Source organism: Oenanthe melanoleuca, chromosome 20 (assembly GCF_029582105.1).
Source record: "Oenanthe melanoleuca isolate GR-GAL-2019-014 chromosome 20, OMel1.0, whole genome shotgun sequence".
Lineage (NCBI taxonomy): Eukaryota > Metazoa > Chordata > Aves > Passeriformes > Muscicapidae > Oenanthe > Oenanthe melanoleuca.
The window spans coordinates 7,184,717-7,455,039 of NC_079353.1; the positions used below are offsets into that span (position 1 = coordinate 7,184,717).

A 270,323-nucleotide genomic window follows, 5' to 3' on the forward strand; every position below is an offset into this window, starting at 1 on the left:
CGGCCAGCCCCCGGCCGGGCAGGGAGGGCCGAGGAGGGAAGGCCGGGCAGACCCCAGACCGGGCAGGGAGGGCCGAGCAGGGAAGGCCGGGCAGACCCCAGACCGGGCAGGGAAGGTCGGGCAGCCCCCGGTCGGGAAGGGAGGGCCGAGCAGCCCCGGGCCAGGCGGGCGGTGCCGCGCTCTGCCCTTCTCCTGGCAGCGGGGCGGGGCCGGCGTCAGCGCCGCCACGCGTGACGCACTTCCGGCCGGTAGGGGGACGTGTCTGTGCGGACCGCGGTGGGAGCAGCCGCCATGGAGGAGCCCGCGGCGCACAACGGCAGCGCCGCCGGGGCCGCGCCTGGGGCCGGCACCCCCGCCCGCCCGCCCGCCACCCCCGAGGGCATGGCGCTGGCCTACGGCAGCCTCGTCCTCATGGCGCTGCTGCCCATCTTCTTCGGGGCGCTGCGCTCCGTCAGCTGCGCCAAGAGCAAGGTACCCCCGCGGCTCGGGGCAGCCGGGCCTGTAGGCCTCGCCCCTCCCCAAGGGTCCCCCACGGGCGCTCCGCTCCACGGGCAGCTGCATGTCCCTGGCCCCGGCCCTGGGCCTAGAGGCGCGGGGGTCCCCGGGGAAGAGAGCTGGCTTTCCCCGGGCTTCTCCAACCACGGTCTCACCGCCCCGATAAATTCAAGTGCTGCAAAACACAACCGTCCCTTGTCCCTCAAGAAGAGCTGTACTGGGGGGACTCGCTGGCTGTGCCCCGCGGCACTAGGGCTGGTCTGGGGGTGCTCTCCTGCCTGCACACCCTGTTCTGTCTCGGTGTTCCTCCCGCTGTTCTCTGCGTTTCATAGCAGGAATTTAATCCCAGCTGTCGGACTGCTGTAGCTCAGGAGGAAGGACTGTTTTACACAGTCTGATCTATTACTATTTTTAAAATCTCCTTGTGTGCCCTTAAGCCTCACATCAAGAGGTTTCAGATGATTTTGGGGGGCTTCTGGCAGCCCAGGCAAGGAGGGTGTGCTGTGAGCAAAGCCCAGCTGTAATTCAGGGCGAGGTTCTCATCTCTCACTCTGCAGGGAGCAGCAGGAATTTGGGTACCTCTGCTCTGCTGGGCACAGCATGACAACTGCCGTGCCTGGGATAAGCTGCACAAGGGCTTTTGAGGTGCCCTCGATCTGTGCTGGCCGCAGGTGTTTGCCTGAGTGAGATTAGATCTCTGAGCAGCAGCCAGCTAGGCAGGGAGCAGGCAGAAAGCAGACAGCCCTCTGCCTTCTCTGAAAGCTGAAGATCTCCCATGGGAGATGGCTTGAGAAGGGTTGGTTGAGCTGGTGCAAAGATGTCTTAGAAGGGGTTTATAAATCTGAGGCTTTTGAGCATGTCCCAAGAGCAAGGTGAGAGATGAGAAGGTGCTGGAGGGGCACGTCGTGCACAGGGTGATCACAGATGGTGGCACAGATGGGGCTGGCTGGGTGTGAGCGGTGAGGGAGCCCAGCTTCCCTCTGGGCAGGGGAGAGAGGAACAACGCCAGCACAGGATTTTTTCCTTTTCCAAGAGGAGAAAAGCAGTAAATTTTGGCTGCCCTGGGAAGGACAAGTGCAAGGTTTGTGTTTTCCATCTCAGGCTCTGCCTATGACACAGCCTCACCTCCAGATACAACAGGGGCCAGTGTTTGTTTTGTCTCTCTCAAAACCAGTGTGGAGCTGTGCATGCTTTGTCTGTTCGTCACCTGCTCCTCAGGTGTGAAGCCAGAGCAGGGACTGATCCATTCCTATTCTATGCTTCTCTCCCCAGAACTCCTCGGAGATGCCAGAGACCATTACCAGCCGAGATGCTGCTCGCTTTCCCATTGTTGCCAGTTGTACCCTCCTGGGGCTCTACCTCTTCTTTAAAGTGAGTGAGTGACACTGGAGCGAGGCAGGATGTCCTCCTTCCTGGCAAGAGCTCCCATAATGGGGTGACTCTGTTTTTGGCCCTTAGTGTTGGGACAGAAGGTGTGTAAGGCTGCACAGACCGAGCTCTTTGGTGTCACCGGGCAGGAGGACGTCAGTTCTTGCCTGAATTGTCACAGCTTGGGGGAAATCAGAGCCTGTTTGTGCACAGGTTGTTTCTGGAGAGCTGCCAAAGAACAAATAGCCCTGAGCTCTTCCTGCCTCCATGGGCCAGCCTGACGGGGCACAGGCTGGAGCCAGAGGGTGCCAGGGACTCTGAGGGGCGAATGCTGTTGGCTCAGTGTTGTGCTCCATGCTGTGCTCCTGGAGCCATTTCAGCTGCAGGCCTGGGGGAGCCCCTGTGTGATCAGGTGAAGTCTTTCAGATGTTCAGAGCCCACAGGCAGAGTCAGATGACCTGAGTAATGGATGGGAGCTCTCAGCAGCACATGCTTTTGGTGGTGTGGAGAAGATGTCTTGGCCTCAAGCACCTTGGGCTGCCCATGCAGGTCTGACACATGGCTGAGTTCGCAGAGGGGTCTGGAGAGCTGCAGCACGGAGTGGTCCTGTAGGCATGGCAGCTTCCAACTGTGTTATTTTGGGATACCTGCAAGGTGCCAGGTTGCTCCTGGGTGGCCAGGAGATGAGGGTTAAGGTGCAGAGTTGGGAATGGTACAGTTCATTCCGTTCTCTGCCAATGGCTGTGTGCCATGTGCTCTCCTATTCCAGCATCCCCTTTAAAGGAGAGCATAAAGGGCCCCAGCATCCGTCCACACTGGTTTGTAGGGATGTGATTCAGTAAGGGAGTGTGTGACTTGGAAGGCAGGAGTTTTAATAATGCCCTGTTTAATTAGGGCAGGGGTTGCTGCTGCTCCCCTGTGCCTGGGCAACCCCTGGAATTGGTGCTTCTCTCCCTGCTCTGCAGGGGAAGTTCTGGCCTCCTTTCTGCAGCACTGGAGTTATTTTTTGACCTGAGCAGCTCACAGATGCACAAAAGCTCACGGGCCCATTGTGCTTGTTCTTTGAGCACATGGCTATTTCCAACATATTCTCCCTCAGCATGCAGGAATTTGGGTTATTCTAACTATTCTTATCTCCCTGGAGCAGTGACACAGCAGCTGCCAACAGGAGCATGAGGATGGGGAGGATGCTGTGGTAACTAACTCCTATGTGGTTTTGTCTTGCAGATATTCTCTCAAGAGTACATCAATCTTCTGCTTTCCATGTATTTCTTTGTGCTGGGGATCCTAGCCCTGTCCCACACTATCAGGTACGGCACAAGGATGGGTGTTCATTTTATTGGGAAGTTTTTATAGCACCACTGCCTTGCAGCAGAGCCAGGTCTTTGCCCAATCTCTTAGGCTGTTGTCCCTTGGTGGTGGGAACGAAAGCCCTGGGGGCCCTGAGGAGTCAGCACCCTGTACAGCATCACTGGGAGAGCTTGTGGAGGTGTCCGTGGACACCATCATGGGACAAGACCAGTTCACCTAAGGAGCTTCTCTGGCTCAGAATCACAGAATCAGAATAACAAGGATTGAGTCCAGCTTCTGACCCTCCACAAGACAACTCCAAAAATCCTACCATGTTCCTGAGAATGTTTTCCAAACAGTTCTTGAAATCTGGCAGGCTTGGGGCCATGGCCACTTCCCTGGGAAGTCTGTAACAATGCCTAGGCACCCTCTGGGTGAAGAGCCTTTTCCTGATATCCACTTAAACCCCTCTTGGCACAGTCCTTGCTGCTCTGCAGAGGGGAGAGCTCTTCAGCACCCTTACTGGGATGGGTGACACAGCCAGCTGGAGCTCATGGTAATGTCCCTGGCCTCTCGTGGCGATGCATGGCACGAGGTGTTGAAAGCTCAGGCTGTTTCAGTAACTGAAAACGTCAAACTGGTTTCCTGTTTCCTGAGCTCTGGGGCGTTGGGGACCAGATGTTTTTCCTAGACTGGTGCTGGGCAAGGGCTTTGCTCTGCTCCTGGCTCTGCAGCAGAGCCAGTCAGTGGTGGCCCAGCCAGTGCTGGGTACCCAGAGGCTTGCTGGGGGGCATAAGGTGTTTGCTGGGGTATGGAGTGGGTCCTTCTTTCTTGTGGGTGATTCTCTGTTTTCTTGCCCTGGAGTATTTGGAGGATTGTCACATATAGCCAGATCAGATCTCTACAGGATGAGTCGCTGTGGTTCCTGACAGTCTCTGATGGAGCAGATGGCGTTGCCCTGTCTTGGGAGGGGGTGTGGGGCCCCCTCAAATGCAGAGGTGCTGGGCAGCACATCTTGCAGGGTTTCTGTCATAGTTCCCTTCTCTACACCTCTCGTTTCAGCCCCATGATGAACAGATTCTTCCCTGCAAATTTCCCCAACAAACAGTACCAGCTCCTCTTCACCCAGGGCTCCGGGGAGAGCAAGGAGGGTACGTTGGCTCGCCGGACTTTCAGGGGAGCCTGAATGTTTTCTGCCTTTACTGTTCTTTTTTATTTTTGATTTTTTGGTTTTATGACTCTCAGCCCATGGAAACAGCTTTCTTAAAGACTCCCCTCTTGGTCCCCACTGAGCTTCCATAGTCAGCATGAGCCCCAGTAGAACTGGCTGGCACTCTGCCTCTGTGCTACCTCTGGCTGGCAGGGAGACCCCAGAAACACCTCCCAGAGTGCTACAGGGATGGAGCAATGGCCATTGTTAAATGCACAGCCTTTATTTAAGCCCCTTGGAAAGCACAGGTCTGACTGGTTTGTGCTGCCTTATCTGGGCCAGATCTTTGCTCTGGCAGAAGATACTTTGATAAGTATCCTGCCTTGTAGCAGCTTTACTGATAAGGGAGTACTTCTGGTGATACCACCAGGAGTTAACTGGCACAGGAAGAGGGAGAAGATTTGACTCTCTCTGCCTTAGGCAGTGCCTGAATCCAATTTCCTTATTGACAGCAGGACCGTGGATGCTGTCCATGTGCAGAGTCTGGCTGAAGGAGAAGGTCTGACCTTTCCAGGGCCCACTGCTCATTCCCGGGCGGTTTGCACGTGTGTACCACGGGTACAGTCCCCTTGTTTAGGACATGAGCACTGAGCTCTGGGCTTCCCAGCTGTGGAATCACTCATCTCAGCCCTGTGAAGGAAGGGGAGCTGCCCAGCCTGCCCCAAATCTGACTTCTCTGTTTTCTTGCAGAAATAGTGAATTATGAGTTTGACACCAAGGATCTCGTGTGCCTGGCCTTGAGCAGTGTTGTGGGGGTCTGGTACCTGCTGAGAAAGGTAAGTGAGGCACAGCTGGGGACTGGGCTGGATCGGACACAGACTCATTTCCATGCAAGGTGGTTCCATGTACAGCAGGTCCCAGATCTCCTTTTCCTGTCCTTCTCAGCACTGGATTGCCAACAATCTCTTTGGGCTGGCATTCTCTCTCAACGGGGTGGAGCTGCTGCACCTGAACAACGTCAGCACTGGCTGCATCTTGCTTGGGGGCCTCTTCATCTACGATGTGTTCTGGGTAAGCAGGAACATTCTGCAGGCTGTTGGTGGAATCATGTGCCTGGCATTCTGCCTTTCTGGAGGCACCATGCTGGCTGGGCACACACTGGAAGTCAGAATTTTCACTTTCTCAGCCCAGAGGAGTGTGGCAGGGCTGATGACAGAATCCACAGCGGTGGCTCATCAAATGCGTTTTCTTTTATTCTCTGACTCAGAGAGCCCAGGGCTGGCAGGGACCTCATCAGGGCTACTGTGGGGTACTCAGTGTGTGTCATATCCGGTCCTATGTTCCTCACTATGGTCTTCCTAATGCCTGACAGCTGCTGGGTGGGCTGGAGGCTGCTCTGGGGCACACTGAGCCTGCTTGTATGAGCTGTGCCTTGGCTCTGTCATCTGCTGGTTTCTTTAGTGTCCTTCTGTTCTCTTGCATAGAGGACCAGGCCCTGGAATGCCTCCAGTCCCTTTTCCTCACCCAGTGCTGCACCCTTGACGTTTATTTTGAGGTTTTCCTTATTTCTTGCAGTGTATTTGAGCTGCTTTTGTAGAGGAAAGGGGGGTGGGGAAGGCAGGAATGCAGTCGTGTGCTCTACTCCAAGCATGGGAGAATGTTTCTCCTTGTACTGCCCATATTCCCCAGTCCTTCCTGCTGCCTCCACCTTCTGAATCACCATGTTTCCAAATATCTGAGAGCCTTGTATACACTGAGGTCTGTCCAGCAGCTCTGCAGCTGCCTGTGTAATCCCTCATATTTATGCCTGGCTACTGTGAGTTGTTTTGTACTTGGCCAGTGGTGCCCCTGTTTCCCAGGCTCGTTAACAGTCTGGGCTCTGCGGTTTTTTTAGCCTGTGGGCCACTTCCTCCACAGCTCTCAGCTGGAGAGGACTCTGCCTTCTGCCTTAGCACACCTGGTGCTCCAGGCCCTGCTTAGTGTCTTCCCAATGCTTTGGGGACAGTGAGTGTGCCCCTTTGCTCCCCACTTGCTGGCTGTCTCCCACCTCGGCTTCCCCATGGATCAGAGTATTGCTGGAGACTTAGGGAAGGGCTGCCTTGAAGTGGAGGCCCTCGTTCTGTGCCCCTCCGCATGAACTGGTCACTTGGATCTTGGCATGGATTCAGTGAGATCCCAGGAGGGTTTCAAGGAGGAAGGAGATCTTAATGGGTTGATGCTATTGCTCCCACATAGTCTTGGGGGGGGGGGCACGTGATGCTTTTCCCTGATCCCAGTGTCGAGTCCTGTCACTCCATGGCAATGCTGAGAACTTGCTGCATCTTATGGGAGTTAATCTGATGCTCTAAGATTTCCTTCTAATCCAGGCCCCCAGGATCTGGCTGACCCAGTGCAGTGCTAACCAGCACAGCACCTTTGTGCCTGCTGGACTGGAGGCTTGGAGATGGAAAGGTGCAGAGATCAGGGTTGCTGCCCTCAGTGTTTACAGTCCACCCCCCAAATGCTGCCAGTATTTACAGCTGATAGGGCCATGCAAGTAAATGACCTCAGAGCAAACTGCAGCTTATCTGACACTTGCCCCTGTCCCTGCTGGAAGCTCCCAGGCTGGGATACTCTGCTGGCAGCTCCTGTCCTCCAGCTGGGCTTTACATGGAGCTGACTGATTAAGGCTGAACTGAGGCGCAGGACTGGGTGGTGGGCAGCAGCTCTGTCATGTGAGTGCTGTCCCCATACTGCTCTGAGAGCAGGACAGCCATGAAGCAGCCTCCTCCCCCAGTGCCATTGTATGCCTCTTCTCCCAAAATGTGGGCTTGCTTGCAGGGCTCCATCACCCACATTTTGGCAGGTCTTTGGCTATTTTCTGCCACTGAGGCCACTCCTGACCCTGGGTTGAGGCTGTAGCTGAACGTGTGTGTGTGTCCCTGTGCAGCTGAGATCACCTTGGGCTCCTCTGTTCTAGGTCTTTGGCACCAATGTGATGGTGACAGTTGCCAAATCGTTCGAGGCCCCAATAAAACGTGAGTGGATCTTCCCTGTGTGCTGGGGTCCGTTTTGCTGCAAGCCCTGCCCCATGCACTCTCCACCTATGGAGATGGCTCAGGCTGGGATGTGTGCAGGAACATTTCCTGCTAGTGAACCCTCCTCCCTGTCATTGGCCAGCCTCAAGCCAAGGCAGGTCTATGGAAATGGATGATTTGCAGAGCCCTGGTCTGTCTGGGTCACTCTGCACCTTTGGAGTGTGAAATTTCACCTGCTTATAAAAACAGTCCATACCAAATAAACACCATGAAAAAAAAAAAAACCACAGAGCCCCAAAACGGCAGGAGGAGTGAACTGGTGGTGCTGTGGAGCATGCAGTAGCTTGGGTCCTGGAACCCCTTGGTTTCTTGCCCTGATATTGTCCCAGAAAGAACAAGGAAAGCTACAGGGAAGGAGGGGGCTGAGGGCAGGTCCCTTGCCCTGCTCTGGTCCCTGTTTGCCAGGCCCGGTGGAGCTGGGGTCTGCTCAGTTGGGACACTCCCCTCACTGTGCCTCGCTCTGCTCCTCGCAGTGGTTTTCCCTCAGGACCTGCTGGAGAAGGGGCTGGACGCTGACAACTTCGCCATGCTGGGACTGGGAGACATTGTCATTCCAGGTGAGGACAGAAATGAGGATGGGACTGGGGTCTGCTCTGAGGGGACTGTGGGGAGCTGAGCGGGTGCCTGGCTCTGCCGTTGGCCAGGTGGGTCTCTCCCGGTGGTTGGGAGTCTCCCGCATGTCCGGATGCTGTCCCGGTGCTGTGTACCACGAGAGGGCACTGTCACCCCGGGCACGGCACCGAGCAGCGCGGGGCTGTGCTGCCTCCCTCAGCCTGCCCTGCCCCTGCAGCCCCTCGCTGTTCCTCCTCTGCCACTTCCAGCCCCTCATTGTTTCCTTCTCCCTGCAGGGATCTTCATTGCCTTGCTGCTGCGGTTTGATATCAGGTGAGCAGGTGGCAGGGAAGGGTCTCTGACAGGTTGGATCTTGCAGCATATTTGAGCTGCTTTTGTAGAGGGGAAAAAAGAGAAGGGGGGAGCCAGGAGTGCAGTCACGTGCTCTCTACTGGAGCTGGGTGTGGGGACACACCAGAGGGTGTAAGGAAAAGCTCTTGGAAGAGGGGACTGGCTCTGTGGGTATGTCCTGAGCACTAGGGGCAAGTGGTTGAATTTTAGCATAGGTAGGACAGGCAGCATAGGGATGGGGATCAGGGCAGCAGCACATTGCAGCCCCATAAAGCCTCACCAGCTCCATGGAACCAAGCAGTGAGAGAAGCAGTGACAGCGTGGGAAAGAGCTGGGGTGCTGCCCCTGGGAAGTGCTCGCATGGATGCAAGTCGGTGCCTGGCAGTGCTGGCTGCCTCCAGGTTGCCACTGACATTGGAGGAAGCAGCTCCTTCCCACATAGGGAAGCTGCACCTACAGCTGGGCTGCAGCAGTTGCCCCACACTGAAAGGCTCCTGGAAATGGGTTGCTCTGTGACTGCAGTGGTGTGGCCCCACTCCCACTACTCTTGCACAGACTCTTCAGTCTGTGCCAGCTCTTCCAGGTGTTACCACCCACATCCTGCCTGCACCTGCTGGGAATCCCAGTTCCTGCAGCCCGCCCTGTGATAAAATAGCAACTTCTGAGAACCAGGGACTGGCCCATCTCCACCAATACAATGGGACCTTCTCCCTGGGTCTCAGCCCCAATTCCTGCCTTCCCAGTTGCCATCCAGCAGCAGGATCACTTGCCTTCTTCCCTTCTCCAGCCCCTCACCTGGGTATTACTGCCTTCAGTCCCACACTGCTCCTGCAGCACCAGGGGCTGCACAGGCAGAGCATTGCTCCCCACATGCCACTGGTGGCATATGGCTAAGAGTACCAGGCCAATTCCATTTTGGCCACTGACATTCCAGACCGGAGATCATTGAGCTCTTCCCTTTCCCTACAGCCTGAAGAAGAACACGCACACGTATTTCTATACCAGCTTTGTGGCCTACATCTTTGGGCTGGGCCTCACCATATTCATCATGCACATCTTCAAGCATGCCCAGGTGAGCTCCACCCTGCTTCCTCCTGTGGATGCACATCCAAGTGGGTCAGGCCATCTTGGCCACGAAGTTTGTGCTTCCTGCCAGGAAAAAGTAGATTTATTCCTTCTCTTGGCTTTGATTTTCCAGTGCCTGCCTGTACCTTTCTCTGCCCAAAGCTCCTGTGCCCAGCTGGAGCAGAGACCTGCTTGGGGCAAGGCTCCTTGTTTCCAACAACAGCCCCTCAGACAGGGGCCCTATGTTTCTTGGCTCTTTGGAACCAAGCTGCTCTGAGCACCCACTGGCTGTGCTGCTGCAGGGGGCACTGGGAGCCCATACACTGTGCTCTGCACAAGAGCTCTCAGTATGTTCATGGCCCACTGAGACCTCACAGTGAAGATTTTCACAGAATCCCAGAATGGTTTGGGAAGGAGACCATCCTGTTTCAATTCCCCTGCCATGGGCAGAGACACCAACCACTAGACCAGTCTGCTTCACGCCCTGTTCCAACCTGGTCTTGAACGCTTCCAGGGATTGAACATCCACAGCTTCCCTGGGCAGCTTGTGACAGAATCTCACCACCTTCACAGGAAAGAATTTACTCCTCATACCTGATGTAGCTTCATGCTGCTGCAGCACTCACTCACTCTTGAAGCTGCTTTTTTGGGTGTTAACTCCCTGTATGACAGATACCATGGGTGCAGAGGGGACAAGGCCACGAGCTTGCCTTGCACTCTTCCCTCAGGGTGATTTATGGTTTGGTTTAACAGTTGTTTTTCTTCCCCACAGCCTGCGCTGCTGTACCTGGTCCCCGCCTGCATTGGATTCCCACTTCTCGTGGCCTTGGCAAAGGGAGAAGTAACCGAAATGTTCAGGTGAGCCTCAGCTGGCGATGGAGCTGTTTTGCCGGCGGCACTGGAGCCCGTGAAGCGTGCAGATGTTCCCACGCCCGGGCACAGCTGGAGGGACGGGTTCATCTGGGCATGCTCTGGGTGTGCGCCGGTGCGTGCGTGGGTGGGTCTGTGTTTGTACATGCCGGGCCTGGCTCCAGCCCCTCCCGGGAGCTGGGTGGGAGCTGTGCTTTGCTACCAGCAGGCAGCACCTGGTGTTGCTTTACGCCCCAGTGACAGGCTCTTCCCATGCGCTGGCAGGCAGGGGAGGGTGGGACTGCACACCTGGTGTGGAGATACTTGGTCATTGTGTCCCAGGGCCTGTGGGTGGGGAAAAATGGAGCCAGAGCTGGCTGTGAGAGCAGCCAAGGCTGGTTCAAGCACATCCTGACGTCCCCACTTGGGCAAAGTCTCCTGGTTTGCAGCAGTCTCCCTGCCCCAGAGGCTGTGGGTACAGAGGAAGGGGGACTAGGCTCTTGTGCTCAGCTGTTCTTGGAGCCTGTCCAGGCTGTCGGTGGGCAGCTCTGGCCTCCTGCCTGAGAGCTGTTTCTCTGTCATGCTTGAGACGTGGTGGTGGCTCAGCACAGTAACAAAGGTTGAAGCAGAGGAGGGAAGGGAACATCCTAAAGCAGGGTTGTGTACCCTCCAGCCTCTCCACTGCCCCAGCCCAGGGAGCGTTCCTGAGCTCCCAGCCTGCTCAGAGGGAAACTGGGCGCAACGGGAAGCCAGCTGTCCTCCCTCCTCCCTCCCTCCCCTCCCCTGGGAGATGCAGGTATGCATGTTCCCAGCGGCTCTCAGCTGGGCCGTCCCCAGCCCTGCCGCACCTGCCCCTCCTTTGATGTTTGCTTCTGACAATTGCTGCTGCAGGCACTGAGTGTCCTGGGATCGTCCTTCCTGTGCACCTGGGATCCTGCAGCCGCTTTCCCCAGTGCTGTGACTCACCAGCTGACAGCAGCAGCACCTCCTGCCAGGAAACTGGGGAGAGATGAGCTGTGAGATCGGGTCCACTGAGCAGCAAGGAGCGCAGGGAGCCTGGCAGCCTGGAGTTAGTGCCCTCCCATAGCAATAGCACAAGCTGCTCCAGCAGCAAAGTGTTGCCAGGGCAAGGGCAGGATGCTGGAGGATTGCAAACCTGATGGCCCCTGGGGGCCAGACCTCCCTTGAAGTGGCTCAGTTGCAGGCAGAGGAAGTGGGATTCAGAGGGACTGATGCCTGGAGGGCAGTGGCTCCCACCACAGAATCCCACCAGGTGTAGCTCTGCTGTGCTGCTTTGGTACGCCCTGATCCCCCCTGGAGCTGGCAGTTCCTGTGGTCTTTGCCTGCACATGGTGTCTCACAGCAGTGAGGATCTGCAGGCAGGGTGGGAATGAGCAGATCTGTGCTGCAGGCCCAGGGAAGGGGTGCTGGTGGAGCAAAGAATGATGACACTGGGATCAGCTCTGTGCCTCTCAGCCTTGCCAAACTTCCCTAGGCTAGGCAGGAAGCTCCACTCTGCCTCTCTCAGCAGTGGGAACCCATCCTGCTGTGGGCACGCTGTCCTTGAGCAGCAGGACATGGTCTGCTGCATCTCTCTGTCACCTGCCCAGCCCCTGGGCTGCTCCACTGCCACCTTTCCACTGCCCAGGCTTGCTCTCCCTAGGTTCTGGCTGTCTGGCTCTGCTCATGCCAGCGGGAGCTGCCTCATCCCCGAGTTTCAGTGCTCAGTGCTGCAGCCCTGTCCTGCTTTTCCATGCTGCAGCCCTGTCCTGGAGTCTGCAGGCAAGGAGAGGTCAGCGGGTGCGAGCAGGTGAAGGGGGATGCCAGACTTCCTGCGCAGGGTGGTGCGTTCTCCGTGCTCTCACTCCAAAACTCTTCTGCTTTTTCTCTCTCTACCCCCCCCCTTCTTTCTGTCCTTGTCTTTCCCTTCCTGCTTCCTCTCTCTCCTGCAGCTATGAATCCTCTGCTGAAATCTTGCCTCACACACCAAGACTTACCCACTTCCCCACGGTGTCTGGCTCGCCGGCCAGCCTGGCTGATTCCATGCAGCAGAAACTGTCCTGTCCCCGCCGACGCCGGCAGCAGAGCCCTAGTGCCATGTAGCCACTGCCGCCGGGGCCCCCTGTCTGTCGTTCTGGCCAGGTAGGGGCAGGTCCTGGCTCTCCCTGGCCCAAGCCCTCCCTGTTCCCAGCTCTCCTTACTCCATGGGCAGAGGCTGGAGCTGTTGCTGCACTGCTGTGGGCCAGCTTCTCTCCCATTCTGAGAGAGGAGAGTGGGAAGGGCAAGAAGATTTGATATTCCAGACCTTGTCCTTTCTGCTTAGAGCAGCAATCCCATTTCCTTAGCCAGAGCCCTGGGGCCACTGCTGGAGGGGGTTTGCAGCCAGAGGAGTGAGACCCTGGGAGGGAACACTGCTGTTGGTCTTGCTGCAGTTCCCTTGTTAACCAGCCCTGCTGGCACCAGTTCTCAGCCAAGGAAAGCATGTGTTATCCAGGATATCCAGTAGTGCTCTTGGGAACAAGGACAGATGCCTGGGCACAGAGCTGGCCCCTGGCTGGGTCCACCCTGTCCTTGGACATGACAGGAGGGGATGCATTCCTCATCTCCCTGCCTGAGCTCTGCCCCATAGGGCTTCCTGGGGGCTGATGGCTGGAGCCCACCTTGTCCTCAACAACATTAGGGCAGAACCCAAGTCCACAGGCTAGGCTGTCCCCATGTGGCACAGGGCTCTGTCCCCAGGGAGGAGCTGGCCCCACTCATGTCTATCTTGTCCCCAGCTATGAGGAGAGCTCAACCCCCAAGGAGGCACCAGGGGCTTCCAAAGAAGAGCCAACAGAAGCCTCCAAGAAGGAGAAGTGACCTTGCCCATGGGCCATGCCCGGTGCTGCTGGGCTGGGGCCCTTCAAGACCCTCTGCAAGTGACAGACGACGAAACAATTGTGCAAGAGCATCGTGTTGTGTGTGTTGGATCAGCCACCCAGGTGGGGTATCAATGTATGCTGGTTTTTAAATTTTGTATTGTGCATTTGCTTTCTCTCATATTAAACCATATTGAAGGAAGGAGTGCTGGTGTAGCCATGCCCCTGCTCAGCCACCCAGCCAGCACTGGGATTGGCATCCAGCTCACCCGCCTTCTCCCACTGGGGCTGGTGGCCATTGTCTGGCTGTTTCCAAGTGACCAAGTGACTGTCCCCTTCCCCCTCCCACTTCTCTGGCACTGGGCCTTCCCCCAGCCTGGCCCCTGCTCTGCAATACCCAGATTTAGGGCCAGAGTCACTGAGCACTGAGTGGGTTCAAGCCAGGGTCTAGCCTCAGAGAAGGATGGCTGAGCAGGGATTGGGATGCAGGAACCCCACAGGGTGGGGACGTGCTCTGCCACAGCAGCTGAGGCTAACACCCCATGGCCTGGGGGAACCGAAATGGGAGGAGTAGGGCTGAGTGTCCCCAAACCCAGCCCTGGAGCAGGGTGAGGACAGCATGGATTGTCCCCCTTCCTTGCAGGGAGCTGGGCACCATCCTGCACCCCTTGGGGCTGGGATGGGCAGAGGATGCTGGTGCAGGCATGGGAGCTGAAGAGGCTGCAGGCGGGGGCAGCTCCAGCATCCATCTCAGCTTCCACTGGGACCAGCTGCCCTGTGTCCCGCAGCACTGGCAGTGTCCTCCCTACCCCTCCTGGGGGCCCACATGTGGAGGATCCTGCATCCCTTTGGCCATGCCCACTGCCAGAATAAATAGAAAATGTTTGCTGGCTTGGCAGCTCCTCCACAAAAGCCGTATTGAACCATTATTCCCTGCGCCGGCTGCGAGCACTAAAAGTGGCGCCTCGCGTTCTGCCATCTAATGACCCTTCGCAGGCTCCTACAGATGTTTTCTATGACTTACAGCTCCTTTTCCAACAGCCCTGTCCGCAAAAACAAGAGGGGCCACTTTAATTCCAATTAAATACCTCCAGCTAAGCAAACAGTGTGCAGCAGGGTCCGGGTACAGTGCAGCCGCCAGGCCCAGCCTACCGAGTCACTGAGTCTAGACTCCAGATGTGATTTCACCAGCCTCCAGTGTTCCGTGGAAAAGGACTTTGGCTCTGCTGTGGGGTGCAGGACCCTACCCCGAGTCAGGACCCCTCTCCCCAGCCTGGTGTGTCCCTTGGTGTGCATTCTGGGAAGCTCTGCATCCTCCCTGGCTTCGGGTGGTAGGAGCTGCATCCCCATGCGGCCTCCAGAGGCCCCAGAACTGCAGGAGCAGGCTGGGGGCTCACAGATGGGGATCAGCATCACCCTCCTGTGTCCTTGCTGCCCTGCAGAGCTCCGCGCAGCTCCTGCCTGCTGTAGGTGTGGTGGAAGCGTGGCTGGGAGCTTTCCCAGGGCTGCAGGGAGCGGAAGGCCTGGGAAGGGGAGAGCAGGGTCACCCCTCACCCTGCCTGGCCGATAAGGCAGGGCTGGCCAGGAGGAAGGAAGTGTGTTGGGCTCTGCAAGGAGCCGCCAGTGGAGCCGGCACTTCAGCGCTCCCCGGTCTGCACTCGGCTCCTGCACCTGGGCCTGTGGCACCTCCGGTCCCAGCGGGGCCGAGGCCACACGGCTCCACTGTGTCTGGGCCACTGCTGGGCCACTTTCCCCTCTCGGCAGGGTCCCTCCGGCTCAGTGGGGGGCTGCGGAAGCATTGATGTGCTGACTCCGGCAGGAACCCTCTGTCCACTTAACTGCACCTAGCTAGGGCAGGGGCCAAAGCTGCCTGTTCTGCTGCCAGTAGGTGTGGGGTTTGGGATGATCCTCACCCACCCACTGCCCCATGGCACCTCATGGCAGTGGGGTTGATGCCCGTTGGTCAAGAGAGCTCCTGCGCACATGCCCCTCGTGCCAAGCTCCCACCAGGAATTGCAGTGGGTTGGGGTGGGATGGGATGGTCTGAGCTGAGGGTGCACAGGATGGAAACGCCGGGCAAGGGGAAGGTGGTTTCATGTTTGTAGAGTGCTGGGGCCTGGGGTGAGTGGCTCTGTCTCTAGAGCCCTGTGGAGCCTCCCCACCACAGCAAGGGTGCAGCTGGGTGATGATGGGTCCTGGGTGCTGCAGTTGCACCTCATGTTTTACCATGCAGGGTGGGGCATGCTTTGCTGTGATGGTGGGTGCTGGTGATGAGCGCTGGGGTCCCAGGGAGTGGTGGGTGCTGGTGGTGAGAGCTGGGGTCCAGTGTGATGATGGGTACTGGCAGTGGCGCCCGGCCGGCGGCTGTGAGCAGGGAAAGGAAGCAGCCCAAGGCAGCCCCAGCCCTGGCCGGCCAGCGAGGAGGGGCAGGAAGCTGGAATAAATCCCAGGAAGGGCTGCCTGGCTCCAGCTGGTCTGGGCTGCAGCGGATGGAAGCTGGGAACGGGAAGGGAGAAGGCGGGAGGGGAATGCGCAAGGGCTTTCTCAGGCCTCGGCCCCGCTCCAGGCTGTGCCGGCAGCCCCGGCACATCTGCAACCCTGGCTCAGCACTGTCATGCGGACATGGGGGGTGGAGGCTCTGTGTAGCCTCAGGGGTGACCTGCGGATGGCACCGGGAGAGGGGATCTGGATGGAGCCCAGCCCCAGCCAGGGCAGGAGCAGCCCGAGTTTGGGGTCCTGATCACTGATGGAGACCCAGCTTGACCTGCGGTGTCCGTGCTGCCTTCCAGCCCTGCATGCCGGAATGCGGGGCCGGGTGCTGCTGGTTCTGGGGTGCCGGTTGCACCCCGTCCCCCCATCACAGCAGCACAGGCCCCTCAGCGGCCTGGCGTGGCCGTGCCCTGTGTGGTCCCTGTGGGGCGGGGGCGGCCGGGGGCTTTGATGTGCTCGGCTGCCGGGCAACCCCTGCTCAGCGCAAAGCAGCCGCCCCCCGGCTGCCCCCCCGGCCGGGCTGAGCCCCGCCAGCACCATATGGCCGAGGCTGCTGTTACCGCGCCGCGCGCCCCGTTCCCAGAATTGAGATGGAAATGAAGCTCTGTGTTCTGCCGGACAACACTGCTGCGCCGGCCGGCACGCCGTGCCAGGCCGGGACCCCTCGGCCAGCTGTGGCCAAGGCAGTGTCCCCGTGCCACACTGGCAGCCCTGACCCCAACACCCCATCCCGAGCACCCCAACTTGCAGAGGGATGGGGTGAGGGTGTCCTGCTCTCGGGGGCATCCCATGGGCTGAGACAACTGGAATGGCTGTGCCAGGGCGGCTGTGCCACGTATACCACGACACCCAGCACGGCCACGAAATCCGTCCACGTCCCGACGTCGCTCGGGGTGGCCGGTGGCAGGGGCGCGGGGTCCAGCTCGTCATGGCATTGTTGGCGGCGCAGCTGGCGGTGGCGGCGGCCGGCCGGCGGCCCTGAAAGACATTCCTGTGCACAATGTCCCCGGCCTCCCGCCGCGGCCCGGCCACTGCCGCCAGATGGGGGCTAATTAGCAGCTTTGAGAGCCGCGGTGGGAACCGGGCAGCACCGGGCCCTCCGCCGAGCCCTGAATGGAGGGGGCGACCCCAGCGCCGTGCCCACCCTGGGAACCGCCACCGCACCGGGCTGGGGGACACGGAGGAGGGACAGAGGGAGGTACAGGGGGATCCAGCTCACCCCAGCCAAGCTGGCAGGGTTGGAGTTCATCTGTGCTTTCCAGGATTGCTGCCCTCCCCAGAAGGGAACCAAGAGGAGGAGGCTTTCAGCTCCCTGAATGCCAGGAGACGTGCAGCAGGGTCACAGCCAAAAAGGGCTGGGAGAGCTGCGCTGGCACTTGGGTACAAGTTGGTGTGCAAGGCAGGGTGTATGTGTGCATGAGCGTGCATGTGTGTACACGTGTGTGTACCTGTATGTGTGTCTACCCATGTGTGCCTCTGTTGTGTGCGTGTACTTGTGGCTGTGTTTGCGCTCCACAGGTTTGTGTATGCGTGTGAATCCTCCTATGCACATATTCGGGTATGTCCCACACACATCTGTGTGTGCAAGCACGTGTGTGTCCATGCCTTTGTGTGCGCACACCCTGCGTGTCTGTGTCTGTACACAAACCGGGGAGTGTCTGAGGCTGCAGCTTTCCCTGCCTCCCTCCCTTCCCACACCATTCAGTGCTGCTCGGGGTGTGCCGGGGTCTAGCTCGGGGCCCTCCCCGGGCGCTGCCTGCCCTCCCCGCAGGTGCGGGGTAATTAGCACTAACGCTAATTACAGCCCGGACCAGAAACCCTTCGGGTAAGACCCGGGTGCCTCGCACAGTGGCGGGACCTCCACCAGTTTCCTCCGCGGCAGGACCGTGCTCGCAGCCCAATCTCCGCGCCCCCCACGCCCCCAGCGCTCGATCCCTCTGCCCGTCCCTCTCGTGGACCCGAACTTGGCGACCGCCGCCCCGGCAGCCGCCACCGAGCAGCTCTGCGGAGGTTTGAGCCCTGGAGGAGGGGGAAAATGGGGAACTCCGAACTTAGGGCCTGTGGGGATGCCCGGTGCCCCCGTGTCCCCGTGAGGGTGCAGATGTCCCCCGGGGGTCCCTGTGCCTCCCGTAATATCCCGGTGCCCCCGTATCCACGTGAGGATGCCGGTGTCTCCGCGGGAGTGCCGGTGTCCCCGTGGGGGCCGCGATGTCTCCGTGGGGGTCCCGGTGCCCCCCGCAGGGGCTGCAGGTGTGTGTCCCCCGCCCCGCCCTCGTCGCCATGGGCACCGCCCGCCCGGCGCCGCTCTGACAGCGCGCGGAGTTTTATGAATGGGTGACGTCACGACCCTGGCGTCTCACGGTCTGAGCCGCCGCGGAGTCGGGAGGGGCGCGGGGAGTGCGGGGGGCCCGGGGGCCTGAAGGGCTCAAGGGGCGAGCGGGGCTGCGCGGAGCCCGACACAGGGAGGTCGCGGGCCAAGCGGGCGCAAATTGCGGAGCAGGGTGGGCGCTCCGCACCCCTGTACCCTCCGCACCGCCGGTGTCCCTGCACCGCAGCCCGTCATGGCTCTCTCCCCGCCATTGCCCCTTTAAGACGCTGCCCTTCGGGGCGCATGAATGGAGTGGGCGGGGCTGTGTCCATCCTTTCTGCACTGCCATTGGCCGAGTGTTCCGTGCGGCCCCGCCCACCCGGCGGCGGCGCTCTATAAGTAGCGCGGCGGGGCGCGGGCTCCTTGTCCGCCCGCTGCGTCCCCGTTGTGTTCGTGTCGCTCGCCGCCCCTCGCCATGAAGGTCGCCGCTGTCGCTTCTTCGCCGCTGCCCGCGGGCGCCGGCGGCCCGCTGAAGGCCGTGCGGCCCGGGGAGGCCGCCCGCTGCGGGCCGGGCCCGGGAGTGTCTCCGGTGGCGGCGGAGCAGGCGGCCGCCGCGCTGCTGTACGATATGAAGGGCTGCTACTCGCGGCTACGGGCGCTGGTGCCGACGCTGCCGCGGCACCGGCGGGTCTCCAAGGTGGAGCTGCTGCAGCACGTTATCGACTACATCTGGGACCTGCAGCTGGAGCTGCAGTGCGGCCCCCCCCGCCCCGCCGCTGCTGGGGATTCCCCCGAGGTGAGTGCGGACCCCACGGCACCGGCTCAGACCCGCGCTCCTGACGGGTTCCTTGGAATCTCCTTCCCCCGATCTGCACCGCGGCCTCTCCTTCTCGGAGATGTCCCTTCTTCCTGCCCCCTTTCCATCCCCTTCCACTCCGGCACACTCCTGGCAGCTATTGACCGGCCACTTCGTGTCCCTTTCCCGCAGGCTCCGTGCATTCCCGCTGCCGATCGGATCCTCTGCCGCTGAGATCGCTCTGAACCCTCCACGGACATCATCCCCGGGATCCGGGTCCCACCACGAACGTCGTCCCTGGGACCCCGTCCCTGAGCACCGCGGCTCATTTGCATCCCTGGCTCCCCGTCGGGGGTCCCCCCGCAGCCTGGGCAGGGGGTGCTGTGGGCCGGATCCTTCCTTCTCAGATTGCTGAGAGCATTCCCCGTATTGTATATTACAATGATGCTGGAGAATATTGTTCTACAATAGCTGGAGTTTTGTTATTAAACAAGCCCTGATGACCACGCGTGCATTTTTTTCCTGCCCTTCACACCCCCTCTCCTGAGTTTTGGATGCCCTATCAAACGGGGGGCAATTTGTGCAGACCACTGTGGGCTGGGTGGGTGTGCTGACGCATACAGGGTCTGGGACCCTGTGGTAGCCCTAGGGAAGGGGTTTCTCACGGGCTGGTCCAAATTCCCTCTGTCCTAGTATTGTGTCCCAGCACTGCCCCCACAGAGAACTTCTTCAGTGGTTCCCGTGGGATTTCACTCCCTCTCTCACTCCCTGGGCTCAGACATGTGGTGTTGAGGGTCAGACATAGGAGGAAAGATTGTTTGCGCCCTATCTTCTGTGGTGGGATGATGCAGCAGTGTGGCAGTTCAAATTGCAGTTGCTAGACTAGCACATTGCAGCCACACAGCAGCACTGGTCTGCATCTCCCCCTGATCAGGCACCTTGATGGGATGACACAGAGGGTACAGTGCTATCAGCCAGGTGTGGGGTTCTGTGCCCAGATGGGAGTGTGGTTTCCCCATCTCTCTGGACAGTGGTGTGTTCGCAGCCTGGAATTCCCTTCACTTCCCTTCCCAGCTGGGCGTCCTGCACCCAGCAGCCTTCCTGAGGCTCCCACAATTGTTGCTGTGTCAGGACTGGGGGATTACAGGGGTGATGATGCAAGGATTGATCCCTTTACAGGGGAAAGCAGATACAAGTCCTGGGGTGCTTCTCTCTGTGGCCCCGCCCCTGTGGTTCCTGCTCTTCCTGGTGCAACCCCTCTCTGTGGGGACAGCCAACCTACTGGGACAAGGAAATTGCATCAGGGATTGTGCAACCCCCAGGGCTGGGGGTGCCCCGGGCAGCTGCCCTGACCTGAGTTTCCCTCTGACTCACGAACACCCCAAGGACCTCACAGCCTCCTGTTCCAGATCTGTTCAGACCTTCCTATGGGCCTGGGAGGGGAAAATTGAGGTGCCTGGCGGGGTTCTTGTTGCTTTGGTGGGACCCTTTAGGTGCCCCTCCTCCCCAGGGTCCTGCAGCCCAGGGATTTGGGGCTGGAATGCATTGACCAGCCCTGGGCACAAGTGTGTGCTTTGTGTGTGTTTGCGTGCTCACCAGCACGGTCACAGCTGCGAATGTACCCGGTGTGTCCATCCCTGCGCGTGCCACCCGTGCTTTCCCAGCCCAGCAGATCCCCTGGCAGGGCATGTGTAGGGGGCAGGTGACTTGGGGTATCAGGACGCTGCCAGACACAGCAGCAGGGGATACCCACTGGGGTGGGGGCTCTGGGTCTCTGTAGACGAACTTGTCCATCATTGGATGGGTTCCCTCCATCACCCCCAGCTCCTCTTTATCGTCCCCACTGGTGTCTCCTCCACCGCCCGCCTCCCTCCCAGTCCCGGAGCACGGACGGGGCGGTGGGTCCCTCTCCCGGTGCCCGCTCGCACTGCACGGCCAGTCCTGGACTAACTCGGACAGAGGGAACCGGGGCCGGGGGGCTTTGCTCGGGCCGGGGGCTCTTCTCGGGCCGGGGGCGGCGCGGGAGGCGCTGGGGCTCTTCCCGTGCCGTGTTCCCGGTGCTGTCCTTACCTGTTCATTTCCGCCTGGTGTGGAAGGTGGGGAGAGAGGCTCCGTGTGTGTCCCCACGTCTTTGCCTGAGCCCTGTCCGAGCCCTGTGAGCCCCACGGCCGAGCCCTGGCGATGCAGCCCTGGCCGTCACCCCCTCCCAGGGGACGCGGGGTGGCCACCGGGTACCTGGCCCAGTATTGCTGGAGAAGGCACTGAGGGAGCCTGGAGCGGGGCTGGCAGGGCTGGGCCGCCCGCACTTGTCGAGATGCCGGATGCGGCGGCACCAGGATGCACCGGAGAGCCTCAGGGAGCGCCCAGCCCCCGGGCACCTGCGCCTCAACCGGTCCCTCGGTGTTTTCGTGGGACCTGATTCATCCCGGAAGGGATTAGGGACGGGGGAAATGGGTGACGTTGTGGTGTGACCAGGATCCGAGATGGACACTGGCGTCAGAGCTGGTCCCTGCTGCTCAGTGCCACGTTCAGTCCCAGGGACCCGGAGGACAGGGACCCATGGCAGGACCTGCGGCCCCCGTGGTGTGGGGCACTGCACCCACCTGGCACGGTGAGTACTGGTGCAGGGTAGAGGCACCCTGGGATAGAGGGGCTGTGGTGGGCATTGGGCTGGGGGGTCACTGCTGGGGGCTCCAGCCACCACTGCAGCCATGGCTGGTGGCACTGGGTGTCCCTGGCCAGTGGTCAGCTGCTTTCAAGGCCTCTATAAGGTACATTATGTGGGGCTGTGGTCCCTCTGCTGAGGTTGCCCATGGGCTCTGTATACCCCTGTGGTGCTGAGATGAGGCCCTGGCCCTCTTAGACCTCTAGGTCTGCCAGGCTGGATCCAGGAGGGCAGCTGGACCCCTGTCATCTGTAGCCCATGGCACTGGAGGTGCTCACCCTGGCTAGGGGACAGTCCCAGGGGTCTGGCAGTGCACAGGTTTGGCTCCTTCCCCACGACTGGGGTTTTTCAGAAAGAATTGCACAGTTCTGCTCTCGCTCTGTCTGTACCAACATTTCCATCACTTTCCATGACAGGGGCTGAGCCCACACCCTGGACACCTTGATCCCTACTGAAATTTAGGTAACCCTACATGGGTTTCCCAGAGCCCTTCCCAAAGTGGGAACAGGTGCTGCTCCCTGGTGCCAATGTGTCGAGCCCTATTTGCCGTGGTGCAGGCCCCCTGCCACAGGACCTGCTCACTGTGTCCCGCACTCCTCCATTGCTCCCAGGCAGGGCACAGCTGAAGCTCTTTGTGACCTTGGCTCAGCTGGGTCTCTGTGTGTCCCCATTTGCTGGTCCTGTGCTGCTGTGGGGAGCCCCAGCTGGTGTTCCTGGCTTGTGTGTACCCCCAGAGTGGGGGGCTGGCAGGGGGAGGCGTGGGACCCTGCATTCCCCCACTCCCACGATGGGAACGAGTGCGGAACAATGGGGGATCCGGCTTCCCCTTTGAGTCAAGTGTTGGGCAAGGCTGGGATTTCAGTGGCCAGAGCACTGTCGTGTCCCCATGTGTGCTGCTGATGTCACCAGGGGCTCCCTGTCCCTGATATAAGTCCTGGCTGTGCTGGTGCCCAGCAAGGGGGTCTCTCACCAGCTGTGTGTGTATCCTTCAGACATGTCCTCTGCTCCAGCTTCCAGGTCCTGGGACCAGCCTCAAGGTACTGTATGGCTCTGCCTCTTGCTCCTGCTGCCCATCTGTGTCTCTGCCACTGTCACCAACCCCACCAATCCGGGAATCAAGGCCTGGCTGACCCAGAGGACACTGGAGTTTGGTGAGTCTGTGCTCCTGAGTAGGCAGGGGTGGGGGGAAGCCAGTGGGGAATGATGCCCAGACTGCTAAGGATAGAGAATGAGGGGAACCAGTGGGCATCCCCAGGAATGATGCCAAGTCTTCTGGGAATGGGGGGGTGGAAGGACCATCCTGGACCTGGCTGCTCACTCTCCTGACACCCCAAGTACCCCAGCCCCTTCCTTGGTGTCACCCCAAATTCCCACTTTGCCCCAGGCCGGCGCTTTGGGCTGGAGCTGCTCCAGTCAATGCTGCAGAAGGAGCATGAGCTGAACCTGACAGGTTCCTACAACACCCCACTCCTGGGAACTCTCACCTACACTGTGCCACGGTAAGAGCCACCTGTAGGGTTCTTGTCCCTGTCCCCATCCCTGCCTGTGCCACAGCTGCGAGCACAACTTGCCTGTGCTGTGCAGGATTCACATCCACGAGCTGCAGATGAATGAATCCACACTGGACTTTGCTGAGGACGTGGGGGTGAGGCTGAAGGTGCAGCGCGCCCGAATCCAGCTCAGCGCCGACTGGGCAGCCCAGCTGGGCCCCATGTGAGTCCTCATGGGGACAGAGACAGGATTCAGGGTGGCTCAATGTCATCGCTGTCCCTGTGCTCACCCACTCTGTCCCCAGCCAGGACAGCGGCTCTGTGCAGCTCCGCATGCAGGACCTGGCGGTGGCAGCGGTATTGGGGGTGAGTGAGGATGGCAGTGGCCACCCCACAGTTTGGAGCGCTGGCTGTGACACCCACGGCACTGACCTGCACATGGAGTTTCACCGTGGGTACAGGTGATGCCAAACCCCCTGCTCTGTCCTGTCCCTGGCATGCAAGGACTACTGGTGCCCCAGCCATGGTGGTGGGCTGGGGGAGGCTGGGTAGATGCCACGAGGGGATCTGAGCACCCCACTCTGCCTTACAGCTGGCTCTACAACCTGCTGGCACCTCTGCTTCAGAGAACGCTGCGGCAGCGGCTGAACAAGGAGGTGGGTGCTCAGCCCCTGTATCCTGGGATGTCGGTGTCCCTGTCCCCCCCAGCCCAGTGAGAGGCTTGAAGACCCTCATCCCTGGGCTCACTGACACCCTGCTCTGCTTCCAGCTCTGCCTCGTGCTCCACAGGGGCATTGACAGGCTGGATGCTGTCCTGAAGCACATGGAAGGTTGGTGAGGGGACCCCAGGACTGGGGACAGGCAGGGGACTGTGTGCAGGACTGGTGCCCAACAGGGTCTGCAGGACCCCACTGTGGGGCTAGATCCTGACAGAGCCAGGCTGTGGGAGGGGGCTGGTGGTCTGATTCCCCCTGACCACCCTGATGTCCCTGCAGTGTCCACCCAGCTGGACTCTTTTGCTGCCATCGACTACTCCCTGCTGGGACCGCCAGCCTTCACAGAGGAGTATGGGGACATTGCCCTCAAGGTAATGTCATCCTGGGCATCCCTGGGCCAGATTTGGGACTGGGAGCTTGGCTGATCCTCACATCCATCTGTGTGTCTGTGCAGGGAGAGATCTTCAGAGTGGGCTCGTACCCACAGAGAGCCTCAGCACTTCCTGTAGGACTGCCTGTGGCATTACCCATGGCACTGCCTGTGGCTTTGCCCACGCCTCTGCCCATGACACCACCCATGGAACACGAGCCCATGCTGCTGTTGGCTGTCACTGAGTTCGTTGCCAACTCAGCTGCCTTCACCTACTTCACAGCTGGGGCTCTGCACAGGAAGATCTCCATGGTAGGTATGGCTGGAGAGCAGAGCTGTCCCCCACTGGAGTGCCACTACGGTGTTCCCATCCCTGCTCACTCCCTAATCCCTCCCTGCCTTCCAGCTCCCTCGCCGGTTCCCTCTCCAGCTGAGCACCAAGAGCATGGAAGTCTTCTCCCCTCAGGTGAGTGGAATGGGACACAGCAAGAAGGGGACACAAGATGTGATTGCAGGAGGAGCAGAAGATGTAGTGGGATGCTGGAGAGTGGGACATATGAAATTGTGCAGGACGGACGGGACAGGGGATGGGGCATAGGAAGGATGGGATGCAGGAGGGAAAGGTTGCAGATGGGATGGGACATGGGATGACATAGAGGTCAAATGGGATGCACGAGGAACAGGACGGGGAATGGGATGTGTTGCAGGCAGTATGGGATGCAGACAGAATGGGACATCACAGGATAAGGACATGGGCAGGGCAGGGATGGGCACGTGGGGACCTGATGGTGGGATGGGCATGTGGGGACCTGATGGTGGCATGGCCAGCATGGCCCTGTGCCACCCCTGCCCTGTCCCTCCCAGCTGCAGGAGCGTTATCCAGACCAGCCCATGGAGCTGCACCTCTGGGCCCGCCAGCAGCCCCTGCTCTCCTGCCATCCTGATGCCTTGCACGGGACCCTCTTCAGCTCTGCTGAGGCCTTTGTGGTGCTGCCCAATGCCACCCATGTCCCCACCTTTCTGCTCAACATCGTGAGTGGCTGCTGCTGCTGCCATGGCTCAGGGAACCCCAAAGGACTTGGCTGGGGCTGGTGTGCCTGTGCTCCTGGCTGGGGCCATGCTAGGTGGCACTGGGGGATACTGGGGACAGCTGGGTGATGCTGGCATTGGTCTCTCCAATGTCTCTTGTTGCTGCAGGATGCCAACGTGACAGGGAAGCCAACAATCACCAGGAACAGACTTGGCGGCACCGTGAGACTAACAGGGTTAGTGCTCAACCCTGAGCTCCCCTAGGACACACCTGGAGAGCTCCCCCATTCCCCACCTCTGTCCATTTGCCTCCCTGAGTCCTGTATTGCCTGCTCAGACCCCATCCTGCCCCCAGTTCATATCTGTGCCAGCTGCCCTGGCAGTAGATCCTTAGCTGGACCTGCTCTGCTGGGGATCTGGTCCCACCATGGAGCTCAGCCTGTCCCTACCCTGGGACGGGACAGTTCCCATCCCCGTGCCTGACTTTGACCCTGATCTTGTTATCCAGGCTCCGTGTAACACAAGTGGCATCTAACGTGGGCCCAGTGGAGGTGAGTGGCTGTGCCAGGAAAGCCAAGGGAAGACTTGGGTTCCCCGTCACCTTGGGAGCAGCAGGGTCTGGGGGGAATCTGGGGTGCTGTGGACCCCATGTCTGGCAGGGGTCTGAGCCCTGCCTGCAGCATGGACCCCTCTGCCTGCGCTGTGCTGAGCTCAGGGTCTGCCTGTCCTACAGGTGAAGCGTCTGGAGACTGTGCTGAAGTTTGGGCTGTGGCTTTTTGGGGTTCCCCAGGCAAACAGTAAGTGATATCCCTGTCCTGTCCTCATCCTCCCACAGCTGCACCAGGGCCATCCCCTGCTATGGCTTTGTCTCCCTACAGAGTGGCTCCGGGCTGGCATCCCTCTGCCCCTCCCTCAAGGCTTCAGCCTGCTCAGACCCCGGCTCTCACTGCACCAGGTGGGTGCCACCACTGTCCCCTTATCCCAGGGGCCCCCATGTCCCCTATATCCCCCCTCTCACCCTGACTCCCTACAGGGCTTCGTGCTCATCGCCACGGACCTGCAGTACGAGCCATGAGACCACCTGCCTCGTGGGAACCCGCCAGCCCCCAGCCAGTCGTGTCCCCATCGCCATCCCATTGCCATCGTGCCCCCGTGGCTTGCAAAGCGCCCAACCGCGGTACCCACAGCCCCCATCCCGGGCAGGGATTAAAGCGGGAGCGTAGCTCAGCCCTGTGTGCTGTGGGGTGTCTCGGGGAGCCCCCTCAGCCCCTGTCCCAGGCAGGTCCCGTTCCTGACTCCATCGCTGCGTGCTGTGCTGCGAGGGGCAGTGCCCTGGTGGGGTCCGTCTCCTGTGGGGGCTCCGGGCGGCTGGGGACGGGGCTAGTGGCCCTCTGGGGCTGGGGTTCCTCCATTTCTGGCGGCTGTATTAGTCATGGGGGTCCCTGAGCTCCCGCTCGCCGCAGCGGCCGCAGCAGCCACAGCTCCGCGCAGCTTCTCCCGCTGCCCACGGGATGGTGCTCGTGTCCGCGGGCTCCCAGCGCGTCCCGCCAGCCCATGGAGCCTGTCAGGGCCCGGAAAGGACAGGGGAGGGGGTTCTGGGGAAGGCTGAGCTGGGCGAGTCCTGCCGTGAAAGGGATGTGGGATGGCTCGGTGTTCCCCACGAGTGACATCCCAAAAAAGCCCGAGTGTTTGTGTGGTCCAAACCCTGCTGGAATGAGCCCTGCACAAAGGGAAGGTGCTCTTTTGAGGGATAGCTCTGGGAATACGGGGTCCCAGTGTGGCTGAGTCCCCTGCCCTCCTCCTCCCAATGTGACTATGGGTGCTAAACCCATGTTCCCAAAACCAGCATTCCCACACCTCATCTTAGAGCCCTGGGCTCTCCTGTCCCTATCACCCCTTAGTGCCACACCCACCCTACCACCACCCCTCCGGAGCACAGCAAACTGCCCTTGGAGCACCCCAACCCTTCCCCGGGCAGGGAGAGGACCTCATCCCCATCCATCTATTCATCCATCTTTTCATCCATCTTTTCATCCATCCATCCATCCATCCATCCATCCATCCATCCCACTGAAACCAACTTCTTTGGGCCCAAAGTTACTCAAATAGTTACTCAAATAGTTACTCAAATTCCCGACGATTGCAAAGACCACAGCACCACCAGCAGCTCAAATGACAAATTTATTTGTGGATTCACCTCCACCTGCAAACCGAAGCGTTCAATGGGCTAATGCTAATCCTCGTGCTCCCCATGCGGGATCTGAGTGGGTCCCACATGAGGAGTGCGAGTCCGTGCTCAGTGGCCAAGTGAGCCCCCTTGGAACCTCCGGTTCTCCCCGACCTCCATCCCAGCATGGCCTCTGCAGGGAGCACGGTCCCACACATAAATACGGACAGACAAGATAACAAAAATAGCATTAATAGTATTCACAAATGAATTAAAAACTACTCGTATATGTACAGCAGAGCACGGGCGGTATGTACACGGACAAGCTGTGGACAGCTGTGTCTGCCCGTGGTGGGCTCTGAAGGATGAGGGTGTTTATTCTGGAAGCTAATTTCAGCTCAAAGGCCGGAGGTTCCCTGCTCCAGCAGCAGAAGGAGCAGCGTGGGGATGAGGGGGGAGGGAAGCCAGACACCTCAGTCACTGCATGCAGCCATCACAGCCATGCATGGGGCCAGGCATCTGCCTGCACTGTGGGACTGGGAACATGTGGGACAGCAGTGGAGAGGCCATAGCTCCTGTTGTCCCCAAAGAGCCTCTGCAGAGGTGCTCTCAGCCAGTGCCAGCCCTCACTCCCATCCCCCCTGGGCTTACTTCCCCGCTCATCCCATTAATCAGCTGCTCCCTGGGCTTTGCCACCCCTGTGAAAGTGCTTCCCCTGACCCTTCCAATCCCTAGCTCTGGAATCCTGGACACCACAGCCCCAGCTCTCTGCAAAGCCCCTTGTGCCAGGGACAAGCACTCTCCCTCTCTCCTGCCTCCTTCTTTTGCCAGCCCAGAAGAGCAGGCTGGGAAGGGATGAGCACTGTCCCACAGCCATCAACATTTGGAGTGAGGAGGAGGAAGAGGACAAAGAACCCTTCACACCACACACAGCTCTGGGCCTGGCACACCATCCTCATCTGGACAGGCTGCAGCTCCCAGCAGTTGATGATGTGGGGAGAAAGGAATTCACACAGGGCTGACCAAGGGCAAAGCTCCTCACTCCTGGCCTCTGCCTCTTCCTCCTGCTCCCCCTGCCATACAGGGATGAGCTCTGACTTGGGAAGCAAGGACAGGATGGGGATGCTGCAGGGAAGCTTCATCCCGCTGGGCAGCCTGCCTTTTCCGGGTGCCTGAGCGTGCCAGAGATGGGGGCATGGAGCCTGACCCTTGCTCTGGCTGGGCAACTTTATATTAGTGACACATCTACACACACGCACGCACTCACACATGCAAAAATAAGTCTGTTTATTCTCTTCCAAATTATTTGGAGAACCCTGCAGGGCTGGGACACCTTCTAGCCTGTGCCCCCCCCAGCTGCCTGGATCTCCCCAGCGCTGGGAGCTGAAGTGCTGCATTGGTCTCAGCGCCTCTAAAACACAACGGAACAGTAAATAAGACAGGCTACAATAAAGGAGCTGGCGGCACGAGGGAGAAAACTGCCCGGAGCAGGGTGCTCGGCTGGGATGGAGGGGCTGCCCCTGTGCCGTGATGGTGCTCGGGAGCGGAGTGTAGTGGATGTGGCGGTGAAGGCGCAGCCGCCCTGGCTGCGGGGGGCTCGGCGGCGGCTCACTTGCGGCTCAGCAGCGATCCCAGCAGAAGCACTCCAGCCACCGTCGCCCCGGTCAGGAGCCATTTGTTGAAGGTCTCCTGGCCTTTTCTCACCTCGGCAGCAGCATTGTTCCCATAGAGGTCCACAAAGCGCTCCTGTGGGAAGAGGAGAGTGGTGAGCACAGAGGGAAGGGCTGGCAGGAAGGTGGTGGTGGGGACCAGGAAGATGACAGATGCCTTGTGCTTCCTCACTCTGAATCATGCACACAGGGCAAGGGGAGAAGCAGAGTCATGAGAGAAGAGGATGCCAGAAAGGATTTGAGAGGACAGTACCACGCGGGCAGGGCAGGGGATGCATCACATGCTCTTGGATCTCTAAAATTAGCATCCAAGTGTGATAGAAATCATTGCAGTGGGAACCCGCTGGGCTCCATTCTCTGGCCAAGGCCTATGGAAGCAGCAGCAGGGCTGGTGCCGATGGCTGTGGGAGCCCACACCGTGCATCCCTCCAGTGATTTTGTATCCATAGTGGAGCCATCCACCTCCCACTCCCACATCCCGGCCCTCGCAGGTTACTCCACAACACGAGCTGGATTTCACGAATCCCTGCGGCGAAGGCAGACATTGGGTCGCCAAGTTACTGCCTTCCCACGGCTTCAGGAGAGCAGGCCAAGCACGAGGCTTGGCCAGGAATGCAGTCACTCCGGCCCAGCTTGTCCAAGCCGGCTGCCTTCAGCCCCTCATCTCCAGCAGGAGCTGGGAAGACCTCAGCCCATCATAAGGAGAGCTGTTGGGGTCCTTGAGCCGCACACGGCAGGGCAGGAGGGGTCCCTGGGTAGGCAGCAGGGAAACACGTGGCCCAGGATCTCTCAGGTTTATCAGGGCTGAGCAGGAGGTGCAGGGCCGGCCAGAGAGGAAGCTGAGGGATCACCAGCAGCTAAGCGTCAGCAGGGGCTTGATGCTGTCGCACCTTGAGCCCATCTTCCCAGCAAGATCCCCTGCTCCCTGATAAGTGAAAGCAGTTCCAGTAACCCGGCTGCTCTGGGAAAGCAGAGATAAGCCCTGCTGACGCTGTCGTGCCTCGCTACGGCTCTGCGCAGGCAGGGGGAGTATTCCTGCCTGCCTGCTCTGCCAGCACTCTGCCTCCCACACCTGCCCACAGCCTGTGGCTGCAGGACTACGGGGGTTTGGTGGCCAGGTCATGGCTGGCATCCAGGTGCTTTCTTCAATAGAACATGGTGCCAAGTCTCCCAGCTCCCACCAAACAATGCCAGGATGGTCACAGCTTGTGGGGTATCTCCTCACCTTGCCACATCCTTATAACCAAGCTCACTCACAGTTTTTCAAACAGGGTGTGCAGCAGACCTGCATGCTTATTCCAGGCAGCTGGGCTGTGTTCTCTCCATTGCCACAAGACTCCCCACCAGAGGGGATCCGGTCCTTGATAAGCTGTGCACCTCAGCACTGCCTCTGCCACCCAAGCTCTGCTCCATTTCCCACCAGACACCCAGCTGCCTTCCACATCCCGACCATGAGGAGGTACTCACAGACCCAAGGGCAGAGTATTGGGACACAGGGACTTTGCTAACTCACCCTGGGGTATGTCACTGCGGCCACCTCACTTAGAGTCCCCTTCAGGGACATGACAGTCATCCCCATGACTCCAACCACCTACACAGAGTGGCAGAAGGCAGCTTACTTCCCACCATTCCTGCCAGCTGGCACAAGATCTGTGGAGGTGTTGTACTGGCCCTGCAGGACTGAGCAGGATGGAGCTCACAGGCAGGTGCTGTCCAGGGACAAAGGTGAGAGCTGCTGCCTGCTGCCAGTCCACTCACCCAGGGAACAACGAGTGATGTGCTGCAGGAGAGGGACAGGAGCACAGACCAAACCCAATAAGTAGATATTTTAAATACTGGCACAGGAAATCCCTCTGTTGATAGGTGGTGATGAGCATGGAGTTGTGACAGGGCATGGCAGTGACAACAAACTGAGAGCAGGCTGGCAGGGATAGAGGGCACAGGGAACAGAGGCAGAAGGCACCTGTCCAAAAAACACCATCCCTACAACATTTGTGTCTGGGGGGGGACATTTAGGTTGGATATTAGAAAAAGGTTCTTCACCAGGAGGCTGGCTGGGCATTGGAACAGGCTCCCCAGGGCAGTGGTCATGGCACCAAGCCTGCATCAGAGTTGAAGGAGTGTTTGGACCGCGTTCTCAGGCACATGGTGGGATTTCTGGGCTGTCCTGTGCAGGGCCAGGAGCTGGACTTGATGATCCTTGTGGGTGTCTTCCAACTCAGCATACGTTTTCATCTCTCAGTGGCAGGGCCCTTGCTCCAGGGATGGCCCTTCCCTTGGACACACATCCCAGCCACTTGCTCACAGCACCTGAGGCTGCAGAATGCTCAGCTGGAGGAAGGCAGCTGCATCCTTGTGGTGTATTCCCCAGAAAACCTGCTTTCCTCAGGGATTCTGTAGGACCTGCCCCACTGAGAGTCCCACAGATCTCCACAGGCTCTTCCTGACGCACAGCAGGGATGTCCCCACTGTGCCCAGGAAGGCTGCAGTGGTGAACAGGGCAACACATCTACCCAGCTTCCCTGTGGGGCAGGCACCAGGAGAGGCCCACCCAGCAGGGCAGGGAGCCAAGAAGGGCTGGCAGCCGCTTCTCCTGCTTTTTCCATGGCATGCGCTGCCGAGCTTGGGGAAAGGCAGTTCCAAGAAGCCCTTGCTTCCAAGAAAAGGAAGTGTTTGCTGAGGGAGAGATAAATGGCGCACAGTGAACGCGGAGCTATCGGGTGCTACAGGCGGAGAGGAGCACAGCCAGAGCCCAGCACGGGCAGGGAGGGGACGTGAGCCCCTCTCCTTCCCCTGGGAAGGGAACAGCAGCTGCTGGAGCCACAGCTGGGGGCTGTAGGAGACTCGAGGAGAGTGCCTTGCCCTTCCCTGGAGAAACCACCCTAAAAGCTGTGACAGCTCAGCCTCTGCACAACTTTGATCCCAGATGTGCCCCCTGGGAACCAGATCCCAGACCAGAGGGAGTGGGAAAACAGGCAGGAGCGTCCTCCCTGCCCATGCTGTGGGTGGGCTGAAGGTTAGGGAAAGGCAGCTTGCCCTGTTCCCACACCATCCCAGGGCTCGGCTGCTCTGCACCTGAAGCCCAGCACTCTCAGGACTGATCCTGACCTCTCCGGCCTGGTGTTTGGATCTCAGGCTTGCCCAGACACGTTCAGATATTTCTGGCCTCCCCCAGTCACCTTTATCTGAGAGGAAATACTTGGAATTCCTGAGCTGATCACAAGGACTGTGGTAGCAACAGCACGTCAGTGGTCAGTGTCTCAATCCTGGGCCTCTTCCACCCTCGAGGACAGATTGTTCCATCCAAACGCCATCGCATCCCCTTCCCCTGCCCGGGTGACTGACACGTCCCAGAGGAGGATGCTCCAGAGCAGGCAATGAGGAAACAGAGATCTTATTCCTATGCAAGAGGCAATCCCCTGCCTTTGCCTCTCCTCCCCAGAGCTGGAGAAGGAATCCACATTTTCTTGTTGGAGCCTAAAATACAACTTGCTGGAGGAGTTGGAGCAGGGGGTGTTTCCCTCCTGCTGCACATGCTGCTTGCAGAGGACAGAGAACCTGGAAAGTCAGGCTCCACCACCCCCCAGAGCCAGGACAGTGATGTTCTGCAGTGGGAAAAGCTCTCTGAACACTCACAGAGCCCCAAACTGCAACCCAGCACCCATCACCCCCTCCTAGTGTGGGATGCAGCAACCATTTAAAAGCTGTCCAGTGCCCACACATAATCCTGTGGCAAAAAGGGAGGAGGAGCAGGTCTGACCTGAAGTGCTCTGGCCCAGCTGGGAGAGCAGACTAAAGAAGCATGACTTCTGGCTGAGACACTACTCACCTCCTGGCCTGGGAAGGGGAACTCCTAAAATTTGAGGCTCTCATTTGCTTGGTTGGTTTCATTCACCAGGGAGAACAGTTGCTGGATCTCATTCAGGGTGAGCAGAGCAGGTTCCTCTTTCAAGATAAGCCCCAGCACTTGGGGAAAGAGGATTCGGTGACACTGAGCCATGAGGGCAGGTGAAGGAAGCAGATGTGGGCAATAAACTCCCATCTGGCCTCTGGTAAGGCAGGAGAGCAGAGAGGGGAGGGCTCTGTCAGTTTGGGGCTCAAAGCTTGCCCTGCATAAGGGGGTGAAGGCTATGGAGGTCACTGAGACACCAGGACAAAGCTCTGAAAACCAGCAGAGAAGAGCCAGGCTCTACTGGGAGCATTCAGGTGAACTTAGTCAAACTTTGACGTGGAGACTTGGACTCCAGCAGGAGCTTTGGAGTTTCCCCATGGCTCTGATACCCAGCCAGCCCAGTGAGACAGACACCCCCTGCAGCCACCTCAGCATGTACAACAGCCTTTCCAACCCAAGGATCCTCATGTGTTTTATCAAAAATTAGCTGGTTCCCCAGAACGTCCCGTGGGATAAGCCAGCACTGTTCCCAGATGGATCAACAGAGCTATGGGGAGGTTAAGTGCCTTTCCCAGAGTGTGTGCGAGCCAGCAGCATGAGCCACAGCATCTGACTCCCAACCCAGGCATTCTCATCACGAGGCAATGTTTCCCTTGAAAACAAGGCTGTTTCTGTTTTACCTTCACCGTAAGTACAGCTGTGTTCCTGCTCAGAGGCCTAAAAGCAACCACTGGCCGGGAGCAGAGTCATCTGGATGATCAGACATTTGTTAATGAGATGCTGGGAACAGTTTTGTGCTGAGCAGCAAGACAAGGAGGGGAAAAAAAGGCAGCAGCTCAGCACAGACCACAACAAAGCCCTGCATCGACAGCAACCTGCTCCCAGAGCCCCTTTGGGCTGCCAGCTCACCACATGGGGCTGGCATATGTGAACCTGGAGGTGAAGCACAGGGGAGAAAAGGCAGCTGAGAGCTTTAAGAATAAAAGAAAACATAAGTATTCCCAAAGGCTGCCACTGGGATCCTGTAAACACAGATCTGTGGGTCCCTTTGTGATATGAATGGAAGAGACATTCTAGAGGTTCTTCTCTCTCTGCCCCACTCCCCCTGATGCTGTATCCATGTGTGGCCCCCACCACTCCCAGCCCTGGAAGGAGGGCAGCAGGGACAGAGTATAACTGCAGAGGTTGCAGGGCTGCCTGCAGTGCTGGGCAGTGAAAGTCAAGGTGAGCACCTGGCTCAGGAGCATGACAAGGGAGGCTGCCATCCAAGGCAGGTCTGACCTTCCCCATAGAAACACAGACCCTAGAATGGTTAGAGGGAACCTTAAAGATCATCTAGTTTCAATCTCACTTCCATGGGCAGAGAAGATCCGCAGCTTCACCCCACTTGCCTCCCACCAGCAACCCCTGGCAGGCTCAGAATGGGATGAGGAAGGGGCTCTGGGACACAGAGAGAAGAAGGGGCTCTGGGGACAGCAGCTGCAGGTGCAAATACTCCAGAGACTCAGCTCTAACTGTTATGCAAATGGTGACCTCCAGGGAAGCAGCTGCTGATCTCCATGACAATGGCAGGGAATGCCACCCACCCACCGCCTCTCCTGCCTTTCCTGCCCTTGGAGCTGGTGCTAGGGTGTTGTGGACCCTGGGGTGCTGTCCCTGCCCAAATCCCAGGGCATTCACTGAGACCTGCGACAGAGAAGGAGGCAGCCATAAATTCAAAAAAGAGTTAATTAAATAAGAACATCCCCTCTTCTTTCTCTTCTCACTCGGGCTTTGCTGTGGGGCTGCAGCATGGGGGGACTGGCAGGGAGGCTGCCCCTCAGGCCAAAGCCCAACAGACCTGCGGGGCTCCAGCCTAGCCCAGGCCAGAGCCAGCTCTTTTCTAACCAGAAACAAACCCTCACTAGCACATTCCAGTCCTAATCCTTGCCACGGCAGCCTTCTGTCAAACTGGTTTCATCACCGGCTCCAGGGAACCCGCAATAACCCCACACCATTCAGCACAATTTCAGCGTTTTCCAAATACATGAAAGAGGCTACGGTGACAGCTGTAACCCCCATCCCTGCCCCGGGAGACTGCTGTGCACAGCACGAGATGGAGAGGAGGGAATTGCACTCTCTGTTCCAGAAATCTGCTGAAACATTCATGTGTATTAAAGCTGGAGACGATGTGAATGACTAATCCACTTGCATCCATCTTTCATCAGTGTTTCTCCCAGAGCTAACCAGGCTGAGGGTTCCCGAAGGTGCTGCAGCCCTGCCCAGGGCTCGGCAGGGCAGGAGAGGATGGCAGGAGACACGGCTCTGGTACAAAGGCACAGCGAAGAACACATTGGCTGAGCCGGATCCACTCAAGAGATTAGCACCTGCTGGGAATGGGATTGTTTTCCAAAGGGCATTAAGTGGAATAGTCCGAGGAAAGAAGGTCTCTCTGATGCTTCTCCCCACCGGACAGATGGTGTCTGAGCCCCGCAGCAGAGCAGCCTTTGTGCAAGAGGCACGCTCGGGGGGCAGGGAAGGCTCCTGTTTTCATGTCCCGGTTATCTGCCGCCCGCGGGGCTGCAGAGCAAAGGGCCGTGGCCAACTCGCTGTGCCGGACAGCACCTCAGCAGGGCCACTAGCACGCAGGGAACAGAGCTCAATTTCCACCTTGTCTTTGCTCTTCCTCAACGTCAGAGCTCCTGTGCAATCGTGCCCTTGTGTAACCGTGGGGAAACCTGTGCCGGGGAGACGTGCCATGCTCACGTGTGCCCGGCTGCTGAGCCACGTTCTCTCCTGCCAGGGGATGAGTGGGAGATGCTGACAGCTCTTTCTGGTCCTCACCCACACTGTGAGCCTCACCAAACCCACCCCACCGGGAATGCTGATGTTACCAGGGCTCAAAGGAGTCAGCCTGGGTGCAGGGATGGTCCCCAGAGGAGATGGATCCTGGGGAAGAGCTGCCCTCATCCAGCATCCTGGAGGAGTGACTGCCAAGCTTTACCACTTCCTACTTCAGCCCCGGCACCTCACGAGGCTGCTGAATTTCTTACATGCCACTTGAATGAAAAAGGGGAAAGGGTGGAGGTGCAGGAAGAGGAGGAAGATGTGCTCATTTTGTTTTCACTTCCTGTTAGTTTCCATGAAATCTCAAATTATTCAAGCCACAAAGTCCCTTTTAGCAAAATCCTTGCTGAGGGCAGGAAACACAGTAGGCAGTTGATGCAGCAAACGCGAGAAAGAGCAGTGCAGCATGTGCTCTGCCCTGGGCTTCTCCATGCATGTTGCTGCATGAAATAATCACTGGCTGGTGCAGTGGAAGCTTCTAAATGAGGTCAGTTGCTCTATTAAAAGACATTAGCTCTCCAGCAAGTTTAATACACTGGTGAGCCATGCAAGTATAGGATGGAGGCACTTGCAACACTCTGTGATGGCTGTTTTACAGGTAGCAACACCTCATTTTCTCCATATGTAAGTCATATGTCACCCAGGCACTACCCAGGGCCACACACACACCCAGCACCCACATCCCAGCCCAAACCCTGAGCCAGCTCACCACGAGTCACACACAGAGAGTAATGCCACATACTGCCACCAGACGTGCTCCCTGCACAATATACTGGTAGTGTCCCCAGTCTTGCTCAGCCTCAATGGTGGCACAAACCAGAGGGATGGGCAAATGGGACTGGTACTGTCCAGAGAAGCAATGCAGACAGCGGTCCTGCTCCACCTGATCATGGCACTAGCTGCATTCAAACCAAACCAGCTCCATGCCAGCCTAGACTTCTCTGAGCTTCACAAAGAGCCCTTCATCCTCCAGCAGAGAAGAAAACCCTTCCATGCTCCTTCAAGAAGCAGCCAGTTCCAGCAGCTTCCTTTCAAGTCCTACCCCAAGAGCCAGGTCACTGCACAGCTCTGCCCATAGGCTCCTTGCACAGTCCTGGTGTGAGCAGCTCCAGCTCCTGCTCCAAGCCCTGCCTGCTGCCAGCTTTGGAGTATTTGATTTCACTTTTAAGAGCACCTGTCTGGCAGCAGTACAGACAGGGAGAACCTGCCTGCTCTTTGTTCTTGGCCAGGCAGAGTAGGACACCTGCCTCGGTTTCCCTCTGAGCTCAGGTGCAGGGCTGTGAGCTGGGGAACTCTGGGTCCATCCCAGATTGGGAATGGGGGCTGAAAGGCTGAGCCCAGCCCTACTCCCACTGGAGGCTCCTCATCTCCAGGGCTCATCTCCCCAAGCAGGATACTAATGCCAGGAGCTAGCTACTAATTGGATCTACTTAAATCAGCAGCTACGTCTGCAGACACAGCTGAAACACAAGCTTGAGCAGGAAGGAGGATAATGCAATGAATTCAAACAGCTCTCCCCAAGGGAATCGCACAACCCCCTGAAACTTCCCTCTTTGCAGATACAGCCCATTACCCTTCCCTGGGCATGCTGTGCCAGTGCAGAGGCAAGCAGCAGTCGAAAAAGTAACCAGCCCAAAGCCCCCTGAAACACCAAGCTCCCCCAGCCTCCTGCTCCCAGCAGCAGAGGGAAGGCAGACCAGTTACAGCACAACATTCAAACAGTCCCTGTGGCCACGGGAGCCTCTCTGGTTAACGCTCCGAATCCTGCTCCTCCCTCCCTCACTACCCCGGAGGCAGGCAGCAGCGCTGAGTGCACTGGGTTTCCCATTAAAGAGATCCTGAGAGACAGCACTGGGCTGGTACACGTGAGCACGTGTCCGAGAGAAGACGGGGGCAGCTGGAGAGATGCTGGCTGCACGGAGCTGCAGCGGGCGTTCCCGCCTGCAGGCAGTCCTTCCCAGCACTGCTCAGCCCTCCGATTCTTTTTTTGCTAACTAAATTAAACATGAAGATAAAATAAGCAAAATACCTAAAAATAAAAAATAAACCGAGCATTTCTACAGCACAACTAGGTCACAGCTCCACAGCATGCGAGTTGTGGCAGCCACGGCTCAGCCCCTTGAGCCTCCCGGGTTCAAAACTGACATCTCTCATAAAAGGCTGCTCCCGAAACCCACACCTGCTCTCCGGTAAGCCCAGCTGGAGCCATCTGCTAACGGTTCTGACCCCCAGCAGCCCTCGGCACCCTCGTTCCACTGGGCTGTTCTGCTGTGGCAGAGTAACCCTTCTCCCCACCTGAGCACCACGGGTGCCAGCCCGTGCCCTGAGCCTGCCCACTGCCCCCTCCATGGCTGCACTGTGGGAGAAGCTCTCCCACGACTCTGGAATGCATGTTCCCTAACTTGAGCTCTTGGCATCTCAAGAATGATTAGGAGCAGGACTTCAGAGAGATCTTGCCAAGAACTCCTCCACACATCCTTCCAGGTGAGGAGAAGGGAGAAGGAAGTTTTCCTGTCCAAGGTCAGGGCAGTAAAGCAAGAATGGACTCCACTTCCCTTTTGTGCCTCCATTCTGTGCGTTAAACTTTAGTGGCTCAGAACAATAGTGTTTAAGGGCAACATCCCTGCCTTGTGGGAGGGTGGAGTAGGAGAGTAGAGGGTGGAGGAGAGTGGCTGCTCTCCTGTCACTGCAAGGCAGAGCCACCCACAGTGGATACCTTTGCTCTGAATCAGCAGGTAGGTCAACACCCCAGCTGCTCTGAGGTCCCCAGAGGGGACACAGCAGCTGCCCCCAGCCGACTTCTGCTCCCATGGCAGAAGCCACCATTAATCCCTCGCCTCTCGGTTCAGCAGGTCTGCAATACTTCCACAACTGATATCCATCCCTTCCCTTCCCCCAGCTCCTCCTGGGAATATTCCAGCTTTACAGCTAGTGGGGAAAGAGCTGCTAGAGAAATATTATGTCAAGATGGGACTGTGCTTACAGCCATCAGCTGCTTGGTAAAAACCAAAGGACACCAAACCTTTCTCAGCTTCAGCAAAGGTCCCAGAGCACCACACCACCATTCAGCTGTACCCAGCGTGTGCCGCAGGCGTGTTGCTGCTCCCGGGGGGAAACCGTGTACATAAACCATACAGGAGCTCCACGGAAATCAGGCACAACAGCCCAGACACACAGAGAAAGCTGCAGCTTCCACTGGGAAAAAGAGAGCTCCCATCTCCCCTTTCTGCTGCACTGGGACACCCCACTGCTGCTGAAACAGGGAGAGACTGCGGGCAGCGCTCCAGGGACTAGGCTCCAGCGTCAGAGAGGAGCAGGATGAGCGGGCGGAATGACATTACTGAGAGCAGCTGTGAACACAGAGCAGCAAGAAACAGTTTGTTAATTATTTCACAGGTCTTTTTTTAAATGACACTCAGTTCTTCGGATTAAAGAGCCTCAGAGTGCTTTACGAATCAGAGTTGCCAGTGGCTCCCCTGGGAGTGAAGGAAACACTATCCCTTTCGCTCAAAGACCCCGGGGTTAAGTGGGCTGCTCTGAGCCACAGCCAGCCACGGGCAGGAGTTTGGCTTTCCAGGCGCCTGCTGTAATCACAGATCTAAGGAACGTAATCAAACTGCACCACACACCGAGAGGCAGCAAGGAAAACAGGCAGGGCCCCAAAGAAGGAGAACGAGTAAACGGGGTAAAGAGCAATGCTCTGAAATCAGCCTCTGCATTGCTCTTGGTCTAGTGGCAGGAATGCTCCTGTGGGCCGGGCAGGAAGCTGCAGTGGAAGTCATTCCAATGGCATTTCCTGGAGAGCACTGCAGAAAAGCCTCCCAGGTCGAAGCTGGGTGAGGAGCTGCCAGGGATCTGAACGCTGAGCCCAGATCTCCAGCCATCAGCGAGGATACAGCTACCTGGGCTGGTTGCTCCAGGCAGGATAGCCTGAGCCAGGACACTGCTGGAAGCTCCCATAGCCAGGGAGAAATACCCTGGACTGTGAAGGGACAAGGGGAACCCCACTGGCAGGAGGACAGTATTTTTTTCAACCAATGCAGGTGATGACAATGGGGCTATCGTCTCAGCTGCAAGGGATCAAGGCTGTAAAGTAATTGCCAAGGACAAAGTGCAAAGCAATAGTACAGCTGAGTACCACAGACCAGGTTGCTCAAAGCCCCATGCAACCTGACTATGAACACTTCCAGGGATGGGGCAGCCACAGCTTCTCTGAGCAACCAGTGCCAATGTCTCATAAACCTCACAGGGCAGAGAACCTTCCTAATATCCAATCTAACTCTGCCCTCTGTCAGTGGGGAGGAATTCCCCTTGTCTTGTCACTCCATGCCCTTGTCCAAAGTCCCCCTCCAGCTCTGTTGGAATCTCTTCAGGCATGGGCAGGGAGCCCTCTCTTCTCCAGGCAGAACAACCCCAATTCTCTCAGCCTGAGATGAAGCCATAAGATCCATCTTCAAGACCACAAAGCATGACCTAGGGTATGCTAAGTCACTTCCACTGAGTCAGTTCTGCTGCATGTTGACCACCACGTGGAACGGATGGCTGTGATTTCAAACAGGACTAGAAGTGCTGGGACATCCCCGAAATCCAGCTTGTAACACAGAAGGGCAGAACTCTGGCAAACCACAGTCCCAGGAAATGTGGTAGTGGCAGGGACAGCTTGTGCAGGATACCTGGGACACAAGGCGCAATGCCAAAAAGCATTTCCAAAGAGCTGAGAATCAAAGTCTAACTCTCAGCCTGAAACCAATGAGGAGCCTGGAGCCAGAGCACAGGACAAAATCCCAGCTGTGTGTTGTCATATGACACAGGCTGAGTCATTTCCTACCATTCAGAAAAAAAAATTAAAAGATAAAAATGAGCTTGCTATATTGACATCTTCAAAGGGTTTTCCCCAAAGAGAATTCCAACCTTCTCGTCCACTGTGACAGACACAACATGTGCCAGCACACCATGTCCTGTGTAGCCAGGGTCAACTGAGAACCCAGGAAGCACTGAGCCATCGCAGGAAGTAGTTTATTCTCCATCACCCTAGTACAGTTTGTTGGGATTCATGTATTCCAGACAGGTGCTAAAGATGCTATTTGCTTTCAGATCTAGCCTGACAGAGCCCCTTCATGTTGGTGCCCACCATATGCCCTACAAACCTCTTGACTTTATATCCACAGATCTAACTCCAAGCTCATTCAGAAAACCCTCCTTAAAACCCTCCTTAAATTCAGAGTGGGCTCTGGATGTGGATTTAGCCTTGAAGGAAAAGCTGTCATGCACTGGAGGGTCACAGCCAGGCAGGAACTACTGCTCACTTTCCTTTCTCAAACAGATTAAGCACGGTCAGTACATCTCTGCCTGCAAGGCTCTCTACCCTTCACCCTGCACTTCCCCCTCCTTCCTTCCTACTCACCAGATTTCTCCCACCATGACTCCCAATACCCACTGGCATCACCATTTCAACTTCACAGCTAGTGGCACCCGGTCCTGGTCAAAGCAACTGCCCTAGGAAAGCCTCCTTTTTGGATGTGATGGCTTGCCAAGGCAGCAGCTCTCTTCTGGCTGGTTATTAAATGTTCCCCTTGGGTTGCTCGTTTGTTTGTTTTCCCAGTGCCAGATTGCAGAGCGGAGGGCAAACCAAGGCAGAGCCAGTAAATGTGACAAAACACTCCTATGTTAACATTATGGAGCAAGATTTGCTATTTCCCCTTGCCTCAAAACTTGATTTCTCAAGAGAACTGCTACAGCCCAGCACAGAGCAGCCTCCAAAGGCACTTGCACCCCATGGCCCTCCTATGCTGCCTTTGTTCCACTGGTGGGGAATGAAACAGAGCTTCCTACACTGGGCTGTGCAGCACTTGTTATGGAGCCATGCTCCTTCCCTCTTTCAGAGGGGCTTTCCAGGAAGAGAAGTGCTGCAGTGCTCCAAAACACAAACCACCTGGGCCCTGCTGAGCAGGCCTGCCAGAACTTGCATCTCTCTCACCAGGACCTGCCTGCTGCACCTCTCAGGAGTGCTTTGTTTGAATAGGACAGGCTCTAACAGCTCCAATGCACCAAACAGACTCCCTGAGCAAACATGGTGGCAGGAGAGGGATGGCTCCATCACAGCCAGGGCAGGGTGGCACTCCTCTTGCAGGGAGAGCTGGCAGAAGGCCAGAAGCGTTCTCCCTGCAGCTGGAATCGCGAGAGAGCGAAGGAAAAGCAGAGCATCCCCATCCCATGCACGTCCCACACGTGAGGCACTCAGGAGCTCTTATGGCCTCTGTCTCTTGCTGTGGAGTGGCATGGCTGCCTCCAGGAAAGGACATGATGAAAGCTGAGAGTGGAAGAAAGCTACAGCCAAGATGTCAAAGGAGCACTCAGAATTTGCAACAGGGTGGTGGCAGCAACACTTCTCAGCGCTGTTTTTTTGTTGGCTGGTGGTGTGGATTCCTCACACTCCGGCCTTCACCACCCTGCCTGGCTTCCATTCAGCTCACAGCATAGCCCAGGCAGCAGCACAGCCTGGGCACGGAAGTTAAAAGCCCAGTTCAAGGTTAGAACAAGAGAGCAAGGCAGTCCCCTGTGTGGGAAACGGCATTTTTCAAAGCGGGAGTTGGTGGGCGGGTCAGATAGAGAGGAGTCCTGACCCTTCCGCAATCTGTTGAACAAATATTTGTTCCAAACAATTAATTTAGAGACAGACACAAAAAAATTGAAGAGTCTGAATCGTGATGGTTGGGGGTGGGGAACAGAGGGAGGAGGTGTTCCATTCTCCACAAGCAGGGACCAGTGATTTTCCACCAGTGATTTAATCTAAATCCCCCAGAGAGTTCATTTACAAAAAATCAGATTGCATTATCGCCTAGGTCTCCAGGATACAGCCCAATCCGTCACTAACAGCAACAGCCACACTAGCTTGGAAACCTCAGTTTGATCACTTAATTCCAAAACTAATCTGTGGCTCTAAAAGCCAAAAGCAGAGGGAGGGGGAAGGAACTCTGCATTTGGCCAGGGTTATCTGCAGGATGAGAGAGCTAATGGGCCACATACAGCCAGATGAAATGGCCAGTAGATCCCGGGTTATTAATCGAAACCAAGCTCCTCTCCTTGCCTGAGCAGCCCCACCCAGGCAGTGCCCCAGGGCGGTCACATTCCTGGAATTCCTTCACCCTTCCTGAATCAGCTCCCTCTCCCTGGGTGCACCAGCTCCCCTTCTTCTCTGGGGTCCCCAGCATTGCTGCTCAGGCATGGGGAGCTGGGGAGAGCCTCTTCTCTATCAGGAGGGTGCAGAGCACCCTGGGCTCGGACTCCTGTCCCCAAAATGCTGGGCTCTGCTGATGAATTGCGAGGTGAAGGGGGCTGAGAGGCCTCAGCTCCCAGCAAGGAGGTAATTCCCCGCTGCTTAGATGCCAGTGCCTGACAACATGAACTCTTTCCAGTGGGAACCGGTAAAGGTTACACCAGCAGGGAATCACTAAGATGCAGAAGCCAAATGAAAACTCAGACATCTGTAGGTCATATACCTCCCGCCGGCAGTCCCAGGCTGCACCGCACAGCCGGACCCGGCATTTCAAGAATGCTTCCTGAAGAAATGCTTATTCATGTTAATACCTCACCACTGAGAGCTCCCAGGGTTTGCTGCTGGGGCAGCTGGGAGCACTGCTCCCTGCCAAGGGAAAAGCAGCTGTGGGCTTAGCAGCTCCCCAGCACAGAGGTTGCCTCCACCTTGGCCCTGGCTCTCACCACACCAGCTCAGACAGTCCCAGAAGCCCACCTACCCACTGGGATCTGCTGTGGGATTTCATTTCACTATGAGCAAGGCAAGTGGTGTTTCCAGAATGAAGAAGTAGCTGTTACCCCGGCAAACCACCAGCCAGCCCAGCACAACACTGCCTTGGGGAGAAGGAAGCTCCACTCCCTGCTGTTAATGACATCGGTAACATGCCCCAGAGCCAGGGCTCTGCATGAAGAACAAGACTGGATGACTTTAGATTTCCAAAGGCTCTAGGAAAAACAGATCTTTTACATAATATCCAGGGAGAAGGACAAAAATCAGGGATGGAGAATGACATATCTGTGCACAAACTGTCTGTGTCAACAACGATGGGCTGACCCTCTTGGGGCAGAGTGTTAGGAGCACAGAGGGCAAGACTACACACCCCTTTATCCTCCCTGCAAGACGCAGGACAAGCTGTAGCACAAACATTGCAGGGAGCTACACTCCGGTTTGACCGGCCTCACTGCCAGCCTGGAGCGAGGGAGGGCACGGGCAGCCACCCCCACCACAGAGAGGTGCTCTTACCCATCCGCCATTCTCCTGGATCCAGGGATCTAAGTGGTCGGTCAAGTACGTGGTCATCCAAGACACGATGCGTTTCACCAATACCCGCATCTCCTTAACAACGCTCTCCACACACAAGGCTCCTCCAAAGGAGAAGAAAGCCACGATGCGGCCCCAGTTCACTCCATCGCGGAACAGTTCGTTCACTACCTGCTCAAAGCTCTGATACGCTGTGCTGGGAGTGATGTGGAGCTGGGAAGTGAGGTCGCTGAACGCCCGCCGGTACCTCAGCTCAAACTCATCCCCCGCCTCTCTCAGTGCCTGCCTTACGTCGGCTGCTCGACGGATCTCATGGACTTCGAGGCTACTCTGGTGCACAGAGGCTCCGTTCACTATGTGGCTGGTGGGTGCGTGCCAGGAGGGGCTCCCGTTGAGGACGCTGTCCATCTCGTCCTCCTCCCCTGCAAAGTCAGTCCTGTTCTCATCCTCCTCCTCCAGCTGACTCCAGCTGTAGCCTTTCTGTGAGAGCTTGTAGGAAACAAAGTCAATCACTAACTCCCGATTACTGCTGTACATTTTCACACCTGGGATGCCCTCAATGAGTCCATGGTCCGGAGCACAAGCAGATCAGCACTTAGCAGGTCCCGACTCCACTCCTCTTCGTTGCAACCGATGGAAACATCTGACCTTAGCACAGAGGAGGAGAGAGGCACCGAAACAGTTAATGCCACAGCTCTTAGATGCACCCGCGCCATTACCACCGATAGCTTATCGTTATACTGAGATCATCCCGCAGCTATACGCCGAGGCTCAGGGCCACCAGATTGAAACCGCACGGAAAACCGACCACAACACCCCCTTCCCCAGAAACCAGCCTCGAGCCCCGGGGACCCCCTGGGCTCGCTCCGAGCAGACCCCAGGTCTCACCGGGTGCGGGCTGCGCCTGGCAGGCCGGCTGTGGGCCGGGGCGGTTCTCGTTCTCCTGGAGCTCCGGGTCGGCCCGGACCGCGACAGCACCGCCCCGTCTCGCCCCGCCCGTTAAAAGGTCCGGCGCCCCCGCCCCCCCTCCGCCGGCGTTACCCAACGGCTGCAGCGACGGCAGCGGGCGGGCAGCGCTGCCCAAGGATCACGGCAGCCCCACAGGGGCCCGGTTTAACGGTATCGCAGCCCCCGCCGCCCCGAAGCCCCTCGCTCCCCGCAGGCGGAGATGATAACCCGCTGAAAACCGGCGAGCGCTCGCCACCGTGGGTGCCGCCGCACGGCCCTACGTCCTTACGGGAGTGATTCCAGTCACGGTTCTGGGGCCGGCACGGTGACACGCCGGGCAGCGGCAGGCGGCAGCGCCACAGCGGGTAGCCGGTCCTCTCGGCCACCGGACTGCCGCCCCCACCACCACCGGACCGCTTCCCCCGGACCCCCGAGCCGCCCCCCCAGGTCCACGTACGGCCCCACCGGTCGCCGTACCTGGGGGGCGGGGCCGCGCACGAGGGCCGACACAGCGCCCGGGCGGCCGCCACGGCAGCCAATCAGCGGCCAGGATAGCGCCGGGGGCCGGCGGCCCGGCAACGCCCTCTCCCTTTGGCTGAGCAGCGCGTCACTCAAGGTTTACCCTGCCCCGCCCCTCACCTCAGCTCCCGACTGAGGGTCCGCGTCCTTCTCGGCTCTGCTGCGCGGGCCCGGCTGGCAGTGATGCCAGAGGTCGCCGGGAGCCCCGCGGGCCTCGGCCCGCTCAGCAGTCTCGGGCCTCCTGACACATCGCCCGACGAGCGGCCGGGGGGGTGCGGTAGGGTGGGAGGGGGCAGCAACGGGGCGGCGCGCATGCGCACTACTCCTCGAGGCTGGGCGAGGGGCGTCGGTTGGACGCCGCGAGAGCACTGTGCGCACGCGCCGTGCCGGCTGGGCCGGTGCGCAGGCGCGAAAGTGCCGGGCGGAAAGCGGAGCTCTGGCGCCCCCTGCTTGCCGCGGCGGGCTCAGCTCCGGCCTCCGCTCTCGCCGCGCCCGTAGGGCACGACCCTGACACGGCCGCCGTCCACTCACAGCAGTCCCGGACTAACGTGGGACACTGTATGAAGACACTGTTTGTGTCTCCGTAGTGCTCAGGGAGCCCGTGGCGGGGCTGTGAGGGGAGGGTTATGCGGGCAGTGCCGGAGCAGTGGAAGCGACTGTGGCAGCGGGAACCTGCCCCGCCGTTAACAGCTGGCTACTTATCCCTCTCCAAGGCCACGGGGAAGATTATGCAGCACTTGGGGTCGATAACGCCACTGGGCAAAAGGCACGATCTCCTCACAGCATCGAGAAAGGCGGTGGAACGCGCCTTCCCCGGCACCAGCAGTCAGAAGGGCTGATCTGCTGAGGAGCACCGGGTGGAATCCGGGCAAGCGGATACTGATAGAGCCGCAGTACTAGAGTCCGGCTCCTGCCCGGCCTTGCGGCCGTACCGGCTGACACGGGGCCCGGGGGCCCGCCCACCAGCCGCTGATTGGCTATCCGAAACGACATTCAAAGCAGTTCCTTTTCTGATTGGTTTAATGTGCCCCGCAGTGCATTATGTGAGTTGTGGTTCGGTTCTCTCCCGGTCGTTGTGGCGCTGTGCGAGCACGTACTACACTTCCCGTAAAGCTTTGCAGGGAGAGCGCAGCTGCGTTTCTCGGGGTCCGCTTATCCGGGTCCTCAAGAGGTTCAGCCAGTCAGCGCGCGTCAAGGGCGTGCGCCCGGCGCTGATTGGTGGGTTCGGACGGCCGAGCCCTGTTTGAAATCCGTTAACGGCGGTGGCGGAGGCGCCGCGCGGAGTGGCGGTGGCGCTCCTGAGGTGAGTGCGAGGGTACCGGCCGGACACCCCCGGCCTCACCCCTTTTTCTCCGACCCGCAGCTTTTTCTCATATTTGCTCGTTCTCTCCGGCCGTGGCGACCCACCTGTTCTCCGGGCCTACTCTGAGCCCAGGTGTTGGTAACGGGGCCAAGGGCTTGGCTGGGAAGTGGAGGAGGAAGGCGGTTCCGGCCGCTCAAACCGTGACTGGAGCCGCCGTCGCGGCGCCTGACGGGCGGGCTCTTCAGGGTGCCCCGGGCGCTGATTGCGAGCCCCTCGTTCCCCGGGGAAGCCGCGCCCGGAGCCCCCATGGGAGGAGCCGCCATGGTGGGGGGTTCGTGCTCGCAGTACTGGAGCTCCAGGCGTGTGTCTTATGGTGGGATGGGTGCCTCGGGAGTGAAATGAAGATCTAAGCCTTTAAAAAATCACGAAATCTGATGAAACAGTGTATTTCACGACGAAAAGTTTGGTAACTTCTTAATCCTAATCCTGTTTACCAGGAAAAGGAGGGAAGTAAACCAGGCAAAACCAGGCTCAAGTAACAGAAAAAAGCATTAAGAGAGCTATTTTTATGCGGGGCTTTTTTTAAGCTAGAGGACTTTCAACTTATAGTAACAATTAGTCGAGGTTATGCTAGCTAAAAATAATAAACTTTTCCTTGAACATCTATTCTTAGAATGTCCCATCTTCATGTCTTCTGAAACTTGTGGGATCTTTTTCAGGGAGCACGAGATGGCAGGGCTGTTTATTTTTGGGAATGGGGGCGGGTCTGGGCCGTTAGCAGAACGAAAGCTGTGCCAGCACTTGGCCCCTGCCTTGGCTGCCGGTCAGGATGGTCTGCGTAGCTTTCTGCGGGCTCAGCTCACACCTGGAGAGAGTTAAAGGCTTTGTCTCCCAGTTTGAGCATTACATGATGGAACAGCAGCGTTCTGGGGGATGCTGAATCCAGTGTTGATTTTATGCTGCAGGAAAGCCCAGTTGAACTTTAAGGGATATGAGAGAGGAGGGAGAAGCTGTAAATCCAGAGTGCGTTGTAGGTGTTCACTTAGCCCTGCATAGGGAAAAGCAAGGGTGAAGGGTGACTTTCTGAGACTGTTGGCATCATGCAGGAGTTCAGGTGATGCTTTGTGGTGGGATGGCTCTTACCAGGCTGTGGTGACAGGACTGTAGCTTCAGAGAAGCAATTACATCCCTTTTTAATGCTCCAGCTTACATGGTAACCCCTGAAAAGGATCCAGGAGCTTTGGATTATTATCCCAATAAAAAGAACAGAAAACTCTGGGTTGCAGGACAATGAAGAAGTTGCCAGGCTGAATGGAAGCTGTCTGTTTAGTGTAGCATCCTGTGTTTAAGTGGCAGCTGGTGTTGAAGCCCAGCAGAAGGCCCTGGAATTGCTGAAGCACGTTCCCATGCAGCTGCCTCAGGCTTAAGGAAGCTTCTCTTGCTTATTCCTGGTTGCCTGTCTTGGGTTCTGAGGCATGTGGATCAGCTGGCTTTGTGTTTATTTGCTGATGTAACTTAGAATAGCCTGCTTGTGTGTCTGTTGTTTATGTGCTTTCTCATCCTGTTAGGATTTGCCATAAGTAACATCTGTAACTTGTGAAACTCCAGTGGTGTGTTGTGATAAGGCATCACCTCCAGTTCACCAGGGCCTTATCTACATTGCAAGGTGGCAGGAAAGAGCAGATCTCTCTGCCTTCCTCAGGATCCAGACTTGTTTGGGTTAAGAGCCCTTAAAGCTCATCTTGTTCCAACCCCCATCACCATTCTGGGCTGAGACACCTTCCACTGGACCAGCCCTGTCCAACCTGGCCTTCAACACTTCCAGGGATGGGGCATTCACAACTTCTCAGGGCAACCCTTGCCATAGTCTTACCACCTTCACAGGGAAGAATTTCTCCTGAATATCCAATCTAAATCTCTTTCAGTTCGAAGCCATTTCCACTTGTCTTATCACAACCTTTCTGTGTCCCTATCACTTTGCTTCTGTCCTTGCTACTGTCCCAAACTCCTCCATTCTCTCTCCCTCTGACCTTGATTTCTCATCTTGGAATGCTGCATCCTATCTCCAACACTATGGCCTGAATGGCTGGGAGTCTTCTTTGTCCAGGCAGTTTGTACTGTTGGCACAAAATTCACAGCTACATTGAGACAAAGACACTGAGCACATCTGTGATGAAATTGTGTCAGTGTTTTAAAGTTAATTTGGATAGAGAGAGGTGTGAAATTATTCCAAAATACCTATTGCATTTGCTGTTGGATCAGTCTTATTCTGAGATAGGAATGCTTGTTCCAATTTAGTGTAATCCTTTTTCAAAGCTAACTAATCTAAACCATGCCAAGGCACTCTTCTGGAACGTGCCAAAGTTTAGCTACTTGAAAGAAACCTGATGTCCAGAGGAACCCACTACCTATTCCTCCTTGTGGACATGGCTGTGCTGTCCCGGAGGCACGTTTAGGTCAGACCTAGAAAGAAAATGAAGATTTTAATGAAGTAGTTGCTTTATGGAAGGTATTTGGGGTGTTTTTGCAAGAGAGTTCAGATCCTCCTTTCTGCCTCAGCAGCTCTGCAAACCAGGTGAAAGCTGATCCTGCAGAACGGGGGTGAGGGTTCCCCGGCTGGCTCGCTGCAGACACCAGTGTCGGCACAGGAGGTGATGGATGTGGGGGAGAGCAGGGTCATGCTTTAAATCCACGCCGAGCTGTGTAGGATTACAGCGTGCCTGTAATCATGCTTGGGGAAATGCACGCAGTGCCTGCTAATTAGGGAACGTCCCTATTAATGAGGAAAAATTTCCACGCCTCCCTTCTGGTGGATGAATGCCGCGGTGGAGAGAAAGAATTTTGTATTGAGATAAATGTGGTTGTGCTGTCAAAATCACGACTGGGGTGTTTTAAAATGCCTGCAGGGTGTGGGCAGCGGGTGTCGGGCTGTGCTTGGCAGAGCCTGTTGGGATTGCAGATGCCTTGTGGTGGGCACAGGAGCAATAAATCACTCGAGCGTTCCTGGCTGATCCCCGTCCTAGCCCAATTGGTGGGTGGAGGAGCAGGATGCCTCTCAGTGAACTGCTGCTTCCCTGTCAGTCCTGTTCTGGGCAGGACCTGGAGGATATATAGGGATTTGAGAAGCAGATGCCATGAGTTCATCTGACTGAAATGGATTTTTTTGGAGTTTAGTCATAATAAATTTTATCTTCCTGTTGTCTCTTTCAAGAAACAGAGTATGAAACTGAGGCAGTGATACAATCCTTTTCTTTTCCTGACTATTCTCTCCTGTCTGGAATAGAGGGGAGAGAGAAGACGCCAGTGATGAGGTCGATGATGAGGGTGGCGATACTATGGAATATTGACTCTACACAGTAAAAAGCTGCAAAGTGTAGCAGTGGGCACAAGTAGCTGTGAAACATGATGCCCAGAGCTCTGACTCTGACTAGAGAGGGTGAGGGGAGAATGCAGATGACGCATTTGATTTTTAAAAAAGTCTAAAGTGTTGACAGAAATTCTATCTTGATTAAGGGCAGTAGGAAAGCATTTGATTCCATGTCTCGAGCTCAGTTACAGTTGGTTTTGGCTCCTGTTCTTCTGTTTGCCTTCTTTGGGCCCTACCTTGACATCTTCCCAACCATGTAGCTGGTGCTTCTCTAACGACATTCTTGCCATTTAACTATCACAGCTCTGCTCTGGGGAGCTGGAGGCTTCTCATCCTTGAGGGCCAGTGGTAGTGACCAGCATGGTACCCCCTGAACACTGCTTTGTTTTAATCTTGACCATTTTCTTATTTATTGAAGAATACCATCTGGGTTTTGAACCATGTGTGGTCTGCCTAGACAGATGGTTTAGAGCTGAGGCTCTGTGAATTTGGAATATGCAGCTTTGGAATTGCTGGGTTCATAAAAGCAAAGTTCAGGTGATTTCCTTGGGGAGTGTTTTATAACATCCTCATGGGCTTTGCCTCACAGCTGTTCAAGGCTTCACAAAAGCACCTTTGCAAGAAGGTTTTGTTATAATTTTCAGGGTTTATAACTTTGTTACTGGCTTTATTCCTGTTCCGCTGAGTTTAATATCACCTGTTGACACAGGGACTCCTCTTGCTGTCAGTGCTTCATTAATTAACTGCAGGGACCGTTTGACATGGGTCACAGTGCTCAGTTTGTTTATAGCCTGGCGAGTCTTGGGCTAGTGCTGTGGAATGCAAGAGGGCCTGACACTGCCCTCCTCCTGACCGTTTGCCCAGTTACAATGTTCTGCAGAACCCTCTTCCTGCTTTGAGGATCAATTTTTCTACAGAAGAGCACCTTTGTATCATTAGTTCTTGTTTGTAGCCCTTCAGAGAGAGAGGCTGTGCATTGCAGTGCTCTAGAGTGAATCTCATCAGCTTTGTAAATCCTGTAAGGGTAAGAACTCTTCTTTATGTGTGATGAGGGAAGGAAGTGCAAATCGATTGCTCTCTGGAAAAGCTTTATATTTTATTCCATAAAAAATACACCTACAGGTACAAAAAAAATCCCATCAAAACTTGGTCTTTCTGATAGTTTTGAACCTGCAAATGTCAATAGTGGTGAAATCTCCTTAGCTTTGCAGATCTGCAGTAGAATAAAACTCTGCATTGCTTGTGTGGAGTTCTGCTCAAAGATGTGAAGTGCAAGAAGTGGGGGGGATTTACCAAAGACTGTCCCAATGCCTGTCCCGAGAAACTCTGCAGAGGAAGAGAGGTGGGGGATGATTCCACTGATACCCTGTTGTTGTTTAAAGGACTGTAGCAGTGCAGACAGACTTGTGGGGACAGTGTGACTGTGAAGATGTCTAAGCCAGAATCCCGTTATTCTTTTGATGTCCCAAACGTCTGCATCGATTTTGCAACTCTGAATGAGGATGATGTACACAATGCAGATTCCTGGTTTGGTAAGTTGCTTCCAACTCCTTGAGTTGTTTCCTTGTTGGATGACACCTTGGTGTGATCCTTGTTTTGGGCATAGCTTCTGTGTCAATTAATCATGATGTTAAATGCATTATTCATCATGCGTGGGTGGGGTTTCTTTTGTTCTGGTTTGTTTTTTTTGTGTGTGGTTTTTTGTTTTTTTTTTTTGGTTTTTGTTTTGTTTTGTTTTGGTTTTTTTGTATTGAAGTTTTGTCATCTGTAGCTTCACCTTGTTAACCTCATAATGATATTCAGGGATATTGTTAACAGCTCCTAGCAGTGTATGTAGTGAAAGTCTTTCTCTCTTTACAGACCAAAAAGCCAATCTGGAGAATGTCCCTCCTGCAGAAAATCTGGTCTCACCCTGCAACCCTGCCTTCTCAAAGCCTGATGTTATTCTGTCTTCTGTCCCATCACAAGAAGTAGCGATGAGTAAGCTGGCATGATGTGGCAGGGAAGGAATAAATTTTATCTGCTTTTCACTGGTGAAATGGAAAGGCCTCTGTCTGGCTTTTCTGGGGCCATCTTCATAAACTCTTACCCGCATGGTCTCGTGGTTTTACTTTATGTTCTGTATATGTGTATGTAGATGAGCTGACACTTGCCCCTTTCTCAGGTAAAAGTGGTGATGAAGCAGAATGTGCCCAGGGTAATGCAGTCCCTGAGAATATCGTTGGGTCCCTAGCAACCTGGAGAGCTGCTGCCCCTGCAGAGGCCCCTCAGAGGTGAAGTATTTGTGTTCAGTTTGTACAATGATTGATGATGGTGTAACTAAGCAGGTCTTTGCTCTCAGGATCTGTAGTTCAAGCTGTTCTTGGGGCATCCTGTGGGGCTGGAGTTCTCCTACATGGAGATCATGTATTGGGACACCTGATCTGCTGGCTAAGCTGGAGGAGCAGTCTCTAGGGTGGAAATGTAATGCAGTGTCTCACATACTTGTTAAATGAGACTCGGTAGCACCAGGAGCTTCTGGAATGTGAGGATATCTGAAACTGAGGTGGCTTATAAAGTTTCTTTGTTTATATCTGCTTGACTTGGGCAGAACTCATTCTTGATATGAATGTAAGGGCCTCTGCATACCCATATATAGCAAAGAATATTTAGTTTATGGTTTGTTAAACTTTAATAAATTGTGCTGTGCTTGGATTATTATGTTAAACACAATTTGTGTGGTGGAGTTAGGGAATGCACTGACATAAAAAGTGTTATTCAGGTCAAGTGTCTCCTCAGATCTGTGAGAAAACTGACCTCTGCTTTCTGTCCTTCTCTAGACCAGGTAGGAGACTGGCAAAACAGGGGAAGACCCAGCAGCACAAGCAGCCAGGCAGAATCAAAGCAGAGAGAATTGCTAATGCCCTGGAAAATAAGGAAGATGTTCCACCCTTGAAGAAAATGAGAATGTATGTCATCCAAGTCCTTCTGTTTAGGGCTGGGGAAAGGGATATAACTGTTTCTTTGGAGAGGGTTTCTACCTGGCTGAGAAGGTTCTTACAGGAAGGTTAGGGGGTGTTGGCTGGTGCTGATATTTGTTTCATGAACAAGAAATTGCTGTAAATGCAGAAGGAATTGCTCTGTTTGGAGATAGAGATGTGAATGAAATGAGCATGGACTTCACCTTACTTCTTATTCTGTGTCTGTCAGTCAGCTTTAAATTTGTCTGAACTTATCCATGTGGAAGTCATCAGACAGTCATTAGCTGTGAAAGAGTCACAGCTAAAATATTTCTCAAATTAACTTAACTACTAAAGTATCATATGGTGATAAGCTTGAGGTCAGGAAATTGGAGTGTGATCTTTTGAAACACCACTGTACCTCGATGATCTGCAGTATACCTCCCTTCTCCAGAAGAGTTCCAAAAATTCAGTAATTCATCTTCCCTTCTGCAGCCTTAGAGTACCAGGGAAAGCTGGATGGTCTGTACCTGGGCCTGGGGTGAGATAAAGCCAGCCTGGCATACCTTAGACCTCACCAGTTGTTGGGATGTTCTGCATAGTGGTGAGAACTGCAGGCGGTCATTTATTTAGAACACAGTTAACTCAAGAGGTTTGCCCTAACAACTTTTTCTCTTAGTTCTGGTAGCAGAGAGAAGGTGACAGAGGCATCCACAAAGAGAGAGCCCCTGCAAGATCCTGACCTCTCTCCAGGGAAAGGGAAAAGCAAACTGACTATGCCCTCCACGCCGACAATGTTGAAGTACGTGGCTTTCTTGCGACTTGTGTGCTAATCAGAGTTGATTTAGGTGACAGTCCTGGCTGAATGTTTTCAGCTTCAACTTAGCATATGATGGTATTACATTTAGTAAACACTGGGTCGAGGCAACAATATTAGAATGACATGTACTTCACCAGCTGAACCTGTGCACAGGAAGACTTTTGCTTTTCTTTTGAGGAAAAAGTTGTTCTTCCTAATGGATTGAGAATGCACACAGCAAATGAGTCTGCAAAATAGCAGCTAGCTGTGAGATTTCTTGAACAGACAAAACCCAAGAGATCTCTTCTAAAGAGGATGATTGTAACTGGTGATGCTCCTGTAGTGAGTTTGGAGATAAGCACTTGCACTAACATCACACTAATAACCAGGGAAGCAGGAAGGCATATCTTAGTTTTTAATGTGCTTCTGCAGGAGGACCAAACCTTCTAGCAAGCCAAAGAGTACAGAGGAGCAGGAGCTGGAAAAGATGCAGCAGTTGCAGCAGGAGGTTGTGGAGCTGCGAAAGAAGAATGAGGAGTCTCTGAAAGTAGCTATTGCTGGAGCAGGTGGGCTCTGCCTGAATTGCCAAATGAAGCTGCATTGGGCTTATCTGGAAAGTGCTGCACAGAGCTGTGCAAGTACCTTTGAAAACAAGCATTTCAGACTTTGCAATAAATTTTAGGAGCCATTTAATGTAGATCAGCCCCTAAACTGCCTGGAAACAGGTGTGTTTGGACTATGTAATGTTTTGAAAAGTTAAAGATGAATTCTCTGAAAACTTACCTAGTTGTTAGAAATTAAATGCTTTTATTTCTACAAATCCTATCCCACAGCAGAAGGCTTCCAGTCCTTATATGTTCTTTTTCTCTAGGACAACCTGTGAAGAGACCTCCTTATCAAACAACAAAGCCAGTTGATTTCCACTTCTGCACGGAGAATAGAATTAAACAGAATGTGGAAAGCCAGCCTGGGAATGAGTACAAGGAGGTGGATTTTGCAGCAATACTGAGGAAGCATCCCCCTTCTCCAGTAAGAACCAGAGTGTTGCCAGCACTCAGCTCACTGATTCTTGCTGCTTGTGCAATGCTTGGACTGATACCCACAGAGAGGTTACCACAGGGGTGGCAGGTGTTGTGCAAACATGACTGCAAACTTCCTGTGTGTCTGTGTTGCCACAAGACTCCAAAGAAGCCCTGTGGAAAAAGGCACCCTTTAATGTCAGATCTTCTAGTCATTCCACTTTGTGCTTTAATCTGCTTGATACAGTGTCCCAATATAACTTGTGCATGTTCAGACTGTTAATACTTGTGCTTAATGTGAGGTGTTACCTTTGCAGTGAGAGAATGGGGCAGTTACTGTGTGTCAGTGGGGAAAGGAAATGTCAACAAAGCCTCCTGGCCATACTGACTGTGGCTTTCTGTCCCCAGGTGCGAATGCCAAAGGGACGCACTGTCCCCAAACCTTTCAATCTGTCCCAGGGAAACAAAAGAAAACTCGAAGAAGCCACAACAGAATATGTGTCCTTTGCTGAACAGGTAGAAGCATTCCAAAAACGCACGCCCCCTCGTTATCATTTGAGGAGCAGGAAATCTGAGGAAGGTGAGTGGTCCTGGCTGTGTCCACAGACGTGGTGGTAGAGTGAGGGATGCATTGACTACTCTGAGCAAATGGCCTGTGTCTGTTGCAGGCCTTGCCATTAACTGCTGGTCTCTCTGTGACTTGAATTTGTAGGCTCAGTTTCAAAAAAGCCAGTGAAGGCTCGGCTCACACAAGCCAAAACACCAGTGCTGAGGACAAAGCAGCGCTTGAGACCTGTTACCTGCAAAACTGCTGCAGAGTTAGAAGCAGAGGAAGTAGAGAAAATTCAACAGTAAGTGAAGGCTTACTCTAGTCCTCTAGCGAACAATTGTACCACACTGGAAGTATTTTTCAGATACCAAAATATCATGTCTCTGGAATACCCTTTTTGTATAAAAGAATGAGTAGCTTACACCATTGAGATTCTTTCAGGTTGTTTGTAATTCTTTCGCTCTGATTGTAGGGAAGTGAAATATAAACAATTCATTTTGAAGAAAGTGCTCTTAGGAGAGCTGATCTTAGGTTGAGTACAGCTTATGATGAGTAAAGCAAACCCAATATAGCAATGCGGCCTGCATGCACTTTAAAACTTGCCTGTAGGCAAAAGTTTGGATTTCTAGGAAAACAACCTATAAGATCTTCCTCATTAATCTTGCTCTTTTGAAGGCAAAGGAAGAATTGCTAACTAGAGCTACACACTAAGGCACAATGTACAGTTGGTGACTTTCTCCATTGCTCCTGTGCAGGTACAAATTTAAAGCACGAGAAGTCAATCACAAAATCTTTGAGAGTGGAGCACTCCTGCCTAAGAAACCCCCTGCAAAGGAGCTCACCCATCCCATTGGCTTTCAGTTGGAAATAGAAAAAAGGATTCAGGAGCGCGAGAGTAAGAAGCAGCAGGAGGAAGAGCGCTACGAATTCCATTCCAGGCCATGTCCCACAAAAATTCTGGAGGATGTTGTGGTAAGAAGTTTAATAACACCCAGGCTTGGAAATTTGACCTCAGGTGGCAACGTGCTTCAAAATGTTTGTAGCTATGTTGCATGATGTGTTTAATGATCTTAGTAAACAGTGTCATTAGGTAAGAACTGCAGTAGGTACATCCTGTGCTGTCAGGTTGTTTCTCTGAGGCGTTTTCTTGGCACTTGGCCTTGGGTAACTGCTTACTGGCTTTTCTGAACAGGGTGTTCCAGAGAAGAAAGCACTTCCTGTTACAGTCCCCAAGTCTCCAGCGTTCACTTTGAGAAGCAGAACCCGCATGTCTAACAGAGAGGAAGAAAAGGTAACAATTGTGATGAGGTTGGAGCCAGGCCCAGGTCTCGTTGCAGTGCCTACTGTGCCTCTGAATGTGGTGGGATGCTCTGGGGCTGGAAGCTCCTTCCTTCCCTCCTGTGAGCTGTTCCTCCAGTGGTTATCTTTGCCTGTGCTGTTCACTTCAAGCAATCTGGTTATTGTTGGTCATTTTACAGACACTGAATCCTCGTAAAAATAAAATCATTTAAATGTCATAGAAGTTTCTGAGCTGTTGCTGCTATGAATGAGGAAAGTGAACTGCTTAGATTTCTCATCCTTCCCTATTCTGTCACTGAAGGCAGCTATTGCACATGACCTTTCCTCTCCCTGAAGTGGGGAGCAGGATTCTGAAAGCTTCACATCCTTCTTTCTTTCCATCTTGTCGAGAATATTAAATAATTTGGATGAATACTGGAATTGAGAGTGGTTTCATAAAAGGAAGATTTGTGCCTGTGGTTCAGGATGCCAGTAAATTGGTATTTCTTGGATTCCTAATTTTTGCAGTGTCCACTGTTTGCATAACCTTACTGTGCCCATTATTAAAGGAACTCATTCAAAGTTGTTTGTGGCTTTGCTTGGCAGGAGTTGCAGCCTATACAATAAAGTAAAAAATCAGATCCTAATGCTAATATCCCTTTAGGAAAAAGAGGAGGTGGCTGTTATCAAAGCTAATCCTATGCCACATTATGGAGTGCCCTTCAAACCCAAATTGCCAGAGCAGAGGCATGTGGTGGAAGTTTGCCCCTTCTCTTTTGATGCCCGGGACAGAGAGCGACAAATACAAAAAGAGAAAAAAATAGAAGAACTACAGAAAGAAGAGGTAAGAATTAAAAGCTACCTTGAATTCCACTCCTTAAGTAAAAAGAGTGTGACAGGACTTGCTGTTGTCTATTAAACTTCCAAGGAAAGGACAAGAAATATTTTGAGTTATTTATTTCAGGTGCCAAAGTTCAAAGCGCTGCCTCTGCCTTACTTTGATGAAGTTAAACTGCCAGAAAAGAAGGTCAAAGCCCCAACTCAGCCTGAGCCGTTCCATCTGCAGGTGGATGAACGGGGAGCTGCCAAGCTCCAGAGCTGGAAACAGCAGGTAGGATGAAAACAATAATGGGAATGACCAAACTTAAAGCAGCTGGTGGAGTTGTGGTTGACTACAGAAACCATCCTTGAGTTGAATCAGTAGCTGAGTTGGAGCAAGGAATTTTTCTGTACTTGGCATGAGACTTGTGCTATGAGTTAAGGATTGGTCAATAGTCTATTTTTCTCACTTTATGGTAAATGATGTGATTTACTACAACTATATTTACAGCTGTGGAGTGTTTTCTAAGCAGCAGCTCTGTGCAACTGAATCCATTTGCTGACTGTCCCCAGGAATTTATTAACACATAAATAATATACTGCTTTTCTCATGTGAAGTCTGCAGTGGACACCTGGAACTTTCTTCGGGCTATTTTGGGCAAAGTAACTATCATGCAACAAGTGATGCCACTTTATGACTTTAATATAATTTTCTATGGAAATGGTTTGATTAGGTCAGCATGGCTTTTCCATTGTAGGGAGTTCTGGAGTCTGGGTCATGGGGAGATGATCTCTTTCTGCCTGGCACCTGACATGCTAACTTCTCTTGCAGCTTGAAGAAGACTTGAAGAGGCAGAAAGAGGCAGCATGTTTTAAGGCTCGGCCCAACACAGTGATGTACCAGGAGCCTTTTGTGCCCAAAATAGAACATAAGATGCTCTCAGGTAGAGTTGCAAGTACTTGCTACATGGGCTTGGCTAATAGCTCAGAACTGATGCAATTAAGTGATGTTTTTTCTGGCTGTTGCCTCTTCATCAGCACAGCCAATAGTGCCTTGCATTTAATCAACTAATTGCTTAACATCTTATGTCCTCTGGGAGCAGGGGGGATTTCCTCTCCACCCCCGTCCTGCTCCAGCATGGCAGCTGTATTTAGCAGCTCTGCTGCAATTGGCAGATGATTGATGTGTGCCAGCTCAGGATAAGGGTACTGAGAATGTGAGGAGCTCTCTGCAGAGACAGCTGGCATTTCTGCAGTGCTGTCACTCTTTCCCTCCCGTCTCTAATGAGATGAAGGCATCTACTGCTTGGGTAGGCTGAGATTTGTAGAGCATAAAACCAGCCAAAAGCTTGTTTGTACTAACAATTGTGTGCTTGCTCCCTCCCATGAGAACACCCATGATGGGGTGACGTCTGCATTAACACTGCTCACGTCTAGGAGTAAAGTTTTCTCTTGTCCTGAAGCCTGGAGGTATCTCCTAACCACCCTTGCCAAGGGGAAGCTCTCCAAAGGGAGGCTTCCATTGACATTATTACTGCTCTGCTTTACCTGACTATCTTTGAACCAATGTTATCTCCTCTATTTCTAAACTTAGAGAGCCTTTCTGGTTCTGTAGTTCCTGAAAGCTTTGAGCTGGCAACAGAAAGAAGAGCAAAAGAACGGCAAGAATTTGAAAAGCGATTGGCAGATGCAGAAGCCTTAAGGGAGAGGTATGAGGAGCAGATCAGGCAGCAACAAGAGGAGCGTGAAAAGGAAGAAATTGCTAAGCTAAGGCAAGAGATGGTAAGTGAGCTGTTTCTGAGCAAGGGCTGTAAAGTAACCCAAAGGAATGTGGGAACATCCTTGTGGAGCTAATGTCACTCTTGAGCTGTGCTAAAATTGCCTTTTCAAGGTTCCCTTTTGCAAATTGATGACTCACTGACTTCACAACTGATTTAAAAAAACCAAACCTACAAAATTATGCAGACAAAGAAGGCAGCTGTGCTGAGATGGCTGAGTTTTGGAGCTGCACATGTGTAGCTATCAAAGGAGAATGATCTTAGTAAAACCCATAACCCCAATATGTGCTGTGCATTTTCCCAGTACCTCACTCCAGTGCCCAGAGTGGTGTGGTGGTCTCAGAGAGATGCCTGCCTTTGCCTCATCCACAGCTGACCTGCAGATTTCAGCTTCATCATAATTGTAACCATTTGCTTTGTTTTGCCTTTGCTTACAATTTTTTTTTTTCACAGGTTCACAAGGCAAACCCAATACGCAGATACCGCAGTGTGGAAGTGAAGTCCAGTGACCAACCACTGACTACGCCAGTGTCTCCCAAGTTCTCAGACAGATTCCGATGCTGATGAGCATCCAGGTGATAACTGGAGGGAGATCCTATCCCTCTCCACTCCCTTGGTAGAGAGAGGGACCAATTGTTTTGCTCAGTCTGAACTCCTGTGCTTGGTTTCATTGTTGTACTGAGTAGTTAAACTACACCTGAGCCCATGGCATTTCAGCAGTGCCTCCTGGCTTTGCTGTGTATCCAGACCCCATCTTCTCTTGAGACTAAACCAAGTTTTGATATTGCATACAGATATTGTGTACCTAACTAAATAAAAATTCCTAATCTGCTTGCTGTCTCTGGATAGTGGGCTGAAGCCCTCTCCTGCAGAAAAGTTTTTGGTAAAGACTGACTACACAGATATGTACATCTGGCAGAGCTGTCTTGTGTTTGTACACTAAGTGCTATTTTCACGTGTCTCTTTTTTAGCCTTTTAGTCTACATTTAGCTTGAATTGTGTTAAGTGAGGTTCCTTCAAGCCAGTGTAGTGCAGGTCTGGCCTTCTTTGTTTTGTATTTAGATGACCAAAAATATAAATCTTGCCCACACTTGAAAGTAGTTCTTTGTGTATATTAGAGCATTAAACCATCTTGCTGTTTTATAGCTGAAGCCCTTCTATTTGGGGAACCATTTATCTGGCAAGTGACTTGCTGTGAGCTGCTGCACCAGCTCCTGCCAGTGCAGGTCTCTTGGCTACAGAGCCATCAGCATCTCTGGCCAGTCTGGGCAGCAAGCAGAGCTAAATATAGCCTAAGTGCTCAAATGTGCTGAAGGACAAAACTGCTGTCATTGTGAAGAGTGGATACATCTAGATTAAAGTTTTAATAATTATTTTGTACTTAATATTGTGCTCTGATTTCTTACCTTGATATTTTGCTGAAACACCTGTTAGCAGGCTGCCTCTACTGTTTGTTGTGCTGCTTAGAAGAGAGGGGGATGGAAAAGGGAAATTTAGAATTAATTTGTCCTAAGTGGAGAAACTTTCTTGTTTGGTGATTATGGAAAACATTTGCTTTCATTTCCTCTGAATTGGGATACTGTTGAAAAAGTATTCCCAGAGTGTATAGCTTTTTTTTTTTCAGATTTTTGGGTGAAAAAGAGTTAAACTTGGTGTTAGACTCCAGCTAAGGGGGTGGTTAGAGGTGCTGTCTCATTCTTAACAAAGTACATCAAGCAATTGCTATTTTACTCCTAGATTAAGAGAGGTAATAGTGGAAGAAAGTCCTTAGAGACCTAAATTCCAAGATGAATGTTTATCGTACTTGAGGGACGATGTTTCTGCAGGAATTCTTCTAAAAAGTGCAATGCTCAAGAAATGTCATTGCAGAACAGCTGGGTTCTCTATGGGAGTGTTTCAAAGAGCACCAGCCTCAAACTTCAGTGCTGGGATTAAAAGAGGAAAAGCCACCCACACCAAAATACAAGGATTCTTTAAAAATATTAAAGGCTTTGTGCAGTTAGAAACTGAGAAACTGGAGAATTAGGCTTGGGAAAGCGTGTTGGCACTAAAGGATGAATGACCTTGTGGCAGTGTGGGTTGTTGGAAATGGTGAGCTCACACATGGCTCCATTTTGCTCAAGTTTTCATCTTTTCCTTTTCTTCTCTTGAGGATCTTAGTGTAGCTGTGGCAGAGGTTGGTCCAAAAGCTTGATTTAATCACCCTGTCTGCCTTCAGCCACATTTTTCTGACTTTGTTTGTAGCCCTGTGTCACTGAGCTGAGAGTTACAGGACAGTCAGAAAACTTGCTGTCACTGCTGCGGTGACAATTTGCAGGAGTGGCTGGAGCACAAGAGCCATGTCAGCATCTTCTTGAAAATGAAAATCCATGTGGATCTGACCTGTCTGACTTAACTCCATTTCTGTCATGGTGGAGCTGTTCCCTTGTGATCTGCTACTGGATGGGGACATCACAGAACCTCAGATGGGCTGACAGGGAACCCTTTTTCCTCGAGTGCCAGCTCTGGAAAAGGCAGCATGTGGGCAGCAGGAGCAGCAAATATTGATGATGAGTCAGGGAAAGCTGAAATGATGAGCTGCTGAAGAATGTGTAGGCAAGCAGGAGCATGAGGCCATGGAACTGGAGCAGCCACTGATCCCTGAAGGATTTTCCTGATGGCCCTACATGGCCTCTTCTGCCTTGAGGAAGGGGTTGTGTGCCTGACAGCATAGCAGTATTTTTTCCCCAATGGTATCATTTGGGTCTAATAAAAGATATTACATCTTTCCCCAACCATGGCCTTGTCTATTCCCCATGCACTGCAAACAAGGGAGCCTCAGGCAGCTGTGCCTCCAAGGGTCTGGGGTGTTTGTATGAGCTTGGAGTCACCCACCAGGTTCTCACGGGCTGGGGTGTGGGATCTGTTCTGTGAATCAGGAGGGAAGTGGTGACATGGTGGGAAAATTGCTCTAGCATACAAAGTATAAAAATCACATCCTAAAGGAGGTGGATGTTGGAGAAGATGGGATTTGGCCAAGGCTTCAGCAGGGAGATGGTGGTAGGTGATTTTTCTGGTGCTTGTGAGAACAAATTTACAGGATGGGAGCAAGAGACTGGGATTTAGCGAGGTGCTGTTTCAATACCTCCCTTTAGAGTCATGGTAGGTTGAGAAATGGATGTAAAATCTATATTCCTCCCTGTGTGGATTTCGCAAAAACATTTTTATATTCCAGTACTCAAAGCCCATCACTGTTGCGTGTGTGCCTTGAGAGCAAGGAGAGGGAGGAGGTTAGGAGAAAAGATCCAGGTACAAAATCTTCCTCTGCTCCCATTCTCGTTGAGCAGTACTCAATTTGTTGTCAAAATAATTTGCTGATCACAGACTAAAGCTGGAACTTAAAGGCAATGTTTTCCTGGACATGTTGAATTGCAAGATCAAATCATCTGGTGAATGATCTTATGAAAAGGCTTGAGGATGATCTCAAACCACAGCTTTGCTTCTCTCTTCTGTCTCCACTGGGGAACCTTTGCAGCTGCCTGTGTGACCTGGCCTGAACCTGGCAAGGACCCCAGGACCTGGGCAGGTCCTGGTGCTCTCTTGTGCTGCTGCTGGTGGCCACATCACTCTGGATGCTCTTTTGTTGATGTTGGGATTTTTCCTTGTCTTTGCCCATCACCTTGCCATGACATGATGGCAGGTCGTGGTGGAGGCCCTGGTTCTGATGGAAGCAGTTAAGCCAGACAGCCAGGCTGGTTTGTGTTTCAGCAGCATGGCTGGGATTCAGGTGGGGATGTTGTTCAGCCTGCCCTGCTGCTCGATTTAGCTGGGGTGTAGAGTTTCCCGGGAACGGGCCGGCTTTGGCCCTGCAGAGCCTCCCCTCCCAGGGTAAACGTAAAGGTTAAAGTGTGCTGCTGCAGTTGTGACAACGGCGTCGCCAGGGAACAGCGTGCTTGAGGCGCTGCCAGATAGCCCCAGGACAGGCTCTTTCCCAGCTGCAGCCAATGTAGGCTCTGGCTTAAGTTCCTGAATGGGAAGGGAGGAAAAAAAACGCAAGCTGAGAAGCCTGGGTGGTAGCTGGTTTGCAGAGTCCCAGAGCACTGTGCTGCTCCTTGGGCATGTGGTTTAGGACCAAGGCATCTGAAATCCTGGAGTGCAGCAGATTCTGCCCTTCAATTCTACAATTCCTTCTTCCCAAAAGTCTGATTTCAGTTTATTTCTCTTTGTCCACAAATTAATTTTATCTGTGATAATGCCAAACAATGGTCATCCGTTGCTTTTGGAGAACCATGGCTCCCCCAGTACCCATGCCCAGGGCTTTGCTTCCTCACCTTGTCCCAGGGATTTGTGCCCAGACCAGCCTTGCTCCCAAGGAGCTTGGAAGATTTCAGGCATTCTAGGAAGGCTGGCTGCTGTCCAGGTGCTTATTCATACTCTCCTTGGAGAATTTTATCCACCACACCAAGAGCTCCAAGGGGGCTGTGGGGCATGGCTCTGGCTGATGGGCTCCTGTCTTGTGCCTGGGCATGGGTGTGTTCCTTCCACCTGGGCTTTGCCAGGAGGGTGCACAGCTGAAGGCTGCTGGAGTAGTGGCAGTATGTGCCTGAAGTGACACTGGTGGCCTCCATATGCCTGGCAGCCCTGGGCTGGAGGAGGAGAGAGGCAATTCCAAACTGTATGTTGGTGATGACAGTTGATGGGCAGAGTCCCCGCTGGTCAGGCACATCTGGTCAGTTATTCCTGACTGTGGCCCTACAGAGGCAAAGGTGGGGAACTTCCACTCATCACAGGAGTGGTGGCTGTGCCAGAACTGTGCCAGCCTGTGTGTCATTGTCACCAAGAACTGTGGCTGCTGGTGATGCTCCAACCTCTGCTTGTACATAACTGCATCAGCACATCAGTGAGTTGGAGCTGTGTGCCTGTTCCTGCATTATCCCTGCTGGTCCTCATCACATTCCACGTCCTGACATGGATTTCAGGAAAGGAGCTGGCCTTGATGAAGCCAAAAATCCCAACTGTGAAGGCTGGAGCAGGAGAGATCCATATCTGCTCAGGAGTCCCCAGCTTTGTCATGCTGAGCAAGTGTTGCTCTTGCATTGAGGTGTTGATGGTGGGTGCCTCAGGCCAGGGCAGGGACAGGTGGGACAGCTGCACCTCAAGAACAGAGGAACAGCCGTGCTCCCATCCTGGCTTTCTATTTCAATGCCATGTGTGAACCATTGGCAAAGGCTGAGCCCAGGCCATGGCATACACATGCTGGTGGCTCACTGGGAGCTGGAATTTGTCAATGTGGAGCAGCAGCGCTGCCTGAGCAGTGTTGGTCCTCCTGAGAGGTGCTGCAGGCAAAGTAAGCACTGCTCTTGGGAACGAATCCATCGTGGATGGCACTGGCCAGAGCAGCCTCCCCACCTCCTTTGCTGCTGTAGCCTCCAGCCCTGCCACAGGTAGGGTTTAAACTAAGGAGAAAGCAAAGCAAGGTTTAAGCAGCAAGGTTTGGTGTCTGGCAGGACCTGAGCTTTGTGTGGCTGTGGGGTGGGGAGGGGGGAGGTGTTACTAGACTGGCAGCTGGCAGGGGCTTGAGGAGGAGCCATGGGTAACCTCAGCCTCTCTGGGGGCACCTGGCCAGCCTGGGCCTGGGGAGAGTCCTACTCCTGCAGCAAACACAGGATTCAGCCCCACGCAGTGCTTGAGGTGTGTCCTGTGTGCAGCTCCCCAGAAGGAGCCAACAATGCCTGTGCAGCAACCATATACACAGCTCAACCCCTCTGGAGCCTCCAGCTCCTCTGTTTCTTCCCCTGATTCCTAAAACACTTGATTTTGCAGAAAATTAGTATTTCAACTGGTATCTAGGGAAGACTGCAGCTGCTGGCCAGGGCCCAGTTCCCAGATGCTGTCACCTTCATCAAAGCCCAGTGCCAGTGCCCAGAGGTGCCACATCATACCCACAGAGTGCAGGGTCCTTTGGAGTCACTCTCCCAAAGGGCCAGTGCCACTGGGCAGAGCTGGCCACAGCTCAGCAGCACAGGCACCAGCACCATCACCAGCCACTCCTGGCCACCATCCCCATGGATTGGCCAGTGGCCACCTCGTGTCACTTGTGGGCACCCTGGAGGGCCTTAGCTGCCTGGACTGCATCCAGCTCACCCAGCCCCACCAATGGGATGGTTTTGGGGGGCCACTGTGTCCAGTGCCAGCCCCCCCCTGTGGTGCTGTGCAGGAGGCAAGTCTGTCCCTGTCCCCTGCCCCTTGTCTGCGTGGCCCCGGCCCACGGGGGACAGGCGAGAGTGGCGTGTCCTTTGAACGGGCTCCAGCAGTGACAGGTGCTGGGAAAGGCGAAGTGGGCCGGCTCCCGCTGCTGTAAGGGATCCTCCTCTGCTGCACTAATCCGGCTCCGTTACACTCGGGATAGAAGAGGCTGCTCCCCCCGGCACTGCCACAGTGCAGATGCTGCCCCTCTGACCACCCGCTGCACCAGGACCCAGGTAACAGGCCCAGGGGGTCTCACGGCTTCTGACTTGGGGCATGGTGGTGGAGGGTCCTGTGGATAGTGGAGCCCCCAGGCCTGGGAAGAGCACCTCCATCCCCAGGGGCTTCCTGTGCTGAGCTGTGAGATGTGGGAACGCTCTCCCAGGGACTGCTCTGCTACACCTCCTGTTCCAGTAGCCCAGCAAGTAACTTTCCTGTTACTGGGATAGTCGCTGGTGGGTTTATTCTGGGGCTGGGCTGCTCTGAGCTCTGGAAGGCTGGTGTGTTTTGGGACAGGGTGAGGAAAGATGAACGGGCACAGGCGGGCAGTGAAGGCCAAGGCAGAACGGGGATTTGGGGATCAGGCACTGGGCTGGAGCCCAATGCAGGTACAGGGCACCAACAGGTCCCCTTGGCAGAGCTGGGTACCCCTGGGCAGGGGACGGGCAGTGCTGGCGCCTGCTGGGTGTGGGGTCCGTGTGCCTCATATGGGGTTTGCCTGCTTGCCTGTGTGGTTCAGGGGGAGCAGTGGTGGGGCCGTGCCGGGAATGCTCACCTCTCCTGATTTCCACTACCAGCCCGGGGCCGGAGCCGCTGTCTCCTGCCCTGCCATGGTGGGATGTGGCCTTAAATTGTCACCCTGGCCGCGCCTGGCTGGCTGTTTGCACGTCGGAGGCCCCAGGCACCCGGTGACAGGTGCCGGGGTCAGACCATCGATCAGTCACCGCGGGGCAGATATCGGGGCACAATGGGACTGGTGGCCACGTGGGGTCCCTGGCTTGGTGCCACCAGCCCGGGAGCCGCCGGGGCACAGTTCCCGGCTGGATGGCAGCAGCTCATCCCTGCAGGAGCTCTAGAGCCACTGCCCGAGTCCTGCCGTCTCCTCTGCGGGGCGTCGGGTCCGGCGAGCGCTCAGCTGCTGCTTTCTCTCCCGCAGGAGCGAGCCGAACTTGGAGCAGGGCAGAGCAGCGCCTCCTGTCCGCAGTGCCCATGGAGCAGGGTGGTGCCGACACTGGGGGGGCTGGCGGCACGGCTCCCCCCAAAGCCGAGGGGGGAGCCCCCCAGGATGCCCAGCCCCAAGCGGGGACAGTGCCAGCCGCCACCGCGGCACAGGATGAAGGCACAGCTGAGCCTGGCCAGGAGAAGGCTGCAGGAGAGGCTGCAGGAGGGAAGACAGAGCTCGAGCAGGAGACAGGTCTGGCTGCTTCAGAGCCCCAGGATGGACGGCAAGCAGTTCCAGGAGAGGAGGCTTTGGCTGTGCAGCACGATGGAGCACAGGCAGCATCCATCGGGGAGAAGGTGCCGGCTGCCACCGAGGCCCAGAGTGTAGGGAAGGATGAGAAAGATAAGCTTGGGAAGAAGAAAGCTCCAGCTGCAGGAGAGCTCAAAAGAGGAAAGGCTTCAGCTGCTGCAAAGGCTAAAGACGGAGGGAAGGATGAGCCGATGGAGGCGAAGGGCCTGGCTGTAACTGAGGCACAGGGTGGAGGAAAGGACAAGCCTGAGAAGGAGGAAGCCGTTGGTGGATCAGGGTTTGAGAGCAGTGGAAAAACAGAGTCCACTGAGGAGAAGGCTCTGCCTTCAGCAAACTCCAAAGGAGGGAAGGCAAAACCTATGGAGGAGACAGCCTTGGCAGCAACTCAGGCTCAGGATGGAGGCAAAGGGGAGCCTGCAAAGGAGAATATCACAGTGGTTGCAAAACAGGAGGTCTCAGCCACTGCTAAAGCTCTGGATGAAGGAAAGCAAGATGCAAAAACAGAGCAAGCCACAGCTGATAGCAAGCCTGCAAAGGAGAAAACCATGCCTGCTGCAAAGGAGAAGCCCCCAAATGCTGCAAAGGCTCAGAGTGGGGAGAATAAAGTGGTAAATGCAGAAAAAGCCCCAGCAGTTAAAAAGCCTCCAGATGGAGTCAAAGAGGAGCCCACAAAGCAGAAGGCTCCAGCTCCAGTGAAGGAGAAAGCCCCAGCTTCAGTGAAGGAGAAAGCCATAATTCCTGCAAAGGAGAAGCCCATAATTCCTGCAAAGGAGAAAGCCCCAGATGCTTCCAAGGCTCAAGATGGAGAGAAGCCAGAAGCAAAGGTAGAGAAAACACCAGCTGAAAAAATGGCTCAAAGTGGAGGCAAAAAAGAGCCCGAAAAGGAGAAGTCCCCAGCAGCTGTGAAGGTGCAGGATGGAGGGAAGAAAACAGCAAAGGTGGAAAAACCCGCAGTTGCATCAAAGGCTGGAGATGAAGGAAAAGATCCTAAAAAGGAGAAGGTCCAGGCTACTACAATGGAGAAGTCCCTAACAGCTGTGAAAGTGCAGGATGAAGGAAAGAAAACTGCAAAGGTGGAAAAACCCACAGTTGCATCAAAGGCTGGAGATGAAGGAAAAGATCCTAAAAAGGAGAAGGTCCTGGCTACTACAATGGAGAAGTCCCCAACAGCTGTGAAAGTGCAGGATGAAGGAAAGAAAACTGCAAAGGTGGAAAAACCCACAGTTGCATCAAAGGCTGGGGATGAAGGAAAAGATCCTAAAAAGGAGAAGGTCCCGGCTACTACAATGGAGAAGTCCCCAACAGCTGTGAAAGTGCAGGATGAAGGAAAGAAAACTGCAAAGGTGGAAAAACCCACAGTTGCATCAAAGGCTGGGGATGAAGGAAAAGATCCTAAAAAGGAGAAGGTCCCGGCTACTACAATGGAGAAGTCCCCAACAGCTGTGAAAGTGCAGGATGAAGGAAAGAAAACTGCAAAGGTGGAAAAACCCACAGTTGCATCAAAGGCTGGGAATGAAGGAAAAGATCCTAAAAAGGAGAAGGTCCCGGCTACTACAATGGAGAAGTCCCCAACAGCTGTGAAAGTGCAGGATGAAGGAAAGAAAACTGCAAAGGTGGAAAAACCCACAGTTGCATCAAAGGCTGGGAATGAAGGAAAAGATCCTAAAAAGGAGAAGGTCCCAGCTACTGCAAAGGCTCGGGATGGAGGGAGGAAAGCTGCAGAGGTGGAGCCTCCCACACCTGGAGCAGAGGCTGGGGATGGGGCTGCAGAGCCCACGGAGGCAGCAGCCATGGCTGTAGTGAAGGCTCAGGGTGAAGGGGAGGAAGTGTCCAAGGGGACAGAGGGACAGCCACCAGCAATCCCTGAGGCCCCGCGCCCGGCTCTGCTGCAGAGCCTGAGCTGCCCGGCTGCCTGCCACAGGTACCCACACCCTCCTGGGATGGGGGGATCCCCCTCACTGCTCCAGGGAGCTCTGGGGCTGTGGGTGCTGGGCTCGGGAGCTGCTCTGGGCTGGGCTCTGCTCACCTCCCACTCCTGCTTCCAGGGAGGAGCAGCCCTGGGCAGAGGTGGCAGAGATGGAGACAATAGAAGAGGAGACCACGATGGTGGAGACAAAAGAGGGTCCGACAGAGCCTGGCTCTGGCCAACGAGCCCTGGGGGACTTGCAGCCCCTGGAACCCCCCAGCACCCCCCAGGAAAGGACATTGCCCAGCTCCACAGGGCAGGCCCTGGATCCTGCTGGGGTGGCAGAGCAGCCTGGACCTGGGGTGCAACCATCTTTGACAGAGGCAAAGCCACCCCCCAGCCCCTACCTCACCCCTGATTTTGGAAAGGAAGACCCTTTTGAGATATTGGGTAAGGCCATGAGGTACCTGCCTTTTTTTTAATCCCCCAGACACTCTGTGGAGCGACAGCCTGGGAACCCCATGGCCCTGCCTGCTGCCCACACTGCCCTCCATGCTGCCAGCTCCTGACCTTGGCTTGTCACCTGCCTGGTGGCCTCTGAGCTCCCCTTTCACTGTAAACAGGGCTAAATACATCGTGTCCCTTCCTGGCCTGCTCTGACCACCCTGATTGTGAAGAAGAGGAGTGACAGTGGCTGGGGAGTGACAGTGGCTGTCTGGCTGGTGGCAGGGGACGGCATGTCCTCATATCCTGCACCAATGTCCTTGTGGGGATGGCAGGGCCTGGGGGCAGTGAGTGCTTGTGGGGATCCCTGTGAGGCTGGGTCCTGCTCTCGCCTGGGAAAGGGTGGCTCAGGAATGTGTGTGTGGAGTGAGTGGGATCTGTCCTGGAAGGGTGAGCAGGAGGTGGTGGCAGGAGAGGGTGACAGACAACAACATGGCCTGGAAAGGGTAAATGTGACATGGGTTGGTGGGGGTGGGTGCCATGAAGTAAGGAGGGTGCCATGCATTGGGATGGGTGCCATGGAGCACGGTGCCATGGAGGGGAGTGGGTGCTGTGGAGCAGGTTTCCATGGAGCAGGGTTGGTGTCGTGCAGCAGGGCAATGCTGTGGGCAATAGCAAGAGACCCTTCAGGGCTTGCTGCATCATCCAGTGCAGCCCCAGCCAGGAACCTCTGGCTCACAGCCCAGCACTCAGTATCTGCACCCACAGGCTTGGCTGAGTGCCTGTGTTCACACCAGGGCAGCCTGGGGTACCCAGAGTGGTGTCCCCTGGACAGCAGATTTCCTTCTCACCTCATCCTTTGTCTCTGGGCAGATGATGTCCCTCCGCCGCCAGCACCCTTCGCTCATCGCACTGTCACCCTGCGCTCCGCCAATGTCAGCTCCCAGTTCAGCCTCAGCTCCAAGGACATCCTGGGCGGGTAAGGAGGGGCCCCAGTGCTTCTCCTGGCCCTATCCCAAGCTGCCTTCCAGCCTTGGGCAATGGCCTTGAGCTGGTGGGACTCCTCTAGTCATGATGGGTGGGTGCCTTGGGCAGGATGGGTGCCTCGGGCAGAGCAGAGCAGCACCACGGTGTGGTGTGAGGGTCCTCAGCAGTCTAGGTGGCTGACAGTGTGGGCACTTCTCCCTCTCTCCCTTGCTCCTTCCCTCCACAGGGGCAAGTTTGGTGAAGTTCACACATGCACAGAGAAGGAGACAGGGCTCAAGCTGGCAGCCAAAGTGATCCGGAAGCAGGGACCGAAGGATAAGGTGTGAACGATGCCGGGCAAGTGGTGGCAGTGTTACACTCTGTGTGTCCCTGGTGTGGGGACACAGCCTGTCCCTGCCAGCCAGGGCTGACACCCCACACTGGGGCTCCTTCTGCAGGAGATGGTGCTGCTGGAGATTGATGTGATGAACCAGCTGAACCACCACAATCTCATCCAGCTCTACGATGCCATCGAAACATCCCGGGAGATCATCCTCTTCATGGAATTGTGAGTGCCTGTGCCTACCTTGGGGCTGTCCAACCCCAAAATGCTACACCCCACCCTGGCTTTGCTCAGCACCTCCATGGTGGAGCTGGCCCAGAGTCCTCAGGAGGGCAAGGAGCTCTACAGGAGGATGGCTTGGGGCAGGGAGTTCCCCCAAAGTGATGCCATGGTCCATCCCCATGCAGTGTGGAGGGTGGTGAGCTCTTTGAGCGGATCATCGACGACGACTACCACCTGACAGAGGTGGACTGCATGGTGTTCGTGCGGCAGATCTGCGAGGGCATCCGCTTCATGCACCACATGTGCGTCCTCCACCTCGACCTCAAGGTGCGGGGCTGGGGGCTGGCAGTGACAGGGCCAAGGGTGACAGCAGGACACTGGCTAGCTGTGGAGGGATGCCTGTGGGTCAGCATTGCTCTGGTGTGGGTCAGCTGCAGGACCCCATGGGCTGCTGGGTCTGTGCAGTGGGGATGTCCTGTCTTGGTGGTGGGGCAATGATCACCCTGTCCCCACAGCCTGAGAACATCCTCTGTGTCGCTGCCACTGGGCACATGGTGAAGATCATCGACTTTGGGCTGGCTCGAAGGTGAGGTTTTCTTTCTCAGCTCTGTCCCTCTTCCCTGTTCCCCTTCCACTCTTCATCTCTGTGTGCCTAAGGGTACCAGGAGCCCCAGGACCTGCTCTAGGCCATTGCTTTGGCCATGGCACTCCCTGACTAGCTGGGAAGGGCAGCATCTGCTGAGAGGGGCACTGTTTTGGGGAAACAGCCTGTCCCCCTTTTGTTGACTTGCAGTCCTCTTTGGCTGCAGGTACAATCCCAATGAGAAGCTGAAAGTGAACTTTGGCACCCCTGAGTTCCTCTCCCCTGAGGTGGTCAACTACGAGCAGGTCTCCTACACTACGGACATGTGGAGCATGGGTGTCATCACCTACATGCTGTACGTCGGGGCTGCCAGTGCCATGCTGGGGAGCTGTGGTGCTGGGGCACAGCTCCCCTGGGGGCAGAGCTGTACCCAGGCACCTGGCTGCTTGGTGGCAGCTGAGGGGTCCTGGGTGGGGAGATGGCTGTGTGGGGCTGGGGGGTAGAAAGAGGCTGCAGGCAGGAGCACAGGAAGGTAGCAGCACATCCCTGGAATGTCCCTAGCTCTGTTCCAGGGGATCTGGGAGGTGCTGAAGCCTGAGAGCACCTGATTCCTCACCTCCCTGCACCCCTAGGCTCAGCGGCCTCTCCCCCTTCTTGGGTGACGATGACACCGAGACACTGAACAATGTCCTGGCTGCCAACTGGTACTTCGACGAGGAGACCTTTGAGAGCGTCTCCAATGAGGCCAAGGACTTCGTTTCCAACCTCATCATCAAGGATAAGAGGTGTGAGGCTGGCAGTGGCCATGGGATCCTGGGATGAGCATCCCCACAGCTAGCCTGGGTACCACATGCTGCCTCTTCACCAGGGCCAGCAGCATCCTGCAGGTCCAGCACTGAATTAATCCCACAGGGCTCTGCCTCACTCTGATTGTCCCCAACAGAGCCCTGCATCCCTGGACCTGTCCCAAGCAGGATGTGCTGGACCCCTCAGAGTCCTGCCCAGCCCCACCAGTCCCTGGGCACATCCTTCCATCTGGTTCTTCTCTGCAGGGTTACAGGGTTTGGGGGCTCTGGAGTGGCTGGAGAAGGGGGTGGTTGGCAGTGAGGGGTTTGAGCAGGGTTGGCACGGGCTCCTCTCTCTCCCAGTGCCCGGATGAGCGCTGACCAGTGCCTGCAGCATCCCTGGCTCAATAATCTGGCAGAAAAAGCCAAACGCTCCAACCGGCGGCTCAAGTCCCAAGTGCTGCTCAAGAAATACGTCATGAGGCGGCGCTGGAAGGTGCGGGGTCTGGCAAGGGCAGGAGGGTCAGCAGCTTCTGAGGGGCTGGGAGGGGGCTGCCAGACTCTGCCTGTCTCATGCATCTGGAGCATGGAGAATGGCTCTGTCTTGCTGTGTGCTGGGCAGCTGGGACACAGGTTGGGGACCCTGGAGTGTGGGTGCCCCTGAGGTAACAGCCCCATCAAGAATAGATCCCTTTGTGGTGGTTATTCCAGAGCCAATCCCAAGAGCAGTTTTTAGGGGCAGGGGAAGTGTCAGGCCCCTGAGCAGGGTCTGGCTGTCTGGCTCAACTTTCGCTGCCACAGCCTTTGCCAGAGGATGAGACTCTTTCCTCTTCCCTTTTACAGAAAAATTTCATCGGCGTGTGCGCTGCCAACCGTTTCAGGAAGATCACAAGTTCGGGGTCTTTGACAGCGCTGGGCATCTGAGCTGGGCTCCCGGGAGCCGAGGCCAGAAAGGAACCACTTGAGAGGAACCCCCACCAGTCTGGAGCGGCTCTGTCGAACTGGTCCCACTGCGCTCAGGACCACATCACCACTGGGGGTGCTCGCAGTGGCCTTAAGGCTCCTGAGGCTCCAGCTCTCCTCACTCCCACTGAGCCGATGCTCCTGTCGGGATTTCCTCAGACTGTGAAGCCGCTCTGGAATGAAGGTTTCTGATGTCATCTCTGGCCCTGTGGTGGCTGCGTGATGCCCGACCTGCAGCATCTCTGCTCTGCTCACGCTTCCTTCTCGTGCCCTCGGGGAAGGAAGGCCATTCCGGTGTGATCCCGCTGCCTCGGCCACCTGGTGCTTGCTGCTTTGGACTCAAAATGTGCCCTCTCTGCCTGTAAATGCCGCAGCCCTGCCTGCCTTCACTGCCGCTGGCCTCTGCGCTGCCCGATCTCCCTTCACAGCTCTGTGGCTCGGCAATGATGCTGGAGGGCACCGCGGACCCTCATCCTGGTGCTTTGGCACCGGAGCTGGTGCTCAAGCACCTCCTCCTGGCCAGCTGGGCATGTGGGAGCGGAGCTGGCCCCGAGCTGCTGCCCGCACAGGAAGGGAGGAAGCAGCAAGCACGCTTCCAGCGGCGTCCCCAGCTGGGAGCCAACGAGGAAAGAAGGAGGCTTTGTGTTCCTCCTGCCCTCCCTGCCCTTCGGTTCTGCCAGCGGGGGAAAAACACAACCTCTGCTTCACCCGTCCCCGGCAGATCGCGATGAGCGAGGCGGGCTAATGCAGAGCAGCTGGCCCGCGCTCCGGCCGGCAGCGCTCACCCGACCACCAACACAGCGGAACTGCTCCCCCGCCCTGCACTGGGCTCCGCGGGACCTGCTGCGACTGGGAAGGGGGTGCTGCTCCAGCGCCTTGTCCCGATCCCCGTCCTCTCTGCCTGCAGCCCTCGGGCCTCCGCGGTGCTGCCAGAGGATGGGCATCCCCTGGAATTTGCAGCATCCAGCCTTGCCCACTGCAGGAGAGGATGGGGGGTTGGCAACAGGTCCCCCAGCTTTGGCTTTTGCCATGGCTGAGCCCCGCCCAAGCCAAGACTGTGTGTTTGCTCTGCAGCTGCCTCTGCCCCCTGTGCCTGCTGGAAAAGCATTGGGCAGAGACATAGGGAGACATTGCCCCTCACCCCCACATTGGCTGCAGCAGGGGCAGGGGCTTCAGGCTTGTCCCCCTGGGCAGGAGCCACGGCCGGTGGGACCCTGCCCATAATGGAGCTCTCCACAACGCTCACCTTCTTGTAAATAAATGTACAGGTCTGCCCATAGCCCACACCTGCCACTCTGGGGGCTGGGGAGGCCTTGCTCCCACCTGTGAGGTCTGACAGTCACAGGATAAGGGAGATGAGGATGGGAAGCAGAGTCTCATCTCTGTGGTAGAGGGAATGGGTCCAGGCTGTGCTGTGGACAGGGACCTGGTACATCCTGGGCGGGGCTGGGCAGGCACAGTGCCAAGAGTTTCTGGTCTACACACCCAACAGCTCTGAGCACCGCCGGGGGATGGGGGAGGGGGAAGTGACTGGAGGGATGGCTGGATGGGTCAGCTGTCAGTCAGACGTGTCCTCACATCTTCAGCATCTGCCCATATCGGGTGGGATGCCCAGGCAAGAGCTGGTGGGTGCTGGTGCCCCTTTGCCCAGGGGAGCTGTGGCTGGCCCTGAAGCGGTTAAGGCTGCCAGAGCCCGGGCTCCGGCTCCCGCCGCAGGCGTCCCTCCCAGCCGCTTCCTGCCGGCAGCCTTTGACCGGTTCCTGTCGGTGACCACCCCGCAGGCCTGGACGCCAGCGCAGCCCCATCTGGTTTGAGTTACGCTCCACGGCGGTGACGTCTCCTTCCTGTCTGGCCCCAGGAGCCGCGCGTCGCCCCGGTCCCGGCCCCGGCCCCGGCCCCGGACGGCCACAGGGGCTGCCGGGCCCTGCTGTGGGGTGGCCACGGGGCTTCTAGATGGACCATTAGCCCCGGACATTCCTGGTACCTTGAGCTGCAGCAGGGGATCAGTTCTGAACACAGCCCTGTGTGTGCATGTCTGTGGCAGAGGGATGCACAGACACCAGCACATCCCAGGGTGTGGAACCCCTACCCCACAGCCCAGTTTGGTTTCTCCAGTCCCCTCCTTCCTACCCTGGGACCCTACAGAGACACACACTGGGGCTGCATGAGTGGGGCCACAGGGTTGACACCCATGGAAGCAGCCGTGATCCCATCCTATGTTCCCAGCTGACAGGGCTCGTGAGCCCCTGAAGCTGCTTGGAATGGACTGGTCCCACTGGCCACGACATCCAGGTCCATCCGTTGTGTGTGGGGTCCTCATCACCCCCACGGATGCACGGTGCAGTCTGGATGTGCACACTCGTGTCCTCAGCATCCATCCCCGGGATGTGGAGCAGCACACATTCCCCATGCACCCTGTTCCTGTGGCACCTCTGCCCGCAGAAACAAGGATCCCCGCAGACAGTGCAGGGAGGGAGGGGGAGCAGACAGACCTCCAGCACTGGCACCTGGCAGCGCGGCCGGCGGAGGTAGCAGGTTCTCCCCGTGACCGGGTGCAGCAAGTCCCGGCCACAGCACGGCCCAGGATGGGAGCGGGCGAGCGGGCGGGGGATCGGGCCACACACAGCGAGCCGGGAGCGAGCCAGGGAGGAGGCAGAGCTCGGAGAACAGCGGGTCCATGACCGGCAGTCGGGGTGAGGGCAGGAAAGGGGAGCACCGGGAGAGCGCATGGTTCTGATCTGCACTCCGGGTAGTGCAGGCTGTGCGGGACAGCAGTGCCCATCCCTGGCGGCTGCTGCAGTTTGGGGAACAGTGGGATGAGCCACACTGCTGCTCCCAGCACGGGGACCCTATCCCGGGCACAGCATGGGGCCGGGGCCGAGTGTTCCCAGCCAGGGCGGGCGATGGGCCCGGCCACGCTGCGTGGGAACCAGACGGCCCCCGGGCACGGCTGCGGCGCTCGCTTCCTCCCGCGCCCCCGGGGACCGTGCGAAGGAGGGGGCTGAGGTCAGCCGCGCTCGCCGCCGGCCGCTCCGGAGACGCCAGCATGATGTAGGCGCTCAAATATTGTTTTCCACTGGGTAGGGGAAAAAAAGGGAGAAAAGAGAGGCCCAGGGCTGAGTGGCGGTACCCGATGATGAAGGACGGCCCCCCCTGCCCTGCCGGGGCTGGGACGCAGCCATGGTCCATCCGCAGCTGTCTGGGGGCTGATAACTGAGCGGACACGGCCGCGGTGCTCCCGGTCCCCGAGTGACGGCAGTGTTCCTCCGTGCCAGCACGGCCCCCGCAGAGACCCTCCAGACTGGCCAAACTGGAGTCCCCCTGACCCTGGGGAGCTGCGGGAAAATTTTTGGTTCCCATATCAGTACGAAGAGCCCCTGACAGCCCTGTGACTACCCTGGGGTGGGCTGTGCCATGGGGTCTGCGTGTTGCTGCTCCTGGGGGGCTCCCTTTCCCAGCCTGGGGTTGACAGGATGGAGGGTGCAAGCACAGCCCCCCACCTTGCCAGCATCACTCTGGCCTCACTCCAGAGTGGGGTGCTCAGAGCTGCTGATTCGGGTGTCCCAGTGCTGTGTGGGCCGGCTCCATCCTAGGACTTTGTGGGGACGCTGCTCTCTCCAGTGTCCCAGAGCCTGGCCAGTTGGGGCATATTCCTGTGCCCAGCCCAGTGTCAACAGCGGTGACTCAGCTGGTGCCTCTTCACTGGCAGCCACCCTGCATGATTCAGGTCGGAGGAATCCACTTTCCTGGCTGTTCCCATCAGAGCTGCAGCCCCTGGCACAGCCCATCTTTGGGGCTGCCCTGGTCTCAGAGTCTGCAGGGACAAGTTGGAATCCCAGCCAGGCACTGACACAGCCATGAGCAAGGACTGAGAGGGGAGGGAGCCCTGTCCCCCTCATTGCAGAGCCTCCACACTGTACCACACCCCTGGTGCCTCCCTGCAGTCTGTCTGGGGCAACACGATTCCATTTGCAGGGCCACACACTGAGACTGGAGTCACTTGTGCCACTTGTACCACCCTGTGCAAAACCAGGAACTTGGAGGGGTCCCAGGCACAGGGAGCTGACAGGGGGACTCCACTGGGGGATAACTTCTGCTGCAACACATCCCCCTGACCCCCAGGAACAAAGTTCCCTCACACTACCATGGGATGGCACTTCAGGGGCTCCTGGCCCCACATCGTGGCAGGACTTTGTCCCCATCATCTCCCTGGGACACAGGACCTGGGTGTAGGTGCTCTGAGCCAGGCTTTGCCCCATCGCCATATGGCTTCACCATCCAGTCAGTGGTCACTGATGGAGGGACTGGTGGGGATGGAGCCTGTGTCAGGTGGCCTTGGGCATGTGTGTCCCCCAGCCAGCACTGAGCTGGGGCTAAGGCTCCCCAGCTTGGCCCTGCACACTGCCCACCTTGAATGGGGCACAGAGACCACAGAGGCAGCATTGGGGAATGTGCTTTATTAATTGCTGGGTAGTCCCAGGGTGGGGAGTCCCTCACTCGAAGAAGAACATGCCGGGTGTCCGGTAGAGGCAGGGGGGCAGCCCCAGGGGGTAGCCATTACCCCCCTGCAGTGGGATCGTGGTCCCTGGCCCCCATGGCTCCTTCTGCTCACCTGCCCGTGGCCCCATGGCCCCGAAGGGTGGCTGGCGGGGGGTGGTGGAGGCCGGGGGGGCTGCAGCCAGGAGATGCTCCAGCGCTGTGCTGCAGGGCCGCTCCTTCATGCAGAAGCTCAGGGCCTGCACCCGGCATTGGTAGCTGCTGCCCAGCGCCTCGGGGCCTGGCCGGCTGAAGGAGCCGAACATGGGCAGGTGGGGTTGCGTGTAGCCCTCTCCCTCCAGGAAGCAGGACGGGGGGGGCTTGCTCGTGCCGAGGAGGTTGCCAGGGAATGCAGGTGGCACCTGCCCGAATGGCTGACATGGCCCCAGCCCAGGGGCAGGCAACTCCTTGCCCTCCAGCTGCTCTGGGGGGGTATCTGGGGTGGCCGGCGAGTCCTGCGGGGGGTCTCTGTGCTGGGTGGGCAGCAGGGCAGGCAGCAGGGCAGGGTGCTGGTGCTGGGCCGGGCGCTCGCTGGGCAATGGGTACTGACCTGGCCGGGACAGCTGCAGAGCCGCCGGGAGCCCCCCGAAGACAGTCTCCTTGGGCGGGCGGTTCTCGGGGGGCGTGAAGAACGGCCCCTTGGGCTGGGGCATGTCCGGCAGGTACAGGCAGGGCTGCCTGGCCTTGGGTGGCTGGCGCCGGGCACAGGGCTCAGCGCAGCCCGGCACCCCGGCACCCTCAGACAGAGCGGCAGGGCTCGGCAGGCGTCCTGTGGCCGACGGCGAGGAGTAGCCCCCCTCTGCCTTCCCCTCCTCCGGCAGCGGGGCAGCGGGCAGCCCTCTCGCCTGTTGCCTGGGGGTCTTCCCGCGCCCCTCGTCTCCCTCCGTGCCTGGGGCATCCCGGAGGCCCCTCTTCCTGGTGAAGCGCCGGCGGCGCCGCAAGAAGCTGCCGTTCTCAAACATGTTGTAGCAGTCCGGGTCAAGGGTCCAGTAGTTGCCCTTTCCCGGTTTCTTGTCATCACGGGGCACCTTGACGAAGCACTCATTGAGGGAGAGATTGTGGCGGATGCTGTTCTGCCAGCCCTGCTTGTTCTCTCGGTAGAAGGTGAAGCGGCCCATGATGTAGCGGTAAATGCCGCTGAGGGTGATGCGTTGCTCGGGCGCGCTCTGGATGGCCATGGTGATGAGGGCGATGTAGCTGTAAGGTGGCTTGGTGGCCTCAGCGTTGGGGAAGGCGCGGCCGGCCGGCTCAGGGGCCGGTGGGCTGCGCAGCGCCGCGTCGCCGACGGGGAGGTCGGGCTGCATCCTCCCGGGCGGCCCCCGCCGTTCCAGCTCTGCCGCTGATCCCGATCCTGATCCCGATCCCGCTCTGCCGCACGGCCCCAGCACGGCCCGTTAAAACGCGCGGCCGGCGAGGGGGCGGCGGCCCCTCCTCTGAGGGGCCGCCCAGGGCGGAGCGGGACTCTGCCGTCCAGCACTGGTCCCTGTGGACAGACGGACGGATGCGCCGCCAAGGCCTGTGGCCAGCAGCCAGTGGCCCCGGGGCTGGCACGGCCGCCGCCTCCCCAGGGCAGAGGCGGGCACAGCCCCCGGCTCCCCCAGCCTCTTTTCCCACGGAAGGTTCCCACGACCTGGTTCTCATCCTGCCCTGCTCACCGTGAGCAGCCGGGTTCTGGCTGGGCCTGGAGTGAGGCTGAGTAAGGGATGTTGGCAGGACTGGGGGTGCTGTCTGCCCTCAGATGCACATCTGCCCCTTGCCCACCACAGTGCCTCAGCTCCTGCCCCCAGCCTGGGCTTGTGCTGGATCTGTGCCAGGTCTCTGCATTGTTCCCAAAACTCGGGGCACACCATAGGCCCCAGGAGCCTGATCACACTATTCATGAATGTAAACAGACACAGGTAGTCACTGCCTTTGGGACAGCCTTCTGTGTTGCCAGGTCAGCAGAGCAGCCAACAGGCCCCTCACTGCTGCCTGCAACCCTGCCAACGGCCTGAGACCAGGGGCAGCACGGGTCTGGAGCCAACATTGGGGCAGGGGGTTGTCTCACACCCTTTCCCTGTGGCTGGGGCTGAGCTGCTTTGCCCATATGAGGCTCTGTCTGGACTCAGCTTCTCCAGCCACCCATGCTCTGCTCAGATCAGCACCAGCCCCCCACACCAGAGCCAGCCCCCAATACTGATACGAAAACACAATCTTTATTTCCTAGGTTTGCAACAGTGAGTCCTGGCAGCACAAGGTTCAAGGACAGAGCCAGGTCTGCCCTGGCTTGCTGAATAGGCACACAACAAATCCCACCTGTGGGACTCCTGGTGAATAAATACAGCAATCACAGAGGCAGCTGCACCTGCTCACCCCAGCTAACATCCTTGTCTGTGTCCTGCACACTGAGCACCCTGAGCACCCTGAGCACTCTGCCTTGGGACATGCAGCTGGAGTGGGGCCATGGGGCTCAGAGCCTCTCACTCCGAGACTTTGGAAACTGGGCTCTTTTCTCCCACCCAGTTCAGGGCTGGCAGAGCTGTTTGAGGACACGGAGAACGTGGCTGGAGGTGCCAGGGGCACAGGGCTGGGGAGAATTGAAGAGCAGTGTCGGCCTCAAGCGCTGAGCATGATGGAAGAGCTCCCGAGCGAACACCGGCTCCACCTGCGGAGGCACAGGACGACAGAGGATTGCTACAGGTCCATGTCCCTACGTTGTAATGGTCCCTGTGCCTGGCTCAGGGGTCACCAGCCCCAGTGGGTACTCACGTGAGCCATGATGAGTTTCTGGAAGGGGTGCCCAGCTCTGGTGGGGTATTCCTCCCCAAAGCACAGGTAGATCTGGTACTGTGGTATGATCTGCCCATTGCTCAGGTACTCCCGCACCTCTGCAAGACACCAACCCTGTCAGGGGACACACAGCCCCCTGACAGCCCCCATCAGCCACACCAAGCTGCCCCTCTTCCTGAGGGGAGCGAGGCCTCCCAGGGACTTACGCTGTATGTACTGCTGCGTGTCCAGCAGCTTGTAAGTCCTCTCCCTCTCCAGCTTGTTGGGCCAGTTCTTGTGCGGGGCCAGTGGCCCATTCCAGTACACCCTGCCCTGGCACTGGCGCTTCATGAAGACCCCCTCAGGTGCTACCCACAGCAGCACACCACGCTCCAGGTGGGGCAAGAGCCTCTCCAGCACGTCGGTCATGCAGGCCACATGGCCATGGCCATTGAGCACCTGTGGTGAGGGGAATTTTATCTGCTCCATGCAGGAGGGGCCGTAGAGGTGCTCGCTGTCGGCCAGCACGGCGCGGGTGGTGATGCGGCAGCCCTCGGCCGTGCGAGTGGTCACCTCCTTCACCAGCACATCGCAGTAGTACAGGCGGATGTGGAGCCAGCAGTCTGGGGCAAAGGGATGGTCAGTTCGTGGGCAGTCTGGGCTGGTGGGGCCACCCAGGGCATTGCCTGCAGCATAGCTCCTACCTGAATTGTTGACATCCTCCACAGGGAGGTAGGATGGGGGTCCGGGAAGAAGCTGGCCATGGGTCGGGTTCCAGCCATAGAAGACTCCCCTCACAAGGCACCCTGGACCAGGGCAGAGATGAGGTGATAAGAGGACATGGACAGTAACCCCAAGGGCTCGCAGGCACTCTCCTGGCCCAAGCCCCTGGGCCCACACTTCCCACTGTGTTTGCTCATTACTGGGACTCATTATATCCCCAAAGAGCATGGCTTTGCTGGGGCAGGGTGAGAGTCTTCAGCCTGCAGAAGCACAGGAGAACAGGATCCTGGTAGAAATGTGCACTCCCTGCCCTCAGCCCCATCCCACTGAGAGGGACCCTCCTCACCTCTCTGAGTTGGGTGGCCAGAGAGCCGGGGCTGTGGAGACACGTGGGCATTCTCCAGCATGTCCTTCTGGCTTTCCTCCTTCTTTGGACTTCCTGCAGTGCTGCCCTGGGGGTAGGAGCAGCTTTGGTGAGGGCTGAGCTGGCAGCGGGGGATCCTGACTCTACAACGGACCCCACAAGCCATCAGATCCCCTGCCTGGGTCTGGCAGTGCATGGCAGAGGGGACCCTCTCTGATGCCCCGTTGGACAAAATGCAAGCAGTGTGCAAGTGTGGGAGCAACTGATGGGTGAGGGGGGGATTTGAGGGTCCCACCTTCTCCCCTGCCTGGATGGCACAGGGCAGGCTCACCTGCTGGTCCTCACTGCCTGGGGACTGTGTGTCACTGTCCTCTGCAGAGAGCAAGAAAGAACAGATGAACCCCCTGGCAAACGGCAGGAACAGCCCCGGGGAAGACAGCTGGCTGTCTGGGACACCCAGAGAAGAAGAGGAGCGGGGGAGGAAGGGTAATGTCTGTGGACACGGGGCTTGTACAGGCATGTTTCAGGTATCAACCCCACATCTGGCACAAGAGGAGGGACGGCAGGGACGTACCTGCATCACAGGCTCTGTCAGTCACGATCTGGTACACCTTGTAAGGCTCGGAGATGTCCAGCTGGCTCCGCTCGGGCACCTCCTGGAAGTCGGTGCTCTTGTTGAGGGCGCAGCGCAGCCGCGTCTTCCAGGTGGAGGGGTCGGCCTTGTCCGTCCCCTCGTGGTACTTTCCCTTGTAGACGGCCCAAGCCTGAGGGACAGAGGGTGCCCTGTGCTGGGGGTCTGCCACAACCTCAACTTGACAGTCCAAGGGGGTCCACCGGGGTGGGGGGGCAGCGGGGAACCGGGGCTGTGTGTCCTGGGGGACTGCGGGGAGCTAGGTGGTGCGGGGTCACAGGGGAGCACACGGAGCTGGACAACCGGGAGCCCCGGGAGTGTGCACGGAGCTGGGCGGTGTGTGCCAGGGTGTGCAGGGAGCCAAGTCCCAGCGCTGCGCACAATCAGGTAATGGAGGGCGCTGGAAGTGCACATGGAGCTCGGCTGCACGGAGCTGGGTGAGCGATTCCGGGGTGCGCACGGAGCTGGGCAGTGGAGACGCTCGGGCAGCGGGGGCCCCGGGCGATGGGGAGTCCTGGGAGTGCGCACAGAACCGGGGGCCAGTCGCAGGGACGCTCCCAGGGCCGCATGGGCACGGCGGGGAGCCCGGGGTACCTTGAAGAGTGCAGCATCCTCCTGCTGCCGGTAATCCTGCTTGGACGCGTGCTTCCAGGGGATGCGGAAGAGCGTTCGGTGCCGGTTCTCCCAGCGCAGCCCCGGGTACCGGCCGCTGTCGATCTGCGCGATCAGCCACTCCTTCAGCCGCATGGGCGCCCCCGGCTCCGCCATCGCGGCCCGGCGGCGAAACTGAAAGCGGCTCTTGCTTTCACTTTCCTTTTCCTGCTCCACGCTGCAGGTTCTGGCTGCCCCAAGACGGGGTGGGGGGACGGGCCTTTAAAATATTTTCTCTGCTCCACTTTTCCCCACGCAGCAGCGTCAGACATCCGTGTTCAGGAAATAGTGATGTAATTGAAGGTTACAGCAATGGGACGAGCTGGACCTGGTGCCTCCAGGTGGGACCCCCAAAAAAGGCATCCCCGAGGTTTCAGACGCTCACAACGTGTGCACCCATGTACACTAGTGGTGATTTTAGGCTCTTCCCGTAGTTCATTGGCTCCCGCGGAGACTGAGTGATTGACCCCCCCGCACTCCACCTCGGGCAGTGCCCTTTGTTAGGCAAAGGGTGGGCGCTCATTCCCGCCTCTTGCCTGGGGCTCCAGCCTTTTCCTGCCGCGCAGAACACAATGTGCAGCTCACACTGGTAATTTACATACCGAGATACCTGCACTAGGTGTATTTCTCAACGCAGGCACCCTGCAGTCGCGGGAGAGGGGATAAGGTATCAGAAGGCACACGGAACTCTCTTGCAGCCCTCCCAAATGCTTCCCCTAAAACTGTCAGGTCTCCCACATGCTGCCCGAAGGGGTCAAGGGACCCTACTCCCTTTACTTCCTGCTTTGGGGCCCCAGACAGACACATCCCAGCTCCAGGGACCAGCTGCTCACTCCACGGATGTGGGGAGCTGCAGGGAGTTGCGGGAAGAGCACGGGGTTTCCAGGGTGGTGTGAACAGTCACATGTCCACATCTCTCAGATATCTCCTCTGCTTTAATGCTCACGTCTGCCTCGCGGGGCTCTGGATGCAGAGTCGAACGGGAAATGGGTGGGAAGGGCGGATGAGCTGTGCCAAGGGCTGGCGGGTCTGGGGTGGGACACATCCTGCGCCAGCTTTTCGCTGGCCCCCAGCAGGGCACAGGCTGGGTCGCTGAGCCACCCTGACTCTGGTGTTGGTTCCGCCATCACTGCTGCAAAGTCTCATGTCATTGTGCAGGGAAACCCTGCTCCTCTGCCTGACTGCTGCCTCCCCCAAGTCTCCTTTTGCAGTGCCCCAGGCCTCCATTCCTGCTCTGAGTCAGAGAAAGTCACCTCTGGCCGAGAGGAGAAGCGAAGTTCCTCAGAGCTACTGGGGCTGCAAAGTCTCCAAATGAATAATCAGTGGCAGAGAGCCCAGTCCTGGGCTTTCCCAGAGGATGTGAGGACAGGGCACAAGCCACGTGGCACAGAGGGCACATGAGGCCACACACGGTGTAGGAGCGAGCCCCACTGGCAGGGGTTTTCTCTACTTATTGAGCCTGTCCATGAGCCCTTTCTTGCAAAGTAAAGCTGAGGCACCACCTGTGCCCCCCATCTGGGCGAGCTGTGGGGCCACGTTCTGGGAAAAGGGCCTGGGAACTGACCGACAGAGAATCCACATCTCCCCTTTCTGCCTTGGGAAGCAGAACTATGGCAAGGAGTCTCTGCACAGCCTCCCAGTGGCTTGCACTGATTACATCCAAGGCCGGCAGATAATCGCAGCCGCCGGCTCGTTTGTTCAGGCCCAGCCCGCCGGGATAAGCTTTATCGGCCGGCCGGGGATTTCATGTGCTGTGGCAGCCGCCTGGTGACGCAGGCCCCCGGGGATCTAATTACCCGGCCATCAGCAAGGACGCTCAGGGGCCAGATTCCCCACTGTATTCCTCATCGCGCTTCTCCCTTCCCAGAGAAGGTGAAGCTGCTTAACCCTTAAGCTTTTCATGCCAAAATGAGCTTCAAAAGGCAGTCAAACATTAACTCCTATCTAACCCTGCCCTTGCCCGGGTTTTTCCAAGCTGTTTGAACCAGATCTGCCAGAATAAATACATTTTGCTGTGCTGTGGAGCTGAGCTGGAGGGGCCAGGGTTTACAGTGGGAACAGGGGAATTCCTGGGTGTAAACATCTTGGTACAAGATGTCCCAGTGTGGGAAGGTGCAGTTGCTTATGGGACACACATCCATCCCCGATGCGTGGTCCTGGGCTGCAGGACTTCCACCCCACTGGGTACTGAAGAGGCTAAAGGGTGCTGAGAGCCTGGCCTGGGGGTGAGGGAGTGGGTAGAGGAGCCTGGAAAGAACTGGGAGGAGAGTGGGACCCCAGATGGTGCAGGCAGATGGTGCAGGAACAGTGAAGAACAATGCACCCCTGGTTATTCAGTTTGCTCAGTATCTACCCAGAGAGGGTGGAGCTCCAGTCTGCCTGGGTCACCCCAAGACAGCACCCAGCCCAGCAGGCAGATGATGGCAGCAGGAAGGAACTCTAGTCTTGAAGCTTTGTCTCCTGAGGGATCCCTGCCCCCTAGGAGAGTGGGGTAGGGATGAGGGGTACCCCAGAAACATGCTCTGAGCCCCAACAGGGACAATGCTGATGACCCCACTGGGCATCCTCAGAATTTTTCCCACCTGGGACTTTGCTCCAGGAAAGGGTGTAAACGGGACAGGTCTGGGGCTTGTGATATTCAGCTGGTGCCAGGCTCCCAGTACTCCCAGCAGCTGGAGCCAGCAGACTCCTGGACCTGGTGCTCCTGGATCCAGTGAGTAGAGAGGCTACAGTGAAACAGGCTCCAGGGAAGCTCCCACCTGCTGCTCCCAACCTCCCCTGGAGCAGAGTTTGTCCCCACAGAGCCCTGCCCTGGCACTCAAATTTCTGGCCTCCCTTGTCAACTTCCCACAAGGCAGCAGGGTGAGCCCTGTCAAGGCATGCATGTTCCCAGCCCACTCCAGAGAGTAGCCAGCAGCAGCTCCAGACTGGTCCCATGCTGGAACCTTCCCCCTTGGCAACCCCATTTCAACCCAGCCATCACAGGAGAGTCAGATCACAGAGAAGGGTATTTATTACTGGGGACATAGAAAGTCTTTAAGCAAAATGGCTTAAGGCTCTGCTCTAGTGAGGTCTGGCCAGGTTAAATGCTTGGTTCCCACCTGTTACAGATTGTGCCCTGGGATAGGTGGGAATGGGGTGCAATGGACTCCTAAAGCTACAGTGTTTGCTCAGGGCTTGTGCTTGGCCAGTCTGGAGCTGGACCCTTGCCTGGGAGCCTGTGTGGTGGCATTACCTGCTGGCACACTGGTGTGTCCCTGCTCTGCAGCCACCTGGATGCTGGGAGCTTGTGCTGCTGGTGGGAAAACCGCTCTGAGGGGAGCACCAGCTCTCCCGTGCACCCTGAGGCCATGCAGTGGGTACCCAAGTGCTAAAGCTGCTGCTGGCAACACCTGGGTACTGGCCTGTGGCATAAGAGACCCCCCTCTGTGTTCTGCCCCAAGCAGGAGCTTGCAGTGACCCAGGGGCAGAGACCTGTGTCCCCAGCACACCAGATGTGAGGAAGATGAGCCCAGCATGTGCTGCAAAGCCCAACAGAATCCATGAAACCTGCCCAGACAGAGAGTGGCTCATTCCCACCCCAGAAGAGAAGAAGGAGCTGGGCTTTGTGCAGGTCCCTGCCCAGTGCTCCCTGTCCCACTGTACTGCATCTCCTTCATCTCTCCCAGGCTTTTGGGTGATGCTCACTGCTCTCCCTTGGCTTGGGTCACTTCAGACAAGCCGGGATGCAGGAGAACGTCCTCTTCACACGCAGCAGGAAGGGACTTGTGCTCCTCATGTCTCTGGTTCTTGGGACCAGTCCTTGCACAGCTCCCTCTGTCCTGGACGTTCCTTCTCTCCCTACTGGCAGCAAGGCCTTTATTTCTTCCTCGTCATTGAAAGGGGATGTCCCATACCTCTGCTTCAGGTGCTTGCGGACCTGGGGAAGGAGCAAGAAGTAAAATAAAGTGCTGGTTTACTAGGGCAGGTCCAAGCCTGCCAGCAAGGGGAGCAGGGAAGAAACCGAGTCCCCTCAAGACTCATCCTTGCTCTAAGACCCATGGCAGGCTCAGCCACGGAGCAGGGCACACGTGGCAGAGGCTTGTCCCACCTTGCGGGCTGCACTGCCGCCGAACTCAGACAGCTGCTGCCTGAAGCCGGGGTTGGGGTTGGCGACGGGCCGGATGGTTCGGATGGCATCCAGCACCTCCTGGCAGCTCAGCTCCGTGACAACCATGACGTAGGCAACAACCACAGTGGTACTGCGGGAGATGCCAGCGAGGCTGGCAAGAGAAAGCACAGAAGGGCTGGCATTAGTGGCACACCCTGACCCCTGATTGTCTCTTCCTCCACCCCTGTGCCTCAGATATTTCAGTTCTTCTCCAAGGACTTGCTCTCCCACAGGCCTGAGACCTTCCAAGGTCCTGGCCATCAGTGCCTATAAATACCCACTCCTGTACAGGGAATGGGAGCAGCAGCCACTGCCTGGCTGCCTGCCCCAAACCCCACTCATCCCTTGCACTCAGCTGCAGCAAAAAGCTGCCCTGGCTCCAGGACTGCCTGGATCCCGCTGCGCAAGCCACAGCCAAGGGTGGATCCTGGGTGGGTCCATTGGCACAGAGTCCTCTGGCACAGGCTGCCTTTGATCAGGGGTTGAAGTTAAAGTGAGGGGCTGGGGGCTGTATCTGATGAGCAGTGGGCTTGGGAGGAAGAAGCATTACCAGTGGACGAGGCAATTTCCTCCATGCAGGCGACACTGATGGATAAAACTGATGCATTCCTTGAAGTGCCTCTTGCTAGCAGGAAAAATAAACCAGACAGAATAAGAATTTCAGGGGTGGAACAGCATTTTTAGCTGCAGGCAGAACAGCCCTGCATGTTTAAGTTGTTTTAGGGGATCTGCCAGCCACTGCTGAGACCTGAGCAGCTCACTGCTGTTTATTCCCAAGGAAAGGTGGATTTGCCAGCTCATTCTGTGCTGGGGACACAGAAGGGGACACTGTGCTGAGGATGCACGGGGCTGCCCTGTGACTTGTGTGACTCATGCTGGGGCAGTGGGACGCTGGCTGCTTGAATCTCCAGCCACGCCTGTGCCCTTGGCTGGCTTCACACCCTTTGTGTGCTCTCCCCTCTCCAGACACTTCCTGGGGGGCTGCTTGCTGCTCCTCTCCATAGGTGCTGCAGAGTGGCTGCCCCTCACCTCACCCCAGGGCTTGTACCCTCACATCAGTCACTGCACTGGGATGCTGTTGGGGTCCAGGGGTGGTCCCCTGCACTGTGGCATCATATCTCCAGCCTGTGGGTTGTTGTGCTTGAGGAGTTGGAGACGGCACATGGAGGGCTTGAGAAGTTGAGCCCTCACCTCTGGTCACCCTCCTGCCTCCCTGCACGTTCCCAGCCTCCCCAGGGTACTCACATGTTGGCTTCAGGGGTGTCAGGCAGGGGGATGCGGAGGTAGGTAATGTCCTGGAAGACAATAGGAAGAGGAGAACCATAGGCACTACAGCCAGAGTGTCATACATTATCGAAGTGGGGCTGGCAGTGTCTTTGCTCTTTGCCCACAGCTGCCTAGAGGGTTTTGCTTCCCCCACAGAGCATCCCCCCTGCATGGGGATGAGGCCACACTCTCCCTGGGGTGAAGGGCAGGGCAAGGGGACACCAGTAACTCGTGGGAGGGGATAGGAAAGAAGAGGAGTCTGGAGAGCTCAAAATTGTTTTCCATCAGTGTTCAAGGCTGGGTTATAGACACAAGACAGCCAGTTTCCCATGCTGGGGGGCCATCCAGCTCCTCTGGGATCAGTGACCAGGGAGAGGTGTATGTGCCATGGGATGCTCAGGGGGGGAAGGAAGATGCAGCATGGAAGGAGCCGCAGGAATTTACAGGGTGACATCTGGTGGAGGACCCTACCTTCAACAAGGGCTGGGGAGATTCATGGATTGAAACAATGTGGGTGATCTTGTTCCGGCTTAGCTGCTCCAGGTCTTTGGCATCTGAAAGATAAAACTGGACATCAACATGTATTCATTTCCTACCCTTCTCTTCCCACAGCGCTCCCACTGCTTCTACAGCCAGCCAGCGCACAGAGCCTTGCTCCAGCAGATCGACTGCATCCCACCCCCACATGCAGCAGTGCAGACATGGAAACCTGGAATGCCAATCCCATGATCCCAAAACAGAGGCCTCTCCCTGATCCCTTCTCCTTGCTGCTCATGCTGGTTGAACTGTTTGCACCTGCACAGAAACACTCGGGGTCAACAAGTAGTGTCTCTCCTGCCTGTACTTGTCCCCACTTTGGGGGGAGATCTGTGTCCTGCCCAGACCTCCTTGAGCAGACACACACGTAGCACTGGGATTTGCTGCAGGAGAGATGCTTTATCTTGTGAACTATGGAAGCGGAGCTGCAGCAATTTACATCAGCTCTGATTTTCTGTAGAAAACATCTGAGCAGGGACTTGCTGCTCTCTGGTCTCTTCTCTCTAGAGCTGTGTGGACAGAAATGGGGTGTCTTTGGCTGTTTGGGGTAATGCCCTGCCTCTCACCAATGCTTCAGCATTCTGGGTGTGATTCTGGCCTCTGGTCCAGCACAGCAGTTGTTGCACAGGGAGGGGAGCATGCTTGTCTTGCTGAGCAGCTTCCAAGTGGCTCCTTTTCGTGCCACAACCAGCAGATGCAGCAAGCACGGCCAGAGAGAAGGGGAAACATTTCCCCATCTCATTCTTTTGGGTTTCTAAACTTTCACGTGGTGTAAAACCTTGGCTTAGGAATCCAGCCCGGATGTGCTAATGTGAAGTGAATTTTAATAGAAGCAAGTCTTAAGGGAGTTGCTCTGCAGGGAAGCTGCGATCTGTGTGGGAAGCGAAATGGGGACCCTTGTGGGGACTCAGACACCTGCCACCTTCCCATCCACCTCAGCAGGCAGTGACAGCAAATGGTGACACTGCAATCAAGGCTTACTGGAGCTAGAGAAGCTACTAGTTGGAGGAAACGTCTCTGTGAGCTTAATGTTTCAGGCCTAGAATCTTGTCACTCTGGATTTCCTGGCAGCGTGATGAGGAGTGTTTGGATGGCATCAGGCCTAGGCCCCATAGCACAGGCTGCTCACAGGAACCCCCCTGATGACCCTGGCAGCTGAGTGCTCTTGTCCCTCTGCTCCCAGCAAGCCACAGCCCACCCAGCCCAACCCAAAGTGCCCCATAGGGCACAGGGAGAACAGGGCTGCCACTCCAGTGACATTTCCTTAGCAATTCACACCAGTGGTTTTAAACTTCCACAGTGCTTATAGCAGGAATCAGGGTGGGAAAAGAGCCATCAGGGAGGCAGGAGTACTTATAAATGCTGGTTTGTCATGGCAGATGCCAACACTTGGTCATTAACTGTCCCCTGACTACAAAAACTCCTTAAAATAGTGACTTGGTGTGAGAAGGCGTGACTCTGCCTCTGGGAAATTCCCTCCTCAGAGTGGGCAGCCCCCTCTGTCCTCTTCTATAGCTGCAGAACTGGAGAGCATTACCCTGAAGTGTCCCAGTCCTGCTCCCTTGCACCCATGTGGCATTACCAGCTCCTCTGCTCCTGGCATGGCATCCATATTTCCTCCTTGACTCCTTTCCCCATGTATCCCAAGAGCTCAGGACAGCTGTTAAATAAGGAAACCATGCAAAGCCAGGGGTCCCTGCCTTGACTTTCCCACAGTGTCTTTACTCCCACTACTGCCAACACAAATTGGATGACAGAGCAGAGCAGGCCGTGGGTGCAGGCAGAGCAGTGGGCACAGGCAGGGTGGTGGGTGCAGGCAGGATGTCAGGCAGCATTTGCAGGCAGGGAGACAAGCTCAAGCAAGCCCCACTCCCCAGCTGGAGAGCATCTCTGCAGCAGTTGGCTCCACTTACCAACGAAGTTCCCAAGGTAGAGGCCGGGAAGGATCTGTGGGACACAAGGAGAAGTGGCAGTGTGAGCAGTGACCTTGTGCTGTGGTACTCACTGTGCTTGGACCCATGTTGGGAAGGAGTGACCTTGGTTGGAGGGGGCAAAGTTCTAGCATTGATATGACCATTGCCAACCCTAGGGTGGGAACAGTGCCAGGGCAGCTGGACCTGTGTGTTCCTAGAGCTGCCACTGCTCTGGCATTCAGGATGTAGAGCTGGATGTAGCCCTGGCACCTGCAGCCACCTGGCACTCTCATGGGCACTGGGAGCCATACACAGCTTTTTTATTGCTCCTCTTGTTTATCATCAATCAGTCCTCCATTGGAGTTTATTACCTGAGCTCAGCAAGTTGCATACACCTTTGTACAGCCTTGGACTATACCTGTGACCTGTGGAGCCCTGCTGCTTGAGGGATGGGAAAGCAACAGGCACAGAGAATCTTGTAGGGGATGTAGCTGTCCCCCTCTCAGCCCTGAGCTCCGCTCCCCTCACTCTGCACTGCAGGAAGCCCATTTCTTACAGCTCACGCACAGATTGCTCTGGACACCATGCCTTCAGCTCATATCCTCTGGGAAATTCCACTTCTTGTGATGAAAAGATAATTACTTGACAAGGCCTCTGTTAACAGCGCTGCAGATGCAGAAGCAGGACACCTTGCAAACCTTGTCATCCAGAGCTATTTTATATTCTCTCTCACTAACAGCCTGGGCAGTGAGTTCAGTCCTGTATCCAGCTGCTTCTCTGCCAGTTTCTCCCTGCAGCAATATTTGGTACCCAGGGCAGGTGGAGGTGATTTTCACCAGCACATCTGGACCCACACTTGTCTCACTGCTCACATTTCGAAACGTTTCTCTCAATTGGACAGCTTAAAGAAGGGCTTTTCTTTGTGATTCCAGCGATTTTAGATCAATTTCCTATCAACGGGGTGCCTTTAACTCACAGCTGCAGCACTGAGAGGAGCGGGTGGGAGAGCACCAGTTAGCAAGGGCAGCTCCCAAGGGCAGGACACTGAACCATGAATAAACAGCATGTGCCTGTCCCCAGAACCCTGCTCCAGAGGACAAAAAGGGGCAGCACATAAATAAAATAGTGCCCACCCCCTCTGCCCCCTGATACCGAGCCCCATGCACAGCACAGCCCTGCTGAGCAGGGGGTGCGGGACCACCAGGCTCGGAGTCATTCAGGGCTCCCAGCGTGTGCCTGGTGCTAGTTCCTTGGGATTAAAGATGCTGGGAAAAGTTCCCCCCTTCCTTGAAGGAACTCGCTGTGACCCCTGCCCTCTACCCCTCTGGGCAGCTGTCAGCTGTCCCAACGCAGTGTCCCTGGCTGTTTCACCTCCGGTGTTGCTCTGCAACAAACAAACAAACAAACAAACAAACAAACAAAGAGCCGAGCCCTGTGCCGGACCTGCTGCCGGCAGGTGAAACGCCGCTTAGCATGGCAGAGGCAGCCGCCAGGTAAGGGTCTCCCGCCTCCGGCACCGGCCGAGCCGCCCGGCCAGGGCCGAACTGCAGAGCAGCCGCCCCAGCGCTCCCATTACCTGGCTCATGCCGTTCCCCATGGCCGACGGCAGGCGCCGGAGGTGGGGACGGGGCGCTGGTGTCCTTGTCCCCAATGCTGCCGTCCTCCCCGTCCCCGGGCGCAGCTGCCGTCCCCGCTGCCTGGTCGGGTTCCCGTCATGAAGAGCTTGGTTCCCCGGGGCTCGCTGCTCGTTCCCAGCGCGGCGAGGCCGGGCCGGTGGCTGTGCCGGGGCAGAGGGGACCGCGGCCGCCGTGCTCCGCGGCTCCTGCCGAGGCCCTTCCCCGGCTGCTCCGGCGCTGCCGCGCACCGGCTGCTGCCTGGCCGGGAGCTGACAAAGGAGGAGAAACTCCCCCCCTGCGCTGTGGCGTGGGAGCACGGGGCCGCGCTGGCTGTTGCCTGTCGCCGCTGCCCGCGGCCGTACAAGGCTGCACTGTTGGGAGAAGAACAAAACCTTTGTCCTGCTCCATCAAGGAAGGTCTGTGCGGCCGCGCAGGCGAAGCGCCCGGCAGCATGCCCACCCCTGCATGCACCATACCTATCCCAACGCTGCCCTGCCCGCACTGTGCCCACCCCTGCCTGCACCACACCCCCCCTGCTCTGCCCGCTCCGAGCCCACCCCTGCCCGCTCCAAGCCCACCTGCAGCCAGGTGCCGCAGGATCCCTGCCCTGCCCGGCGGGCTGCAGGAGTGTCCTGGCGACTTCGCCGAGCCGCAGGACGGGCAGTGCCAGCGGGGAGCAGGGCTGAGGGGCTCCCCAGCACTGCCTGTCGCTCCAGCCCGCAGGGAGGGTCAGGCCGGGGGTCTCGGGGCCGGGGCAGGCCGGGGGCTCGGGGCAGGGTCAGGCCGGGGGTCCTGGGGCCGGGGCAGGGCGAGGAGCTCGGGATAGGGTCAGGCCGGGGGTCCTGGGGCCGGGGCAGGGCGGGGGTCTCGGGGCAGGGTCAGGGCGGGGGCTCGGGGCCGGGACTGAGGGGCCGTGTGGGGAGGCGGCTGCCGAGAGCGCCCCCTGGCGGGCAGCCGCGCGGTTGCCATGGGGACGGGCGCGGGCTCCGGCGCCCTCAGAGGCGGGAGGGGGTCGCGGCCCGGCTCACGGCGGTGCCCGGAGGGTTCCCGGTGGACTCCCGGTGGGTTCCCGGCTCTGTATCCCAACTCTTGCACATCCCCGGGGCAGCATGTTAAGCCTTATACACTCCGTGTGCAGGTGAGGGCAAGGATAGTCTCCCCCTCCCTACGCCTCCCTCTATATATGGGGAGTATGGCTGGTATTGATGGGCAGGTTTAGGTGCTACAGGTATAATAAGTTAATTAGGTTGGAGAAGACTTCTGAGATCATGGAGTCCAACCTATGACTGAGCACCAACCACCTCGTCAATCAGGCTAGGGCACTGGCTGCCACTCCAGTCTTTCCTTAAACACCCCCAGGGAGGGTGATTCCACCATTCCCTGGGCAGGCCATTCCAGTGTATAAACACTTACAGCCCTGGGCAATGTCTCCTGCTGCACAGTGGCTGAGCAGGATGTGATCCCACCGGGAGCCTTAGCCCTCACCAGCCGTGGCATTTGAGCAGCCTGGTCTCGTGGAAGGTGTTCTTGCCCGTGGAATGGGATGTTTTTAAGTTCCCTCCTAACCCAAACTAGTCTGTGACTCTACAGAGGGAGGTTGAGGAGGGTTTGTAACCAGTGAGGGTGACCAGTGGTGATTCAGGAGTGCTGTCACTGAGATGCTGCAGGGTCACTGTGGGCAGCTGCCTGCCCTGGAAAGGGGAATGCTGGTTGCACAGGAAAGCTACAGCAGGAATGGTGGAACATGGATTGTAAGACTTGCTTGGTTCTAGCTCTCAGTATTCATCCAGAGAGACAGAAAACTGAAATTGATCCTCTTCCTCCACAAAGAAAAAGCAGTTCTCGGTGGTATCCATATTTATTTATTTTTTCTCTCAGAATATGTGGTGCAGTTGATCCCCAGAAGCTTCTCAAGGGCAATTAAAGCAAGTCATACTGTGGGAGCATTTGTTGTGCTGAATCTTGTATTTCTCTTTCTACCCAGCTGAGTCAGAACAGCTGCTTAGCAAAGGATCTGAAGAGGTTTCGGAAGCAGTTAGAAAGGGAAGCGGGAAACCCTGAGGCAAGAAACAGTGTCTTTATTCTGAAGACCCTCAAAATGCTTTCAGAGTACTATTTGTTTGTGGAAGAATTTTGCAAGATCCCTGGCATCACTTGGGTTATGACACTGGTAAGTGTGTGCTCTCCCAAGGAAAGTGAGAGATGAATGGATGCCTTCGTTCTTCAAACAGAGAGGAAAATATGCAGGAAACCCGCAGGAAGAATTGGGCAGAGCAAGGTTACATGGAGCAGCCATGCTCCTGGCCAGGTTCCTGAACAACACGTACCACCAAAACACTGCTTCTTGTGTAAGAGTTTATTTCAGCAGCCGAAAGTCAGCTCAGTTTATTTGTAGAACCAAAGTTAAAACAGTGGTGAAGGTATAAAGTGCAGAGTTCTGTGTGGAAGAACAGACTGTGCTCCCAGGGGTTATGGCTGTGGGGTTATGGCTGAGTTCATGCTCTGGAATCTTTCTGTTCAGCTGCAGGTGTGCAAGAAGTTGGAGGTGTGTGCAAGACAGGTGGCTAATTTGGCTTCTGGTTAACGAGCATTAGGGCAGCCCCAAAGATGGAGCTGTGAAAGCATCTGTTTGGATTTAGGGAAATCCTGTTGTGTTAGATGTCAAGTCTAGTGTAAACTTACAGGGTGGAATTCCATCCTGAGAATGTGAGGAGGTTATGGAAGACTATCACAGAAGCCCGGAATGGTTTGGGTTGGAGGGGATCTTAAAGTTCATCTCATTCTATCCCCCTGCCATGGGCAGAGACAACTTTCACTAGGCCGGGTTGCTCAAAGCCCAGTCCAATCTGTCCTTGAACACTTTCAGGGAGGGATATCCATACCAGTCTGGAGCACAAGCTGAAGTGGATTTGGTTAGCGTGAACTTCTCTCTCCCCTGCAGGCAGAGAAGGGCAGCCTTATGCTCTGAGTCATGTTTGTCCTCCTAAACCTGGAGCTGTGTTGAACACTACAGCTTTCACTTCAGCAAGTGATCTGGGGATTAAGGAAAAATTGTGTTACCTTTAGAAATTCTGACAATACCATGTGACACTGCCCGTGCCAGAGGATTCAAGCCATTTAACATCTCAAGTGTTGTGCTGTGGTGCATAGTTAAAAAGACACCCCTGTGAGTGAGCAGTCCCTCTGTTTTATGCAGCAGGTCTGGTGAGGAGGCTGGGACAGGATTTGTCTTACCCTTGTGAGAAGTGACTGGGAGGTAATTATGCAAACTAACTCATGAATTACAACCAGGAGGATAGCAGCTAGTGATTATCTAACTCTACAAATGGGAAGCGTTAATTGGCAACAAAACCCTTATATTAAGCTGATTTTGTGCCCCACGACCTCAATTAACATGGTAAATAACCAGAACACAGTAAATAAGGATATACAAAAAGCCTGTGATTACTGAAATTATACCAACAACTTAAATAGATTATGGCTGACCTCAAAACCTGCAGGCAAGCAAAAATAAACTCCATGTTACTCCTTCTGTTGGTCTGTGTTCTGGAGTAGTCCCATGTTATGATGTCCTGTGTTGCCCACTCCCACACTCAGAGGCAGTAGAAGGTCGGTATGTACCCAGTGCCACATCCTGGGGCTGGAGGAAGCTGGACCTGGGCAGCAGTGTGGGAGCTGTGCTCTTTGGGTGCCTTACCTGGGCCCCTCCTCACCCTCTTTTCTGCAATGTACAGCCTAGGCTGTCTTCAGGATTTTTCTGCTCATTTGCCATAGCTTCCCAATATATTTTTTTACTTTCCTGTTTAATTAAGTTCTTCTGTAATGTACACAAATTTAAAATGGGACTTAAAATTCCCAACAACATATGTTGCGTTACATATATTTCTGGAAGCGTGTGACAGAGTTTGTTTATTTGGTGCTATGGGAGTTCCCCATAGGCTGCCTGCTCTGCCTTTCCTCCAGGAATCCTCCAAACACAAACATGAGGGGGTTTTTGTTGAATTTCCTGCCCCCATAACCTTAAATAAACATGCTTGCACACGAGCAGCTGATGAATCAGGTTATGCCGGTCTTCTGCACTGAAATTCTGGAAAATTGCAGGAAATGCTAACGTTAAAGCCACTGAGTCTGCTTTTCCATCTGTAGGTTGGCAAGTCACAAGGTGGGGGAATGTTCCTGAAAACTGAAATGTATAATTGATTGAAGAAGGTGAGAATGACTGTCTTTTCTTTGGGAATATCCAACAGGCATTTTGTTCTTTTGCTCTTTTTTCATTCTCTCCTTCTGCCAGTGCTTGGTCTGTTCTCTCATGCCATCCTCCTGCCATATTCCTTCACCATTCTCCAGGGTAACAATAAAGGTTTTTACAATTAATTTTCCCAAATGGTTGGATGCTTTCTCTGGCATCTGATTTTTAACACTTTGTGAGCATATTTATATATAAACTCCCAATTTCAGGTACATCTAACACTGGGCAGCAACTGGGTTATATTGTCATATGTATATATAATATACACATTTTTTAATAATATATTTTTACTCTATAGTCTTTGGGTGGTCCTGCACAGGGCCAGGAGTTGGACTTAGATCCTTGTAGGTCCCTTTCAACTCAGGATTTTCTAAGATTCCAGCAGGGTAAGAAAAGGACTGTGCAGTTCTAGTGCTTGGTATTAGATGCATCAGATGAACCATGTCACTTCCAACTCCTGCAAACACCTACAGGACTTGGCTGGCCCATCGCTGTTGCTGTTACCCTATCTCTCTCCAGTTCTTTTTCATTGGAAAACTGGTGTCACCAGATTACTGGAAATGTCAGTTTGACAGATCAGCTTGGAACAAAGCTGAAATGTCACTCCTGGTTTTACTGTTAGTGGTTGAATTTTGGCAGCCTTTCTTCTTCCTTGGGTTCACAGAATGTAAGGACAGGGTGATTCACGAGAGAGAACTATTTGATTTTCAACGTGTCACACTTGCTGCTGTATTGAGTTTGATAGCTTTTATTTGATTAGCACATCTTCCCAAAAGGTATGCCACCTCAATTTGATGGTTTAGGAGACAGAGAAATCCATCAGTTCTCTCTGTGAAAGTTCAGCAGAGTTCACGCTCACTTTAAATGATCAAATGCCTTTCCACAGTGCGGGTGCAGCAGCCTGCCTTGGGGGAGGGTGTGCCAAGATTTGGAGACATGGTGATGTGTAGATCTTGTTCCAACCCCCCTGCCATGGGCAGAGACATCTTCCACTAGAGCAGATTGCTCCAAACCCCATCCAACCTGGCCTTGAGTACTTTCGGGAATGGGTATTGCCACCCACCTTTGAGTGGGAACTGAGCTTCTTGTTAATTCACCCCTTGGGGTGAATCAGAGTGAAACACTGAATGACCAGTGTGCATATATGAGGCAGGTTTGTTTTAAAACAATTTAAAAGAAAAGGAAGCATACAGCAGTTTTGATTATTTTCTATAAAAATATAAAATTAAAATATAGTGAAAACATAAGAGGAAGAAAGAACAGTAAAAGATAGGGGAGAGGAAAAATATCACCATCCATGGATCCAGTTATGAGATTTGATCATTGCAGTTTCAATGTCTGTGGTCTGCATGATGGTCACAGTTTTCATCCATTAGGAGCCCACACGCAACAAAGACTTCCACGGGTTATACATTAGGGGAAATGCCTCGATACCTCCCTTGGGGGGGGTTTTACACTATCACATGCAGCTGTGCCTTATCGGGAGGGAGAAATTTGGCATGACAAAAAACTTCAGCCCGCCTCTGCAGGAGCTGCTTCTTATCGGCCTTTCCCTTTATCTCATACAATGACAATTTGTAGAAGTGGGTTATCTGGGAAACCAGTAGATCTCAGGGCTCAACCAATTTATCTAATCAAACTTTGGTTTATCACAACGAGGCTTCAATTTACGGCTTCTCTGGGCAACTTGTGTCAGTGCCTCACCTTAACATACAGCACTAGCTCAGGGCAGTTCTTTCCTTTTCCAATACCTATTGCTTACTTCTGATTTTTAGTATTTTTGGTCAGATAGCATCATGCAGGGTTGGATTTCAGCTCAGGTGGCTGAAAATAGTTGACAGCCTGGGAAAATAATTAATTGTCACTGGAGCACAGAGGACTGTCTGAGAATTGTGTATTTGCTTGTTCAGTATCTGTTTGTCTTGGATCTTTATCTCTATTTCAGGCCAGATGTTCCTCTCACAAACGTGGCAGCACAAAAAGCTGCACCTGACTGATCCTGGGCATGGAGGGGGACGTGCTGCCTGCAGGCTATTCCTGGCTGCTTGCTGTGGGATCTCTGGGAGGTGCAGGTGAGCCAACCTCGCCCTGCCAGCTGCCACGTGTGCTGCAGCCATTTAACTGTGCTGCCTCTTCTCCTGGCACACAGCCAGGTGATTTCCTTGGTGACAGCTTTAGGCACGAGGCTGGGCCAGTCTTCTGCTTCAGTCTTCTGCTCTGTGCATCTATAAGGTAGATCTTTTTTACTTTAAACTCAATAATGTTCTGATTAGTGCACTCCTGAGAGAGGGAGATGTAGCTTAGCTCTTTGCTTCTAATACCTCAGAGGGACAGCAAGGCTGGCATTGCTGCACACAGCTGTCACTGTTTAGCTGCCTCTCTCAAGAGGTGGCAACTGAGGGAGAGAGAGAGAGGAAGGGAAGGGAAGGAAGGAAGGAAGGAAGGAAGGAAGGAAGGAAGGAAGGAAGGAAGGAAGGAAGGAAGGAAGGAAGGAAGGAAGGAAGGAAGGAAGGAAGGAAGGAAGGAAGGAAGGAAGGAAGGAAGGAAGGAAGGAAGGAAGGAAGGAAGGGAGGGAAGGAGGGAGGAAGGAAGGGTTGTCAGATTCCTCATGAATCTGAGAATGGTGTTTGAGCGTAATGGAAGATGGTGTTGAACATCCCATTTTATGGGCTGCTCCCTTACATAAATCTCCCTTGTCAGTATGGGAAGGAGAATTTTTGCAGTATATCTCTCCTGATAGCAGAGAGAATGTCTATTGCTGCTGGGGAACTTCTGATGGAGACTTGGGGACTCTTTTCTCCTGTAGGTGTATAGCAGTTAAGCCTGGAGAACTTAACTGCTGAGTGAGGTTGGTGGCCCCAACCTTCTGGTCTCCGGCCTTTTACTCAGAATTCTTGCTGGGCTGTGGAGATTATGATTGAAAACAAATCACATGGACTAAATGTGTGGTCAACTGTTGGGAATGAGTTTTTGTGATTGTTTGGATGTCTCAGGCTGCAGGTGGGTGACTGAGCATCTTGGACAGTGCTCGACTCCCAAGCATGGGGCAGAGGGAGGTCCTCATTGTAGATATGGACCAGCACTTTCATCCAATGTTCAGAAGGGGATTAGCACTTTGAGCTCCTGGGCTGTGACATCCCAACCCATCAGGATGTGAAACCCTCAATGTGTTATTAAACAGACAAGGGATTATAGTGTCAGGTCAGCTGCTGGCCCTGGGGTAGGGGTGTCTTGTAATGCTTTCACACCTTGCAGGTAGGGGGTTGCACTGAGCTGGTGAGATGCTGCAAGTGAGATGTACAGCGGTGTGAACTGGTTAAGGAAGCTGCCACCTGGAAGGATATAGCTGCTTTTAATCAGAGTATCATTGAGCTGAGGGCAGCACCATATAACTGTCAGATCTCTAGCCCCGTGTTGTGAAACCCTGCCAACTTGGCTATTTCTGGAAGATGTTCCCCTCCAAGTAACAGCAAATCAAAAGTATCAGAGCGCTTGCCAGAGAGTTATGATCATCTCTCCTGCTTTTGTGTCCCACAGCAGTGCACCATCAGTACCAATAAACCTCCCCCCAGAGAAGTTTGGCTGCCAGCAATGAACCTCACCAAGTCCCTGGTGCACTGACTGAGATGCAGGTCAGGAACTGAGGATACTTAACAACAAGATGCCCCTTTAAAACAGAATTTGACTCAGTTAAGTTTGTTTGTTTGCTTGTTTGTTTTTTAACACAGATTTTCTCCCTGGTTAAGTGAAAAATATTTATCATAAAATGCAACTGAAATTCTTGGAAATTTATCTGCTACATTTGCAACCCAAGTATTGCAGCAGCAGGAACCCGAGAATGCAATGGATTTGTCATTACAAGAGTTGAGAGAAACAGAGATGGCAAATAGCACTACAAAAATGACAAGCAAAAATATGATTATTATTCTTTCAGCCTTAGTCATGTAAAGAGCAAGCAGAACCATAGTAAGGCAATTTCCCTTAGATGTGACTTATGTTGAAGGTGATCTTCTATGAAATGCCTCTAATTTAACTCTTCCTTCTTACAAGACATGGTCACTGGTATTACTTGTTACAGCACCGTGTCCTGTCAGCTTCAGCCCAATATTTCAAATGGTGCCACTGGAGACAGTTTTATTTCAAATGAACAAATAAATTCAGCTCAGTTCTGGTCTGGGATAGCTCTAATGTGCACAGTCTACTCTGCTCACAGTGTCAAACAAAATTACTGCTAAGACAGCCTGAAGGTAAAGGGTTGGAGTGACTTCAGTCAGGAAAGAAATGAATTGGAATGAAAGTCCTCGATGTCATGACAGTGCTGTTGGGTGCTCAGAGAGATATCTGAACACTCTGCTGGAAACCTGTTCCCTGCAGACACCCACATCTGCAATTAAAAAGGGTTAATGCTCATTCTGTGAATCTTCTTCAGCATTTTCTGCTTCAGCATGACTATTTTTCACTTTTCTTTCTGGAAGCCAAAGGGATTTTTTTTTCTTTAGTATCATCAGGAACAGGAATAGAAACTTTGCAATAAGCTCAGAATGTTCTTTGGCTCAGCACATGGGAAAGAGATTTAGGGTTGGATTTCCTATTGCTTCACACTCACTCCTGCCTGCTAGCATAGGGTAATGATTTTGTGGGCAAGCATTTTTCTTAATGAGCCATTGGCAAAACTGCCTTTTTCTCCCTAATTTACTATTATATCTCCTCAGCTGGATTCTGGAGGTAAACACTTCACCTTCCCGCACTGCCAGCTGCCAGGGAGACTCTGAACTCAAGTTCATCTTCTGAAAGACTCACTTTGCATTGTGAGCAGGGAGGTGAAGATGTTTATCACTTTCTGAGAGGTTTTATTAGAGTGTTTGGGATGGATGGTCTGGTTTCATTATTTTCTTGGCAACTGATCACAATCCTCTAACCTTCATAGTGATTAAATGATGAATATCCAGAAGCAGAGTAAAGTAAGGAAGCTTATTGCCCCTTCAGAGTGGGAAAACAAGGCAGCATGGGGCTGCCAAGGGACTGGAGCCCGTGTTGGAGCCAGGACTTGCACAAGAGCTCTCTGTCAGAGGTCCTTGTGCACTGTGCCTCCCACTCATGCTGCTGCTGGAGTGCTCTGTTCCCAGCAGCTGGTCTTGCAGTATTTTGTCATTGACTACACAACTGTGCTAACTCCAGATATTAATAGCAGAGAGATGTCCTCTGCTTTCAGCTGTTCATCTGTGTCTCTTGTTGTCTGGGAGTTGATTCCTGCATGCAGCTGGGGAATTGTCATTGCTCAGGTACTTCGGTCCATGAGGTTGATGACATAGGCTGACAGGGAGGGAGCAGCATGTTGGAGGCTTTGACCTGGTCTGGAATGACAGGCCTGTCAGCAGAGGGGGAGATCTGGGTGTTCTGGTGAATGACAACATCATGGCAAACATACCTTTAGGTACAGAATTCATCCAGGGCTGGCAGGTGTCCTGCTTGGTCCTGAAGCTGTTGGCACAGAAGGGAAACACACATCTTTACTGGGGAACAAGAATGGGTGTTTGAGCTCTTATGGAATTAGGAGACCAAAAACCAAATGTTTCCCAAAAATTACTTTCTGCAGTCTCTGTGGTGACTGTTTATTGGCACTTTCCTGAAGCTAGTTGTGTATTTTACTGATGGGAAGCAGTACTTGGATTCTCCATACTTGGTGAGGCTGACACACATCATACCTTTTGCCATGCACACCTCAGGGTGTCTACCATCATCTCTGGCTGTGGATTCTAACAAACAACACATGAGTAGAGCCTCAGCTGAAAGTGAAACATCACCTTGCCTTTATAGGTAGGAAGGTGCTGTGTAACTTGCCTGTTAATGTTTTCATTGTGGCTGCTGTGTCCTAGGAAAAAACAAATGAAGCAGCTTTTCAGGAGTCTTGCTGCAGAGCAGAAAGTGTGGTGCTGATCCTAAGCGTGGGGTGGGAGAAGCTCTCCCCTCGTGTTGGGCAGCAGCAGCTCCCACTTTTCTCTGGACATCACTGGCTCAGCACAAGGCACTGGCTCCCTTGCTTCTGAGAGTTTCCCAGTTTGGAAGCTGCAGTGGGCTGGAATGAGGTATTTTAGCTGACACAGGGAAGCTTGGCTGCTCAGCTGGCCCTCTGCACTGCAGAGCTTAGTTCTGTTCTATGTAAGAAAACAAAGGGGCTAAACACATTCTGCACAGCAAAACAAAGCTTTTAGGGCAGGCAGGCACCTGATCCTCCTCCTTGCTACTACTATGGAAACATGTCAGAGCAGAAAACCTGTTGCCATGAGACTGTAAAAATAACCATGCCATCACATTACAGAGACACGGACTGGCTGCACCACATAGGTTATGTAAGAGCAGCTCCAACACTGGGATGTGGCACTGTGAGCTGCCTCTTGCTCCCAGGAGACAGGCAAGCTTCTGAAAAAGCTGCAGGCAAGACAGCTCAGGCAGTAAGTCTGTTATTTTTAGTCTGTGTATCTGAAATGTAAGCCTGAAGTGGACAGAGACACATTTAGGGTATGTAATGCCAGCAGCAGGATTTTAAAAGTTAGACCAAGCAATGGTAGTTAGGTTTTTCAGTTTAAAGAAACTTGGTTTTAAGGGGTCAGATACAGGGTATTTTTTGGAACTCTGTGTTATTTGAAGCGTGTTTAGAACTGGCCAGGGTAGGAGAAGGCCTTGCTAAGTTGGAAGGTGGTCAGGGAGCCAGGGAAATGGTGGTGCTGTGTTTGATGTTATCATGGCTGGGAAAAAGGAAAGAGAGCAAGGGACCTGGCCCAGGAACCAGACCCAGCTCTGTTGCTCTGTTGTAAGATTTGGCAGAACAGGTGTGCAGCCTCAGGGCTGGAGAAAGGACAACAGCCACATTTACAGTTCTGAAACTCTATCCAGAAATATCTCTACAGAAGTTCAAAAATTAAGGGTTTGGCTGGACCCAGACACTTCCCTGTACACAGAAAAAAATCTAACTCACTGTAGTCATGTACTAATTATCACTAATTTTTAAAATATTTTATGCTCTTGACCGAGTTAAGCACTTGGGGGAGCACATTCAGAGGGAGGAGTGCAGAAAACAGCAAATTTAAAAACCTTTGTAGAAACTACTACTGGATCAATTGTCCTTTTACTACAAGACAAACTCAGGGACTATTCCTGCTCAGGCCTCCTCAGGCTGCTTTTTAAAACATACCCAAGTTTTATCCCTTCATCTAGTCCTGAAAGCCTCATTTCTAGTAGTGTCTTGCCTTCCAACAGTGAAACATTTTCCCAGCAAGACTAAAGGGATGCTGCCTCCTCCTGCTCCTCCCTAGACATCCTTAGAGATTCCTGACGTGCCTCAGATGTACAGCTTTGCTTTGTTTGAATGCCATGGGCGTGCACAACTCCTCTTCTGTGCTTCAGGCATGTAGAGGATTCCCAATCCCTCCTACTCCTGTTCCCAGTGTGACAAAAGAGCAGCTCTGAAGCCAAACCCCAGAAGTGTTCACATAAAGCCCCAACAAGGAACATACACATGGAGTCAAGAATGTCCCACTGCTCTAATTTTAATGATCTCACTTCTACCCCAGCCTTTCCAACCCCCAGCACAGCTCTGCCACCCAAGGTCCAGCACAGAGCAGCAAAGGGTTTGTGATCCACAAAACTGCAGAGTTGTAGCTGAGGAGTCAATGATTCCCAGGGCCCTCACCTGGGTGGGCTCTGGACACACCAATGTCCTGCAAATCCCAAAGACTGTGGCTATTGAAACAGGAGCCCACAGTGACAGCCAAACACGCTGTGACAATGGCACGGCCACCTCAGCCCTCCAGGATGCGGTTGATGAGCTTCATTTCCTCAGCAGACATGGGATTCAGGTTAAACCCCTTCAGCTCAGGTTTACCTAAGAAAACACAATGAAAACATCAGGATTTTGTCACAAAAGAGGTGAAGCAGTTCATGGTAAACTCAAGAGAGGCTGTGGGGAGAGGAAGGGCAGCCCTGGAAGCTGAAGTGGGATCACCCTAGCACAGTGCCAGAGGGGATTTAGGGTGCTGGTGGGTAACAGCTCCACACAGAGAGACAACACTGCTGGGGCAGGGTGGGAACTGCAAAACCAGTGGAAAAGAGGCTGCAGGAACACATGGAACTAAGGAATTCCTGGACCCTCCTGATACACGAGTCTGCTGGCAGGCACTGAGCAGGTTCCAGAGTGGAAGCATTTACCTTGAGCTTCATAGAGCCGGTTGACCTTCACCCGCAGTTCTTTCCGGAGGTTGTTTATCTCCTCATCCAGTTCTTCCTGGTCTGGGATAAGAGGCAGGAGTGAGGAGGACTGTGGTGGGCTCTGGGATGAAGGCTCAGCTCCCCATGGGACACAGTACAGGCACAGAGGGGTCCCACCCTGCCTCAACCATCCCCGGGGCCAAGCAGCTTTCACATGTGCTTCCCAGGGCATAGCACGGGCCAGAATCGGCCTCTCCAGAGGTTTCGAGCACGTCAAAGCCCATCCCTGGACAGAACTCCGTTAATTGAGCCAACATCTGGTTAATTATGGAGTTCTTAAAACGCTTATAGCTACACGGAGCCCTAGGGGTGACCTCACCCTGTCGCAGCATCTCCCGGGTCTTTGCCTTCGGCAGCTCGATGAACATGTTCCCGAAGCAAACCATGGCCTTGTCTGGGGGAGAGAGGGCAGGGGAGGGGAGGGGAAGGGAGGGGAGGGGAGGGAAAAGAAAAGAACTGTCAATAGAGCCGCTCCCCGACCCGCGGCCACGAGCTCACGGTGGGCGCAGCCAGCCCGGCCTCACCGTCGGGCTCCAGGTCCTTATGCAGCGCTCGCAGGGCCTCGCGGTTGCGGTTGCGCTTCACGTCCAGGTCCACGATCTGCAAGGGGATTGAGAGAGGCAGGAGCGGCCGGGGCTCGGGGCTGCCGGCGGCGGGACAGAGCGGGGCGGGGGAGGCCCGCCGGCGCTGAGTCGTACCTGCTGCCGTGCCGCCAGCACGTCCTCGGCCAGCTCCTCCACCTCGGCCAGGTAGCGCAGCACGAAGGCCGGGTCCCGGGCCATGGCGGGCCGAGCGGGTCCGGGCCGGGGCTGCACCGGGGTCGGTGCGGGTCCGCCGCCGTTCGGCTCCGGGCCGCAGCCGCAGCCGCGCGGGACGGTTCCGCGGCGGAGAGGCCGGCGTCAGCGCGCCCTCTGGCGGCCGCCGCCGGGAGCGCTGCCCTGTTTGGGGAGCCCGGATAGCGGCGGCTCCGGTGCGGGCGGAGAGGCGGGGACAGACTGGGGCTGCCAGCACGCGTGGCCGGGGTCGTGAGAGGGGCCTGAGTGGCCGACGGCTGGGAGGGAGGTGCCCGCCGCCCCGGTGCCAGAGTGGGATCTCGGCCGTCGTGCGGACCGGCAGTCCGGGTGTTGGCTCCGAGCTGTCTCTGTGCCCACGGCACTCCCCGCCCGCGAAAGGATGGAGGGATCAGCGTGGCCATGTGGCGCTGAGCCCCAGAGTGCGGGTCCTGGCCCCGTAGCCGGTCCCCAAGTGGGCTGAGAGCCCTGCCTTGCCTGGTCCCTTTGTGTGTGAATTATTTATAACATTTCACAGCCCGACCCCTCGCCCCCAGCACCACCGTCTGTCTCCTCTTCCTCGCTGCTTCCGAGCACGGTGCCGCTGTTGGCAGCTGGGCCCTTGGAGCATCAGGTGGCCTCTCTGTCATCCCAGGACGCAATAAAGGGCACTCAAAGCGTGAGGCAATGAGCTCAGGTTTCCTTTCGTGCAGCTGGTGGCTCATTTGTAGCTCAGCATCCAGGACCTGCCATCCCCAGGGACTGGAGCCAATTGTGGTTCCGGCAGCTTGACTCGCCCTCAGCCAGCCCCCGGTGCCCCCAGTCTGTGTCAGGCAGGGGCTGGTCCCAGGAATGCTCTGACAGGGCACCATATCCATCTGCTGCCCTGAATGACCCTGTCTGCAGGAAGGGAAATATATTGCCCCTCAAAACACTTTTTATCCCTTTCTTTCTGCCCCACCCAGCCATGAGCAAGAGGAGCTGGAAAAATGGGGTTTGGAAGATGCAGGGAGAGCCAGCACTGATGATGAGGACTGGCAGATGCTCACTGTGTGCACTCTGCAATGGGAAAGGGACCCCAAGGAGCCCACGCAGGGCTGGTGGGTAACAGGGGACACAGGTTCTCATGTCCCTGCTCTGGACAGAGCCCTGAAACAGCATCTCAAGTTTCCGAATTCTCCAAATGTCCCTAGCTGTTCTTCTCTGCCACCCTGGCTGTGCCCCTCAGCTGCTGCGTACCTGGTGGTGGGGGGAGGACTTCTGATCTGCTTTAGATCAATGTTTTGGAGGGAGGGAGCCCCAATAACCTGCCTGAAGCAGCAAACAGGGGCTGGGGAGAGGAGGAGCCCCAGCACTTGGGGCCCCTGACACATGCACTTCATGAAACTCGTTTGACAAGGAGCTCCCCAAAGGTAGTGACCCCAGTGGCATGGCCCCTCTGGGCTGCCAGAGATGAGGACCACAGGGCACAGGGAGGGAGGGAGTGAGGCAGTGACTGCCCAGTGGTCACCACACTTCTGTGGGCAAATAATCCCTTAAGGGAGATTACCCAGATTGGAAGATTACTGGCCCTAATCCCATAAAGTCATTTGTTTCAGTTAACTGAGATCTCTGTCTGTGGCAGAATCGAATGAAGTGCAGCAGCTTCAGGGGAGCAGCGAGTGCTAGGGCACACACAAACACTCTAGGCTGGGAATGATCCACACTCGGATTAGATTCCTTCCTGACATCAACCAGAAAATGTACTGGGATTGGGGCTGGATGCCAGTGCTGGGAAATGCTCATTTGTCGGTGGGAGCAGCTGGCTGAAGATCTGAAAAAACAGGAAGAAGGGAGGGCTTTCAGAGTCTGGGCAGGAGGGATGGGGATGGGAATGGGGATGGGGATGGGGATGGGGATGGGGATGGGGATGGGGATGGGGATGGGGATGGGGATGGGGATGGGGATGGGGATGGGGATGGGGATGGGAGCAGGCTGACTGTGTCCTGGCAGCAGTGACTCTGGGGTTGCCAATGACAGTGCAATGAAGGCAGGGTTTTGCCAGGAATGTTGGGCTGCATGGAAGGGCAGGGGCTGCTCTCCCTGGGAAGGTGGGGCCCAACTCAGCACAGGCATGGGGGAGAGCTGCAGCTGAGGCATCACAATGCCATGGGCATCTGGAAAACATTCTCAGGGCAGTGAAAAGTGGCTGGTGCTGCACTCTGCGGCCTCTCCCCAGCCAAGCTCTGAGCCAGCCACAAATCATCGTGGATTTCTCCTCCTGGAGCCAGCGCCAGGGCAGACATTCTGCTTGGAAGCTGGACTCAGACTGGAACCAGAGGTCCATTTGGACCAGTTCCCCTGGGAAATGGGCAGTCAGAGGGAGCGGCCACCCGCCAGCTGCCGGGAGCTGCTTTGCTTTGCTGTGTGTTTTGTGGAAAGAGCAGGTTTGGTTTCATCATATTCCTTTTTCTTCCTTGCAGCCCTTTTCTGTATGCAGCCAGAAACCCTCCCTGCCTGCTGGCAGCTGCACAGGAAGCTTCAGGGATGTTTATAAGATTTTTTCTCTTCTCCTTTCATGTGGCTGCTGGGGCCTGTTGTTAAGATATATCAGACTTCAAACCACGGTCTCCATGTTCTCAGGCTGTGGATCTTTAACTGCTGCTTCAGAGGGGGTGTTTCAGGGTCAGGGGAGAAAGGTGGGTCTGTCTCTCCCTGATTTCCAAGTCCCCTCTCCCTGGCACTGTGCCCACTGTCATAGCAACGTAGTCCCTGCTCCATCACCCAGCCAAGACAGAGTCCCCAGGGACCAAGCCCAAAGTGGTCTGGAGTGGTCAGGTGCCGATAGGGGCTCTGGTCAGCAGACCCCATTCTTGGAAGGGGCCCTGCCCTGCCTGGTTGTTGATGAAAGGCTGCTTTCTTCATGCTTTGGGATGCTGGGAGCATCCCCTCCCCCAGGCAGGCATTTAAGGAGGGGATGTGTCAGGAGCATCTCAAGGTGAGGTGTTTCATTATCAATGCTAATACATGCAGCACGAGGAGAGCTTTGCCGAGGGCTCGGCCACGCCCTTGTGCTGAGTAACATCCTCAACCCCTGGACTGAGTCCCAGCAATCCAGGTTTATCCCACCTCCAGTTTGTGCTGATCCTTCTGGCCACCCTGCAAGGCAGAATTTGGAAGTTAGTCATGTTTCCCGGGATCAAACACGCTCCCCTCTCTGTGTGCTGACCACGGGCCAGGCTCCAGCCAGGCTCCTCCGCAGGCAGATGTGCCTGGCCGAGCCTCGGGGGGACTGCAGAGCCAGAGCGCGGGCCGGGGCTGCCTCCAGGAGGCAGCTGCCTGTATGCAGTCACCCTCCCTGGAGAGCCGCCACAAAGGAGAGAAAGCCCTTTCCCTCGCAGCCCTTTCCCTCCCAGCAGCACCATAGATGCCGGCACAGTGCTGCTCCTCGTGTGAGCACATGTCCCACGGGTACAGGGTGCTCTGGTGCACCCAGACTCCAGCGGCCTTGGTACTGCACTTTCAGGGACATTCCCAAGGCTAGGGAACTACACATGTGACTCTTTCACGAGTTTCATTTCAGGAACAACAAAAGCCTGCTACCAAACCCCATATTTGGTATTTTCAAGGAGGACGCACCTTCTTTGAGCAGCCTAGTCTAGTGGAAGATGTCTCTGCCTGTGGCAAGGGGTTGGCACAAATTGTTCTTTGAGGTCCCTTCTAACCGAAACCATTCTGTGATGATTTTATGACTCTCTCTCCAAAGCAAGGCTCAGTTCCAGCCCAGCCAGTACCTGCTGGGACCCTCTCTGGCTGATTCGGGCAGGATTTTGGTGCCCTGTGGTCCTGTCACAGCACAAGGAGAGAAGAAGCACCCACACCTCCACCCACCCGGACCCACGGGCAGGGTCTTGCCTGGGCTGAACCTCGGGGCCGGGGGACTGCGGTGCTACCCAGGAGATTCCCAGGAAGCTGGGCTGGAAGGAGCTGTCGGACAGCGCGGACAGCGCGGTTCCGCCGGGCGGGGCGGGCGGGCCGGGGCGGGGTGCACCGTGCGGTGCCCGGCGGGTCCGGGCGGTCCGTGCCGGCGGGGACCGGGGGGTGGGGGCCGGCCGGAGGAGGGGCCGGTCGCCCTTCCCAGCGCGGGGCGGCGCCCGGCGGCACCGAGCGCTCCTCCGGGACCCCGCGGCGCCGGCGGGGGGGCGGCTGCCCCTTCCGGCGGGGGAGCGGCGGGACCCGCCGGGGGCTCCCGGCGCCGGGCGGGGGGGAAGAGCCGGTGCCGGCGGGAGCGGGGCGAGGCCGGCGGGGGCGGGCGCTGCCGGGGCGGGCTCCATCCCTCCGGAAGTCTCTCCCGCTCCCTCCTTTCTCCTCCTTTTCCCCGACAACATGGCCGCGAAGTCGGACGGCGGCGGCGGCGGCCCGGCCGTGCTGCTGGAGAGCCCCGAGGGCGGCGGAGGGCGGCGGGAGGCGGGCGCGGAGCCGCCGGCGCGGCGGTACCGGCTGCGGGACGGCTGCTGGGTGTTCTGCGCGCTCCTCGTCTGCTTCGCGGACGGTGCCTCGGACCTGTGGCTGGCGGCCCATTACTACGTGCGGGGGCAGCGGTGGTGGTTCGGGCTGACGCTGCTGTTCGTGCTGCTGCCCTCGCTCGTGGTGCAGATGCTCAGCCTCAGGTGGTTCGTCTACGACTTCGCCGCCAGCACCAAGGACAGCGGCGGCGGCACCAAGGACAGCGGCCCCCGCGGCTGCTGCCGCCTCTGCGTCTGGCTGCTGCAGGGCCTGATCCACCTGCTGCAGCTGGGGCAGGTCTGGAGGTACGGGGGTACCTGGGGCGTGGGGGTGCGTAGGGGATGGGGGTGCAGCGGGAATGGGGCGGCTGCAGGGCCTGATTCACCTGCTGCAGCTGGGGCAGGTCTGGCTGTATGGAAAGGTATGGGAGCACAGGGGCATGGGGGTATGGGGGTGATAGTGGTGCTGGAGGGATGGGGATGCTTCTGGGCTTGACACACCTGCTGCAGCTGGGGCAGGTCTGGAGGTACGAGGGTACCTGGGGCTGAGGGTGTGGGGGCTGGGATGGGGCTGCTGCAGGGCCTGATCCACCTGCTGCAGTTGGAGCAGGTCTGGAGGTACAGGGGGAGGGGGGCACACAGGGGTCATGGAGCCAGGCAGGGCCTGGAGGGAGCGGCACAGTGCAGCAGGGACATGGGTGGGGATAACAGCATGGAGACTTCGGGAGGTACTGGCAGGGCATGGGGGAAGTGGGTGGGGATGGAGAGGTGAAGCAAGGGCCCAGGCAGCTGGGGGAAGCACAAAGATCAACCTCTCTGCAGCCCCAGAAAGATGGGTGGTGGTGAAGAGCCCCCAGCCATGGGCACAGGGTGGTGTGGGTAGGAGCTGTGGGTGTGGGTGAGGAGCTGCAGCCCAGCTTGGTGCCGCAGCCCCACCATCCCTGCTGCTAGGTGGTGCTGGGCCTGTTGGGGACCTGCCTGGCCTTGGCAGTGTGGTCCTGGGGGTGTGAAGTGATTATGCTGGCCTTGAACACCTCGAGGCTCCTGTCCTGATCTCACTGTATTTGTAGGGTGTTGGGCAAGGAGGTGCTGGTGATTCCCAGCCCGTCCAGACTCTGCTAGTGCCCCATCCCAGTCTTAGGGACAGGCTGGTGATGTGGGCAGGGCAAGCAGCAGACAGACAGGCTGGGGCAGCTCAAGGCCCTTCATCTGCCTCTCTGCAGACCTCCCCCCCAGATGAACAAGGTGATGTTTTCTTGGCTTCTTCCTCTGTTGTGCTGTGGACCCAGCCCCAGCTCCAACCCCACATGCTGGGGAAGAGCTGAGCTCTGGCACTGAGGGGCTCTGGAGGAGCTGGTGCCGGGAGGGCAGACAAAGGCAAATTCCTGGAACAATGCGTGGAGCCGGCAGCACTCCCGGCTCGGGTTTCCATCCTGTTTCCCCTCCTGAGTGCTCTTTGCTCATTCTCTGTTGGTGTCTGCATGTTCATTCCTCTGCTGCTCCTTCTGGGATGCTCTGGGGTGTTTAACTTTGTTTGACAGTGCAGTGTGTGCCGTGCTCAGCACATCTGCCCTCCCCTGACAATGGGGCCAACCTCAGGGTACTCTGGCTGCAGGGTGGGTTCAAAACCTGCTTCAGTGCGTGAGGGGAGCTGGTGAGGGATAGGACAGGCAATCTCTGGCCCTGCCTGCAGCTGGCCTGAGCCTGACACACCTGATCCCAGCCCAAGCTGGAGCTGAGCCGCAGCCAGGGGCTTTGCTCCTGGGGGTGTCAGTCCTGCTCTTGGATCGGCTGTGCCATGGAGACTCCTAAGCCAATTAAAGCAGTAACTCTCAGCACTCACCCTCCAGGACATGTAGGTCTCAAGCAGCAGCTGAGGCTCTTTCTAATCTCTGGATTTGGGATTAGTTCGGGTGACCAGTTAAATGCAGTTTGTTAAACCCATTAACGGGGTTGGATCCGGTGCAGGAGGATGTGGCAGCTAGAGAAGTGTTGGATAAATGCTGCAGGTGAAAGAAAGGATTTTCCCTGGTCAGAGCACTGTGTCTCTTGCCAGACTTCTCCCCCTTCCTGATTTACCTTCCTCCTCCCTCACCTCTGCAGATCTCACCTCTACCAACCTCACTGCACAGCCCCAAGCCCACCCTATCATAAAGACCCCAAAAAAGAAAGCTGCTTCCCATCTGCAAAAGCAGCTCTGAGCTCTGGCTCTGTGGTTACCCCTAATTAAAGCTGTTGAAGTTAGCTGTCATTGGTATGTTCATGCTGCACATACACAAACTCCACCGCGGGCGGTCTCCGGAGATGCCGCCGGTGACACAACCATGTGCCCGTGTAAGCAGCAGCAGCATGGGCCTGTCCCCAGCTGGTCCCACACCACTGCCGCGCTTGTGGGCCATGCTTGGATGGTTTCGCAGCTCAGGAATTGTTATCCACTCACCAAGTCCACAGCTTCTTCACCAAAGCAGCTCTGCAGGGCAGGAATGCTGCTCATGCCAGTGTGCCTGCTGCCTGGAAGCGGTCAGGGTCCCCTGCCACCTCTGTGGGCTGGCAGCTGGCCCGAGTGTTGCAGGTCCCATCGGGCTTGGGACTGCCCTATCTGTAGCTGCATCTGAGTTAGCCATGGGTCATACATGGTTTGGCTGTCTGGGATCACTGGGGCCAGACCTGTGGTTCCCTCTCTGCCTGAAAGCCCCCATCAGCCTGTGTACCCCCCTCCTCTGCTGGCTTGGGGGTCCCAGCACTGCCACCCCTCAGTCCTGGTGCCAGTCTGGTATCAGTCCAGGAGGGCAAGGACATAAGGGCAGACTCATAAGGAGTGGCAGAGCTGGGACATGCAGGTTTCCCCACCACTCTGCTCCCTAGAGCTTTGCTCTGTCTGTGGGGACAGGAGCCCTCCCTGCCCTGCGAGCACCCAGCTTTGAGATGTCAGTTTGTCCTGCTGTAGGACCCAGTGCTGGCCCTGGGCCAAAGGACAAGGGGTTTTTAGGGCCAGACAAAACCTTTCCCTGAGCACAGGTGCCCTCAGGTACTCTGGTCTGCCCCAAGTAGCCAGGGCATCTTGGCATGTGGGGCTGGTAGCACACAGTGAGTGAGGTGGCATGGGCACATGTGCAGCCCTCCCTGATGACCTGACTCAGTAGGATGTGTAAGGGATTAAAAGGGCTGTAACAGAGAAGCAGTTTTCTCCTTGTTTAAATATGGAATTAAGGGATGAGATCCCAAATTATCTTCTAGGAAAATCACACTTCCTATTGCTCACTCTGGGACCAGAGGGTCTCTCGTCCTTTTCCATCTGAGAATGATGATTAGGGGATTTGTTTGTAACCAGTGTTGGGCTTTTCTCCTCGTTCATTTTTCCCAGCACCTGAAAACTGGGCTCAGTAGTTGGCAGTTGGGGGCAAACAGTGGCCCTGGTGACAAATCCAGCTGTAGTGGGGCTCTGACAAAACCAATGCCCACCCCAGCCACCACCTTCCTGCTGCAGGGGTTTTTTTGCAATACAAAGGAGTGAGCAATTAGCCCTGAGAGCTCTCACTGTTGGTTTCTGCCTCATCATCAGTTTTTTTGAAAATTAAATGATTTTTTTTCAAGTGATTGATTCTGTGTTTCCCGTGCAGCTGCTGCGGTGCTGGGCTGGGGAGCGCCCGCCGTGCTGGCAGCGCCGGGATCGCTCACTGGGCTGAAACACCATGGCATGATCAAATGCAGAGCAAATAAGAACCAACATTTCATTCTGTCGAGTTGATGGGAGATGAAATCTTGTTTTAATGAGACCAATGGAGTTGGTGGACAGAGGGATAATTGTGCCCTTGCTGAAAGCTGAGGAGGCCACGGGTCACTTGTACAGTGTAGGACCCGTGGCTGGGGCTCTGTGGTGTGTGTGGGGCTGCTCTGTGCCATGGACAGTGAGCCTAATTACCAAGTCTAATTACATGGACAGGATGAGGTCACCAGCTCCCAAGCCTGGTTCATGCCTGCACACCCTGTGATAGCAGTGATGCCCTACAACATACAGGGCTCTACATTGCTTCCCTTGTGTCCCCCTGTGCTGTGCCTTCCACCCCTGGACTGCCCACTTTTGCTCCCCACCAGAGGGGAGGGTCCTTTTTGCCCCTTCTGAGGGGTGGTAACAGCACTGGCCTGGCTGCCATGAGCAGGTGGCACTGGGATGCAGATCTATGCCAGGAGCCAGGAGCCAGGTGGCCACAGCCTCTCCACACCCTGAGCAGTGAGGGACAGGCTGCAGCAAAGGCTAAAATTACGTGCTGCCCTGGAGGTGGAGGTTAAAATGTCACTTTGACACCTGTGAGAAGCCGGTGAGGGCTGGGAGTGGGGCTGGAAGGGCAGAGCAGATGGCAGCAGGGTGTCCTGAGGGCTCGGTGGCCCTAGCTGATGCTCCTCACTGTGCTCTCCAGGCCGTGCAGCCCTGGGCGTGGGAGCACTCTGCTGTCCCTGCAGCGGGAGCAGGGCTGGCTCCTGCTTCCTCCTGCTGACGGATGAGCTGAAAGTGCTGTGATCAGGCTTTCTCCCATGCTCTGGGCTGATGGAGTTGTCTGGCAGCACATTCTGGAGCTGATGGAGAAACCGTTGCTCTGCCAGAGGATTTTATTCACTGGGAGGAATCTGTGGCCTGACGTCCTCCTGCTGCACCTGTTTTCCTCCTCACCCGGCTCCCTTCTCTTCCTCGCCAGCAGAGCCCTGGCCATGGTGCAGGCAGGGCTGCCCGGGGAAGCCCTGCCTGGCCAGCCCTGTATCCCCTCCTGCGGTGCCAGATCTGGCCATGTGCCGTGGGGAGGGTCCCTGGTGGCAGTGACTCAGCTGGGCGTGCGTCGGTGCCACGCACAGCTCCACTGACCCCCGGCCAACCACCAGATGGCCGAGGCCAGTGTGTGGCTGCGCCCACAGCTCTGCCAAGAGCCCAGGCAACACCGGCATGAGCACCGGGAGCTTCCTGCGGGCAGCATGACACAACCAGCTGGTTCCTCCATCCCAGCCAGGACAAGAGGAAGCAGGGTGGGCTCTGTGCCAGCTGGGACCAAAATATCCCTTTTGAGAAGCAGCTGAATGTGGTGCTGGGTTGGGGCAGCCTGAATCCATGGGTGGCTGGAAAGTGGAGCTGTGGATGGAATCCCCAGCTGGGGGAAGCCAGACCTGCATGGGTGGTTAAGGGTTAGGGTGATGGGTGGGTAGGCACTGTATGGCTGGGTGATGGCCCAGGGCTCTGGGGTGCTGAGCTGGCTTTGCACAAGCTGTCCCTTCCCAAATTGGAGCCCTGACCTAGGACAGGGATGTGTTCTTCATTGCTGCTGCCCTACAGTTCCTGGCACCCCTAACCTAGGAGCCTTTCCATGGTCCCAAATCAGCAGGAGCCAGTTGGCAGCAGTCACAGGGCATTCCTGGTGTGGGCAGAGTGGGGTGAGCTCACCCAGCAGCACGGGCTCACCTCACCCTTCCCGTGCCTCACACAGGTACCTCCGCACGCTGTACCTGGGGCTGCAGAGCCGGTGGCAGGCCGAGCACCGCCGCCGCCACTTCTACTGGCGGATGATGTTCGAGAGCGCGGACATCAGCATGCTGCGGCTGCTCGAGGCCTTCCTCAAAAGTGCGCCCCAGCTCGTGCTGCAGCTCAGCATCATGGTGCAGCAGAACAGCATTGAGCCACTGCAGGGTAAGGGACAGTGCTCGCAGGGGACAGGGCGGGGGGAGGGAGGCCCCTGGCTTCTGCGGGCTCTCATGGCCGCTCCCTGCAGGACTCTCAGCCTCGGCCTCGCTGGTCTCGCTGGCCTGGATGATCGCCTCCTACCAGAAGGTGCTGCGGGACTCGCGGGAGGACAAGATGCCCATGTCCTACAAGGGCGCCGTGGTGCAGATCCTCTGGCACCTCTTCACCATTGCTGCTCGTGCCATCGCCTTCGCCCTCTTCGCCTCTGTGTTCCAGCTCTACTTCGGCATCTTCATCGTCACCCACTGGTGCATCATGACCTTCTGGATCATCCAGGGCGAGACGGATTTCTGCATGTCCAAGTGGGAGGAGATCATTTACAACATGGTGGTGGGCATCATCTACATCTTCTGCTGGTTCAACGTCAAGGAGGGACGGAGCCGCTACCGCATGTGCATCTACTACATCATCACGCTGTCCGAGAACGCCGCCCTCACCATCCTCTGGTTCCTCTACTACGACCGTAAGACCACCTCTGACTTCAACGCCTTAATCCTTGTCTGCGTGGTTAGCTCCAGCTTCGCCCTTGGCATCTTCTTCATGTTCATCTACTACTGCCTCTTGCACCCCAACGGCCCCATCTTCAGCCACCGCTCCGTGGGCTGCATCTTCCGCCAGGAGCCGCCCCCGGTGCCGGTGTCACCCGTAGAAGCCGTCACCAGCCCCCCGCGCTCGCTGCCGCGGACTACAGGGGGGGAGCGGGACGGGGCGCCGGGGGAGCGGGACAGCTGCGTGCCCGTCTTCCAGGTGAGACCCTGCGCCCCGCCGGCGCCGGCCGCCCGCGCCCCGCGGACAGAGGGGCCCGTCATCCGCATTGACCTGCCCAGGAAGAAGTACCCGGCCTGGGATGCCCACTTCATCGACCGGCGCCTGCGGAAGACCATCCTGGCGCTGGAGTACGCGTCACCCACCACCCCCCGCCTGCAGTACCGCACCCCCGGCGCCCCGCAGGAGGTGCTGGAGTATGAGACCACCGTGTAGGCTGCGGGGTGTGAGGCTGCGGCGGGAGCCCTGGTGCCGCCGAGGCCACCCTGTGTCTCCGCAGCTGTTTGCCTTCCTTTAGGTTCGCCGGCGCTGCCGTGTTGCCGTGCCAAGCATCCCGTGGGCGGTGGCCGGGGAGGTCTCTTGGTGCTATCCCCTCCCCTCGCTGCCTTCCCGCAGCCCAGACCCGTCCCTCCCGACGGAGGCCGCCCGCACGCCCTCCAGGGCTCGTCCTTGCCAAAATACCTCACCGGTGCCTGAGCCCAGGCCGTGGCTGCTGTGGCCCATGTCAGTGGTGCCGGATGGGGACCGGGGACGCCCTGGGATGGGAGCTGGCAACTTCAAGGGGCACGGTGGGGCACGGTGGGGTACGGTGGGCAGCACACGGGAACGCAGGTGCCTGTGCCACGGCAGAGCCGTGGGGAGGGATCATGGCTGCCCTGGGGTGTGCATGGGGCTCGTGACCCCAGGGAGCTGGGGCAGGGACAGCCGGGGGCCATCCAGTCCCGCCCGTGTCTCCCGCTTCCCCCACACTCTGCCACATCAACCCTAAGTGAGCCCCTTCATACCCGTCCTCAGTCCCCCCGGCTCAGGGTTGAGTCATGTCCCCAACTCCATGGGGTCCCAATATCCTGTGGGGCATAGACCCTGGCCTGAGGGGGCCCCTCGTGGGTGGGCACGAACCTTGCACCCCTGGTTCTGAGCTGGGTCCCCAGCTGTGGCCAGGATGGCTGCACCCCATTGTCCCCCCAGTCCCCATAGGAACTTCTTCATCTCATCGGGTTTGTTTTCACCTGAATAGCGACATTTTGTGTGACATTTTCTACCTCCGCTGGGGCCGGGGGTGGCAGGGCCTGGCTGGCACCACTGAGGGGTATGTGCGGGGCCGCCGGCGTTCCCCGGATTGCCCAAAGTGGGATTCACCCCCAGCCGTTCTCTTCTCCTGGGCTGGCATCCCTTCCCACCCGGGAGCATTTCCATTCACTCCATCAGCATCACACCCTCCAGCTCCCCAGTATAAACCTGAGCTGGGACCCTGCCTCCTGTAACCTCATTTTGTGTCCACCCTTCCCCTTCCCATGTCTGTCACCAGTCCCTGCTCCGCCTGCCCCTGTCTGCTCCTGCCTCCCCAGGGAAGTGGGGCTGCTTGGGCTCCGGGTTTGAATGTGTCTCTGGTCCTGCCCAGATCCGCCGGCTCCCCCGAGGGGCTGTGCTGAATGTACCCTGTGCCCCCCAGGCTGGGACTGTCCCGGGGGGGTTGTGTGCATGTGTGTGTGTGTGTGTGTGTGTGTGTGTGTGTGCAGGGGCTGGCAGGGGTTTGCAGGGCAGGGGAGCTGCTGGACCCCCCAGCCTTGCACTGCCCCAGCCCCTTGTCCCCCACACCCACGGCCCCTGTGCCTTCCCTGCATCCCTGTGCCCCCACCATGGCTCCACAGGGTTCTGGCCTCTGGCTGCCCGGAGCCACAGTGCCAAGCCCTGCCCGGGCTGGGGAGTGTGGGCAGCACTGAGAGCCCCTCTGTGCCATAGGGCACCATGTGAGGCACTAGAGGATGGGAGGAGTGGGATGGGAGAGCTGCACCTGGGAATGGTTGGGATGTGGGGTCCCTGAGGGCCAGTGTGGGTGCCCGACCCCATGACATGGGCTGGGTGGGTGTGTGGTGGCAGTGGCATCACGTTGCTTTTATTTCCCATTTCTTGGTAGCCGGGGTGACAGCAGGCTGGGCTGGCCATCGCTGGGTTCACTGGTGCTAACTGGAAGCCTTGGAAACCCTTTAGGAGGAGGGTGCAGAGCACGGCTGGGGCTGGTCAGTGGGCTAGGCCCCTGCCACCTGCACCCCTCCTTTCCTGCAGTCACGGGCAGCCCCCGGTGGTGTGAGCTGGTCGTGCTGGGGCAGCCCCGGGGCGGGGCGGCTCTGGGTCGGGGTGTCATTTCCTCAGGGAAAGTGAGGGGCAGCAGCCAGGCTGGTCCGGGAGCTCACTGCTGCAGGCATCAAGCAGTGTCACCGCAGCCCCTGAACGGTGCCCAGGTGGTGGCAGCTCCTCCCTGAGTCTGGCTCACAGAGGATCTGGCGATGGGCCATATGGCGACTGTGTGCCAGCACGGGGCGGCTCCTCCTAGCTCCCCTGCGCCTGCCCACCCCAGGGCAGACACGCCGTTTGGGCATGCCCCTCATCCCGGGGTTTGTGTGGGGACCCCACGCTGATGGGTCAGAGGGACACTTTTCTATGCACTCAAGCCACGGTACCCTCTACCCTGGGCTGCTCTGGGCAGTGGAATCTGGCCACGTGTGGGGCTCGGGGGGAGCCCTCAGTCTCACTGCTGCCGCAGGCCACCCCCTCCCCACCCAGCCTGTGCCACAGCGACAGCAAAACCCAGCGCCCTGTCCCCCTCGCCCACCGGGGTGGCAGCGCCTGCTCACTGGGATGACAAGGGGGCACAACCGGGGGCCAGGATGGGCACAGCTCCAGGGGTGCTCGAGATCCTACTGGGCATGGCAGGGTCCTGGTCCCTGGGGATGTCACCAGGGGTGGCAGCAGGGCTGCTCCAGCTTCAGGGAGTGAGAGAAGTTCGTTCTGGCAGGGGCTGCCGCGGGGTCTCAGCCACACCCCTGAACCCCCCAGCGCTGGGACCCGGCGGCTGCTGTCACGTACTGTAAATACTCTGTGTGCCACCTTCTTCTCTGGGACCCTCGGCGCGGGCGGGGGTGAGCGGGAGGCCGGGGTCCGTCCCGAGACTTTTTTGTATACCACAAACTTTTTGTATATTTTTAATTTTGCTGCAACATGAGATATTAAATTCATTTCAATAAGCCCTGCCTGTGGGATCCTGTCCTTGTCGACATCTCCAGCTCACAGCTGGGGCTCCAAAGCAGGGCAGGACGATGCCTCTCTGTCCCGGAGTGCTCGAGGACATCATTACAGAGGAGGATGGCTGTAGCAGCGCTGCCTGCCTGCTGTCGGTGGCCCTGGCTGCTGTCAGTGGCCCTGGCCGGCAGGGAAGGGGTGCGCAGGCAGGATGCAGCGTCTCGGGGAGGAAGCTGCCGGACATGGACACTGCCGAGCCAACCTCCTCCCTGCCGGAGGTCCCGATCCCTCGGCAACCCCCAGACCCACGGTGGGTTTGGATCCCATGGGCAGCTGTGGGGTGCTGGATGCAGCTGTGTGGGCTCCTGCCGGTGCTGTTCCCAGTGCCAGGGCCCCGTGTAAGCAGGACAGGATGTGGGCAGCGAGGGCTGGGAGTCCCCAGGGCTGCCCTATGAGGACGGGGTTGATGTGAGGACTTAGAGAAGCAGAACCAGCCCCAGCCCCAGGAAAGAGCCCTGCAGTGAGGGGCAGGGGCTGCTCCATAGCGGAATCCCAGAGGCACCACCAGCACCTGCTCTGGTCCCAGCACCTGCTCCAGCCCCATCTCAGACCACTTCAAACCCAGTTTGCCCAAATCCCAGCCCCAGCCACGGCATAAGTGTCAACCCTAGGCCCAGTCCCAGCACCTGTCCCATGCCCTGTGCCAGCACCAGCATTAGTCCACGTTCCTGCTCCAGTCCCATCTCAGGCAACTTCAGCCTCTGCTTCTGCCCCAGTAACAGCTCAGCCCCTATCCCAGGCCCAGTCCTGTCCCAGTCCAGTCCCAGTACCAGCTCAGTCTCAGTTTCAGTGCCAGCCCAGCCCAGCCCAGCCCAGCCCAGTCCCAGCACCCCCCAGGAGAGGCAGGAACTCACATCCCAGCTATCCTGGTGGAGTTTCCGACACAGGAAAGCGCCGCGGCGCCGAGCGGGGCAGTGGGGGCGGCCACAGCACCGCGTCCTGCTATGGACAGCGAGGCCAAGAAGGGGAAGAAGGTGCGTGGGGCTGGGTCTTGTGTCCGGGGAGCTGGCAGGAGGGTGGAAGCGGGTGAGGTGCACAGGTTTGAGAGGCTCCGCAGCCGTCCCACAGCACAGTGGGGGAGAAGTGGAACCACCCAAATAGCGCCAAGAGCCAGCAGAGAGGTGCTCAGCTGTTGCCCCCGCCCCTCCCCAGGCGCTGGGTGCCACGGACCTCGTGTATGGGGGCCAGGGTTGGGTGCCCGGTGCTGACCCGCCCCTGTGCCCGTTCCCCTACCAGGGTTTCGTGTCGCCCATCAAGCGGCTGGTTTTCCCGAAGGCCGCGCGGAGGGCAGCGCTCCGCAGCAGCGTCTATCGGCGCCCGCTGCACTCCGTGCCCCTCTACCCCCCCGACTACCTGATCGACCCCCAGATCCTGCTGCACGACTACGTGGAGAAGGAAGTGAAGGTAAAGGGATCCCCAAAAGTGCTTGGGATCATTGCTTGCTTGGTGTGGGGATATGAGGCCACCACACCGTGCTGAGAGTCACGCAAAGTGGCCAGAAGGGTCCTGGTCCCCTCCCTGCCCAGGCAAACACTCAGGGAGGAGGAGGGTATGCGGGCGGATATGCAGGGAGGATTCCCTAACTGCAGGGGGAGAACCCCAGGGAGATGTGTCCTGACCTTGGGGCCATGGGTGGGTGGGAGGGTGAATGCCCATGCCTTCCCAAGCTGCCTTGGGCTTTCCCACCCCCAGTTTTTAGGTCATCTGACATGGGTGACATCGTCCCTGAACCCCTCCAGCCGGGATGAGGTGCTGCAGCTGCTGGACACGGCCAGGGTAAGAGGGGTCCCCACTCCCCAGGGGGTGGGCACTGTGTACCCCACACTGCCGAGTGCCCCACGCACCCCCCGCACTCTGTCCATGCAGCAGCTGAAGGAGCTGCCGCTGCAGACGACGCCAGAGCAGGACAGCATCCTCAGCCTATCGGCGCGCTGCCTCCTGCTCACTTGGCGCGACAACGAGGAGCTGATCCTGCGAATCCCCACACACGAGATCGCAGCGGCCTCCTACCTGCGCGACGATGCCCTGCACCTGCTCATCCTCAAAACCGGTGCGGGGGTCCGGCCGGGGGCCACCAGCCAAGGCACAGCCGGCCCGCAGTGGCCGGCGTCCCCTGGGCACGAGGGGCTGGAGCACGGCGGGTGATGGGTGTCAGTCTATCAGGGCGCCAAAATCCCGCGTTGTCCCTATCTTGGTGTGTCCCATCCTCTCCCACTACAGAGTCCCGGAGGGGTGTCCTCAACCCACTGGGGCTCCCACACCCCCACCCCACACCTCCATCCCAATGGGCTGGTGGGACAGGGAGGCCAGGGCAGGAGCTGGAGTGCAGGCAGGGTGGGCAGGGCAGCTCCTCGCCCTGACGCCCTGTCTGTCCCCACCCCCCAGGCCTGGGAGTGGACCCGGTCCCCGCCGGGGCGCACCCCGAGGCGGCCCCTGCCGGGTTGCCGGAGGCGTTTCCCGCAGAGAAGCGTGCGGGGGGCTCGTGGCCGGAGGGCCGGCTCGGGGGCGCGATGGAGCGGCGGCACACGATCTGCAGCCTGGACTGGCGGGCGGCGCGGGGCGGGCAGGAGGGCCGGCAGGGCGGCAGCCTGGAGCGGCGGAGGGGCGGCAGCTGGGAGCGGCGGCAGCGCGGGCGGCCGTCGGGCAGCTGGGAGCGGCGGCAGCCGTGCGGCGGCAGCTGGGAGCGACGGCGGGCCGGCACCGCCGGCGGCAGCTGGGAGCGCGGCACCGGCTTCGGCAGCTGGGAGCGGCGGCACGCCGGCAGCAACCCCCTGGACCCCCAGGAGCCCTGCCCTGACGCTTACTCCAACCTCATTATCCTCGCCGTGCCCAACAGGGTGAGTGGTGCCGGCGTGTGCCACCCACCACCTGCTCGCTCGCCCGCCCGCCGGCACCCACTGCCCTCCTCCCTTCCCGCTGCAGGATGCTGGTGAGGAGTCCTGTGCGCTCATCTGCCAGGTATTCCAGATCATCTACGGCGACCAGAGCATCGAGTGCGTGGACCGTGCCGGGTACCACTACACCTCCACGCCCACACGGCCCTGGCTCTCCAGCAGGAGTGAGTGGCTGCGGACAGGAGTGGGAACATCGAGTGGGGTGTCATGGGGCTGACAGGTGGGGGTACATGGACACGTCGTGGGGGGTTTGTCTGAGGTCTCAGCTCTCCCTCCCCAGGTGAGAGCTGCCGCACAGATGGGACATACGGCTATGATGCTGACTACAGCTGCTGCAGCTCCTTGTGAGTCTGGCTCCCCCAGGGTGCCCTTGGTCTAGGGTGGGTCCCACTGGACCGATGTAGGATCCCCCTGCCCCTGGATGGGTGCCCCTGCCCTTGGGTGCCAGTCTCCACTGCAGCCCAGTGCCAGGGTGCCCCAGCCCTACTGCTGGTGGGTGCTGTGTACTGGGTGGGGGGCAGCTGGGCACACGATGGGTACAGGGACCTGCTGACCCATGTCCTCCCACAGCAATGGCTCCCACGAGACCTTTGAAGCGTATTACAGTGGCACCTCCTCGCCCTCCTTCCACCGCTCCCACCACAGCCTGGCCACCGCTTGCAGTGGCAGTGACCAGAGCGGCGCAGGGCTGGAGCAGCTGCAGGACTACATGGTGGCGGTGAGGGCACAGGGATGGGCACGGGGACAAGCAGCAGGACAGCAGTGCCAGCAGCTGGGGCAGGGGCAGCAGAGAGGTGTGGGCTCCCTGTGCCACAGAGCAGCAGTGGGACACAGGGTGGGGGGCTGGGGGCTGTGTGCTGTTGGTGTCCCCAAGCCCAACCTGTCCCTGTGTCACCACAGCTGCGCAACAAGTTGTCACCACAGGAGATCCAGCAGTTTGCTGTCCTGCTCCGCGAGTACCGTCTGGGCACGCCGGTGCAGGAATACTGCACTGAGCTCCTGCGCCTCTACGGGGACCGCAGGAAGTTCCTTCTCCTGGGTGAGTGTCTGCAGCCACCCCGTGGCACTGTGGAATCCTGGTGATGTCTGTGCATCCCTTGGGGACATGGTGCTGCTGCTGGGTGTGCTTCAGGGGATGCCAGGACCTCGTTGCTTACTGGGGGCAAGTGGGACAAACCTCCTGCCAGCAGCCAGTAGGGCTGGCATTGCACCCCAGTGCTGCTCCCCAGGCTTACGGTACCTTATGACAGGAATGAGGCCCTTCATCCCTGACCAAGACATCGGGTACTTTGAGACCTTCCTGGAGAGCATCGGGATCCGGGAGGGCGGGATCCTCACTGACAGCTTTGGCCGCATCAAGCGCAGCATGAGCAACACGTCGGCCTCGGCTGTGCGCAGCTACGACAGCTGGTCCCTGCGCTCCGAGTCCGAGTCCTTCAACCGCATGATCACAGACATCACCCACGACATCGAGGCGCTGGCACGGGATGAGGAAGAGGAGGAGGAGGAGGACAACTACCTGTGAGCCAGTGCCAAAACCCAGCTATCCCCTCCCTGCTTGCTGCACCTCCAAGACCAAACTCAGCAGGTGCCCAGCTCTGCCCCAGAACCAGGGAGGGTGAATTTGTCACCAAGGGAGGAGACAGGCCTCTGCACTACTCTGTCAGAGCTTGTCAAGGCTGTGAGAATCACAAGGCAGCCATAGCTGTGGGGGAGACGTACTGTAATTTCTGCAGATTTCAATTAAATGCTGGGGCTGGGAACAGAGCAAGTTCTTCGCTGGGGAAAGGCTGTGTCAGAGTGCAGGGGTTGCTGTGGTGTGGGGGTGAGCTGGGGCAGGGGCTGGGCTGGGCACCTGCCCACTCCAGTGTCACATGGAGGTCACCACCACTATCAGGGTGCTGTCGGCCGTTCCTGGCTGGCTCCAGGGGATGCTCAGAGCAATGGAGGGGGTCAGCAAGAGTGTGCTGGGAGAGAAAAGGGCTGGTAGCCGCAGCTGGCCCGCTGCTGCCTGTGCGACACTCGTCCGGCCGCGAGCTGCGGGTGTTTCACAAAAGGAAGTTCCTGTCCCGGGACCCGGCTTCCTGCAGTGCCGCCCTGCAGCCCCCCCGCCGCCGAGGGAGAGGGAAGCGCTCCCCGCCGCCCGATGGACCTCAGCTGATGTTCCCTGGCCACCGTCCCTGAGCCGATTCCCCCTGGCTACTGTACCCCAATATCCCACGGCTACTGGCCCTTGGCTGATGGCCCCGAGCCAACATTCCCTGGCTCAATGTCCCTTGGTGAGGTCTACGGGACGGCGCTGCAGCCCAAGGGTGATGCGTGAGCAGCAGACGCTGGGGCTAGCAGAGCAACATATTTTTTCTACAAAAAAATTTACAAATGCAAACCCTTATGAGGTGAGACATTCCTGCACCCTGGCTGCTTCCTCTGAACCCAAGCAGCCCGTGGTCAGGGTCACACATAGCCGTGGGTTCCCTTGCTGATGCTGCCTCCACCCCGAATTCAGGGGCTGTCCGGGCAATCCAGAAGAAAGGCTGGAACTGCGGGGCTGGGTAGGGACCAAGAGGAGCTTTGGAACAGAAATACCAGGGCCAGCAGGGACACCACAAAGCCCAAGGATACTCGGATCTCTCTGGGCTGTGCTTCACAAAGCACCAGTCCCATGCACCCCAGTGTGTCCTGGACCCCCTCATGTCCTGCACCCTACCACGGATGCTCAAGGCTTTCTTTTCTCCTTCCTGGGGACAGAGACCCAGGCTGACGCCGTATCCTGTGCTCCCCGCCCTCTATGGCCCTGCATCAGATGTGGAATCTCCTGGGAGCTGCTCTGGGGTGCGGGACCCAAATCCGTCCGGTGTCCCGGGGACAGCAGATGGACAGGCGGGTTCTGGCACCCGTCGGGGGGGGGGCCCCTAAGGGCAGTGGGGTCACGCAGGGCTGGGATGTCCTTGCGAGTAGGGTCGTGGTCTGGCACAGGTGTCGGGGGCATGGCCGTACCGGTAGGGGCGTGGCCGTACCGGTAGGGGCGTGGCTGTACCGGGCAGGCGGCGGGAGAGCAGCCGGGCAGAGAGGAGCGGCAGCGGCAGCCTGGGCTCCGCGACGGGGACTGAGAGCGGGACCGGAGACGGGGACGTGCCCCAGGACGGCAGTGAAGGTGAGAGCTGCGGGATCGGAACCGTGCGCGGAGCCCCGCAGCCAGTCCCGGGCAGCCCGGTGGGTCCGACCCCGCGCTCGGAGCGGCGAACCTAGGGCACCGGGATGAGGCGATGGCCGGGAGTCTCACGGGTCCCGGTGCAGCCCCGGTTTGGCACAGGGCAGCCCCAACGAGGGTGTCCCTGCCAGTGGCTTTGCCGGGGCTGTCGGAGACCAGAGGCACGGGGCAGCAAGGGCAAGGGGCTGCGGGCAGCCTTGCTCCGGGAACGAAGGGCACCCCCATCCAACCTGGTCCTCATGACTGGGGACGCCGCATGAGCCCTCGGACCTGGCTCTCGGGGTGGGACACATCAGGAATCCCAGCTATGCCACAGGAACCAGTGGGAATGACTCTTGGACCGCCCGGGGTGTTTGTGCTTTTTAGGGTTGGATGCGCTGAGCCAGTTTGGGAAGGGAACAGCAAATCCCTGCAGTGGTGATGGTGTGAGCCACGTCTGAGTTTAAGCTGGGCGCTATGTGGGTTTGCCAGGGTGGCTCTGGCACAGTCCCCAGCCTGTGCCCAGGGTGCCCCCAGTGAGGGTGATGAGCTGTAGTGGCTGCCACCACTGCTCCTGCTCTGCCCTCGGGAGCAAGGCTGATCCAGGCTTTGGCAAGCAGGGAAAGACAAGGAGTGACCATGGGGTGTTGTGGAGGTGGCAACGATGTCCCTCAAGAGTTGTGCTGTGCACATCGAGGGTTCAGTCCTGAGCTTCCTCCTTCACTGTCACCACCAGCACCTTCTCCTTTCTCTGCACCCAGGTCCCCCTGGCCGAGGGAAGTACATTTGCAAGGGGTTTACCACTCTTGCTGCTTCTTGCAGCTTTTTTCCCACTGAGTTTCTTGGGGTGCTGGACAAAGTTGAGCATTTGCTCTGGACTGGCTGTTTGGGGCAGCCCCGGGGCATGGGCGCCGGGGGTGCTGTGTGGGGACCCCCAAGCTGCAGCAAAGCTCACCATGGTCAGGGCCCCTCTTTGCAGAAGATGCCTAGTGTGACTCTCTGCTGCCGTGGTGCCCAGCGCCTGCATTCTGTCCTGCATCCCAGGAGGGCTGGGCAGCCACTCCATGGCTGCTGCTGTTGTCTCCCCGAATTTTGCCTCCTGTGACATCTCTGGGAGATCCCTTTTCCTCTGGTGTGTCACTGGGCATCCCAGTATCCTGAAGCTGTGGGAAAAGCAAAGCTTTCTCTATCAGGCAGAGCACCTGAGTGGGCAATGGGGCCCTGTGCTGGGTGGGAGCTGATGGGAACAGGGCTAGACTGGGGTTGGAGCGGGGCTTTCACCTCTGTCGCAATGGCCTCACTTCCCCTTCCTTGGCTGCAGCATGGGTTGCGTGAGGTCAAAGGAAGCTGGTGTCCAAGAGAAGATGATAAAAACTGATTCTGACCCTGATCCTGGCCCCACCATCCTGCAGGGCCACTACGTGCGGGACCCCACAGCCACCAACAAGAAGGTGAGTGATGATTTCAGGGCTGAGCTGACACGGGGGGCTCAGCCCCTGTCCTCAGCAGTGCTACCAGCACTGAGAGTGTAGCCAGCTGAGGGCAATGGCAGTGCCCATACACTGGGGCAGGGACCTGGCTATGGAGTGGGAGCTCAGGCCACACTGAGACAAAGCACAGAGTGGATCTGATGGGAATCCACAGAGAAAGGGAGAGAAAAAGGAAGGTGTTGGGAGAGGGTGCTGCTGCTGGGCAGTTTGTTGTGTCAGGTGGTGTTGGTGCTGCTCCTCGGGTGCCCTCCTGCTCCTGCCATTGCTGTTGGGGCCAAGACTCCCTGTGGGAAATGGGTCTCTGCCACCTCTGATGTCACTCTGTGGTTTTGTTCCACTTTCCAGAACAATCATGTCCCCAGCACAGCTGTGTCCCTGCCCGAGGATGGTATGTAAAAGGGGGCTGCAAGTGGGTGCAGGGGGATGGAGTGTGTGGGGGCAGCATGGCCAGATCCTCTCTGACCTAGGGGTGAACACTGCCAGTCCTGGTGGGATGGGAGCTCTGGGCTCCCTTGAAGGGCCAGATGTGACCCAATGAAGAGGGAGGTGCTGGGAGGTGCTGGTGTGGGGGTCCTGGCCATCGTTCATGGCAGGGGTGCCCAAGGAGCTCCGTGCTGCAGGCGTGGGGGACAGCGTGGTGCTGGCGCTCTATGATTACGAGGCGATGAATGCTGGGGACCTCAGCTTCCAGAAAGGAGAGAGGATGAAGGTCCTGGAGAAGTAAGTGCTGCTGGCAGACCCCTGTCCAGGGCCTCCTGATGGCTTGTGTGGCCCTGTTGGCTTTTTTCTGGAATTTGCCCTGGAAGAGCTGCTGGTGCCCAGGTCCAGGTGTCAGGAGCCAACCCAATGCCACTTCTGTCACAGGTCAGGGGAATGGTGGCAAGCACGGTCACTGGTGACAGGATGCGAAGGCTTCATTCCCAGCAACTACGTTGCCCAAGTCAACTCTCTGGAGACAGAGGAGTGAGTCCATCCTTGGGTGTCAGATCATGGCCCCATGCTGCTCCACACCTCCCCACTGCTGCTGTCCTCACTCCTGCCTCATGTCCTGCCCCCAGCCCTGCCCCACACCAGCACTCCTTGGTTCATTTGGTTCTGCTGCAGGTGGTTTTTCAAGGACATCAGCCGGAAGGATGCTGAGCGGCAGCTCCTTGGTCCTGGGAACATGATTGGGTCCTTCATGATAAGGGACAGTGAGACAACCAAAGGTGTGGAGGGGTGTCCATAGCACAGTGGTGGGGAACAGCTGCACAAAGGGCTTCCCTCATCCATTTTTGCCAGGAAGAGGAGCGCCCTCCCCAGCCCTGGGGATCTGCTGTGCTGAGGGAGGACTGGGGGGCCATGCTCTAACTGGAAGTGCCCCTGCAATAGCCTGTGGTGCTGCCACATGTCTGAACCTCACGGCAGGGATGTGTCTCTTTGAGGCTGCTTTGGGTATTTGGGGTGCAGGTGTAGCTGGCCTGGGGCTGAAGGGGTGGTGGCAGCACAGTGGATGGGTGCTGCTGGCTCCACTGGGCGATGGCTCTGTGCATGCCAGGAGTATCGTGATGGCCGGGAGCAGCAGGAATGTGCTCCCGTGGGAGGTGCCAGCTCATCCCTCCCTGCCCAGGCTCTTACTCACTCTCGGTGAGGGACGAGGACGAGCTGCGGGGCGGGGCAGTGAAACATTACAAGATCCGGACTCTGGACAGCGGTGGCTTCTACATCTCCCCACGAAACAACTTTAACACGCTGCAGGAGCTGGTCCAGCACTACAAGGGTGAGCCCTGGGGTGCCTGGCCCCGCTTTCCAAATGGGGCTTTGTCCCGGAGCCAAGCAGCTGGGCAGCTGGCGGTGTGCAGAGGCTGAGGGGCTCCTGCCCATCACCTCTGAGCTCCTGCTGTGGCTCTGACTGCAACATGCAGTGGCTTCCAGATCTTCCCCTACTGCCATGGCTGGCCTGCTGGCTGTCACAGCTGTGGTTCTGGTGTCCCTGAACACCCACAGTGGCCAGGACTTCCCCTTGAAGCACAGTGTGGCCAGTGAGACAGGCTGGCTGATGGCCCTGGACACTCCCCTCAGGTCAGAGTGATGGGCTGTGCCAGAAGCTCACCCACCCCTGCCGTGTACCCAAACCACAGAAGCCCTGGGAGAAGGATGCCTGGGAGATCCCTCGGGAATCACTGAATCTGGAGAAGAAGCTGGGAGCTGGGCAGTTTGGAGAAGTGTGGATGGGTGAGAGTGAGGGGGAAGCAGCTGGGAGGATGATGAAGGTGATGGTGAAGCAGGAAGGGTGGGGGATATGAAAGAAAGTAGAGGGACGGTGGGGTGGAAGAGACAGGGAGGGAGTGACCTGAGGGAGAGAAGCAGAGGGACATGGAGGTGACCCTGCCTTAATGCAAGGGCTGGTTGGGGCTGGGCTTGTGGGGACAGCCCTGGGCTGTGTGTGGTCTCAAACCTTCCCACAGGAGCTCTGTCTGCAGGACTGGGACTTTGGCTCCAAAGCCCAGTGCTCCCAGGGCAGTGTGGGAGTGATCTCTTGTGCCACCCCCAGCAACCTACAACAAGCACACCAAGGTGGCGGTGAAGACCATGAAGCCGGGCAGCATGTCTGTGGAAGCCTTCCTGGAGGAGGCAAACCTGATGAAGACACTGCAGCACGACAAGCTGGTGAAACTGCATGCAGTGGTCACCAAGGAGGAGCCCATCTTCATCATCACCGAATTCATGGAGAAAGGTGCAATCTGCATCCCTGAGTGATGCCTGTGGGCCAGGCCAGGTGGCAGCACTTGGGTTCCCTGGGATGGTGCAGGATCAATCCCTTCCACATCCCCAGGCTCAGCCCTGCACGAGCTCCCAGGACTCTAGGAGCAGTTCTGGCTTCTGCCACAGTGTGTCAGTGCTCTGGGGCACAGTGCTGGGAGAGGGGATGTGGTGACAGCATTGGGAGAGAAGGGACACCTAAGAGGGGGCAGATGAGTGCAAGCACTCTGCAAGGCAGTAGGGAGCCTGCAGAGGTTCTCCCCTCTTGGCCCAATCCGTGGGAGTGGGATGGGAGATCAAGTGTGTTTCCAGAGTCCTCTTGTGCTGCTCTTTGGGACCCTGTGCTACTCTAAGGGTGGCTGCAGGCTCCAGCTAAGCCATCAGCCCTGGCACCATTCCCTGTCTGCAGGGAGCTTGCTGGATTTCCTGAAGACCGATGAAGGGAACAAGCTGCTGCTCCCGAAGCTGATCGACTTCTCTGCCCAGGTGAGGAAGGAGCAGACCTTTCCTAGCTCTTAGTGATCCTTGTCCTCCTGAAAAAGGGTGAGTGAGGATCCTGGGAACCTATCTGGGGCTTGTGCAAGGCCAGCCAGAAGCGTAGTCTGAGCAGTGCTGGGGGTGCAGTGAGGTTTTCCTGCAGGCAGCCACTGCCTGCTCAGCATCCCCATCCTGCTGACCTCGCAGGAGAAGGGGTGTGAGAAAGGAGAAGTGGCAGCTTCTGGTGGGGGTGACCTCACCACACTGACATCTGCAGCACTCAGCCTGCCCACCTGCACCTGAGCAGTGCACAGCAGAGCTGCACAGATCCTGGAGAGGATTGGCCATTGACTTCCGTGTCTGCCATGGTTCCTGTAGCCCTTGCAGCCCACGGGGCAACTGTGCTTTGTGGAGAAAGTGCAGATGAAGATGGGGCTTGTTTCCACAGCTCACATTTGCTTCTGAGATGTGCCAGTAGTGGTTGGTGTGGCCAATCAAGCCCCAGGCCAATGTTATAAATTTCTACAATTGATAACTATTGATACTCGTAACGATAATTTCTAATTTGCTGCTGCTGTGACAGTTACCTGCAAACTTGGCCAAAGCCCTACAAACTCAGCGTGCCCACACACCCACCCCATCCCCAGCACTGCTTCAGGACAGCGCCTCGGTGGTGTTAAACCCTGTGGGTTTAACAGGAATAGTGCTGCGTGTCCCTGTGTGCTCCCAATGCCTGAGAGACTGAGCCAGGCACGGTTCCCAGTCTCCTGGCAGGAGCATAGCAGGCTGTGTTGCCCCAGGGGAATGCCTACGGAAGGGCTATGGTTCAATAAAGACACCAGAGGGCTGTCATGGGCAGGGGAAGGCAGCTGGAGAGGTAGGAGAACTAAGCAATAATTATTTCAGGGATATTTTCAGGACCTGATTTTGAGTACAGTGGAATGAGCTGTTAAACCCCTCACTCTTTGTGCAACCACTGAGTCCCTGCTGCTTCTCCATTGTCCCTGGATGAGGACTGCACCCAGAGACCATTTGTGCTGAGCTCAAATATTTCATAGAGATACTTGAGCAATAGGAAAGCCAGGATGGGAGCCCAGATCCTGTGGGCTTAGACCAGGTCACTGGCTGCTGGAGTGGTTGTGCTGGGATCTGTGGATCAGCTGTGCACTCCTGCACACCATCTGTTCTCAGCAAGCTGGCCTGTGCCAACCCCAGCTCAGCCCATGGCTCCGAGGGGCTGCTCAGAGAAGCTCTGGGGAGCAAAGGCTGAAGGGCTGTCACGGACAGGCAGCAGCCTGGCCACTGTGCTGGGGCTGACTCACTGTGGGCAGAAATGCATCTGTGGTTATGGAAATGATCTTTCCACTCTTGCGCTGCCTGATTACTTCTGTATTTAGTGGGGAGAGCTCTGTGAGAGCTGCACCTCACCCGGGCCAGCTTGTGTGGGTGTTGGGAGGGTCTCCCCTCTGGCTGCTCCAAACCCTTCACATTCTGGATTCTGGCCACATCCAGGCACGGTATCAGTACAGCTTTGGGGTTTGGTTGTGCATGCACCTGGTCACTCTGCCTAATCTGCACGCACAGCACTGAGTGAGACTTCAGAAGACAGAGTGGTGTGGAGGGATTGTCAGGGGCCATCACAGCCATCCTGTCTGCAGGCAGAGATGATTCTTCAGAAACTAGTCTGGAAGAACTCAGGCATCTTCCCCTATGCTTTTCTGCCCCAGCTAAGGAAGCTTTGGAAGATTGACCTTTGCTGCAGCAATTACAGTGAGCCATTGTGGGTGTATTTGGAGACTAGGCTCACATCTTCCCTGAGCAGAGAATGATTTGCTCCTCCTTCACATCCTCATGGCTGTGCATGAAGCAGTTACACCTTGTTCTGCAAACACTCACAGACACTCTCTGGTGTCACAAGAGATCCTCAGCTGTCAGTTCTCACAGCTTTTCTCACACAGCAGCTTAAAGGTGTCATGTTGGCCTAGTCACCCAAACCCCAACCTCTTCTACAAGGGATTCCCTACTCGAAGAGCAGTTTCCATGCAGGAAAGTCACAGAATGGTTTGGGTTGGAAGGAACCTTAAAGCTCATCTCATTCCAATCTCTTGCCATGGGCAGGGACACTTTCCACTAGACCAGGCTGCTCCAAGCCCTGTGCAGCCTGCCCTTGAACACTTCAGGGATGGGACATCCATCTCCTGCTGTAGCTCAGCATGCTTTCATGCTTTTCTGAGTGCTGGCCAGAAGCAGTTGACTACTTTGATGCTGAGGGGGTGTGTGTTATTTCAAGCAGCCTGTTTGCATTTGCCTTGCTTCCCTGTGACAGATTGCAGAAGGAATGGCTTTCATTGAGAAGAGGAACTACATCCACAGAGACCTGAGAGCCGCCAACATCCTGGTGTCAGCAGTGCTGGTGTGCAAGATTGCAGACTTTGGGCTGGCCAGGGTCATTGAGGACACCGAGTACACGGCCCGGGAAGGTGCTGGGGGTGAAGGGCTGCGGGGGGTCCCTTAGAGCCACTTGCCACCATGGTGGTCCCAACCCCAGGAGGGATGTGCTGGGTACACAGGCAGAGGGAAGCTCCTCTCATTTGCATCACTTCACTTGTTCCGCTTCTGTTTGTTTCTTGTTCCCCATATTTCACCACCCATTTCTCAGCAGTTGGGGTTGAGCTCATGTTTCCCATTGGATCTCTTTGCCCAGGTGCCAAGTTTCCTATTAAATGGACTGCACCAGAAGCCATCAACTATGGATCTTTCACTATAAAATCTGATGTTTGGTCCTTTGGGATCCTGCTGACTGAGATCATTACCTATGGACGCATCCCCTACCCAGGTAAGGAGGTGAAATGCCTCCTCTAATCTGGTTCCAAAGGACACAGTCCACCTTCTGGGCCCCATGCATGTCACCTGAGCTTCTCCAGCTTCATGGGAAAACCCTGTAAATCCTTATAATTAGGGACCATCCCATATATTATACTAATAATTTTTTTGGTACCTTTTTTCAATGGGAGATTACTCTATAAATGCTACCACAAATGGATCAGGAAGGATCTGGGGTGGCACAAAGGGCTGTTCTGAGGAGCAGCTCTGCCCCCAAACTGACTTGTTTTCATTGGAAGCAATGATTCATCACAGACTTACAACATGTAAATTTTAATTTATACAAAGTGATTATAAACCCCACCTGACCAGAGGCACAAAACTCCATCCTGCAATAACCCAGCAGCTCCTTTGTTTACCTTCCCCTTCCCAGCCCCTCTAACCACTTTTTCCTTCCTGGACACATTGCCCAAAGGGAGAGAATTTTTGGGTTTGGGGATTTTATGACCTTTAAAGAAACCAATGATAAACCAGGTTGACCTGTCCTACCCTGTTTTCCCAGGAATGTCGAGTGTGGAGGTGATCAGGGCACTGGAGCATGGATACCGGATGCCCCGCATGGCTAACTGCCCTGAGGAGCTGTATGACATCATGATGAGGTGCTGGAAGATCAGACCTGAGGATCGTCCCACTTTTGAGTACATCCAAAGTGTTTTGGAAGATTTCTTTACTGCGACAGAGAGCCAGTACCAGCAGCAGCCGTAGCATGGGCTGCTTGGGGCAGACACTGCTAGCTCTTCCCTGTCTCACCTGTGCCCTGCTTCCCCTGCCAGCCTGGCCCAGGAACCACAGCCTTCCTGGAGTGGCTGGGCTGAAGGAAGTGCATGATGGAGGGAGAAGAGATGCAGCCATACCTTGTGCCTTTCCCAGGAGCCTCAGTGTCCGTGAGGCAGTGACTCCAGGAAGTGCTGGCTGGACAATGGATGCCCAGAGCCCAGGAGGATGGACAGGGATGGGACCAGGCCTGCTTTTGCTGCAAGGAAAAACCCAGATCAGTATTTTTTTAATCTTTCTGAGATCTTATCACATGGTTCTGCAGAAGTAGGTGTTTTAGTGTGCTGGCCTTGGCAAAACGCCGTGCAGTGCCTGTGCTCCCTGTGTGATTGATCCCAGGGGATTCCCACAGGGCACGCTTCAGTGCAGCCTGTGGGCTCATCATCAGCACAGGATCCTGGGTTTGGATGTGGAATGTCACGAACACGTGTCCTCCCCTCTTCCTCCTGGGTTTCCTTCCCCAGTATTTTCATGGCAGAGTGAGCAGAGTGCAGGTTTCGTGAGGCTGTGCCACAGGGGCATATAGACAGTGCTTTTCCAGGCCATCCCTGCGTGGATCCCCCTCCACTTGCCTTGGGAGGAACCTCAGGAACCCAAAGCCATGGCAAAAGGAGCCCACTCTCCCATGACTGAACTCACAGGCAGGATTTGTTGTCTACTGGGACATTTGCAGTGTCAGCAAGGGCCAGGTGCTCCCTGCACACTCACTTCATGTTAGCGTTTATTTTTAGTATTTCATGAGGTTATTTTGGGGAAAGGAGTAAACAATATATTTTTAAGACAGCCATGTACCTCCTACAGCAGCCAGACTGGGGCCCGTGATTGTATTTTTGATACCAAGAGGCAAACGCCGTCGCTTCTGCTTTGGGATTTTTTTTTTTTTTTAAATTTTTTTTTTTTTTTTTGTAACTAATAAAATATTTATCAACCTTTCCTCTCCTGGCCGTTCCTGCTGTTCCACAGCCCGGGCGGGGAGACAAGGATGGGGCAAGTTGAGGCCCGTAGCTAGAGCCGGGCAGACCAACAGCGCACTCCGAGCAGCCCCGGGCCGCGGGCCGCTCCGCAGGGACCGGAGGAACCGGGAGGTTCGGATTGGTCCGGGCGCCTCCCGGCCCCACCACCCTCACATAACATGGCGGCCGCAGCGTCGTGCCCGCTCTCCATGCAGAGACCGCTGCCCTCAGCAAAGATGGCGGTACGGCCCGCCACTTCCCCGGCCGGCTTCGCGGGGCCGGAGACCCGCTGGGGACCGGAGAGGAGATCCCCGCCCCACCCCGCCCCGCCCGGCAGTGGGGCTGGGCTGACCCGGGGCTCGGCTGGGCCCGGCCCCGGCAGCGCGGAGCGCGGTCCTGCCCGGCCGCCGCGGTCGCCATGGCGATCGGCCCCGCGGCCAACCGCGCGCCGCTTCCGGTGACGTCAGCGCCGACACGTGGATCCAAGATGGCGGCGTCGGCGGCGATGGTGAGTGCGGCGGGACCCGGCCCGGCCCCGCGTCCCGCCTGCTGTCCCCCGGCCCGGCCCGGCGGCCGCCCTGGCGCGGAGCTCGCTGAGGGGGCTCCGGTCGGGCCTGCACCGCTCTGGGAGGGATGCGCGCCCGGCCCCTGGCCGAAGGAGGCTCCCCGGTTCCGCCCGGGGCCTTGCAGCTGCCCCGCGTCTCCCGACGGTGTCACCTGTGGAGGGCAGAGCTCGGGCCGCCGCTCGGTGCCCAGGGCCCAGCGGAGCCCAGCGGGTTCCTGTGCCGCGCTCCCTCGGCAGCAAAGCTGGCTCCCTTTCTGCCTCCTGCGGTTCACGGCGTTGTCTGGGCAGGAGGGGCCGGGCGGGGGGCTCGGGGCGGTGTGGGTTGTCGGGACCACCGGCACTTCTTCTTTGCCTTCCCTTCCGAGGTGTCAGCCTGCGGCCGGTGCTGGTGCCAAACACGGAGGCTGATGCTCTGTATGTGGTTTTCAAAAATGTTTGGTGGTCATTGTGGAGCAGCTGCTTCACCTTCCCGCGTCCCAGCATCCCTGTTACTGCTATTGAATTATTCCTCGAATCCTCGGAGAACTGAACGTGTTCCTGGTGCACCAGTGCTATCTCACAGAGGAGAAAACACGCTGCTGAGACATTTGTTACCTGCCTTCAAGTCTTGTAGGAGTAAAAGGGATTTCCTCCTTGCTTTTATAGGAGGATATTTTTGTGGCAATGTGTTGCAGGAATAGCGATGTGGCTAAAGGATGTGAGCTGATACAAAGGTCGCTGCTGCCTGGCTGTGAGGTGACTCACGGAGAGACTGGGAGGGCATTGGGAGAGCCAAGGTTTTTCTTTAATTTGCTTTAAGCATCTTCATACCCTGCTGGCTTTCCCCCAGGTGAGGAGGAGGGAGTGCTCAGCTGGATTTGAGAGCTGGGGATGGTCCCACTGGGAATTTCCTTGTGGCTCTCTGTTGTGAGAAGGGCAGAGGACGCTGCCATCAGCTCTCCTGGTGTCAAAGAAGCTCTGAAGTCAATGTGAGTGCAGCACTTTTCACCTGAAGGGCTCTCAGTGGCTCCTCCATTGCAGGGTGAGCAGGGAAGGGATAAATAAAGATGAGCTTATCCCAACAGTTGTCTGGATCATCCCAGGAGGCACCCTTTGGAAAAGAGGATGAGTGTTAGGGTGTCATTAGCACTGTTCTGTCCTGCTAATGTGCGTGAGGGCAGAATTAAGGTTACATGTGTGAGAGAGCTTGTTGGTTTTTTTCCTTGCTACAGAGTTGTGGGTTGTGCCTTTCCTCCTTTTCTGTCACCATACTTAAAAAGTTTCAGTAAGTGGAATGGAATAGGAGAGCTGTGAGTCCATTTGGACAAATGGCTCTGCACAGATCGTTTTCCCTCTTTTTCTTCAAAGCTGTCTTTGAAAGTTAACAGCTCTTGATTGTGGCTCTTTGATGTCCCTCTTGTCTTTGTCTGCCAGAAAGAGATGGGACAATTAATGATATCCATCACCATCACTTCCTACTTCCTTTTCATCTCTTTGGGCAAATACTGTGTTCTGTTCTTCAGTTCCTATGTAGACTGTGAAGCTCTTAAGACCTGAAACAACCTTGGTATAGCACCAGCTCAATTTAGATGCTTGAAATTGCTGCTGCTTGAGGGTTTCTTCAAGTTGTTGGCAGCAGTATGGGCAGGGATGTCCTGGGTGCACATGGGCAGCCCATGGACCCTCTGGAGCATGTTGGAGCTGTTGCAGAGAGCCCCAGGGAACAGCTGCTGTTTTCCCTTTCCCTTAAATAAATGCTGGAGTTCAGACTCTGGCAGTGGTAGCTGGAGGGACCATGAACCCTAGGGAGGGACAAGTGTGGTAATAACTGGATATTTTAGGGCCTCTTCATGCTGGGTCAGACTGGAATTTAGAAAACAAATCCTCAGTTTTGGCAGCGTGGTTTGTGAACCTTCTGTGAATTCACAGAAAGTGGCAACATTGTTTTAAGTCTTTCTGAATGGGATAAACCTGGGGTTGTCTGCAAATCCCAAGACTAGTGATAATTATCTAGAAGGGCCTTCTTGGAGAGGGTTTGTGTGTGAACTTTTGATCTGAGGCACAGGAATGGGTGACTGTGCTGCTGCAGTTACTTCTGTTATTTAGATCATATTCTCCCAAGAAAGGCTGTCTCTGCATGTCTGCATATAGGCAAATAATCAGGCTTAGGCAATCTGAACTATTTTTGCCTACTTGCAGCTTGTTTTTTCTCAGTCTGGGGTTGTGCATATTTGTTGTGCTATTTGTTGCACCATTACATGATTTCCTTGCACCTCAGATGCCAGATTGTTATTTGAGGGGGTTTTGTGCATGTTTTTGATATGTATGTAACTAATTGGAAAAGGCTGTGAAGCTGTGTGTCTTGTTTGCTGGAAGTCTAAGCCTTGCCAGGGCTCTGACTGAACCAAAAGAGAGCTCCTTTCTGGAAGTTCTTACCTGGCAAAGAAGAGAAGTCAGCTTGCAGGCATCCCCCATAAGAGATGATCACTTGGCCAAGCCCATGAGTTACACAGATGTTTGGGGTGGTGTACATGCTGTAATTTCTTAGCTGCTGTCTTAGTTTGGAGAAGATAAAGCACATTTGTCATTACAAGAGCAAAGGTCCTGATGAGAAAGGCCCCTGGCTTCAGCTTCCCGTGCTTTGCTTTTTTTCTTTCATATTTCACTTCCAAAGCTTCCCCCCACCTGTTGCATAGCAGCTTTCCCACTTCTTGCTATCAGCCTGGCAAGGCTTTACAGAGTCACCCTCTTGTCTTTCCTGTTGCCTGGTGCTGCTTGACTCATCATCATCTGTATGCAAAGACAGCTTGATTTCTGCCAAAATTGTCATCAAAAATTGCACATGCATGCTCATGTGTCTCCTGAGTGTCTGCCAAAGTTCTGTCCTGGTCTTGTCACCTCCCAGCCTGCTGGGGCATGGGTGGCAATGGTGTGGTTTTGGTTTTTGAGTAATATTGTGTAGGTCTGTCACTTCAGTGACAAATGAGATAAGGCTGCAGGTTGCTGGCTGCTCTGGAGTGCAGCGTGGAACAAGAGTTCAGATTCCTTCCAGTTCTTCCCCTGTCTAGGAGACCTTTTCCTACTCTGTGGAGAGCTACTGAGCACTCCCTTTAAAGATTGGAAAGGCAAAATTTAGCGTAGCACAGAAAATAAGCTCCATGTTGCTTCAAGGCAGATCAGTATTGAAGGACAGGCAGTTTTATCAAGAGTGTTTCCAAGCTGGGGCTTCTTGCCTGCTCCAGTTGTATTTGGCTGTGCTTAGGATATATCTGAAAATCCCCTGTGTTAAGCAAAAAAGATCACAGAATCACAGAATACTTAGCAGGGTCTTTAAAGCTGATCTTGTTCCACCCTGCCATGGGCAGGGACACCTACCACTATCCCAGATTGCTCCAAACTCCATTCAGCCTGGTGTTTAACAATTCCAGGGATGGGGCAGCCACAGCTTCTCTGGACAGCCTGTGCCAATGCCTCACCATCCTCACAGGGAAAAATTTCTTCCTAATATACAATCTAATGCTACTCTGTCAGTTTAAAGCTGTTCCCTCCATGGTCTTGTAAATAGTCTCTCACAATTTGTCTTGTAGGCTCCCTTCAGATACTGGAAGGCCACATGTATCTGATGATTCAGTACTCATATTTTATATTTTCTGTAGGTTTCTAGCATTTGCATCTTAAATACATTTTAGACTTTCAACCTCCTAGTATTTCTGCCTTTTTTTTTTTTTTTTTTTTTTTTTTTTTTTTTTTTTTTTTTTTTTTTTTTTTTTTTTTTTTCTCTTTTCTCATCCTGCTCAATTCCACTAATTCTCAATGCTCTAGTTGGCCCTCACAGGTGTCTGGGCTGAACATACTTTCCTTGCCTTAGAATAAGACAGGAGGAAGGTGATGAAGAAGTGTGGGGAGAGAATAAATACCGATTTTTTAAAAATATTTTTTCCCCCCAACCTGAGGAAGGATCCCCATGATAGAGCTGCTGTTTGTCCACACCTGGCCTGTGGAGTGTTGCCTCTGATGCTGTCAGATGCAGGGACACTGGGGATTTTGTTTCTTACGTCTGCAGCATTAACTCAAGAGTTGTCCCAAAGCAAACCAGGTTTTGTGTGGTTTTCCAGTGATGCCATACACACAGGGAGTTCAGGAGAAGGGACTGAAGCTAGTAGTGCTGTGAGATTATAACAGAGCCAATGTCCTAATCCAGGCAAGCTGCTGCTGGCTAATACTCTTAAAAGCTTGATTTTCATTTCACAGCCTTCCTGCCTGTACTTGAGCTGGGTTACCTGAGGTGACGGGAGGGGCTGAGGAGGCAGCAAGGTGTGTTAAATAAAGGGTTTGCTGTAGCTCTGTTAGGGTCTGGGTTCTCCTGGAGCTGATTGAATCTTCCAGCCTGACGTGTCACCCTGCTCCCTAAAAAAGGGGTGAAAAAGTCTTTGCCTTGTTACTGAGCTGTGCAGTGAGGAAAGCAGAGTGGAGCAGGAGGGAGTGTGACTGTCCCTGTGGTGCAGTTACTGGTGTCACACCTTACTCCACAGTAACTATTCTTCTGCAGGGTAGTGGCCTATGAGTGGATCTGTAATCAGCTCCAGGGTAATTGCTGCTGTGCAGAGCCGACATACATCCAGTGCCAGGGCTACAGCCGTTTTCTCTACTAATCCATGGAGTTTTCTAACATAGGGAGCTCAGTGATGTGATGAAGTGAAGTGATGGCCTGCTTGATGCCTCATGGTGCAAATAAAAATGCTGTTTTTCTTGTAGTTGAGCAAAGGCAAAGTTTGCCTAATTGCAGATGAAGGGACAGAGACATGCTGAGTAGAAAGTGACTTGATGAGGGTCACAAAACGAAGCAAAGAACAGCTTTCATGAATTTAATTTCTGTTTAATCACCTGACTGTGCAGCCTTTCAATGTCTGGGATGAACATTTCCAGTGCTGTTGCCCATCTCTAATGTTATTCCAGTGTTTCTGTTGTATTTTACTGTTTCTTCTCATTTTTGCAGGAAAGGCTGAGATGTTTGCTGGGCCTGCTGTTGTTGCTACACAGCACAGACTCGTTCTACGTGCCTGGGGTGGCTCCCATCAACTTCCACCGCAATGATCCCGTAGAAATCAAGGTAGGATAAACTCGGTGCTGTTAGTCTGTTTGGTTTGGGGCGGGATGGGGTATTTCTTTTGGGTTTTTTCTTTTTTATACCAGAGCAGCTAAGAGGGGCTGGAAAGTTAAATTTGGGGATCCTGTTGCTAAAATTTTGCATTCCGATATTTCTTCTGTTTCTCAACATTTGAGTCCCAAAATGATTCCTGTTCTTGCCCCTGATCTGGTCTACCAAATTCCTTCAGCAGTTGCACCAAAGTCCTCAAGATGTTGCTCTGTTTGGGAAAAGGGTCCCTTTCTCACTGTGGCTTTGAAGTGAGTTTAATTTCTCCAGCACTTTGTTGACTCTAAAAGTGCTTACGCAGAGTGTGCCTTTGGGTGGAAGGTGAATGGTGGAATAAGGTCTGAATCAGACCTTCTCAATACCCAGTTTGCTCATGTTATACCTTTAGGGAAATCCATGAGAAGCTCTTCCCGAGTGGAGGTGTTTGTCTTTGAGCCTTGCAGATCTTTCAGCCCAGCCTTGCTGAGAGCTGTTCCTGTGCAGTGTTGCTGGTACTCAATGACAGAGCTGCTGCACCTATCCACAAGGAAGCCAGGCTTCGCTTTCAGACATCAGTGATTTATAGCCCATTTCATTTATTTTTCTAAAGCTGTGGCCTCTGTCTCAGCAAATCCAGCACCCTCGGGGCTGCTGAGGTTGGCTGCTCCCACTGAAGCACAGCACAGTTTTCTCTTTGGCCACAGACTGCCAGATGTAGGCTATTTTTAAGCAAATGAGACTTGCCTGTGGCTACAGTAAGCTTCCCAGAAGAAGAGGGTTTTGGAATGGCTGTTCTCTAAGGGATTTCAGGAGCCAAATGCTTCCTCAAGTGCTTAGGAAAGTCAGGGTGTTTGCCAGCACTCTTCCAATAAACAAGCTTGGCTGTATTACAAAACACTTCTGTTTTTCAGAGTAACTGTGGTCTTGGCTGTTGTAGTATGTCTCTGCACTTCCCTTGTACCCTGTGATTTGTGGAAACTCTCCAGGAATGTTTTTGGTTGGTCACCTTGTCTTCCCAGACTGATGGCTCTCTGGCTTCCCTTGCAGAGATTAAAATTGCTGAACTGTTTGTAGCACTGGAGTCCAGACCTCTAGGTCCAGTGGGATATGAATTTTTGTTTGAGGAAATCTTGTATGAAATGTGACTCTTGAATCTCTTTTAAGCTCTTTGTTTCTTAGGACTCCACTGAGACATAAATTTGTTAAACCACTATGTTTTGTTCTTTGAGTGTTTCTCTGTGAATGAATTGCTACTTGAAGTCTCTCAGGAACATCTGTCTCTGTTACTATTTTTAATATTAATAGTAGTAGTATCTTCTGGAAGTGAGCTTTATGGAAGGTATCTTGGAGTAAGCATCAGCTTTTGGATGATGCTGAGAGGACAGAAAATTTTCTGGAGTTTTTTCCTGGGGATAATCCTTCCATTCTTCCTGCAGGCTGTGAAGCTGACGAGCTCCCGGACCCAGCTGCCGTACGAGTACTACTCCCTGCCCTTCTGCCAGCCCAGCAAGATCACATACAAGGCTGAGAACCTCGGTGTGTACCTGTCAGACAGTGTGGGGGGTGTTTACAGGGGTAAAAGCAATTGCAAGTTGAGAGAACCTGCTTGCTCTGGTTGACTGTGTGCTGGCAAAAGGCAGTGTCGGTGTGTTGGACAGAGAAAAGTGCTTGTCCCGAAGGAGAGCGTGTAACCTGCTTCATAAACAGGGCTTGATACTGCCAACAAAGTAGCTATACTGACTTGCAGAGTTATCCTTGCACCTGGGGTAGCAAAGGAGACTTGCTGTGGTCCCTCCAGCTGCACAGTGCCTGGCAGCAGGATTGGCAGCAGGATCAGCAGCAGGAAGCCTAGCAGTCTCCAACCCTGCCCATGTTTTCCTGTTTTCCAGGTGAGGTTCTTCGAGGGGACCGAATTGTAAATACACCTTTCCAGGTTTCCATGAATGTGGAGAAGAAATGTGAAGTTCTGTGCAACTTTCCCAACAAGCCAGTCACACTGACAGTGGAGCAGAGCAAGCTCATTGCTGAGCGCATCAGGGAGGATTACTATGTCCACCTGTGAGTCACCTCGAGCATGGGGTTGTGTCAGGGGGAATTTGGTGCTGTGGAAAATTTTGATCTGAAATCTGTGTTTTCAGCATTGCTGATAACCTCCCTGTGGCAACACGGCTGGAGTTTTATTCCAATCGTGAGGAAGAGGAGAAGAAGAAGGAGAAGGATGTGCAGTTCGAGCATGGATATAGGCTTGGGTTTATGGACAATAACAAGGTACAGAACTGAGGTGCTGTGTGAGGGTGCCTGGAAGAGATCTGGGTGTCTGTTAGAGGTCTGCCAGAGAGTATCAGAACCAAAAGGTTTTATAGTGGAAATACCAGAGAGGTGTCTTTTGTGGGCAGAAAAGGGTGGGTGCTGGAAAGGTGGGAAAGCCAGGAGTCCTTGCTTTTATTCACTGTATAACTTTGGACAGGCTCGTGCAGTGGTTTCTCCTCAGCAGAGCAAAGGCACTGTTCCCCAAGACTGGCTGATCTCTGCTGTTAGTCTGTAGTTTTCCTCACTGAAGCTGTTTTCTACAGTTGCTGCTTCTCAGTTTTGCCTCTTCTTCCCATGGGGTGCTGATGTTTTATTTTATGTCACTTTTTCAGTTCTACCTGCACAACCACCTCTCCTTCATCCTTTACTACCACAGAGAGGATGTGGAAGAGAGTCAGGAGCACACCTACAGGGTGGTGCGCTTTGAGGTGATTCCCCAAAGCATTAAGCTAGAAGGTAAGAGACTCTTGAGGAGGGGAGCAAGGGGGAAGAATCTCCTGTATGGACCAAAGTCAGATGTCACTGATGTATCAGGGTGCCAGTTGTTGCTTCACAGAGCACAGAAATGAGTCTAAATTACAAGAATAATAAACCGCATTGTTATTAAGGAAGTACCAACAACAGAGACATATCCATTAATTGCAATCCATGTAAAATCAATTCCTGTAAAAAGATCTGAGTTTGAGGTTTTGGGGTTGGATTTTTTTGCACTGTATCATCTGGTATGAGGCATGTCTGGCATTCTAGCTCTTGCGGTGGCACAGATCTCCCTGACTGGAACACTCTGTGCTGGTTCAGGGACACACAGGATGTTTGGAACTGTTCTGGGGGATTGAAATTTAAAAATAATGATTAGTGGAAAACACTTCTATCGCAATGAGCCCAATGGAAAAGGGTATCTAGAAGGGCAGTTGCTCATGGATCACCCCAGGCAGCTCCCCTTTGGCAGGGCAGCACTGCTGCAGAGGTCTTGTTTCTCACCATATCATGTGGAATAGAGGATTTGTTCATGGTCTAGATCTTTGGCTTCAGAACCTCTGGCTTTTATCCTTCCAGTTAAGGAGAGCCCTGTGCATAGCTTTCCTGAAAGTTTGTTAATGGTGCTCCACTGCTGGTCAGGAGAATAGTTTTGCAAACTGCAGAGCAGGTGAGCAAGGAGCAAGTGCTTCCCCACCTGGAATTACTGCAACCCAATGCCCTCAGGGTGATGCTCTATGAGAGGCTGTGTCTGAGGGAAGGGCTCACTGTGTTCCATGCTTTTTTTACAGACTTGAAGGCTGATGAGAAGAGCATGTGCACCCTGCCCGAAGCCACGGGCTCTGCCCCTCAGGAAATAGATCCTACTAAAGAGAACCAGTTACTCTTCACCTACTCTGTGCACTGGGAGGTGAGGCAGTACTGGGGAGCTGGCTGGCAGTGATGCTCCAAGTGTCACTGGAGTTGTAGAAGACATTGGGAGTGTGCTGGTGTGAGAAGAACTCTCCTGTTCTTTCAGGAAAGTGACATTAAGTGGGCTTCCCGCTGGGACACGTACCTGACCATGAGTGATGTGCAGATCCACTGGTTTTCTATCATTAACTCGGTTGTGGTCGTCTTTTTCCTTTCAGGTGAGTGGATGTGTAGGGAGAGGAAGGCTTAACCATGTTTGGAGGGAATTTTCTTTAAGCCTTATCTGCAGGTGGCTTGAGGAGGATGTGGCCACATCTGAACCTGGTCAGAAGGAGCAGGAAACTAATTTAAAGCCACCCAGTTCAAGCAGTGTCCTGTGGGGTCAGGCAGTTACCGGCCTTTCTCATACTGGGGTCATCGAGGGAGTAAAAAAACCACAAGAAGGCCACAGTGCCCATTTCTGCTGGAATACTGCCTTCCCTGCTCCTTGGGGTTTTGTTTCTGTCTTTGCTGATGACTCAAGGCCTCCTCTCCCAGCCAGAACAGTGTGTTGGTGGGAGCCATGTAGTTGCACAGCATGAGAGCAGCACAGCCATGTGGGAGTCTCTGAGCTGAACTCTGTGCTTGTTTTCAGGGATTCTCAGCATGATCATCATCCGAACTCTGCGGAAGGACATTGCCAACTACAACAAAGAAGATGACATTGTATGTGTCTGTTCCTGGGGCTGGGACTAGAGGAAGGGAAGCACAGGCCAGGAGGGATCCAGTGTGCAGACTTGGGTGTATTGTCTCTTCCTTTGCCCCTGTTTTCCTTAGAGCCGTGGCTGTGGGAGGGGGCAGTCATGTTGTGCTGTCACACACCTTTTTCTGCCTGAACAATCACATGGTCAGACCTAAGCAGTGACTGCAGACAGCTCTGTAAATGTGTGCCCTGGCACTGACATTTCAGGTCTCAGCTGGTTTTGGACCAAGAGGAAAAAAGTTTCTTGGCTAGAGTGGTAAAATTCTGGATCCAGGGAAGTTAACCTCTTAGTCTGGCTGTGGTAGCCTTAATTTCTGCATATCTAAAAAACCTCCTCTTTCTGTTGCTGTAGGAAGATACCATGGAGGAATCTGGTTGGAAACTTGTGCATGGAGATGTCTTCAGGCCTCCACAGTACCCTATGATCCTCAGCTCTCTCCTGGGTTCTGGAATTCAGCTCTTCTGTATGATCCTGATTGTCATCTGTAAGTGGCACATGTTGCAGGGGGTGGTTATAACACGAATGATGCTCGAGGATGTTTGATTTCAGCCTGTGCTCACCTTACTGGAGTGAGGCCCATGAAGCTGCTTGCTGTTGCCATTAGCCTGGGCTCAGCACTGCAGAGCTGCTGGATGACATTGTCCAGCTGAAGGCAGCTTTGTGTGGTTAAATTTCCTTTGCCAAGCTGTGAGCGTGATAGTGGGCCGGGAGACTTTTGCACAGGTGTGCCTTGCCTGCTGAGCTGCACCTGCCTCCATCCCTGGGGAAGCTGAGGCTGAAGCATGGTCTGTAGCTGAGATCAAAGCTGTGCCTTCCTCTCTGGCCGGTGCTGGAGACTGTGGATGTGTTATGCTGTGAAGGAAATCAGGCCTGTGCAGAGATTGCAGGCAGCTGTGGGCTGCAGATGGGACAGGCCCCTGTCCTCCAGCTGCTGCGGGACATGTCCCTCAGAGCTGCTGTTCCTTGTCCTGTTTCCCTCTGCAGTTGTTGCTATGCTGGGGATGCTGTCTCCTTCAAGCCGGGGCGCGCTGATGACAACTGCCTGCTTCCTCTTCATGTTCATGGGGTAGGTGCCTCCACGGCTTCCCCCCCGTGCTGTCCTGCCTCTTCCCAGCAACAACAGCTCATTTTTGTTGTTTTGGCTTGTTTCTGTCCAGGGTTTTTGGTGGATTCTTTGCTGGCCGCTTATACCGGACTCTGAAAGGCCATCGATGGAAAAAGGGAGCCTTTTGTGTGAGTCTTGAATGTTCTATGCTGTTTTTCCAGGCTTGCTGATAGCAAGATCTGTGGATAAGCTCCACACATTTGTGGTAGCTCGACAGTCTGGCTGTGCTGCACATTTGCTGTGGGTCGAGTCTTTGTAGCTGTACAGAAAAGGCACCACCACAGCATGTACTAGAGCAAAGAGGATTGTCCACACAGCCCAGCTCTGTGTCCTTGTCTTGTAGCAAAAGGGACACTTCCTCACGAGTGCCTTGTAGCAGGAATGGACTCATTCCATAGGAACATCTGGCTGATGAGTCAGGTGCTTTCTCTTAAACTGTGGTTCCTCTTGCAGACAGCGACGCTGTACCCGGGCGTTGTCTTCGGCATCTGCTTTGTCCTCAACTGCTTCATCTGGGGGAAACACTCCTCTGGTGCGGTAGGTGCCACCCTCAGCCTGGGACCAGCTGGGTGGGAGAAGTTCACTGGGCTGATAGGGACTCTTTTGGCTTCCCAGACCTTTCCAAGTGGGTGACTGGAGGGTTGGCTTGGCTGATGAAATCAGTCCCCAGGGCAGGAGAGCTATCAGCCTCACTTCTGTGGCTCTTGGTGTGATTCCAGGTGCCTTTCCCTACCATGGTGGCCTTGCTCTGCATGTGGTTTGGGATCTCCTTGCCCTTGGTCTACCTGGGTTACTACTTTGGATTTCGCAAGCAGCCGTATGACAATCCTGTACGGACAAATCAGATTCCCAGGCAGATCCCGGAGCAGAGGTGGTATATGAACAAATTTGTGGGGTGAGTGATGAGTGTCTGGGAAATACGGTGAGTTAAGCCCCCTGCCCTCAGTCCCCTTGGGTTGCTGAGTGTCACCTTCTGCTACTCTCTGGACATGGACAGATAGCAGATCGGGTTCCTTGAGACCACATCAACAATTTGGATGTGGGATGAGGGATACTTGTAGCAGTGGACATGATCAACAGTGGAAGCAGCTGTGCCATTGCCTGTGAAATTTAGTCATCTGGAAATGCAGAGTGTTTACTTGGAGTGTTCTGTGTGGTTACAAGGAATTTTTAATGTCCAGACAGTTATATTGTGCTGCTTACGGTTTTTGTTTCTTTTCTGTAGGATCCTCATGGCTGGTATTCTGCCTTTTGGAGCTATGTTCATCGAACTGTTCTTCATTTTTAGTGTAAGCATTTAACCCACTTTCCTCCTCAGTAGCATTCCTTTCATACCAAAACTTTTGAAAGGGAGGGGACTTCCACTGGAGCAGTCTTCTATTCCTGTGTTCTCTGAAGGGGGTAGCTGGTTTCTTCTATGCCATTCAGTAGTTTCCAGAGAGAGCTATGGGATTCTCGGTTTGAAGGATTGTGGTAAACCCAAAATTTACTGTAACATTACATACAGGAGGGGTCCTGGTCTTGAGATAGTCACTGTTCTGCTGCTACCCATGTTTCACCTTGAATAAATGGGGAAGAATGTGCTGTTTCATTGCTTGGGAGATGCAGGGCAATGAACAAGCTACCTCAGAGCTGTCCTTGTGCAGCTTTTTGCAACCTGTATCCTCTGAAGTGACATTGTGAAATGCATTAGATCTGTTGTTTCACTTAGGTGGGGCTGAGGGGCTCCTCATTTTCCCCTGGCTGGCTGCCAAGAGTTAGTCCCACGTTCAGTGATTGATCACAGTAACATGGAAACAAATTCCTGCTGTGTGTTTATTTCAGGCAATCTGGGAGAACCAGTTCTATTACCTTTTTGGCTTCCTCTTCCTGGTGTTTATAATTCTGGTGGTATCCTGCTCTCAGATCAGCATTGTCATGGTGTATTTCCAGCTCTGTGCTGAGGTGAGATTTCCATGTTTGTAATTTGGGTAGCTAAGGGTACTTGCTCCTGGAAAAGCACAGATCACATTATTGCTGCTACTCAGCAAAGATAAGTGTGGCCCAGCTTCACAGGTGTGATTGTCCCCAATGTCTCTTCCTTCACTCTAAAGGAAATTAAAGCTCCTTTATTATCTGTTAGGCTGGGAACTGTTCTTTCATACCAGGAATTTTGCTCGGCAGAGGGTGTTTTGAACTGTTCCCAAACTGCTCCATTCCATCCACATACAAAACAAAATACAGGACCAAAGGTGAGCCAGGTCCTTGGGAAACAGGTGCTTTGAGCCTGACTGTCAGCATCACATCTCTTGGTTTGAAAACACTTCTGTGACAAAAAAAGTCCCCAGTCCCAAATTGTGGATTTCCTGTGAAGGAAGATGGGTAGTGTCCTCTCTGTCCTGGAATGGTCACAGCTTCCCTGTGCCTGGGGAGAAGAAGGTCTGGGAGATAACAGGCTCTTTATCCTGTCAGGATTACCGCTGGTGGTGGAGGACCTTCCTGGTGTCTGGAGGATCTGCTTTTTACGTGCTGATCTATGCTGTCTTCTACTTTGTGAACAAGGTATTCCTCCTTGGTGAAAATGCCATGTTTCTGGGGGTGACTGTGGGATTTGGGAAAGGAAATAATGGGCCTGCTGAGTCCCAGTGTGCTCATGCCAGCTCCCAAGGCAGTGCTGACAGCCCTTCCAGACAGGAGAGAGGGGTGTGCCCCAGGACTTGTGCAGAGCAGTATTCCCTGACCCCACCTCAAAGGGGAATCTCCCTTCAGCTGGACAAAAATGAAAGTTTTCCTCCCTTTGCCAGAACTCCCCTTGCAGAGGGCACTGGTTGGTTTGTCACCTCTGTGCGTTATTTTGCTGATTTTTTTTCATCCTCTTTTGTTTCAGCTGGATATTGTTGAGTTTATTCCCTCCTTGCTGTACTTTGGCTACACTGCCCTCATGGTCCTGTCCTTCTGGCTCCTGACGGGCACCATTGGCTTCTACGCAGCCTACATGTTTGTGCGGAAGATCTATGCCGCTGTGAAAATCGACTGAAGCTGGAATCCCCCCAGCAGGAATCAGACACCTCTGAACACGTGTCCTCCCAGGAGGGACCGGGACATCTTCCCAACTCTTTTTAAGGAAACAAAAATCCAGTGGGAGTGTCACAAGAGAAATAATTAACTCCTCGATTTGGAATGTAACTTTGGCACAGTGTACATGGATTCTGGGCTACTCCTGTGGGGAAAAGGGGTCTGTAGATACCTTACATTTTAACTTTATTATCCTGTTCCATATTTGAGGGAGTTTTTTAGCAGAGAAATATCCCTCTGTATAAGTAAACCCCCTTTTTGCTAATCCATCCTTTTTTTTATGTTGATGATGAACGGATTTGAGACAGCAGTGGAAACACTTGTGAAAACGTTTTCTTCCAGCCCCTGGGGTGCTCTAGGATTCAGGGAGACTCTTCAGACAAGTATCAGACTGGGTTTTTCTCCTGCCTTTTTGTCTGCACGGAAGAGGGAGCTTGACTATGGCAGAGTAACCAGAGCCTAAAGGCTGAGCCAGCGAGAGTCCGGTGCACTCCGATCACTGAAGTCCCGGCTTCGGATTGTTTACAATTTGCTGGAGGTGCCATTCAGAGCCTGGGAAGTGCAATTTCACCCTGAGAGAGCTTGAGCAACTTTCAGCATCTCCCTCCCTCCAGCCTCAGACAGCACAGGCCGCTGTGGGAGGGCGGGATTGTCTCTCCTGCAGAAGGCAGGACAAACGTCCTGGTGGAAGTGATGTGTTTGTGCTGGAATACAGGACTGGAAGGATGCACGAGGTAACTGCAAGAGTTGGTTCTGTCAATAGCTCTGCTCTGGATGAGTGAGGAATTGGGGCAGGCTCCTTCCTGGGAATGCCACTGGCATCCTGCAGAGCCTGGGGGAGATGGCTGCGGTGCCGTGGTGTTAGTGCCAAGTGATCTGAGGCAGTGTTGTGCCTGAGCTGCCTGAGGGCTGTGCAGGCCATGCTGGCGGGGCTGGCACAGGCAGGTGGCCCCCTGAGCTGTCCCATGGTTGGGGTGGGGCTCTCTCACTGGGCCTGTGCTCTGGCTGCCCTTGCTGCTCTCTACTCCTCCTCTGAAATTCTCTACCTCCAGGGAACAGGAAAAGTATACACCCCATAGCTGCATTTTATTCTTCTCCACAAAAAAACAGTCCAAGCTCTCCTGGATAGCTGACATGGGCTCTTCTTTTCCCACGGCTTGATGCCTGAATCAGCCCATGGGAAGATCTTTTTGAAAGAGGTTAAAGTTGGGTTGTGTTGGCTTTTTTTTTTTTTTTTTTTTTTTTTTTTTTTGGGTTTTTTTTGGGGTTTTTTTTTTGTCATTTCAGTGATGTTTATCAGTAAAGAGGTTCCATGTTGCAGTGAAGGCTCCTTCCATCCCCAGACTCCCTGGATTCAGCCAGGACTACAGAGGAGAGGTTTTTGGTTTTTTTGTGAGATCTATGAAATTTTTTCTTACTGGAGTAAGGTCTTCCAATGACCAGCTGCCACAGGTCACATCATTCCAACCCAAAACTGTCCAAAGCCCTCCTTGCTCCCAGGGAGAGCTTTGGGGCCTTTTAAAACCCCAATTGCCATAAGTTTCCACCAAGTCCATGCAAGGGCCTGTGTCCCTTCCTGTCAGCCCTGCCTGTCATGCCAAAGTCTAATCAGCCAGGAATCATGGATGGAAAAAAGGGAGGAAGGGATGCGTGAGCCAGCTGTGCTGTAGTGTCCTGTGTCAGTTCTGATTTGAGGTCCCTCTCTGAGATTTTTTGTTGATTTTGTTTTTCTTTTTTTTTCTTCTGCCTGTGCCCCAGTGGAGAGGCTCAGCCAGCATTGATTTCTCTCCCTTCCCTGAAGTGTTTTTCTCTGTATTCTTTGTAATTTTTAATTAATGTATGTATTCTTTGTGTCCTATTGTAAATAAATCTGCCATTGTCCTGTCATCCTGCTCTCTTGGGTTCTCCTAAACCAGTTCTGGAGAATTTATTTTTTTAACACTTGGCCTGTTCAACATCCGTGTGGTCTGTGATGTGTAGCTTCAGCCAGAAGCAGAGCTTGGAATACTCTGGCTTTCTTTGTAATATTTTTCTCCTGGTAAACTAAGTTTCTTCCAGTGTGGCATGCTCCAAATGCTACCATGTATTGTACTTATGCCACCAGCTGAGGCATTTGGATCTGCTGATGCTATGCTGCTGGGTAAGATCACTTGAGCAACTTGTGTCTTGTGTGAGACACATTGTTTGACGTGTGGCACTGATGGGAGCAGCAGAACAGTTGGATGGCAGTGCTGAGCAGTGCTTTAGAGCAGCAGAGGGGAGAGGACAGCTGGGAAAGGAGCTGCCATTCCTTCCTCCAGGCGGGAGTTTGAGGAGTTCTGCTGCTGCAGAAGCTGAGCCCTTCCAGCTCCATTGGCTTCCCAGAGCTTGTGTGTTTCTGCTGGGGGCTGTGTGGCAGGACATCAGTGAGCCTCTGCTGGAATGCAGAGGGAGACAAAGTGCATTCCCTTTTCCTAAGATGGTTTGTCCAGGAGAGCAATGGATGCGATTCCCCCAGGTTACAGAGTCCAGTGCTGGGGGCTGCTAAGTGTCTGTGAATGAGATCAGAGCTAGCAAATACTTGAATTAAAACTCATAAAACATCAGAATAATCCCTTCTCCCTTTAAAAAGGCAAAGGATGCTTCAGCTTCACCATCAGGACAATCCATGCTGAACTTATTTCTCATTTTTGGCAGATGAGTGTATTCCTGTTCTGTCACAGTCCTCAGTGCCGAGGGAAAGCTGCTGAGGAAAGGGCACATTTTAATGGTGACTGAATTAGGAATGAAAACTAGATCATTCTTAGACAAGCACCTAACACTGATCATGGCTGTCAGCTTTTAATCCATGTTCTGAAGGAAAATCCCAGGAGGGCCTTGTGTGCTTTGCCCTGTTTCATCTTCAAATGATGCTGGTGCCTGCAGCCAGCTGTAGCTTAAGCTGAGGTTTGGTCCTGAAGTTTGTCTGAAATGCTGCCACACAGACTGGAAATTTTAGTGAAACCAAGTGACCAGAACTTTGTAATGAACATTACTCTCCTTGACAGGGGATAATGGTGTCTGCTGTGGTTGCCTCCCCAGTGGGGTGCTGTTTCTTTTTTTTCTTGTGGGTCTGATTCTTTGCTTGGAAGAAATATCAAAGCCTCTGTGGCTTCATGTAGGGAACTGTGTCTTTGACCTGCCTTATGATTCTATCTTGTCTTTATCCAACCAAAACCCAAACACCCCTCCATGAAGACACCTGGGGTAGATCATCCAAATGCTTTTAATAAACAACTTCATTATAAAAGATGCTTTCAATTTGAACTTCATTTTGCAAGAGCTAATTTCAGTGATGAACCATACATTTCCTAATGGCACTTAATTACAATTTAAAAACCTTGTTTACAGCCCCCAAAATACTCCATTAAAAGAGGTCATTCACTCTGTGTAAAAGTGCTAGAAAGTTTGTTTTTAGAAAACCAGTTGAGCTTTAACAATGGGAAGTTTCTGGCTTTGGCAGCTGTAGCTGCAGGGAGGGAGGTCAGGCACGGGGCCTGTCCAGAACCAGCACAAGAAGGGACAGTGTGAGTGGCAGCCCTGGAGAGGGACACTGTGGCTTTCCCATCCCCTCCAATGGCTAATCCCAAACCCTTCACCTTCTAATGGGATGTTTACAAGCTCTTATGGGAGATGGCAGAGCTTGTTGGGAGAGGCTTCCTGTCATGACTTGTGGCTGCAAAAGCCACTCAGTAGCTTTTCTTCCAGCAGTAGTTCTGGAGCTTGTCTGCTCTCAGGGGTTCTACAGGTTCTTTTTTGTCCTTGGAGCTACCCCGGGTCTCAGGAGTACATCAGCAGACAGCTCTGTGTTCTTCAGTATCCTCATTTAAGGAAAACACTGGTTCAAATGTTACAAAAGTCTTTCTAAAATTTGTTCTTAGGTATCAGGAATTACTAAAGTGGGAAGGCTCCACAAAACATCAAGGCTGAGGCACACAGTTCGGTGAGGAGATCTCCAACTCCAGAGATGATTCTAGCAGAAGTTCTGAGATGTGCTGCTGAGGGCTGTGAGCAAAGCTCATGTGTTACCTTCAAGCACAGGACACTGACTACAAAAGGAGAAGGGCTGCAGGCAGGTCCCTGGCCTGTTCACCTGGACACTCAGCCAGCCTGGCCTGTCCCAGGTGTTGGAGGCTGTGCCTATCCTGCAGGCCCTGGAGATGACATTCCAGCCCAGAGCTGGTTATCCCCTTGCACAGTAGTTCAAAACAAAGACACAAAAGTAAGGGATGGTTGGTTTGGAACAACACACTTCAATGTTGAGGATTCTTCCCCTAGCTGAAGAGCTGACCTATTTATAGTAATAAAAAAATTAATTCCAAGTTCCCTAGTTATCTTTTGCAATGCTTTTAACTTTCCTTGTCACAGTGATGTGATACAGAGAGGCTGCCTCACTGTCATGTATGCTCTATTTCCATGCTGGTCTTTAGGCACTGGTGGAAAGGACCACAGATCTGGCTTCAACCATGAGCAAAGAGTGAGGAAGGTGCTTCAGGTTCCTCCTGCAGCCCACCTTTGCACATGGAAATAAAATGTACTTTGAACAGGAAAGCCAAGCTCATCTCCTGGTGTGGATTTGTGAGAAGCAGAATGTGATCTGTTTTCTGGTCTCATTTCTGAACACCACTTCTATTTTTGCTTGACCTGTTTGCATGCCAGTCTGAAGTGTTTAGTGGTGTCTTCCCTGTGGGAAGACATAGAGCTGGCTCCAGGTAGAGACTGCACTACCCCAGGAGAAAACTCCTTACCTGCAGCCACAAGAATTGCTGAAACATGTAGGATTCCTAGAGGATCCCAGTTATTCACTAGAAGGAAGCAAGTGCATCACTGGGAACAGCCAGAGGTGAGCCTAATGTGGGTGTGCACGGATTGTGCAGCAAGGACAACAGAATCTGAGAGGTGGTGGGGAATAATAATAGCAGTTCGGTAAGACAGCTGGATCAGTGGTAATGGCATCTTCCAGCTGCTTTCCAAGAGAGGCTCAGTATGGCTGTGGCATGTTATGGTAAATAGGCATGGAAAGGGTGAGAGGTGCCAGAGCTGGGGATTGGGCATAAAGATTGGGCTTCCTGGATCCAGCAGACAGGCTAAACCAAACCAGCTTCTCCTACCACACAGGGGTCAGCCAGGATAGGATTCAGACCTTCAGGTGGCAGCTCCCATCTCTAGGAAGTGGGAAAAATACAAGAATTAAGTTATGGAAAATAAACAAATTTTGGATGAGGATGGAAACCTGAAGTGGCTCTGTTTGAGCAATTTATCCACTTCACTGTTCAGTGGCAGAATAGCTCTAGGGCTTGGGCAGGCAATTAAAAATAGGCACCTGAGGGAGAATTCAGTCAGCCTGACTAACTGGGATTAGAGGATAAGCAAGAATGTAGGGTGATGAGAAGTACATCTTTGAAGATTTATTTGTGGAAATTTTAATTGCAGGCAGCAGAAAATGCCTTTGTGGGGTTGTTCTGTCCTGAGAGCAAAGGTGGTGCAATGGCAGAGAAAGGAAAAGGGGTTTTCAGTGAACTGCAGGAAATCTTCCCAGTAGCTGCTTTTTACCTGTCAGCAAGAAAGGAATTAAAGAACAAAGAGCTGAGCTCAACAAAAGTACTGAAATCATCAATCTACCAGAGATGAGAAAAGGATTCCAGTTGAAGTGACACCATTTTCAACAGTGAGGCTAAAGAGCAGCAATGTTGTGAGACAGACAACAGTCTGTCACAACGTGGTATGTGGGTATTCTGTCATGTGAAATTCAGTGGAAGCAAATGCAAGATAACATGTTCCTTCCTACAAATGGATTTTGAGTGAGCTGTAATCCCAGAGGGAAAAAGATCTTCAGCCTTTCACAGGGTTCTGGCAATCTGAGCCTGGAAGGATAGGCAAGAGTTAACCCTCTGCTGCCAGGGAGTGGCTTGGCTATTTGTTAGTTCTTATTTCTAAGGGGACACTAGGTCCTTGGATTTCTGAGAATCCAGGGTCTGATTAATAAGGGCTGGCAAGTTCATGTCCTGTCCTTTTGCTGACTGGAGGTCTATGGGTTTATTTCTTAGTTGACTGCACTGTTCCTATTGCTTTGGACATCCCCAAGCCAGCCAGTTTAAAACATTCCTTTATTTAACTAAACCCTCCTGAACAATTATGTGCTGTAGTTGCTGCCCTTGGGCTGAATCTGGTGCAATCTCCCTGGTCCAGGTGTGCCAGGAGCAGGCGGATCACAGTGGAATGATTTGCTGGGTTCTGCCTGCCTGACTCACAGCTGTGTCTTGGAGCTGCAGCCCCAAACTCGTGGTCCAAACCAAAAACCAAACCCAAACTCTTTCTGGGATGATTTTTTTATATCACGTAACCAGCACAGTGGCTGCCACAAAGCCCTGCACATACACCACAGAACAGATTGGAGGCTGTGCTGCAGCAATCCCCCTCACAGCATGCCAAGGTTACCCTTGTCCCTTACCTCCAGCTGCATCAGCAGGAGCTTGGCAAAGCTGACTTCCACTGACTTGTCTAAGAGATTGGTACATATGTCCTAGTGGACTGGGAATCCCAAGTGCTGTAAGCTTGGATACTCAAAGTATAAACAGATAAAAATGGTTCACTATAATTTGTTCTGTGAATTGCACACTTGCTATTTCAAATGGAATTAGTCTCGTTAGTTTTAGACTGACTGGTGAAATACTTTCAGATTACAAGCTGTAGTGATGGAGGAAATTTGAATCCATTTTCCTGTGCAAACACCTGGAATCAGCTCCAACACTGTCTCTGACCACACTGCCCTTGCTGGGTTAGATTTTCCTTGCATTGACAAAGGTTATTGCAGTTCTGCTTGTTAAAGTAGCTGTGGAAAGCAAATCACACGTGCAAATCATAGCAAAATGAATTCCATTTATTCTTTGACAGACTACTGGCAGGAAAAAGATGCCTGGCTCTAAGTTTAGTTACCACTGCTAAAGGAATTCCAGTGATGGCATCTGTTCAGAGTACAATGCAGGCAGGAAGCAAGAAAGCTGAATGTTCTGCAGTGGGAGAAGGTGTGTGATGGCATTGCATAAATCTGATAATCCTCACTGGCAGTAAGTGATCAGTTCTGACCATTTATTTCTCAAAAAATAATAATCCTCTCAACTGAAGACAGGGATAAGGCTTGCATATAATTGATAACAGTGTGAAACCCTTTAATATGCAAAGAGCAAAGCAATAGAAGACAGGCCTGAGGTATTCAATGCTGGTAAACAGACTGGCTGCAATGCCCTGTTTACCTTTGCTAGGTTAGAGAACAAGAAGGCACTCGTTGGACTTGGAAAGGCAACATTTTCCAGTGGAGAAAAGGAAAAAGTACTGCATTCAACTCGGGGAGATCATTGCCACAGGATATTGCTGAGGTAAATAAATCTTATATTACATTTTGATACAAAAGTCTTATTTGCAGCATTGCTGGCTAACCTAAAACAACCGATCTATGTTCTGGAGAATCAATGGATTGCTAAAGAGTCATTCTGGGAAGAATTACTAAGCTAAATTAAAAATAAAATTCTGGAGTAAAATGGAAGGGGGACAAGCCTGTGACCAAAAGAGGCACAGCTGATGTCACAAAGTGGGATCATGGCTCAGCAGGAAATAATCTGCATCAACTGAGGTGGATGTGCTCTGGGGAGACAAGGGAGGACATCTGGCTTCACCCAAGGAGCTGAGATAACAGAGTAGAGGTAGATTTTGCATTTCCTAGATTTATGGAGAACAATATTGACAGATTTCCTGGTTTCTATTGGCCTATAATGGTTCCTCCATGCTGAGGTATGAAGATCTGCCTGTCCATAGTCATAAACATGTGCCAGTGCAGAGCAACCTCCTTATGTCCCCATCTGCAGTGTAAGTGCCCAGGAAAACAGGAGCAGGAGACAATACAGGTGCTAAATGACACCAGCAGCTGGCTGCCACTTCCCAGTATAACCCTTTTGCCCTGGTAGGTAGACAGCCCATGGAAGAGTTTAAGAGGTAGGGCAGGGAGCAAGGGAAGCAGGACTTTAACTTCAGGAGGCAAGGCTTGAGCAGGAGAGAACAAAAAAGGCCAGTGGAACCAAATCCAAAATGAAAAGTTGACTGCAGGTCCCAAACCTCAGCATTTGTTAGAACTATTGGTATTGGGAGAAATGCTTCAAATACACTGACAGTGTATACATGAAGCTGGGATCAATTTTTCCTTGATTCTTGGACGTTATCACTATTGAGGTTAAAATACACCTTTGAGACTGCTTCCTGGATAAGCCAAAAAGGGTGCTGACCTCAATGGCTGTGGTTAAAAAACCCCAAACCCCACAAACTCATACTCTGTTCCTCATCCCAAGGGAACCTATGGAGCCTGTTCTCACCCACGCCTGGTACGCCAGTGCTTGATGTCCCGAGCTCCTCACCCAGCTCTCTCACGTGCTTTGGTTTCCAGATCTGTTTGCCTGGGGGAGATATTTATAAGGGCTCTGTCCATACACTGCACACCAAGCTAAGCAGTGAGAGCTGCTCCATCCCCTTCACTCGGGACAGCCAGCGAGAAAAGGCAGGAAGCTGCTGCCTACAGGGGCAGAGGCTGAAGTGGTCCAAAAGCAGTGTATTTCCCCATGGGGGAAGAACATGGTAAGTGAAGAGAAATCAGTGCAACCTGACTTCGTTGTGTAAACAGTGTTCTAGCTACACCAGAGATGAAACCAGTGTATTCTGGTGCCTCCTATTTTTGCAATGGCAGAAACAGATTTGTGTTGTGTAAACAATGTTCACCATAACAAGTTTATCCTAACGGCTCCGAAGAGGTGACGTTGAATTCACTATGTAAACGGGCTTGTTGCTTAACACTGATGTGGAGTAAGCTGTGTTGGGTGATGGGATGAGAGGTAGCAGGGAAGGACAGCTTCTTCCCCATTGGCTTCATACAGAGCGGTATCATGACTTCTTCCCCATGTGGAGGTGTTGGCTGGTTTGCCAGAATTGCAGTGTGGTAACATGAAATGGAAGCTGGACTCTTCAAAAGTTTAGCCCAGGATGAAAGAGTCTCAACTCCTTCTGAGGGACAGTCCCTTCCCAGAGAGGAACATAGCTCCAGCATTCTCAGGGAAGGTCAGTGCTAAGCGCGGCTCCTGATTCACAGATTAAAAATTAGATAAAATATATCCAGTCTATCAGCTGAAATCTTTCTGCTGTACAGGACTGGGACTTGCACAGGGTATTGGCTGTTCCAGTCTACAAGTGCTCCCTTCGAGATCAGAGACCTCCTGTCTGACCCAGCTCTGCCAGAGCTTTCACACCCCCAAGGAAGGAAGAGTTGTGCGTTTTTAAGGCTCTCCACGAAAGGGTGGCTGAAAGATCTCCAGTGCTATTTCCAGCTTATTGGAAGGCCTGGTGGAACCGTGGCAGCGTAGTTGTGCTCAAGCTGGAGGTGAAGACGGGGGGCAATGAATGAAGGGGCCCAAAGTTCAGCGAGGCCCCGGCTCCAGGAGACTCTTGAGGTTGATGTTGCAAAGTGGTAAGCAGTGGCTGTGCCTCCCCCTGTGAGTAGCCCATGACCAATCCCCCCGATGAGACAGGTGGATTGCAAGGAGGAAGATTTAGGGGGAGGAAGCCAAGAAGATGAGAGAAGTCCATGTTAGCAGCACAGAGAGCCTCTGACAGGTTAGCAGGGCTCTTGGAAAGCAAAGCCTCATCCAGGGTGGGTGGCTGAGGCGAAGAGGACTGAGGATCACCAGATGAGAGTGACAGGCTGCCAGGGAAGTCTGACAAAAAGCTGTCCACCTCTACTTTGGGTAGTTTCTCAGGCAAATATGAGGTAGATCCAAGCTGATACTTTGGAGGAGGTTGCGGTGGGGAGGAGATGGGAGAAGAAGACTCCAGAGGATAGCTCATTCCCATTGGAAGAGAATTAGGAACCAAAGAATGGGGCATCCCTGAGCTTGGCATGGTTTGGATATGCGTGCTGTACATGCCCACGGGCAGCATGCCAGGGAAGCTCTTACCACCCATCATGTCTCTGGATGCCATACACAGGACAGGACTCAGCTCTTCCTTCACTGCCACAGAGGAGCTGCAGCTGAGCAGGCCCAACATGTCCACTGGCTCCGTCTTAATCTTCAGCAGTTCCTGGGAGTGGCTTTTCTTCATGTGCCTGGTCAGGTGGTCTTTCCTCCCAAACCTCTGAGCACAGTACTGGCACAAGAAGTCCTTCCGCCCCGTGTGCACTACCAGGTGTCTCCGCACGTCTTTCCGGGTGTAGAAGCGCCGATCGCAGTGGTCACACGGATGCTTCTTCTCCTTGGCCCCGCCAGAAGCCCGCCTGGAATGAGCTTTGAGGTGCTCCAGCAGGACCTGGGTGCTCTCAAAGGTCTGGAGGCACACCTTGCAGCTGAGGTCACCGCTGGCAGCTGCATGCATGGCCAGGTGTCGCCTGAAGCCCAGTTTGGTGTTGTAGTTCTTGCCGCACTCGGGGCAGTGCAGGGCCTCCTTGTTGGGATCGTGGGTCTGCAGGTGGTTCCGAAGGTGATCCTTCCGGTGAAACATCTTCTCGCAGTACATGCACTGGTGGGGCTTCTGAGCAGAGTGTGTGGCCATATGCCTTTAGGGGACAAAAGCAGGAAAGATCAGATAAACATCCAACTCCTGAGGGAACACGTGCTAGTATTCCAAAATTTTCCTTGTGCCCTACACAAAATGTCCTATGCCACAAAAATCCCAGATGGCATTTTACCTCCACTAAACAAGGAGCACAATGCTTCAGGCAAAACCTACAGTCTGTCCCAGCAACTTTCTCTCCTCAGATCCTGCTCTCTGCTGAGGCTGCCAAAAAAAACCTCCCTAGTTTGTGACACTAGGTGAGAAAACTTCAGTTCATCGGGAAGGTCAGGCTGTGCACAAGTCTGCTGACAGCCACTGTGGTCTGATTTCACCTTAGTATCTCACACTCTCCCACACTGTGGTTCATCTTATTTCAAGTTCTCAGCCATCACTGATTAATTAGTTTGAGTTGTACTTCACCACATAAATGGGAACTCTACTTCTTCATACTGGAATTATCCCTGTGGTTAGAGGCAGGACTTATGAATGCAAATGCTATTCTTGCTTTTCTTTTTTTTTTTTTTTTTAATCTGTGAACTTCGCTTTCTGTTTCTATTTCCTCCTCAGTGAAAGAGAAAAACAGCTTGAGCTCAGGATACAGCATTAGCTGAAGTTCTCTGGAAGGTGCCTAAAGGGATGCCAAGTATGGTAATGTCTAGGACTCAACTGCTTTGCAAGGTAAAAGGGCATTTCCCCTCCTCCAGCTTCTCAGAAATTCAAGCAAAGGCACATGAGGGAGGGGGTTTCCCCTCTCTCCTGGTACTGCTGGGCAGCGCACTTGCAGATACCTACCTATACAGCTTGTACTTGGAGGCAAAGGCCTTGCCACAGTGCAGCTGGGGGCAGTTGTAGGGCCTCTGCTCCGAATGGGAAAGTGTGTGAGTTCTCAGCTTGTCCACGTGAGGGAAGGAGGACTCTGATAGTTCACACTGGCATTTTCCCTGACTTTCGGTCTCTTCACCTCTTGGTCTGGGGACTAATTTCCAGCCTGTCTCTTCCTCCTCCTGCTTTGCATCTTGAATCCAGTTGGGAACACTGGGAAAAAATGCCGTCATGGCAGGTCTAGTAGAACATGGCCATGTCAAGCAGAACTCGAGCCCGTGGGCGCCTCGCTGTGATGTTGTCCTGGAGCAGTTTCCTGTGGAGCCTCCTGTGACCAAACTGCTTTAATAGCAGAACTTCTTCATCTGAAATCACAGAAGGCTTGCGTTAAGATACTGCAACCTTCACCTGTGCAGACAATGAACATGTGAAGATGCGTGTTCCCAGTCATAGTGAACTCCAATCAACTATGTTTTTCTGTCTTTTCCCCCTTAACTTGTTACCTGAATAAAATGATGGCAAGCTTTTTTCTGAATTGCATTTTTTGCACCTATTAAAAGCCAGTTTTACCTGTTGGATGTATTTTCTTCTGAAAAGATGTCTATTTGTAGCTCTGAATACCTTTCCCTGTGGGTTTTGTGGATCACTCCTTATCCCATTTTTTCATATTCTCACTTGCTCTTGGTCTCTGCCTGCATGGAATTCCCTCCCAGAGATTCTAAGAGAAACCAAGGTTCTCTTGTATTTTCCTTTTCCATCCTTTCTGCTACCAACCTGGTGCACTGGGCAAGACCATCTCCAGAGCAAATCAATCTGAATCCCTACATGTGGCTGAACAGGGCTGAGAAAGAAGAAAACTTGCAATTATCATCAACACCACACCTCTTTCTGGAAGGCAACGGATGCTGCTCCTCTTCAGGGTGGGATTACTCATTGCATTTTCACTTTTCGATTGTGAGGCAGATTCTGCCTCTCTGCATCAGCAAGTTTTCTACTGTAATGAGCAATTTTTAACTCTTTTTTTTTTTTATTTGATACTCTCATCCATTAATAATGGAAGCCCAAACTGTTTCCTGTTCAACAAAATACACCTCCTGTAAGCTCTTCTGGGTTTCATCTTGACAAGGTTCTACATTAGTCTCTCTTAGCAGGTTGTTCTGGAGTTGTGTGTTGCTGAAGTAGAACATTTTTATAGGGTTCTACTGCCAGCTCAACTGGCAAACGGTCAGCTGAAATAAAACCGATCTCTTTCACTCAATTTGGCTGCCTGAGAAACTCTTCTTAAAATAGCATCAAACCCTCACTCCATGATTGCTTCAGAGGAGGAACTTCCTGCTACACATCAACATGAGTGCGAGTTGTGGACAGGATGTGCAACTGCGAGGGAACAAACCAACCCCCAAGAAAGTGCTCAAGGAACGTTATGAAGAGCTGAAAGCACAATTACTGTGACTGCACCATCACCCCAAATACCATGGATGGGTCCCTCAGGGTGGAAAACAGGATGACTCCAAGAAAACATGTCACTGTGAGCTTTGGGAATGCCTGTTAAGAACAAGATTTGGTTTTGTGCAGGCTAATTCTATGTGGCCAGAGCAGAACAATAAAGACCAGAACTGCTGAGGTGCCACTTTGGGACAAATCAGCATGATGTGACAGCTGCTCTGACCCCTCAGGGTGCAGGAGGCCTATGGTTCAGAGTAATCTGTCTTTCTGGGTGCTAAAAGCATGAATATTTCACCTCTCTATGAAATATGGCCCAGTAAAGATGAGTGCTCTCTACCTCTTGCTCCAGAGCTGTGCAGATGTCCCAGGAGTCTCCGCCACTTTCACCAGGGAACTGCTCCTTTCCATCCGAAAAAGCCTGGCCATCTGGGCCAGTTTCAAAGCTACCTGGAAGAAGACAAGAGCTTGAATTTTGATGTTTTTATCAGTAAGGTGTATAAATGATCCCACTGGAATTTTAGGGAACTCAGAGGTGCTGTTGCAACCGCCTTGCAAACGGCGGAGGTGCCGGGGGGTGACCGCGAGGGGCAACTCGCTCCTCCCTCTGGCACCTCCGCCGTTTGCCTCGGAAGCTACCGGGAAACCCCCACCCGCGGGAGCGCTCCGTGGATAACGCAGTGCCGGTGGAGCGGGATCACACATCCCACCCCCGCCCCGCAACCCTGAGGGGAGGGAGGCGGGCCCGGCCTACGCCCCCCCACTCCGCCCCGCATCCTCCTCCTCCTCCTCACACGCCCCCCTGTCCCCTGAGGGGGCCGCGCCACGGAGGGGAGGGTACGGCTGTGCCGCCGCCCCTCGCTGCGGTGCCGCCCCCCTCCCTCGCCCCCCCGCGCTCACCCCGTTCCCCCGGGCCCCGCCAGGCGCGGCTCCGGTCCCGGCCCCGGCGGCGCCATTGCGCGGGGCTTTGTGGGAGTGACGTCACGCCTCGGTGGTGGCCGCCAGAGCGGCGCGCCGCGGGGCATGACGGGATGGTGGCGCCCGGCACTGGCCGCAGACGAGCCGCCATGGCCGTGCCCCCGGTCTCGGTGCTCCTCGTCCTCCTCCTGCTCCTCCCGGAGATGGCAGCGGGAAGAGGCGCGGCACCCGCCTGGGACGAGGCCGGGTACCTGCTCTACTGTCCCTGCATGGGTGAGGCTCTAGCGGTGCGGGCCCCCTGTGCGTCTCCCGGTTGCACCCCTCGCTGCATTCCCCGGTCCATGCCCCGGCGCATCCCCCGGTGCGGCTCCCGCTGCATCCCCCGGTCCGTGCCCGACCGGCCCCCGCCTGAGCCCCATCTCTCGCAGGCCGCTTCGGTAACCAAGCCGAGCATTTCCTGGGAGCCCTGGCCTTCGCCCGCGCCCTCAACCGGACCCTGGCCGTGCCGCCCTGGATCGAGTACCGGCACCACCGCCCGCCCTACACCAACGTGAGCCCCCGGGGCGGGAGCGGGGCCGCGGCGGGCAGGGCTGGGAGCTCTCCGGTAAGGGCACCCCCGGCTCACGGGCTCTGTTCCCCCACAGCTGCACGTCCCCTACTCGGAGCACTTCAGACTGGAGCCGCTCCGGAGGTACCACCGCGTCGTCAGCCTGGAGCAATTCATGGAGCATCTGGCGCCCCGGCACTGGCCGCCCGGCAGGAGAGTGGCTTATTGCTTCGAGGCTGCTGCCCAAAGGAGCGCGGACAAAAACACGTGTCCCATGAAGGTGAGTTCCTCCTCAGCCCCGCGGACACGGCTTAATTCCAAAGGCTATGACTGACTCATTCAGGTCGCCATTGATTTGCAAATTTAAGAGTTACCCACCGCAAATTGGTCTGTGTGGAATTGCTTTCACCACTTGTGGAGTGGCGTGCTGTGCCATCATCAGTTTTCTTTGTTTACAAGTGCTTGGGGATTGGGGATACAGTCTGTGCAAGTAGATTTTATCACTTCAGAGTTGATTGTGACTATAGCTTATCTCCTGCTCTCTGTTTCCTAGCTGTGGTAGTTTTCCAGCTGGTATTAAAGCAAACTCAACGACAAGTTTGGAAGCTGTGGTGTCCTTGTTCTTTGAGACAAGCTTTGCAACCTTCTCAGTGAACTTCCCTTAATATATTTCAGTGTCTCCTTCCTGTGGAGATGGTGTGTCAAACAGATTGTTGTATTCCAGATGCTTCCATCCTGGAATAGGCTCCTGCTTTGCACCTCAGGATCTTGCTAGATCCATCTTTCAGGTTCTGTGTATGCACTAAATGAGCACTTGTCATTTCTTGGCAGGATGGAAATCCATTTGGACCCTTCTGGGATCAGTTCCAAGTGGATTTTGATAAGTCTGAGCTCTTCAAGGGAATTTCCTTCAGTCCTGCATACAAGGACCATTGGATCCAAAGGTAACAAGAAGATGGAAAAGTGCTGGCAGGTTACTGTGGGCATTTAGAATCACTCATGAAAACAGCTGTGACTGTGTGTTGTGACTTTACATTTTAGGAGAGAGATTGAAGTGGTTAGTTAGTAATATAATTAAAAATACTAATGCTGTTTCCGTTAAATATTTGCTGAGCGCTTCCTGTGGGCATGATTTTAGGTATGACCTCTGTTAGGCTGATTGACTTCTGAGCCAGGAATATTTATTTATTAAGTATTTTTTTTATTAAATATGTAATTAATCATCAAAGATAATTAGATTCTCAGTTGGTGATTATGAACTGTATTTTGCTGCTTACCTCGTATTTTCAGAGCTATGAGTAACTCTAGTGATTATCAATAAGTTTGGGTGCCAGAATTGCTCTAGTCTGGGGTGAAAATGTGACATCCCATTGCTTGGTAGCTCCCCACTGCATGTTTGAGGTTCTTCTCTTATTGTCTGTTAAGGTGTGAGGTAAAATACAGTTCCTGAGATTTCTTCAGTTCAGATGGCAAAGCAGCTAAAATTGTCTAAATTTGGAGCAATAAATGCTGCATATTTTGAGGTGTTCCTGCTTTCTACTCTAACCTTCACAGCAGTCTTCCTGCAGGTTAGATCACATTTCAGATTGCTGGGGTTTGGTTTTCTGTAGGTTTCCACCCTCTGAGCACCCTGTTCTTGCCTTGCCTGGAGCTCCAGCCCAGTTTCCTGTCCTGGAGGAGCACCGGCCTCTGCAGAAATACATGGAGTGGTCGGATACAATGGTGGAGAAAGGAGAATCCTATATCCAGTCTCTGCTGCTCCGGCCCTACATCGGCATTCACCTGAGGATCGGCTCAGACTGGGTATGGCAGTGCCTGGTGACAAGTGGGATGTGGACAAAGCTGCTCAAAAAGGAGCTGTGCTGGAAGAGCCACCTGATCCCTGCTGGCATCCAGGGGCTCCCTGTGTGTTAGCAGTGCTGCTGGGATTCTTTCAGAAGGCAGAGGCTGGGGATGTAGTGGTGTTTTCTAACTCAAATGTGGTACTTGGAAAATAAAGAAAGGTTGTGATGAGGTGGGGTTCTGCCTCTCCTCCCAGCAACAGGACAAAGGGAAATGGCCTCAGGCTGCAGCAGGTGAGTTTCAGGTTGGATATTAGGGAAAAATTCTTCACTGAAAGAGTGATTGAGCACTTGCCCAGCCTGCCCAAGGCCTTGGTGGAATTGTCATTCCTGGAAGCATCCAGAACACAAGTAGATGTGGTGCTTTTTGATAAGTTTTAGTGGGCATGGGATATCTGTTCAAAGATTGGACTTAATGATCTCAGAGGTCTTCAGCTTTGATGATTCTTTGATTCTCTTTTCCTCTTCCAATAGAAAAATGCCTGCAACATGTTAAAGGATGGGACAGCAGGGCCACACTTCATGGCTTCACCGCAGTGTGTGGGCTACGACCGCAGTGCTGCAGTGCCTCTCACCATGGACATGTGCCTGCCAGACCTCAGGGAGATCAAACGGGCTCTCAAGCTCTGGGTGACAAATATTGAAGCTAAATCTGTTTATATTGCTACTGATTCTGAGCCCTACACAACAGAGATACAGCAGTTCTTCCAGGGAAAGGTGAGTCTTCCAGAAACCTCTTCTGGCAGGAGTGCTTGGATAAAACCCTCCTTTAGATTCTGGCCCAAGGCTGTCATGCAGTTGTAGAATAGGTTATTCACAGCCAAATATTGGCATCTCAAAGTGAATTTGGCTCAAAGCAATAAAAATTATCCTGTAAAACTCTTTTTTTTTTTTCCCAGGAGATTGAAGAGTGTTATCTGGCATGGGAGTTAATATTTCCATGAAAAGGGTTTAAATTAAATAAACCTAAGTGATTTTCAGAAATGCTTTGACATTGATCTAATGATAAATAAGTTATAGGGCAGAGAAAGACAAAACTCACTCTCCTTCTGTTGTGTATTCCATTTCTAATATTATGCCAAGGCATTGGATTGTGATAATAGCTGACTGGATTCATCTGCTCTCCTCATTTCTCTGCAGCTCAAGGTTGTCAGCTTGCAGCCAGAAGTGCCTCAGATTGATCTGTACATCCTTGGCCAGTCCGACCACTTCATTGGGAACTGTGTCTCTTCCTTCACTGCTTTTGTGAAAAGAGAGCGCGACATCCATGGGAAACCCTCCTCATTTTTTGGCATGGACCACCCACCGAGGCTGAGGGATGAGTTCTGACCAAAGGAGGAAGAGTCTCTGTGGTTCCAGGGCTCTAAGCAGGGTCCTTGGTGCTGCAGCATTCCCAGGGGCAGTCACTGCTGAGCTGTGGGAGAGCTGCTACCCTCCAATGCTGCTCACAGTCCCTTCCAGACTGTTCTGATCTCTCCTGTGTTTCCAGGGTGAGCTCAGATAGAGATTTAAATCATATAGTTTATAGGGAACTATAAACTATATATAGGTTTTTAAGATGTAGCTTTTATAGCTCTCCTTTCTCACTACTTGGGATTCACCAACAATCATGATGAAGCAACTGCTCAGATTTCCTCTTCTTTTCTTTCTCTGTTAATTCTTAACTCTCACCTGGAGATGTTTTGAAGCTTCGTGTCCAAAACTGTTCTTTTTGACTGTAAAACATTCATCAGACATATCAAGTTCCCTGGAAAGGGCGTGCAAGGTGAAGCTCAGGACTGAAAAAGCTCTGGGTTTCATCAAAGACCAGAGTTGTCTTACCAGACCTGTCACCACAGTGCCTCAGTGTCCCTTCTGCTGTCCAAAGAGATTCCATACCCAGTGCTGTGGGGCCCTGGATCTCTTTGGTGGTGCTGTAGGAGTGCAGTGGGACATGGTGTGACATGGCAGCTGCCTATTCAGCCTCTCTGCATCAGCCTAAGGAAGGTGTGTGCAGGGACAGGGGAGGAGATCTGTCACAGGCAGTCCAGAACTGGAGATTGAGGGCTTGTAGCTTTGTAGCTGTTGATATCAGTGAGGTCTGTGGTAGAAGAAAAATTTTGAGCCAAGTTTTTTAAAATAGGTGTAGTGGGGTTGAGTATGTCATACCTGGGTCTATGGTATTGTTTTGTGTTTGTACTTTATAAGGTAACCCCTCTGAGAGCATTACCTTTGTCTGGGGCAGTTCCCAGCGGAAAATTTTTCGTTGATGGGGAAGCAACAGCCCAAACCCCTCTGTTTGGCCTGGTGCAGTTTGGTGCTGGTAACACTGATAATCCCAACATGGTGAGACTCAAGTTGACTAATGCCTTTTGGTGCTTCTGTGACTTTGTTTCCTCATCCAAAGACTGGGTGCAGAACGGTTCATTTTTCAAAAATGCCACTTGGGTGAGTCTGTGGTACCAGAGCTGCTGCCTCCAGTGCACTGTTGTGGTCCAAGCAAGGCTGTTACAAGCAATTAACTCCAAATGTTTCTTTTTATGATGGTCTTTTCCTCCTTGAAATGTTTCTGAGCTTTGAAGGAGTTTGAAGACTCAGGGGAGTGAGCAAAAGAAGGCAAAAACTCATCTCTTGTTTCCTCGGGGCTGGCTTCAAAAATCATGGGATTTGGGGGGAAATTATCAGGTTCAGTGCCTTTGGGAGCTGGGCTTTTGAAGACTGAACCTACTTGTGTCATACAGTTTACTGATCCTGGGTGATGCCCTTGGGGCTGCCTTGCCTTGCTGTGGAGCAGGGGAAGCCTTTCCCCATACTGTTGGGAAGACAAAGTATTAGAACAAAATGTTAGGGTGGGTTGTTTCTTTTTCTTATTTTTTTTTAATAAGGTTTTTTTTGTACTAATAAAAACTTGATTTTATATTCACTCGTAGTGCACCGACATTCCTTCCTCCATTGCAGGAGTCTCTAATACCAGAGCTGCAGCCTCCACTGCACTGCTGCTGTGCAGACAACTCTGATTAAGGGAGTTTAACTCTTAAATGGCTTTTCTTTTCTTTTTTTTTCTTTCTTTTTCTTCTTGGAAATATTCTCGAGCTTTGGAGGCTTTTAAAGGTCCGAGCCTGGGTGTGGTGGGACCCGCCCGGCTGGGCAGAGCCCGGCAGTTCGGGGTTTGGCGGCGTGCGGGATGCGGCCCCTTTGTCCCGGCTGCATCCGGGAGCGGCGGCGCGGGGCGGGCGCGCTCGTTGCCAGGGAAGCGCGTCACGGGCGGGCGGAGCGGCCGCGCCGCTTCCGGGGCCGCGGCAGGAGCGGCCGAGCGGCTCCATGGTGACGGCGCAGGTGAGTCCGGCCCGGCCCCGCACCGCGCCCGCACCCCGCCGCGAGCATCCCCGACCCCCGTCCGGGCTGGCACAGCGCGGGCCGCTGACAGCCCGCAATGCCCGTGCCCGCCGGCTGCCCCCGGTGCCGGGCGCGGGCACGGCCCGGAGCGCGGTGCGGCGGCCGGGACAGCGAGCGCGGGAGGCGGCGGGACCCGCCCGCGGCATCGCCCCTACAGCCCGGCCGCGGGCGGGCGTCCCCCGCTCCCGGTGCTTCTCCCCCGCGGTCCTTCCCCCTCTCCACCGGCGCTCCCCGCTGTCCCCGGGTCCCCTTCCCTGCAGCGCCCGCTGTCGCAGCCGCGAGGGCGGTGGGTGATGCTCGGGTGAATCCCGCGGTCCCGGCTCCCCGCGGAGGGGAACGCTGTGCTGAGGTGACAGAGGTGACCACAGGTGACCTCTGTGGCCGAGGGAATCAGGGCTCACCGTGGCACAGGTGACACCGCCAGTGCTGGCCGGCCTGCGGAGCGTTTGGCAGGGAGGCGAGAGGAAAACAGCAGCACAGGGGGTGGTTCGGCTTGGGACGGAGAGAAAGGCACAATTCAACCGTGACGTTATGAAACCACAAATATTTTAAGGATTTGAATGGCGAGAAGCAATGGAATGTTTTGAGTGGTACCTCGAGATGTGCAGGGATTCAAGGGAAGGGTTTGGGCAGTTCCATAAACGTCTTTCAGAGATGTTTAAGGCAGGAAGCAGAGCAGACTCAGGACATTGCCCGTCAGGGCAGGTGGCTGGGGTGAGCACAATGCCGGTGTCACAGCTGTCCAAGACAGCACCTCCCAAACCCTGGAAGTTTCTGAGGAAAAATGGTTGCCCCAGCTTGTATTCAAGTTGTGGCATTGCTCATTTTTTCAGGCATAACCTTGTATTGACTGAAATAAATAAAAATGCTTCAATTTCTGGCCATCCTCCTCTCTTGGTCACCAGAGGCACATTTGCAAGTGCATCCACCTTGACCTTGGCTTGCAGGGACCTGGCCTAGGTCACTTTAGGCTGAACTAATTTAATGAAAAAATTCCCATCTTTGATGGAGAAGAACGTATGGCACGGCAGCATTCTCAGCTTTCTGGCCATTCATGTTCAGTCACTCTGGCAGCTCAAACATTCCCCTGGAGTTTCTGGGGAATACAAACACTGCCAACTAATTGGTTTTATTTTCCAGTTACACACTTGGATAAATCTGAGAAGAACCATAATTTGTTATGGTTTCAGTAAACTTCACTCCAGTAGCTAAAATAATTGGAGATGCTTCATGATGGGTTGTTATGAAAATAGCCCAAATCAGGGGTGAAATCAGTTGTTTCTGACTATAAAAAGAGACTTGCAAGTGAAGTGGAGAAAGGTGTCAAAAGCTGATGGTGAGGAGGTGCTCCCAGAGGAGCAGCAAATGTGCAACATAATTTTTGTTCAAGGTGTACCTCTGATAATTTAATATTTGTCATAGTTGCTTACAAAGTGGCACTTCTCATCAGAACAATATTTTAGATATTCAATATATAAAATAAATCCATGCTCTCCTTGTCAGAACTTGTGCCTAATTGGAGTATTTGCCAGTGTGAACATGCAGATACGTGACACAGTGGTTGTCATGTGACCTTGTCAGAAAATTGTCTCTTGTGAACTTGAATTACTGGAATGTCTCTCAGAGCTGTGGAAAGGGAAGCGTGTGTTAATGTATACAACTCCTCAGGATGAAAAGAGGGAGAATTGTTCTTTGTGGTTCTGCCAAGATTTGTCCTCGTTTCACTTATTCTTTCTGTGTTTGTGCTCCAGAATTCGTGTTTGCTGGAGGTCAGACAGGAAGATCACCTTTATCTGGAGCTGTCAGTTAGGAGGGAAATGTTTTTATTCAGCAGCTACCCCAAATTACTGTAACAGTTTGAACTGTGCAGGGTGTAGAGTGAATTCTGAATGAGTGTCCATTTCAGTGCTTTTATGGGAAGAATGAGAAGCAAAGAGTTTTCCCCCCACAGACCCAAGGAAATTTCCAAGGTCATACTGAGGTTTCTGTACAATTCTTAACAATATTTATCTGTTACTTCTGTTTTACTTTTTGCCAGCCTGACTGTATATTGAGCTGAAACTGTGTGTCCTTTCCCATTCAGTAGCTCTTGCCCTGAAGTTCTCTGCCACTTTGTCGGAGAAGCTTTCCTGAGACATGCAAATATCAAGTAAAAAACAATTAGAAAAATCCCTGTTTCCTGCTGATCCAGCTGGGAAGAGAACAGTGAATACATCCCAAGGTGGCCACACCTGAACCTGTGCCAGCACTACCTGGGGTTTCCTGTGTGTATTAGTTTTACACTTAGTTCTAGTTGGCAGAAGGATCTCAGGACTTTTCCTGGAAAATATTTTGCAAATAAAAAGGGTTATTAGAAATTGCATGGCATTCCCCAAGTTGTGCTATTGAGATCTGCTGTGTGAGGCTTCAGCAGTAACTGCTTTAGCAGTTTAGGAGCAGAGGCTTTTTGCTCCATTTTCAGTGGCTGCTCATCTTGCTGATGACTGGAGGAGGCACCAGTGTGTTCTCCCTCTCTACCCAGAGTCATGAACAAGTTGCATCTGTGATTTGGGCTTATGCAACATGAGTTTAGATTGATGGTGAGTCCTGTAAACCTGATGCAGTTGGAACACCAGAGCAGGAGTAAAGCCAGTAGCTGAGCAGGGCTGACTTTTGTGGGGGATCCTCATAAAAGTATGTTGCAAAAAGAAAAGATAAGAGCAGGCTTGTGCTCCAGAGAGAGCAAGACTACTAGATTTTCAAAATGGGAGATTTAAAACAAAGGCCTGACTGAAAAGGAAATGAATGGCAAAGTATTTTTTTCATAAATAGTTTTAAAATATTTATTATTATTTTAGAGGGTCAAGAAAAGGATCTTTACTAACTGTAAGGATGTGATCTGATGATGAGATTTTGCAGCAGAGCTTGTCAAAATGATACCAGTCGATGCACAGCCTTTGGTAAAATAATTCTGTCTCAGTTCAGGCCTTTACAGGGTTTTCATGTTGTACATTATTTTAGTTCTCCAAAATACCTTGCAACTTAATTAATGCAAAATGCTGCTCAAATTGATGAGGCAAGCCTTTGGCTTTGTGAAAAGTTGTCCCCTGCAGAAAACTGCCTTCAGATATTCCTGCTTTGTTTTTGTTTCAGGTTTGTAGCACGGGATCATCCATCACCAGGATCACACTGCCGTCATGTCCAAGGCAAAGAGCTCCGAGTCCGTGCGGGTGGTCGTGCGCTGCCGGCCCATGAACAGCAAAGAGAAAACTGCTTCCTATGAAAAAGTTGTCAATGTGGATGTCAAGTTAGGGCAGGTCTCAGTGAAGAATCCACGGGGATCATCTCATGAACTGCCTAAAACGTTCACCTTTGATGCTGTGTATGACTGGAATTCCAAACAGGTTGAGCTCTACGATGAGACCTTCAGACCTCTCGTGGACTCTGTTCTGCAAGGGTTTAATGGGACAATCTTTGCCTATGGGCAGACTGGGACAGGAAAAACATATACAATGGAAGGGGTGCGTGGTGATCCTGAAAAGAGAGGGGTCATCCCCAATTCATTCGACCACATCTTCACCCACATCTCTAGATCTCAAAATCAGCAATACTTAGTTAGAGCATCTTATTTGGAAATATACCAAGAAGAAATCAGAGACTTGTTATCAAAGGATCAGTCCAAGCGGCTAGAGTTGAAGGAGAGACCAGACACAGGGGTTTTTGTTAAGGATTTGACCACCATTGTTACAAAAAGTGTCAAAGAGATAGAGCACATCATGAATTTGGGCAACCAGAACCGTTCTGTTGGTGCCACCAACATGAACGAGCACAGCTCTCGATCTCATGCCATTTTCCAGATCACTATTGAGTGCAGCGAGTTGGGACTGGATGGAGAGAACCACATCCGTGTTGGGAAGCTCAACCTGGTCGACCTGGCAGGCAGCGAGCGGCAGGCAAAGACTGGAGCACAGGGGGAGAGGCTGAAGGAAGCCACTAAAATCAATCTCTCCCTCTCAGCTTTGGGCAACGTCATCTCTGCCCTGGTAGATGGCAAAAGCACGCACATTCCGTACCGGGACTCCAAGCTGACCAGGCTACTTCAGGACTCACTAGGTGGCAATGCTAAAACTGTGATGGTGGCCAATATAGGCCCTGCCTCCTACAATGTAGAGGAGACACTGACCACACTGAGATATGCCAACCGTGCCAAAAACATCAAGAACAAGCCACAAGTGAATGAGGATCCTAAGGAGGCTCTGCTGCGGGAGTTCCAGGAAGAGATTGCTCGACTCAAGGCACAATTGGAAAAACGTTCTATTGGCAAAAGAAAGAGGAGGGAAAGGAGAAGGGAGGGTGGGGAAGAGGAGGAGGACACTGAAGAGGGTGAGGATGAAGGAGATGACAAAGATGACTATTGGAGGGAGCAACAAGAAAAGCTGGAGATTGAGAAGAAAGCTATAGTCGAGGATCACAGCTTGGTAGCAGAAGAAAAGATGAGGCTGTTGAAAGAAAAGGAGAAGAAGATGGAGGACCTGAGGCGAGAGAAAGAAGCAACAGAGATGCTGAGTGCTAAAATCAAGGTAGAATTCTTCCTCGTCATACTCTTTGAAAGCAATTTCCTTAGGCTATGGGGAAAATAAAGGGTTTCCAAATTTGGAAAGATATTTCACAGAAAGTTTCCAGAATAGTGATTTGTGTTTAGATTGGAAGATTTTAAATTGAAATTTCCACCATTAATCACATATTTCAATATTAATGAGTTGTTTCATTGTTCTTATGTAGTGATCTTAAGCAAGTGGCACAATAAAAGACAATGCATCTTCTCACAAGCTGTGGCAGTAAAAATGTTTCCTTCTGTCACAGATCATTAACAAGTTATTTACAGGGGAACACACATTGCAGTGGTGCTTTATTCTAATCAAGTTACTGCTGCATTAATCTCACAATTTTATACGAATTTTAAGAAATAGTGATTCCTGTAGCAGCTGCCTTGGAAGAGAAGGTTAAATAAGGGAGCTGAAGAAGTTGTATCCACAGGAGAGAAAGTTACCACCCTCTGTAGTCACTGAGAGAAACTTCTGACCTGGTTTTTCCTTTCAGACAATGGAAAGCAAGCTGCTGGTGGGAGGGAAAAATATTGTGGATCACACGAATGAACAGCAGAAAATCCTGGAACAGAAACGACAGGAAATTGCTGAACAGGTACAAGGAAGGAGATTTGTTATTTTGTATAAAAAGCCTTGCTGCAGAACTTTTGTAAAACATTGTGTCAGAAAAATTACAATAAAGTTTACCCAGGGTTAACCCTAAGATTGGTGTAATGGCAATAATGTTTTGAAAAGAAGGGGGAAGGGCTTGTGTCGTATTTGTCATTTTTTCAATTATGTAAAGAAGATTTATAATAATTTATAATAGTACAAACTGACAGAAAGGAAAGAAAAAAAAATCTAAAAATGACATTTGGTTTCTTTTGTTGAAGTTTGAGACTTCATATAGAACAGATAGTTCACACTATCTGATTTTAATAGCAAAATAAGAACAAATAAGAGTTAACATTTTTGGTATTTCTATGGCAAGAGATAGGAAGAACTGGAAGGCAGGGAAGGAAACCTATCCTGAGCATTGATCTCATGTGTGTCAGCTGGAGGTGACAAGGTAATTGTGGTCTTTAATGCCATATTGTCACTTTCTTCAGAAACGTCGGGAGCGAGAAATCCAGCAACAGATGGAAAGTCGGGATGAGGAAACACTAGAGCTGAAGGAGACCTATAGTTCTCTTCAGCAAGAGGTGGACATAAAGACCAAAAAACTCAAAAAGGTAAAAAGAAAATTATTCCCTGTCTAGTGGGCTGAGAATAAAACCAAATTGTGTTTGAAAGTGAGAGGAGCTTTGGCAAGTGATGGATTTTGGCTCTTGTTGTGTGCTCCAGTTATTTTCCAAGCTGCAAGCTGTGAAGGCAGAGATCCATGATCTCCAAGAAGAGCACATCAAGGGGCGCCAGGAAATGGAACAGACCCAGAATGAACTCACCAGGGAACTAAAGCTGAAGTAAGTCCCATCTCACCATTGCCTGCTATTAACTGTAACAGAGAGGATTTCTCAGGACAGGGAGTGGAGGGACTGCCTTGCACATACTGTGGAATAGGATTTAACCATAAGAAAACTAAACCATTCCTCCTTTTCCAGGGTTGTATTACATCAGTGGGAGAGGAGCAATTGGAAAGTCATTGCTAGTTATGTTTCTTGTATTTTTCTCATTTTTGTGATTGCATGTAGGCACCTGATTATTGAAAACTTTATTCCCTTGGAAGAAAAGAATAAGATTATGAACAGATCATTCCTTGATGAAGAGGAAGACAACTGGAAGCTACATCCCATAACCCGTCTGGAGTGAGTGTACTTCTGCTCTTTGGATGGAATTACAGGTCACAAGAAACCCTCTAGCTGTCAAGAACAAAAGAGGGATTGAAGTGGGGATTTAAACTGGCCTTCTAGAGTTCACAGCTTCTTGATGCATGATAAAGTAAAATAAAACAATTTCTTCCTCTTAATAGGAGATATAAAAAAAAGGAATGTACAGTTGGGAGAATTCTTTAGAGATTATGATTTTTCTAATAGGCAAACCCTAAAATTATGTGTAAAATATATGTAATAGTGCATTCACCCTTAAAATAGCAGTGCATTCCTATCATATTTCTTTTCTGCTCCTACAAATGCAGCCTGGGTAGTTTCTGCTGTGTTGAAACAGATTTCTGCATGGAATTTGCAGATGTTATAGCTCATAAACTTCAAGAGGAGCCTTTGGTTTTAGGGTATAATAGCCTGAGTCTCTGTTTTTCTCTAGTAACCAGCAGATGATGAAAAGACCAGTATCTGCTGTGGGGTACAAAAGGCCCTTGAGCCAACACGCCAGGACATCCATGATGAATCACACAGAGGCTCGGTACAGGGTAAGCCCATGTGGTTGAACCTTTGTCTCTTCACCCTTGTGATCAGGGGAATGCAAATTCCAGAGGGGATTGTGTGTTCTTCTTTAAGATGTAAATTTGTAATGTCCTGCATACATTTGTAAACTACTTCAGATTAAGTTTCTGGAGGGCAAAGTAACAGTTTGTGTGAAAACATGGAGACTTTGATTCTGCTTTTCCTGTCTCAGGCAGAGAACATTGTGTTACTGGAACTGGACAGGCCCAGCCGGACAACGAGGAACTATGAAGGTCCAGCCATTGCTCCCAAGGTTCAGGCAGCTCTGGAAGCAGCTCTGCAGGAAGAAGATGAGATTCAAGTTGATGCCTCAACCTTTGAGAGCACTTCAAATAAAAAATCTAAACCCAGGTGAGTTGGACTTTCCCTGAGCAGACTGGCCCAAAGGAGAGGTGCAAGTACAGTTGCTGTTGGTCAGCACTCTCATCAGTGAAGTTGAGCTTCATAGTATAGCAGAGAGAAAAAGGAACATAGAATCATTAAGGCTGGAAAAGACCTTTAAGATTTGAGTCCAACCTCCATGAATCTCACCATGCTACTAAACCTTATGTTGAAGTGCCATGTCTACTCATTTTTTGAGTGCTTCAGGGGATGGAGATTCCATCTCTGCCCTGAGCAGCCTGTGCCAGGGCTCAACCACTCTTGCAATGTAGAAATTTTTCCTAATATCAAGTCCCAATCTCCTCTTGTAGAACTTGAGGCTATTTGACCTTGGCCTGTTGCTTGCTACTTGGGAGAAGAGTCCAACCCCTGCCTTGCCACAACCTTCTTTCAGGGTGTAGGACATAGGACAGAAGAAAAAGCTGAAACTGTTTATTAGAGAATAAAAAAAACCAGCTTTTTGCAGATTAATTTTGGAAAGTAACAGATGACAGATCTTTTCTTGTTTATATTTTAATTTTGCTTCTTCAGACCGAAAACTGGAAGGAAATCACTGGGATCTGCATCAGGATCAGGCACCCCCAGTTCTCAGCTCTACCCACAGTCACGAGGGCTGGTTCCAAAATAAAACCAGCAACGCCTCTCCAGGGAGGGAACAGCCTTTACCTTCTGGGAACAGAGACAAGGACAAACCTGCAGAGAGAGCTCCTGGCCAGCCTCCAGCCCCTTTCCCTGGAGATGGCCTTGTTGCTGTTTTACTGACTCAGGCCAGTCCAGGGGCACTGAGCCATGGGAAAATCCGTGCTTGCAGTTCAGCATTTGGCCTCTGTGGGAAATGGATTTTAGTTAGGAAATCAAAAATGCATGAGGTACGTTACAGTGTGTTAGGAGCAATGGGAAGCATGGGGATCACCTCACAGCATCACCTTCTTCCTCCTGCACAGCCCTTCTGCTGCACGGGGCTTTTTGGCTGTTGGGCACTAAGAGGACAGAGTTGAAAATCATCTCAACAGAACCACCACTCTATGGCTCCACAGTGAGAACCAAAAGAGGCTATAAAGCAGAGGATCTGTTCACGCTCGACAAGATGCATGGTTCTTCCTCTTCCTGCCTGAGAGACTGGCTTCATCACCTGGGTCTGAACAGGCAAGATGGCAGTGGCCAGCCTGTCCTCATCACCACATAGCTGTGCCTCCCCATAGGGCTGTAGGACAGAAAAGGGTCTTGAAAACAACTCTGTGGTCTCTAGAAAGGAAGAAGTAGAGTCTGAAGTGCTTTCTTTGTTTACAGGCATAAGTGAGAGCTCCTCTAAGCTGACCTAGAGCCCTCACTCCTACAAACAGGAACCACCTTGTCAAAGAACACCTCTGTATGCCAGTGTCAGCTCTACAGCTTTCCTCCTCTCCCTTGCCTCCATCTTTACCCCTGGCATTTAAAACCAGTGTCCATGTGACATCTTTAATGGCGTATGGCCATTTTCTTATGCCTCTCATTGTTGATGGAAAACGTAGCATTAGCTCAGAGCTCTCCTTGCCAGGTTCAGACTCTCAGCTGGGCAGAGCACTGGAACTTGGAGCTGCCTTTGAGTGCACTCCTGGGAGTTTGGTCTCTTCCCTTGGTGTCTAAGGAGGTTCAGCATTCAGTACCTCTAGTGCCTCACCTGTTCCATGTTAGCATCTTTCTCTCTGCACCTCTCAGCCCACTCAGAGCCTGCTGGGAGTGAACCTAACTGAGGCTGGTGATGGAAGCTGGTGTTAATTCCAGGGGTTTTACTTTGAAAACAAGGGAGGAAGAACTCCTGCTTTTGACATTCTCATTGCAAAGCTGCCCTATGACTAAAGCAGGCTCGTGTAGCAGGGTAGAGGGAGATGGTACTCCACGCTAAGGACAGAGTAAGGTGTCCCTGTCCAGTATCCCACAGCTCATTTGTAAGTTTTAGTTCACTGTATATTGAGACTTGGGATGTTACTTTTTCTGGTTGCTCTTGGCTGTCATCCTGTGAACATTCTTACTTGTTTCCCTCACTGATGACTCCCTCCAGACTGACACGTGTGAGTGTGTGAGGACTTGCCTGCTTGTAGACATGCCCTGATGTGTGGACTCTGCCTTGTGCTTGTTAAGTGGCCACGGAGTGACTTCATCCAGGCTGGAGAACGCCTTTCTAGTGACCCCCTGAGCAGGAGGAACTGAGTGCTCAGCACAGCTCACCTGTGCATCCTGCAGGCACGGTGCCCAGGTGAGCCAGGTGGGCCCCTTAAACACCAACTTGGCTGCTGCATTCCATGGACTGCTTTCCCAGGCCACAAGGTTAACAGATGTATACACATATATGCACACACATATATATAATAGTTTTTGTAGAGGAAGGAGGGATTTGCTTGTAATTGAGAGAGCAGGCACATGACCAATTTCTTTCAACCTAAACATGGAAACCCAGCATAATCTTTGTTTTTACAAAGCACTGTTTGTATCCAGAGAGTCTTTTAACTGGGTTTTGTTGCATAATATAATATCACCTTCTCTTCCTCTCCTCCTTCTTTCTCTCCAGCACATAATCTTCTGTACTAGGACATTTTAAAAGATGATTGTATGGTATAATTTCTCAGAGAACTGAAATTAAATTGTGGAGGGGGGAGGTATAAAACCCTGAAATAGCAGCACAATATATAATCACGTGTATGTACATACCTATGTACACATGTTTTATGTGAATAATGCCTACACAGACACATCTGTGTCTGCACATGTGCACACTTTTCCTCAGTTGCTCTATTCCATGGGGAATTCTATATTAAACTCATATGCTGGAAACTGCCCTTGTGGCAGGGCTGGTACCATGGAGCTCTGCAGTGCAAACCTGTTTTCATGTTGATGAGCCAGTGTCAGAAAGGCTCTGCTTTTAACTCTTTAGAAATTCATTAGCAAGGTGAAAGAAACTCCGTAGAGTGGAAAAGAATAAATCTGCATATTTAGTCATTGTATGTAAATTGGGGCTGCGGGTGGAGATTTGGTCGGTGTATTCATGGGCAATCTCGGCCTGTTACAAAAGCTTTTGGATTCTCATTCCAAAGGACTTAACCTTCACCAGATGCTCAGTGGCACTGATACTAAGATACATTGTCTTGAACTGTACAAAACATACTGAGCTCTGGGTTGAAGTTTTTAAGAAACATTCCTGCCGAGTTTGCCCTTCTTTGGTGTTATCTGAACAATCTGGGCTTCCTGCTGTTTAACCAAAGGCAGGAAATCCAACTGGACTCCTGGAAGAGGCCCTGGGACAGCCTTTTGCCGTCACCTTTTCTTCATAAGAATGTTTAACATTCAACATAATTGTTCTTGCTCTGATCTGTATAATGGGATTTTTTTTTTTTTTTTAAAGTGGCATGGAGCAGGAGTAGGCCCGTGCAAGCAAGCGCCACGAGACACTGAAGCATAGGAATTAAAGCACTTTCTTAAATCCTTAACTTAGGTCTAGAGCCTTTTTAAAAATATTTGCATGCTGCTTGAATCTTCTAAAACACATACCTCTGCCAGAGCACCTGGAGCTGCACTGGTGCCTTATACAGATCAGAGCAGGCAGTGTTCAGTCAGTTTGAGGTGTGTGAGTGCCCTCGTTGAACACGCAGTGCTGGAGTTTCAGTGAGTGTACCTGGACCTGTCCTCTCTCCTGTCTGTGCTGGGCAACGTGCACCAGTCTTTAAACGGTTCAGTGGAATTCCTGGGGGTCTATTCCTGCTGTGTTCAAACACAGACTGGAAAAGAGAACCTGCAAAAGCCATAATTAGCTACAGAGATGGAACAGAAATGAGAACACTGGTGCTGCCTGCTGCACTGTGCAGTGGGGGGGTTGACTCTCTGGGGTCCAGGTGCTTACTGCCTTCTCCAGCCCCTTTCTTTTTGAAGAGGTGACCCAGGATCCTTCTATGGGCACAGCTGTCGATGACAACGCTCAGCTCCTTGGAGATAACACCCACCTCCGCCTTCTCTTAGGTGAACTGTAGAAAAAGAACCTGTCCATAGTTCTGTCCATAGTTTTACAGCTTATATTTATTTGTATCATCTTTTTTGTCTAGGAATGTAAAGTGATCCTAAAATACAATGTGTAATAAAGTCAATAAGATTTATTGCATCTATCAAAACGTGTGCTTTTCACTGTTAAATTGGGGCAGAACTCAGTGACTTCATGTTTCACAAAGCCTTGTGTTACTTTTCTTTCATAAAAAAAAATCTCCACAATGTGGAAAAATGTAAATATTATTTGAACTGCAACAAGTATTGTAATGTGTGTGCATGTGTATGTATAAATATATATATAAATATGAGTAGAAGGTGCTGATGCCTGCATGTGGCACCTTGGGAACCAGAAGTGCTGGGAAACCCCGCCAGAATCCCAGTCCAGGGTGGGCTCCCGGTACTTCTTTGCTTAAAATGGCAGCGGGTGGTGCTGATTTAAACCAATCTTTTATCAGCGCCTTGGGGAGAAGAAGCCTCAGGGCACAACCACAAAGTATGTCCAGAGAAAGAAGGTAGGGAAGAGTCTGTAGCGTGTGTCCTATGAGGAATGGCTGAAGGAGCCGGGAGTGTTTACCCTGGAAAAAAAGGCTCCAGGGTAACCTTACAGCTCTCACACCGCTGTGAAAGGAGATTGTAGCCAGATGGTGCGCGGGCTCTTACGCCAACCAGCGACAAGAGTAGAGTGTTAAACTGTGCCTGGGGAGATTTAGTTTGGACATCAGGAAGAATTTCTTAACAGAAAGGGTCGTCAGGTATTGGAATGCGCTGCCCAGAGAGGTGGTGGAGTCACTGTCTCTGGAGGTGTTTAAGGAAAGACTGGAACGTGGCGCTCAGTGCCCCAGTCTGGTTAACATGGTGGTGTTGGGTCAGAGGTTGGACTCGCTGATCTCAGAGGTCTTTTCCAGCCTAATTGATTATGTGGTAATCGGGATGCTGGAACACCAATAGCCGCAGCCCTCAGCCCCGGGCCCTCAGCTCCAGTCGGTCCCGCGGCCGCCCCCGGCCCGGGCGGTGCCGCTTCCCCGCCGCGGCCATGCGGCAGCAGCGGCCTCTCCCGCCATGCCAGCGCAGCGGCCGCTGGGACTTGTAGTCCATGGGCCGCAGAGATGCTACGCTGAAGCCACGCATGAGGACTACAACTCCCGGCGGTCCTTGCAGTTTGTTTTCCTTCAAACCAGCCCCAGGCCCGCCCCTCCGGTCCCTCCTCTCCGGTCCCTCCGTGTCCCGCCGCGGCCACCGTCGCCGTGCCCCGCCGCCCCGCCCCGCTCCCGGCCCTTTGACCCCGTTGTTATGCCGGGCCCGAGCCGCCGCCGCCGCCGCCGCCTCCCGTAACGCCCGGAGCCGCCCCCGCCTCGCGCCCCGCCCGCCGCGCCCGCCGCGCCCAGCCCGCCCCGGTCGCCGCCGCCCGCCTGCCGCCCGCGCGCCCAACGGTCCGCGCCCGCCGCGCCCGCCCGCGCGGGAGGAGGAGGAGGAGGAGGATGAAGGAGATGAAGCAGAGGAGGAAGAAGGAGCGCACGTGGGCCGAGGCCGCCCGCCTGGTGAGGCCGGGGGGACGTCCAGGGAGGGGGTCCAGGCGCTCGGTCGTACCCCAGGGCCTCCCCGCTGCGTCCGGCCCCTCCCCGAGTAACGGGGCCGGCGCCGCCGCCATCGCTTTCGAGGGGGTAAAAGCGGGGGCCGGGCCCGCCTGGAAGGCGCGGGCGGTGTTGCCGGTTCCCCGCCCGGTCCCGCGGCTTCCCGCGGTTCCCCCAGCCGCCGCTGTGGCCGGGGTCTCCTGCACGGTTGTTTTTCTTCCTCAGCCGGGTGGGAAGGAGCTGCGCCCGGCCCTCAGCGGCGAGCTGCCCGCCCGCCGGGGACCAGCGGCCTCCGCCCCGCGGGGCTGCAGCGGCTCCGGGCTGGGACGCCAGAGGTGCCGTCCCGCCTGCTGGGCAAGGCTGCGGGAACCGTCCCGCTCATTTTCTTCCTTTCAGATGGTTTCAAAGCTCTGTGGGAGGAACCGGAGCCTCCGGAGAGGGCACGGCCGCTGTCAAAAGTTTCTGGTTTAATTAGTGACGGTGCGGGCTCCTTGTGTGCACTGGCAGCGCCCGAGGGCCGGTGGCGTATGCCGGGCTGCCGGAGCAGCGGCTGGACTGAACATCCCTGAATCAGCCCGTATTTGGTCACTTTTGGGTTTAGGAGACATGGCCATGGAGATGTCTCAGTCCTTTTGTCTTAAAGAATCTCCTCGTTGAAGGCTTCAACTTCCAAGCCCAGCTCTGCTCTGGTGGTGTTTGTGGGAATGCGCTGTCATTGGACCCTGTTGGTGGGAGGAAGCTGACTTCCTTCTGTGAAGCCTTTGGGCTGGGTCTGTCTTGAACCTCAGTTATTAAGTAGGAAATCTAAAAAAGAAAAATAACTTCACTGTCTTTCAGTGAGCTAGTCAGAGGTTTGATTTAAGGGCTGCATGCTGAGGTGTTTAGGCTGGCTGGCTGGCATTTGGGTGGAAGGAGCTGGCTCTCTCCTGGTGACACAGGTACAGCAGTGCCAGGGATGGAATAAGGGGTGATCCAGCTACCTGGATGTGAATGGATCTCACGGTTCCTCCCCATAGCTCTGTCAGTGGTGTACAACTGGTGAGGATGCATGTGTTCCTTCTGTGTAGCCCCTGGACTTCTGCAGAAAGGGATTTAAAGAGCTTGAGGGTGGTTTGTTTCCTTGTTTTTTCTGTTGTGTGTGTTTGTTTTGGTTTTGCCAGCCCAGGTTATGCATTGAAGCATGTAAATATTCAGAAGAAACAGTGTGGGTGAGTCCAGTGAGGCTCATGTCTTGTATTGAGGATGTTCAGGATAACTCTTGGTGCTTCTGAGTAAGATTTTTTTGGCTATTGGAGTGTTTTCTTACTGCTTGCCAGGAGAAAACCTAATCAGACAAGCATCTGACTTCCAGCAACTTGCATCATCTTTTGTGTGTAAATGATAATATTTTAGACCCACGTGGTTTTGCTTGAAAAACTGGAGAAGGGCATAAGGCAGCTACTGTGGAATTTCACTTCAGGAGCCTGATGGTTTCTTTCTCCATCCTGCATTTCTCCTTGGGATCCAGGTTCTTTGAACCAGGTGTATCACTGCAGGGATGCTTTCCTGGTAGGTGACCCTGGGGACAGAGGCTGTGCTGTGTGACCTTGCACAAAGTCAGCTCATTCAAACATCCTGTGCTCTGACAGGTGAAAAAAAAAATAAAATCAGTATTTATAGGCTGCCTAAAGCAGCACGTGAGACTGTGACTCTGAAGCAGTCACCTCATCACCCTTGTGTGATGGGGAAGGCATTTCTTCACACAGTTTCTCTTACCTGTCTTTTGGCCAGGACCTTGGGCACGGTGGGTGCCTGAGATACCTAAGCCTCAACAGCATCTTAGAGCCATTGATGAACCAGAAATAGAACGATCTTGTACTAGATTATCCACTTAAAGAGACCTACAGTTGCGTAGCTGCACTTCCAGCTTGCAGGACTGATTGTAAATCCACTAAAAATAGATCTTTATTTCACACTAGTCTTACACATGCTCCCTGTCAAAATGCTTTTAATTTCCCTCTCTGACGTGTGCTGGTGTATTTTGTATTCTGCTCAACGTTTCTGAGAATCACAGGGAAATGTGTTCTTCAGTGTTGCTTCTCCTAAGAGCCAAAACTCTGCACGTTCCATAAAATAAACCTTTAAAGGCTCATCTGGATGCTCAAAGCCACTGCAGGACCCCACAAGTGCTGTCAGAGCTAGGTGACCAGTAATTTGAGGAAGTAAACTTCCATAATTAGGGGCACATGCACCCTCAGCTATCAGTGCTATAAATAGTAGGGGGGGGGAAAAATTCTATTTTGGGGGTAAGGAATAGAAAATGTTGGAGTTTTGTAGCTCTGGGTGGAAGGCTCATGTGGTGCTGAGAGTGTCAGATTGGAGAGGGATAGAAGGGACAGTGCTGGAGACTGGGATTTGGTGTCTAAAGCTTGCAGGATCCTCTCTCTTCCAGTTCTTCCATTAAGTGCTCTGTACACTTAATACAGCTCTTGATTGGAAATTGTTCCCCTGAGCATAGATTCTTTTATCTGTATGTAAATGCTCCTTTGTGCTCAGTTTTAGGCCACATACTTTGCTTGCTGTGTCTGTCACTGGAGAGAGGTTTGAATAATTCCCTGATTTTTTGGAACAGACGTGTTGTATTTTGCAGATCTCACTGGGCTCAGGAGCAATGAGTTTCCCCGTGTCAGCTGTCTGCAGCCTTTGAGTGATGGGGTGACAGCTCGGGAGGGAGACCTTGTAACCTATGGAGGGAGGAAAAAGTGTGATGGAGCTGTATGGAATTTAATTCGTTTACTTTCTCTGAATATGGCTTATCACTTGCTTTGTTTTTTCTTTATACTCTGTGTTTTCATTGGGTTTTAACTCAAGTTAGTTCTCCAGTTCTCTTCCCCATGAGATTCTTACCTCATTCTCAGAAGCTTGTGAGCTTCAAGCATATGCAAAATACCTGTTGGGTGGATATGATTTGAGAAATTCAGTTTGTAGAATCAAGGTTTAGACTGGAAGGACCTTAAAGATCCTCTTGTTCCACCTCCCTGCCATGGGCAGGGACAGCTTCCACTAGTCCAGGCTGCTCCAAGCCCCATCCAATCCAGCCTTATCACACATACAGTTGAAGTACAGAGATGCAGTTGGGTTTTTTGTAACTTGTAGAGGGTGGAGATGGTCTAAGGTGCAAACGTTGGCCTGCACAGCTTTGAGGTGATTTTGCTCATGTCCCATTGGCCTGGCTGCTACAGTGACTCACTTCTAGATGTTGCTGATGGAAATGGGGCATCTGGGTCCTTCCTCTGGCTTCCCACACGAGTCAGACTGAGAGACAGACAGCACCGTGTTGCTGACTCCTAAAACGTGGGGACGGATGAAACCAGGGCTGTACATCGGTGTGGCCATGATGCTGGGGGAATTTACACCATGAACAAAATGTTCCTGAGTGAATTCCTGTTGCTGCTTTCCTTGCCTGTTCCAGGCCATGGCCTGTGCCTCTCTTTGCTTATGGCCCCGGGTCTGTGAGCTGGGTGCCTTTGCATTCCAAGAACAGCCCTGGCTGCCGCTGGGGAAGGCGCAGGAGCCGGCGCGCGGTTGGCAGCTGTGGGGTAATCTGCTCCCAAATAAACTGCGTGGTTTACATCTACTGCAGCTTATTTTTGCTCATTGTTTCCTGTTTATGTGGATAATCTTCTTATCCACAGAAATGTCCGGTCCTCTCTTTGAATCCTTGAGTTCTTCCTTCTAGTCATTTTGGAGCAGTAAGTTCCACAGGCTTAAAAAAAAAAAAAAAATGGTAATAACCTCTTTACTTCTTTGTATATAAGTGACAATTCTATTCTTGATATATTATATGAAAGGATGAATTGTTATTTATTGTGTCGCCTTTTAATATCTGATTTTCTTCATTTTATGTCAAAGGCAAGCACTCTTAAGTCTTTTTAGTGTCTCTAGCCAGATTTTTTTTCCCAAATCCTTTATTGTTTATTTTTTTTCCCTTTTCTGAATTCTGTCCTTCTCTGACATGAATTCTGACTCTTTACTTGTGGTTCCCTTCCTGGGATGGAGTGAAGATGAAATGAATGCAATAATCTGAGGAAAGTACAGTATTGGATTGTATAGCTGCACAGTAATACTTTTAGTGACAAAAAAATACTGGATGCTTTGTCGAGAGGTAGGAGAAGGTTTTACATCATTACAGGTCACTGACCACTGTTCAGTTTGGAAGGTTTATGTGGCAGCAGCTCCAGCTAATGTATAGTGAAGTCTGGTAAAGCTTCCATTGGAGTCAAGACCAAATTCTGCTGCTTTTTCTCCTCCATGTTTGTATTTCAGTTAATTAGGGAAGAGATGAAGGTAAAGCCTTTTGTGGCTTTGATCCGTGTTCACCAGGATCTTGAGGTAGCCTGAAATTTTACTGTATGTCTTTGCAGGTGAATCGAGTTTGAAGAGGTCTGGGCCACAGCTGATGGAGTAGTTTTCTGGGAATGCAGAAGCCAATTCTGTAATGACACTTGGTCTTTCTGTCTTTTCAGGTGCTGGAAAATTACTCAGATGCTCCTATGACCCCAAAACAGATTCTGCAGGTCATAGAGGCTGAAGGTCTAAAGGAAATGAGGTTAGTATTGATGATTTTGTCTAAACCAGTGTGGAGCATGGGGGAGGCATTGTATGAAGGCTAGTGTTGCTTTATACAGTTCTGCCTCATCCCCAGCCCGTTTTACTTCCCTTTTTCTCTTTTCAGCCTGGTAATTTCAGATGACAGTACAGACATTTATATACAGATTGTAAGGGGTTTTTTTCACTGATAATAACTGGAGATGTTCTTGGATTTTTTCATAATATACAGAGTCCCTTCATCCATCTATTGTGAAATAAATGCCTCTTGCAGATCAGGCCCCTGCATTGTGCTGTACTTACCACTCACTTGCATGGTTCTCACATAAGTAGCTCCCAGCAGTTTCTGCTATTGTGACCTGAGTTTGAGAACAGTTTAAGTTTTATCTCCTCTGATGCTTCATTTCTAGAGCAGACATTACGTTTTAGAAGAGACAGTTTTCTCTATGCTAGTGGCTCATGCTCAGATTCTCGAGCACCAGGAGAGCGCAGCTTGCATCACACGGTTGTGGCTCTTGACATTTTAGGGAGGAGATGGGAGATGCCCATCTCAGAGTGGGTTTCACGTGAAAAAGAACCTGATACAAAGCCTTGGAAAGGGCAGAAGTGGGAGACTGCTTTCCTTGGTTAAGTTCTTGTGAGCTTCCATCTGTTTCCATGACAGTAGTAGAAATACAGAGTGTCTTGCAGCTCAAAGAAAGTGGGTAACTGTGATAGTCCAAATGCCTCAGTTACTGCTGCCTGGCAAAGAAAAAGAAAAAAGGAAGTTTGACTACCTGTGGCACAAAAAGTCCAGGGATGGACTTCTGGGAAATCCAGATGAAGAACTGTTACTAGTCTTGCTTCTCCCTCCCTTTGTTTCTGTGGACCGTTTTTCACTGTGGTGTTTGCATTTCCTGAACCTGTACTTTACCCGGCTACAGAAGGTAAACTGATTTCTTCTGGGACCTAAATGTCAGCTTGTTTCTGCTCCTTGTTTGTGTGAAATCAGGAAACAGCTGGGGTGTTTTGAATAGTGAAAATCAGTGACGTGGACAGAGGTGTTGGGTGTGGGACCTGCTGTTGTTTGAAAAGGCAAAAGGCTGGTGTGTGCTGCTGCATCGGATTTGGAACTGTTGGAACATCCACCTTCCATGGGTTTACAAGAAGGCTGGGGAGGGACTTTTCACAGGGGTATGTAGTGATAGGACAAGGGGCAATGGCCTTAAGGTGAAGGAGGCTATATTTGGATTGGATACTAGGAAGAAACTCTTCCCGATGAGGTTGGTGAGGTCATGGCACAAGTTGTCCAGAGAAGCTGTGGCTACTCCATCCTTGGAAGTTCCCAAGGCCAGGCTGGACAGGGCTTGGAGGAACCTGGTCTGGTGGAAGAGGTTCCTGCCCATGGCAGGGGATTTGGAACAAGATGGTCCTTAAGGTCCCTTCCAACCCAAACTGTTCCATGATTCTGTGATGCTTGCTGGGATCTTCTCTGATTTGGATGTGGGCAGTGGTTTCAGTAGAATTCAGACAGATTTTAATGAGGACTTTCATAAGAGAAGCTTTGCTTTAATCAATCTTCTATAACTCTCTCACATAAGTCCTGTTACCTAAGCAGGCAGTCGAAGATCTGTGTGCACAGGCTGTCCCCTGCCAAAGATAATAGCAGGCCTCTTCACACACATAAATTATCCTGTGCTTTCCCAGTTTTTACAAGTGACCTGTCACTGTGTATAAGTAAAGACCAGACTTCGGAACATGTGTCATGTTAAATCCCACAAAGCTAACTCATTTCTTTAAAGGTCGGTGGTTTCCCTTGGGATATCTGCTTTTCCTTCCCTGGTCATTAATTCTCTGCTTTAAGAAAAGATTGTTTTCTTCAGAGTGTGATTGTTTGCAGAATAGAGGCAGAGAGCCTGCCTGGCTGAACATGCAGCAGGCTTTGCTGGTGCTTGTATAGAAGCTCTTCCTGAAACTCCATTTCCTGAAGGAAATAGCTCAGTGCCTTGAGATGTTTTTCGTTCTGAATCAATTCTGAGGTGGGGCTCCCTGGTTTGGGGGTCACGCTGCTCTGCTGGGAGGGCTGTGTTCCATACGGGGCACTGACATTCCCATGAGCCAGCACCATGCTGAGTTTAGCTCCTGGCAGTGTTTTAACTGCTTGGTTTTTTTTCTTGTTTTGGGGAAAATTACTTATTTTGCTGTTTTAAGAGAGCTCTGTGACTGGTGAGTGTGCTTGGAGTGCCTGGTAAACACAGAGGGGAAAACACGGTCTAACAGGGCAGAAGGCTGGAAATTTTGTTCACCTGATTTAAAAGTGATACAGGGTAACTTTGCCTGTTGCTGTTGCCTGTGAAGAAGTGTCCAAAACCCGAACACATACAAGGTGGAAACAAAAATTGTTCTATGTTTCCAATTTGAGAATTATTTTCTTTGAAATATTTTCTCAGTCCAGTTTTCAGTTTCACTTTTACTAGGAATGAAGTCGATAGTGGTGTAATGTGTCTTCCAGACGACTTTCTGCCAGTGCATGTGGGATTTACTGAAAAACACCGTATTACGTGGCATAGCAGTTCCATCAGTGTGAGTGTAGGATGGGGGTTTAACCAGGGACTTATGTAGGAATTACCAAATGAGAGCATCAGAGCCTTTGTATGGAGCTCTGCTGAAGTGGTGTGGTCGGTGACACATCATGGAGACATTGCAGTAACACGTGTGTCTACAGTTTGTTACATTTTTCTGCTGCTGAATAAATCTGGGGGTTTTGTAAAATCAGTTCAACACTGAAGGATTCCAGGAGAGAAGGGGAGAGAACAGGTAATAAAAGTTAGAAATGTCTAAAACCAGGCGAGGATAGCTTTAAAATTGGTGTCATGTTTCCTGTTTGCTGTGATGTGCAAGGCTGGTGTACAGGTCAGAATGAAACCAGTGACACTGTTCTGACTGAAGTGCCTGTCTCATAAAGTTAATGGCATCACCTCTGTTCCTCTCATCAGCTAAAGGATGCCCATTTAACCAGATCTTTCAGGCTGTTTTCTTGATAATCTATTTCTTAAGCTCTCTTCTTTCTCTGTCTCTGTTGCAGTGGAACATCTCCCCTGGCCTGCCTCAACGCCATGCTCCACTCCAATTCCCGGGGAGGGGATGGGCTCTTTTACAAACTGCCTGGACGCATCAGCCTTTTCACACTCAAGGTAAATGCTGAGCTCTGCTCCCAGCTGAGGGCCCAGGGGTGAGTCCTCCTCCTTGTGCAGGGCTGAGTGTTACTCTGTCACTCATGAGGAGTGAGATCATCATGTAAGAGAGGGTTTGGAATTCATTATTTCTTTGGAGTTTGTACCTTTCAGCTATATTCAGCCATCTATGATAAATTCCTTAAAAAAACCCCAACTATTATTTCTTGAATTGCACAAGCAAGATGAGTCCTCTTACTGCAGTACCTGGTGTCCAGCTCAAGTGGCTGCTCATCAGAACAGACCTGTGCACTCCCTTGCTGCCAGCCACAAGGGAAAACAGCCAACCAAGGAAGTGGTCCAAGAGCTTGTAGTGACAAGTAAAATCTTGATAGGAAAATGTATATTCATTCTTCTTGCTGCTTGCTCTGTGTTCCACTACATTCAGTGTTATTTAGCATCAGTATTTTCCTCAGATCTTGAAATCTCTCTGGAATACTTTCTTTATTTTTAGTTTATTGTTCCAGTAATATTAAATATTGAAAATGTTTCTGTTCTTGAGCTTTTCTTTTGCGTTGTTTTGTACTGTTGTATTCCCTGATAAATATTAACTTGATAGATCTCAGCCATTTCATTTCCATATTTTTTCTGTTGTTAGAAAATCTTGTTGAATTGACACATTTTGCTGAACATAGATGGCATTGAAATGGCTTTTATTGTACAAGTAGGAAATACATCTCCTAAGCTTGCTGTCTTAGTGTTTGGTCACTCTGATGCTACTTGTTCTTTCATAGTCACAGATGCTTCTCTTTAATAGGAACTCATTCCTTTCAGAAAATGGTGACATATTAAGAACCTTTCTATTAAATTAATTATTACTAGCCTGGTATTTTGGATGTGTGCTACTTGTCTAGGAAGGGCCTATGAAGTGCTCTTAGTTTAGATGACTTCTGTTCCAGTATGAGACCAAATATACTTTAAAATATCTTAAGGATCAAAATAGGTAAGAAATGAAAGGTTTAAGTATACCCAGTTAACTGTCTGCTCCCATTGGTGTAGATTTGGGAGGGAGGAAGGGCTGTACCCACCCCAGTTCTGTTTCCCCTCTAGAAAGATGCCTTGCAATGGTCCCGGAACCTGTCAGTGCCAGAAGGGGAGGAGCTGGAGGACACAGCAGATGCAGAAAGCTGTGGGTCCAACGAAGCCAGCACTGTGAGTGGTGACAATGATGGTAAGTGTCTAGTGACATTAATCTTTAACTCCAGGACTTACTTCTGTGTCTGACTGAGAGCTCATCTCTTTCAGTGTCTCTTGATGAAACTTCTTCTAACGCCTCGTGTTCCACTGAATCTCAGAGCAGGGGACCTGCTACCAGGGAGAGCTACAGAACTGCTTCCCAGGTAGGAAAAAGTGGGACTAATGGGAAGGATGAAGCCTCTCGAGAGGAGCTTTCATTACTGTTGGGGTGATATAACATGGTCTATTTGTGCACAAGTGCCTCAGAGAGAGTTATGAGTGTCTCCCTAGGCAGGAAGTGGCAGGATAGGGAGGGATCATATATGGGAAGGCAGTTTTGAATTCTCTGCTAGTCCTGAATGTATTGTTGCCTGAAGATTCAGCTAGGAGGAGCCAGGCAGCTCTTTAACTGAGGAACATACTGCTTAGAAGATTACTATACCCTTGCATAATGCCCTCATTCCTTTGTTTTGTTTTTGGTTTCTCTCTGATCTGCAGACAACCAAACAGAAGAAAAAGACAGGTGTGATGCTGCCACGGGTGGTGTTAACCCCCCTGAAAGTAAATGGGGCACACATGGAATCTGCCTCGGGTGAGCATGGCCTTGAGGGGTCCTAATGATCTCACAAATCTCTCTGTCAGTCCCCAGTCATCTATGTTTGCCTGAGGTTTTCTGTAACACCTGCTGAGAATGAGTGAGACTGCAGAGTTGTGTGGATGTTTAACTCACTCAACATAGTTGGTACCTGGGCAATACCCCTTAACAGCAGATTTGTTAGTTACAGAGAATTACTGTATGTTAAACTACTCTCCCAGCCGGGCTTTGACTGTTCTTTGCATATTTTTATGATGTTGTTTTGCTTTCAGGTTTCACAGGAAGGCATGCTGATGGGGAGAGCAGCAGCACATCCAGCAGCAGCAGCAGCTCCTTGGCCCTGTGCAAAACCAGCCTGCGCAGTAGGACAGAGATAAACAGGGATCCTCCACAGCTGCTGAGGGGCATCCGAAAGCCCACGGCTGGTACGTGCTCCTGGTTAAAGGCAGAAAAATGATTGGTGGTGGTGAAGTCCGTGTGTATCTGAGAAAAGAGCACTAGGAGGCATTTGATGACCTGAGGTCACAAGCCAAGCTTTCCACCTTGAGTGTTAGTGATACAATTGTTTAAATGTTTGCCTGGTTTTGAAGAGCAGCATTGAGAATTGGCAGAACTGTGACCTCATGTCAGAATTCCAGATGTGTGTTTGTTAATTACTGTGCTGGAGAGTCATTCTCCACACCTGAATACTGCAATCTTTATCATCTCTCTTGCTCCTTTTGCTGTTGTAGTTTGCCATAAATTTCAGCCCATAATGCTGAAATACTTCTGTGCAGCAATGTTAATTTTATCTGCCTGTCCTTAAACTCCAGGGCAAGTGAAACGGAACAGGGGTGAGGATATTGATTTTGAAACCCCAGGCTCCATCCTTGTCAACACAAACCTGCGAGCGCTGATCAACTCCAGGACCTTTAACGCGCTTCCATCACACTTCCAGCAGCAGCTGCTTTACCTCCTGCCTGAAGTCGACAGACAGGTATGAGCACTCAGGTATTTTCCCTTCTCTGATTACCACTTCAGTGTGGAACAGCTGGAGCAGATGTGCTCTTTGTCATGGGTCTGTCCTGCTAGGTGGGGGCTGACGGGCTGATGCGCCTCAGTGGCAGCGCTCTGAACAACGAGTTCTTCACCCACGCTGCACAGAGCTGGAGAGAGCGCCTCGCTGACGGTGAGTGGCTTTGCTTTCCTGAGTGCCTGAGGAACAGCTGCTCATTTTGTAGGGTTTTTGGTTTCCTTTTGCAGTTAATGAGCAGGAACTTAGTCTAGCTTTGCTGTGTATCTAGCTATGTTTCTCCCAATTTTTTCTTTTTTTTTTGTTTAAAATCAAAGATACAATTTCTTTTTTTCCCATGGGACTTTCAGCATTAAGTGGTGAAGGTATAAAGTAATGCCAGACTTATTTTTTCTTAAGTGGTGGCCTGTCTGTTAAAACATGATTTTTCTCTGGAGCCACAGGCAGCACATGGATCTAGAGTGGGCTGGGGAGCAGGGTGGTAACAGCAGGTCTGTCTTTCATGTATTTAGCTGCTGTACTGTTCAAACACTAGAGGTTGCTTTTGCAGAATGAGTTTTGTTTGGAACTGAATTCTAGTCTCTTGCTTCCATGCAGGTGAATTCACCCACGAGATGCAAGTTCGAATCCGGCAGGAGATGGAAAAGGAAAAGAGAGTGGAGCAATGGAAAGAGAAGTTCTTCGAGGACTACTATGGGCAAAAGTGAGAAATTTTACCACGTCTATCCTGTTTAACCATGTTTATGCAGGTGGCAGAGTGTGTTTCTGTTTGTGGATACCTGAGCAGATGCAGTGTAAACTCCTTGAAAAACAGATTGTGAGGTGAATTATTCCAACTGCTGCTCTGGGAAAATCCTTAGTGGAATTGGCTGGGTTTAGTGGAGTTTTGTAGCCCATCTCTTTTGTTTCCAAGTAAGTTGATGGTATTTTCCATCATAATTTTTTGAGGTTTTTTCCTCATTCCATGTGATAACAAGGTGGGATGTGTGGATTCTTCCCTTTGCAGGGTGAGTTAATGAGGCTTTGCTGACTCTGCCCGTATAAGCGCTATTCAGTAACACTGAAATTGGGGTGAGCTTTAGCTTTTAGCTTGCTTTTGTGTTTGCCTTATAGGTTGGGCTTGACCCAGGAAGAATCCCAGGAGCAGAATTCGGTGCAGGAGGACGCTGAGAACAGGACAGAGCTGTCTGTTAAAGGAGAAGCGAGGCTGCCGCGTGGGCCCACCACGCGCCAGAGGGATGGGCGCTTCCGGAAACGCTCCCGGGCCGACCTGCGCTGCCGGGCCAGGAGAAGCCTGTACAGACTGCGGGAACCTGAGCACACGGAGGCTCCCAAAGAGCCTGCTCCCGTGGGGCCAGATCCCTCCCTTCATAAAGAGCCAAAGCCTGAGACAGACCTGAAGAAAGATGATCTGAGCAGCCCCTCGACTGCAGGATTAAAGGCAGAGAGTACCGAACTGAAGGTCTCTCCAGAGACTGCCAAATCAAACAGCAAATCAGAAGATCCATCATTGGCAGCTGCCAGCAGAATTCCCAGTTTGCCCCAGGAGAACTCTGCTCAGGAGTCCAAGGAGCAGAAGAGGAAAAGCTTTGAGGAGGCTGCCTCTGCGTCCTTCCCCGAAAAGAAGCCCCGGCTTGAAGATCGTCAGTCCTTTCGTAACACAATTGAAAGTGTTCACCCAGAAAAGCCACAGCCTACTAAAGAGGAGCCCAAAGTCCCACCCATCCGGGTAAGAAAGAGCTTTAGAGCTGCTGTGTCTCAGGGCTGCCGTGCTCAGTAGTATCAAAACATTATTAAAATGTCAAGTGTTGCCATCTTAAGGGAAGGAGTCGAAGGGTTTCATTGGTAGAGCTGAAGTGCCTCTGACTGCCATGGTTTGCTGTCGTATTTAGACAGGCAAAGAATGGAAAATCATCCCAAGGTCTTTGCACAAGAGCACAGGGTAACCTTGACTTACTCCCTTCATTTGCATTTCTGTGGATACAGAAACATTGCCTGAAATGAGCTGACTTACTGCAAAAGACCTTGAAATCATGTTCTTTATCCTGTATAGTTTCTGAGTTCTTTGCTTTTGGACAGAATCTCAGTGTTCCTCCTGACTTTTCACATTTTGACCAGGATACCCATTTTGGTAGCTTCGGGCAGTCATCCTGGTATAGAGAATCCCAGTTTGATTCTGAAAACTGGAATATAAATAACTTATTTCATATTTGTCTGCAGCCTCTGGTAAAACAGTATTAGTGTGAACTGAGCTTTACAGATCACACAGCAGAGGTTGCGAGACCGTGCTGCTTCCCAAATTAGTTTCTAAGATGAAATCTTCGTTGAATTTTTGTGCTAAGAATTGTGATGATGAGGAGTTGCCAGTAAAATGCATTTCTCTGGAGATGGTCAGTGTTAGAACTTACTGCGTTACCCTTTCTTTCAGATTCAACTTTCACGTATTAAACCACCCTGGGTGGTTAAAGGTCAGCCCACTTACCAGATCTGCCCCCGGATCATCCCCAGCACGGAGCCCTCCGGCCGGGGCCGCCCCGGGGCCCGCACCCTCGCAGACATTAAGGCCCGTGCTCTGCAAGCCCGAGCCCAGCGTGAAGCCGCCACTGCCGCCATCGGAGGAGGGGGCGGCCCCGGCGGGGGGAGAAGCACCGATGAAGGAGGAGGTGGAGGAGACTCCAGCAGCCGTTCCCAGCACAGGAGATCCAAGAGAGCTCATGGAAAACGTGCGGCAGATCTACAGCGAGCACAACTACAGCTGTCTGTTCATCTGAGCACAGGGAAGGCTGACTCCAAAGGGGCTGCTCAGGAGGCCAGCGTCAATTCCTGCCTCTCTTCCAGACAAGATCGCTCTTCCTCAAAAAGCGAAAGGAGCGGCGTTCCGGGCTGTGCCACAGGATCAGGGGACACTCAGCCTGGGCACGGGTCACCCAGGAGGCCGTTCTGTGGTGCTGTGACTGTGTCATCCTTGGACAGTGCGACTCCTGAGAGGCAGGAGGATAGTCCTGAGCAGCTCCTCCGTGACCCAAGGACCAAACTCCCATCTTGTGCTGCATCACAGGAGAGCACAAAACTGGAATGTGTGGTTCCTGTGGTGACCAGTCTTTCGTATTCTGGGGGGCAGGGAGCTGGGGTCAGTCCCGCAGGAGACAGGGCTGTGGTGGAACTCGGAGATGTTGGTGCTCCCACCATACAGCTGGATTATCCCTCTGATGTAAAGCAAAATTCCTCCAGTTGTCCTTTTCCACCAGAATTGTCATCGGGTGTCACAGAACGCCATGATCCAGAGAAGGTGTCTGGTTTTAGATATAACAACTCCAAAACATTTCTGGAAAAATGTGTTGCTGATAATACCTCCAAAATGGTGACTGCTGGAGTGAAGAAGGTGATCCCTGCAGTGTGTGATGCCACACAGCTGCAGGCAGGGAAAGGCAGTGATGGAAAACTGAGTAATGAGGAACAAAATGCTGAGGCTCTAGTGCAGCCCTCTGTGCATGGTGACTTTATTTCTCAGAATAGGATAGATACCTCTGAAAAACTCCTGCAGCCGAGGGAGAGGTGCTCCAGAACCGAACCAGACAATGCACATCAGCCCCTGGGAGAGACGCAGGAGTTGAAGAGAAGTGGAGATGAAGAAATACAGAGTACACACAGTGAAACAACAGACACTGCTTCTGATTGGGAAGGAGACATGGCTGATGAGAATGTGGAGGTGGAGATGTGCTTCAGAAGTGTCAGCTGTAGGGAGGTGGCTGGGAAAGGCTCTTCCTGTCACAGCAGCAGTGAGAAGCGCAATGGGATTAGGTCAAAATTGTCTGTGGAGACAGAGAGTCCAGCCTGTTCTGGGGACTTGGTTGCACCCCCACCTCAGAGATGGGGACCCCAGAAAGCCAGCTCTGCTCGGCCCATGTCCTCCATTGAGACCAGCAACCCTTTGGTGATGCAGCTGCTGAAGGGGAAGCTTCCACTGGAAGAAGTTCTCCCAGTATCTCATGTCAACATTAAGCTGGAAATTGCACAGCCAGTGCTGCAGAAGCAGTCAGAAAGCCTCTCCCTGCAACTGGACAGAGGCAGCGGTCGCTGTTTTGGCAAAGAGTCCTCAGATGTAGGAAAAAAGATAAGTGCCCAAAGCAGAAGTGAGGATGTTCACTCAGTGAGATCTTCCATAGATCCCCAGGAAAAAACCTGTGGATCAGGGGCAGCATTGCCTAGAGCAGAGGGTACAGAGGATCAGGCTGTCCCAGAAAAGCATTCCAAAATTGGTTCGACTTCAAGCTGCCAAGACCAACTGGCAAATGTGGCAAGTGCCTCTCCAAAGTCTGAAGATGTGGACCTTCGGGAAAGAAGGTTTTCTTCCTGCAGCTTTGAGGAGCAGAAGGAGTTGCTGAAGGTCCGGATGCCGCAGCAAAACCCATTAACGAGTGTCACAGCAAGTAAAAGCCCAGAGAAGCTGAATGCCTCTACAGAGCCTCGGTTTTTATCTCCAGCTGTAACTTCTCTTGGACCAAACCAGACAGGAGGTGCATTGGTCAATAAAAACTACGGTGGGGTTCAAGGCAAAAAGCTCTTTGGTTCTGGTTTTCCTTCCAGCCCCAGCGTGAGGCTGCATCACTCCAGAGCTTTGGATCACAGTTCAGCCATGGGAACCTCGTCCCCTGGCAAACAGATTCCCTTGGACAAGGGCTGTGCACTGGGAGAAGGAATCCCAGCTGCCAGGGAGGAATGGACTTCAAAGCAGCACAGCAGCACCCCGGGAGGGATCAGAAATGAGAAGGTGCTGGTGTGTGGCAGCCCAGCCAAGAGCAATGCGGAGAACCGGGAGGATGTGGCCCAGCAGCCCACGGAACTGGCCGGGCACACACACAGAGAGCCACTGGTCATGGACTGGCCCTTCTTTAAGTTTTCAAGGGATCCGGGAAAAGGACAGAGTCACCCTTTGGAGCCTTCATCCATCCCCTCTCAGCTCAATATCAAGCAAGCGTTTTATGGGAAGCTTTCAAAGCTGCAGCTTAATTCCACCAGCTTTAATTATTCATCCAACACTCCAGCTTTCCCCCGAGGCCTTGCTGGGAGTGTGGTGCAGCTCACCCACAAAGCGAACTTTGCTGCGAGCCGGAACACGGCCCTGGCTGTGCAGATGTTTGCTGACAGCAGCAGCGTCGATGAGATCTCGTTCCAGTGCTCGTGCAGCCTCAAAGCCATGATCATGTGCAAAGGCTGCGGCGCCTTCTGCCACGACGACTGTATAGGACCCTCTAAGCTCTGTGTATTGTGCCTTGTGGTGAGATAATAAATTATGGCCATGGGACAGGTTGTATATTCAGTGTGTGTATTTTGATAATGACTGATCCTAACGCCTGTACACAAAGTACTCTCTGTTCATAGTAGAAACGCTGTTACACTTTGTTTTGGTGAGGAACCTTGAGCTGCCTTCCCATGGAGATCGACAGTGCAGAGTTCATTCCTGCTCATGGGGACACCCTGCTCTGGGTGGGCTGTGCCCCATGGGAGCCATCCTGCTGCTTCCTGCTATCATGGAAATTCCAGCTGTGCTCTGGTATCACGCTGAGGCTGACGCCGGGGGGAGCGGCCATTTGCTGTGGCAATCCCTGGATCTTCTGTGGAGGAAGTCCTTACATCCAAAGGAACTGGAAGATGGTGTTTGCTATTTCAGGGCTGCACAAGGTGAGGCCCTTCAGTCTTCCACTCTCCCCTTCTGCCATCTCATTCCTGGTTTGTGTGGGAAGTGCTGCTGTGCAGTGAGTCATGCAGAGAGCTGCCCTGCAGGGATGGTCCTGTATGGTGTTTGGATGCTGCAGCAGGATGTGGTGCCCAGGGATGTACTCTGCAGGTGGTTGTGGAGCCATGTACAGCCCACCATGTGCCACATGGAGCCCACGTGGAGGATGCAAGGAGAAGAGGAAAAAAATTCAGGGCAAGTGCCAAGCAAATGCCTTCTGCTGGCCTGCAGGAAGCTGTGTGGCCAGGAAACTGTTCCTGGCTGAACTGGCCCAGTGGCTGTGCCTGCCTCCTTTGGCTGACTTCCACAAACTGCTGTGGAACACTGGAAGTTCCCAGGAGCTCAGTGATAGGGGCAGTGAGCTCTGCACTGCAGCTTTGTGGTGAGGACCTGAAACCCTACATCAGCTGAGCACCTGTGAGCATCAAGCTGTGCATCTGTGTGACCATCACCTAACATTTAAAGCAGTGTTCTTTCCTCTTTTTTATTTTCCTTTTTTTTTATATTTTCATTCTTGGATGTATAAAGTGAATTATTTGACTCCTGTAAGTATCCTCTCTGCATCTGTTTGATCATATATTTATATGTTGTACACAGTACTGGCCAACTCTGTAAATGGATGTAATGTACATAGAGCATAAAGGGGTCTTTTTTTTTTTCCCTTGGATTTCCAGGCTCTACAGCAGTATTGCATTAAAGTGGTGTTAGTTATTGTCAGAGCCGCTGTATTCTGTCTTGCCTGACGTGAGGCTCACCACACTGGGGTCTGGGTTCTGACAGCCTCCCCGTGCCCATGGTGCCTGGTGGACTGTGCTGTGCAGGCTCAAGGATGACCAGGTGGGATTTGCTGAGCCAAGCTCACTCCCCAGTTGCTCATTTAAGCTCTTGCCAGTTGTTGCTGCACCTGAGCTCCCAGGGCATGGCTGTACCTGCACTGCAGGGAGGTGAATGAACATCCGTGTGCATCCAGAGAGGGAGAGCAAAACTGCAATTTTCTTTCTCCTTGGAGCAATTCCTAATCAAGAGTTAATTGCTTCAGTGAGGGGGAGAAGCTGCTGGCTTATTCAAGCGGGCAGTAGCAAGAATTTTAGGGAGTTTATTTTCATTTTTTTCTTCTCGTCCCTTTTCCAGCTCCATCCTACCTCCCTTCACCATGCACTTTCTTTCAGCCGTGCAAGTTCCTCTTTCAGCCACAATCGTGAGGGGTGGAACAAGTTCAGTCCCTGAGCTGGTTTTATCCTCAGTGCATCCACCAGCCTCATCCCACGAGAATGAGAGCCCAGTGCAGCCGTGCCCTGCCTTGGCAGGGCTGCGGTGCCCGTGGGGCCAGCAGAGGTGTGGAACCTGCTTACCAAAGATGGGGAGCGGAGCAGGGGGCTGGCTCTGCCTCCTGGGGGGCCACTGCAGTGTTCAGCTCGGACTGGTCTGGGGGGCAGAGCCCTTGGGGGGCCTGCTCGTGTCTGTCCCTTGTGCTATTGGAAAAATAAACACTGTAAAATCTGCTTGTGTGGTTTCAGTCCTTTTTCTGAAATCCTCCATTCAAAGCCAATGTGGTTTTTTCCTTTCCTCTCTTAACTGCAGCTGTTCCAGAGCTCTGCTCAAGTCACTAAGGGGAGGGGCTGTGTTGCTGGTTGGCTTTGTTAAATCTGGTTTTATGCACTTAAAGATCACTGAAGATGGTGCAGCTCCTGCAGAGATGCTGTGTGGCTCTTGGGGAATGGATGCCATGAAGGCTCTGAGAGCCACAGAGGGGCTGTGGGACACTGGGGGCCCCCACCAGTCACAGGGGATCCCTGCCCTGCTGGGATGATGCCTGTGGGCAGCAGCACAGAGGCTTTTCCCAGTGTCAAGGCAGGTCCTGCTATAACTGCCCTCATTGTTGGATAAATGGATCTAAAAGTGTTTCTCAAGAGCCTAAATGTGATACTGATTACAGTTTATTGAAACTACTTGAAAACTTCTTGGCCAAGTCCTTTCTCTTTTCTGGGCAGTAAGGAAATAACATGAACTATGATGTTGCATGTCTGGGTTCTCACTGAGTGGATGTTCTGCAGGGTGAGCAGGGATCTCCTGCCTGGGGTTGTGGGAGTGCTGAGATCTGGGTGGTGACACAATCCCTGACTTCCTGGCATTCCTCAGCACTGCCATTGCAGAACAGCGGCGATGGCCTCACACAGGAGCTGGGGCTGGGGCAGCAGATGGTCCAGCACCAGCATTTGGGGTGAAAAAAAGGCTTTTGTGGTTTTTGGTGGTTCATTGATGTTCTGCCTCTGGCAGGCTGTCTGCACACAGAATACCTGGATAATCTAAATAAGCTAAATATGGAGAATGCAAAAAATTAGTAGAGTTGTTATTTAGCCAAGCTTTAAAACTCAGTATTTAATCCTTCCCTGTTTTATTGGGTTGGGGGGTGATGGCATCAGGATTAGCTACCTCTGGAATAGGGGAGCTTTGGGGTTTCAAGAGTAAAACCCATTAACACTGGAATTTCACAAAGAGCAATATACTTTTTTCCTTTTTTTTTTCTCTGTGATTTTTGTGTGCCAAGTAACAGATTTTCTCTCTCCCAGCTGGGCTGCTGTTTGGCTCTGGCTCTGGCTCTGGCTCTGCCGTGCTCGGTAGGGCCATCTGCAGGCGTGGGGACATCCTGAGTCAGTCTGGCCAGGGGGCTGTGGAAGCCTCAGCAGGTGATGCCAGCTGGCTTGCAGCTGGTGGGGCCTGGCCCTGCTCATCCCCTCGGCTTGCAGCCCCCTCCCACGCTCCCTTGGAAATCTGGAAACAAAGCTCAGCCAGAAGAGAGGCTCAGTCAGACCCAACGGTGTGAGGGCCATGGTGCTGTGCTGCCAGACTTTAATGAATTCTGTGTTTGCTCCATTTGGGATGTGCATTTACAAACACAAACATTCAGGTGGGTTCTCCTGGCCTCACTCCTGGTTGCAGCTGCAGCAAATCCCAGGAAGGGGAAGCCCACCTGCCTGCCCCCCAGCATCCCCACACCCTGGGCAGCTACATTTCCATGGAAGCTGCAAACCCCTCGGACCCTCTGGGTCTCCTGACGAGCACACCAGGAGATGGTATCTATACAGCGCTTGAAGAGGAACATTGATGGATGCAAAGGTTTATTATACTTAGTGAATAAAGCTGATAACGAAAAATCAGTATTTTCCATGAGGGAGAACTTTGCACAAACTTCAATGAAAACTTTTTTTTTCCTTTTTTTCTCACAAAAACCAGACACTTCACAAAATTAATTTTGTCAAAATATAAGTTAAGCATAAAACTGGTGCCTTGCCCCCTTTGTGAGTGCTGCCACTGCTCTCTCTGATACCCACGTTGTCTGTTACGGAATGGAAAGCACAGCTTGTGTCAACAGGACTGAGAGATGTTTTGATTTAGTTTTTTTTCTTCCTTTTAACACCCAAATTTAGATCCCGCTCTGGTGACTGATGGCACCGACCTCTCGCACAGCGCTTGGGGCGAGGGGCAGCACTGGGGCCAGCAGCACCCAGCGGGGCTCGACAGTGGAGGAGAAAGCCCTTTTTGTTATACAGTGTTTATTAAGTAGATTCAGTCTTATATATGATATACAGATTCAAAAAAAAAAAAAAAAAAAAAAGGATTCCACATATTTATGAAATCAGTGCATTTAGCAAGTAATACCATGGAGATAACAGCTCGATTAACAGCTCATTGGTCTTTGTTAAGTGAGGGGACAGGGAGTTGGCCTGTGCTAATCATTCCACAAACAGAACAGAATTAAGTTGCATCACATATATAATAGACACACATTCTAAGAATTAAAATATTAAGCCACATTTACTGGAAAAATCCACAGTATATAACACAAATAACTCTTATCAAGCTCGTTGAGGAGGAAGTGCTCATCTGCTTAAGAGCCACATGAAGTTGCATAGGTGCCTATCTGCAAAAATATCATTTCCAAAGGAGTCAATTGATTAAGCAATAAAGTGTCACCTTAGAAGCTGGATTAAGTGCCATATGCTTTCTATGAGCCCTCGGGAAAGCAGCAGCTTCCCAAAGATCCTCTTCTGCCTCGATGGGAGCCTCCCGTGGGACCGCGCTCCCACCCTCCACCCCAAGCCAGCGGCTTGGGCGAGCTCACCCCTTCCCTAAAGTATTCCCAATTCTGCTCAGGAGTGTTTTCCCACTGCTCCCTCCACTGCTCCCCTTCATCAGTTGGACCCTACGGGCAGTGCCGCCCTCCTGCCTGTGAGGGAGGAGGATGGGGAGGCAGCAGCACTGCCCAGATCTGGGGCTTCAGAGCTCCAGATCAGCTCCCGATTGGAATTGCAGCTGATCTGTACAACTACTGGGGGGGGAAAAAAAAAACCACAACAGCTTGTGCAAAACCCAAAATTTCTTAAAGGGTGTGTGGGTTTCATAGGGTGTCGGGGCGGGCGCATGGCGGTGGGTGGGTGGGTGAGGCTGTGGCTGGGTTAAGCAGACGAACTGGGTGAGGGGCAGCTTCCTCTTCAACAGCAGGTCTGGCAGAACACACGGGGTCGGGAGTTCTGTACATGTAAACAGTACACTTTCACTGAGTCCAAAATTAGGAGCAAAAATACAAAGGTTCACATTGGTCTTAGGTAGATACAGGCGTAGAATTGAGCTGTGCAGCTCTGAAACAACCGAACAAAAGTTTCTAAAGCACCACTAAATTATATAAAAATCAGACCATGGACGGATTGTAGTTGGTGTCTGGTGAAATACTATGCTACCTTGTAAAAAGTTTTACAAAAAATTACAAATCAAAAGTATATTAACCCTCTGAGTTCAAAGCAGCATTTTTTTTTTTTTTCATGAACTGGTACTAAATCCGACAGCCGCTCCAGGAGGGAAGTGGCCCTTGGGATGAGGGAGGTACAAGTTACATCTGCTCACAACCCCGGGAACGCTCTCCCATAGAGAAACAGCATCATGGGAACCGCACGTCCAGGGCAGGATGGGTGTGTTGAAATAAAATCAAATTTACAAAAAAAAAAAATCTCTTTTTTTTCGACCAGTGATCAGCTTTTCTTAACCAAACCCAAGACCATCCAGACCATTTGCTAACCCAGCATTCTCCTTCCACCTCTCAGATATCTGGAAAGTCGGTGTATTCTGCTCCTGCTTGTTCCTTCTTGTTGAGAACCTGGACTAGCAATTCCTGACCCCATCCTGCCCAGTGAGAGTGCAGGAATGTGGCTGTGAACAGTCCTGGAGCACAGGGAGCCATGGTGGAGCATGGAGCAGCTGCAGAGCACGGAGATGTTTGTGGAGCTCATGCCAAAGGAACCAGAACGCTGTGGCTCATAAAAAAAAAAAAAAAAAAAAAAAAAAAAAAAAAAAAAAAAAAAAAAAAGAATAAAATATCCCTGACAGAAATTCGGAGTCAATCCCATTTGTTTCACAACTTGTCCCAGATGTGGTTGTCACCAGGGCTTTGGGAATCTGGTCTGTACCATTCAGCTGCAGGTTATGAACATCAGGTGCTGGGACAGGACGGTGTTGGGCACCCTTCTTTGCGGTGTCCTCTACAGCAGTTTGACCACGTGTGAGCGCTCCTGAACTTCCACATGTGCCGAGACAGGTTCAGAGGTGATCAGGAATGACTTGGATAAATAAAACTTAACCCAGCTGTGGTTGTTGGTGGTCTGTCCGTGTGCCCCAGGTTACCTCTGTTTCAGTACAAACTGATGGCAAACTTATGGCTAAAGGTTCCACTGCCTCTGGCGAGGAGGGAGGCACGGGCATGGGCGGCAGACCACGGAGAGGGAGAATCCCGGGACAGCGATTGTCTCTGCCTCTCCTGCCTGAACGGTAAGACTTTCACAAATGGCTGCGGTTACAGATCTTGCCAAAGGTTTGTTACTTCATGGTATTCACACAAAAATAAATATTTACATAAATTCCAAGTATGGGAGGATGCAGTGGACAAACCAAGCAGGCTTGTGAAGTGCTGGGGAAAGCATTAAGTCTGAGCCCTGGTTGGGGGCTGGCGTCCCCGGGGCCCCCTCCCCACCGGGAGGGGATGGGTGTGGCCACGATGCTCCTGGTTCCAGCATCGGCTCAGTTCTAAGAGCCACCATCATCTCGTCTCTGCACTGACCCCTCAGCTGCACCCCACGGTGAGGGGCTGCGTCCCTTTTCTCCAAATGCTACAGAAAGTTTAAGGTTTGGGGAAAACAGTCAATGCAACGGTTGATCCCTTCTGCTGTGGGGCCAGGCACGCCTGGCCTCAGGAACCAGCAGCTTTTTCTGTTCTGAGACTAAGAGCAGGGTAAAGTTTTGCTTCTCTTCCAGTGTGTGGCGCATCATGGGGTCAGAGGGTACAGGGGAGCTGCCCGGGCCCGCTCCTGGCCGGACCAGCGGCTGCTCAAGGGTGTGCCACCAGCGCTGGCCCCTGGAGCAGCAGCCCTCGGCCGCTGGCTTCGAGTGGCCAAAAAATAAGATAAAAACTGGCTCCAAACCAAGCAAGTTTCTACCTACAAAACAGCTTTACACTTATCGCATTTCTATCTCATGGTGTGGATTTCAGCCAAGTGGGGGGGGGGGCTGCGGGGGACAGGGAGCACGGGACCCTCGCTGGTCTCTGCACAGCTCCAGAGCACGTTGCATTGCTGGGCTGGGCTCAGCACCCCTGGCCTGAGCAAGGTCCCTGGGTTAGCAGCACTGGCAGTAGGTATTGCACTGAGCAAAACGAAGTGCATTGTTGTGGGGGGGTGGAAACAGGGCAGAATGGTCATCGGACTACGGTTCTTCCACACTTTGGGAACTGTGGGCTTGTTCCAGGACTGTGAGCAGAGGGGGAAGGATCCTGGGCCCCGGAGAGGACTTTGTCAGTTCTGCTGCTCAATGCTGCCCGTCTCTCCCGCAGAAGGGGGCGGTCATCACTCCAGCTCACCCCTGGGGCAAGCCCTGGGGCTGGCCTGCCTCACACCCCGGGTTCATGCCCTGGTGCTGCCCAGGGCTGGCTGCAGACTGAGCGGAGCACACGGCCGGGCGCAGCAGACCCCAGCCGGAGGTTCCAGCCTCCTCGGCACGATCCCCATGTCTGCAACACTCACTGACCCCAGGACCAGCACAGCCAGTCCTGGAAGAAGCCCACAATGGAGTGTGAGGTAGAGTACGGATGGTGACCACAAGACAGTGTTTCACAGGTGTTTTCTTCCTTTCTTCCTTCCTTCTCTTATCTGCAATGACTTTAATGAGTGTGAGATGTCCTTCCAGCTGGAGGTCTGCTGAGCTTGCCGAGTCTCTGTGGGAGGTTCAGACCCCACTGCTGCTACGGGACCCCTTAGAACAAAGGCCTAAGCAGGACGCTTGCACTGCTGTTCAGCTCCCACCTACGCTCACTGGAGGCTGAGCAGCCTCGATGTCAAGGGCTGGATGGCAAACTTGCTCCCTGTGGGACAAGGGTTCACCAGAGAAACAGGCAGAGCTGCCTGGAAATTAGTACTGTAGTGATATGGAATGTGTTATTTCACAGGAATAAATTCCTTCTGATCAGACAGACAAAAAACTGGCAATCTGTACAAACTCAAAAGAATCCATTTTCAGAAAAATAAATTACTAAGGGGAGAGGAGGGTCCATTTCTCAATAAATATGTGATTCAGCTCACCTAAGACTTGGAAATTATCCAGGGATGGGAAGCTAACATTTGGGTCCACAAAGGTTATTCTAAATACATCTGCAGCCCCAAACCTCCCCAGGCTCCCTTCTGCCCTTCAAAGTCCCACATCTTTCCAAGCTGCAGGGTTGGCTTCTGGTCAGCCGGAGGCACGGGTGTTGGTACGGTTCCAAAATGTGTCCTTGTGCCTGAAGTCCCAGGTGCTTGGAGTGTAAAAGAAAACAGGTCTTTTGGATCCCACCTTCTAAAACTACATGTGCCCACCACGCGGTGGGAGGACAATGGTGGTCCTGAGCAGGACACCACCGGGAGCCTCTGTCTAGCAGGTATAAATTGTCTTGTCGACCGAGGAGCGATGCAGACACGGGGAGTCAGTTCTGCTGTAAAATGAGGTTTTCCAGTTCGTCTGCAGAGCGGAGCAGGAACGCCGCCGACTCCCGGTAGCCGGCAATGAGCTGCCGCACGGCGCTGATCTCCGTGGGGCTCAGCTGCGCCGCCTGCATGCCCCGGCTGCTGCTGTTGGAGGGGGCCGTGCTGGAGCCCCCGCCTTTCATGCTGAGATCGGTCGGACCTGCCAAGGAAAAGTGAGAGGGAAGCTCAGGCACAGCAACCTTTCCCATGCTCATCCTGTTGTGATTCCAGACCTCTGCACCACTTGGAAGGTCCCCACAGTGCCCAGATATTGTGAGGAGCTCCTGCTCTCACAGACACCAGAGCAGCCACTCACTCTCTGCAACAGGAATACAGGTCCAGAAGGCTGGAGCACCTATGCTACGGGGACAGGCTGAGGGAACTGAGGTTGCTCAGCCTGGAGAACAGAAGGCTCTGGGGAGAACTCAGAGCTCCTTTCAGTGCCTAAAGGGGCTCCAAGATAGCTGCAGAGGGTCTTTGGACAAGGACAGGGAGTGACAGAACAAGGAGCTTCAACCTCACAGCAGGCAAGCTTAGATGGGATATTGGGAAGAAATTCTTCCCTGTGATATTGGTGAGGCCCTGGCACAGGTTGCCCAGAGAAGCTGTGGCTGCCCCATCCCTGGAAGTGTTCAAGGCCAGGCTGGACAGGGCTTGGAGCAATCTGCTCTAGTGGAAAGTGTCCCTGCCTGTGGCAGGGGGTTGGAGTGAAGTCAACTTTAAGGCTTCTTCCAAACCAAACAATTCTGTGGTTCTATAAAGAAGTCTCAGAGCCAACATGACAAAAATCCCATCCTGCAGCCTGGCCCACAGCTCTGTGAAGAAAGGGTCACTGGGAGGTAAGCCAGCTCCTGTTGGCACTTGCACCATCAAAATCGCCTTCCAGGTTCTGGTTTTCCTTCTGCATATGGGCAGTAACATCCCACATGGGCTGTGCTCCCATGGTTTATCTTGATGAGTGACCCCAGTAGGTAAAGGCAGGGGAAAAAATGGACTTAGCTTCATGTTGGACTAAGTAAGAGAAGCAAAACACAGAGCAAGAAACACACAATCAATTGTGGAAATGAGAAGTGCCAAGAGATGTACTAAAGATGTGACAGTAGTCAGGGAGAGGAGGCTGGTGAGGCTGCAGCCTGGAGGGAAGGAGAGAAGACACTGAACTAATCCCTGGGCTGTGAGTTGGGTGCTGCAGGCGGATGGAGCAGTTGGTGATGCTGGAGAAAGGCCTTGGGATGGCTGAGCTCCTGGGACAGCCATGGGAACAAGGACTGGGTGTTGTGGCTGTTTGCAAACTGGGATGGGGGAGTTCAGCTGCCCTCAAATCCAGGTGGGTGCCACTGGTGATGGCGGCAGGGAGGGGAGCTCACTGCCTCAGGTGGAATGGAAAGCATTCAAGGAAAGCAATGCTGGAGCTGCAGGAGGAGCAGCACCAGCAGAAGTGCTCCATGCCAAGAGAATCAAAGCTTCAAAGCAGGGGAGGAGGAGGAGAAGAAGGAGGAGGCTCTCATGCGAAAGCAATTTCACTGGACAGAAAAGACAGCAGTAAACTGAGCCTGAGCCTGTTTCCCGGCTCACCAAGGGAGAAGGAGCTGGGAGCAGGGATGCGGGCTTGAGCAAGAATTTCCTGAGGTGGGGGATGGAGGGTGAAGACACTTCTGGGCAGCAAAGCCCTGTGGGGCCTCTGCTCAGAGGGAGGAGAAGACACAGCTCCTTCCTGAGTGCTCTACCCTCTTAAAGACTGGGCTGGAGCTTTGGAAAAAGGCAACTGCAAACCACAGGTTTAAAAACCCCCTAGAAAGAAAGAAGGCAATCTGCTGCTGGGTGCTGCACACAGGGCCTATCTGCTCCTCCTGGGTCTGCTCAGGGACCTTCTTGCACGCTCACTGTCTCACATGGATGAGCCAAAAGAGGGTGCCTGGCAGCAGGGGACCGGGTGCCTGTGCTGTTCTGGGGAGGAACCATGGCTGTGAGGATTAGGTCTCAGCAGCTGGAGGCCGGGACAGGATCTTTATTCAGGGTTAAGAAGCATTAGGAAGGGATGATAAGAGTTAATCCCAGACAGGCATCTCTCAGGCCTCCGGAAATCACATCCTTCCAAATCCTGGCTCCCGTCGGGGTGGGCTGGGGCAGAAGCCCAGAGCGCACCAGGACAGGCAATGGCAACCCAGGGATTGTGCAAGGACTAGACAAGGACTGGCAAGGGATCCAGCCCCTCGTGCCACCACTGCTGCAGCACAGAGCCAGAGGGAACACGTGGTCTTATCCCATACCTCTTGCTCCATGTGTGGACGCAAGTCACCAGGTACCTTGGAGCTTCCTGTGTGCCCTGCTCCAGCCCACTTGCTCCTAATCTCAATCTCTGCCTATGCTCTCCTTCCACCTTCCTGCCCTGCAGCATCAGTCCTGTTTTCTCAAATGTTCCCAGGCAGTCCCCAGCCCCTAAGAGCCCTCCTGAGCTGTGGCTGTGCCCCCCACCCTGTCCCCATCCCCGAGAGCGGAACGGCTCATACTAGCAGGAGATCAGGGCAGCGATAAGTGCCCGCCCTTGTTAATAGTTAACAGGGAATCTGGTACAGATTCTCCTTTTTTTTAAGTGACACTCCTTCCCTCCACCAGTGCCACCCAAACCGTCCTTCCAAGTACAGTTCAACAATTAACCACCTGCTGATGACGTGAGCAGAGCCGCCAGACGGAAGGGATAAGAAGGGATTTTGGAACTGCTTTGTGCAGCAGTGGGACAGGTGCTGCCACAACTGGGCTCTGTGGGAGCTGTGGGAGCAGCCCCTGCCTCTCCTCCAGCAACCAGCTCACTGTGGGGGATGCCAGGAGCCTCTGCTGCACTCCCCAGGCATGGAGCAGAGGCAATGCCAGGGTGGGGTCCCCATGCCAACGGCACAGCCACTTACCATTACTGTGGTTGCCCGTCTGGAGGGATGCAGGGGGCTGCAGGCTGCCCCCCAGGGACCCATAGCCACGGTAGCTGTAGTTCAGGCTTCCATTGATGTAGACCGGGTCTTGGGAGTAAGATGAAGCTGGAAGTGAGTAGGAGGAGTGGGTGATGGCTGTGGAGTCTCTGGAGTGCTGCTTGTCTAGAGCGATCGGTTCGTCCTGCACAGGGGAAACACAGACCTAGTCCAGCGAGGAGCCTGGCTGTCCTCTACTGCCAACAGGACAGACAGTGCAGGGATGCCTGGTGTCCTGTGGCTGCAGGGTGGCCAATCCAAACCAGCATTCCCATCCCCATAGGCCTGACACACCACAGGGTTCTTTTCTGCAGACCCTCAGACTTTCAGAAAGACTTTTGACCCCACCATAGGACACTTCCAGTTCTGTTCCTTGCCCACCTCCAACTGCCAGCACTGTACCTGGGAGGTCTGGTAGATCTCCAGCCGCATCCTCTTGGCTGCTTTCCGCGTTTCGCTCTCACAGGCGGCGGCCAGGATGTTCTCTGCCATGGCTGAGGTCAGGTGAGGTGGTGTGGGCCTGGTCTGCAGGGACACAAGCAGAGAGGATGCTCAGGGATGCGCTGCCCTGGGCACTGGGACGAGGGGCAGGGCACTGGGGTGGCCACTCACCATCTCCATGCCGTTCTTCTTCATGCGACGGCAGGATTTGAGGTAGGTGCGGATGCGCTTGCGCGCCCGCTCCTGGAACTCAGGGAACTGCCGGCTGCAGGACTCAATGATGGCCTGGATCTTCTCCTTGGGCTGCTTGGAGATGGGAACCATCCGGTCCAGGTTCTCATCCACAAAAAGGCGCACGAACATCTGCAAATGAGAAGGCAGGTGGTGGGAACCCTGAGACAGAAGGCAGGTGGGCTCACCCTCCCTGTGGAGCTCTCCTTACATTGAAGGCCTTTAGCCTCTCTGGGTCCATCCCCTCTGAGTCATTGATCTTATCATTGTCTTCATGGTCATCGTGGTCATCATCATCTTCATCAGCTGTGGGGGCCCTGCCGACAGTCAGGTCCTCGGGGCAGCCGCTCACCTCTGTCTTGATGGAGTCATAGCTGCCAGAGCTGTACGGGGGGGACTGAGAGGAGACAGGGGTTACCACCAGCAGCTCTCACCTCATGCACCTGCCCTTTCTCCTTGTCTCACTATGTCTGTCCCCTCTCCTGAAGGCCCCCCTGCAACCCAGGGAGATGAACCCATAGCCAGGCTCCCCTGCATGTCACCTCCTGCCTGCTTTGGGCAGGGGGCAGTGTGGTGGCCTCAGTGAGCCTGTGATAACTTGGAGGCCCAATTGCAGCCCTGGCTGGTGGGGCCATGGCTCTGCCTGATCCTGTGGGAAACACTGCCTGACCCTGGATGAATATGCTCCTTGTCACATGGTGACTGTTCACACAGCTGGTCAGGGGTGAGGTGAGCCCACTGCAGTGCCCAGCTCTGGGGAAGCTCTGTTGTGAGGCATGTCCCTGGCTCTCCCAGACCATCCCAGGCTGTACCTCTGCTGTGGTCTTGACCCCGTACTTGACCCTGCTGCGCAACCCGTCGGCACTGCAGCTGTCAGACTGGTAGTTAGGGGTGATGTGGGCAGGCGTGAGCTTGTCGCAGAGGTTGATGGGCTGGTCATCAGCCGAGGCAGTGAAGTCCATGGGGGCTGCGGTGCCATTGCCGTTCATTTCGGGGAAGGCGCTGTCGCCCTGCGTGCTGCTGGAGGTGGAGGGGTTCAGGGTGGAGGAGCCATTCCCGCTGCAGCTCTCTGACGAGGAGTCATCTGCAAGGAGGGATGTGTGGTTACCTCCTTGGCACCCTACAACCACCCTCCCAAAGCTGCTCTGGGCTCACTTGGGGGCCGAGTTGCCACTGGGAGCCAGGTTGGCACTGCTGCGCTTTGGGCCCTGGGATGCAGCAGATGGAAGTACAGATGATGGTGTCCTAGCCTGCAAGGCCATTGTCACAGGGATCCACTCCCTCATCCCTCAAAGCACACCAGGTGCTGCCGTGCCCCATGCCCGAGCCACCCATCCCTCTGCAGGTGACAGTCTCCACGCCTCCGCCCTCAGCCATGGTGCCTGGGCTTGAATAAGAACTTTGGAATTTGGTCTTTTCGGTTTCTATTTGCATTGCAGGGAGGAGAAAGGGGCACTGCCTCTCCCTACCAGGTCCCCTGCCGTCCTCCTGGCCCAGTTTGGGGCTGGATGTAGTGGGAAGTGACAAGTTCCTGCACTGGTGCTTAAGGCACATGTAGCTCTGCAGAGTGCTGAGCCATGGGCATGACACACAAAGACAGGCTCACTTGGGTGGGAAAATCCTGAATCCATGGTTCCTGGTAGCAGCATTAGGAGCTCTGCTCACAGCTGGCACACCAAGCAGCAAGGCTCCTCCTTGACATGCTGCTCCAGGGAGGGGACAGGGTCTGCATGATGTCCTTCCTGTCTCACTCAAAGCCCAAGTGACCTACACCCTACATGGACACTCCTGCTCCTGGTTTCCACGTGCCCTAGAGCCATCCCCACAGCATATGCAGGGCCTTTTCCCCACCACACAAACAGCTCAGGGCCCTGGCAATGGCGGTGCCACACACACCCAGTGCACAGACCTTGGCTGCATTCACACCCCAGGCCCTGGCACCATCTCCCTGCCTGTGCTGCTCCCACCACGGCAGCTCCCAAAGAACAGCCCAGCAGCAGCAGAGAGCCCGGCACTGCCTGCACCCACCCTGCCTGCACCTGGACAGGGAGCCCAGCCCTGGGGCCAGGCACGACATTTCATACTGCTCAGCCTGTTCCCTTCCCTCCCCCTCGCCGCAGTAAATCCTTTATTTCATTAGGTGCCTCTGCGAGAGGGAAAGGGCGAAGCACGTGGGAGCTGCTTCCTGCGCCAGCGTGTGCCGGGCGGTGAACAAAGAAGCTGTCGGCAGTGACGAGCAGATGGCCGTCCCTGCGCCCGGCCCGGCCACCGTGGGACAATGGGCCGGGGCTGTGGGGCGGCCACAGCCCCGTGCCGATGGCCCCTGGCACACGGGCGCCAGGTCCAAAGGTGTGCAGGCGCAGGGTGGCGGGATGGTACCCAGCTGCTGCCATCCACCCTCCTCCTCCCCCTGCCAGCACCTGCAGAAACTTTCCTGCGAGGCTGGGCGAGTGCTGCGGTGACCCTGTGGTGGCCCAGGACTTTGTATCCCTTAAAATAAACACACTTGAGGACACTCGGGTATCCAAGCTGACTGTGGGGCCGGGCCAGGGCTGCTGCCGCGTGTCCCCAGTCACCCCGCCACGGGAGCCAGTGCTCACTGCCAAGCCTCGCGCCTGCGCCAAGGTGGCTCCAGGCCCCACGAGCCACTAAATTAAAAAGTCCCTACTGGAGCTCCCCGTTCAGCAGAGCTCCCTCCCCCTCCTTTCCCTTGTGCTGATCCACTTATTCGTCTGAGCGATGACCAGAGCTGACCTAATCCCCAGGGTGGTGTTTATGTGCTGGGCGCTCTGGGCTGGTGGCAGGCGTCACCCGCCCCACCACGGGGCTGGGTCCTGGCAAAAGCCCTCGGTCACAGTGCTCTGTGCCAGGGAGTGCGGGGCTCCAGAGGGGCTCAGCAGCCAGCACTTATCCAGGGGCACCTTCCGAGCCACTTCCCCAAAAGGAGCTCCAGTCTCCTGTGCAATAGTAGGGCTGCAGTGGGCGGCTGCATCCCAGGCCATGTCCACAGGTTCCTGCTGCATCTGGAGGGGCAGAATGTTGGGGGCACTGACATCTCCTGCTTCCACAGCCCTCCTGGCCCAGGGCACTGCTCTGGTGCTGAGCCCTCCAGGGTTTTGCTTTCCCTCGGCACAGGTGCAGGAGCAATGATGGCTTGGCTGTGGCCCTAGCAGGAGTGGGCAGGTGGCCGGGGGCACAGAGGCCTCCCTGCCCAGGATGGCGGCTGTCCCTCCCCCAGCACTGTTCTCTGCGCCAGGGGAGATGGGGCTCCCAGAGGGAGGCTCCAGTCTCATCCAGCGATGCCTCTCGGAAGGATTAAGGAGAATTATTCCTGTGCACGGAGGCACGAGCTGTAGGCCAGGCCCCGCCATCGGCCCGGGCACAGCCACAGCAACAGTGCTGGGCCAATCGGCGCCATGGCCAGGATGATGGTGGGGACCTCCTCCCTCAGCTCTTTGGCAGCCCTGACACCAGCAGGGCTGGGGAGCTTACTATGGCACAAAATCCCTGCCAGGCAAGAGCACCAGGAGAGGCGTCACCTGGGAGAAGATGTGCAGGTGCCCTGAGCATCCCAAACCTGCCCTGGGCATCCCCAACTTTCTCTGGGCACCCCTGTAGGGATGAAAGCACACTCAACCTGCTATGAGCATCTCCAGTCTATCCCAGTCATCCCAAATCCACCTTGGGCATTCCACTCTGCCCTTGCCCATCCACCTCCAGCCTCCTCACAGACCCCAGCTCTGGCCCCCCATTCCTGTAGGCAGTGACAGTCCTGCACTGGCTGCTGACACCAGACAGAATCCTGGGGGTGACACCTGGACCACCCCGATTCCTCCACGTCTCAGGTTTTCTTTTGTGTCACACAAAACACAGACAGCAGCAGCTGCACGTCAGCTTTCCACCCGATGCTGCTGCATTTACGAACCCTGGGTTTGCTACAGGAAAAGATACTGCAAACAAAGAGAAAGATGTCTCTAGGAACCTGCCAGGTGGGATAAGGAAATGAAACGGGAATCTAATATCAGTGGCCAGCATCTACTAAAAGAACAATTTAGCTTATGCAAGGATGGATGTACATAAATAATGAGGTTCTTTAACCCATGAGCTACAGATATTTTCTTATTTCGGTATTTTTACATGTTATGCTCTCTCAGAAGCTCCACACACAAAGTGGTGGGTTAATCTCAGCATTGTGAGCAGAGAAATGGCCACAAATTCAAATTGGTGACTCCTTGGGTCTGAATGGGAATGGCCATAGCCAGCTTGAAAATGCAGATGAGCTCAGGAGGGAGCTTCAGTCTCCTTGTTGGGATGGATGGGATGGGGATGGGGCTGCTCCCTGGGCAGCTTCACTGGGGTATCTCCAGCCTAAAGGCACTCTTGAGAGGAGCTGGGGCACCCCACAGCAAAGTGGATCCTGGGGGAGAGGGAGCAGGAGCACGCCCACCTTGGGTGCTGGGACCAGATTTAGGCTCCTATGTTGTTTTGGTAGCTGTGTCAGGACTCTGGGCAGTGGTGGGGTTGTGTTGACCACACTCCCTTTTGGCCATACCCACCAAGCCCTGGAGCTTGAAGAGGTTTTCCACATCTCCCAGCAGTGCCCAAAGCACATGTCAGGAGCAGGGCTCCAGCAGCAGCAGGCGAGCAAGGCCAGGCTGTGCATCCATGAATATATTCATTATCAACCAGCACGAGCCTGGTGAGCTCCCTGCTCACGGCTGGAGCTTGGCTGAACGAGGAGCCCCTCTAATGAGGATAATTGGGAGCCCCCCTGCTCCACCCCCGTGCCCTAATTGAAGCAGATGGAACTGCAAAAACAATGTCACTTCTAACTGGTTTGATCTTTCAGTTGGAAAACGGGACTATTTCCTTCTCCTGTTTAATCCCCTCGAGCTGGGGCTCCATGGGCTGCATGGAGGTGGAGCAGACCCTGGCACTGTGTGGGAGAGACTAGAGAGGCTGGAGAGCCCAACAGAGGCAGCTGGCCCGAGGTCCGTGGAGTGCTGCCTTCTTTGGCCCCTCTGCAGAGGCCAGACCATGACAAGACACGTGGTGAGGCTGGTGAGGTGGCTGTGGGGGAGCAGCTTTGTGCCTCTGCTGCAGCCCCGGCATCTCCCCGGCATCAGCCCAGGAGAGCAAGAAGCAAAATGGCTTCTTGGGCAGCGGTACTGGGGGAGGAGGGGATCAGTCACTTATTAAATGAATTAATCAGGGCTCAGCGTTTTCATTTTGGAGAGGCTGCTGGATTATCCTTGATTTCTGTGGCGCTGGATTTGAGGAGATCAGGAGGGGAAGGGGTGATTTCCAACACCTGCTCCCTGGGAGATTTTATGGCGGGGAAGTGGTCGAGTTTAACATCTCTGCCGGCGCAGGCCACCGCACCACTCTCCAGAGCAGAGTTAAAGATGAATGGGGCAAATTGTTCCTCCTCCTGTCACATCTCCAGAGCGGAGACAAAACCTCTTTTGACTCAGGAAACAATGAGCTTATGTAAGAGCCAGCGGCCCACGGAAACCTCGCCGCAGCCCTGCACCATGCAGTGGGACAGGGTCCACCCGGCTCTGCCCACATCCCACTGCCATGGGACCCCAGCCAGCCTTGGGGCAGCCCTTCCTTGGCTGCTGCCCACCTGCCTGGGCAGTTGTGGGTGTCACAGCCATGCCAGGTCCCACCAGTGACCCTTGGTGCCCCATGGGCCATCATGGATCCACTAGCCTGCTATGGCTCCATGGGTGATGGCAGTGGTTCTGCCACACCTGAGTTCCTGTGCCTTGTGGGTGGGTCTGTCCCATTTCCAGCCTGCCGTGGCATCGGAAAAGGAGCTGCACACCCAGCCTGGGAGTGGCTGTCAGGAGGGCACAGAGCATCCCACCGCCGCCAGCCAGGAAGATGAAAAGTGCCATAAATTATTCACTCACAAAAGAGACAAGAAGGGAGAAGAAGGGGAGGAGGAAAGCCTGCGAGAAAGGGATACTTAATACAAATTAGAGAGACTGAGTGGGAATGGGGGCCCTGGGGAGGGCCACTGCTGAGTGTTAGAGCCACACTCATCAGGGCAAGGGACCAGCACCGCAGGGATCCTGCACCCATGACTGGCTGGTGAGTGGCAGGAGAGGCCCTGGCCCTTCACTGCTCATGTAGACAGAGACCAGAGCCCATTTTCTCCAGGTCCTGCCCAGCGTTTGCCTCCAAGATGTGTAAGAAAGAAAAAAGCAACGTGGCTGAGGGCTGCAGTGCACTGGGGCTGGCCAGGTTCCAGTTAAGACGCTCTATTTCCTGTCTTCCTTTGCTAAGGCAAACCTCGTTATGTCCCAGACAAAGTGTCCACCCTCCACACTCCCGCCCTGGGTCCCTGCCTTGACGAGGCAGACATCTGGCACGGCCGGACACAATGCGCGCCTGCAGGCAGAGCTTGGCTGGACAAGGCAGCGCTGTGCGGCCGCCTCCCTGTCCCCTGCCATGAAAGGTGCCCCCCAGTGCCGTCTCCCCTCGGCTCCACTGCCCAGCCCGAGGCAGCAGCTCCCTCCGGCACCAGGATCTCACCGCGCCAGCCCCATGCTGGACATTTCCCATGCACCAAAGCTCGTCTTGCACAGAGCAGCTTTGTCACAAACACCCTCTGTCCCTTGGTTTTCCCTTCTCCTCCCAAACACTGTCCCTTCCCTCCTGCTGCTGCTCCTCCAGCCACCTTGCAGCTCAAAGAATGCTTGAGCCAGGAGCTGGCCCTTGCTCACACTGAGGAAGGAGGTGGCACAAACCAAGCCTCTCCTTGTGCCGCTGCTGCTGGCAGCCACCCGGATCCTGCTGCAGGGAGGGGACATGCCATGGCCCCATGCTGCCTGGGCACTGCCTCTCCCCATGCCAAACAAACGGGTTTGGTGGGTTCAGGCTGGATTCATGCCGAGCTGGTGCCTCCAACACAGACCTACCACCAGAGAGACCCTGCTGTGCACCCCCAATCCTTCAGGGACTGTCCTTTAACACTGTGGGGCTCACCCCGATGTCCCCACTCACCCCTCTGGTTGGGGTTACTCAATCTGGGGAGGAAGGGAGGGGCACAGATGGTGTTGGCTGTCTATAGCTTGGTGATCCTCTCAGCTCTGGATTAAGGAAAAGAACCCCCAGAACCCTACTCCATGCACCAGCACGATGAACTGACTGATCGGCAGGGCCTGCACCAGCCATGAGAGAGCTGGAGCTGAGCTCACGTACCAGGCTGGGAAAGCCACCACAGGCTCACAGTGTCCCTGCTGCACTCCCCAGCCTGGCAGCAGGGAAGGACAACTTTCAAAGGACACCGAAAGGACGGTGTTTATGATAGCCAGGGCCTTTGCCCGGGAGGAGCAGATGTGCCCCTGGAAGAGGTGATGGGAATGGAGTCACCAGCCCAGTCTGCTCAGGCGAGGCAGGGATACATTTGTTGACTCCTGCTGTGGAGCCAGCACAGCATGGGGACACCTGGGAGAAAGAGGAAATATATCCCTAATGAAATGAGATAAGGTTGTAACTAGCTGTAGTAAGGCCTGGCTGCTGGTCCTAGCCTTTTTTAAGACTTTAGGGGGCCAAAATTCAGCAAGAGTTCAAAGAAGCCCTGGAAACAGTGAGGATTTTGCAGCCTGGACTAAGCAAGTGCCTTGGGGCTCACAGGCCACCTCCTGCACTAGCCAGCCATCAGACAGCTGCCCGTGGTCTGCTGGGCTCCCCCGTGGCTTACAAAGGGTGTTTGTATCCACCTGGCGCAGGGCTAGGCTGGCTGAGGAAAGCCCTGGGAGCTGTGTGACACCCAACGCTGCAGCCGTGACCCTGTGAGGGCACAGTGATGTGGGCACCACTGCCGTGGGGTCAGGTGCCAGCTGTCAGAAATGCAGCTGTGGAGTGGGACATCACCTGGGGATGGAGTCTGGCTTTTTGTCAGCACCTGGCAAGAGGCTGCTCCTCCCCAGAAAGTTCTGCTAGACTGGTGGTTCAGGGGAGCTGGTGATGTGCAGCACATCATGGGCATCTCATCAAATGCCAGCAGTGCGACCCCAGAGTTGTGGGACATGTGCCACCAGAGAGACTGCTGGTGCTATCCCTGACATCCCAGGGCAAGGTGTCCAGAGGAGTGACATGCCTTTCAAGCCCCTAGGACAGAATCTGGAAATAATGCTTGTCCACATGTCTTTGAGGTCCCTCTTTGTAGCACTCCTGAGGAATATCCCCAACATCCAGAAACCTCCCCAGCCAGCAGCCTCACGGGATGCCCCCAAGAAGCGTGTGCTTTCACAGTTAAGTAGGTTAAGAAAGTCCTTTCTCCAAGGTCTGGATTAGCCACTGCTGCTCCGGGCAGAACAGACTCAGTGGGGACGCTGCCAGTCAAGTGAGGACGGCACATGGGGAATCTCAGCAGAAGGGGATCAGTCCACCATGGTGCCATGAAGCAACCCCATGTCCCTCACACAGAGCAAGCACACCATACACACAGGAGTTTTCCCTGCTCTTCAGAAGAGGCTGGGGAGCAGCAAGCTCTGCCTGTGGGCTGAGCGCTGCTCCTGGGCAGTGGAGCAGGATGTACAGCCAGGGACAAGGCAAATCCTGTTAGTGGGCAAGACAGAAGCTCTTCTATATGAGCTCAAGCACTTTGCCATGTCACACACTGAGGTTTGGGGTCTGACTCCTGTAGTACTTTCAAGGGCACTGCTAGAAAGTCATAGCAGGCCTGGTGTGGAATACCCAACACCACTGTGATGGAATATCCCGTTCAACCCCATACACCAGGCCGAACTGGGAGGTTTGCAGTGCAATGCTGGATCCCAGAAACCTGGCACCCACCACTGTTACAGTGCTCTGCTCCCCTATGGAAGCAGATAGGCTCTGAAGATGGACAGAGCCCAGCTCAAACTGCCACAGCAACACAGCACCAGGGCCTGAGACCTGCTGGAACACCTTCAGGAATGCGCCCAGGCAGCGGGATGGCGCAGCATTCAGGGTCCCTTTGCTCCCAGTGTGTGCTGCCTCCCACAGATGTGTCCCTCCAGGATGTCCGGCACAGTAGCTCCGCTTCAGCAGCAGAGTTTGTGTTGATCTCGCTGTTGCTTTGGGCAGCCGGTGGCTTCCTGCGAGCACGTACGCTGTGAGCAACATCCGACTGGGAAGGGATGTTGCTGGGAGCTTCATGTTTTCCGTGCTGGGGCCCGCAGGATGAGTAACAAAGGAAAATGGAAGGAGCAAGTGTGTGTGTTCAGTGTCACTGCTCAGGGCTGGCTGGGATGTCCCAAGTCCCACTGTATGCCCACTGACCCAGCTGAAACCCTGGCTCTCCTAACAGTGACTGCTCTGTCCGTGACCCACCCAAGGTGTATTTTGCTCTTCCTGCATTTCCAGGGCTCACATCAGTTGTAGCATGGCTGTACTGGGCCAAGGGTTCTGGGCACTCAGGACAAAGAAGGTGCTGGCTTTTGTTCCCAGCTGCTTTTTAGGCCTCTGATGATTTAGTAGGTACCTGTTTATCAAAGCATGGGACAACAATTGCCTGCTCTCCTTCCTCTCTGGATTTCAGACTATTCTACTCTATACCACAGGAGAACACCTGCCACTCCTAGGCCTTGAAAAGATCTGGAGCTGGTGCTTTGGTCCTTTAAACAAGACTTTTTAAACAAGCATGTCAGATGATACTGCTCTCCTACTAGGCAACTCTTCATTAAAACTTTATACTTTAGCAAGCCTTTCACTGAAGACACACTCCAAGCATCATACCCGTCAAACGGCAGTAGGCAGGACCAATTTAGTAACTCAAAAGGTTTTCCTGAAGGCAGAGAATATCCAGTCCTGAATAAACTCCCAACTGAAGGACATGGTGTGCAAACAGATCCCTCTGCAGTGCCAGGATGAGGAGTTGAGCCCAGCCTGGCTGCAAGGGATGTGTGGAGCTCATTTTAGCACTGGCCAGAGCTCTGCAGGACTCCTGCAGGGCATAGGGGACAACTGAGCAGAGGAGATGTGGACAAACTTCCAGCTTGGGAGTACTTGGGCTGTCCCAGTGCAGGCACACTGCACTGGCAGCTTGGCCAGCTGGGTTCCAAGGAGGCTCCACTGCATATGTGGGCTGCTTACTCACATTTTTTGCAAAGCCTTAGCAAGCTCAGGTGAACCCGGAAAACACATTTGTTTCAAAAAAAAAAAAAAAAAAAAAAAAAAAAAAAAAAAAGAGAGCTTTAATAGGTCGAGAGAAAAGAAAACTGAAGAAGCGTGGTCAACACTTTGTGCACAATCCCTTCCCCACAGCTGTAATCTGCTTTTCCTCTCACAACATGCTCCTCTGCTTCATGCTCCTTCTCTCTCCTTTAACCACCCACTGCCCTCCTGGGTTACCCCACTGTCCTTCTTCCCTTCCCACTCTTGTGTGTGCTCCACTCCTGGGTGGGAGCACTGGTTTGGCAGAGGGACTGACATGAGACAGCATTAGTCTGTATTTACAGCTCTGATACAGATCATGGACATTCACCACAGGCACAAAACCTCAGTCCACAAAATGCTTCTGAAATGTGACAGCCTGGTGAAAATCGCAATTCCTGTTTTTTCTTGTATGGGTCTCATTTGTCACCCTGGGCTTGGCTTGCTTATTTTTTTGACACCATCACTTCTGATCCACCAAAGCCTACCCAGTTCAGCTGATGCTGACACCAGAGACGCTTGCATTCCTATGGGACTATTTCTGCTTTATTTCTCATCACAGAACCTTACAAAAGAAATTAAAGGAGCCAAGAAGAGCCCCAAAGAGGACACCTGCTTCTGAAGGAAAACCACAGGGCATGAAAAATTGGAAGCAATTCCTAAGAGGGTGCAGAGAGAGAGGATTTAGATTCAGTGAGAACATCTTGATTTGCCTAAATACGTGAGTCCCTTATTAAATTACTGTCCTGTTGAATAATAGTGTTCAGCAAAGGGATCAAAACTGTGTCATTCTAGATTGTAAATGAGACTTGGGAATTCAGTGGTGAGGGCTAAGTCACAAGCCTGAAATGTCCCAATGGGAGAATGGCAAAGTTCAGGGGCTACAAAGAGACCCAGTCAGGCCACAGGGATGAGAGGCTGAACTTGGGGTGAAGGCTGCAGCCTAGTCCTGAAGATCCAAAAACTTCTATGGGAGCAACTGCATCACCACCAAAACATTCCTTCTCCTGCCAAGAGACAGCCCCCCGGGGCCCCGGGCAAGCAGATGTGCCCGTGCCCATCCCATCACCGGGATGCAGTGCTGTGCAGTTAGGTTTCACATCCTCACCAAGGCTGCCTGGCTCTGGGGCTGGGGCTGCCTAGGGAAAACCAGCAGTTTCCCAAAACTGCAGACTTGCAACGGAAACTGAAATGCCACAAACTCACTGGACTGAAGAGAGCAGTGGCCCTGCTGAATGTGAGACTGAAGAGAGCAGTGTCCCTGTTGTCCCTTCTGTCTCTACCATCCCTGCCACTGGCCACACCACCAGCTAAAAGCCACCACAGGGAGACCTGCCAGCACAAAAGCCTTTTCTTTCCTTAGGAGTAGTTTTTCAGTCCCCTTTCTTAAAGCAGTCTCAGCTGTTCCTCAAACTCTTCTGTTCCTTCCTGCACTCCCAGCAGCAGCCAGGTTGGGACAATGATGTATTCAACCTTTTGAGCAAAAGCCAGTAAGAGTCCAACCACCAAATCATCCCAAGCATCACAGTGACAAACTCTGACCTCAACTCATACTTCTACCACTTATTTACTTGCTCTTTTATTTTAAGCTTGCATGTTTCACAGACGCAACACACCATCTCTCTTCACAAAACTCTTCCTCCCACCCAGCCCACGCGTGCTGCTTTCAGCCCTTCCAACCACCTGCCCCGAGGGAGGAGACACCCACATACACCCCGCACAACATCGTTGTGGCTGCTGCAGATTATTCACAATTTCTTGCCTGGGGTATGCAAGACCTGTCAAAGGTGCAGCTTTCCAAACACAGAAACCTGTGACTGTGCTGCAAAGCCTTGGCATCCTCCCTGTGTTCAGAACTAACAGTGCTCTCCTCCTCGTCTGGGAAGAGAACTTGGGGAACTAAGTTCTCCCCTCAGAAGGGAGTTAGTGACCTCTTTCTGGAGGAGCTGGGAGACAGCACTACGCAGAAGGACCATCAGCTCCGAGCTGGACAGGTCCCTGGCTGAGCAGGAACCCAGAGGCTAAATTGGAAGGACTGGAAGCCAGCTCTGAGCTGATATGAAATCCATCCCACAGGTGGGACACCTGATCAGAAGGGACTGGTTAATGTTTAATAAGTCACAAAAACATCCTGTGGCAGAGGCGTGGGGCTCTTCCCGCCCGCCAGGGCACTCACCGTCCTCATGGCCGTGCAGGTTCTGCGGGCTGCGCATGCTCTCGTCCTGGCTGGGGCTCAGGCTGGAGTTCAGGTGCTGGTCAGCTGAGATCCATGTGGAGTCGTTCATATCAAAGTCCTCACTGCTCACCGATGTCTCATCCTGGAGGCAAACAGGAAAGGGTTAACTCATGGAGCTATTTCCTTTCCTTCTTTCTCTGGCTTTAACATCTCCTCACCACACTCCTTTCTAAAAACAATTGGGTGGGCAGCTCCTGTTCCCCGCCCTGAGAAGCCTTGCAGGCCCCTTGGGCTTCCCAAGGCCACGGCAAGCAGCCCTTCCCTGCACAGGGCGAGGTGGCTGCCCCAGCGGGGACCAGGGCTCTGCTTCCTGCCTGAAGACTTGCCTGAGCAATGGCACTGTCTCTAATTGAGGACAATTAGAAAGAGCTCACATCCTGTAGGAGCGGATGGCTGAGCCCTGGAGTTTACCCTTTAATCTCCATCCACCCCAGCGTGCTCCTGGCGAGGCAGCGGTGTGCGGGAGCTGAGGACAGGCGAGAAATGGCTCCATTAAACAGCTCGGACTTTTCTGAGATCAAATCATCTGCTACACGAGGAACCACCAGAGGACTGGCAGCAGCGGGAGCAGCTTCTGGGGCATATCTGGACACAGGTATGGATCCCCAAAGATCTGCACTGCCTGATGCTGCAGAGGAGGCTCCTCCAGACCAGAGATATTGCCTCAGTACCCTGATCAAAAATGACAGCACACACACCTTGGGAAGGGGCTAGGGGAGTGAGATCCCCAGTGACGCAAGGACACCCTGGCTTAGGCCAGGAACACCAGCTAGCCGCCTGCTCCCTGACGATGGCATAGATGACATTCCTCTCTCCCACTTCTGCAGCTCAAAGGACATTTTCTCTCTCCCTTCTCACTAACCTTTACAGTACTTCGAGACACAGCCCTTGGATCGCTTCCAGCACCGGAAAGGTCAGCCACAGGATTTCAAAACCATCATCATAAAGGCAGCACTGCGATCCTGAATGAGAGGAGGGGCTGTGGGACCTCCCCAGGCTGAACTCTCCCAACGCAAAGCTTGGGAGGAAGCAGATACGTGTTCTCATATGGACAGTCTTGCTGGTGATCCCTTTATCTGCCTTCCTCTCCCTGCTCCCCTCCCAAAGCCAGGGGCACAGACAGCCCTGGGGTGCACCGGAACACCGAAAATGTGTCCAGAACCACTTTCAACTCTGCTTTCCTTTGATTGAAACATTTCAAAGGCTTGTAAACCTCTCTGCTCTTATTTTTTTACCCTCCCCCTGTTCCTGAGATAAAATACAATCCCCGCTCCTTTTCCGTGTAAGCAGTAATTGGCAGCACCCCTCCAACCTACGCCTGCTCCTCATAAAAACGGCCCTGCCTGGCTGCCGCTGGCTGATAGTTTTTATTGTGAACAAACAAATGTCTTTAAAGACAGGTTTGTGCTTTTCCTCCCAGCTCTTCGTCCCTGCAGACACATCTGCTGGCTCAGGGCTCGTGCCGCCCCCAGCCCGCTCCTTCCATGTGCCTCCTGGGGAGTTTCCTGGAATTTACGGCTTGTGAAACCCTGCACGCACCAAGGGATGGACTGATGGGCAGATGGACAGGGCTCGGCAGTCCCAAGCATGCCCCCCTCAGGGACACCCTGACCCCTGGCCCACCAGGTGTCCCTGAGGAGCCCCCCTGTGCCCAGGTGGAGCTGAACAGGAGGGCAGAAGGTAAGGACAGGCACATCGTCCCTGGCTCCGCACAGCTTCACTGCCACACCAGCCACAAAGCAATTGTGCCTCTCCAGAAACTCCATCTTGTACGTACAGGAACAGAACTGCAAAGGTCTCCCTGTTGCAAACTATAAATAGTCTCTTTATTGTAAGCATTTGCAGGGAGGCAGCCACCCTAATATCTGGCCTTCTTCACAAGGCTTACTTAAGATTACTGTCAGGCTTAAGAGACAAATGCAAATGCCAAGGTCCTTGCTGCCCACAGTCTCTCACCTGTCCAGTGAGGAGGAGGAGCCTGGGGAGTGACCCATGATGTTTTTAGGTTGTTCAGGTTCAGTTGCAAAGGACATCCAGCCTCAGCACCCCAACCACAACCCCATCGTGCTCTCCATGCACTCACACATGGGGGAGAAGCAGTGACATGAAGGATGCCTCGCATGCACATGCGATGGAAAGGGCCTCATAAATGTGTACAATTCTCTCAAGGTGCAATAATGTTCACCTATTATTAGAAATACTCTGGCTATCAAATGAGAAACTGATAAGCTATAAATGACTCAAGTTAAACAAGGCTGTCACACGTTCACCAGTCCAGGATTCAGCCACCAGCAGAAAGTCACCCCCTGCTTTCCAGCCAGAGCTTTCTGCTTTCCAGCACAAATACCCTCGGCCAAAATACTAACAGGATGAATTTCCAGCATCTCAGTGCCCCTACTGCACAGTCCACCCCAAAAGAATGCAAAGCCAAACATGCAGGTGGCAGCAGGAGAACCCTTCCTGGCAGTGGAAACTGTGGAGACCTCATCCACTGCCTGCTGGGTCTGGGCAGCCACCCGGCTCTGCCCACACCACAGAGCTCCAGGAACTCCTCACACCTTTGTGCCTCTTTACTAAAGAAAGAGAAAAGCCCCAGCCTCAAATGTGCTTCTGGCCATGCCCATCACTCCAGTTCTGGCATCCTGCACTAGCCCTTGGCTGCATTCCTCACTGCTTGTAGGAACAGCAGAGGCCACCAGCAAACTCCTGCCTCAGGACACCCCTCGGAGATGGAAGGCTGAACACTGTGACCTCCGAGTGCTGCCCATGAACTGCTGGCACTGCCTCCTCATACCAGAGACAATCCCAGGGACAGGAGGCCCCAGCAACCACATCCAGAGCACTGGCTGCCCAGCCACAGCCCAGGAGCAGAGGGACAGCAGCGCAGCACAGCACAAATCCAGCCTCAAAGCACAGGACACCAGAGCAGGATCAAAATTTCTGGCTAGGTGGGAGCTTTGAATCTCCCTGGATACCAGTAACCTGGCTGAAGGTTGAGCCTTGCAGTGGGCTCCCCATCCAGCCAAACAAGGAAGCATTTCTCAATAGCAGCAACAGCCACGACTCGGAGCAATACGGTAAATCTAATCTACCCTTCCACCCTCTTTTGGCTTGCAAGTCAGGCAGCTCATTCTTTTTCCTCTCTGGGTTCTCAGGAGAATTCCCTCTGCTAATTTCTTCTTTCCTGTAAACAAACTTCAAATGAAACTTTCATTAGAAAACAGAATGCAATCCATTACCAGTGCCTGTCTCAGGACCTGCTGCCTTTTCCCCAGTTCCACACTACTCGTGGCACAGATGGAAGTGCCAGTGGCGCCCCAAGCAGCCAACCCATAGCCAAACCCTGAACCCCAGCTCTGCTGCTGCCGCCCTCCTCCTTCCTGCCTTTCCCAGCTCTCCGGAGAGATCTCCTCACCCCGCAGTAAAGTCCCATCGCTTTGTTTCCAATGTTCAAGGGACTGAGCGATCAAGGGTCAGGCAGCAGAGCTGCTCTCTGCAAGGGGAAGTCGGATCCTGCTGCTGCACTCACAGGGCACACCCAAACATCGGAACAGGGCTCCCGGCACCACTCAGGGTTTGGAAAACAAAATCCTCGCTTCTCTCCTTATCTACAGCCCAACATTCACAGCTGCTCTACAGACATTCACAGCCAATATTTTCTACCCAGCAGAGGCAGACACTCACATGTGCAGGGCTCACACTCCACATTTCTGTCCCACTTTCCATTCACGATCTTCAAGCACTGTGCCTGCAAGCGTCCGCTGAGCTTCCCCAACTTCGCTGCGAGTTAGAAAACTACTCCTCTTATTATAAACGTGGAAATCCCGGGTACTGACAGCCACTGTGGCTGGTCCAAGAACACAGCGAGTCGCTGGCAGATCCAGGAACCTAATCAAGCTCTCCGAACTGCAAGGCTGTAATTGCTAGACAATGTTTCTTCACCAAAGCTCTTCCTCCAGGAGAACAACCTCCCACAGCACGGGCTGAACAGGGCAGGGGGGGAAGCTACTCTTATAACCTCGTAAATATATGCAAGACTATCGGTAACCTGCTTATTTTACAGCCAGGCTCAGTTTCTCGGGGACTGCCTTGCAATCTCTCTCCAGTCATTTACATGCTGTGCCTCACGTTTAATATTCCAAGCTCCGAGTCTCAGGACGGTTTATTTTCTCTCTTTAAGTCCTTTTATTTTAAAACATGTCCTTTCACGCCACAGCCCACTATCCCGATGGGATTTCCTTCCGCGGAGCAGGAACCGAGGCTGTGTGCCGTGCAACCTCCCCAGCACACAGCCACGCTCAGCTTCCCACCAGGACCAGCCGTGTTTTTAGAATCAACAAAAGGCAACGCGTGACTGCCAGTCCCCAGAGCTGCTCCAGTGCCACGCCGGTGCCGTGCACGACCTGCCTGGCACAGGCAGCCCCCAGACCTGCCGAACCTGGCCAGGGCAGAGCTCCCCGCACCGTGACCCCCGGCAGCGGCGCGCAGGGACCAGCTCTCAGGAAAGCAGCCTCATCTCCGTCTCAGCCACTGTTTAAACCCAGCCCTCTGAGCATGCCAAGAAGGTATTGAACCAGATTTGACCCTAACTTAACCAGTTCAGCGCAGAGAAAGGCTTACTAATGGAAGATAAAACACTCCGGGTCAAAGATTGGTACTGCAGCCACGAATAGTGTGGTGGTCATCGCTTCAAAGACCGGAGAAGCCTCACAGCACACGGGCGTACGCGGGCTGTGGCGGCGGTGAGCTGTGACTGCGCTGCCTACTCGTGTGTACAATTCCCACACCAAAGAGAACATCCCCGGCGCTCTTTGTCAGATCACTTACGTCCTTATTTACCGCGATTTCTGCCGAATTCAACGGGACCCGGCAAAACCCGAATAATTTCTTAGTTCCCGAAAACAGGCAAAACAGTTAATATTAACGGCAAAGGGCAAATGGAAGAGGAAGGGAAGCTCATCCCCTTCTTCCCCTCCCCCTCCTCTAAGAGCTCTTCTTCTGGGAACCCCCCGAGCATTCCCAGAGCCCCGAGGCGCGGGGAGCTGCCAGGGCGGGGGGCGGCCCCGCAGCCCCTTCCCGGAGCCGCTGCCCCGTTCCTGCTGTTCAGCGGGGAGGTGCTGAACGCGGGGCAGGGGGGACGGCGCTGCACGACTCCCACCACCACCCTGGAGCCCCGCACCTGCCTCCCCCGCACCTGAACTTGCTCACAGGCGTTTGCTTTTCCATACCAGGTTGGGACGGTGGCTGATACCGCGCGGTGTGAAAAGGCACTTTGCTCTTCCCCCAGCACCGGGAAGCGAGTGTCGGGGGAGGGGGGGACGGACCCGGTTTTGGAGGCGGTGGCCAAGAGAAGCAGCGCTGTGGGCTGAGTGGCCGGAGGTCCCCGTGTTCCCACCCTCCCCGACGGCCACGGGACCCCGGTGGGATGCGGTTCCCACGCAGAAGCGAGGTGCGAGGCGCCGGGCTAGAGTCCCCGTGCCCGTCCTACCCCCACCCGCAGGTAAATAGATACACCCGCGATGGAGCCCTGCCCGCGCGTGTGCGGGGCTCAGCGTGCGGCGAGGATTGACACGTAAGTAGGGCTTTACCTCCAGGGAGGCGGCTATTTCCAGCACAATCCCCGCCCGGGGCCGGGGCTGGTGGTGATGGCGGCGCGGGGCCAGTGCCCAGGGATGGCCGGGGGACGGGAGCGCTCCCGCCGCCGCCTCCTCCCACTTTCTTCGGCGCTTTTGTGCTCTTCCGGGCGCGGGGGAGCCGCGCCGGGCGCGGGGAAGGACGCGCCGCCCTCCCCCCCCCCCCCGCCGCCGGGCAGCCGGGCGGGCGACCCGCAACTTCCCGGGGCAGCGGGGCGGCCGCTCCCCCCGGAGTTGGGGCCGGGCCCCGCGGCCACCGCCCCCCCCCGCCCCGCCCCGCCCCGCCCGCCGGTAGCCCCCCCCCTTCCTCCCCAGCCCCGCAGCGCCGCGGCCGCGTGGAGCCCCCGAGCATCCCCCCCCGCCCGCCGCCCCGGGATCGGTACCGGAGCCCCCCGCGGGCGGGCGCCTACCTGGAGCGGAGCCCGGGGCCTGCCGGCCTGCGCCAGCCCGGCGGCGCGGCGGGGAGCGCGGGGCGGAGGGACGGAGGGAGGGGGCCCGGGCTGGCGGCGCTCCGGAGAGGCTGACAGCCAGCTGCTGCCCGGGGAGAGGGGCCGGCGCTGCGGAGCGCGTCACTCCCGGCTCCCGGGGGGGGGGCCGGGGAGGCGGAGGGGGGCGAGCGGGGCCCGGCCGCGGGCGGAGGGGGCGGGGGCGGCGGGGGAAGGGGAGCGGGGCCGCGGGGGGCGGGCGCACCGGGCCGGGCGCGGCGGGGGGCGCGGAGCCGCGCCTGGAAGAGCACATTGTGGAGGGCCGGGAGGGCCCTTCCCCGGGAGGAGACAATGTCCAGGGCCGGGCGCCTGCTGGAGAGCGCGAGAATGCGCGGCCAGGGCACGGTACGGATCGGTTGGGATCGGCCGGGAGTGCCGCTGCCCGCCTGGGCATCCTCCGCTCCGCACGACCCAGAGGGCTGTAGCCGATCTGGGACCCTCCGCTCGGCACAGAACCGGGGGCTGCCGCCCGTCTCGGCCCGGCCCGGGGACCCTCTGCCCGCCCGGCTCGGTGCGGCCCCGGGAGCTCCGTCCCCGGGTGCGCCCGTGCGCGGGTGCAAGTGCGGGGCCCCTGCAGCGAGCCCCGGGCTCGGTGGGTCCCCCAGCCCCTTCCCCGCGCGGTGGGTGCTGCGGTGCCGAATCCTTTTGTTTCTGATGATTCTCCCTCGCTCCGCGGGGGCAGAAGGACCCCGCGCTGACCCTGAACGCTGGAGCAGGGCTGTTGGGAAACCAGCGGCTTGCCCAGCACAGCTCTGGGCAGGGCACCGGCTGCCAGATGCCCCGGAGGATGGGTTGCTGGGTTCCAGCTCTGGCAGGGCAGCACTGGGGGCCCCAGCATCCCCCAGGCTGGGCTCCGAGGGCAGTGGGTCAATGACCTCTGTTTTAGTTTGGGATCATCATGATGGAATGGTGATCCCTACCACAGTGATAGGCACCAGCGTTGCAGCATCCCCCTCCCCAGCCCACATCATGTTTCACTATTTAATGCTTACAAAGGAAATGGTTTATGAAATAAACCAAGTGTAGCAGTTCAGTGTGGAGCCTGCAATACACTGGTAACACTGGTACCAGAAACTGTGCCAGAGCCAGGATGGGAACTGCCAGGTTTGGGCTTATGACTTGTTAGTGCGGATGTCCAGTTATGATGTTATCTGTTCCAGCGTTAACCACCTCACTGCCAGGGAAGCGGCAAGGGAAGAGGGTAGCTCAGGAAGATATGAGGCCAGAGGTGAAAATGGGCATCACTCAGTACTACATTTCCATCTCCTCCAGGCTGATCATGGAGCCAGAGGCTGAAAGGCAAGAGCAGGAGCCCTGGGGGCCTTCTGCAGGAAGCAGTTGGCTGGGAGGGCAGCGGGCTGGGAGCCCCCTGCCACAGGGCCTTCTCTGCACTCCCAGCTCCATGGCTGCTGCTCCTCCCTGAAGCTAAAATAAAATCCTGACCATTTAAGGTGAACAGGAGCCTTGCCGAGAACCTCAGCAGAGCGGGCTTTAACCCCTTCCCATTGCTGGGCTTTGTTTACTCCTTGCACTTCCTTTGGCTTCAAGCTAGACCAGCTTAAAGCCATTTGGGAGAGCACATCCCCTGGGACCGAAATGCCTGCCCCTCTTTGGTGAGCTGGCAGAGGACACAAACTGGCCAGGATGCTAGTTTGAAGCACAGTCACTATTCCATGCTGCCTCACCATGTGGACACTCCTATTTTATACTAAGTGCCTTTGTGTGGGTTAGCTTAATCCACTTTGGAAATGGATTAACCTAAATTTCACATCGGCAAACTTCGTGTGGAACAGCCGGGTCCACACAGGGAGTGAGGGAGGAAGAGCCATTCAGCAAGAGCTGCTGGGCAGGAGCTGTTCCCTGTGCAGGAGAGGGGTCCTGACCCCAAGGGGGGTCACCGCTGTTACAAGTGGGGTCATGAGCCCGACAGAAATGCAATTGTTTGTGCCAGCACACGGGGTCACGAGGCTGGCAGAAGTGGGGCTCAACAGCGGAAGAGGGGCTGCCTCCAGAAACAGCCAGAGAAGCTCTGGGAAACAGCCCACCAAGCACCTTTCTAGTGGGGATTTTTCAGATTCAAATTGTCTAGGGGGAAATAACTGTGGCAATTAGATACAGAATTGGTAATAATAATTTATCGAGTTGTCAGGAGCAGGGATAAGTGCCTTACAAGATTACACATTAAAAGAACACACACCGTAACAAACCAGTGCTGCTGTTACTATATCATATATATAATATACATCAAATATATTATTTATAAGTCGCTTCCTTCCCTCTCTCTTCACAATGTGTTCATTACCTCTGGTACCTGCCAGCCCCCTCACATGGACACAGATCTGCCCATGCAGAGAGCCTGGGGCTCCCTGTCCAACTGTGTTGATCCTGCTGGATGCCACCAGAGCCGAGCTGCAGGTCCTGGGAAGAGTCATGTCCCAGCTGTGACAGCACTCACACCACAGAGCCTGCCCTCACATCAGGCAGTTATGCTTCCAAGGGCATTGCTAACGATGACCTGACCTCATCTGTTGTCATTTCCTAAGGCAAGGCTCCACAAGAATACCAGGACTGCTGTCAAACCCAGGAATACACGACATTTAAGGCGCTGCAGGAGCTTAATTGAATGGTTGTGGTGCTGTGGATTGTGGGCACAGGGATCTAGTGGTGGGAGCAGGGACTGCAGGCTCTGGCCATCACGCCAGAGGAGTCACTGACTCATGGATGACCTTGTGCAAGTCACTTGATGTTCTTGTGCCTCTGAAAAGTAGGTTAAGTAACAAATGGGACCTCCTGCATTGGGTCCTCCGTGACCATCAAACCCTGCTGAGGAATAAGCAGTGAAATGCCATTCTCTGGGGGGCAAGGCCAGGAAGGAAGTGGGCAGGAGGGACTGACATGGCATGAGGGGCAGACACAGCTTTTATCCACACTCTATCTGCCATCCAGAGAGAGTCAGGGAAAAAAAAGGTGGGTAAAGATTTTGGAAACTTCATTATAGACCAGGTTTCTTGTGGGCTGAGGGCTGTATTCCTACTTCATCCTGATCACTCCTTCCTTAGAAGTAGCAGTAGTTAGTATCTGGCATGGGCATGAATAGAGTACAGGGAATGGATGTTTGAAGGGACAGGTCCCTGACAGTCAAATATCCCCTAACATTTATTTCCACTGCCCAAATCCACAGCCCCAATAGCGATGTCTGCACTGCTCTATACAGTGAGAACAACCTTCACAGCTTATCTCTTGGTCCCCCAAAATCAGAATTGAGTAACCACAAACAGAACCCCCACCAAACCCATTTTTGGCCATTCTCAAGCATTCCGCACGATTCAGAATCCATCCTTGTGAGTAAAACTGACTCCTCAGCTCCTTCTGTGCACACACAAGTCCTAGTGTGGGTCTGAGGGGTGTGTGCAAGCAGACAAGGTGCAAACCTCCCTACACAGGTTGAACAGCAGAGGAAACAAAAGCAAGCACACAATTCAAGGTTAAAAAGCTGAACCACACAGCTTCATCTTCTGTAATAACGGAAATCATTAATAACAGTTTGTGCTCTCAAAGTAGTTGCCATCCAAGCTCTTGAAGAGCTTTATTAGTGAGCAAGACCTCAGAAGTCTCTCTGAGGTATTATCCCCTTTTTAAAGGGAGAAGGCAATTAAGAAACAGCCATTTGTGTGACTTGATCAAAGTCAATGTACAGCACATCAGCACCTGAGCTTCGAGATGGTGCAGAACAGCCCACCATGCACAGCTTTCCACAGGAACAGGACAGATCCAACTGGATCCACGAGACTACTCCATGGATGTTGCAATAGTGTTTTCATCACTCTGAGGTTGACATCTTTACTTTATCCCCTGGAAATATTTCCCAGCCCGACTTTACAGGCCCTGAACCAAAACCTTGTTTCCAATTCCACTGGGAACAGCTGCCTTTGATGCTGGTTAACACACAATGGAATGGACAGCAGCTCTCCTTACCAAACAGGGAATATACTGGGAAGAAAAACAGGAATTAAAGAGAGGTAGTGTGGCTTCTGGCCCTGTTTATTCAGTGTTCCCAGACACAAGCTCATGCAGCTTGGCTGTAGCAGGCTTCAGAGACCAGATAACAGGCACCAGGGTAGGTGTATGTGGTGGAGAGTGATCAGTCCCAATTTCCCATGGGTGGATCTACGTGAAAACCACAGCTCCACTAAGAGCCAGAGAAACTTCTAAACATCTCCCAGCCACTTCTCCAGGACCTTAGCTGAGCTGCACAACACCATAGGGAAGTGAACAGAGAGTGGGAAAGGGACCACTGGTGCATGAGAGCCGACTGGAGCTGTCACATGCAGCAACTAAATACACCTGAGTAGTTCCAGGGGGTGAATTATCCCCAGCATCACTAGAAACAGGCAGTGCCACCTCCTTTCTTATAAAAATTACATGATTAGCCGCAAAACAGCAGAGTTAGAGCCCTGGCATAACTTCTTACTGGAAGACAAGAGCTACAGTGGCAGGATCGACCCTAGCCAGCTCACGTTGGTCTCACACTGTTTGCTCACAGCACACATCATACTGAACAAACACAGAGCTCACCTGGAACACTGGGAAAAGTACTGACAGATCCACACAGCGGGAAATAAAAGCTGCCGAGTTTTTACAAGCTGGGAATGCCAGAGTTAATTCCCGGTAACAAAAATGAGTTGCCCTTCGCTGAAAGCAGCCCATTCACACCAGGGTGAAACCAGGCTAAATGGATCGGTCATCTGACCTCCTGCGTCTCATGAGCCGTTAGAGGCCAAGGATGAAAGTTTTGCTAAAGCATCTTTGCCAGTAAAGAACACTGGTGTGACAGCTGGACCTGGCTTTGCCTGGACGAACTCTGTCGTTAAGAGCAGATCCGAAGTTTCCCAGGCAAGGTCGGCTCCCGGCGGCAGAAGCTCTGTCCCCACTAGAGGGCTGTGCAGCCGAGCCCGCCGAGCAGCGAGGAAATCTGTTTCTAACTCAGTGTCTCCCTGTGCCTACGGCCAGTGGTCCCTTCTGTGCCTAAGAGTGCGTTTAGGGAAATTACATAGTGCTCAAAAACGACTTAAAAATTAGCAGCAGGAAAAAAAGATCTCCCCATACCAAGACAAAGGCTCTTGAATGAGAGCTATCTAGAGCTCAAGCCAACTTGATCTAGAGGTATTTATTCCCGGAGATGTTTAACACCCTTTTTAATGGACTGGGAAGTACCTTATCATCCTCATGTGATGCAAACGCATCATCTCACTTCCTTTCAAGTACTGCCTGCTTCTGCCTTCCTCACCTCTGTGAACACACACAGAGTTTCTTCAGGATGCCTTCGTGAAACACTCAGCTAAATCCAGTTCCCAGGGCTCGCCCAGCAGCTGCCAGCTCTGCCAAATTCCCTCCTCGTCTCTGGACTATGTGAATGAGATGTCTGCAATTCTGAAAATAAAAACCCAGTGTGTGCCCTCCTCTGGCTGCAGGCTCCCCTCCCTGCCTTCTCCACCCCCAGGACTGGCTGGAGATGGCTCCAAAGCAGAAGGAAGAGACTGAGTGCCAGGGGAAGATGCATCTTAGCTGCTTTCAGAGCCTCTGAGACACTGAAGTGAGCAAGCACAGTAATGGGTAGACCAGGGAAAAAAGAGGAGGAATTCACATTGCCAAGCAGCCTCTGGTCATGAGGCTCTGTGAGCTCTCAAATCCTGCAGAAGCTTGATCCTCACTAGCACCAGACAAGACCAACTCCATGTACATCGGTGGGATTTAAGCCCCTGTGCCCCCCTTCCAGGATTATCCAGCTGTCTGGGCTAAAACATTGCTTGAAATAGTGCTCTGAAAACCACCTCGCATCCACGCACCAGGCTCACAGGGAAATTACTGGATGGATGGGATGTGTGATGGTGCAGGACAAGGCTCTGTCCCTCTCAAACACTTACAAGTCAGTGCTGCAAAGCCATAGCAACAAGAAAAACACTCTTCTTATTTCCCATCCGAGAGCAGCTCCTGCCATTCACTGATTGCGTGACCTTCTGCCAGCAGCCACTGAAGCAATCTTTGAAAACGTTTCTGTATCATTTAAACCTGGTTACTCAGCCCTGGACTGTTTCTGCCAAGGTAGCAGCAACAACTCTGGAGCAGAGAGAGGGAGCCTGGCATTTCAGTGCTGAGATTTGTCCTCTTAAAATCTTTCTATTCCTCCTGTCACCAGTGGAAACCCTGCCCAACAGTGGCATAAAAAATAAATCCAAGGCTGAGGTTGAGTAACACAGAAAAGATTGTCTGAAAAATGACTGCAATAGAATAACCAATCATTTAAAAATGCTAATATTTAGCATTTGAAAATGAGGTGGAAGGATCATTGTAGATAAATATCAAATATCTTCTATTCATTCCTTTTTGCTGCTAGATTGGGAAGGTCAGCAGTTCAGAGATGCTTTAATGTCTTGGTAGATACCATGAAATGGGGCTAATTCAGCACTCTGGAAAGGGTAAGGGGTCTGATTTTTCACACATGTGAGAACTGGTAAAAAAATGGGGATAAAGGAAGATTCCCACCCCAAAAGAACCTGCATGTCCTACTGAATCCAGTATAAGCAACACAGGTCTCTGCTGTTTTCCACTGTCCCAGAACAGATGTTCTGACTCCAAAAAACAGATAGAAATATATTCTGTGGGAACTCTTACGTGAGGAAACACGTAAAGAGCTTCTCTTCTGACAGTTTTTTGTCCCTAAGCAAGGATAAAATTCTTTAAGGTTCTTCTGGCTGTGCTTCCTTCTGGAGACACTGGTGCCCTAATACTGATGTGCTTAGCAGCACTAATAGATTACACTTACACACACTTTTTTTCTCCCCCCTGAATAATGAAGTTAAAAGGCCACTTTGGCATAAATTCACTCATTGTTACCCCAAGTGAAGTGAGTTTCTCCTGGTGCTGCTGCATACAAATAATTGCTTTTGGCCAAAGCCAAGGGAAACACGAGTCCATTGCTTAATTTATTTCTATTAACACCATCAAATGTTCATGAGAGGAAGGCAGCAAAGTGGCACAATGGCAGTGCTCAGTGAGAGCAGCCTGGATATGCTGATAGACAAAACCCTTAGAGGGGATATCTGCGTAGTGCAAATTTTAAAAGCAGGTTGTATTTTTTGCTTGTTTTGCATTTGTATCTATGGTCTTTAGAGGGCTCTTTCAGTTGGCAAACACTGGGACTCCAAAAGCTGCAACATCCGAACTGTGCAAACCTAACCCTCGCCCTGGGGAAGAGAGAGCAGCAGTTTGTGTCACACAGCCTGTATTCCACAGACCATGCTCCACGCAGACTGCCAGGTTCCTCCAGGAAACAAGGACGGCACTGTTTTCTTTCCAGTGCAAAGTATGAAGAATAAAATTTAGCAGGGGAATGCCTGTGGAGGGAACTGACCTCTGTTACTGGCATTACTACACACATTTTCTTCATGTAGCCTCAGCATTAGCAGCTCCAGGTACAGCAACAGCTGCCTCAGGAGTGTGGCACTTGTTTTCATTCAAGTTCCATCATGGGAGGTTTAGGTTGGATATTAGGAAAAATTTCATCACCAAAGCAGTTGTCCAGCCCTGGAACAACTGACCACCACCCCTGGAGGGATTTAAGCCATGCTGATGTGGCACTTGGGGACATGGTTTAGTGTTGGGCTTGGCAGTACTGGGGGAATGGTTGGACTCAGTGATCCTGAAGATCTTTTCAACCTAAATAATTCTATTGATTCCCCAGGAGAAGCTGGGGAATGCCCCATGTTATAAGGGACTGCACTCAAACCCTGCTAGAATTTCCCCAGCAGGTCCAAACATCTGAATTCTCTCCAGACTTTTGTCATGATGGAAAATTTCAACACCTCAGAAGTCTGAGCAATAGGACTGATCTTTTTTTTACTTTGTTCTCAGGAATCAGTTTCAGTAACACAGTGAACAGCAAATTTTACTTCTTCCAAGCAGGTTTTTCCCTTGGCTGTTATGGCTTGAAAAGCTTTGAAAGCTGTGCTGCAGTGTAACGACGGGAGCACAGGAGAAGGAAACTTTAGAGGCAGGGAATAACATCAAACCATTTGATTTATGATCTAAACCAACAACTGCTGGTTGCCTCAGCTGGTCCCTTTTTGTTCCCGCGTGACATATGCTTCTATTCCAATCCTTGCAAGCTTCAGGAGTATTCATATTAGCAGCACGTTATATCGATCTAATGACAGTTCCAGTGAAAACTGCTGCACCAAAATTCAGGGTATAAACTCTAAACTACCAACCAAAGTTCTCAAAACAAGCATCCCTAAGCAGGCAGCTCAAAAACTCAAGATCCACTACTGAAGCCTCCCAGCTTCTGGGTGGTTTGCTATGCTGGGAGAAAGATCAAACTGCAAGCCCAGTTTGCTACCTGTATAAACTGGGTACAGGAGTTTAATGAAGCTTTGTAGCACACTTCCCTTAAGCAGCTTCAGATACAAGAGGAACTGGTTTAAAATACATCAATGGTGACAAGTCAAACCACTTGGTCCTCTGTATGCAGCAAACTTAACTTGAAACAACCACTCAGATGCTGAAAAGCACAGCCAGCTTTCACGGCCCCTTGATTCCCTGACCTTGGTGAAGAGCAGGATTGCAGGGTCTGCCACACCAGTGCCACTCTGCCAGGAGCTGCACCAAGCCCTAGAAAACAGTGCACAACCCAAAGGTGGCTGGAACATGTTGGCCTATTTATCCAGAAGTGGTCCCAAAGCACCCTTCAGATGGCACAAAGAGGCACAACCACTTAGTCCATGTCCACAGTCCTGTTCAGCCCAGTCCAGTTCAGCCCAGCTGCCCCCCAAATTGTTCACTGTTCTACTGCCTGACCCATCAGGAGCACAAAACCTGGCACACCAGCCTTTCACCTTTCAAAACCTGGCACACCAGCCTTTCACCTTTCAAAACCTGAAACAAATCCTGAAACTCACTCAAGTGTCAAACAAGTACAAAGGAAAAAGCTCTGAGACACATAAGTGCTTCCTACCAGATGCCATTTTGTCCTGCAGCAAGAAGGTTTCACAACAGAAGTGATGGAGGAGGTCGGTATCCCTCCAGCAAACTCACACTTGGCACTTTACACCCTGGCAGTGATGCACTAACCCACATCCCTTTAGGAAGCTGCTGGATAAAAGCCCCTATCGGGTGCTCAGGCTCCCAGCAATGTTTTCCACCACAGCACCATGCAAATGCTGTCACATCTTGCCACTGGCAGCAATGTGTGAAATCAGGTTCAGGTTTCAGTGTGCTGGAAAGAAAATCCAGCACTGGCTTCCAGTGCAGATTGTGGGGAGCAAGTAAAACATACTTTTCTTTTTATAGACTGTTTCCATGGTGCACAGAGGTTCTCATAGCTAATTCTGCAGCTGCAGAACTTCAGAAAATTGCACAGCCTGGGTATAATCCTGTGGCAGGGTGCCCCATACATCCCCAAAGCAAAATCCAGTGGCTCAACACTGTCACCAAACAACAGAGCTGTGTCCCACTTCGATGTGGGAGTGGAGCGGCTGCAGCTGAACCCCCTCAAGTTGCTGAGCAGTTTAACAGAGCCCCAGAGCAACCAAGCCAGGTCTGGGCTTCAGACCCCATCTGCTAAAGCTTCCAGACATCAGTGGGAGATAAAAAAAATATTACTTGCTGTATTTATTTTTAAAACAATTTCTAAGAAGAACTTTATGTCTGAAGAACAAGTAGACTGTTATAAGCAATAACTTAATCAAGCCCATCTCTGCCTCTCTCAACTAGCACGACTCTGAAGCAGCCCAGCTTCTCCTGAGCCAGGAAATCCAGGATGTGCTGCCTCCCAACTTCCATGCACCAGCACTTGGTCAGAGCCTGAGCAGCTCGGACAAAGCAGCCATTCCCAAAAACATCCTCCCAGAATCAATGAGCCCCGCCCCAGTGCTTGGCACAGGCAGATCCCGCACGTCACTCACCTGCTCCTGTGAATTCATCACCCGCAGCTTCATCTGCTTCAGGTAAGTGGAGGTGAGGGGCATGTTGTAGTCAATGATCCCAGAAACCAAGGAGGAAGGTGGCTCACTCTCTGAAGAAGAGAGGAAAAGCTTTATTTAGATAAGGGATCGGCAGGAATATTCTCCTAACTGTTACTCAGGAGTATTCAGGAGAACTTCAAATCCCTGGCAAGAGCCACCACCCACTGAGAGAAGGCTCCTCTAAGAACATGATCCCACCAAGAACATAATTACAGAACAGGTGTTGTCTTGGGGAAAAAAAAAAAAGAAAATAATGAAAACAAGCACTGCTGTCACCTGTGAAAAAAACTACACATCATGTATAATTTTTAGGGTCCTCTAAACTTGAGGAAGATACCGAGTCTTGCTGAAGCCTCAGAAGCATTTCCATGCACATATGCACATGGGATTTATGCAAGGGGTGATGAACAAGGATCTATTTGCAGCTTGCTTCAGCATTGCAAAGTCTTGCCAATTTTGCTGGGATTCCCTCAGGTAGGAGTTAACATTAAGGCAACATATTAAGTATCTCTATCTGGTGATGAAGATTATTTTTAACATCCTCATTAAAACACAAACTTAATTTCAAAGATCTTTAATTTAAATTGTTCCTGTTGATTCCTCTGGCTGCATCACATTGAGCTCTAGAGATGGCTCCAGGTTTGCATGTTCCTGCAAATCACCCTGTCTGGCCAGGCCAAATCCCCACAAAGCAAATTCTCAGATTTCCCTGAATTCTCAAAGACTTTTCTGCTTTGCCACCACCACTGTGGATCCTGCAGGACACAGAACATGAAGGCTGCTGGAATGATCTGTTCTAACACTGAATTTGCAGGCTCATGCAGTGGGTTTGTCCAGGAGGAAAGCTGCCATTGTCCACAGGAATGGCTGATGGCTACAAGCAAGATTTCTTTGCCCTCAGCACATGCAGATGAAAGTTTGGAGCCTTCCAGCACATGCTGAAGGGATGTGTGGTATCCACTTGTCAGGGAGCTTAAGCAGCGATGGGGGAAGAAGGATTCCCAAGAGCTGAAGGTGAACTGGTGGTGGGAGCTTTCCATCCCTAGCTCTGAATCTCCTGGCTGGCTTCCATTTTCTGGGGTCACTGGTTTCACAGGCATGTGTGACAGAGCCTCTTGAAACAGAGCCTTCACAAAATGTTTTACAGCACCTCAGAAAAGCCATCAACCCAATCTTAATGGGCCTGCTTTTCAGAAATGCTGAGTGTCAAGAAGTCCTGTCAAAACTCAGCAGACCTGAAGGTGCTCCACACCTTTGGAAACACCACATCTATCATGTCTAATTAAGAAATTACCTGACCCCAAAAATGCCTGTAATTGACTTAAACATCACAAAGACCTTTGCAAATCTTCTCTATTGAGACATCGACTGGGTCCATGGAGATACAATGATTCTTTTCTCAGGTTCATCTAGTCCATTCCTGAGTAGATAGAACATTCCTGCCTGTGGGTCCAGGGAAGGGTGGCTAGTGCCATTCAAGCCATCAACTTGCCCAAATATAAAGGCCAAAGCTTTTAGGAACCTTATAAACTGATTCCTCCATTTTTTCTCATGGCTGTAGGTCAGCAGTCTCTGTCATGCTTTGACCTACAGATTAGGAATGCTACTATGTGTCTGTATATTAAATAGCCAAAACAAACCCTTATTCTGCTGTGCACTGCTGCTGTGCTTTATGAAAAGATGCTAAAATCACAGTGCAAAGGGAGCTTTTCACAGGAGCAAAACCAGCCACCTTCTACAGCTGGCTGAGTCCCTAAGAGTTTAGGAAAGCATTTGCTAAGAGTAGCACAGATAGAGCTGCTCTCTCCTGAAGCACAAACATGGATGAGGTGACTGTTTTGGACTTCTGAGGATGATAAGTTGCTCTCCTGCCATTGCCCACTCCACTGCTCAGCATTGCAGAGATGAATGAAGCTGAACAGGAGCAGCTCAGCAACTTCAGATGGGGAGGAAGAGGGAGGTAAGTGATCTTTTAGTGCTTAGATTCTGCCTGAAACCATTCTGATGTAAATTTGGAACAATCCCATTAGAGGACACAAATTTACTGTGAATTTGTGCAACTGCACCACATAAGAGTTTGAGCCCAGCCCAAGAAACCAAACCCTTTCCCCCCCCCCCCCCCCCCCCCGCCACTTTTCTAAGTTATCTGGAAAAGAAAGAAAACCTTTGTTTTAAAAGGCCTGGGGGGCTCCACGGGAACAATCCCCACATCCTATGTCACAAGAGGAAGCTCCTGAAATCCTTTAGCTCCTTTTTCAGTTATCTCTGTCACATGCCCCACATGTTGGACACACAGATGGAACAGGCAGAAATGGTTTTGATCCTAGCTCCACTTTTTTATCATTCCACCAGAATTACTCCTAATGTAATAGCACTGTAAAGAGATCCCAGTGAACTCTAGTGACATTCAAACTTTCCCACAAGCAAGACAATTTGCTTTCATGAATGATGTGGGTGCCCTGCAGGGTTTGATGTCAGCTATGTTTAATTAGGGATTTTTGTGATCACAAATTAAATGTGTTCAGATTTGTTTCGTGGAGAAGTAGAAAGATATGGGAATTACTCAAATTTTGTGATCTTACTGAGTTAAACTTTACTTGTATGTGCTTGTGTGTGTGTATGCACATACATACACCTCAGTAATTCTTCTATGACCTGAGTGGTTTTTTTTAGGTGATTTGCTCCTGATAAATTCCTGAATACATGTTAATGAAATCAGACACCCTTCCCCAGTAAAAGTAACCTTATCTAATCTACTCAATGCATTTTCACATGTACTTAGTCGCTATTTAGGTGCTATTCAGGCAGAGAAGCACTTATGTCCTTTCATTCCTGGTGGGTAAATAAGACTTTTTACCTATGGGATCCTTTGTATTCCTGATTGATTTTTTTTATAACAGAAATGCTAAGGGGAGAAGCCTTATGAAAATAATCAATAATTGATATTAATTTATAAATTTGTTCAGGACAGATGAAGCCCCTGAAGGAAGACCAGGTTGGACAGGGCTTTGAGTAACCTGATCTAATGGAAGGTGTCCCTGCCCTTGGCAAGGGGTTGGAATGAGATGGACTTTAAGGTTCCTTCCAAACCCAACCCTGCCTGGGAATCTGTGAAGGAACAACAATGCTTTTCATTAGCTGCCTCCTGAAATGAGATCCTAAGCTCTGGAACTGGAAGGCATTTAGGAAGGTGTCCTGGTGTGGGTGAAGCCAACAAGTGACATCCCTGTTGGCCTGAATCATCTCATCACCCTTCCCATCCATGAGCTGGCTGCTGCAGCCACAGTGCTTGGAACATCACCTGCAATGGATGCAGTGCAATCAGTGTGAAGGTCAGGTTTGCTCCCAGCAAGGCCAAAGGCCAAAATTTTTCTTAATGTAATTGGAATGAGGGATCAGGCCCTTAGCTGGCAGAGTGGGAAGTGCTGTGGTAGTGGAGCTTCAAATTCACATGGAGTTATTTGGGAGAGTTTTTGAGAGTTTTTAAAAAATATGATGAGTACAAAGCATTTCAGTTACCTTTGGATAGATGGCACATAGATTACACAAAACCTCTGACATGTTCATACCTCTGCTCCTAGCAGTAAACAGTTGGCAATCAGTATTGAATACTAGAAATTCTCTATTGTTGGGCGTTTGTTTTTTTTTTTCCTTAAGTTCTGCTTCCCTTCTTGGTAAGAGTTGCCAAATGAGCCACTTTGCCTTGCCACTTTTGAAACAGACCAACTCCCTGCAGTTTGCTTAGGATTTTTTTAAAGAAGCAATTTTAATGGCTGAAACCAACATCACTGATGTTTTGCACTTAATCATGAAAACAGGTTTGTAAATCAGAAAAAAACCTACACAAACATTTGACCAGCTACTCTGGAAGAGAACCTGGTCCCATCTTCTTCCCACTCCTGCTCTCTCTTAGATCTAAGGAGCTGCAGATTGGGCCTGTTCACAAAAGCATTATAAGGAGTCAACTACCTCAGTGGCCACACTAATTGTGTGTGTACACAGGCACAGTGTAACTGTGATTGCCAAAACACTTGCCATTATCTAACTCAGGATCACATACTTATCCATTAATTAAATTGCTTCTTTATCAAAACTTCAGCTATTCAGACATACTCTGTATCTTTCAATACAAAATTACCAGTTCCAGGGAAAAACTTTGGTTTTTTTTTTTTTTTTGACACTGAAGTTTCCACCCACACATGATCATGGGTTGACTGCAGCCATATCTGTGGTATTTTTGACCCATATTTTGGGCAGCACTGGGGAAGTTCAGAAAGAAAGCCAAGGTGCTTCTGCTCCCTAAGCAGTGAGAAGCAGGTTTAAGCAATTCCTTCAGCTTGGCTATAAAATGAAAAACAGCCCAGATTAGGAAAACCCTTAGGTTACGATGTATCTCCTGGACAGGGGAGTGTCAGGCAGCTGTTGGTGGCACTGTGCTAGTGCAAAACGCAGTGTCAGCTCTGCTGGCAGAAGTCACTTGCCTTTACCTTTGGGCTCCAGGCCGTTGGAGTTGAAATGCATCCTCTTCTGGCACTCAGTACAACTCATCAGGAACCTGGTCACAGCCTCTCTCGGAAGGAAAGCATAGGTCTCTGCAATCTGGGGAAACAACAGAGAGCTGTAAGTCCTGGGAGAGGGACCACGGGCACAGCTCGTAGCCACACGTTGTCCCCTCCAGCCCTAAATCCCTCCCTCCAGAGCAGCTGTTGGTGAGAGAACACTTTGGGAGGGTAATTGGTGTGCCAGTCAGGCACCAAGACACACATGAATGGACCTTTGGTATCCCATACCTTCCCAGAAACTCCTTCCTGTTCATTCCCTCTTGGAGTCTGGGAAGAGCAAAGCTATGAACGTGTAAGAATCAAATGTGAAAGTAAGGCCTCGTCAGCTCTGTTTGCATTGTTAATTACCATCACACCAGTAACCTGAAGAATCCATTAATCTTTTGTAAGGGCAGGTCACTTTTTCCCACAATGACAATCAATTACTGTTAATAATACTTTGCACTTCTGTGACATATTTTATCTAGGGAATTGAAAACATTTTTCCAAAGAGTAATGAATTAAGTCTCCTGAACCTTTGTGGGATATGTATTTTACAGATGAGGAAAAGCTAAGGATAAATATTTAAAACTTGGATGCTTGAAGTTAAACACCAGATCCAGACCTAAGCACCCACAGAAGGTGCCTGGCAATCCCAGAGTCCTGTTATTGCAATTAATTCCTGCCAGCAGTAATTTTATGGTCTTTCTAAGGATCAAGACTAGGTTATTTGGAGAAGGAATGAGTCAATTTTAATGTAGACTTCTTTAAGGTCATAAAAGACCATCAAATCTTGTAGTCTGACCTGTGTAGCAAAAGTCATGAAACTTCACTCAGGTTCTCCTGCAGCCCAGTGGCCTGTGGTTTGCCTAAAACATCATCCAGGAAGACATCTGGTCTTAATTGGAAGGCATTAAAAGGTGGAGAGCCCACCTCTCACTTTGGGCTGGTTCCTATGGTTAATCACCCATCCTGTTTGGTCTAAGTGACTTGTCTGAGCATGGTGGTTTCCCAAACCAGGGGTCATGACCCCCACAGGGGTCACAGCACTTACAAGTGGGGTCATAAAGCAGACAGAAATTCAATTGTTTGTGCCAGTCCTCGGGGCTGTGAGCCCAGCAGAAATGGGGCTCAAGACGGGAAGTGGGGCTGCAATCAGACACTTCATGGGTGAGGACTGGTGAGGACAGCCCAGGATGTCCTGATCCCCCTCCTCTGTCCGGTCCTTACCTCGTCCTCTTACCTTACAGTTAAAAAATAATACCTAAATTCTAAAAGATCACATTAAATACAAAAATACCTACATTCCACACATTTTTCTACCCGGAGGGGGTGCTGTTCTAGCAGCAGAGCAGCGGGGCAGGGGCAGAGGCTTTGCTGGATCATGGCTAAGGCAGTGCTGTGCCCGGCTCTGCGGTGGGAGGGAGCCGCATCCATCTCCACTGCGCGGCAGCAGAGCCCAGGCTTTCACACGCACAGAATGCCAGATGGGTGGAAAGTTCAGGCGGGGACCTTGTCCCAGCGCTCAAATGGAGGCTGCAGTGCCTGGTCCTCATGGGATTCTCCTCCTATTTAGCTGCAGCCCCAGCGAGCTCTGTTGTGGCCGAGCGGATGCCAGCTCAGTCTTTGCCTCCCTGCGATATTTATCAATGCACAAGCACAAGGGATTCTTGCAGAAACGCTGAAATGAGGGGCCTGAAAATTGCTGGTGGCAGCCGTGGTGTGGTGTTGCAGGCAGGGAACTGTCCCCACGTGCTGCCTGCTGGGCTCAGCCATCTCCCTGCCTCTTTGCTCCAGCAAGTCCACAATCTCTGCTGCAAATGTTCAGCTAATTTTAGTGATACAGTTGTTATTTCTCAGCTGATTTGATGCTCTGCAGAGCAGACAGCTTCCTTGATGAGTTATCTCCCATCCAAACTCCCTTTCTGATTGCCTTCCTCCGGAGGTCATGGACAAGGGCAAACTCTCCAATGTCTCTAATCAGAAGCAGTGAGGAAAAGGAGCAGGGAGAAGGTGACAGGGGACCCTGGAGCCTCCCAGCCGGCCACCCAGCAGCATCCCTTTGTGCACCCGTGCCAGGCGTGGCGTGTGCTCTGCACCATTTCACCTTCCAGCTCAGGCTACAAAGGCGCTCCAGGGAGCAAGGGCAGGAGTGAGGGCAGCAGCGAGGCTGGGCAGCCCAGCCGGCAGCGTCCTGCCAGGTCAGGAGGGGATACACGCTGCTAATGTGATGATCTCAGCTCAAGAGGGAGAGGAGGGGTGGAGCATGAAGCTCTCTGACTGCTGTGTGCAGGCCTGGGAAAACAGACGGATCCAGACTGCTCCCCTGGGGCTGTGCAGGGCACAGATTAGTCCTCCAGAGAGATGAATTGAAGGAATTAGGGAAGGGTCGGAGTGGTCTGCTGGGGAAATGAGCAGAAAGTTTTTGAATTGTGGTCATGCTGGTGGGGCTGTCCTCCCTGGACCATAGAAAGGTCACTTGCCCCCAGCCAGGGAGGGTCAGTGAGTGCCCCAGCCCCCGCCCCATGCTCTGCCGCAGGGGCAGCATGGAGTGCTCAGGGCAGGGAGCGATGCCATGAGCTCTGTGTGCAGAGCTCTGCTCCCTGGGGACACCTCACCACATGTGAGGTCACTGGGCTGCCTCACCAGCACTGCCAGCACCACAGCGTGGATGGAGCACGGACACAGGCAGGCAGGACAGACTCCAACCCTGTGCTGAGTCTGGCAGCACACTGAGCTGTATGCAACCTCAGGCATCATCACAGAGACAGGACAGCCTGCAAAGACCTCCCTGAGACATTGTATACACCAGAGAGATGAGCTGCCAGCAAGCCACTCCTGTCTCTAAGCGACCTGGTCCTTAGGGCTGTGGGATTCAAGGGAGTAGCTTGGATTTGGACAGTAAATTCAGCTCTTCCTGTAAAAGGAGAGCCTAAATGTTTGCATCCAAGGGCTGTGCAGAGTCAGGAGAAACAGCAAGCTCCCTGGAGAAGCACACTTCAAGCTAAATTATTCCTGACCTAACTAGAGTGGTGTTTCAGGACGGATAGAGCTGGTTCTTGGCATCCATAGAACCAAGGAACCAAGACAAGACTTAGCTTGGTGCCTGCCTCCATTTTGTAACTGAGGAGACCCAGGATGGGCTGGAGAAGAGGGAAAGGCCACGACCATGCCCCAGTCCCCATTTCTGGCTGCTCCTGACCTTCAAGGCTCCCACGAGACATTTCCCTCTGGCTGAGGGAGACAGGGAGGCAGATGACCTAGAGCATGCAAAGGACTGGGTAAACATTCTCTTGTCCATCACTAATACTGAGGATTTCTCTTCCTTTTCCCTTCAGACATGCACAGTGTCTTTGTATGATTGCCTTGCTCTCTCCTCTCCCAGCAGCCGCGCTGTGCTGCCGCTGCAGCCCGGATTCCCGTCCCCGAGCACAGCTGCTCTCTGCCTTTAAACCCCTCCTTCCTCACGCCTCCCCGCACAGGCACACTGGGCTCTGCCTCGCCTCTGCCTCCCGCCAGTGGCTTTGCTTCTACCTGCCCTGTCATCCCCATTCCCGAGGGACTCTCCCTCCCGCAGCCCCTCCGCTCCGGTGCTCTCCGTGCCCGGGGCACGGGGGGACTCTCACCGCTCGGTAGGTTTTCTTCTGCCCGGCATGTTTGGGTGCTTTGCCCGGCTCCGACGAGCTTTCCACATGCATCGAGTAGATGATGTCAAAGAAATCTTCCACCACAGCCACGCGTTTCAGAGAGATGCCCTCGGGCTCCGACAGTCCATCTGCCCCCTACAACAGTGCAGGCAAGTTGAGTTAGTGTCAGCGATGGGTGACAGGGGTGACGAGATCGGCCCGGGGCTAATGCGGTTGGAGGGGGCAGAGTGGCGGTGCTCCCGCCTCGGGCTGCCTTGGGCACGGGGGATGTGGGGGATAAATTAAACATCGCTTCAGGGAGGATCCGACTGTAGCCAGGGCAGTGGCGGCTGCTGCTGTTGTGCTGCTAAAGCTGGCAATGAAATTGGGCCAGGAATAAAAACAAGGGAAGAGTCCACATTGGAGTCACAACTGATCAAGAAACTCAATTTCCGTAATGTGGGATGGTTTTGCTGGGCGGGGAACAGACAGGGGAAGCTTTTTGGACCTGCACATGGTGCTAAACCATCCTGGGAAGCCCTGAGATGTAATGTACTCTTTCTGGCTGCAGTCCCCGTGGACATGGATCAGCCAGCAGGACAAGGTTTCACTGTGATGCCAGGATACAGCCCCTAAAGGAAGGAGCCAGCATCCCCTCCTTCCCTGCACTGACCTTTCCAAGGCTCCCTCCCTCTCACAGACGCAGAGCAGCTGAGCGCTGGCAGCAGCAGCACAGCTCTTTGTGTGCTCGGATGTGCTGGAGAGCAGGAGGCAGTAATTCTGCCACACGACAGTGGTGACAGACTGATGGGAGTGGGAAGTGTGGGGAGCAGTGCTCCTCCGAGCTGACTGGCACCACCGGTGTCAGCTCACACTGGCAGGGTATGCCGTGGGAAGGGGAGGCAGCCTCTGGGACCCGGCAGCTGCTATCGGCACTCGGCACAAAGCATCAGGGCAGGAAGGGCTAGTGGGAGGTGGTCAGTGGCTACTGTAATGGCAGGGGGGACTGAGAAAGAGGCAGGCTTTGGGAGGTCGCTTAGCTTGCTCCTTCAAAAAATGCCATTTTTGCATAAATAAAAAATAATTTAAAAATATCTATATATGTATATAGATATAGATATAGATATAGATATAGATATAGATATAGATATAGATATAGATATAGATATAGATATAGATATAGATATAGATATATAGCATCCCTTTAAGGGCTGCTTTGCAAAAGGAATGCATGGATATTGTCCACTGGGTACCTACCAGGCTGCTAAGCAGCAACCTGCACATCTAAATGACCTGCAAACTATCTTTTTCACGTGCATTCACACATCCCTGAGGGCAGGCAGAGGCTGGCAGGGAGCTGTGGGCAGGGTCTGGTAGGGGTCTGCGTGCGAAGGGGAACACCCAGTCTCCTAACCTGCGTTTGTGTTGTCCTTGGTTGGGCTCTGTGTGCCTTACACACTCTATAGATTGAATAAATGCTGTTCTGTAAGGCACCAGTGAAGGGGCTCTCAAAAATCAATCACTTAGTGGGCCCACCTTCTGCTAAAGGTACCCAGCAGCTCAGAGGAGCAGTCATTTAATGTACAGCGCTGCCTATTAGAGTTGGCTCCTCACCCCAATTTCGGAACAGAGACTGCCTGTCCTGGGCACAGGCTGCAGCGGGATGCTCGCTGAGCTCACCCGGGACACGGACACGAGGATTTTTCAACACAAACCACCTCTGCCCTCCCCGGGGAGCCCCGAGCCGGGTCTGAAGGTGGCTGTAACAAAGAGAATATTGAGAGCGAACACAAGGGGCAGGGTGGCAGAGCTGCGTGGTGGGGGTCGGGAAACTTCGCCCCAGGGAGTGTCTTTGAGGAATATAGATCTAATTTCTTCTGTCACCGTTCAGAGAGTTTCAGTTTAATCGAGGGCATGGGTATTCCCCTGCCAAGGAGGAGCGGGCATTAGGAGGCTTCCTACTGACCAATAATCCTCAGAGCAGGGTTGAAATGAGGATAATTACAGAAACAGGACAAAGGAAAATGCAGCAGGGGAAAAGCACAGTCAGATCTAACAAGCAGAGCCCTCAAAATTAAGGCTGTAACCAACCCTGTATGCAAATCACTGTTTCCAGCCAGATAATATCCTCCTCCCTGCACGGCAGCAGATCCCAGTTTCCTCCCCGGTTTCAGAAGGAATGCAGTGAAGGTAACCTCAGGGTCTGGGCATTGCTACAGCCTCCCTGCACACCCAGCAGCGCTCTCCTCTCTACCCCGGCTGGATGCCGGAGCTGCCTCCTCAGCATCCCACTCCCTGCAGCGATCCTCCCGACTCCTTGCGTCTCTCCATCCCCTCCTCAGCCTTGTGACTGCTCTCCCCGTGATGATTATTTAGCTTTGGGAAGCAGGTGAGATGCAAGCAGTATCAAAGCCACTGGGTATAAGAAGCTGTATCAAGTCAGTGCCTCCAGGATTAGGGAGGTTTATATCTGGCAATATACCCAAATGTTGACCTAGGATTTAAGAGGACACGTGTGCTGTAGAGTACCTCTCCGAGGGGCCCACGCCCCTCGGGTTCCTCCTTCCACACCCAGCATTGCTCACCAGTATTCAAGGCATGAGTCAGAGCCCATAATATCTCAGAAAGGCTTAAAACCCTCTCAGGTTTAAATAGCAATAAAAATTCAGTTGGGAACCAGAATGGGAAGAAGGGATGCTTTTACCCTGTCCTGGTGTTGGGGCTTTATGAGAAGTCACCTGCCCCCTTCAGGAGTAAAAGATTTCAGGGGCAAAGCTCAGCCCTGACAGAGGTGCTTGGAGGCGGGTGGCATTTCAGGCGCTGAGGATTCCCTCTGCCACCTTCCAGCCATCCTCCTTTCCCCTGTATTTGCTCAGCACAGGTCTGTCTCCTCTTCCCCAGTCTCTCCTTCTCTGTGCCCCACACTTCTCACCCCCTCCCTTTCCTCTCATCCTCCCCACCTTCCCAGAGCTGTGAGCACTCTCTCCTCTCAGCTCCTCTCCTCTATCAGGTCTTTCTTCCTCCCCAGTGTCCTTTGTCATCCCACCTCCTCTAGTTCCACATCTCTGAACATCCGTACCCCCGGGACCCTCTGCCCTAGGACCACTCTCCTGGACCTCGCTGCCCCTGCACCTCCTCTGTCCCTGCTCCACCCGCCGAGCCTGGCCGCCTCCAGCACCCGCGGATCTGTGCCGGAGGCGCCTCTGCGGGCCGCGGTCCCTCCCGCGCCGGCCCCGGGCGGCGACAGCCATTTCAGGCAGCGCTGTCCCGGGTGCGGCACGGGCCGGGCAGCGCTCCCCAGGGCCATGGCGCTGCCAGCGCCGAGCCCCGGCACCTTTGTTCTCGGCAGCCGCCCTGGGCGCGCTCGGCCCCCGCCCGGCCCGGGACGGGGGCGGTGCGGCGGGAGGGGACGGGGAGCGCCCGGGCAGCCCCGAGCGGCGGCGCGGGGTGACATCTGCCGCGGCGGGGAGGGAGGCAGGGCCGGGCGAGCCCCCCCGCCCGGGCCGGGCTGGGGCCCGCCGGCAGGTAGCGGGTAACCACGGCAACCGGCGGTAATCCGCTCCCCCGGGCCCGCCGCCGCCGCCCCGCGCCCGCTGCCCCCGCGCCCCGCCCGGCGCGGACCGGCCCGGGGCAGGCACCGGCGGCGCAGGGCCCGCTGTGGCCGGTCCCGCGCCTCGCCGCGCCTGGGACGGGCGGACAGGGGCAGAGTCCGGGGCGGGTTCCAGGCAGCGCCATCCCGCCGGAGCTCTGCTCCGCTCTGCAGCCCCGCTGCAGCCCTGCCGCGCTCCCTCAGCCCCGCCACACCCCCACGCGGGCCTGCCCTGCTCCCACACGGGCCTGCCACAGCTCCCTCAAGGACCTGGCGTGCTCCCACACAGACCTGCCATATTCCCACACGGACCTGCCATGTTCCCACACATCTCTACCGTGTTCCCACACATCTCTGCCGTGTTCCCACAGCCCAGTCAGGCTCCCATAGTCCTGCCATGGTTCCCACATGGACCTGCCCTGGATCCCTCAAGGACCTGCCATGCTCCCAAAGTCCGGCCATGTTCCCACACGGACCTGCAATGTTCCCACACATCTCTGCCATGTTCCCACAGTCCTACATGGCTCCCCATAGCTCTGCCATGCTCCCACACGACCCTGCCATGCTTCCCACAATTCTGCTATGGTTCCCATAGCTCTGCATGTTCCCACACAGCCCTGCCATGCTTCCCACAGGGACCAACCATCACTCCTACACAGCCTGGTCCTGCCTTGGAGCCTGGCAGCAGCACCCACATCATCGGCCTCCTCCACCCACCCAGCTCCCTCTGCTCCCAGACACCCGCTGTGTCTCCAGCAGCCCCTGTGGTCATTCCTCAGCAGCCCAGCCTGGGTGTGAAAACTGCCATAATGGGAGATGTTAACAGCCAAACTGTGGCACTGATGAGCTAGCCCTGTTTTCTGTGGGGCAGCAGATCTATGACCAGCAGCTGCCACCTGATCCAGTCTATGCTGCCTGTGGTGACCTCCACCCCAAGCCCTGGTGGACTGCCACCACCCCAGTGAAACCAGACTCCCAATCCAGGCAGCACCAGAGAGCCAAGGGATGACAGCAGACTTTAGGCACAGGACTTCTCAACCCTGCAACCCCTTCCCCAACTTGGACTTGGGTTTGGGAGAATCTGGGAGTGTTTAACCGGAGCTCTCCAAAGCCTGCATGCTCCCAGCTCCTCTTCAGAAAGACTGGGGTAGACACTACCAGAGGAACTGGAAACAGCCCATTCTGGGCTCAGCAGCATGGAGGGTCTTGGCTCTGCCCTTGCACTGGCTGGCAGGGCAATATCTGCCTTCTCCAGTGGGACTGGCAGTTCTCCTGGGGCCCAGGAAGCTACCCCACATCACGGCTCTGCTTTTCCAAGGGGTTATGCTGGAGGGCCATCAGACTGGGACTGCTGGAGTGGGATGGGAGGGAGTGCCGACTGCTTCCCCATCTGCTGCGCTCAACAGCAGATAAAACACTGCCCTGGCCCTCGCGCGAGGGGCTGATACCAGCCGAATTCAGCTTCCTGTGAGTCAAAAGTTGCTTCCTGCCAGCACAGCCCTGCCTGATAATGGCTGTGTTCTGCTCTCTGCCTGGGAGCAGACCCTCTGCCCTCGCCTCTCCTTGTGCTTCCCACATAAAAGTGTGCCCTTCTGTATCTCCCAACCACAGCATCTCCCTGCCCCAGTACAGAGTTGCATGTTAAACTAATTTCCTGCTGCTGGCTGGAAGGGCCACTGTCACCCTCATCCCTGGGACAGCCAAGCTGGATGTTTGGGACCAGCCGTATCGAGCTGTCCCTCAAGGTCACCTCCCTTGTACACAGAGACAGGCCACATCTCTCGCTCTGCTCCAGCTGCTGCTGGCTGTGGGACACAGCCACTGTCCCCAGCCAGGTCAGGATCAGAGTTCTCTTGTCCCATGCTGGAGTCACCCCATGGCATGACTGTGGGTTCCCCAGCCTACACCAGCAGCCAGGCCATTCCTGTGGCACTCACCCATCCCTTGCCCTTTCTTCCAGCCCTGGGTGGGATACAAAGGAGGATCCCTTTTTTGAGATGAGCAAAAGTGGGATTTGGGTTTTATCTGAGCACTCTGCTGCTCTTTCCTCTTTAAAGTGCCTTTCTAATTTTCTAAAAGTTGTATTTTGTTCTAAGGAAATTTTTGGTCTTCTGACAAAAATTCTCAGCTGGACCAGAGATTGGACAAGCGCAGGGTAAAGCATTTGGGACCTAGTGGGATCAGAAACTGTGACATACAGGATAGAATATAATCCTGCCATGATGCCAGGGACTTCCCATAAATTGCTCCAGAAATCATAAAAACATGGAATGGTTTGGATTAGAAGGGACCTTAAAAACCATCTAGTTCAAATTCCTCTGCCATGAGCAAGGACACCTTCCACTAGAGCAGATTTCTCCAAGTCCCATCCAACCTGGCCTTGAACACTTGAGGGATGGGGCAGTCTGTGCCAGTATCTCACCACCCTCACAGGGAAGCATTTCCTCTGAACATTGTGATTCCTAAAGACCATCCCCCTGGGCAGCCCATGGCAGCCCATGGCTCTCCAGTGTCCACCTGTGCCGCTGCTGTGGCCACCACCAGCCCACCAGCCCACAGCCCCCATCTGCAACTACTCCTCCTGCACAGGCTTCAGCACCACAACAGACATTTTATTTCAATATGGACTCTTACAACTTTTGATCAAGAAACTGTTCTTGGTACTTCTCATCTCTGGGAAGTCAGCCCTTGATTGGCTTCTATATTTAGACTTCTCCAGGGCTTTAGGAAGTTCACTCCTCATGGTATTTAGGTGTAGGATGAAAGCAGCTTTTGCGGGGGATATGTTAAACCACAGCAGGCTCCCTCTGCTAATGCTGCGAGGAGAAAGAGGAGCTAGATTCCTCGAACTTCCCTCTTCCTCTTGCCCCTCATGCCACGGGCAGAGTGCGTGCCTTAGAAATATGCACCAGGGAGACACTGGGCTGAAAACAGTATCAGCTGTATTGCTCATAATAAAAAAACCCACAAGAAGATGATGGGAAATGCTCTGACCAACAGATTTTGCTCTTTTTTCTCCTGGAAATATTTTGCTAGGAAATTTTTCTGATCATTTCTGGTTGAAAAATGGGAGAGAAAGCAGTCGCTAAAATGCTGATGGTGCTTCCCTGTGCTGAGCATTTCATGTTGTGTCTTGCTGCACCAAGCAAACACGAAGCCCCATCCTACACTTGGAGCTCCAGCTCTACTCGCTGCAGTGAAAACAGCCCCAGCCCTCCTGAGCAGCTGAGCATCCCTTTGGCCCAAGTGAGCCCATTTCTCTGGGGAAACTGAGGCACAAGAAGAAATAATTTTCCTGACACTCTGTACTGACTCAGGCTGAGACTGGGGGCATTCACATTGTTTCTCTACCCAGAACTGTACACAATACTTTTTTTTTTTCCCTCAAAGTAAACACTTCCTCATGAGGGGAGCTGGGTGCTTTATTTTTAGCTGGCAAACACAGCTGAGGTGTGTGTCTTTACGGGGCACAGGAGAGCCCCTTCAGAGTGAGCTGCTCTTTCAGCCGCCGCAGCTGAGCCGTGGGGATGGGTCCAGGCCTTTGCTCTGACCTCAGCTTATTCCTCTCCTGGCTCCCAGGCCTGGGAATGAAAACAGAGCAGCCTGGGAGGGGCGAGCCTGGAAATGGCAGCCCTGCCTCCAGCTGTGGAGAAAGCCCAGGTGCAGGGTGCCAAAGGGAGGTCGGTGTACTTGGGGTCTGGTGGGGGGCTGCGGATAGGGCTGCCATCCATCCCAGAGCTGCCACCCATCCCAGGGCTGCCTAAAGGACAAAAAAGAAACCCAGCAGGAAGAGATTCTTGCTCAGATGCATCCTTGGATGCCTGCTCTGCCTGGGAGGCAGAGGACATTTTGCACGGCGCAAGAGAGCAGAGCTGCCTCCCTGCCAGCACCAGGCTGTGTGCTGGCGGGGAAGCTGCAGTAGCAGCTGGATCTGGCAGGCAGAGGCAAGCTCAGTGCTCCCTAGTAAATGTGACCCTGCACCTGCTGGCCGGTAGTGAGGGGGAGCTGGCTCTTTCAGGGTAACAAAATTCTGGGTGCTGTGGGGCAGCCCGAGCTGCTGTTGGAGCACTGTTTTGCTTGTGTTTAGTGAGAAAGGTTCCTGCAGCTTCGTGAGTGGAGCACCTGACTGACCTTCCTGGGAAACTGCTCCCTGGAGATGTGGACTTCCCACTCCCTGTCAGCTGGTGAGCATCACCTTCCTCTCTGAGGTGTGCAGGACCTGTGCAGAAGTGCCACGCTGTGGCTGCCAGCAAGGAAGAGATCACAAGCATTATTTTCTGGGGATTATTATAATGTTGCAGTCTTTCTTACTATTTTGAAATAGGCAGGGTTTGCACAGAGGAATTGTGGATGCTCTGTTCCTGCAAGTGCTCAAGGTCAGGTTGGACAGGGCTTGGAGCAACCTGGTCTGATGGAAGGTGTCTCTGCCCACGGCAGGAGGTTGGAATAAGATGATCCTTAAGGTCCATTCCCAACCAAACCCTTCTAGGAGTCTATGATTCTAAAATATAAGTTTGGTGGTTTTTAAAAAATATATCTGCAAAGGCGGGCAGTGATTTCTGAATGTTATTTGGATCTTGGTTTAGGTGACTTGGGGGAGAATGTTATCAGAATGGGAAAAAAAGGAGAGGAAATAGTGGCAAACTGCATTTACAATCAGAAGAGTTTTTATATTCCACAGCATCCTGAAAAAAACCCCAAAAAACTAGGAATCTAAAGAATATTGACAATATGTGGCTGTAACACAAACTCAAAACATGTCTAGAGGTGGCTCTTCCTTGAAGTAACTTATCACTGTGAGCGATCTCCCCAGCACCAAGCACTAATCTAATAAAAATCACGACCAAAGCAAAATCCTTTGAGTCAAAGGGGGGCCAAGGCACTGTAACAAGTGACAAGATGACCTGTCACAGCAAGGTGACCCCTCTATGCCTAGGAATAGACCCAGCAGTATCAGGGCAGCCAGGTGACATCATCACACCTACAGTGAGAACGTGGTGATGTCAAAATGAAACTGAGGAGGAGGAGATAGGGAGCAGCAGCAGTTCAGCTCGTCAGTGGTAAGAAAAATTATGTGAAATCAGTTACAAATGATGCTACAGTGAATCAAGGTCAGGCAGGGCTAAGAGGCTGAGGCCTGGATGTGTGGCATCCTGGTGCCAACTCTCTGTGCCCTGGCAGTTCCCAGTATGTGGGCCACTGTCGGAGACTCCCACAGGAACAGTGTGATGTGCCTCTAGGGAAATGCTGACAGCTCAGCGGATGTTGCAGGGGGGTAAAAGGCCTGCACACCCTCCCCTTCCAAACCAGCCTCCTCTCCAGGTCAGGGCATGGCAGGGATTGAGCTGCAGCACACCACAGTGGCTTCAGAACAGCCTGGCCCTGATGCTGGAGCCTGGAAATGTCGATTGCCACAGCCAAGCACCACCATGTCTGCTCCCTGTGAGCCCACTCTGGGTTCAAGAAATGGGGACATTATGGAACCATAAGGGTCATGCTGGACTGACTCCATCACGCCCTTTCCCCACATGGGAACCCAGGAAAACAAATGTCTACTGCCCTCAGTGTGAGCAGGCACTTGTATTTATCCTGGTTTCTGGCTCTGCAAGGCTGGAGAGTCCTATACAGGGAGTCAGGGCAGGAGCCACAGGGGACAGACAGAGATGGAACTCTGTTCTCCCCTTGCATTCAGGTAAACCCCTTTGTATTCTGATTTGTGTCCATCATAACCACTCTAGCTGAACCCTAGCCCTTCCAAAAGCCAAACTTTTAGATAAGCCCAGGAACGATTCCCCACTGACCTCGGATGACCAAGTGGATTTTTTTTGAGCTCTTAACTGAGACTACATGTGGAGAGAGCAGAAGTCAAGCATGGTTTTAAACACTCTCTCATGGTAATCCATCTGCAGAGATCCCTCTCCCAGGTGTGACACTTCATCCCATCACATCTGGTCTCAGTGCCACATCATTGCAGGCTGGACACATGGGGCATATGGAGTGGCCTCACATCTGGCTCTCCCTGGTCTTTTGTGAGTCTCTGTCTCTAACCAGGGATGCTTTTGGGAGCAGAGGAAAGGAGGGGCAAAGCAAGCGGGGCAGGGGTGGCAGACAATTAATACAACCTGCCCTCTATGTGAGGAATAAATTGGCAGCTGACAGGTTATAATCTGTGCAAGCAGGATCTTCACAGGAGAGGTGAAGGCTCCATTGGGGGCCAATTGGATGGTTAATTAGGAGGACAAAGCAGAGGATTCGTGAAAATGTTTATGAAACAGTGCTTGGCAAGGGAGCCCCTGAGAAACGCACACCCGAGAGGAGCTGCTTTGGGCTGGGAGAGGAAACACGAGGGTGAAACAGCAGAACGAGTGCTGAGAGGGAAAACAGCCATGCAAATGTCCGCGAGAGGACGGGGATTCCCAGGTGCCCTGCAGAGGAGTTCAGGGGAGGACCCGAGGACACCTAATTTTTCTAGAAATACACGGGCTGTGTCCTCCCTCCTCCCTGCGCCGTCCCCACCCCGGTGCGGTGGGGAGCGGGCTCTGGGTGCCGGCAGGCACCGCTGCCGCAGCCAATCGGCGCCCGCTGGCCGGGCAGAGAAGGGCACGAGGAAAGCAATTAAACCGAAGCTTTGATTGGGCTCACAGATGACTGCTTGTGCTAGAAATGCTCGAGCTTCTCTAAGCGCCTCGGCGGTGGCTGGAGCCGGCCTGATCCCCCATCCCCTCCTCGGCGCGTCGCTGCTGCGGCAGTGGGAGCGTGACTGATGCTCTCTGTCCCACACACGGCTCCGAGAGCTCAGAGGTAGGAACCAGTTGCTAAGAGACAGGACTGTACTTTCCAGCCCACATCCAGACCTTTGTCACCAGCTCAAGGGCTTTCTGCCGGATCCAAACGCCCGGCGCAGGTGAGCGGGAGCGGGCGGCCTCCTCCCTGCCTCCTCCCAGCCCTGCGAGCCGCAGGAGCAGCATGCAGGCTGAGGACGGAAACGACAAACCCAAAAGCATCCCCAAGGGACCCTGGACTGGCTGCTTGTCCCAGTGCTGTGAGACTGCAAATTGGAACAGCCTGCAGCACCTGGGAACCAGTGTGGGTGGTACCTGCAGCACTGAGACCCAGAAGCTTTTGGATGTCACCACAGTGTGGATGACTGGATGACTCGGTTTTTGCTTTGAGATGCCTCCTTCAAATGCAGGCCAAGAGAGGAATCCCAAACTTTAGTCTCCTTTTGTTTTTTTTTTTTTTTTTTGGGAGGGGGTCTTCCTGGTGAGTTTGGATTCTTAGAGTCCTATAAAAGTAACCCACTACCAACTGGAAAGCCTGAACTTGAGCCACAGAGATTGAGTGACCCCATCTTTTCCACAGCACTCCTTCCCTCCTGGTGAGGAGCAAATCCATCAGAGCCTTTGCCTGTCTGTTGGAAGGGAAATACATCCTCTGGGGCTGCCAAGCCAAAGCAGAGCAAGGACAGAGAGAAACCACTCACACAGCATTGTCTTCCTGGCTGTCACTCCGTGAAGGGCCCTGCACTGTGCCAGGAAGGCACAACCAGCCTCCACTTCCAGAGGCTGCTGCCTTAACCTCAGACATGGACACTGTTACCCAAACCTCTGCTCTGCTCTCTGCTGTCACACACAGCACAAACTGTCTGCAGTTATTTCTCCTCAAATAAATTGCTATTCTTTGGCACCAGCCATAAAAGTGGAAGTCAGTAGCTTTCCAACAAAGACAATGATTTTGGCCAACAGGTACCTGCCCTTGCTACAATCAGCTAATTAAACCAGACACTGAAGCTCAAGGGGTAGCTCTGGCCCATTCTCAATGTGATTCTTTAGAGGTGGGCACAGCTGATATGAGATCAGGGAAAGATAATTAATAATTTGCACTAAAGACAGAGATATCAATATTCATCCCTCTGTCATGGCAATGCTAGAGCATTCATACTGGCCAGGATGGTGGATGGACGCTCCATCAATGCTCCTCCACACCCCTGGGCTTTCCCTGCCATTTGCTTGTCCACAGTGTAAGTTCACTCATAGGCTCATATCAAGCCTAACATAATGATAAAACTTAAACTGAACAGGTTGTATCAGAAGGAGATTATTGCTAAGAACAGTCCTGAGTCCTGAGTCCTGAAAGGACTGTGGCTGCCTCTCTGGGCTCTGATGCAGACTTTAGCCACTGACTGAATTCCCTCTTCTGCCTGTGGTCAGAACAAGCCCCTCTGAGCAATGACCCATGAGGAGAGCTGAGAACAGCCATGTACTGTCCTTACAACCAGTCCTCTCTGCTCCTCACTAACTAGGCCCTGAATGCTTGGATCCTCTTCCTGTGCAAAGGTGGGACATAACCTGGATTGTGGGAACAACAGCCCCTTGTCAGACCTGGGGTTCTTTCCATTTCAGCCTCATTGAGCAAGGCCTGGCAGAGCTGTTCTTCAGTTGTTTGCTTTTGGACCCTCTTCAGAGTGACACCATTTGAAAATTACAAAAATGAAATTGTAGGTGAAAGAGATAACTTTCAGATAAATGTTATCCAAAAAACATTTCTCCTCTTGGATCAGCAATATCATGCCTGTTTCTGGAATCACGTAGGATGTGCAGTGTAGATGGCATAGAGTTATTTTTCAGAAATTGTTTGGTCAGACATGTATTGGGACATGGAATCTTTGCTGATGGAGCTCCAGGTCTCACAAGTGCTGGTGACTGAAGTCACCACCCAAGGATGAGGGTGGCTGGGATTGTGGGATCTCTGAGACATTGTACTAACAAACACAGTGGGACTGCCTTTAATCAGGCTTGAAGACTTGGCAGAAATAAAGCAAGGACTGAATAAGATGCTGGTTTCCCCCTTTTCCTTAGAAATGGGGTGTCCTGAAAGGGTGGGAGTGAGCTGGGAGTGGGCTTTGCTGCCAAATATCCTGTTCCCAGCAGTGGGGAACTTCATTCTGCCAGTCTGTGTAACTGCAGATCATCAGAGCTCTTTAAATTCACCTTGCTAAGGCTTTAGCTACTGCCTGGTGAGCCTAAGCCAGCTTTTGGGCCCAGGGGATTGGGTGTCACTGCCCTCTCTGACTCTTACCACGAGCAGCTTCAGATGTAAAATCTGTGACTGATGTTGTGCAAACATGGAACTGAATCTGGAGGGGATGCTAAGGTGGGAGATTTTCTTTAGATGGGGTTGAATGGGACCATGCACCAAGGCCAGAAATATTCCAGTCTCCTAAGGGCACATTTAAATGTAAACCTGCCATTGGTTCCACTCCTTGGAAAAGCTGGTGCTGCCCTGTGTGCTCAGGGTGGGATCTTGCCACAGGTGAAAGCTCTGCATGCTCTAAGTAAGGCTGGTGCAATGGGAGTAATAGACAATTTCTCAGATAATACCCTGAGGCCCATCTGCCTTGTCTAAGGCTCTTCTGAATGGTCTTGATTTATTTTTTTTATCACTTGAAGTCCCCAGAAAGTCTGAGTGGTTATTCACGCCGTGAAAACCTTCTGTTGACTGATGTTCTTAGAGGTTATAGATGTGCAGCTTTTTGGGGCATTGAATATGGTCATTGAAGGGTACTTGTATCAGGAAAAATGTAGCCTCTATGAGCTGTTGGAGCAGCATCTTTCTGACATGCCCAGCTCCTCAGCTCCGGCATTCTGCCACTGTGCTGTGCTGTCCCACGGCCTGGCACCGCAGCTTTCCCAGCACAACACTCCCTGTCTCTGGAGCTAAAACGAATTTAAGGATAGGCTGTACTGTGAGATTTATCCGATGTCCCGTGGGATGGCTTTCCTGCTGTCCACAAAAGCCTCCATCCATTTTGCATTTTGGGCTCACCAATTACATTTCCACTGCTCCCCCCACCCCAGCATCATTCCTCGGGTGAGTTTCACCAGGCACGATTGTGAAATAATTTTGAACATCTGGTTCCAGGGGAGCTGGCACAGGTGAGCTGTACCTGTAAAACCGCAGCAACCCACTGGAGCAATGCCCTCATCTTGTCAGCGATGCCTACAGAGCCCCAGAGCCTCGTGTCAGCGCTGCAGGGGATGGGGAGAGAGCAGCAAAGCAGAATCAAACGTGGGCAGTGCTTGCAGAGCCTGCCTGGTCCCCACGGCTCTGCACAGCCCCCGAAGGGCCGGGCTGACACCAGGCTTCCCCTGCTCATCCCGCAGCCCCCCAGCCTGTACCACGGCCTGCCAGCACGAATCTGTCCTGGCCGCCACGCCAGAGTTGTGACAAGCTCCCACCACACACGGCCAAGTACAGCATCGATTTAGAGAGCAGCTAACGCCCGAGACGAGGTCTGAGGAGAACCCTCCCCTGCACACCCGCTGCTCCGGCCACAGCCATCTGCTCCGCCGGTTGTCACCGAGTGCTGTCCATTTCCCTGCACTGTGGCTCCATCTCGCTCCACGTTTGTCTGGGAAAGACTGTCTAAATGATGCTAAACGCTTAGGACAAGAGGGACATGAGATTATAATGAACTGCATCTTAGCACCTCGTCACAGACCAATTCTCCCACAGTTCTTAGCAAAGCTGGGGAGAAGGATGAGTGCTGCCCATCCAGTGCTAGGATTCGGTCCAGCCCATGGATAACGAGGGGGTTCACACCTTAGAGTGCATTAGCCATAGGAAAGAAGGGCAGATCTGAGCACTTTGGGCTGTATCCATTGTCTGTGCTGCAGCACCACACAAAGATACCCTCCTCCTCCTCCTCTTCAGCACAGCCTAAGAGTATTTTTTTCCAACACCCTGACCTAAAGGATGCACAGTCCAGTCCGTGTGTGAATAGGGCTGTCAGGCAACAATGTCCTACACTGCTAAACCGCCTGTGTTTATCTGTGCAGGGCTTTTCTAATTGTATGTGTTAAATGTCCAGCATCTTTGGGACGTTCATCTGGGAAAAAGAAATGTGAACAGTCTCTGTGCCAGACATCCGTGCGCACTGCTGTTCCTATTCCCAGTGCATTCTTTGAGAAGACCACCATCTGCTCTGACCACCACCTAAGGCAGATGCCCCCTTCTCAGTGCACAGTCCCCGCTCTCAAGCCACCCAAATCTGATTAGGCCTGTTCTGATGAGAGGCCTGGAGGAGGGCAAGGGAAAGTTACTCAGGAGAGAAAATAATAACCACGTGTTAATTAATTTTTCACTACAGATGCACAGAAAATACACAAACCAGCTCAGGGTGCATAACCCAAAAGGAACAGCTCTACTACTGGCTTACTGGGGGGGGGGGGGATGTGATTATTTTGGGGGTTTGGGATTATCATTATTATTATTTTCCAGAGGAGGAGTGGCCCCAGCCCTGTCAAGGAAAGGAAATCTTATCCCCACTGCTGCCCTCTACGCGCTCTTTACCACCTCTTTTTCAGCTTTCCCTCCGGGTCCCTCGGATTTCCTGTGGCGTCCTGCAGTGAGAGCAGAGCAGGACGCACCCCCTGCCACCCCCTCACTGCACCCGGGGTGAGGGCTCTGCTGTCCCTGCAGCAGGAGACATCCCCAGAACAGCGCTCACCCGGCAGATGTGCTCGGGGAAGGGCGAGCGGACAGGACAAGGGATCAGATTGCTGAGGAGCACGGCCAGGGGAAAGCAACCAAAACACCACTCCAGAAGTATTTGGGAAAAGCAGCTGAACAGATTAAAACCAGAATCCAGGAGTTACTGTCCAGCAAAAGCATCATATCAGCTTCATTAATTATTTGACTGTGTGCCTGAGAGTAAGGAAATACAGCCCAAACCCAGCCCAAACCACCAAGGATGCAGAGAGCACTGAATTACAAGGAGCTGAAGAAAATCCCTGACAAGTTATCTCTAAATTTGAGAGCCACTTCAGGCAAAACCAAACTCTTAACTGCACTCATCCGAAATGGTTCCATGGGATTCCTGGCGGAGAGCGGCACAGTGGGGCCAGGGAGGCCAGGACCAAAGGAGCAGAGGGCAACAACTTCGACAGATCCCACTCTGGAAGGTTTTGGGGACTGGGATGACTGATCTCCCATTGCAGTGGCTCTGCAAAGTGCTCCCAGTCCTAGCATCTGGCAGGCATCTAGGCACTGGGAAATAAGCTGTATTGCCCCTTGGAAAATTCGGTTGTCCCCTAGGATATATCTGCTTGTGTTTGCTGGTTTAGGGGAGCCTGGGTGTAACGCCTGTCTGTAGCCTGCAGGGACTCTGCCAGGGAAAATGCGGGGGCCTAGGCATGCTCCTCACTGAAACTTCATCTGTGCAGAGGCCCTTTGGGAATATGCGGGCTTGTGCCGGCCTGGCTGAGCCGCTGACCCTCGGGACTCCCTCCCGGACAAAGGGGAGGGGTCGTCTAGTGAGCAGCGGGGTCGAGGGAGTCTGGCTCGGCCTCTCTGGGGTACCATGACTCTGCAGCATTTGGAAGATCTGGGATAGAGTCGCTGACTGGATGGAGAGGACCAGGGAGGGAGTGCAGGATCTTTGGAAGGGGGTACAGCTCCTAATCAGCCCTCCTCAGGGGATCCTGGCACAGAGGGAGTGATAGAGGAGGCCTGCTAAGAGGTCTTAAAAAAAAAAAAAAAATCGCAAAGATTTTTTTGGGGCATTGCATGGGGGAGGGGGGCTAAGAGGGGAGAAAGAAAGGAGCCTCAGAGCACCACGAAGGGAGAGGGAGAAATAATGACCCTTCCCCCTCCCCCCAATAATCAGGCGGACCAGATGGGAGGTAAATAGTGCGTTTAGAAGCATTTGCCACAGATGGGCTGCCCTCAATGGAAGCATCCTCCAGCCACATCAATGCTGGAGTCTGTGTGCACAGAAAACACTGCACCCTTCAGAGCAGCAGCAGCGGCAGCAGCAGCAGCAGCGGGAGAGGCGGGGAGGGACAGGGGAAAAAAAAAAAAAACCCTGCCAGAGCCCTCCGGTGCCCGCGGTCCCGGCGGGGCGGAGAGGGGCGCGTGGGAAGGCGGGGGGCACGGGGCCGGGACCGGGGCAGCCTCGCCGGGCGCTCCCTGCGCGGGGCCGGGGCCGCCAAAGTTGCGCGTTTCCCCCCGCGCCGGGGCGCGGGACACGCTCGGGACGGGAACAATGGGGCGGCGGGGCAGCCCCGGGCGGCGGCGGGAGGAGGGAGGGAGGCGGCGGCCGGTGCCCCGCTCCCCGGCCCGGCCGGGCGCCGAACAATGAGGCTCCGGCGGGGGAGTTCCCGGGACAGCGGCCCGAGAGCGGGCGGGGGGGCTGCCCTAATCCGGGCTCTGCCGCTGCCCGCACCCCCCGGGGCACCGGCTGCGGCGGCCGCGCCGGGCGGGCAGCGCCGCGGGACGCCGGGGCCGGGCTCAGCGCGGCGGCCAGGCTCGCCCCGCTCCGCTCGGCTCGAAGAGACTCGCTCCGCTCCGCTCCTCTCCGCTCCGCTCGGCAGCGGGGCGGGCAGGGCGCGGCGGCGGCGCGGGGGGGCGGGGGTGCCGGCGCCCCCTCCCCGCCGCCCGCTGCCCTTGACTGCAGCCCTGTCCCCGGCCGTGGGGCGGATGGGAAATGCCGGGCGAACGTGATCGGACAGGGCGGGGGGGCGGCGGGGCCCGCACCGGGAGGCGGCGCGGCCCCCCCGCGGGGGCAGGTGCACGGCGGCGGGCGCGGGGCACCGCCGCCCCCCCGCGTCCCCCGCGCCGGCAGCGCCCGGGGAAGGAGGCAGCACCGGATGGGACGGGGATGGGGATGGGGATCGGGGGGGCGGCGGAAGGTGTGAGGCTCCGGGCGGGCGCCTCTCCCCATCCGCATCCCGGGCGGGTCGGGGCGGCGGGGGCGCGGCGGCTGCCCCGGGAGCGGCGGGGGCTGCGGGAGCGGCCGGGCCCCGCGTCGCGCCCCGCATGGGGCATGCGCGCTCCCGGCGGCCGGCGGGGCTGGGCCGCCCGGTGCTGACGGGACAGGGCCGGCGCGGCGGTGGAGGGGACCGGGGCCCCGGGGGTGCCCGCCCCCACCCCGGGCAATTCCTCCCCCCTCCCCGCCCGCACCCCCGGGGAGGACAAACAGACACGGACAGGCAGGCAGACAGACAGACACAGAGCCCCCGGGGCACGGAGCGCACTAACCGTTCCCGTTTTCACCGGCACATATACCACCACTTGACCCATCTTCGTCGCCTCCCTGGTGCCGTTTCCCAGGCGGAAGCCCTTGGACCGGACCCAGAACTGGAACTTGCCTTTCTCCCCCCCGCCGGAGCCACCGCCGGAGCCGGTTCCCCCCTGCAGCACCTCGGCGATGCGCTGGTACTTGCTCCGGGTCACCGTCTTGGTTTTGGCCGAGTCCCCATAGGTGCGCAGGCACCAGTCCCGGAACTGCCGCCCCAGCTCGCTGTCCCCGGGGCGGCTCCCCCGCAACAGTAACGGCGGCTTCGGCATCGCCCGGCCGGCGGCGGCGGCGGTGGTAACGGCGGTGGTAGCAGCAGCGGCGGCGGCGCCCGGCCCCGCGCCCTGTCCCGGAGCGGGCGGAGGGGCAGCGGCGCTCCCGGGACGGGCTGCGGGGGCGGCGGGCGTGATGGAGCGGGGAGCAAGAGGCGCAGGAGGGGTGGCGGTCGCTGTAACGGGGAGGGGGGGAGCACCGGGGCTCGGACAGCGACCGGAGGGAGGCACCGGCGGCGCCAGCAGCAGCAGCAGCCGCTCCTGTCACAGGATCACAGGCGGCTCCGGCTCGTCCCCCTCCCTCCCTCCCTCCCTCCGCCCGCCCGCCCGCCCGCCCGTCCCTGCCTCCTCCGCCCCCCTCCGGCCGCCTCCTCCTCTCAGCGGGATCCCACCTGTTAGAGCGGCCCCGCCGCCACCGACGGGTCCCCCCCGCACACTTCAACCCCAGGGCCCGGGGTAGCTGCTCCCCCCGCCCCGGCTCCGGTGGGATGCGCTCCCCTGGCTGGGCGCCTCTTCCCGCCCCCCCCCTCCCCCCCCGCTTCCTCGCTCCCCGGCCATACAGCCCCGCACGGCCGGGCAGCGGGATAGCGGAGCTGGGGGCGAGCGGCCGGGGCGGGATAGGGGGTGTCGGTGGGCACGGGTCCCGGTGCCGGTCCCAGACAAAGGGCCGGCGGGGCTCGGGCGCACGTGTGCGGCGGGACGGGCCGGCGGGGGCGGAGGCGGGCACCTGCCGAGCCGCCGCAGAGCCGGGGAGGAGCCCCGGGGGCAGCGGGAGCGGCGGTGGGAAGGTGAAGGGAGGGGGGGTCCGCCACCCGCCGCCAGGACCGGCATCGCCCCGCAGCGCCCTCGGTTGACCGGAGCGGCTGCGGCTTGTCCCGCCGGACCGGGAGAGCCGCACCCAGCCCCAAGCCCGGCCCCGGGGCAGCCGCGGTCCTGCCTGCCCCTGGAGCGGGAGACAAAGGCCGGACCCCGGCCCCGGTGCCTCGCTCCGCTCCCCCGCCCTCCGCATCCGCCTCGCGCCCCGCAGCCGCGGCTGTCCCGCAGCGGGACCGAGCGCCGCCACTGCGGGGACAGCGGGGAGGGGTCGGGACACGGTCCCGCTGCTCCGGCCCCGAGGGGGCGGAGGCGAGGGCGGTGCGGCGGGCCCCGGCGGGGGTGAGATGGGGCGGCCCGTCCCGGCCGGCGGCTGCTGCTCGGGCTCTGCCCGGCGCTCACACGCATGTGCCGAGATGCTGGTGGTGCCACACGTGTGCTCACGGTCTGTCCATCGGTGTCACATGTGTGCTCCATGCCCACCCGACAGTGCCACGCGTCTGCCCATCAATGCCACACATATGCTCCCGGTCTGTTCATTGGTCCCACGCATGTGCTGCTTGTCCATCAGTGTCATACGTATGCTGCTGGTCTGTCCATCAGTGCCACATGCATGTTCCATGCCCACTCAGCAGTGTCACGTGTGTGCTCTTCTTCTGTCTGTTGGTGTCATGTGTGTTCCCTGTCCGTCCATCAATGCCACGTATGTGCTCCCAGTCTGTCTATTAGTGCCACATGTGTGCCCCATTCTCACCCAGCAGTGCCACGTTTCTGCTTCTGGTTTGTCTGCTGGTGCCACCACACGTTCCTTGTCTGTCCATCACTGCCACACATGTGGTCCCAGACTGTCCTTGAGTGCCACGGGTGTACTCCATTTGTCCATCTGTCCCATACCTGTGTTCCCTGTCCATCAGTGACCTGCATGTTCCCAGTCTGTCCACCACTGCCATACACGTGTTTTCTGTCTGTCCATCAATGTGTCCAGTCTGCCCATTGGTGCCATCTATGTGCTCCATGTCCACCTGGCAATGCCATTCATGTGCTCCTACTCTGTCCACCCGTGCCACATGTACTCCACGCCCACCCAGCAGTGCCACACTTGTGGTCCATGCCCACCTGGCAGCATCACAGGGGCACAGTAATGGTCCATACAGGGGCTGCCTGCATGGCCAGCAGTAGTACAGCTGGCATGAGGATGTAGAGGATGTAGGAGCAGGAGCTGGGAGACTGTTGAAACCTGGAAGAGGAATTTGATGGGTCAGGGAATTCTCTGATGTTGGTGCTGGAGGTGCTGGGCATGGCATGGACAGCAGCAGCCAGCAGTGCCATGTTCCAAGGCTGGAGACAGGGGAAGGTGAGGGCACTTGACAGCTGAAGGGCAATTTTCTTCACTGTCCCTTGCCCTGTGCCAGTCACATGGTACCCATCCAAAAGATCTTGAGGTGACAATGGAATGCTGCAGGAGCTGAGCCATGGGGCTGCTAGCCATGCCAGAGGGGGTGTGATGAAACCAGGGGATGTCCATGCCACTGGAGCATTGGCATTGCTTATTGCAGTACGCCATAGGAGATTGTGTTGACTGTCCCCATCCCACAGAATGTGGACAACTCTCAAAAACTTCTCAGTGTCACCATCCTGTTTGCTCTGGGCCCAACAGGACATCATTGGAGATGGACTTGGGCAGCACAAAGTATCTTCCCTGTTGTGGATTTTCACCTCCAGGCATGTCGTGCAGGATGCCTACAGGAACTCACTGGTGTGCTGCAGTATTTCTGATGACCACTGCAAACAGGATAGACATTCTCTGAGGCCTCAGCCAGCCATGGCTTTTTCCAGGGATGCCTGTGAAGAGCAGCGGGTGGATGGAAATGGAAGAAAAGGATGTTCTCCAGAATTTGTGTTCAGTGGGCAACTTTCTCGCAATGAATTTGTGGATGCAGTCAGACTCAGCTCTCATCCTGCTCCAGCCCCTGGACATGCAGTTGTCCAAAACAAAGCAGTGACTGGCTGAGCTGCTGATCAGAGCTAGCGGACACAGGAGAGCCTATGGGGGATCCTATGAGAACTTGGTGAATCAGCATTGTGAAAGATGTGGGGACCATTGGATGTTCAGGAGAGCCAGGGTAAATCCCGTTTCTGGAGTCCAGCCACTTTGCAGGAAATTATGAGCAAGGAAAGGAGTAAAAGAACATTTTGCTTCTGCTGAGGAGCTGGTCTACCCAGGAGTGATGCTGCATCTTTCACCATGATCACACTTCCTCACTGAGGTCACCACTGAATTCCCCACCTTGCAGTTGAGCTGCTGAGAAGCTGGTATAAAGGAAATGTCCTCTTGAAGCACTATAGGCAGGAACAGAAGCCTTCTCCTACCTCATCCCAACCATTGAAAGGTTTGGACTTATAAAGCAATGCAGAGGGTCCCTCTCTGGTGAGCATGGACTGGAGTTTCCCCAGTTTATGAATGCAAGGCCAGCCAAGATCTGATGTCCTCTGAGTGAGGATTTGGGGCAGGCCATTCACATCTGGCCTGAAGGTTCAGATCAATGTTTTAGGTCAAATCCAGCATGGATTCAATGAGGGTTTAACTTGCACTGCATGAGCAATCTCATGACACTCCAGATTAGAATGCATGATGTTGAGGCACTCTTGTCCTTAAAGGTAGGGGGAAAGAAAGTGGAATTGTTTGGTGGCACTGGACCTTCAGCTGTGTTCTCAAGCTGTCAGGTACTGGGTGCATTCAGAACAGGGTCTCTGGCTGAAGCTCTGATGGCTTTTTTACAGACAAACATGTGGTGACTCCAGGTCCATTGCTATTTATACCGTATCAAAAAAAGATTGGATTTGGGTTTTATATGAGCACTCTGCTGTTCTTTCCTTTTTAGGTGCCTTTCTAATTTCTTACAAGTTATGTTTCATTCTAAAGAAATTTTTGGTCTTCTGACAAAAATACTCAGGTGGACCAGGGACTGAACATGCACAGAGCACCTACTGAGATCTGAACAGCATACAAGATGGGAAGAAATCCTGCCATGCTGCCAGAGACATCCCGTCAAATACTCCAGAGATTATAGGAACATGGAATGGTTTGGGTTGGAAGAGACCTTAAAGATCATCTTGTACCAACACCCTGCCTTTGTGTGGGTGGAAGGGGCACCTTCCAGTAGACCAGGTTGCTCCAAGCCCTGTCCAACCTGGCCTTGAACATCTGGTCTTGTTGGTCAGCATCTGGACTTGAACTCGAGTAGAGCCAAAACTGGAATTATTTACTGCCTGCCCCTGAGAGTTGCTGGGTGGGATCAGAGCTGGGCAGAGGGATGGGCAGGACAGCACCCAAACCATCCTTAGACATCATTCAGTGCCAAGCCACATAAAGGGAGCTCAGGTGTTAATAACCATCCCTTCTGCTGGCATCCAGGAGTGCTTCTTTGGGAGGGACAGAGAATATTGAGGTACTTACAGGATCACTACTGATGATGTTTGGCTCTTGTAACTTTACATTCACAGCCAGGGGTATCTGAGTATCCCAACTGTCTCTACAGTCAGTGTGAGCACCCACAGGAACCATTCATCCCCATCCTCTGAACACTCCCCGTGGAGTGATCTGAATTGCTCACTGGAACTGCCTTATTTGTCCCATCAAACACAAAGGGAGCCTGTGTGTCTCTGTCTGCATCTGAGATGTTCACCTGCCCAAGACTGGGTGGGAGATCTGTGATCCATGGAGAGACCTGTGATCTGCCAACTGGGTAGCTGTGATCCACCAGCAGGCTAGAAAAGGGGAATGATCCCAAGTAATTTCAAGGAGAATAATTTCAAGGGAGGCACAGAAAAGTGTGAGGGCTCTGGCAACACTTTGGTTTGCCACCTGGTTCTGGTGAACCACACTGAGAGAATTTAACCTGAAACTAGTGCAGAGAGAGTTTGCTGGATTGTTCAGGAGAGAGGAGAGTGTCTTAGAGAGATGACTCAGCTCCCTGATCTCTGAGAAATGGATGCTGAGAGGAGACACCAGGGAGGGACACGGGCTAAACTCTGGCACCACCTTAGGACAAGATGAGTAAGAATGAACAGACCAATGAATAGAACATATCACTGTGTCTGAAATGAGGAGATGCTGACCAGGCATTGGAGCCATCAGGGTCTACAGGAGTGACCTCAGAGAAAAACTGGGAAGAGAACTTGGTGGCTGCCACAAGGAGCTTGGTCAGGTTCTAGGTAACATGGCCCAGCAGGGTTGCCTTTCACAGCTGGCACTGGGCACTGTCAGGGGTCCCATCAGGGCTTCTATCCCCAAAGTGAGAAATCAAATTTTATTCTCCTGTAGCTTTTGCTAAATAAGCCTAAACAATGAAGTTTCCCCAAGTAGAATTATTCTTGAGTTTAATCAAAACCCAATTTAGATCCAGGTCAGATAATAAGTCAAAGCAGTTCAGGAAAGTCAGCAAGGAGTGTGGATTCCTTCTGGAGCCTCTTGGATTGCTGGCCATATCACAGCTCCAAACATGTTTGGGTCAGGCTTCTGCTTGGGAGACGCCTGGGACTAAGAGAAGCAGAGCAGCCAGAGTCACAAATTGAGAGGGAATTTGTGGAAATAATAGACATTTTCCCCACCTTCTTATTCTGTCTCCAGTGTGTCTTAGCGGGCTGGGAATCAAACCACGTGGCCACTGGATTGATGTGCTTGGGGGAAGAGCCACAGAAGGAGTGGGGTAGCCTGGCACTGTGGGGAAGAACCGAAATACCCAGCAGCTGCCAGAGCTGTGTGGGAGCCCGGGCAGGAACAGCCAGGGAGCTGCAGAGCAGGGCTGAGCTCCATTCCCAGAGCTGCGTGGGGAAGGCTGATGGCACCTGCCCACATCCTCTGTGACTGCACATGATGCCACGTCTCCCTCAGTTTCAAGACCAGCAAATTCACCCTTCCCTGCTTTTTCTCTTCAGGAGAAAGAAGGGGGAAAAAAACCCCCAAAAACCAACCTGGAGACCACAGATTTCCAGGCTAGGCTGTGCTAAGGCAGCACAAGCTGTCAGCAGGCACTGGGAGCAGCCAGGAGCAGCCAGGAGGAGCTGGGGTGCCCTCAGCAAGCTGGAGATCTTATTGTCTGTGCGGCAGAGGACAAGAGGGAAGCAATATCAACCAAAAATAGTCTTACAATTTAAGAAGTAAGACTGTTCCTGTGACCTCTCACGGCTGTGTTGGGTTAACAGTTGGACTCGATGATATCAGAGGTCTTTTCCATCCTTTGCAGTTCT

General features: G+C 53.8%; 18 protein-coding genes and 1 long non-coding RNA gene across 38 annotated transcripts; 13 read left to right on the forward strand and 6 right to left on the reverse strand.

The window, feature by feature from the left end:
• The first annotated feature begins 240 nt into the window (after window positions 1-240).
• On the forward strand, window positions 241-13,260 carry HM13 (histocompatibility minor 13). Of its 5 annotated transcripts, none has more exons than XM_056507294.1 (14): window positions 245-471; window positions 1,768-1,866; window positions 3,091-3,173; window positions 4,216-4,304; window positions 5,054-5,139; window positions 5,249-5,374; window positions 7,263-7,320; window positions 7,854-7,937; window positions 8,229-8,265; window positions 9,253-9,355; window positions 10,121-10,206; window positions 11,861-12,007; window positions 12,150-12,339; window positions 12,975-13,050. In XM_056507294.1, the coding sequence occupies exons 1-13, from the start codon at window positions 292-294 to the stop codon at window positions 12,298-12,300; spliced, it is 1,329 nt and encodes a 442-aa protein (XP_056363269.1). In that variant the 5' UTR covers window positions 245-291; the 3' UTR covers window positions 12,301-12,339; window positions 12,975-13,050. The 5 variants fall into 5 exon arrangements, with proteins under 5 accessions (XP_056363274.1, XP_056363270.1, XP_056363269.1 ...); XM_056507297.1 differs by having other exon boundaries at window positions 12,228-12,339; window positions 12,975-13,048; XM_056507295.1 differs by lacking the exon at window positions 12,150-12,339 and having other exon boundaries at window positions 243-471; window positions 12,975-13,260.
• Window positions 13,261-18,053: 4,793 nt separating this feature from the next.
• ID1 (inhibitor of DNA binding 1) lies at window positions 18,054-19,155 on the forward strand. Its single transcript, XM_056507300.1, has 2 exons — window positions 18,054-18,649; window positions 18,842-19,155. Exons 1-2 carry the CDS (start codon window positions 18,329-18,331, stop codon window positions 18,881-18,883), a joined length of 363 nt encoding a protein of 120 aa, XP_056363275.1. The 5' UTR covers window positions 18,054-18,328; the 3' UTR covers window positions 18,884-19,155.
• A 2,053-nt stretch (window positions 19,156-21,208) lies between these two features.
• LOC130261399 (bactericidal permeability-increasing protein-like) lies at window positions 21,209-26,145 on the forward strand. Its single transcript, XM_056507567.1, has 16 exons — window positions 21,209-21,260; window positions 22,325-22,465; window positions 22,699-22,813; window positions 22,899-23,027; window positions 23,110-23,265; window positions 23,397-23,460; window positions 23,574-23,634; window positions 23,800-23,891; window positions 23,975-24,202; window positions 24,297-24,356; window positions 24,755-24,922; window positions 25,088-25,155; window positions 25,428-25,470; window positions 25,653-25,716; window positions 25,798-25,874; window positions 25,953-26,145. The coding sequence occupies exons 1-16, from the start codon at window positions 21,209-21,211 to the stop codon at window positions 25,992-25,994; spliced, it is 1,560 nt and encodes a 519-aa protein (XP_056363542.1). The 3' UTR covers window positions 25,995-26,145.
• Window positions 26,146-27,087: 942 nt separating this feature from the next.
• Window positions 27,088-46,135, reverse strand: BCL2L1 (BCL2 like 1). 6 transcript variants are annotated; one of them, XM_056507863.1, is made up of 3 exons: window positions 45,358-46,135; window positions 43,753-44,418; window positions 27,088-28,832 (listed from the first exon to the last, which is right to left on the reverse strand). In XM_056507863.1, the coding sequence occupies exons 2-3, from the start codon at window positions 44,305-44,307 to the stop codon at window positions 28,695-28,697; spliced, it is 693 nt and encodes a 230-aa protein (XP_056363838.1). In that variant the 5' UTR covers window positions 44,308-44,418; window positions 45,358-46,135; the 3' UTR covers window positions 27,088-28,694. The 6 variants fall into 6 exon arrangements, with proteins under 6 accessions (XP_056363838.1, XP_056363840.1, XP_056363841.1 ...); XM_056507865.1 differs by having other exon boundaries at window positions 43,753-44,413; window positions 45,358-45,625; XM_056507866.1 differs by lacking the exon at window positions 45,358-46,135 and adding an exon at window positions 45,008-45,215 and having other exon boundaries at window positions 43,753-44,413.
• On the forward strand, window positions 45,224-60,234 carry TPX2 (TPX2 microtubule nucleation factor). 5 transcript variants are annotated; one of them, XM_056507858.1, is made up of 17 exons: window positions 45,224-45,334; window positions 51,290-51,439; window positions 51,768-51,887; window positions 52,072-52,180; window positions 52,727-52,855; window positions 53,526-53,648; window positions 54,078-54,211; window positions 54,517-54,674; window positions 55,073-55,244; window positions 55,377-55,515; window positions 55,970-56,186; window positions 56,407-56,505; window positions 57,157-57,336; window positions 57,457-57,603; window positions 58,144-58,255; window positions 58,927-59,093; window positions 59,543-60,234. In XM_056507858.1, exons 2-17 carry the CDS (start codon window positions 51,337-51,339, stop codon window positions 59,651-59,653), a joined length of 2,220 nt encoding a protein of 739 aa, XP_056363833.1. In that variant the 5' UTR covers window positions 45,224-45,334; window positions 51,290-51,336; the 3' UTR covers window positions 59,654-60,234. The 5 variants fall into 5 exon arrangements, with proteins under 5 accessions (XP_056363833.1, XP_056363831.1, XP_056363830.1 ...); XM_056507856.1 differs by having other exon boundaries at window positions 45,225-45,334; window positions 58,906-59,093; XM_056507855.1 differs by lacking the exon at window positions 45,224-45,334 and adding an exon at window positions 45,616-46,540 and having other exon boundaries at window positions 58,906-59,093.
• A 6,245-nt stretch (window positions 60,235-66,479) lies between these two features.
• Window positions 66,480-74,274, forward strand: MYLK2 (myosin light chain kinase 2). Its single transcript, XM_056507371.1, has 11 exons — window positions 66,480-68,706; window positions 68,831-69,141; window positions 70,009-70,114; window positions 70,349-70,442; window positions 70,560-70,669; window positions 70,852-70,993; window positions 71,182-71,252; window positions 71,476-71,604; window positions 71,882-72,034; window positions 72,398-72,530; window positions 72,878-74,274. The coding sequence occupies exons 1-11, from the start codon at window positions 66,524-66,526 to the stop codon at window positions 72,956-72,958; spliced, it is 3,513 nt and encodes a 1,170-aa protein (XP_056363346.1). The 5' UTR covers window positions 66,480-66,523; the 3' UTR covers window positions 72,959-74,274.
• A 3,165-nt stretch (window positions 74,275-77,439) lies between these two features.
• FOXS1 (forkhead box S1) lies at window positions 77,440-79,067 on the reverse strand. The gene has a single exon (XM_056507432.1). The coding sequence runs from the start codon at window positions 78,835-78,837 to the stop codon at window positions 77,491-77,493; it is 1,347 nt and encodes a 448-aa protein (XP_056363407.1). The 5' UTR covers window positions 78,838-79,067; the 3' UTR covers window positions 77,440-77,490.
• A 639-nt stretch (window positions 79,068-79,706) lies between these two features.
• Window positions 79,707-92,984, reverse strand: DUSP15 (dual specificity phosphatase 15). Its single transcript, XM_056507825.1, has 16 exons — window positions 92,711-92,984; window positions 92,093-92,503; window positions 90,517-90,550; window positions 88,538-88,620; window positions 88,046-88,095; window positions 87,351-87,425; window positions 86,741-86,912; window positions 86,361-86,569; window positions 82,594-82,873; window positions 81,943-82,132; window positions 81,664-81,740; window positions 81,351-81,456; window positions 80,986-81,087; window positions 80,509-80,904; window positions 80,282-80,400; window positions 79,707-80,177 (listed from the first exon to the last, which is right to left on the reverse strand). The coding sequence occupies exons 2-16, from the start codon at window positions 92,111-92,113 to the stop codon at window positions 80,037-80,039; spliced, it is 2,055 nt and encodes a 684-aa protein (XP_056363800.1). The 5' UTR covers window positions 92,114-92,503; window positions 92,711-92,984; the 3' UTR covers window positions 79,707-80,036.
• A 735-nt stretch (window positions 92,985-93,719) lies between these two features.
• On the forward strand, window positions 93,720-100,562 carry LOC130261231 (uncharacterized). Its single transcript, XR_008841957.1, has 4 exons — window positions 93,720-95,388; window positions 96,279-96,341; window positions 98,327-98,453; window positions 99,919-100,562. It is a non-coding gene; the product is annotated as an uncharacterized LOC130261231 (long non-coding RNA).
• Window positions 100,563-100,665: 103 nt separating this feature from the next.
• On the reverse strand, window positions 100,666-105,547 carry PDRG1 (p53 and DNA damage regulated 1). The gene is made up of 5 exons (XM_056507227.1): window positions 105,345-105,547; window positions 105,171-105,246; window positions 104,966-105,040; window positions 104,587-104,667; window positions 100,666-104,263 (listed from the first exon to the last, which is right to left on the reverse strand). Exons 1-5 carry the CDS (start codon window positions 105,426-105,428, stop codon window positions 104,181-104,183), a joined length of 399 nt encoding a protein of 132 aa, XP_056363202.1. The 5' UTR covers window positions 105,429-105,547; the 3' UTR covers window positions 100,666-104,180.
• A 4,204-nt stretch (window positions 105,548-109,751) lies between these two features.
• On the forward strand, window positions 109,752-119,411 carry XKR7 (XK related 7). 2 transcript variants are annotated; one of them, XM_056507604.1, is made up of 4 exons: window positions 109,752-110,206; window positions 115,372-115,571; window positions 115,654-115,712; window positions 115,842-118,356. In XM_056507604.1, the coding sequence occupies exons 1-4, from the start codon at window positions 109,782-109,784 to the stop codon at window positions 116,604-116,606; spliced, it is 1,449 nt and encodes a 482-aa protein (XP_056363579.1). In that variant the 5' UTR covers window positions 109,752-109,781; the 3' UTR covers window positions 116,607-118,356. The 2 variants fall into 2 exon arrangements, with proteins under 2 accessions (XP_056363579.1, XP_056363578.1); XM_056507603.1 differs by having other exon boundaries at window positions 115,654-119,411.
• Window positions 119,412-120,351: 940 nt separating this feature from the next.
• CCM2L (CCM2 like scaffold protein) lies at window positions 120,352-124,132 on the forward strand. The gene is made up of 10 exons (XM_056507605.1): window positions 120,352-120,445; window positions 120,708-120,875; window positions 121,164-121,247; window positions 121,338-121,521; window positions 121,857-122,308; window positions 122,394-122,529; window positions 122,646-122,709; window positions 122,936-123,083; window positions 123,266-123,404; window positions 123,616-124,132. Exons 1-10 carry the CDS (start codon window positions 120,416-120,418, stop codon window positions 123,888-123,890), a joined length of 1,680 nt encoding a protein of 559 aa, XP_056363580.1. The 5' UTR covers window positions 120,352-120,415; the 3' UTR covers window positions 123,891-124,132.
• Window positions 124,133-125,268: 1,136 nt separating this feature from the next.
• On the forward strand, window positions 125,269-135,054 carry HCK (HCK proto-oncogene, Src family tyrosine kinase). Its single transcript, XM_056507606.1, has 13 exons — window positions 125,269-125,519; window positions 126,877-127,006; window positions 127,391-127,433; window positions 127,666-127,765; window positions 127,910-128,008; window positions 128,150-128,253; window positions 128,655-128,804; window positions 129,107-129,259; window positions 129,579-129,761; window positions 130,197-130,273; window positions 132,591-132,744; window positions 132,969-133,100; window positions 133,650-135,054. Exons 2-13 carry the CDS (start codon window positions 126,878-126,880, stop codon window positions 133,850-133,852), a joined length of 1,527 nt encoding a protein of 508 aa, XP_056363581.1. The 5' UTR covers window positions 125,269-125,519; window position 126,877; the 3' UTR covers window positions 133,853-135,054.
• A 223-nt stretch (window positions 135,055-135,277) lies between these two features.
• Window positions 135,278-151,040, forward strand: TM9SF4 (transmembrane 9 superfamily member 4). The gene is made up of 18 exons (XM_056507186.1): window positions 135,278-135,382; window positions 140,415-140,528; window positions 141,989-142,088; window positions 142,442-142,610; window positions 142,691-142,820; window positions 143,195-143,318; window positions 144,131-144,249; window positions 144,358-144,469; window positions 144,886-144,956; window positions 145,346-145,478; window positions 145,979-146,060; window positions 146,152-146,227; window positions 146,553-146,636; window positions 146,819-146,994; window positions 147,325-147,388; window positions 147,924-148,043; window positions 148,551-148,640; window positions 148,966-151,040. The coding sequence occupies exons 1-18, from the start codon at window positions 135,293-135,295 to the stop codon at window positions 149,113-149,115; spliced, it is 2,004 nt and encodes a 667-aa protein (XP_056363161.1). The 5' UTR covers window positions 135,278-135,292; the 3' UTR covers window positions 149,116-151,040.
• PLAGL2 (PLAG1 like zinc finger 2) lies at window positions 150,669-162,995 on the reverse strand. Of its 2 annotated transcripts, XM_056507188.1 has the most exons (5): window positions 162,924-162,985; window positions 162,364-162,473; window positions 160,551-160,945; window positions 159,164-159,759; window positions 150,669-151,878 (listed from the first exon to the last, which is right to left on the reverse strand). In XM_056507188.1, exons 3-5 carry the CDS (start codon window positions 160,811-160,813, stop codon window positions 151,859-151,861), a joined length of 879 nt encoding a protein of 292 aa, XP_056363163.1. In that variant the 5' UTR covers window positions 160,814-160,945; window positions 162,364-162,473; window positions 162,924-162,985; the 3' UTR covers window positions 150,669-151,858. The 2 variants fall into 2 exon arrangements, with proteins under 2 accessions (XP_056363163.1, XP_056363162.1); XM_056507187.1 differs by lacking the exon at window positions 150,669-151,878 and having other exon boundaries at window positions 156,031-159,759; window positions 162,924-162,995.
• A 46-nt stretch (window positions 162,996-163,041) lies between these two features.
• Window positions 163,042-167,849, forward strand: POFUT1 (protein O-fucosyltransferase 1). The gene is made up of 7 exons (XM_056507189.1): window positions 163,042-163,214; window positions 163,370-163,491; window positions 163,586-163,768; window positions 164,320-164,432; window positions 165,099-165,291; window positions 165,804-166,046; window positions 166,470-167,849. The coding sequence occupies exons 1-7, from the start codon at window positions 163,055-163,057 to the stop codon at window positions 166,656-166,658; spliced, it is 1,203 nt and encodes a 400-aa protein (XP_056363164.1). The 5' UTR covers window positions 163,042-163,054; the 3' UTR covers window positions 166,659-167,849.
• Window positions 167,850-168,568: 719 nt separating this feature from the next.
• On the forward strand, window positions 168,569-180,178 carry KIF3B (kinesin family member 3B). 2 transcript variants are annotated; one of them, XM_056507627.1, is made up of 10 exons: window positions 168,589-168,644; window positions 171,166-171,283; window positions 171,837-173,263; window positions 173,784-173,885; window positions 174,379-174,501; window positions 174,614-174,732; window positions 174,961-175,074; window positions 175,529-175,634; window positions 175,841-176,019; window positions 176,581-180,178. In XM_056507627.1, the coding sequence occupies exons 3-10, from the start codon at window positions 171,881-171,883 to the stop codon at window positions 176,675-176,677; spliced, it is 2,223 nt and encodes a 740-aa protein (XP_056363602.1). In that variant the 5' UTR covers window positions 168,589-168,644; window positions 171,166-171,283; window positions 171,837-171,880; the 3' UTR covers window positions 176,678-180,178. The 2 variants fall into 2 exon arrangements, with proteins under 2 accessions (XP_056363601.1, XP_056363602.1); XM_056507626.1 differs by lacking the exon at window positions 171,166-171,283 and having other exon boundaries at window positions 168,569-168,644.
• Window positions 180,179-181,321: 1,143 nt separating this feature from the next.
• Window positions 181,322-199,455, forward strand: ASXL1 (ASXL transcriptional regulator 1). Its single transcript, XM_056507056.1, has 12 exons — window positions 181,322-181,601; window positions 186,140-186,222; window positions 189,286-189,394; window positions 190,484-190,604; window positions 190,679-190,773; window positions 191,108-191,201; window positions 191,477-191,629; window positions 192,017-192,180; window positions 192,276-192,372; window positions 192,814-192,919; window positions 193,330-193,945; window positions 194,645-199,455. Exons 1-12 carry the CDS (start codon window positions 181,542-181,544, stop codon window positions 197,501-197,503), a joined length of 4,557 nt encoding a protein of 1,518 aa, XP_056363031.1. The 5' UTR covers window positions 181,322-181,541; the 3' UTR covers window positions 197,504-199,455.
• Window positions 199,456-201,059: 1,604 nt separating this feature from the next.
• NOL4L (nucleolar protein 4 like) lies at window positions 201,060-264,546 on the reverse strand. 4 transcript variants are annotated; one of them, XM_056507058.1, is made up of 11 exons: window positions 263,952-264,546; window positions 246,323-246,478; window positions 242,643-242,754; window positions 238,096-238,205; window positions 221,959-222,100; window positions 210,443-210,714; window positions 209,842-210,027; window positions 209,571-209,762; window positions 209,361-209,483; window positions 208,902-209,103; window positions 201,060-206,155 (listed from the first exon to the last, which is right to left on the reverse strand). In XM_056507058.1, exons 1-11 carry the CDS (start codon window positions 264,258-264,260, stop codon window positions 205,956-205,958), a joined length of 2,004 nt encoding a protein of 667 aa, XP_056363033.1. In that variant the 5' UTR covers window positions 264,261-264,546; the 3' UTR covers window positions 201,060-205,955. The 4 variants fall into 4 exon arrangements, with proteins under 4 accessions (XP_056363033.1, XP_056363035.1, XP_056363034.1 ...); XM_056507060.1 differs by lacking the exons at window positions 238,096-238,205; window positions 242,643-242,754; window positions 246,323-246,478; window positions 263,952-264,546 and adding an exon at window positions 228,062-228,199; XM_056507059.1 differs by lacking the exons at window positions 238,096-238,205; window positions 242,643-242,754; window positions 246,323-246,478; window positions 263,952-264,546 and adding an exon at window positions 227,607-227,853.
• Between the last annotated feature and the right edge of the window lie 5,777 nt (window positions 264,547-270,323).

Coding starts and splice junctions, on each gene's coding strand:
- HM13 (XM_056507294.1), top strand. CDS start 292: ATGGAGGAGCCCGCGGCGCACAACGGCAGCGCCGCCGGGGCCGCGCCT. Junction 5,140..5,248: donor TCTGGTACCTGCTGAGAAAG/GTAAGTGAGGCA, acceptor TGTCCTTCTCAG/CACTGGATTGCCAACAATCT. Junction 9,356..10,120: donor ACATCTTCAAGCATGCCCAG/GTGAGCTCCACC, acceptor TCTTCCCCACAG/CCTGCGCTGCTGTACCTGGT.
- ID1 (XM_056507300.1), top strand. CDS start 18,329: ATGAAGGTCGCCGCTGTCGCTTCTTCGCCGCTGCCCGCGGGCGCCGGC. Junction 18,650..18,841: donor CTGCTGGGGATTCCCCCGAG/GTGAGTGCGGAC, acceptor CCTTTCCCGCAG/GCTCCGTGCATTCCCGCTGC.
- LOC130261399 (XM_056507567.1), top strand. CDS start 21,209: ATGGCAGGACCTGCGGCCCCCGTGGTGTGGGGCACTGCACCCACCTGG. Junction 23,028..23,109: donor GCAGCCCAGCTGGGCCCCAT/GTGAGTCCTCAT, acceptor CTCTGTCCCCAG/CCAGGACAGCGGCTCTGTGC. Junction 23,635..23,799: donor TGTCCTGAAGCACATGGAAG/GTTGGTGAGGGG, acceptor ATGTCCCTGCAG/TGTCCACCCAGCTGGACTCT.
- BCL2L1 (XM_056507863.1), bottom strand. CDS start 44,307: ATGTACAGCAGTAATCGGGAGTTAGTGATTGACTTTGTTTCCTACAAG. Junction 28,833..43,752: donor TCCAGGAGAATGGCGGATGG/GTAAGAGCACCT, acceptor CTCTTCCCACAG/GAGCGCTTTGTGGACCTCTA.
- TPX2 (XM_056507856.1), top strand. CDS start 51,337: ATGTCTAAGCCAGAATCCCGTTATTCTTTTGATGTCCCAAACGTCTGC. Junction 51,440..51,767: donor CAATGCAGATTCCTGGTTTG/GTAAGTTGCTTC, acceptor CTCTCTTTACAG/ACCAAAAAGCCAATCTGGAG. Junction 55,516..55,969: donor GAAGTAGAGAAAATTCAACA/GTAAGTGAAGGC, acceptor GCTCCTGTGCAG/GTACAAATTTAAAGCACGAG.
- MYLK2 (XM_056507371.1), top strand. CDS start 66,524: ATGGAGCAGGGTGGTGCCGACACTGGGGGGGCTGGCGGCACGGCTCCC. Junction 70,670..70,851: donor ATCATCCTCTTCATGGAATT/GTGAGTGCCTGT, acceptor ATCCCCATGCAG/TGTGGAGGGTGGTGAGCTCT. Junction 70,994..71,181: donor TCCTCCACCTCGACCTCAAG/GTGCGGGGCTGG, acceptor CTGTCCCCACAG/CCTGAGAACATCCTCTGTGT.
- FOXS1 (XM_056507432.1), bottom strand. CDS start 78,837: ATGCAGCCCGACCTCCCCGTCGGCGACGCGGCGCTGCGCAGCCCACCG.
- DUSP15 (XM_056507825.1), bottom strand. CDS start 92,113: ATGGGGAACGGCATGAGCCAG. Junction 81,457..81,663: donor CCATCCAGGCAGGGGAGAAG/GTGGGACCCTCA, acceptor TCCTACCCCCAG/GGCAGCACTGCAGGAAGTCC. Junction 80,401..80,508: donor CACGCAGCAGTACATACAGC/GTAAGTCCCTGG, acceptor GGTGTCTTGCAG/AGGTGCGGGAGTACCTGAGC.
- PDRG1 (XM_056507227.1), bottom strand. CDS start 105,428: ATGGCCCGGGACCCGGCCTTCGTGCTGCGCTACCTGGCCGAGGTGGAG. Junction 105,247..105,344: donor TGCTGGCGGCACGGCAGCAG/GTACGACTCAGC, acceptor ATCCCCTTGCAG/ATCGTGGACCTGGACGTGAA. Junction 104,668..104,965: donor CCGGGAGATGCTGCGACAGG/GTGAGGTCACCC, acceptor CTCTTATCCCAG/ACCAGGAAGAACTGGATGAG.
- XKR7 (XM_056507603.1), top strand. CDS start 109,782: ATGGCCGCGAAGTCGGACGGCGGCGGCGGCGGCCCGGCCGTGCTGCTG. Junction 110,207..115,371: donor CAGCTGGGGCAGGTCTGGAG/GTACGGGGGTAC, acceptor TGCCTCACACAG/GTACCTCCGCACGCTGTACC. Junction 115,572..115,653: donor CAGCATTGAGCCACTGCAGG/GTAAGGGACAGT, acceptor CGCTCCCTGCAG/GACTCTCAGCCTCGGCCTCG.
- CCM2L (XM_056507605.1), top strand. CDS start 120,416: ATGGACAGCGAGGCCAAGAAGGGGAAGAAG. Junction 122,309..122,393: donor TCCTCGCCGTGCCCAACAGG/GTGAGTGGTGCC, acceptor TTCCCGCTGCAG/GATGCTGGTGAGGAGTCCTG. Junction 123,405..123,615: donor CAGGAAGTTCCTTCTCCTGG/GTGAGTGTCTGC, acceptor ACCTTATGACAG/GAATGAGGCCCTTCATCCCT.
- HCK (XM_056507606.1), top strand. CDS start 126,878: ATGGGTTGCGTGAGGTCAAAGGAAGCTGGTGTCCAAGAGAAGATGATA. Junction 132,745..132,968: donor CGAGTACACGGCCCGGGAAG/GTGCTGGGGGTG, acceptor CTCTTTGCCCAG/GTGCCAAGTTTCCTATTAAA. Junction 133,101..133,649: donor TGGACGCATCCCCTACCCAG/GTAAGGAGGTGA, acceptor CTGTTTTCCCAG/GAATGTCGAGTGTGGAGGTG.
- TM9SF4 (XM_056507186.1), top strand. CDS start 135,293: ATGGCGATCGGCCCCGCGGCCAACCGCGCGCCGCTTCCGGTGACGTCA. Junction 140,529..141,988: donor ATGATCCCGTAGAAATCAAG/GTAGGATAAACT, acceptor TTCTTCCTGCAG/GCTGTGAAGCTGACGAGCTC. Junction 146,061..146,151: donor TTCCTCTTCATGTTCATGGG/GTAGGTGCCTCC, acceptor GTTTCTGTCCAG/GGTTTTTGGTGGATTCTTTG.
- PLAGL2 (XM_056507187.1), bottom strand. CDS start 160,813: ATGACGGCATTTTTTCCCAGTGTTCCCAACTGGATTCAAGATGCAAAG. Junction 159,760..160,550: donor TCCAAGTACAAGCTGTATAG/GTAGGTATCTGC, acceptor TGTCCCCTAAAG/GCATATGGCCACACACTCTG.
- POFUT1 (XM_056507189.1), top strand. CDS start 163,055: ATGGTGGCGCCCGGCACTGGCCGCAGACGAGCCGCCATGGCCGTGCCC. Junction 163,492..163,585: donor ACCGCCCGCCCTACACCAAC/GTGAGCCCCCGG, acceptor GTTCCCCCACAG/CTGCACGTCCCCTACTCGGA. Junction 165,292..165,803: donor TGAGGATCGGCTCAGACTGG/GTATGGCAGTGC, acceptor CTCTTCCAATAG/AAAAATGCCTGCAACATGTT.
- KIF3B (XM_056507626.1), top strand. CDS start 171,881: ATGTCCAAGGCAAAGAGCTCCGAGTCCGTGCGGGTGGTCGTGCGCTGC. Junction 175,075..175,528: donor CATCCCATAACCCGTCTGGA/GTGAGTGTACTT, acceptor GTTTTTCTCTAG/TAACCAGCAGATGATGAAAA. Junction 176,020..176,580: donor AATAAAAAATCTAAACCCAG/GTGAGTTGGACT, acceptor TTGCTTCTTCAG/ACCGAAAACTGGAAGGAAAT.
- ASXL1 (XM_056507056.1), top strand. CDS start 181,542: ATGAAGGAGATGAAGCAGAGGAGGAAGAAGGAGCGCACGTGGGCCGAG. Junction 191,202..191,476: donor ACACATGGAATCTGCCTCGG/GTGAGCATGGCC, acceptor TTTTGCTTTCAG/GTTTCACAGGAAGGCATGCT. Junction 192,920..193,329: donor GAGGACTACTATGGGCAAAA/GTGAGAAATTTT, acceptor TTTGCCTTATAG/GTTGGGCTTGACCCAGGAAG.
- NOL4L (XM_056507058.1), bottom strand. CDS start 264,260: ATGCCGAAGCCGCCGTTACTGTTGCGGGGGAGCCGCCCCGGGGACAGC. Junction 246,479..263,951: donor TGCCGGTGAAAACGGGAACG/GTTAGTGCGCTC, acceptor GCACTGTTGTAG/GGGGCAGATGGACTGTCGGA. Junction 210,715..221,958: donor CCTGCACGGCCATGAGGACG/GTGAGTGCCCTG, acceptor CCCTCCTTGCAG/ATGACTCCTCGTCAGAGAGC.